Source organism: Carcharodon carcharias, chromosome 13 (genome assembly GCF_017639515.1).
Source record: "Carcharodon carcharias isolate sCarCar2 chromosome 13, sCarCar2.pri, whole genome shotgun sequence".
Classification (NCBI taxonomy): Eukaryota; Metazoa; Chordata; class Chondrichthyes; order Lamniformes; family Lamnidae; genus Carcharodon; species Carcharodon carcharias.
The window spans coordinates 122,260,160-122,548,517 of NC_054479.1; the positions used below are offsets into that span (position 1 = coordinate 122,260,160).

The 288,358-nt window shown below is 48.0% G+C and overlaps 2 protein-coding genes across 2 annotated transcripts; one reads left to right on the forward strand and one right to left on the reverse strand.

Annotated features, from left to right (window-relative positions):
* Positions 1–31,389: 31,389 nt before the first annotated feature.
* Positions 31,390–41,011, forward strand: drd4-rs (dopamine receptor D4 related sequence). The gene is made up of 4 exons (XM_041203123.1): positions 31,390–31,626; positions 33,060–33,172; positions 39,099–39,691; positions 40,764–41,011. Exons 1-4 carry the CDS (start codon positions 31,390–31,392, stop codon positions 40,976–40,978), a joined length of 1,158 nt encoding a protein of 385 aa, XP_041059057.1. The 3' UTR covers positions 40,979–41,011.
* A 5,485-nt stretch (positions 41,012–46,496) lies between these two features.
* Positions 46,497–223,396, reverse strand: LOC121285937 (kielin cysteine rich BMP regulator; the record flags this gene model as incomplete). Its single annotated transcript, XM_041202897.1, has 50 exons — positions 46,497–48,189; positions 49,899–50,199; positions 51,981–52,145; positions 59,853–59,954; positions 60,344–60,455; positions 60,863–61,035; positions 61,594–61,736; positions 63,560–63,662; positions 64,050–64,138; positions 64,343–64,442; positions 65,274–65,356; positions 66,612–66,732; positions 67,699–67,781; positions 69,250–69,423; positions 69,858–69,951; positions 70,938–71,105; positions 72,003–72,085; positions 72,372–72,636; positions 74,602–74,781; positions 77,342–77,515; positions 79,206–79,288; positions 82,985–83,075; positions 84,945–85,027; positions 85,872–86,048; positions 86,747–86,917; positions 87,135–87,317; positions 89,472–89,565; positions 92,846–92,928; positions 93,680–93,853; positions 95,566–95,659; positions 96,709–96,815; positions 97,127–97,279; positions 98,619–98,712; positions 99,217–99,302; positions 102,669–102,768; positions 103,539–103,629; positions 107,517–107,602; positions 108,706–108,785; positions 109,322–109,415; positions 121,403–121,482; positions 123,124–123,217; positions 125,196–125,278; positions 126,110–126,206; positions 134,516–134,592; positions 147,422–147,424; positions 148,742–148,904; positions 208,506–208,691; positions 211,238–211,324; positions 214,287–214,843; positions 223,387–223,396. Coding segments are annotated over 50 exons (6,492 nt in total), but the record flags the coding sequence as incomplete, so codon positions are not given.
* Between the last annotated feature and the right edge of the window lie 64,962 nt (positions 223,397–288,358).

Sequence of the window (288,358 nt, forward strand, 5' to 3'; positions counted from 1 at the left end):
GTGTGTGACTCAGTACCACACCTGGTGTAACCCCGGTCTGTGTGTGACTCAGAACCACACTCAGTGTAATCCCGGTCTGTGTGTGGCTCAGTACCACACCCGGTGTAACCCCAGTCTGTGTGTGGCTCAGTACCAAACCCAGTGTAATCCCGGTCTGTGTGTGGCTCAGTACCAAACCCAGTGTAATCCTGGTCTGTGTGTGACTCAGTACCACACCCAGTGTAATCCCAGTCTGTGTGTGGCTCAGTACCAAACCCAGTGTAATCCCGGTCTGTGTGTGGCTCAGTACCAAACCCAGTGTAATCCCGGTCTGTGTGTGACTCAGTACCAAACCCAGTGTAATCCTGGTCTGTGTGTGACTCAGTACCAAACCCAGTGTAATCCTGGTCTGTGTGTGACTCAGTACCACACCCAGTGTAATCCCAGTCTGTGTGTGGCTCAGTACCAAACCCAGTGTAATCCCGGTCTATGTGTGGCTCAGTACCAAACCCAGTGTAATCCCAGTCTGTGTGTGGCTCAGTACCAAACCCAGTGTAATCCCGGTCTGTGTGTGGCTCAGTACCAAACCCAGTGTAATCCCGGTCTGTGTGTGGCTCAGTACCAAACCCAGTGTAATCCCGGTCTGTGTGTGGCTCAGTACCAAACCCAGTGTAATCCCGGTCTGTGTGTGACTCAGTACCAAACCCAGTGTAATCCCGGTCTGTGTGTGGCTCAGTACCACACCCAGTGTAATCCTGGTCTGTGTGTGACTCAGCACCACACCCAGTGTAATCCCAGTCTGTGTGTGGCTCAGTACCAAACCCAGTGTAATCCCGGTCTGTGTGTGACTCAGCACCACACCCAGTGTAATCCTGGTCTGTGTGTGGCTCAGTACCATACCATGAATATTTGATAATTGGGGGTGATCTGATTGTCTCTGTGTGCCTCTTAATGCTGCTGCTCACCTGGTGCTGACCCGATGTTTTTCCTGGTCCATCTCCATGAGATACATGGACGTCGTCTTCAAACTCTCGCCATCATCCTCCCCATTGTCCTGTAAAAACATCAGAACCTCAATCACTCACTCATTGCCTCCGTCACTCGCACCCACTGCCCACATTACTCAATCACTGCCCTCAATACTCACACTCACTGCTGTCAAAACTCATACTGCCCTCGTCACTCACTCACTGCCTCCGTCACTCACTCACTGCCTCCGTCACTCACTCACTGCCTCCGTCACTGTCTGCCCACGTCATTAACACTCACTGTCCTCATCACTCACTCACTGCCTCTATCACTCCCTGTCCACGTCACTAACATTCACTGGCCTCGTCACTCACTCACTGCCTCCGTCACTCACTCACTGCCTCCGTCACTGACTGCCCACGTCATTAACACTCACTGTCCTCATCACTCACTCACTGCCTCTATCACTCCCTGTCCACGTCACTAACATTCACTGTCCTCGTCACTCACTCACTGCCTCTGTCACTCACTTCCTTCGTCACTCACTCACTGCCCTCATCACTCACACTCACTGCCTCCTTCACTCACTGCCCTCATTAATCACACTCTGTCCTAATGACTCACACTCACTGCCTTCTTTACCCACACTCACTGCGTCCGTCACTCAAACTCACTGTTGCCGTCAATCATTCATTGCCACCGTCACTCACACACTTCCCTCATTACTCACACTCACTGCCCTCATTACTCACAACTCACTGCCCTCTTCACCCACTACCCTCATTATTCATACACTGTCCTCTTCACTAACACTCACTGCCTCCATCACTCACTGCCCTCAATACCAACACTCACTGCCCTCGTCACTCACTGCCCTCATTAATCACACTCACTGTCCTAATGACCCACACTCACTGCCTTCTTTACCCACACTCACTGCCTCTGTCACTCAGACTCAGTTGCCGTCAATCACATTCACTGCCACCGTCACTCACACTCACTTCCCTCATTACTCACTCACTGCCCTTTTCACTCACACTCACTGCCCTCATTCCTCATACTCACTACCCTCATTCCTCATACTCACTACCATTACTCACACTCACTGCCCTCCTTCCTCGTTCACTGCCCTCATTACCACACTACCCGCACCCACTGCCCTCATCACCCACCATCACTGCCTTCGTCACTCACACACTGCCTCATTACTCATACTCACTGTCTCATTACTCACTGCCTTCGTCATGCACACTCACTGCCTCCATCACTCACACTCACTGCCTCATTACTCATACTCACTGCCTCATTACTCATACTCACTGCCTCCTTACTCATACTCACTGCCTCCTTACTCACACTCACTGCCTCCTTACTCACACTCACTGCCTCCTTACTCACACTCACTGTCTCATTACTCACACTCACTGTCTCATTACTCACACTCACTGTCTCATTACTCACACTCACTGCCTTCGTCATGCACACTCACTGCCTTCGTCATGCACACTCACTGCCTCCATCACTCACACTCACTGCCTTCGTCATGCACACTCACTGCCTTCGTCATGCACACTCACTGCCTCATTACTCACACTCACTGCCTCATTACTCACACTCACTGCCTCATTACTCACACTCACTGCCTCATTACTCACACTCACTGCCTCATTACTCACACTCACTGCCTCATTACTCATACTCACTGCCTCATTACTCACACTCACTGCCTTCGTCATGCACACTCACTGCCTCCATCACTCACACTCACTGCCTCATTACTCATACTCACTGCCTCATTACTCATATGCACTGCCTCATTACTCATATGCACTGCCTCATTACTCATATGCACTGCCTCATTACTCACACTCACTGCCTTCGTCATGCACACTCACTGCCCTCATCACTCACTCACTGCCTTCATTACCCACACCTATTGCCCTCCTTACCCACACTCACTGCCCTCATCACCTACACTCACTGCCTCCGTCACTCACACTCACTTCCTTCATCACTTAAACTCACTCCCTCTGTCACTCATATTCACTATCCCCATTACTCACACTCACTATCTCCATCACTCACACTCAATGCCTTCCTCACTTAGGCTCACTGCCCTCATCACTCACACACACTGCCCTTGTCACTCACACTTAGTGCCCTCACTGCTCATCCTCACGGCCTTCTCCACTCACACTCACTGCCCTCATTAATCACACTCATTGCCTCCAACACACACTCACTGTCCTCATCACTCACGCTTAGTGCCCTCATTATTCACACTCACTACCTCCATCACTCACACTCACTTCCTTCATCACTTACACTCACTGCCTCTGTCACTCACACTCAATTCTCTGTCACTCACGCTCACTGCCCTCGTCACTCACATTTAGTGACCTCATTGCTCATCTTCACGGCCTTCTCCACTCACACTCACTGCCCCTTGTCACTCTCACTGCCTCCATTACTCACACTCACTGCCCTGGTACCCCACTCACTGACCTCATTAGTCACACTCACTGCCCTCATCACTCACACTCACTGTCCTCGTCACTCACAGTATTACGGATGTTGTGAGCAGAGCATTAGAAGGTTTGGTGATGAACTTTGATTATTTTGGTCCATGAGGTGGTTAATAATTAGTTGATTGCTGATCTGAATGTTTCCTGGATGTCAGCTCCTGTACACTGCCTATGTCAGCCCATTCATGGAGAATGTACATTGCCTATTTTTTGCTTCTTAGGTATTGGTCTCTGATCTCCATCTATTGTTCTTCTCTCCACTTACCCATGTTGTCCAGTCCATTCTGCAATCTCTCAGCAGCCTCCCCTTGATTGTTGCTAACTTTGCAGAGTTTCTGATTCCAGGTCACTGATGTAAAACTAGGAATAGGTTCCCCACACTGAGTACTGGACAGTTCCCTCCTCATCCCACCCACCCGAAAATAAATCCTCCAAATAGCACTCACTGGAGTAGAAATTGGTAAAAGGCCATAGCCGATTGGCAGTCAGTCTTACACTCCTCCTGACTTTCATCTTTATAGATTGCACAGGTTGGGTACAGAGTAAAACTCCCAGGGAAGGTATAGCACGGATTAGATACAGAGTAAAGCTCCATTCACCGATATACATGAGAACATAAGAAATGGGAGCAGGAGTAGATACAGAGTACCGTTGTCCATATCACACTTGGAGATCAACTTACTTTCCTTTCTTTCCAAGGTCCATCATGATAATGGGTCATTTGCTCTAATAGGAAGTGTCGGCATGTTTCCAAGGAGATATGATTCTCAGTCAGGTCACGAAGTAAATTCCTGGAGGCCAGCAACAACATCCAACTGCTGTTCAGATCATTTAGCATCTGGAAATCCCACAACATCTGCAGCATCAGAGTAAGGAGAGATGGAGTTATGGGATGCTGCGGATTTGATTGGAATGGCTCCCTCACTGCCAAATTGCTTCCATTGGATGAAGCAATGGGAACTGAGACACAGATTGAGAAGGACATGGATTGAATCTGCAGCCGCTGTTGGTGTAGCTCAGGTCAGGCCAGGGCAGCTCTGGGACTTGAACATGGCTCCCAGTGGCTCTGAGAGGGGAGAAAAATCATATTGGTCTGAGATCAGGTAATGCTGCAATGGCTAGTGATGGAGCTAGGACATTTCCTGCTCTGTGTGGCTGCTCAATGGGGGCAGTTTGTGGCTCTGTACCCCAGTGAGAGTCAGTGTCAGTGGAGCTACACCCCACTGAGAGTCAATGCCTTGTGGAAGTGTACCCCAGTGAGAATCAGTGTCTGTGGAACTGTATCCCAGTAAAAGTCAGTGTTTGTGGAACTGTACCCCAGTGAGAGTCAGTGTCTGTGGAACTGTACCCCGAAAGATTCAGTGTCTGTGCAACTGTATCCCAGTGAGAGTCAGTGTTTGTGGAACTGTATCCCAGTAAGAGTCAGTGTCTGTGGAACCCTATCCCAGTGACAGTCAGCATTAATACCTGTGTGGCCTGATCTTGGCGTTTCTCGTACTCTATTATTGTGTCCAGGAGTGTTTTCGGGTTACGGACTTCACTCATCTTGCACACCTGCCAATCAGAGCAATCAAGAGGATTTATAAGCAGCTCACCCTTTCATTCCTCTCTGTTGAGCTCAACATAAGCTCAGCCCTGAAGCCGGACACCAGCAAAGTCCAAAAGCTCCAAAATTCAACATTGTTTAACAATTGTATATTATCTGCAAGCTCCATTAAATGTGTCTTTTCTCTACATAAACCATCTCCCATTGACAATAAATGTTCGACCAGCAATTTTTGATTTTAATCCACCTGGGCTGATCCCTTTTCAATTCACTGAATTATATATTCCATTTTACCACATTATAGGCACTATGGAAATGCAAAGTTTTATTGTTGAATTGTAGCTAAAGGAAGAGGAGGAGAAAAAGGAGTTAGAGGGGGAATAGAAACCCATCTAGATTTACCTACTCCTGTGCTGGGATTTCCATCACTAATTGTTTTTTGGACTGGAGGAAGGTATACAATGTTACTCCCTTGGACCACTGCTTTTCTTGATCTATGTTAATGATCTTGACTTGGGTGAACAGGGAACAATTTCAAAACTTGTAGAACTCAAAATTTGGAAGTACTGGGAACTCAGAAGAGAACAGTGATAAGCTTCAAGAAGACATAGACAAACTGGTGGAATGGGCAGATACATGGCAGATGAAATTTAATGCAGAAAAGTGAAAATGATACATTTTGCTCAGAAGAAAGGGAAGAGTCAGTATAAATAAAGGATACAATTTTAAGGAGAGTGCGGGAGCAGAGGGATCCGGGGATACATGTGCACAAATCATTAAAGATGACAGGGCAGGTTGAGAAAGTGGTTAATAAAGCATATGGGATCCTGGGCTTTATAAATGGAGGCATGGAGTACTAAAGTTATGATGAAACTTGATAAAACTCTGGTTTGACCTCAGCTGGAGGATTGTGTCAAATTCTGGGTACCACACTTTAGGAAAGGTGTGAAGATATTAGAGAGGGTTCAGATAAGGTTAGTGAGAATGGTTCCAGGGATGAGGAACTTCAATTACATGGATAGATTGGAGAGGCTGGGACTGCTCTCCTTAGAGATTAGAAGGTTGAAAAGGGATTTGTTAGAGGTATTCAAAATCATGAAAGGTCTGGCCAAAGTAGATAAGGCAAAACTGTTTGCATTGGTGGAAGGATTGTGAACCAGTTGTACACCAATTTAAGATGATTGGCAAATGTACCAAAGATGACAGGAGGGAAAACTTTTTTTACGCAGCAAGTAGTTAGGATCTGGAATGCACTGTCTGAGGGTGTGGTGGAGGCAGATTCCATCACGGCTATCAAAAGGGAATTGGAGAATTATCTGGAGAGGAAAATTCTGCAGGGCTCAGTGGGAAAGGCAGGGGAGTGGGACGAGCTGAGCTTGTCTTGCAGAGAGCCAGCATGGACCCTGCCAGGCCAAATGGCCTCCTTCTGTGCTGTAACAATTCTGTGATTCTATAATTTCTTAATTAGATTTGGAGTTGAGAACTAGTTGTCAGGGAGAGGCCATTGATTAAATCTGTTCATCATCTTCTCACCTGACTGAGTGCTCCTTGGACCTGATGCATTGAGACAGGTGCCTGACACAAGAGCTGGTGAAACCTGACAAGATCTTCTGCAGTCAAGTCTCCCCGGAGCACCATTCCCTGCATATCACAGTAAGGCCAACATCCCAGCTCCATGTGACCGGCACTCCACTCCTTGATTAGATTCAACTATAATATAAACATGGAAAGCAAGGAATTAACAAACAATGGAGATTGCTAAAACATCAACACATGGGACTGCGCCGGGCCAGTGATTGACTTTTTATCTCCAGGTTCTGGAGTCAAATGCAGATCTGGATGGGACGGATTGGAACATACAATGAAGAAAGATAATATTCACTTGCTGGCCTCACAGCATGAGTTAGATACAGAGTAAAGCTCTCTCTACACTCTTCCATCAAACACTCCCCGGGCTGTTCCAACACTAACCTGTGAATTATTGAACAAAAACAACAATACCTGGAAAATTGCTTCTGCCTCCTTTACAGATTATGTAACAACTCAATGCATTAAAAAAATTCTCCTATTTTCGAGTCTGGTTCTTTTGTCAATCATTGTTCATTATGGGCGGAATCTTCCAGTCTTGCCAGCAGCAGGTCTCATGGCGGGTGGGGGAAACTTAATTTAGCGTGAGGCCAAAATTAATTTCCTGACGTCGGGGTGAACTGTTGGAATTCTGTCCTTGGGGCTTTAATGGTGGGTTAGAGGCAGGTCGAGATTCCTGACGAGCAATGTCAGGGAACCTTTTCGCATGTCCTGCATGCTCATTAAAAGGCCACCTTGCCGGAATTAAGTTGCCCCGCCAAATTAAGTTCCCCGCCAGCAGGAAATTAGAATGCTCAGTTTTACGATTGTATATGTGGCGTGTGGCTGGCGGGCTTCACTTCTTCCACGGCTTTGAGGTCAGTAGACGCTGCTTTCACCTCCTGGGGGCACCGCTCATATATTCACTCATATCGGGTGCCAGTAGCACAAGCTGCACCAAGACTGGAAGTGGGGGTTAGGGTGAAAGGGTGGAGTGGAGGCTACTCCTGGGAAGCAGGCTAAGGGAGGGAGGCTGTCTGGGTGCCCTTTGATTATAGCGCCCGAACCTTCGATCCCATGAGGTAACGGCGGGGAAGGTCCGTCCACCTCGAGATTTGCTGTGCATAAGTAATGAGGTGAACAGCGCAAGATTGTGCATGTTCAGCCTCCCCCTTCAACCCCTCCCCCCACGGCAAGAATCACTCTCCTCTCACTTCTGTGCCCGCCACCGAACTTAGGCTTCGGAGTTGAAGATTCTGCCCCATATTTCTGAATTTCGTGTCATCTGCAAACTTTGAAATATACTCTGTATACCCAAGTGCAGGCCATTAATATATATTGGAAGGGAACAGTGACCTGAATACTGGCCGCTGGGGAACACCACTCAGCACTTCCTTCCAACCCCTTAAACAACCCTTCACAATTACTCTCTGCTCTCAATCCTTTAGCCAATTTGTATCCATGCTGCCACTGTCTCTTTAATCTCCTTTAATCTGCAAACAAGTCTATTGCTGTATTTTATCAAATGCCTTTCAGAAGCCCGTTTGCACAACATCAACTACACTACCTTCATCATCCCCCTCTGTCGCTTTATCAAAGAATTCAATTGCATTAGTTAAACACAATTTGCCTTTAACAAAACTGTGCTGACTGTAATTTTTTAATGCATACCTTTCCAAGTGACAATTCATTTTGTCCCAGATTATTGTCGCTCTATGTTTCCCCATAATGACATGAGGTTGACTGGCTGATAGTTGCCAGCTTTATCCTTCCTATCTCAACAGAATGTGAGAAGGACTCCAAGAGTCAGATTATGAGGGAAGAATACATAAACATAAAACCCAGAATATAGGCTATCAAAGGGTGCCTTCATTGAGGATTTGTAGGATTCTGCAAGGAATTTTTTTAGATAGAGAGAGAAACTTTCTCTGCTGATGGGGAAAACTAGGATAATGGGACATAACCTTAAAATCAGAGCCAGGCCATTCAAGACAGTTAGGAATACCTCTTCGCACCAAGTGTAGAACTCTCCCCCACAAAAAGTAGATGCTAACTCAATTATTAATTTAAAATCTGAGATTGACAGATTTTTGCTAGCCAAGGATATGGAACCAAGGGAAATGGATGGTGTTCGAATTCAGATTGGCTATGATCATGCTGATTGGCAGAACAGGCACAATAGGCTGAATGGCCTCAAATTGTTCCTATTTTTCTATCTCAAGTATTTCCTCATGACTATAGTCTCCTATCCTAGTATCACCATGGCGAATCTACAGTGTTTATAAAGCTCTGCTGAGTTAAAGTCCTTTCTATAATGGGGACTCTGAAGGGCACCGAGTCTCTACCTGGTTTGTATAAATTTAGCGCCATTTCTTTACTCTGCTCCTGTTGGGCGATGCTCGCTCTGACAGCACAAACTCCAAATATACGTTCTCAACCTGCACGGGAGGACCTGTGATCAGAAGGCCAGACACAGAACAGTGAAAGGAAGGAGGCTAACAGCATTAAAAAACAGTAGGTGTTTGTAAGTGACTTGAGAAACAAAATGTCCTGATCCAAACCTGCTAACAAATGCAGCTGTGCTGAACCTGCTGCATCCCCTGTGAGTCATTAAACTCAGTTCAAAGTGGAATATTATTGAAGTTACCACTTTAATTTCCTACCTTAGTGCGAGCGGCTTTTCACAGAATATTGTTCAATTATAAATGCCTCTCCCTCATGCATCACTGTTTCCATAGCAACACAGTGAGGTAGGAAACCTGAGCCATTCCTGTGATGTTCAAGATATCTCCCTGTCGCTTTGAGCATAATCTTCGATATTCCTGTCAGAAGCTGGAAACCAAAGAGCTGTGAACTCTGTTTGTGGATCATGCACTTGCAAAATGCAACTTAGAGCAGCCCATTGATCTGATGTTTAAAAACTTTGAATTTCACCTCCCAATCTGCTGCATCCGAATCACATCTGAATCACGCCGGATTGTGCCAGATGCCACATTGGCTAGGGTCACATTTAGCCATCCAGGGCATGCCTGTAACAGCCGTGAGAGCCGGTAAACGTGCAAATTGGTGGCCTGCAAATTGTAGGAGCCTAAGGGCGAAGGTCAGGTACAGATAGGCAGAACTTATTGTGGCTATGCCCCCGCCCACTGGTACCAGATGTTGAGCCTTAAAGGGAACAACTCATGTGAGGTCTTCCTGGCAACCCTTCAAAAAATTCTGGTTAAGTGCCAGGGATGCATGAATTCCAGCCTCGGATCCCTGGAAAGATCAACTCCCCAGCCAGATACCTGAACTCCTGGAATCCACACCCCCTGAGCTGAGCCACCTGAAATTTCACACCTCCCCAAACCCTTCGCCCACTGGCTCACCTGCTCCCCCCAGGCCTGAACTGTGATTGTCCTGTGTCCCTCAACTGGTGACCTCCATCACCATCCCTGGCGGGTGATGGGACAGACCCAGCAGAGGTGGCAGCACAGTGGTATCATCAGGAGGGAGTTGCCCTGGGAGCCCTCAACATTGACTCTGGACCCCATGAAGTCTTACGGCATAGAGTCATAGAGGTCTACAGCACAGAAAAAGGCCCTTCGAGTCTGCACCGGTCAAACAAGTACCTAACTTTTCTAATCCCATTTTCCAGCACTAGGCCCGTAGCCTTGTATGCCATGGCATCGCAAGTGCATATCCAAATACTTCATAAATGTTATGAGGGTTTCTGCTTCTGCCACCCTTTCAGTCAGTGAGTTCCAGATTCCCACCACCAAAAATTCTTCTTCATATCCCCTCTAAACCTCCTGCCCCTTACCTTAAATCTATGCCCCCTGGTTATTGATCCCTCCACCAAGGGGAAAAGTTCCTTCTTGTCTAAAACAAAAACAGAAACAGAAATACCTGGAAAAACTCAGCAGGTCTGGCAGCATCGGCGGAGAGGAGTACAGTTGATGTTTCGAGTCCTCATGACCCTTCCTCAGTTCTGTTGAAGGGTCATGAGGACTCGAAACGTCAACTGTACTCCTCTCCACCGATGCTGCCAGACCTGCTGAGTTTTTCCAGTATTTCTGTTTCTGTTTTTGTTTTGGATTTCCAGCATCCGCAGTTTTTTGTTTTTATTCCTTCCTGACTACCCTATCTATGTCCCTCATAATTTTATACACCTCAATCATGTCTCCCCTCAATCTCCTCTGCTCCAAGGAAAATAACCCCAGTCTATCCAATCTCTCCTAACTAAAACTCTCCAGTCTAGGCAACATCCTGGTGAATCTAGTCTGCACTCTCTCTAGTGCAATCACATCCTTCCTATTCCAGAACTGCATGCAATACTCTAGCTGTGGCCTAACCAGCATTTTATGCAGTTCCAGCAAAACCTCCCTGCTCTTATATTCTATGCTTCAGCTAATGAAGGCAAGTATCCCATATGCCTTCTGAACCACCTTATCTACCTGTCCCACTACATTAAGGGACCGGTGGACATGCACACCAAGGTCCCTCTGATCCTCGGTACTTCCCAAGGTCCACCATTCATCATGTATTCCCATGCCTTGTTTGTCTTGCCCAAGTGCAACATCTCACACTTATCTGGATTAAATTCGGCATCATGTCAAACATAGGAAAGGAAATCTCCTGCTGGTTACCACCTATTGCCAACCCTCTACTGATGAATCATGTTGAACACCACTTGGAAGAAACACTGAAGGTGGCAATGGCACAGAATGTACACTGGGTGGGGAACTTCAATGTCCATCACAAAGAGTGGCTCGGTAGCACCACTGCTGGCCAAGTCTTAAAGGACAAAGCTGCTGAAATGCATCTATGGCAGGTGGTGAGGGAACCAACAAGAAAGAAAACCCTACTTGACCTCATCCTCACCAATCTACCTGTCGATGGCAGTACTGGGAGGAGTGACAACTGCACAGCTCTTGTGGAGACCAAGCCCCATCTTCACATTGAAGATACCCTCCATCGTGTTGTGTGGCACTACCTGGCAATGTGGAAAATTGCCCCAGTATGTCCTGTCCACAAAAAAGCAGGACAAATCTGACCCAGTCAACTACCACGCCATCAGTTTACTCTCTATCACCAGTAAAGTGATGGAAGGTGCCTTCAACAATGCTATCAAGTGACACTTGCTTAGCAATAACCTGCTAACTGACACTTATTTTGGGTCCTGCCAAGGCCACTTAGCTAATCTCATTACAGCCTTGGTCCATACATGGACAAAAGAACCGAACTCAAGACGTGAGGTGTGAGTGACTGCCCTTGAAATCAAGGCAGCATTTGGCTGAGTGTAGCATCAAGGAGCCCTAGCAAAACTGGAGTCAATGGGAATTAGTGGAAAACTGTCTACTGGTTGGAGTCGTACCTAGCACAAAGGGAAATGATTGTAATTGTTGGAGGTCAATCACCTCAGTCCCAGGACATCACAGCAGGAGTTCCTCAGGGTAGTGTCCTAGGCCCAGCTGTCTTCAGCTGTTTTATCAATGACCTTCTCTCCATCATAAGGTCAGGAGTGGTGATGTTCACTGATGATTGCACAACGTTCAGCACCATTCACGTCTGCTCAGGCTTTTTAAATTCATTTACGGGATGTGGGTGCCACTGACTAGGCCAGTATTTATTACGTATCTCTAATTGCCCTTGAGATGGTAGTGGTGAACTGCCTTCTTGGACCGCTGCAGTCCATGTGATGTAGGTACACCCACGGTGCTGTTAGTGAGGGAGTTCCAGGATCTTGACCCAGCGACAGTGAAGGAGTGACGATACATTTCCAAGTCAGGAAGGTGAGTGGCTTGGAGAGGAACTTCCAGGTGGTGGTGTTCCCATCTATCTGCTGCTTTTGTCCTTCTAGATGGTCATGGTCATGGGTTTGGAAGGTGCTGCCTAGTGAAGCTTGGTGAGTTTCTGCAGTGCATCTTGTAAATGGTACACACTGTTGCTACTGTGTGTCGATGGTGGAGAGAGTGAATGTTTGTGGATGTGGTGCCAATCAAGTGGGCTGCTTTATTCTGGATGGTGTCAAGCTTCCTGAATGTTATTGGAGCTGCACTCATCCAGGCAAGTGGAGAGTATTCCATCACACTCCTGACTTGTGCTTTGTAGATGACGGACAGGCTTTGGGGAGTCAGGAGATGAGTTACTCGCTGCAGGATTCCTAGCCCCTTACCTGCTCTTGTAGCCACAGTATCTATGTAACTAGTCCAGTTCAGTTTCTGGTCATTAGTGACTCCCAAGATGTTGATAGTGAAGGATTCAGTGATGGTAATGCCATTGAATGTCAAGGGGCAATGGTTACATTCTCTCTTGTTGGAGATGGTCATTACCTGGCATTTGTGTGGCGCGAATGTGACTTGCCAATTGTCAGCCCAAGCCTGGATATTGTCCAGGTCTTACTGCATTTGGCCATGTACTGTGTCCATCTGCAACCCCATCAGTTTCCTTAAAGTTTGGTTATTAAGCAAGAGGGTCAGGATAATTGGATACTGAGGAATCAGATGAAGGATCTTTTTTATAGTTTCACGTGATGTGGATGTCGCGAGCTAGGCCAACATTTATTGCTCATCCCTCAACATGGAGGAGTACTAATTCATCAGCTCAGGGGCATTGTGGTAGGTGGTAACCAGCAGGTGGTTTCCTTGCCCATGTTTGACCTGACTTCATGGGGTCCAGAGTCAATGTTGAGGGCTCCCAGGGCAACTCCCTTCTGACTGTATAGCACTGTGTCACCACCTCTGTTGGGTCTGTCCTGTCCCACTGACAGGGAACGTAATGGTGGTGTCTGCGATATTATCTGTAAGGCATGATTCAGTGGGTATGACTATGTCAGGCTGTTACTTGACTAGTCTGTGGGACAGCTCTCCCAGTTTTGAAACAAAGCCCCAGATGTCAGTAAGGTGGATTTGCAGGGTCAACAGGGCTTTGTGTGCCTTTGTTGTTTCTGGTGCCTAAGTCAATGCTGGCTGGTCTGTCAGGTTCCATTCCTTTTAGGCTTTGTAGTGGATTGATACAACTGAGTAGCTTGCTTGGCCATTTCAGAGGCAGTTAAAAGTCAAACTCATTGCAGTGGGTCTGTGTTCACATGTAGGCAAGACAAGCTAAGGACAGCAGATTTCCTAAAGGACATTAGTGAACTGGATGGTTTTTTGCAACAATTAACAATGGTTGCATGGACACTATAACCGAGACAGCTTTTTAATTCCAAATTTAACCAGCTGCAATGGTTAAATTTGCCCAGAGCATTAGCCTCGGCCTCCGGGTTACTAGTCTAGTGATATTATCACCACACCACCTTTGCCTCCCCCAAATCCAGAATCTATCTGGTGTAACCAGCCATAAATTGCCTGTTACATCATGTTTCATAGACCCAGTACCTACTCTGCAGTGAATACACTGAGTGGAATGGTTCAGACATACTCTCAGACACGGTAACAACATACTAATGGACAGGATAATTGTGTTCCTTTAATCCAAGCTGAGCGAGGCTTTGTGTTTAATTTAGAGAGCGATCAAAGGAGGTGGTTACTGCGCAGCAGGAGAATCAGAGGCAGTGAAGAACAAACATTGTTATCAATGAAGAGGCAAATTAGAATTACAAATGGAAATTGAAGAAGGTTTTATGCAAAATAAGTTTTATTGTGGATATCAGATGGGCAGCATTGATAAACACCCGCTCAGGTCCTTTAATGGGTCAGCTGAACTTGAATGAAACCAATCCTTCTCTATACTGGACTCACAAATATCAGCCAGGGCCAGAGTTAGCTTCAGTACCATCAGGTTGGAATGAGGATTTCTTCATTCTGTTGAAAAGCATTGGGGCTGCAGTCTAGTCTTAACTTAACTGTTGGACAACGATCTGGAGCAGGAACCTTAGTTGCTTTTCTATCTCTCTAACCCATGTGCCAAAGTTGGGAGAACTGTCCCACAGACTAGTCAAGCAACAGCCTGACATGGTCATATTCACGGAATCATACATTACAATGTTCAAGACACCACCATTACCATCCTTGGGTATGTCATGTCCCATTGACAGGACTGCCACCAATCCTGGTGGGTCTCAGTGCTATATAGTCGGGAGGGAGTTGTCCTGGGAGCCTTCAACATTGACTCTGGACTCCATGAGGTCTCATGACATCAGGTCAAATATGGGCAAGGAAGCAAACAAGGAAACCCACTTGCTGGCTCACACCCACCAACCCTTCTCAGCTGATGAACCAGTATTCCTCCATGTTGAACACCACTTGGAAGAAGTGCTGAGGGTAGCAAGGGAACAGAATGTACTCTGGATGGAAGACTTCAATGTCCATCAACAAGAGTGGCTCAGAAGCTATGATCAGGAACAGGAACCCAAGCTGATTTCCCTTCTCTCTAATCCAGTGATAACTGCCTTGGTTGATGGATGACAAACTGGGGATGGATCCAACACTCCCTGGGGTTTTGGCATTCGAGATGATTGTTGGTCTTGAACCTGAGTGTCTTGTGATTTTGTTTATTTTTATCTTTGTTCCTATTTGTAGAAGGGCACATAATGAACTCCTTTGTGCAGAATTTGGAATGGCTGAAGATAAGGCTGATTGATAGCTGTGGTCTGCTGTCCATCACGATCTCTTTGACTCATTGTTCACAAACAAACCTACCTCACTGTTTGTAAATTGATTGAGTTTGGATTAAAGAAACCTGGCATGAGATCCAGTGTCACTCTCCCCTATTTGGGAGTCTGAGGACCAAATCCCAATTCAGGCTGGGAAATAAAACCACTCTGAGTGGACTTCTGTCTGTGATGAGATATGTTTCATTTGAGATTGGTATTGCTTCCAGCGGTGTCCAGGAGATTAATCTTTATTTCCTGGATATCAGCACAGTCCAGGTGGCTTTGTAACCTGACCTACAGCACCTCAACACTATTAGCTTTGGGAGAAAGAGTCCAGGTTAATGGACTGACCACTTGCCCATTCCTGAAATGGCCAATGATGTTGTCTTTTGCATGAGACCTCAAACCGAGACCCCTTGTAGCCCTATCAGATGGATGTAAACAACCCTTGGCACTATTTCAGAGAAGAGCAGGGGAGTTATCCCCAGTGTCCTAGCCAATATCTATCCCTCAAACAACTTCATTAAAAATATATTAGCTGGTCATTCTGTTTGTGGGACCTTGCTATGCATAAATTGACTGTTGCATTTAATTTATTACACTAACTACACTTTAAAAAAGTACATCACTGGCTGCAAAGTGCTTTGGGACATCCTGAGGATGTGAAGGGTGCTACAGAAATGGAAGTCCTTTGTTCCTTCGGGCCCCAGTCCCACTGCTCGAATTCCATTGCCTCATTTCCTATAGGGTTGTCTCTCTTCCTCTATCTGTCTCTCTTTATTGCTCTATCTCTCTCTCCCATTCACTCTATCGTTCTCTCACTATATCTTTCTATCTATCTCTATACATCTGCCTCCCATTCAATCACTCTCTGATCTGTCCCTGTCACTTTCCTTTGCTCTTTTTTGTTATTGTCCATTATATCTCTCCAATTTTTCCTTTCATTTTCCTCTCTTTGCTCTCTGCAATTCACAATTTCTATATTTTTTATATCTATTTTCACTTCTCTTACTCTCTATCTATCTCTTCACCCCTGTCTCTCTGCTCTCCTCACACTCTCTTTGATAAGTGCCCATTCTATCATGATAGCAGTTGAACCCAATCCTTTTGGTTACCATAGAAACTCATGCCGACCTGTTGCATACTGAATATCTGTGAACCTGCATTAAACGTGGAATAACAAACGTTAGTAATTAAAAATAATCCATCAAGATTCTCACCTTTCCCATTTCAGGATTAATTTTTCTCAGCATCGCCTCATTTGATCCCCTCCTCTGAAGGTGCTGAATCTCTCTCCCCCTCCCCTCAAGGCACTGACTCTCTCTCCCCTCTCCTGTTGGTAATAGACCATAAAAATATTTAGGTGATAAAACATGGAAGTTCATCTAGCTTGCCTTCCACCATCCTGGTAGTCACATGATCCGATGATAATGCAGTTGTTGACTAATCATAGAAATCAATATCTCTCAATTAGTTCACTACAGACTCAGGCATGAGGTGAGAAAACCCCTCGTGCTGAAGAGATGTATGAACCATCGATCCAATGTTGTCTGCTCCTCCCAAATTTGCTACACTCATCACATTTTGTGTCTCAAATCACTCACATACCGTATTGCATCTGTACTGCATGTGCCAGGAAATGGCTGGCACAAGTGAAGTTGGTCTTATGTCGTTCCTTTGGCTAGAGAATGGCCCTATGCGTATGTGCAGAAGAAAAGGCCTTTAAGGGCACAAACCGCAGCCAAAAGGCATGAAACTACCAGGTCAGGTGACCTGAGCAGGAGAGCCATTATGGAGGAATTGGCCCACTGAGCAGGACACAACAAAGGGGGACAAGAGAAAGGTCCCAGAACTCCCAGAAGTAAAATAAAAGTTAAAGAAAGCTCCAAGTTAAAGAAAGATCTGCAAAGGGAGCAGAAGCAAGGTGTGCTTGAAAGAAGCCATGAAGATCTGAGGAGGTAGCCAAAGATTGATGACTCCTTACTGTGGGCCTTTGGAGCAGTGGTGTTCTGCTTGACACAGTCGAAGATCTGAAAGTGTGCTTGGAAGGTGAAGCTTGAGTGTGCGTGCAGATTCAGAGTAATTTCAAAAGGCGAGATTGAACAACATGCCAAAACTACTTCATGGGCAGAACCCGATCGGGTGTAAAATCACGCAAGATGCCATCGGGCGAGCGTCCTGGCGTCATCGCGCTCTTGACAATATTTTGCTTGGCGGGCATGCGCAAAAGTTGGAAGCATGCCTACTGATAATTAAGAGGGCAATTAAGCCCATTAACGGTGCAATTGTCTCCGATTTCTCATGGCCCATCCAACGTTACAGATGGCGGACAGGCGAATAAGACCATAAGACCATAAGACATAGGAGCAGAAATTAGGCCATTCGGCCCATCGACTCTGCTCCGCCATTCAATCATGGCTGATAAGTTTCTCAACCCCATTCTCCCGCCTTCTCCCCGTAACCTTTGATCCCCTTACCAATCAAAGCAGGCGGTACTTACATTTTTCATCAAACCTCATCCAAGGGCAGGATGAAATCTCCGTTATAAAATAAAATAAAAATAAATATCTGTGGACACATTTTATGAAGTATATTGTCAGGGGCTTGATTGTGATGCATGGACATTTTTTTTGCAGCTTTTTAAACGTTTATTTAATCAGTTGGAGGTCTGCAGTTCCTTGAGGCAGTGCTCACCTGCGCCCGAGGTGACATCATCGCCCGACCTCTTACCCACACCACCACCACCCCCCCCCCGCCCCGGCAGCGCAGAGCTTTTCAGCATGAGTTTCACGCTGGTTGGCCGTTAATTGGCCAGCCAGTGTGAAATCACGGTCAGGAGCTAATCGTGGTCAGTGGTCTGTTTCCCAGCTGATCCTAGGCCCACCGATCACGCGCTCCTGCCAAAGGTAAAATTCAGGCCCATGTTTTCAGATTTGATTGAATGTTCAGATCAAAAAGCTGATACTATAGTTAAGTATCTTCTTGAATGTCTCATGAAACATGGTTTTGGTGGCTCCTACCTGAAGAAGCATCTTGCAGTGTTTGCTAGGGACAGAGTGAGTGTTATGCTGGTACCAAATCAGGTGTAACTCTCAGACTTATGGAGCAATGCCCAGAAAGTATTATTTGGCATTGCCTAAACCATAGATTAGAACTTTCAGTGGATGACTCATTTACGGAAGTTGCTGGAGTGAACCATTTCTATTCCTTTACGGACAAATTATACACTGTGTATAACAGATCACCTTTCAATCAGAGGCAACCGGCAGAATGCACTGCTGTATTAGAGCAACAAATTTCCAAAATAGGCTGCATTTTAAGCACCAGATGAATAGCAAGGTCATTTTGAATAGTGTCAGCTGTGTGGTGCAACTATGAAGCATTATGTGCTCATTTTGAACCGGTAATGAAAGATGAAACAAGATCTGCATCTGACAGGAAAACCTATGAGGGTCTGTTCAAGAGAATTTCCTTGAAACAGTTGCTCTTAGCTTAGCTCTGATCTACAATGTGTTTTCAGAAATGCACTACAATGATTGTGTATGCAGACACAACGCAGGGTACACTTTTTCCATGGACTGAAAGAACGACTTGGCACAAAACCTCTTGAGATCAAAGTCGCAATTGGACAGGGAAAGTTTGGAACGGCCTCGGTAGGAAGCAACATTAAGATTATCAGCATCAACTATCAGCAGTTTCCTACCAGTCTTGTCAATAATTTAGAAAATCAAATGTTCACAACCATGTCATTGAAAGGTTCTCATTCAGCCTCTGCAGCTCAATCCAGTTATGTATCTCTGATCAACCAATTGTGCGTTCTTGGCAAAGACTATTGGCCAGTTGAAATGTCACTAAGTTATGGAGAATTGGCAACAGCTTCTCTCTGCAAGTGGTTTAAATTACCATCTACTCCTGTAATCAATGCATTCAGGGATTATGTGGAGAAAACTGGACAATGCATTCCCCATGGTTTACAACCATTATTACACCGCACACAAGTAATTCCAAGCAGCACTGCAGAATGTGAGCAAGGATTCAATCAAATTAACTTAATTATAACACCAATGTGCTCAAGAGTTCTCATAAGCCAGGTATCAGTGCTCATGCTTGTCAGACTAAATGGGCGCTTCCTCTTGACACATTAGGATGCAACATCATAGATCACAACTTGGCTGCGATGCCACCAATCGGCAGAGGGTTCGAGGAAAAGACCTGCCTTTCCCTCTAGCACAAGGACAAGACCTACCTCTCCCTCTAGCACAAGGACAAGATCTGCCTATCCCTCTAGCACAAGGACAAGACCTGCCTCTCCCTCCAGCACAAGTACAAGACTTGCCTCTCCCTCTAGCCCAAGGACTAGACCTGCCTCTCCTTCTAGCACAAGGACAAGACCTGCCTCTCCCTCTAGCACAAGGACAAGACCTGCCTCTCCCTCTAGCACAAGCACAAGACCTGCCTCTCCCTCTAGCACTAGTAATAGACCTGCCTCTCCCTCTAGCACAAGGACAAGCCCTGCCTCTCCCTCTAGCACAAGGACAAGCCCTGCCTCTCCCTCTAGCCCAAGGACAAGACCTGGCTCTCCCTCTAGCCCAAGGACAAGACCTGTCTCTCCCTCTAGCCCAAGGACTAGACCTGCCTCTCCCTCTAGCACAAGGACAAGACCTGCCTCTCCCTCTAGCACAAGGACTAGACCTGCCTCTCCCTCTAGCACAAGGACAAGACCTGCCTCTCCCTCTAGCACAAGGACAAGACCTGCCTCTCCCTCTAGCACTAGGAATAGACCTGCCTCTCCCTCTAGCACAAGGACAGGACCTGCCTCTCCCTCTAGCACATGCGGAACCAGATCCATTGTGGAAATTATTATGAAGTGTTGGTTGGAGAAGTTCAAGAAGCATTATGATATCAAGTTTTTGAAAGTTTGTGATAACAAAGGCTCTGCAAACTATGACGCCATTGAAAAATTTAATGATGAGCTGGCTATGCTGGTTTCAGATGAAAACCTTTTGCCTGAAAAAATTTACAATGCTGATGAAATGAGTCTGTTCTGGCAACTCGCCCCTAGGCTAGCCATGGCTGAGGACAGTGCACCAACTGGTGTTAAGGATGCTAAGGATAGGTTGACTGTCCTTGGTTGTGCCAATGAGGCTGATACACACAAATGTAAACTGGCTGCAACTGGGAAGAGTAAATGCCCCAGCAGCCTCAAGGGTATTCAGACATTACCTGTTCATTATTATGCCAATAAGAGAGCCTGGATAACCAGGGAAATGTTTTCTGATGGGTTTCACAGCCACTTTGTACCAGAGGTACGTGCACATTGTCAGGTAGCTGGGCTTAAAGATAACTGTAAAATTACGCAGGTCCTGGAGAATTGTTAAGCACATCTCCAGTTAAACTCTAGGTGAAGAACAATCTTTTAGCTACTTACTCCCAACATCCCCACCCCCACCCCCCCCCCCACCTCCGTCCAACATAACCTCATTAATTCAGCCGATGGCCCAAGGCAATTTTCGGCTCATGAAAGTTAAATGATAAAAACAGTGATGACAAGGATGACATCGTGAATCTGGTAGAGAAAGTGCTCATAGATGAACATGTGTGACGGGTTGATAGATGTGCTGGAACAACGTGCATTTATAAATGAGCAAGAGATAATGTCAATCTATAAAAGACAAACTTATGAAACAAAAACCAATGTTGATGAGGTAGATGAAGCTGGGAGAACTATTCAAGAATGCCACTCAGCAGAGTGCTTCAACACTCTGAACCCTCTCCTGCAAGCAGAATTGAAGGCGGTGCCACAAGTGGGAATTTATTACAGGTATTCTGCATTTATTATTCAGTGATATATCCTACTATTCTAGCCATTTTATTGACTTTAGACTATAGCCAGCCTAGGCTTAGGCTATTGTCATGCCAATAAGAGAGCTTGGATAACCAGGGACATGTTTTCTGATAGGTTTCACAACTACTTCGTACCAGTCCAAGGCCTAGGCCTAGTCCAAATGGGCAGAATTTTGCCCTCGTCGGGGGAGGTGCGGCAGGCAGGCCTGGGAGCAGTCGCAAAGCCGACAGCCGCCTGTGATCAGACCCCGACCCTGACTTCATGCTGGCTGGCCAGTTAACGGCCAGCCAGCATGAAACACGTGCTGCAGTGCTCAACGCTGTCGGGGTGGGGGCGGGAGGAGCACGTGCACTGAAGTTCGCACATGCGTGCAGGTGTGTGCAGCAAAAGCGCCCTGAGGCACAGAGCTGCCTCAGGTAGCTGAGGAGTTTTAACAATAAAAGTGAAGATATATAAAATATTTAAAACATGTCCCTGTGAGCGGGGACATGTTAACTAAGAGTGTAAACAACTTTTTTTTAAATCACTAGTCAAAGCCTCATCCCAACTGAGGATGAGGTTTCGCCAAAAACGCAAGGCCGAATGGTTGGACGGGCAGTGAAAACTTCTACTCAATTAATTGATTAAGGGCCTTAGTAGGCTGCTGACTCCCCTGCTCGCCTGCCGACTGAAATATCGCGCGGGTGTGCGATGATGTCGGGATGCTCGCTTGACGTCATGTGTCATTTTGCGCTTGTTTGGGTTGGGCACATGCCCGCCTGACAAGAGAAAAATTCTGGCCTATCTGAAATCCGAATTGTGATTGGCCCTGAGGATTTTGGATGATGGATACGTGACCTGTTAAATATTTCATGAAGACATTCTAGCTACTATAAAGTCTAATGATTCAAAATCCCACTCCGTTCAAAATAAAATGCCTACCAGCATTAATATTTTTCACTTAAAAAGCATAGTTGACTGACTGTTGGAGACTGAAATGATTAATACATAGAAAAACAAAGCAATGGTAGATTTAGAAATGATATGGCCAACGCTTTTTCTCTGAGCTCCTGCACTTCAAAATTTCCCACTACACCCACTGGGCATAATTAGACACAGGCAGGGAGATGGTCACAGTTAGACACAGAGACAGGGTCACGGTTCAGGTGCAGGTGGAGAGAGAGTCACAGTCAGACGCAGGCAGAGAGACAATCATAGTTACACAGAGATGGAGAGGGTCATAGTTTAGACACAGTGAGAGAATCAGAGTTTAGTTCCAAATGAAGAGAGAGTCAGGGTTTGGACAGAAGGAACAGTAGCATTTGTGGTTAATCCCAGCTCCTTGGGCTGTCTGCAGTCTGCTCCTACATTTTACATGGTGATGACACATGGCAGTAACAAGGGCAGGCTTCACTCTGTGATAAGTGAAGATTAAATTACTTTAATTATGTTTCAGTGTGTGGCAGTGGCTGGTGATTAAATCCAGTTAATCAGACCATCACTAATCCATTTGTTCAGCTACAACTCCCCTGTACAAACAGTGCCAATGGAGCCCACACAATGAAATAGTTCCAATCTCACTGGGATTCACTCTTTCCATTGCATTTAAAGCCTTCTGTTCAAGAGTCACTAAAATCTGAATGGTCACTTGTTAATTTCTGTCCTACTCCTGAAGATTCAATAGACCACTTGATCTCTCTGAACTCATAAAAAAGGATATTTGATATTTTTGAGCCTTGAGTCAATGTCAGCAGGAGTTCTACCTGTTGTGGTATCACTCGATATCCACATTCATGCAACTACGATTAAGGGTCATCAGTCAGTGACCAGGAGCAGGAATCCTGGCTGATTTCTCCTCTCACTATTCCAGGAGTCATTGGACAGTGATCTGGAGCAGGAACCCTGGCTTAAACCTCTACGTAACCTAAGAATTCACTAGGCAATGACCTGTTCCCTACATGTGTCGATGGGTGTGTTTGAGACTAGAATATTGGACTCTGGTGAAGGATATAGATTTTGCTGACGTTGATATTGTTACATTAAGAGAAAGGCGGACAGCTTTCTCAATTTCTCTGTGTAACCTACTCTTCCTCACTCTGATCTAGAACTTGACTTTTCAAGGGACCATTTGCCATGTTAACTCACATCATCTGGGATGTGAGTGAGGTTAAGCAAGGTGATAGCTGCAAACTGTTTGATGCGCTAGATCCTGGCACCGTCTCAATGAGCAGAGACACAAGCTGTTATGGGGCCTGGGTCAGCATTCTATTACCTTCTCGGTCAACCCATGTGGTCAATCATTTTGCTCTGGACATCAAGGTGCATGGGAATAATGTGAACTGGAATGGGAACATCCATACGCTTCAGTGTCTTTCCGTGAAGTTCATTCCCTGCTTATCCTGTTAATATGCATTATCTTAATTTTTTTTTACATTAAACTGCATCTTTCACTTGTCTGTCCAATCCCCACCTGTCTATCTCTTCTTGAAGTCTTTCACATTCCTTCTCACTGTTTGCTCAACCTCCTATTTTTGTATCGGCAATCTTTCAGAATGTGCTCCCTTAGCCCAAATGCAAACCACCCTAATATACCAAGAATAAAAGGATACTCATCACTGATCCCCTTGGATACACCTTTCTCCATTCCACACAAGACCCTTTTACCCTGGAATCTGCTCTAACACAAAGATTCCTTCATCTTGCGGTAAACTGGTTGTGCTGCTTGGTGGGGTGAAGAATGGTTTGGATTATCAGTGAGGGACTTGGAATTGGTTCCTCCTCACCCTGAATATGACTCCTCTCCCACGATACAGTGGGGCCAACCTACTTTCACTCTGTCACCTTCTGAACTCAATAAAGCACTCATTTCGCTTCTCATCTCACAGGTATCCTTGTGGAAAAAAAGAAGAGGATCAGGAGTCCTCTGATAGTCAAATACTTCGAAGGGTTAAAGGGTTTATCTCACAACAAATGCTGTGAGAATTTGTTATTCCCGTATGAAGTGTCATGCCTGCCGCCTTTCACATTAGCATTGACATCAAGGCAGCAGTAGGGAAGAACAAGAGAGATTCAGCTCATTAATTTGTACCAGCAATCTCCTTCAAAACTTCAAACAACCCATCTCCTGCACTTCTCTTTCAAACAAGCTTGTGCAGAGACCAGTCCTTTTTGGGGAATTTTGCAGTTTTATTTCTTAAGATATTTTCAGAATGCTGTCATACTGGTGTTCTAGTACTGGACAAGCAGAAATTTCCTCCAATTAAGTATAAGGAAGACCAAAGCCACTGTCCTCGGCCACCACCACAAATTCCATTCCCTCGCCATTGATTCCATCCCTCTCCCTGGCCATTGTCTCAGGCTGAACCACACTGTTTGCAACATTGTTGCCCTATTTGAGTCTAAATTGAGCTTTCACCTCCATATCCACTCCATCTCCAAGACCGCCTACTTCCATCTCTGTAACATTGCCCTTCTCTACCCCACCTCAACTCATCTGCTGCTGAAACCCTCATCTGTGTTTCCTACATTGGCTCCCAATCTGGTAACAGTTCAAATTTAAAATTCTCATGATTGTTTTCAAATCTCTCCATGGCCTTATCCCTCCCTATCTCGCCAATCTCCTCCAACCCTTTAATACTCTGAAGTCTCTCCACTCTTCAACTTCTACCTCTTTCACATCCCCGGTTTTAATTGCTCCCCCATTGGTGACCATGCTTTCAGCTACCCAGGCCCTAAACTCTGAAATTCCCTCTCTTAAACCCTCTGCCTCTCTCTTCTCCTTGAAGAGGGTACGTAAAACCCTTTTCCTTGACCAATCTTTGTGGTCAAAGATCAGAATCTTCCGTGATTGTGTGGTTATGTGTCCAAAAAATGGTTCAGTGTCAAATTAGTGCCTGATTTAAGCTCCAGTGAAATGCTGTATGACTTTATAACTATGTTCAAGGCGTTACATAAATCTAAGCAGTTGTTGTTTATAATGTCACCTCTCGCCCTGCCGCCTGTGACATCAGTTGTAGAGTGATGGGTGCAAAAACTAAATGCCAGAAACTGCAGAAACTGGGGGAGATCCCATATTACCTGGTCCTCTCCAAAATTCTATACCAATTTCACAAATCAGATTAGAGCATTTCAGGGTTGTTGTGTCTTTTCAATTGGGGTCTGATGGCAAATCCCTGGTTTCTATCCATTACTGGAAAAACAGAAAATGATTCAGTAGTGTCACATCCAAAGTGTCACGTCCAGAGTGTCACGTCCAGAGTGTCACGTCCAGAGTGTCACGTCCAGAGTGTCACACCTAAAGCGTCAAATCCAGTGTCACAACCAGAGTGTCACTCTCAGTGTCACATCCAGAGTGTCACACCTGGAGCGTCAAATCCAGTGTCACATCCAGAGCGTCACATCCAGAGTGTCACATCCAAAGTGTCACATCCAAAGTGTCACACCTGGAGTGATATCCAGAGTATCACATACAGAGTGTCACATCCAGAATGTCACATCCAGTGTACCACATCTGGACACATCCAACTGCAAAGACAAACTTCACCTCAAGACTCACAAATGAAAATATGGAGTGGAGTATGTCGTCCTTGACAAAACCCTGGTGTGTGAAAGAGAGAACAAGAGAGGGAAGGAGAAAGGTGGAGGGAGGGAGAGAGGAAGAGATAAACAATGAGCAAGTGGGGAAAAGAGGTGGGGAGATTGAGAGAGAAAGACAGGGCAGGAGAGGGAGGGAGTGAGGGAGAGAGGGAGGGGAAAGAGAGAGAAGGGGAGGGAAAGAGAGGGAGAAAGATATATAGGTGGCTGGGGGAAGAGAGAGAAAGACAGACAGAGAGGGAGATAGGGAGAGACGGAGAGAGAGAGGGAGGAAGAGAGGGAGGATGGCAGGGAGAGAGTGAAAGAAGATGAAGGGGAGAGACAGAGACAACAGAAAAAGGAGATGGGAAAAGGGAGGGGGAAAGAGAGGGAGAGAAAGAAGAAGAGGGAGAAAGAGTGAGAGGGAGGGAGTGAGAGAGGGTGGGAGGGAATGAAGGAGAGAGGGAGGGAGTGAGGGAGAGAAGGAGGGTGTGATAGTGGCATGGAAAGAGAATGAGAGAGAGAGAGAGAGAGAGACAGAGGGGAGTGGGAGGGTGGGAGGGAATGCTGTAGCTGGCAGTCTCCACATATGGTTACGGGGAGGAGCTTTCATTTTGCACCATTCCTGATCTCTAACATCTCTGTCCAGCACCTGCTCATCAGTACGGATAGAAACCTTCTCTCACTGAGACCGGAATTACTGCAGAAAACACCCGGTCGGGTTTCTCAGATGATGGAAACTGTCCAAAGTACACACTTAAATTAAGCAACTGTTTTCTACGACTTAATCTGCATAGGAGACTCTGGTGAGATTTCTAGTCTGTGATTAACCTGCGGATCTGCATTAAGTTTCATTATTGCTGAAAATTGGAATCAGCTCCCAAGTTCCGTTAACCAGGGCTTCATTGGAGTTGTTGAGGGAGCAGATACTTCAGACTGCAGTTTGAAGAAGCAGGTACCCTTTACTGGAGTTTATATGAATGGCTTCTCCCTGCTGGAGTCTGTGGGGAGTAGTTTCTCTCCGATGGAGTCTTTGGGGAGTAGGTAATTTCTGTTGGAGTCGGTGGGATTAGGTACTCAATACTGGAGTCTGTGGGAAGTAGCTATTCTCTGTTGGAGCCTGTGGGGAATAGCTATTCTCTGCTGGAGTCTGTGGGGAGTAATTATTCTCTGCTGGAATCTGTGGGAACAGGCACTCTCTGCTGGAGTCTGTGGGAACAGGCATTCTCTGCTGGAGTATGTGGGAACAGGTACTCTCTGCTGGAGTATGTGGGAACAGGTACTCTCTGCTGGGGTATGTGAGGAGTAGGTACTCTCTGCTGGAGTATGTGGGAACAGGTGCTCTCTGTTGAGGTAGGTGAGGAGTAGGTACTCTCTGCTGGAGTCTGTGGGAACAGGTATTCTCTGTCTCATTGTTGTGGATAGATGTCAAACATGAGTTTAAAAACACAGGTTTATTCAAAGATACTGTTGTTTTTAACTCTGCCTAACCCTGGATTATACTTTTTGTCAACGGTCCAATTGATGCACAGGGAGCTGGACGTTTCAGATCCCAGCCAGATTAGAGGAGTAAACACTGTATCATATTCCCTCATCCACACCTAAATACCCCTCACTCACATTCAATGCCTGTGTCCCCCCTGCAGTCAGCGGGCTAAAGCTCCTGGTCAAGTATATAATCAGTTCACTGCTATTGTTATGTTGGCTCTGTATTTTATATGAGTTTGGTTAGAGAGACTATATTTGAGTGAACATTTAGCAGCTTTCCCTGCTCCTCTCACATCATTTACAGCTTGTGCCCTTACTTGAGGCGTTGGCTTATTCTATGTTATGGTTTGTGGAGCTTTAAAACTGTCCAATAAATTCTGACTATGTGTAGGAACTTTCTTTACAAATCCCAGTTTAGCATTTGAGAAGTTCTGGTTTATTAATCATCTGTCATTCAACTGATATTCCCCCAAATTCTTGTGGCTGTACCAATTATTGATATGTTATCATCCCAATTTGGGCTGGGAGCTGAGCTAACTCTCACAGACACTTCTAACCATCTGGTTTTTAAGTACAGCCTCACACTCCCCTGGGAATCTTAGAATGATAAGCACTGGAATAAGCCATTCGTGCCTTGGCAGAGCTACTCTCTTAATCCCTCTTTTTCCCCATAGTCCTGCAAATGTTTTCCCTTCAGATATTTTTCCAACTTCCTTTTGAGTGATAGTACTGAATCTGCTCCTACCACCCTTTTAGACAAAGCATTTGAGATCACGATAACTTACAATAAAGAGAAGTCCCCATATTGCCTCTGGTCCTTTTTGACAATCACCTTAAATCAATGTCCTCTAGTTTTTAACCGTTCTGCCACTGAGAAAACTTTCTCCTTATTTATTCTGTCAAACCCCTTCATAATTTTGAACAGTCCTATCAAATTGCCCCTTAATCATGTATGCTGTAGGGTGAGCAACCATAGATTTCTCCTGTTTTTCCATATAATTGAAGTCATTCATCTTGGTCCCATTCTAATAAATCCTCTCCGTAATGACTCTAAAGTCTTGACATCCTTCCTAAAGAATCGTGTCCAGAACTGAAACCAATAATCCAGCTGAGGCCTAACAAGTGATTTATTAAGGTTTAGTAAAACTTCATAGCTTTTGTACGGTGCACCTCTACTAATGCAGCTCAGGATCCCAATGCTTTTTTAAACAGCTTTCTCAGATTGTCTTGCCACCTTCAAGGATTTGTATATATGTGTCCCCAGGGTCTCTCTGTTCCTTAATATTGTAGCATTTAATTTACATTGCCTCTCCTCATTCTTCTTGTCACAAAGTATTGTTTTACACTTCTTTACAATAAATTGCATCTGCCATATGTCTGCCCATTTCACCAGCCTGTCTATATCCTCCTGAACTCTGTTACAATTTTCCTTACTGTTTACTACGTTTCCAAGGATAATGCCACCTGTCAATTTGAAATTAGGCCCTCTAAGCCCAAGTTCACATCATTAATATGCATCAGAAAGAATGGCAATCCTAATATTGACCCCTGGGGGACACCAGACTTTACCACAATTCTGTTTTCTTAGCCAATTTTGTACCAATGTCCCTTTAATCTCAAGGGCTTTAATTTTGCTAACCAGTTTATTTTGTGACACTTTATCAAACAGCTCTTAAAAGTATATATACACATGCCTCATGGACATGCTAATTTTCTCAATGAGAATGTAGAGCTGCAGAAAGGAATTAGAGCACCTTCAATTAGTGGCAAGGATAGATCCTGAATAATTCAAGTGATTAAATGCATCCTGACCTGTCCCGTTCATGTCTTACCTCCTTGGCTTTCATTGACTGTTCCTTGGCTAATATGCCCTTGAAGTTCTTGTCCTGAGAAATCCATCAGGGGCACATCACTTACATTACTCTGCACTCTACAGGACCAGACTGACACTGAGGGTAGGAGAAACAGACTGCACTGAAGAATTCCAAAAGGGAATTCAGTTTCTCATTAATTAAAAGTTAAAGGGATTATAGTTAACCTCAGTGCAGAGGGTAGAGAGAAAGAAAACCATCAGCAAAGGCTCTAACTCCTGATCACTTTCCAGAGCCTCAAACAAAAAGTGTGTGCTTTGTGTGAATGTGATTGTGAATGAAATGGAATGTAGACAAGAGGGGGGTATGGGAGGTTGGGTGAGAGGCATTAATTGAGAGAGATGATGTATGAAAGCAACAAGGGACACTGATGTGGCAATAATGCATGACAATGAGTTGTGATGCCAGAGAGGGATTTCGAGATGTAATCTATTTGGCAAGTATTTTTTACTGTTTTTCTTATTTTTTTTTTCTTCCCTCTCAAAAGTGCTGACGCTTAATGGTTGGTCCTGTGGAACCTAGGAATCACTGGGCAGTGATCAGGAGCAAGAATCCTGGCTGATTGCCCTCCTCTCCCTCTAACTCAGGGGTCACTGGCCAGTGATCAGGAGCAGGAACTCTAGCTGATTTCCCTGCTTTCTCTCTAACTCAGGGGTCACTGGCCAGTGATCAGGAGCAGGAACTCTAGCTGATTTCCCCGCTTTCTCTCTAACTCAGGGGTCACTGGCCAGTGATCAGGAGCAGGAGCTCTAGTTGATTTCCCCTCTCTCGAACTCACGGTCGCTGCACAGTGATGAGGAGCAGGAACTCTGGCTAATTTTCCCCTCTCTCTAACCCACTGGGCAGTGATTAGGAGCTGAAACACTGGCTGGTTTCTCTTTCCCTGTGCCTCTCTTGCTGCTCCACGGGAGAGCAAAAAAGCCTTTAATACTTTGGAAAACAGCTTGTGCTTCTGCTTTTTTTATTGGAGGTGCTTATCTCTTTAAAATCCAAGGCACAGCAGGGAAAAGAATCAGTGAGGTCCATGAGTCCCATAATGGAGTTTCAATGCTTGCGGATTCTGAACTCTGACTTCCCCTATTGGTACCAACAGTGACATTATTGCTCCCAGTGGTGGAGATCACAAAACCTGAACTGTCTGCTCAGTACTAACCCCATCTGAAGGGCTTCTCTCATCTTCTGTATTACCACTTCACTGAATCACTTTTCATAGGCCTATTTCTTTGAATTTTCAAAACAGAGCAAGCAAAAGCTAAAGAAATCAATGGATTATTATTCAATGCAATTACCACACACTGTTAGCACATAAGCAAATAGAAAGAAATTAACTGTCATGTTGGGACACAAGTAATGAGTTATCTTATCTGATGATCCTCTGTTTCAATCCAGTTTTTTGGTGTCCGTTTTCATGCAATAAGTGATTAGGATTTGGAATGCCCTGTCTAATAGATTCAATAGTAGCTTTCTAAGGGAGAATTAGATAAATACTTGAAAGAGAAAATGTTGCAGAGATATGGGGAAAGAACAGGGAGTGGAACTAACTGGATTGCTCTTTGAAAGAGCTGGTACAGACTCGATGGGATAATGGCCTCCTTCTGTGCTACACTATTCTATGATTCTACGATTCATTACATCAGTCATTGCCTTTGGAAATTCATCCTGATCAAACACAGATAAAGGGAAGGAAACGTCTCCTGTGGTGGGATGCTGGGTTTGAATTTGGATCTTTGAGTGTACATGGCAGATCCCAACTGCCCCAGTTTGGGACCATGTACACCAAATTGACAATTATGCTCAAACTATACTCTCACAACCTAAACTACCTTTGACAATCTCACCTCACAGGCAATCTATCTAGTGTCAAACAATTAACCCTGAGTGAAGGAAGTCATCTGTCCTGGGTCAAACAAGTGACTCTGGGGGATCGTTCAGCAATGAGAACCCCAAGGGAAAGGTCCCAGGGTAAATGGAGTATTGGTGATTAGAAATGTGCAGCCTTTACCACCTGCACATTTGGAAATGGGCCTGATGGACTTCACTGACCTCACCAGGTCAGCCAAGGTGGGAGATGAACTGATTGTTCAGTCGATAGATCACTGCTTGTTGAATGGGGAGAGGCAGCACTCCAACACTTGGTAGTTATGCTCTGCATTCTCTGGATGACCTTCATATCAGACACTAGTTCATGTTCTGTCTATTTGTTTGCGTGGATGCTGAAAGCTGTAGATGCTTTGACTGGTATTCAGAAATGGCATGCCTTGGACAAAGGTCCTCTTTCTGATTCCACCCTCTGATCTTTTGATAAGTTGTTGCCTTCAGACCACTGGAGGCCATGTGAGACCCCAATGTGCATTACCCCAATGTGCATAATCCAATGTGTGTAGCCCCAATGTGCATTACCCTAACATGACTCAAGCCCTTTGCTTTTTTTTCCAGATTGTCTTGAAGTGTGACTATTTGGTCACTTCACCATGTTCAATGGGACAGTGAATAGAACCCATGAGGTTGACAGCTCTCAGTACAATTATCTTGCCCTCGTGTTTGGTGTCCTGCTAATAGTAGCCATCATCCTAGGCAATGTCCTGGTGTGCCTCAGCGTGTTTATTGAGAGATCCTTGAAGACAGCGACAAACTACTTCATAGTCAGCCTGGCTATAGCAGATTTGCTTCTTGCTGTCCTTGTCCTGCCGCTCTATGTTTATACTGAGGTAGGGATTTCTCATACTCAACAATTAAATAATCCACGCGGGCTCGTCAGGGCAGTGTCGTAGGCCTGACCCTTTTCAGTTGCTTCATCAATGGTTTTCCCTCCACCATAAGGTCAGAGGTAGGGATGTTGCACAGTGTTCAGTTCCATTTGTAACTCCTCAGATACTGAAGCAGTTTGACCCCACATGCAGCAAGACCTAGACAATATTCAGGCTTGGGCTGATAACTGGCTAGTAATATTCATGCTACACAAGTTCCATGCAAAGACCATCTGCAACAAGAGAGAATTTAATCACCTCCTTTTGAGCAGCCATGTATATGCCATGACTACTAGAGCTGGTGAGAGGTCAGCTACTCTCTGCTAAATGGCAGGTATACTTAAATGTTTCAACCTTCAATAAACATACATCTATGCAATGTCCTTGGGTGTTCTCTCTACCAGTCGCTGTAGCTTTGATTACGTCTATTGTGGGTATGGTACAGTAAAGCTTCCTCAACACTGATTCAAGCAAACACTCCCATGGCAGGTGCAGCATGGGTTTGATACAGAGTAAAATTCCCTCTGCACTGTCCCATCAAACACTTGCAGGGCGGGTACAGCACGGGTTGGATATAGACTAAAGCTCCCTCTACACTGCCCAGCAACTGGCTTAGTAACCAATGATTGATGCATTTAAATACTGAAAAGTTTTCAGAACAGAAAATGTCCATCTGGTCAAAGATGTTTCATAGATCATTTTAACCTAACCAGATTCTTAATGGATCTTTCAATTCCTGCCCCATCTCTCCATGTTCCTCAATCCCAAGTACCACCGCACCCTTCAACCCCATTCACCCACCTTCTCTCCAATATCCCCTTCCAACCTATTCACATTCTCCCCATATTCTCCGATTCTCCCTGACAACCATATCCCTCATTGCCTTCTATCTCCAGCAACAATTTTGATTGTCTCCTGGCCTTTTGACCTGTTAACTGTACTTTCTTCAGAAACTGACCATTGATCAAGGGTCTTGCACAAGGGCCCTCCATGTTATGTGCAGGGCATGGCTGGACACTGAGGAACCTCCAACTTTCAGGTGCATGGAATGCAATCTAGAAGGGTCTTGGCCAGTGGTTGATGTTTAAACTGCTGAGATCCCACCAACCTGGAGCGTTCCTAATGTCCACCAGCCACCTCGGCTGTAATGGCCTTACCCACCTTCCCACTCCAGAAGGTGCCATGAAGAAGCATCCTTTCCAACCTTGTTTTAAGAACCAGGCTTATGGAATGTCAGCTCATGGCTGCAGCTTTCTGATTTAAGTAGCCATATCTCTATTTTGGACATCACTTGTCATGTTATCTCAATCACTTCTTGTGTTAGTGTGAAGTCTCACTGGCTGTATTTGTGTTACTGGTGTTGTCGCAAACTCAATGCATCTGCTTTTCTCCAGTTTCAGGGTGGGATTTGGACTCTGAACATCTTCCTGTGTGATGTATTAATGACAATGGATGTGATGCTTTGCACAGCCTCCATTTTCAACCTCTGTGCAATCAGTGTGGACAGGTTCGTATCAGCATTCACATCTCCCATCAGTCTCACTTCACAGAAGCTGTCTCCAGTAAGTTCCAGGTTGAGGCGGCTGCTGAGCCTATTGATAAGTGTGAAGGTTTTGTCCCCTATTCTGTCAGCATCCCCTTAAATTTCAATGTTTCTTTAAACAGCAATTGGTACTGACATTAAGATAAATTGGTGAATAGTTTCCTGGACTGTTCTATCTCCTTTTCTATATACAGGAATAACATTAGAGCCCAACGATCCATTCCAAAAAGCTCTAGTTCTCTGAGATTCTCTAAATAAGTTTTCAGACAAAGATTGAGAAGGATTTAAGTAAGACAAAGATGAAAGCAATAAAATGGAAGAAAGCTGAGTTTTAGGGAATGAGAATGGAACTTTTGAAAGTAAGCTGGGAAAATCATACTGACAAACATCCAAATAGAATGGTAGTGGGAAACATCAAAACAGCCCAGGAGATAGAGTCCACCCAAATGTATGAACAAACTAACTAGTAATGAATGAATAAAGAGATTAGAGCAAAATTGAAACTCAAGAAAAAGACAAACATTAAGTACATCGAGTGACAAAAAGGGTATATGAAATGGTTAGGAAAGAAGTTAAAAAAAAAAGCAAACAGGAAGGCAAAGAAACTACAAAATTAAATGACAAAAGATAGAAGTAAAGTATTCTACAGACTCATAAACAACAAAAGAAAAATCAGAATAAACATTCTGGCCACTAAGGGGTGCATACAATAAACTCACAGGCAATGACAGTGAAAGACAGAAAAATATTTACTTTGCCCCCATATTTACCAGGGAAATTAACAAAGTGGCCATTAGATATCAAAAGAATATGAAGACATTTAAAATAGAAAGGGGGGAAGAGGGGTGATCGATAAACTAATCAAACTTAGAAATGAAAAAAACCCTTGTCTGGATGGAATGCATCATTGGACTCTAATGTTATTCCTATATATAGAAAGGGAGATGGAACAGTCCAGGAAACTATACACCAATTATCTTAATGTCAGTAGTAGGAAAGACAATGGAATTCTTGATCAAAGATGTAATAGAAAAAACATCTAGAATCTGATAATATAATAAAGAGTAGTCAACATGGATTCTAAAAGTAAAAGTTATACTTGACCAAATTTATTGAATTGTTTGAAGAAGTAACAAATGATAAGGGTAATATAGTAGAGGTAATATATTTGGATTTACAAAAATCTTTCAATAGTATACCATAGTAGATATATGACAAAGGTCAGAACACGTGGAGTCTGTGGACAAGCAGCAGAATGGAAAGCAAGCAGAGCACAAAACAGATTAGGGTTTAAAGATAGTTATTCAGGTTGGCAGAAGATGGGAAGTGGTATTCTACAAGGATCATTGCTGGGACTACTGTTCTTCACCACCTACATAAACAATTTGGACACAGGAATCAGAATTACAATTTCAAAACTTGTGGATGACACACAAAATTGGGGTAGTTAATACAGAGGAGGTTAACAACACAATATGGGAAGATATTAATAAACTTGGAGAGTGGGTGTATAATTGGCAATTGAATTTCAGTAAAGAGAAGTGCGAGATGGAACAATTTTGTTGGAAGAACAAGGAGGGCACATAGTCCTTGAAAAATAAGTGTCGAAATGGGATAGAGGAACCCTGAGATCCGGGGTTAAAAGCAGAAAATGCTGGAATACGCATCCGTAGTATTTTGTTTTTACCTGAGATCTGGGGGTTCAGATACACAAATTGCCAAAATCAGCCATTAAAAATGAACAAACACTGGTGCTTATTCCTAGAAGGATAGAATTGAAAAGCAGAGAGATTATGTTAAACTTGTATAGAACCTTGGTTGACCACACTAGGGAGTGCTGTGAGCAATTGAGAACATAAAAAATAGGAGCAGGAATAGACCATCTGGTCCATCAAGCCTGCTCCGCTGTTCAATACGATCACAGCTGATCCTTGACCTCAACTCCACTTTCCATCCACTCCCCATATCCCTTGATTCCCTGAGAGACCAAACATCTATCTTAGCCTTGAATATATCCAATAATGAAGCATCCACAGCCCTCTGGGGTCAAGAATTCCAAAGATTCACAACCCTTTGAGTGAGGAAATTTCTCCTCAACTCAGTCCTAAAAGATTGTCTCTTATCCTTAAACCGTGGCCCCATATTCTAGGTTCCCCAGCCAGGGGAAACAACCCCTCAATGTCGACCCTATCAAGCCCTTCAGAATCGTGTATGTTTCAACAAAGTCACCACTCATCCTTCTGAACTCCAGAGCGTATAGTACCAATTTACTCAGCTTCTCATCACAGGGACCAATTAGTGAACCTTAATTATAATGCCTCCAGACAAGCTAGCTCAGGTGGCTAGACAGCTAGCTTATTGATCAGATTAATGCAAACAGCACAGGGTTTGATTCCTGTTTTAGCTGAGTAGGACTTGGGATCGGCCTCCTCACCTTACACATAGCAAGAAAAACTCATTACACTTTGCGGTGGTTCAGTGAATGATCACCAGATAACGCAAGATCTCTTTGTAGCTGCTTTGTGTCCTCCTCACAGCTTACATTTCCTTTGTATCGTCAGCAAACCTAGATCTTTGTCAATTTGTCCAAGTCATTAATATAGGTTGTAAACTGATCAGCCCCTATTCTGGTCTCCGTATCATAAAAAGGATGTAAAAGGTGCAAAAAATATTCAATAGAATTATACCAGAACTGAGAGGCTGCATCAAGTAAAATTGAACAGGTTAGAGTGCCTTTCTCTAGAAAATGAAGACTGATTATTTATTGCCGTAATTGTAAGTTAAATCATTTCTTACTGTTATGGAGATCACGTGACTGTATAGACTAATCAGCCCTAAGCGTGAGGAATCTTAGGGATAGAGCTTTTTAGCCTTGGTCTTGGAATAAGCATGTAGCCTCATCAGGAGTCTGTAAATAAAGCTTACTGCTTCTTACAAGAAACTTGTCCTGCACTTCCAAGTTTATTATAATTGGCGACGAGGATAAATAGTGTCGATGCAGCACCTCGCCTTGCGACTGTATTTTGATTTTAAGAGAAGAAAAGAAGTATACTCACCAGCAATGCCTCTCTTCGGCAGAATTGACCCGTACGACTCATCTGTCGAAGACTGGAGTCAATACATTGAGTGATTAGATTTCTACTTTGTAGCTAATGAAATAACTGCGGAGGAGAAACAGAATTCTCCTAAATGTCTGCGGGAGCAAAACCTATAGTATAATCCGTAGCTCGTTAGCTCCAAATGCGCCAAACTCCAGATCCTTCACCAAGCTAGTCGACCTCGTGAAAGGGCATTTTCAGCCTAGACCCTTAGGGATCATGCAAAGATTCGAGTTTAATTCTTGAGTAAGGGCCCCCAGTGAGTTGATCGCAATGCACATCACAAAGTTAAAACAGTTAACAGAGCACTGTGACTTCGGTGATGCTTTAAACAACTTGTTGCGAGATTTAGTTTGCGGCATAAACGACGACCGATGATGCTGTTCAGCGCCGTTTGCTTGCAGAAGTTGAGATAGACCCGAAGCATGCCATGGAGATAGTGCAAGCAATGGAGAGTGCTGAAAGGGATTTGCAGGCTTTGCAGAGTGTGCAATATGGCATTGTTTTGCTGCTGGGGGTGATGCAAAGATCAGGGAGGCTATTGCGAAGCAGGACAGGGTCTCTAATGCTAGAAAAACAAAAAGAAATGATGGAAGCAGCTCACCAGTAACTCAGAAGTTGAAGTGTCACCATTGTGGGGGAAATCATGCACCCGAAGTCTATGGATTCAAAGAGGCAGAATGCCACTACTGCCACAAAAAGGGCATGTTGTTAAACAGTGCAGAACTCGATCCAGGCAGCCAGACAGCATGTCAAGTTAAATGAAGTACACAGCATAGATGAGTCAGAAGTTACTGAGGTTGATGTTTATTCCCTACACAATCTGAAGGCCAGGAAAACTGAACCAATCATTGTTACACTACAAGTAAATGGAAAGCCTCTGCTCATGGAGGTTTACACAGGAGCATCATTCACAGTGGTGGGAGAAAACATCTTTAAATACCTCAGAGAAGGTACCCAGCCATTAAGTTTGGAGAAAATCACTGCTTAGTTAAAAACATATACAGGAGAAGCAAAGCAAGTGAAAGGCATCACCTCTGTACCTGTATCATATAGACAACAGACGGCTCTGCTGCCAATAATTGCTGTAACAGGAGAAGGACCTAGCCTTCTGGGCTGTGATTGGTTGAAGGAAATCAAAGTAAATTGGTTAGGAATTTTTCGGGCCAGGACAGGAAGAAATCCTGGGTTGACAAGGAAATATGATGGTGTCTTTTGAAATGAGATAGAAGAACCAAAGAACCTTTACAGGATGCAAAGATCCCTCAGGTCAGAGTTGGTTCCACGGGAAAATCATGAAAGGCAGTGAAACGAGTACAGTGCCACTCTGGACCAACTGAAGAAACAGTTGGATGAAAAAAGCCCAACAATGTTCAATGTTCCGAGAGGAAACCAAAAGACACAAACAAGAGACAGAAGAACTGAAGAATCACTTGATAGAGACTAAAGAGGCATTAGAAGGAAAAGTCATGGAACTTTCCAAAATGCAAATGGGTACTTCAACCCTTGAACTGAACCCAAGTTAAGATTACACCAGAGAGAAATTTGGTCGACTGTGAAATTAAAATGAAAGGTGAGACAAAACCTGTGGCAAACACAAAAATACAAGTCAAAATCAAAGCTGAAAAGCCAGTAGAATAAGTGTCCAGAACCCTTCAGAATTGTTAATGAAGCACTGACTTCATACAAGATTGAATCCAGTATTCCCTAATTTAGAGGGTGAGGTGGAGAGAAACCAGGGCAGTCGGAAAGTAAATCATGATGTTCACACTAAAGGTCAAGAGTTTACTCTGGGAGAGATTTTGTATGAAATTTTGCAACTGGACCGGGATGGGTCCCTGGTACAATTGTCTCCGAAACAGGGCCTTTACCTTATCAGGTAGAAGTGGAAAACAGGATTGTTAGGAAACATGTGGATCATCTCAGAAGTTGGGAAACTCTCCAACAACCAGTTAATCCACCTGAAATTGGAGTCAAAACTTCGGCCCCTGAGGTGCTAGATCAACAAAGAATAGACATACTCGATGTCTCTGTTGAAGTAAATAATTATGAATTGCCATAGTCTAGGGATGTCCCTGAAGCTGCAGTTCCTATGCAAGGTGATCCAATGGAAAAACCTCCAGCTGTAGATTTACATCGTCCACCCGTGTCTGAAAACCTCCTCAAAGACTAAATTTATAATGGCATGAACTATATATAATTGCGTATAATGTGCATTGATGTTTTTTGTAAATAAGAAAGTAAAACAAAATTAAAGGGGGAGGAATGTAGTAATTGTAAGTTAAACCATTTTTTACTGTTAAGGGGATCACGTGAGTGTATAGACCAAATAGCCCTAAGCGCGGGGAATCTTAGGGGTAGAGCTTTTTAACCTTGGTCTTGGGACAAGCATGTAGCTTCATCTGTGCTTCTGTCTGATGTATATTGGAAAGCAGCCAAACCAAGAGAGCTGGTTGAGAGAAATGGCTTGAAATGATGGCCTAGAAGTCTCTGGGAGCTGCTCCGGAGCAGGTAATATCACTGGAAATGTGGCATTAACTCCGTCTACATGCACGTCAGAACCACTAGACAGAGACAGGGCCCATCAAACACCAGATCTTGTCTTTGAGTGTGTGATGGTGTGTCCAGTGTACAAAATACCAATGGGTCAAAGACCACACCTGGGCCTAGAGTCAAAGGTCATTGGTCGCAGCAGAATGTAAACTGGCCAATTTGAACTGTTGGAACTTACTTCGATTCCTCTGACAAACTTGCTGATCTACTTTTGCTCAATGCCTCTGTCTCTTGTGCAGGTACATTGCTGTGATTGTACCCCTGAAGTACAACAGAAACCATTTCAGTGGACGCCAGCTAGTTCTCATCACAGCCACCTGGCTTCTGTCTCTTGGGGTGGCCTCCCCAGTTATCTTTGGGCTCAACAATGTTCCTAACCGAGATGTGACAGATTGTAAACTGGAGAACGGCACTTTTGTGGTTTACTCCTCCATCTGCTCCTTCTTCGTCCCATGTCCGATTATGCTGCTCCTGTACTATGGAATGTTCCGGGGCCTCAAACGCTGGGGGGAGAGCCGGATAACAACACTCTCAGCCCAGGAACACCAGCTCTCCTTCAAGCTCAGGCCCAGCAAGGGCGAGAGGCAAGTGGTTAAATACTTGGTGCCAAACCTAAGCCCCACTGCAGCTAAGAACATTCCTAAAAGTGATTTAATAATGACGCAGCTCGATAGCACATCAGACCTGGAAGCACCAGAAGGAGCAAAGGTGGGAACCCCAAAGGAGAATGGATTCATGTCCCGTCAGGGCCTGGGGAAAGGGGCCATCGGGAGAAGCCGCAGAGTCAATGGACGTGAGAGGAAAGCAATGAAAGTCCTACCGATTGTAGTAGGTGGGTGATCATGCTGCAACACAGCTCCATGGGATGGGCAGGTCACAGAGAGGGTGGCGGTGGAGAGGGAACGGGGGAGAGAGTGAGGGGTGGGGTTTGGGGGGGGTGGTGCAGAGTGAGGGGATGGGCGGAGAGGGGGTGGGGTGAGAGCGAAGGGGGTGGGGCAAGAGGGGATGTAAGAGAGTGAGGGGTGGGGAGAGGGCAAGTGGGTGGGGTGGGGTGGGGCAAGGCGGGTGGGGAGAAAGCCAAGGGTGCTGGGGCAAGAATGAGGGAGGTGTGGAGAGAGCAGGAGGACAGATAATGATGGGGTTGGGGGAAGAGGGTGAGGAGGTAGAGGAGAGTAAAGGGACAGAGTGTGACAAGATTGGTGGAGTGAGGGAGGGGGAAGAGAATTGGGGGAGCTGGAGAGAGTGGAGGGCTTGGGGGGGAGACAGTGAAGGAGGGTGGGGGAGAGAGTGAAGGAGGGTAGGGGAAAGAGTGAAGGAGGGTGGGGGGAAAGAGTGAAGGAGGGTGGGGGGAAAGAGTGAAGGAGGGTGGGGGGAAAGAGTGAGGGGGTGCACAGAGGGTATGAGAGGTTGTGGAGAGAGTGAGGGGGTGCAGAAAGGGTGTGAGGGATGTGTGGAGAGAATGAGGGGGCTGGGGTGAGAGTGAGGGGGCTGGATTGAGAGGGGGTGGGGAGAGTGTAAGGGGTGTGGGGAGGGAGAGAGTAAGGTGATCTGGGTCATGAATGAGGGCCAGTGGGGAGAGTGAGGGGTGCTGGGGCATGACTGAGGAGGTCTGGTTGAGAGTGAGGGCAAGTGGGGAATGATAGAGGTGGTTGTGGAAGCAATTGAGGAAGGGGGGTTGAGTTAGACTGGACAGGCAGGAGGGAGAGTGAAGGAAGCAGGGTGAAAGGGAGGGAGAATGACAGTGAAGAGAGTGATGGGGGAGAAAGAGACTGGAGATGGAGTGGTGGCAGGGGATGGAGCGTTTGGGGATCATAAACACTGAGCTTCCATTCCCTGGGAATTGGGGATGAGTCAATTTAGAGAGAATCATCATTTGATTTAAGTGCCTGTATTTTTCTCCTCAGGATTGTTCCTCGCTTGCTGGACTCCATTCTTTGTCGTTCATATCATGAAGGTTTTGTGCGAGGCCTGCACCATTGGCTCCATGCTGATCAGTGTGGTCACATGGCTGGGATATGTAAACAGTGCCGTCAATCCCATCATCTACACAGCCTTCAACACTGAATTCAGGAAGGTCTTTCAGAAGCTGCTACGCTGTCAGACATGTGCAGGGCCTTGACAAATCTGCACCGTGTATCCATGCCTAGAATAGTCAAGAAGAAATGTCTTTTGAAGATCTGGGAGGTTGGCAGCCCCACATACCCGACGAGGATTTGTTGTCTCCTCCACTCCTCCCTCCGAAGGAGCCATCTCACATTTCTTCACATGTATTCCACCTCTCAGGACAGTTCCGTTCTGGCTGAACTCTTTTAAACTGACTTTTAAAATCCCCCCTTTGCTATTTGAGTCAGTGAATCAGTTGACTAAAGTGGAGCATGCGGCAGGAGAGGGAGCTGCCTTGGCAAGGGAGGAGGTCAGAAGACCTCAGAACTTTGATGCAACTACATTGGCTAGTTGTGGGTTTACTTACACACTGAGGGGCACTCTGGGCAGAGATTGTCCTCTGGAGAGAACTATATACCTACATACCGGGCAGGTGCCAGGCACCTCCTACTATCCAGTGGGTAAAGAGATGGCAATTGCCTGGCACAGGGGAAGAAGATTCACATTGGCAGTAAGATCGAGTGGTTCCTTTGATGGAACAATTCATCTAGTGCCACTCGCCCGCTTTTTCCCCAGTAGCAGCAAAATTTTCCTTTTCAGATAATGATCCAATTCTCTTTTGAAAGCCTCAACTGATCCTGCCTCCACCACACTCTCAGGCAGTGCATTCTAGATCCTAACTATTCATTGTGTGAAAAAGATTTTCCTCATGTCGCCATTGCTTCATTTGCCAGTTACCTTAAATATGTGCTCTCTGGTTCTTGATCTTTCCATCAATGGAAACTGTTTTTCTCTATCTACCCTGTCCAGACCCCTCATGATTTTGAATGCCTCTACCAAACCTCCATTCAACATTCTCTTCTCCAAGGAAAACAATCCCCCATCCCTGGAACCATTCTCGTGAATCTTCTCTGAACCCTCTCTCATGCCCAGAACTGGAACAAAACTCCAGTTGAAGCTGAACCAGTGATGTGACCAGTGCCAAAATGGTGCCTTTTAATTTATGCTGAACGCTGCTATTGATATAACCCAACAGCCTGTTAGCTATAATCCGAGTCATCAGGTTAGTTGAGATAATTGAGCTTGTCAAATTAATTGAGCTTTCTGCACTAGTTGAACCCTTTACTATCGCCACCTCAACAGGAAAGGGAATAAAATTTAAAGAGTGGGCATGCCAACACCAACGTCTCATAAATCAAGACAGACATTCTTAAAAATTAGGAGATTTTGTGTAAAAACTTGAATAGCTGTTATTTTTCCTAACATAAACCAATGTAGATTGACAAATGGTTTATAAGCTTTGCCAAAGAGGACAACTTGCACTTTTACAATGTCTTTCATGACCACAGGACTTTACAGCCAATGAAGTACTTTTGAAGTATTGTAATGTAGAAAATGCAACAGTCAATTTGCACATTGCAAGCTCCCACAAACAGCAACACGACAATGACAAGCAATGGTGATTGTGGGTTACATATTAGCCAGGACACCAGGGATAACTCCACTGCTATTCTTTGAAATAGTATCACAGGATCCTGTATGTGCGCTTGAGAGGGCAAACATGCCCTGGTTTAACATCTCATTAAAAATACAGCACCTCTGGCAATGCTGCACTTCATTGGAGTGACTTAACTTTCATTCCCAAATCCTGGAGGGGGACTTGAACCCACAACTTTCTGACTCAGAGATGAGAGTTCTATCAATTGAGCCACAGCTTATGTGGACACAGTAGTATAATGGTAATGTTACTGGACTTGTAATCCAGAGTCCCAGACTAATGTTTCAGAGACATGAGTTTAAGTCTCACCACAGCAACTGGGGCATCTTAAATTAAACTACTTAATAAATCTGGAATAAATTGCTAGTCTCATTAATGATCATGAAACCATCGGATTATTATAAAAAACAATCTGGTTCACTAATGTCCTTTAGGAGGAGGAAATCTGCTCTTACCCAGCCTGGCCTACATGGGATTCCAGACCCACAGTGATGTGGGTGACTCTTAACTGCCCTCTGAAATGGCCTAGCAAACCGCTCAGTTGTATCAAACTGCTGCAGAAAAAAGCACTGTGGGCGTACCTATACCAGATGGACTGCAGCTGTTGAAGAAGGTTGATCACCACCATCTTCTCAAGGACAATTAGGAATGAGCAATAAATGGTGCCCTTATTAGCAACCCCCCCCCCCACCCCCCAGAACAAATTTTTAAAAATGATCTTAACAGGTCAGAGCTCTTTACAAAAATATTCTCTGTCTGAAACTGCTTTACTGAAACTTTTTAGAAGTCCTGCCTGTTATCAGTTCTGCATTCTTGTCTCAACAGACAGAGGATCATGTTTACCTGCCTAGCTGATATATTCTTGTTGATGGTCCTATTTTCCAACTTTGTGGTGCCTGAGAGAATCCATTTTCCAGTGAGTTTTTACTGCTTGGACTGGGAGGCTGGGGTTCGGATGCCTTCTTGACAGCATTAGTCCTAAGTTAGAAAACTTGCTTTAAGAGGAGGACCACGCGAAGATTCCTGTCTCCTTCAGCATTGAACTGTAACTGCAACCCCAACCATGCAAAATATATACCTGCCTGGTGTCACTGGCGGAGTTGGTGAATGAAGCAGGTTCCTGGCGATATTCTTTATTGACTAACATAGAAAACTAACAAAAACCTCCTAAAACAGGATATGATATACTTTTGCTAGGTCACCAAATATCTTCGAACAGTACTGCTATAAACCCATTAATATTCTTCAATTGGACTGCAAATAAAAAGGCAGAGCTGATTTGACCTGACTTTACAACCAGAATTTAAAATGATCCTGAAGCTCCAACTGGACCATGGATAATCACACAAATTGGCATGTTATTATTCTATGGCAGGGTTTCCGGATCGTCAGGTGGGCATGGCAGGCAGTCCCAGGAAACAGTCCGCCGTCCGCAATCAGCCCCCCGACCATGATTTCATGAGCGCTGGCCAATGAACAGCCAGCCAGTCTCAGTGAAAGGCGTGCTGAGAAGCTCAGTGCTGCTGGGGTGGGGGCGGAAGAAGTGCGAGTGCAAAAGGCTGCACACATGCGGGGGAGCGAGCACTGAAAGCTCCCTGAAAACCTCAGGGAACTGAAGAATCGTTAAAACAAAAATAAAGATTTTGAAAACGTGAAAAAACTGTCCCAACGTAGGACTCACTGACATGAACATAAACGTCATAAAAATTATGTCAAAACATTTATAAAAAATTAATGTTGGAAACCTCATCCCGCCCGTGGATGAGGTTTGCTAAAAAATCCAAAGGCCACAAGGCTGATTCGCCCACTTGCCAACTGTAAACTTGGACAGGCAGCTAAAAAGAGCTTTTAACGAATTGTTTAATGGCCTTAATAGGCCTCTTAATTGTCAGTGGGCGCGCTGCCGATTCTCTTGCGCACACACAAAGCAAAATATTGTGCAAGTGCACGGTGACATCAGGACGCTCTCCTGACATCATCGCGCTCTATTTTACGCCTAATCGGGTTGGGCGCACGCCACCTGCGGGATGTAATCCCTGCCCTATAACCAACCACCAGCCCTCCATTACTCTCTAACACATTCACAACACTCAAATAGTCTGTATAACTCACCGCCCCAGCCCTCTAATGTGTGTATGTGTGAAACACAAAGGGCATTAGGACCCAGGGAAAGAAAACCAGCTGACCAGGCAGTCTCCCCGAGCAAGGTGCAAACACCCAGGGATATTGTCCACCACTGTTACTGCCATAAGTTCCTGGATTGGAATTGGATGCTTTCGGTGGTTTCTTCTTACCTGAATGGAGGTGACAAGACTCATGACTGCAGAGGAAGGAGGTTGTGGATTTGGAGAATGGAGAGGTGAAATCTAAAATAAAAACAGCATGAAATACTCCGACCTGGCACATTGGTGGGAGGGAGAAACAGGGTTGGGGGCTTTGATTTTTAAATTAACGTGGGATCGGGGTTAGAGGCGAGCAGGTGTGCAATTTGAAGCCACCAGCTTCCGGGCTGAGATGCTGCTACTTCCTGACGGGCAGCCTATTGAGACTAATTATTGATAATTAAGGGGCCTATTAGGGCCCCCACCCGTGTTCACTGGGATTTTCAGTTGGCAATGTGGGCAACCCATGTTGGCCTAGACCATGACTAGGCCAATGTGGTGGGTTCAGGGCAGGAAGTCATGGGGTTTGAGGGAGGTGGGGGTATGGAGGGCTAGCAATGGATCACTTGAGGGAGCCACCCCCCCCCGTCCCCGGAAGGGCGGGGGGGGGTTGCTCCTCCAGGATCATGGCCCTGCAGCTATGTCTTTTTAAAAAGATGAGAAAAACTTACCTGGCCTTCTCTCTTTTCAGATGGGTAGTTCCCATCTCGGTGTCAGTGGGGCTGCCTATCACAGTGTGGGAGGGCCTTGCCTTGGCCCTCCAGCATCAGGAGCCTGCCCATTGTCCTTGAGTGGATGACAAGCCTGCTCCCTGGCCTTTAACTAGCTGCAGCTTTGGAAATCCCAGTTGGCATACCTAAAGCATGCCTTGTGGGGTTAGGACCTGGAACCAGTCCGCGCTTCTGGTTCCCGGCCTCTAATTAAAAACTCAGCCCAATGTTTTGGGTCTATGACCTTTCAGCAGAACTGGAAAAAGTTAGAAATGTAATTGGTTTAGAGCAAGTGAAGGGTGGTGGGGGGGGGGAGAGAACAAATGGGAAGATCTATGATAAGGTGGAGGGCAGGAAAGTTTAAATGACAAAAGTTTTCATGGTGCAAAGCCAAAGGGAGTGGTAATGGAACAAATAAAGGCACAAAATGTGTGGCTAGAGGAGGTGTGAATGGCAGGATCCTTCATAGCCATCTAAAAGCAAAGGAAATAAGAGAGACACAAGAAAAAGAGAAGAACAAAAGCCAGCGAAGAAAAGCTAAAAATAAAACGGGGCAGAAATGGGGACTTGAAATCCTATTGTTTAATGGGCCACGATTGCAGAGTTTTGTTTTACAGCGTTCCCTGCTGACAGCTGCTGAGAGCAGGAAAGTAGGAGTTGCTGTTGCCAGTTTATCCGAGGGTGGTGGCAGTGGGAGGAAGCAGGACACAGTAACCTACGGAAGGTGTGTTTTAAGAGCGCTTGCTGCAAAATCCTGAGATTTCAAGCTTTACCACAAATTCTTAATTTTACTCCGAAATCCCGTCTCTCATGATAAATTCCTGAGATTTAGCATGTATGAAAGAGACAATGAACACCTCCTGTGGTTAGGTGCTGATGTTGGGTGAAGACAAGATCAGCTGAGATATTCCTCCAACTCCCGGTCTAGACTCATACATGAAGAATGAGGGCCTGATGTGCAGCATGCTTGACCAGGCATAGCCTGTGGGGTTTAGCATGAATAATTGTAGGGGGAAAATTTTAGTAAGAACATTTGTGCTGTTTTGGGAATGGTTTCTTTGTAATCCTGAGTCTTCCAGGTAAAACTCTGGACAGCTCAAGGGCACTTTGAGAGGTCGGTCCCTGGATGGATACACAAACTGAGAGACATTATCAGCAAACAAATGACTAAAAAATGTGGTTTTATTGCAGAGTGTACACTAGGTATTAACATTCCTCAGTGATTATGTGAGTAAAGAATAACTTTAAATAAATTTTGCATCTTAAAATCTGAACTCCAGATCGCAGGAGACTCTCTCTCCATGATGGTTAAACATGGACGTACCTTTCCAATGTAGGTGAACTACTGCATTTAGTAATGGACAGACCCTGTGTTAAGATACTCAATCAACTGATAAACTACATCTGTCTACATGCTCAGGGATATCACATAATAGTGTCAGATGTGGCTCAGTGGTAGCAGTTTTGCCTGAGTAAGAAGCCCTGTGTTCAAGCACCACTCCAGGCTGACACTCCCAGGGAAGTACCGAGAGAGTACTGCACTGTCGATTTTCAGTTGCGACATTAAACTGAGGCCTCATCTGTCTGTCTGAGTTTATGTAGTAGTTTCCACAATATTATTTGAAGAAATGTAGGGGAGTTATTCTTCCCTTTCTCTCAGTATCCATCCTTCTCAATTTCCCTTCACGGGCCTTGTCCATATGATTTCAGGTGCTTCTCTCTTTTAAGTAAGAACTTGAGCTGGGAGTATTCCAGCATTTCTTGAGGAAGCTAAAATCCTCTAAAACCACAGGGCCCACAGAATTAACAGGGAACTTTCACTATTGCTATGAATGTTGAGATCATGCCCCCTCCATAGCAATCTTTCATTCTGTCATGTTCTATAGCAAAAGAAAGGGAATTGGTGGAATCAACAATTTATGAACGGGGATATGGTGAGTGAGGGAGACAATGGGATTAGTTTGGAATTGACACAGGGCTATGGGGAGCTTTACTATGTGTGTTCAATTCATGCTGTTCCTGCTCTGGGATGTTTGATGAGACAGCGTAGAGAGGTTTACTCTGTATCCAACCCACGCTGCCCCGGCCCGAGTAGTGCTTGATGTGACAATGTAGGGAGAGTATTACTCTGTATCTAACCTGTGCTGGATATGTCTGGCCTGATTAAAAATGTGACCAAGTTCAGGTTTCCATTCTCAACTTTTATAGGAAAACTGAATCTCTTAGACTATCCCTAATTTGATATTGCCACAGGATTGTGATCCCCAATCTTAAAAATTGCAAAAAATATTGAAAATCTAAATTACATAATAGTGAACAAAAATAACGAGTCTTGATGCTCAGAAACGGTGACTTGAATGAGGGTAGAAAATGAACAGAAGCACTCCAGATGACAGATACAATCACCAGATGAACAGAGAGTCGCATCGCTCTTCATGAATCCATATATTTGAAGAGTTACATTCTCTCTGCTTTTAGCTGGTTTTGCTCTCTGAGTGTATAGGCCAATGTTACAGGATGTGTGCTTGGCCTGTCTTTTTCTGCTTTTCCTCCTATTCACCTTTATACAGTAAAACACTGACTACAAGTGTACTAGCAGTGTTTGACACTGTGTGTATGCCTGTCTGTGCCTGTATGAATCAGAGGTTCCCGTAGATGATTTTGGGACAGGTCTCTGGTGCTATACAGTGAGACTCATGTTCCACTAGACCAGCTGGACATTGACAGCCTGGGACACAAGGCTTGAAGCAGTGAGCGTCAATCACTCCCAGGGGAACATCTTTGTTAAAACAGGTCTTTGGACACGGAGGGCCGCATTCATCAAACACGTAACCACGATCAGAAGGGCAACCAACCGCTGGAGGGAGAGAGCACAGTCCGATTAGCACAGTTATTAGTTTTGTACCTTTAATACACCAATACTGCTGATATATGTTCCTTCAACATTGAAATTCCCTAACTATTTGTATCCCTCCCACTGCAGGAAACTCACAAAGTAACTGGTCGTTCTGTTACGCTGAACTGCTTTCCCCACTTTCTGCTTCTGACATTTTCACATGGTTCAATCCTGCCACCCAGCCGCAGCCTGCCACCCAGCCGCACCCTGTCACCCAGCCGCAGCCTGCCACCCAGCCGCAGCCTGCCACCCAGCCGCAGCCTGCCACCCAGCCGCACCCTGCCACCCAGCCACACCCTGCCACCCAGCCGCACCCTGCCACCCAGCCGCACCCTGCCACCCAGCCGCACCCTGCCACCCAGGGGAACTTCCAGATGGTGATGTTCCCATGTGTCTGCTGGCCTTGTCCTTCTAGATGTTGGTGGTCGTGGGATTGGATGGTGCTATCTAAGGAGCCTTGGTGAGATTCTGTAGTGCATCTTGTAGATGGTACACACTGCTGCTACTGTGCGTCGGTGGTGGAGAGAGTGAATGTTTGTGGATGTGGTGCAATCAAACGGGCTGTTTTGTCCTGGATGGTGTTCAACTTCTTGAGTGTTGTGGAGCTGCGCTCATCCAGGCAAGTGGGGAGTATTCCATCACACTCCTGACGTGTCTTGTAGATGGTGGACAGGCGTTGGGGAGTCAGGAGGTGAGTTACTCGTTGCAGGATTCCCAGCCTCTAACCTGCTCTTGTAGCCACTGTATTTATATGGATAGTCCAGTTCAGTTCTGGTCAATGGTAACCTCAAGATGTTGATGGTGGGGGTACCAGCGATGGTAATGCCATTGAATGTCAAGGGGTGATGGTTGGATTCTCTCTTGTTGAAGATGGTCACTGCCTGGCACTTGTGTGATGCCAATATTACTTGCCACTTGTCAGCCCAAGCCTGGATATTTCCAGGTCTTGCTGCATTTGGACATGGACTGCTTCAGTATCTGAAGAGTCATGAATGGTGCTGAACATCGTGCAATCATCAGCAAACATCCCCACTTCTGACCTTCTGATGGAAGGAAGGTCATTGATGAAGCAGCTGAAGATGGTAGGGCCAAGGATACTACCTGAGGAACTCCTGCAGTGATGTCCTGGAGCTGAGCTGAACCCTGTCACACATCTGTGTCCTGCCACACAGCCCCTTCACACGGTTCAACATCCCCCCCATCCCCCACCGACTGCCTCCAAAACTGTCTCAGACTCGAAGACCCGCTCTGAAGAAGGGTCATACGGACTCGAAATGTTAATTCTGTTTCTCTCTCCAAAGATGCTGCTAGACCTGTTGAGTTTTTCCAGCATTTTTTGTTTCTGTCTCAGACTTGACCGAGTGTCAGGTTTAACATGGTCAGAAACTGACCTTTCACCCTATGACCTGCAGCCAAATCCAGCCCCAATCAGAGGTGATGAAGTTTTGTGAACTGAGCTTGCTCATCTCAGCCCAGTTACTGATGGGTATTGGCCCAGAGAACAGGAACCACCTGTTCAGTGTGGAATGAGCAGTCATTCAGAGAGAACACAAAATCCATGGTCACCCATGTTCCACCATGAATTAGTACAATGTGATGGGAGTTTAAAAGAGGTGTCTGTGGAGAAGGATGGGGGCCCCTGGATTCAAAGTAGACAAATATGAACATACCACAGAGTGTTGGTGATCGCCAGTGCAGGACAAGCGCAGCCTCTCGACACTGAGATGCGTAAGCCTCCAGAGCATCGCACAAGCAGTCATCGATATTTGAACCGCAGGCACACAGGTCATACACACAGGAACCAAAGAACATCTCGGGTGGCACCACTGCATGACAGCGCTCAAAGACCTTGGACTTCAGGATCTTGCACTTGGCATTAGCCTCTTTGCGAGCTCGGTAACCTGCCTGTTTACAGGGGTTGATATCTTCTCCGTCTGCACAGTGTGGCCTGCTCTCGTTCTCACTGCGCACCTGGGGAGGATTACACACAATTAAGGGTACTGTCAATCACGGGCACACACAGTCCACCAGCATCATAAACAGATACCCAGATTAGTGCTGTGCTGGAATGCAGGAATGGGGACAAGGAGTAGAATTTAAATGGAGAAGGGTCGGTGTGGTTGAGGTTTGGGTTGGCGGGGGGGGGGGTGGGTTTGGCAGTGGAGAGAATGTAATTAGAGAGGTTCAGAAGTCCTGTTACAGGGAGGCATTCGATGTTGGAGCACAGCAATAAACAATGATCAAGAAAACAAATGGGACACTGGTCTTCATTACAAGATTTGAACTATCAAACTGTCAGTTTGAACTGTTGGTTACTGGGCATTGGGTAAGCCTCATTGGAACACTCCTGAAAGCTCAGAACACCTACTTATGAGCTTTACTCCGTATGCTGAATTTGTCCCTGGGAGTGTTTGATGGGGACAGTGTGAAGGGAGCTTTATTATGTATCTAACCTGTGCTGTACCTGTCAAATATTTAAAACTGACTGATGCTTCTTAAAAGTTTGAAATATTATTTTCCCCCAAAAGCAGCCCCTTGCGTTACATAGGTACATCCCTTTAAATTTGGGCTGTTGGCCAGTTTTCCCTATTCCCTATTAGATTGGCTGTGAAAGCGGTGCTTGGGGCCAATATTGATTGTTGACATGAGTTCTCTCAGGGCCGTCAGGTGAATAATCTGCCATACTGCTGCCGTTTCCACTGCAGAATTTGCTGGTCTCTTGTGAGCCTGCCTGAACTTTCTCCACTTGCTAAGTGGTCATCCTATCAAATCTCTTACAGTCATTCCTAACTGGAGCTCAATGGGTAACAGTCTTCTGAGTCATAAGGTTGTGGGATCAAGTCCCACGCTACAGTCTTGAGCACATAATCAAGTGCAACACTACAAGTGCAATCTGCAGGCGGTGCTGCACTGTTCACAGAATTGGTACGATGCAGGAGGCCATTCTGCCCATCGTGTCTACACTGGCTCTCCAAATGAGCATTATGCCTTAGTGCCATTCTCCTGCCTTTTTGCCGTAACCCTGCACATTGTTTCTATTTAAAATAATCATCTAATACCTCTCGAATGCCTTGATTAAACCTGCCTCCACCATACTTCCAGGCAGTGCAGTCCAGACCTGAACCACTCGCTATGTGAAGGCCAATGATATTCTGGTCCTGATAAATTGAGTGACTGTGTCAGATCTTGACATGGGTGTTTGTCCTGACTTTCTCGCCTGGAACTCCTCTCCTTGAAACCCCCTTTTGGAGGTGTCTTCTTTCAAATGAGATGTTAAACAAAGGCCCCTGTTAGCTTTTCAGGTAGATGTAAGAATCCCAAAACACCATTTTGAATGAAGAACAGGGGGGTTCTTCCTGGTGCCTTGGTCGATATTTATCCCTCAACCAACATCACTGGTCATAATCTGGTCATAATCACATTGGTATTTGTTGGTTATTGTGAATTTTCCATGTTGCAACAGTGACCACACTTTAAGAGTGATATATTTTGGGACATCCTGACGTGGTGAAAAGTGCTATAGAAATACGCGTTTTTCCTGTGGTTTGGTTGAATGCGATCGTGCACTTGCCACGATAGCTTGTCCCCACCTGATGTAGAAAGCATTCTATCTTTGCCTACTTGCCCTATGAAGGTTATTCTGTTCGGGATGGCGAGCTAGTTGACACTCAGCACGCATGATAGGTGTAAGTTTGGTCGCTGTGATCTCACCCACACACCGGACTCCAATCAGACTTGTTCTCAGGACCTACCTTCCAGCTGTTGCCAAACGTTGCTTCAGAGGTAACAATTTGTCCGCTTCGGATCCGCATGTCATCCTGGGGGTAGTTGTTGAAGTTCCCACACAGGCCACATGCCTGTCCTTTATATGTTCCAGGCAGACTCACTTCTAAGTGAGATTTCCCATTCCACAGGACCTGTAGTAAACAGCAGATATTAGAGACTCGAGTGACTGACTCTTAAGAGGATCCACAACCCAGGGGAATGATGTTGTCACACAGGAATACAAGGCACAGAGAGGGGAAGACATTACTCCTTTGTCTTTATTGTATCAGCCATGGCTGAATGGGTAACACCCTCACCCAAGTTAGTAGGTTGTGGGTTAAAGGCCCACTCCAAGGATCTAGTGGGTCAGTACTGCCCTGTACTGTGGTTGGGCAGTACTGAGGGAGCACCACATTGTCAGAGGGGCAGTACTGAGGGAGTTTTGCGCTGTGGGAGGGGCAATGTTAATGATGCAAATGCTGTGACAATTGACTGCATGTTCCAGTTGTGATCAAGAACAACTGATACTAATTGGGGAAGGGTTGGGGCACATTATATAAGAACCTGTGAGGAAGGGTCTGCACTTATGTTATACTGGGGTTTTGTGAATAAACCATTGCTGAAGACAGATTGGCTGCAGCTTTCTCCTTTATCAGATTCTTGCCTAGCAATATAACATGGTAGCAAAGGATTAACATTGGTCTGTGGATGGGTGTGGGGTGGCGGGCAGAGCTGAATAAGATTTCTTTTTCTCTCTTTTTGGACAAAAATAATGCTCCTGCAGTCTCGGGTGTGAAATGGCTGAGGCCCAATGCAAATTCTCAAACTTTGATTATCCCTTGGTTCTTTTGGAATCTGAACTGTATGACCAGTGCAAAAATGAGGTGGAAATGTGGACTTGAGTTACCTCGTTATCCAACAGGAAGCAAGTTATGCCCTTGGCTTTGTCATTATCGGGAAATAATAAGATTAGAAATAAAGTATTTTCAGAGCTGGATGTGGGTATCTTGGATACTGAAGAGGGATTAGCTCCTAGATTTTGATTTATGGGTAGGATTTACAAGAAAGATGATCTGTTGAAAGCCTATGAAACATAGTCAACTTTTGATAAATTTAAGAAGACGGACACTCAGCCCATGGAGAATATATTGTGGACTTTGATAGCCTGTATAAGAGATTGGAAAAAATTGATCCAGAGATCCCCGAGTCTGTGCCTGCAGTCAAGTTACTGGATTGCGCACAGATTTCACAAATAGACCGACTTCTGGTACTGACAGGGGTTCAATTTCATGAAGCAGGTTGTCTTTTGGACTGAATGGCTGCTGCCCTAAAAAATATTTTTGGGGAAAGTAGTCATTTCCAGCTGCTATCAGGTCACAAACAGGCAGCTTTGCAGTGATGCAAAGAATGGAAGACTCCATGGTTGCTGAATTTTGAGACCGTCTGAATACTAGACGTAGATGCTGACAGCATAGAGGAAACTATATATGGAAAATGACAAAGCATTTGTATTCGGGAAAGCTGTGGATTTACATTTCGCTCAATCAGGGCATTACTGCATACCATTGAGGAAACCAGATGTTTCTCATTGGGAAATTCAGGCAGTATTGTCGACTTCAGGGGATAAGAGTCTGGCTGACAGGGAAGTTATTTGGAAAATTACATTGACAACTCGCACATCCTTCTTTACAGAAATGAAAAGCTCTGCTGAGGGATGCTGAAATAGTCGATAGGGAATATGAAACTCTTATTGAGCAAGTTATGTCTCAATGTGACGTTTGTGTCAAATATCAGAGGACACCAACACATTCTGTTGCGAGTCTTCCACTAGCCTGAGAATTTAATGATGTAGTGGCTAAGCACCTAACAGTATGGAACAAGCATCCCTTGTTGCACTTTGTGGATATCGCAACTAGATTCAGCCCATCTCTGGTGATAAATGGCAGGGACAAACATACCATCGATCATGGACAAATCGATTGGTACTGGACTAGGAACACCAGCAAAAGTTTTGACGGATAATGGAGGAGAAGTCGCAAATGATCCATTTTGGGACATGTATGAGAATTTGAGCCCATTCAGCAATGGCTTATGTGAGAGGAATTACACAATAATTGACAAGATGTTACATCAGATATTGGCTGACCTCTGACTTGCACTGGCATGGGTGCTACATGCTTAACATTCTTTGCAAATGGTTGGGGTGTGGGTGGTATAACCCACACCACTCAGTATATGGAAGGAATCTGAAGTTGCCTTCTGCACTGTCTGATAGTCCCCCTGCCCCAGAAGGAACTACCATTAGTTCTATTTTCTTTTCCCACTTGAATTCATTACATGCAGGCAGGAAAACTTTTATCAAGGCTGAAGTTTCAGAAAGAATTCGGAGAGCGTTGTGATATTGCATAAGACCATTTGAGGTAGGCTCTATTTCCAGTGATCTGGTTTATTACAAGAGAGGGGGGCGTAGAGAATGGAAAGGTCAGGGAAAGTTATAGGACGTGAGAGGAAAACAGTGATTATCAAACATGGGAATCAAACAATAAAATACCATTCCTCACAGGTCATCTGAATGAATGATAAATCTCTGAGTACTGAAAATGTGACAGGGGGTGACTAAGCTTCATGTGCATTGCATACACATATATTTGTGGGGTAGGGCCAGAGGGACAAGATACGATAGATCAGGGTTAGATGTCAGTAGAGAAACTGATTGTGATGAACAGGAAAGGGCTATTCTATCTAAGGCCAACTGCCCAAAATGGGTTCCCGGGTGACGTACCATCCAGAAGGATCGAATAATTGGAGGGATGCAACAATGATGGGATGGGCAGGGAAGTCCACAGGAAAATTGGTTGAATGTCCAGGATGATGGACAAGGAATGAAGGCCACAGAGGGGGAGAATGGTGGGCGAGAATGGAAAATAAGAAAGTCTAGCTCCAGTTCTAGTAATGGATCTGGTGATGAGTCCCAATCGAGGAAATGTTCACTTACGGTGGAAAGGGCTGCAGGGTATACAGGGGACCTAACAGTAGCAGCTTGGAAGGATCCTTAATAGGAGAGTCGTGGTCACAGTCTGACTAGATGAAACAATGGAGTGGAGAATGCAGCACCATCATGACAAAATATTGGACTCATAAGTCCTCATGACGGAGATGTTTTTGAAGCTGCCAACAAATTAGGGGATAAAGCCATACGGAAGGTTAGACAGAAAAAGAGTTAGAAAGTTGGAGGGAATTTAGCGTGTCTTCAGAGGTTCCAGATAGGGGTCAGCCAGCATTATCACACAGATGGATCTGCACAGAATAGGTCCTACCGGATGGAACTTAAGACCAAAGCTAGGTTAGTGGCCCAGGGTTTTGAGGAATGCTTAATGCTTAGGAGATACAAGGGTCAGAGTGAACTCGCCCACAGCAGGAAAGGTAATTTAAAACATTATTTTTTGACCCTTTTAGTATAGATTTCTTGGGAATGTAAGTCAATAGACATAAAAGCTGCATTTCTGCAGTGGAATCACCTCCAGAGGGAAGTGTTTCTCCTAAGGAGGTGCCAGATGTAGAAGGATAACATTGGAAGTTAAATAAGTGTGAAAATGGTTTGAATGATGCTTCCAGAGTATGGTACTTTTCAGTTAGTTCCATTTTGTTAAAGTTGGGCTGTCTGCAGCTGAAAGCAGATCCTACCATGTTTTATTGGTGCTATGGCGGGAAGTTCCTGGGCACCTTTGTGATGCACCTTGATGACTTTTTATGGGTGACAGTAGTGAGTTCGCTATATATGTTACTGACAGGATTAGAGCAGAATTTAAGATTGGGAGTCAGGCCTCTGGGGCCTTTAAACATATTGGGTTGGAAATAAGGCAGTATGGGTCTGGTGTTACTTTACATCATCAATCTTACTCAAAAAATGTTAACATCATCACAGTCAATCGTGCCAGGTCCTCATAAAAAGATGCAGATGCTTCCGAAACTAAGCTAGAGCAGCTGCAAAGTCTAGTTGGACAACTGAATTGTCTGGGCACACAGACAAGGCCAGATGCAAGTTCTGATGATTTAGAACGAAGAACCGTGATTGAAACATCCAAAGGTCGAGGGCATTTTATGGGCAAACAAAACAATAAAAAATTTAAAGATGGAGAAATGTGCACTGAACTTTCCATCCTTGGGTGACCCAGGAATATAAAGTTGATTATTTTTAGTAATGCCTCTCATGCAAACCTTTGTGATGGGTTGTCAAGCGCAGCAGATTTTATAATATTTCTTATGGGAGAAAGTGGGAAATGTTGCCCCTTGGCTTGGGAAGCCAAGAAAATGAGGAGAATAGTAAAAAGTACTCTGGCCGCTCAAATTCTTGCACTTGTTGAGATAGTTGACATGGCATTCTTTTTCTCAAAGATACTAGGGAAAATTCTACATCAAGGAAATGTCAAAGAAACCATACCTATTGAATGTCATATAGACAGTCGTTCCCTTTGAGATAACATGCACTCCACAAAGTGCGTGAATGAGACGAGAATAAGAATTGATATTGAGAGTCTGGAGATAAAAGAAAATCGCCAAATTTAAATGGGTAGATACAAGCCTTCGATTGTCTGACTGTTTTACCAAAAGGAATGATTCCAGTGAGAAGTTATTGGGAGTCTTAGAAGAAGGATGCCTCAAGCTGTAAGTCTTGGGAGTGTAAGATTTATTTCTCTTCAGCTTTTTAAACCTTGTCTCTAAATACATACTTGTTTTATCCTTTTTAAGAAAGAAAGGAATCTGTTGATGTTGCAAAGTATGTGACAATTGAATGCATGCTCTAGTTGTGATTAAGAGCAGTTGATACTAATTGGGGAGAGGTTAGGGCACATATATAAGAGCCAGTTTCCACCTCTGTGGGGGAAAAACTGTGTGGAAGGGAAAACTCTTCTGCATTTATGTCATACTGGGTTTTGTGAATAAACTTATGTTGAAGGCAGGCTGGCTTCAACTTCTTCCTTCACCAGATGCCTGCTCAGCAATATAACAGGTATTTCTAAGGGAGTACCATACAGTGGGAGGTGCTGTACTGAGGGAGTGCTGCACTGTGGGAGGCGCCGCACTGAGGGAGTGCCACACTGTGGGAGGCGCCGTACTGAAGGAGTGCTACACCATGAGAGGGGCCTTACTGAGGAAGTGCCGCATTGTGGGAGGGGCTGTACTGAGGAAGCGTCGCACTATGGGAGGGGCCGTACTGACTGTAAAAGTTTCTACAGGTATGTGAAGGGAAAAAGATTGGTGAAGACAAATATAGGTCCCTTACAGTCAGAAACAGGGGAATTTATAATGTGGAACAAAGAAATGGCTGACCAACTAAGTACATACTTTGGTTCTGTCTTCACAAAGGAGGACACTGTTAACATACCAGAAACATTGGGGAACACAGGTTTAAGTGAGAGGGAGGAACTGAAAGAAATCAGTATTAGTAGGGAAATGGTGTTGGGGAAACTGATGGGATTGAAGGCCGATAAATCCCCGGGGCCTGATAATCTACATCCCAGAGTTCTTAAGGAAATGGCCCTAGAAATAGTGGATGCATTGGTGGTCATCTTCCGAGATTCTATAGACATTGGAACAGTTCCTACAGATTGGAGGGTAGCTAATGTAATCCCACTATTTAAAAAGGGAGGTAAAGAGAAAACAGGGAATTATAGACCAGTCAGCCTGATGTCGGTGGTGGGGAAAATTCTAGAGTCCATTATAAAAGATTTAATAACTGAGCTTGTGGAAAACAGTGGCAGAATTGGACAGAGTCAGCATGAATTTATGAAAGGGAAATCATGCTTGACAAATCTACTGGAATTTTTCAAGGATGTAACTAGTAGAGTTGATGAGGGGGAGCCAGTGGATGTGGTTTATTTGGACTTTCTGAAGGCTTCCGACAAAGTCCCACATAAGAGATTGGCGAGTAAAATTAAAGCGCATGGGATTGGGGGTAGCGTATTGAGATGGATAGAAAACTGGTTGGCAGACAGGAAACAGAGTAGGAATAAATGGGTCTTTTTCCGAATGGCAGGCAGTGATTAGTGGGGTACCACAGAGATTGGTGCTGGGACCCCAGTTATTCACAATATATATTAATGATTTAGATGAGGGAATTAAATGTAATATCTTCAAATTTGCAGATGACACAAAGCTGGGGGGGAGGGTGAGCTGTGAGGAGGATGCAGAGATGCTTTAGTGTGATTTGGACAAGCTGAGTGAGTGGGAAAATGCATGGCAGATGCAGTATAATGTGGATAAATGTGAGGTTATCCATTTTGGTAGCAAAAACAGGAAGGCAGATTATCATCTGAATGGCTATAAATTGAGATAGGGAAATGTGCAACGAGACCTGGGTGTCCTTGTACACCAGTCGCTGAAGATAAGCATGCAGGTGCAGCAGGCGGTAAAGAAGGCAAATGGTATGTTGGCCTTCATAGCCAGAGGATACAGGAACAGGGATGTCTTGCTGCAATCGTACAGGGCCTTGGTGAGACCACACCTGGAATATTGTATGCAGTTTTGGTCTCCTTATCTGAAGAAGGATTTACTTGCTATAGAGGGAGTGCAGCGAAGGTTTACCCGACTGATTCCTGGGATGGCGGGACGACATTTGAGGAGAGATTGAGTTGATTAGGATTATATTCGTTGGAGTTCAGAAGGATGAGGGGGGGATCTCATAGAAACCTATAAAATTCTAACAGGACTAGACAGGGTAGATGCAGGAAGAATGTTCCCGATGGTGAGGGAGTCCAGAACCAGGGGTCAGAGTCAGGATATCGGGTAGATCATTTAGGACTGGGATGAGGAGAAATTTCTTCACCCAGAGAGTGGTGACCATGTGGAATTCATTACCACTGAAAGTAGTTGAGGAGTTAGATATAGATCTTGGGGCGAAAGGGATCAAAGTATATGTGGAGAAAGCGAAAGCAGGCTATTGAGTTGGATGATCAGCCATGATCATAATGAATGGCGGAGCAGGCTCGAAGGGCCGAATGGCCTACTCTTGCTCCTAGTTTCTATGTGGGAGGGGCCGTACTGAGGGAGTGCCGCACTGTTGGAGGGGCCAAACTGAGGGATTGCCGCACAGAGTTGACGTCACAGATGGAATTAAAAGATCCCCTGGCATTTCTTTGAAGACGAGGAGGGTTGTTCTCCCTGATGTTCTGATTAATATTTCTCCTTAACCTACACCTCAAACTGATGGCCATATCACATTGCTGTTTGTAGGAGCTTGCTGTATGCAGTTTGGTTGCTGCTTTTTCTACATTAGAACATTGGTTAGACCCTTCATTGGCTGCAATGCCTTGTGGGATGGTTTGAAGTTTTTCTTCATGGCAATTTTGAAGTGAAATCACCCAATGCTCCCTCATTGTCACATTACAGAGACTGGGACTGAGGCACAATATCCCATTCCTCACCCTAACCATTGCACCACAACTCTCAGTGAGAAAGCTATTCAGTCCTCAGCCAGGCCGGAGTGGGGGCAGGTACAGACTCAGCAAGCTACCATTTGGATTGGGACTGAGCTGCATTCATTTCCCTGCAGGGCATTTAGAGCCTGCAGAAAGGGGGTCTTCAGCTTCTCAGTCTGGGTTGATTCAGCCCAGGAACCCTCAACCACAAACTCCATCTCGCTTTCTGAACTTATCTCTAATTTTCCTTAGTCATGTTGCTGCGTGCTCCATCCAACTCTTGTTCTGGATGAGGGGTCGCGGAAATCTCTCTTGCCAGCTGTTAGCTCACCATTCAGCATTCGTCATCCCCCCACCCCAGTAGCCCAGTGAAAATGGGTTCGGTTAAACTGCCCCTCCTAGTCCTGCAGCAGGCGGGAGGGGTGAATCTCTGGCCCTCACCTTCACACCAATGTTAGTGTTGAGCAAGATGCTATTGGTTCTCCTCTCGATGTAGACATACGGCTCCTTGAGAAAAGGCAGAGACACACTGTGATCGTCTACCTGCAAACAAAGAGACACTTCACGTCACACATCCAGTGAGCAGAGGACAAGGAACGAGGAGAGCTCAGTGTGGCGCGCCACTCTCATTCGACACTCATTCATACAGGCAGAGGGCTCCCGTGCTGTATCAGCAGCCTGGCAAACTTCTCACACCCATAAAATTCAATGTAAAACGAGCTGGCCATGTGGCACATGGCTCGGGATGTAACTGCTGGACCCCAGAGTTATGCAGACCACAGGGCCTGGGTTAAACCCACCTCCATGCAGTAACACCCCACTCAGTACCAGAATCTTTTATAGCACTCCCTCATACACTCCAAGCTCAGTATAAAGCTCTCTGTTATTAACCTTTCAGTTACTAAGCTCTGTGACAAACTCTGTTCGGTTACCATGACAACCCAGTCTTGGAGAAGTTGGACAATCAGATCTCCGATCAGCACCGTCACTTCTTTCGTCCATGACACTCCTCTCCGACCTCGGTTCTCGTTGGTCACATGGATGCTGTGAGAAAAGATAAAATGTTCAGAGAGGGGGAGAAAGAGACCAAGTGAGTGAGAGACTGAATGAGTCAGAAAGACTGAACAAGAGTGAGAGAGCAAGAGAATGGCAAAGAGAAAACGACTGAACAAGAGAGACTGAATGAGAGAGGAGGGAGGAAGTGAGTGATTGGAGAAATGGAGCATACATGCGGTGGAGGGGGGTGGGGGGGCGTTTAGAAAGCAGGCAAGAGAGAGATGGAGAGAATGTGAGAGGGATGGACACAGAGAAAGAGAAACGATAAAGAGGGTGTCAGAGAGAGACAGATGGCAGGCAAGTCCCTGTATATAGGATATCAGACATGCCAGACAGTAGGATCCATTACCATCCTCTGAGATATAGTGCTTTATGGTGCCTGTGTGGACACTGACCTAAAGTCCCCACCCTCGCAGTCCTCTGCCAAAATGTAGCTGCACGCTCCCTGAAAGTGGATCATCTTTCCATCGAAGGTGAGGTAGTGAGGATCTCCAAATACCATACAGGTGGCAGGGCGGGGGATGCAGTGAGGGCAACACATTCCTGGGATCAACACAGGGCTCTCATCCTAAAGAGATAGAGAGTGAGGTATGGACTGAACCCACACATGTTCCACATATTCCAGTTATTCATCGCCAATCCACTGAGTCCAAACAACTGGAGGCCATTCGCTCCTGGCTATCTGTTATTCTATGTACAAAACCCTCGAACCCTTCGATTAGATTCTAGTCTGTAAATCACTCTGGGTATCTGTTATTTACATACAAACCCCAAACCACTCCTTTCGATCCCAGCCTGTAACTCACTCCAGAAATATGCTCTTCTGTATATAAACTCCCTGAACACTTTGGTTAGATTCCATCCTGTAACTCACTACCCAGGTACCCTTTTAATTTAATATATTCAACATATAAAGCCCCCCAAACTCCTTGATTACATTTCCGTCTGTAACTCACTTCCGGGTATCTGTTATTCTGTATAAACTAATTCAAATGCTGAGATTGCGATTGCACTCATGTTATCTATTCAAATTTGGTGAATGGCTTCCCTGACTCCAGCTCCTGGGGCTGATATGTGAAGTGTTAATCCTAGTCTCCCCTAAGACAATTCTCTCTCCTCAACCTACCGATGAGCAGGTGACCGGCGGGCAGTGTTCGGTTTGACAGTGGACCTCCCCAGAGACACAGGTGCAGGTGGTGCATTCATCCACTTCCCAGTGCTGGTTCGATTGGTAAATGCGTCCCTGATAGCTGCAGGAAATCCTGGGATCTGTGGACAGGATGGAGCTCAGAGATATCAGTGAACAGAGAAATCTCTACACCCTCAGTATCTTCTCAGAGGGAATACTGGCTTCCTCTCCACTACACCACCCCCCGAACTGCTCAGGATCAATGCTCGGTATGGTCCTGAGGTACACACAATAACTGGTCTGCATCAAGTCAGTTAATTGCTACTGGGGGAGTGTTAAGGAGATGAAGGAGGGGGGAAGGGTTATGGGTTGTGGGCAACGAGTAGCCTAAGATCCCTCGGAGATAGAGGGGTGATTAGCAACCAGGAATCCAGTTCCACACCATGCTCCACTGGTGAGGATTGGAGTGGAATCAGCGCATCTGATACTCACACATGAGGGTGACTGGGATCTGGGAATTGGGCTCCAGTGGTAGTCAGTTAATTCAGGGAAGGACTATTCTAATGCTCTCCTGGTGGCCTCCTGCTCTCCATAAACTTCAGCTCATCCAAAACTCTGTGACCTGTATTTGAGCTCACACCAAGACTCCTGTGTTGGCTGATCAACTTTGGGTGCCATCCCAGCTACTCCTGGATTTTAAAATTCTCATCCTCATGTTCAAATCTATTACGCATTCAGAATAGATTATATTGTGGGGTGAGGACAGGGGCAGGGGGCATGGGGGAATGCCCTGGGAACCCAGATACCAATCTTATGCTTGAGGGCAGGATTCCACAACACTGCTTGTATCTCAGGTACCAGATGGTAAAAGACCAAGGTACATCTGGTTCACCTTTCACCATACTGGTAGTCACACAATCCATGGATAATGGGAGTTGTTGACTAATCATGGCAATCAATCTCTATCAATTAGTTTATAAGAGAGTCAGGTGCAAAGGGCTGAATTTTGACACTGGCATGCCAATCCCCTCCGTAGGGAGGAATTCCAGGTCGGGAATCCTGAAGAACAAGTGGCGGGACATTGGGCCAATTGAAAAGATGCCTCTGGGAGGGCTGTTCAATTAGGGATGGTGGGTGGGCATCGGAGGTGGGAGGGCCAGAGTGGCCAAAGGGAAGTGTGAGCAGCAGCTCTGCCGAGAATGGTATGATTTATTTAGGTGAACAGAGAGGGAGGGGACATCACATGATGGAGACATACTGCATTGCTGGAACTAGCAAAATAATCCCAATGCCCAGAACTATCAGGTGGTTCTGTCTGCAGGTGAAACATTTCCACTTGAAAGCCCTAAGTTAAAAGCAAAAGACTGCGGATGCTGGAAATCTGAAAAAAAAACAGAAAATGCTGGAAAAACTTCGCAGGTCTGGCATGTTCTGTGGCGTGAGAGAAACAGAGTGAATGTTTTGACTCCGTATGACTCTTCTTCAGAGCTCTGAACCTATAATCTTATTTAAAGTTAATGCTGCATATTAATTTCATGAGCTGCAGACACATTGGGGTTCCCTTGTGCTGCCAGGAAATTGCCAGTGCCCTGGGAAAATGGCGGTTAATTGGTGCAATAATGGCCTTAATCGACTTTTTGCCACCTTTAGGAGGGTTGCCATCTGGGTTTGCGGCTCAGCCTGGGAAAAACAACCAGAGGAGGGAAGACATCGGTTAGCCAGCCCAGTGCACTTTTATAAAATTGTCCTCCCTGCCCCACACCCCCCAACATCCACCACCCATCCCTGCAAACCCACCTCAAAGGGGGCTGGGAAAATTCCCCCCACCCAGGTAAGGAAACTCACGGTGGAGAGCTTTGGAAATCATAGGTCCAGAGTCATCTCTTCACCCAAGTCTGCTATACACCACACAGGTCATGGCATCAAATCATAACCCCTGGCCCTGACACTAAGTTCCAGTTACCTTGGCACTCATAGCAGCATCTCCCTGGAGATCGGACTTTGATTAGACCATCGTGGCAGATGACAGATAGACATTCCTCGATGTGGCACTCAATGTGTCCGAGCTGTAACACAGAGCAAAAGGAAGCATTAGAAAGAGGGGACAATGAGAGAGAGAGAGAGAGACACACACACACACACACACACACACACACACACACACACACACACACACACACACACAGAGTGTGTCTGTGTATGAGAGAGAGAGAGAAATTGACAGAGATAGTAACTGAGATAATGAGACAGCACCTGTGAGACAGGGAAAGACAATAACGGGGGTGGGGGAGAGAGAGAGACAATAATTATGAGGCAGACAGGGAGAGACAGAGGAAGGCAGTTTCTGGGAGAGAGAGAGGGAGAGAGAGAAGGACAATAATTCTGAGACAGAGAGGGAGAGAGAGAAACAATAAGAGGGGAAGAGAGAGAAACTGAGAGACAGTGTAACTTACATTGCAGGAACATGTGATGCATTCATCGATCGAGTCAGTCCAGGTCTCTCCATCAGAAACACGGCGATTTTCAGCCTCGATCACACATTCTACAGATTAAAGAGGAAAAGGGTAAGGTCAGGAGCAGCACAGGTTAGATACAGAGTAAAGCTTACTCTATATTGTCCCATCAAACACTCTGAGGGTAGGTACAGCACAGTTTAGATACAGTGTAAAGCTGCAGGAATAATGGGAAATAACAGAGATTAAGTGGAGTAATGATGAGTAAGGGGGATAATCAGGAATAATCCTACCATCACAAATTGGGCAGCAAGAACCTGCTGGAGTGAATTGGTCAGAGATCAGGCAGCTGAGCAAGGGGCAGCTCTGGTGGATACAGATCCAGGTCAAATCCTGCAACAAACACACAGCATCATTCAACGGTCTCATGTTCAGTCAGTCATGTACAGCCTGACCCCACTTAGTAACAAGATGCCTCTGTTCCCCAGCAGCGATCCCTCCTTCACTCCTCCAACATATCGTTGCAATGGCTTAGAGAGCATGCGATTGTCACACAGTCCCAAAGTGGTCACTGCAGGGCGGGGTCAGACACTGACCTTTTACCCTAGGCTATAGGATCAAATCCAGAGGGGTGAAGATGTTTGTTATCTTCTGATTTGCTCCTCAATGAATGCTTGGGCCATTCTCAGTCCCAGACTTAATGGCTGTGGGTTCCACAGCATCAAACCACTGCCGCAAGCACACACGAAGGCAAAAAGGAGCAGCATCAACATCAAACCTTTCCAGCACAGCACAGGTACCATGCGGAGTGAAGCTCCCTCGACACAGTTGCCATCAAACAATCCCATGGGGAGCACAGTAACATTATGACTCCGATCGAGTACAAACCCCAATAATGGGAGCAGGAACACTGGCTGATTTGTCAGTCCACAAGCTCAGAGACACTGAGGCAAACTGTAGAATCCTGACTGGAGAGCAACTGATATTATTGAACAGTGAGAATGGGAATTTAGCTGACTTTCCCTTCACAATTGTGGGATCCGAGGGCCTATTGTGGCTGTATTGATGCTGTGACCGAGTGTGGCTAAGCGGGGCCTGAGGGGTGAGGTGCCTGTGGTGATGGAGCCAGCCTTTAAGTAACTTGTCTTCTCACAGACAGCCTGCCCAGGATTCCTACTCCAATGCTACAAGCCATGGCCCTTTCTCTCTGGTTCTGGCACTTACCTTGCACTGGCAGGTGTAACAGGGATCATTGGTAGCGAGGAGTTCACTTCCAGCCAGGGCAGCAGTACAGTTACTCAGAGGCTCTGCAATAAAGATAAAAGGTCATCAGTCCCAACCTCAATCACAAAACTTAATTGGCCAGTTTTTCAGATCTGGTCACTGACGTTTTGATGTCCACATATTATACAAAACAGGGACAATCCTGAACCCAGGCACACTGTCCCTTTAAATGGAAGGCAGTGAATGGCTTCAGCTCCTGAGGTTTGTGTATATTCCCTGATAGCCAGATGCAAATTGAGGTGCATCAGGGGTTAGGAGATAAACTAAGGCAATGAATGGTAGACAGTGTGTGTTGACAACTGGCCACTCATGTGAGTTATCATCCATGCCTGAGTTAACAGCACTCTTTTGTCTGAGTGGGGTCATCGTTCAATCCCCACTCCTGAGACTTGGGGGATATTCAGGCTAACAGTTGATTGCAGTCCTGAGGGAATGCTGCACTATTGGAAAGACATCACTGAGGGAGTACTGCACTGTTGGAGGGCCAAAATTGAGGGAGCATCACACTCTTTGAGGACCATCACTGTGTGTGCTGTCCTGTTGGGGGGCCTATATTAAGGGAGTGCTGCACTTTTGGAGGGCTTATACTGAGGGAGTGCTGCACTGTCAAAAGTGCCCTCTTTTGGATGGCACGTTAAACTGTAGTCTCTCTACCCTCTCAGCTGGATATAAAAGATCCCACTGCATTATTTCAAGGGGGGGGGGGGGGGGAGCACCAGGGGGCAGAGGGGTGGGGTGTTCCCCCTGGTGTTATGGTCAATATTTATCCCTGAACCAACATTACTAAAAACTGATGATCTGGTCATTATCACGTTGCTGTTTATGGGAGCTTACTGTGCATAACTGACTGTAGTGTTTCCTACAACAGTACTTCAAAAATACTTCATTGGCTGTAGTGCACTTCGGGATATTCTGAGGTGAGGAAAAGAGCTTTATAAATGTAAGTCTTGCTTCAAATATTGAAGACCCTTCAAACAATTGGGTGAATTTATTAAATGATAATTTAGCTGAGAGATAGCTGCAATCTTGGAGTACTTATCCCTGTGGAAGGAGATAGATAATGATAGAGGTGACAGAAAAATCATAAGATATCCAACATGGGTTCAGGAAGGGGCTGTCTTGCCAGTCTAACTGATTGGTTTTACTTGAGGGGGTGACGAAAGAGCTTGTGTTATGGGTAAAACAGTGGATGTGCTAGACTTGTACTTCATTAGGGCTTTTGATATAATCCTCTGGAACTGAAGATAAAGTAAGTGGGAATGAGTAGCAGGCACTCACGGGCACAGCTGGGGCAACAGTGACCTGGTGTCGGGGCCAGGATCAGATTTCTCGGGCAGTCTACCAGGCTGGGACATTGATGGCGATAACAGCGCAGATGCTGCTCTCCGTCCACCATCACCTGCAGAGAGAGAGGATTTGTCATTAGTGGGACTCATTTTGAGGGATAGAGCAGTGGGGCAGTAACAGTGGGGCAGTAACAGGGGGACACAAGGTGCGGGGACGTGGCGGCTGCTGATGGTATGAAGTGATATCGGTTACTGGGGTTACGGTGAGTGGTGACACTCAGCGCACCCAATTTATTAGCTCAGTGTAACGTTCTGGAGAAACTCACTGACTCACAAGACCTAGCAAGTAAAATTAGTGAGAATTTACTCACTATAGACACAATAGCTCTCTCAGCAACAGACAGTCCCCCACCCAGAGTCTCCATACATCACCACCACCCTCCCCACAATCACAGACCATCCTCCTCAGGATCTCTGTACTCCGCCCCAATCCCCTAATCACAGACCATCCTCCTCGGGGTCTCTGTACACCGTCTCCAAACTCCTAATCACAGACCATCCTCCTCGGGGTCTCTGTACTCCACCCCCAATCCCCTAATCACAGACCATCCTTCTTGGGGTCTCTAACCCCCGCCCACCCCAATCACATACCAACCTCTTTGGGGTCTCTGTACAACCCCCCGTATCCTATGAATCACAGACCATCCTCCCCGTGGTCTCTGTACTCCCCTGCCCCCCACCATCACAGACCTTCCTCTCCGAGGTTTCCAAGTCCAAATCCTAGAACCTTACAGCACAGAGGGATGCTGCTCAGCCCATCCTCCCTGTTGTGGAGCATTCCCTCTGTCAAAAGTCTCTACGACATTGAATCAATCTGAACTATTATTGTCTCTGGCTCTTTGTCGCCTTTCTAGACACTCACACTCACTCTTTCCAATCAGACATTTATCTAAGGTAGAAGGATATTTCTACAAGCCTGTCTGCTTTCTCAAAGATTCTGTTAGATCCTACATCTTTGGGAGGGGTTCAAAGTTCAGATTGCAACTCCAGGTTTGCTTGTGTGATAATACACATCTTACCTCACAGGTGCAGATCTCACAGGGGTCATTGGTAGGCTGGAAACTCTCGCCTGGGCCATACACACGGTTATTGTAGATGCAATCTGTTGGGAACGAAGAACAAAGTGAATGTTGGACAATGTGTGGGAGTAGCACTAATGAATTTTGTGTGGGATTGGCAATAACGGATATTGTGTGTGGAATTACCTCTAACGAATAATGTGTGTGATTAGCACCAACAGATAAGAGTGTTGGATTGGCACCAGCAGATACTGCATGGGATTAACACTAATGAATAGTTGTATGGTTTTCAGGTGAGGAAGGTTCATCCTTAGCTGTGAAGTCTCCCCGTGATCCACTAATTCAGACATGGCTGGGACCTAACCTTGACTCTCCTACTCCTTGTGTGGGCCTCAGTACCAACCCAGATGGTACATTTTTACACTGAACTAGTCTTTCAAATCCTTTACAACCTGCTCTCCAATTGGATACTTTGAGTTAAAAATAGTATCCCTCAGTATTTTAGGGTATCAAGTGGCACAAAGCTTTTCATCCAGGAGCTAGACAGGGGTCAAAATGCATCTAATGTCTGAGGCTAGGCATCAACTCAAGGTCCAGCTGGAGCCAGCAGTTTCCCAGAGATAGAGCTCACCTGGAGGCAGCAGTGTCTCAGGTACAGGGCTCACCTGGAGCCAGCAGTGTCGCAGCTACAGGGCTCACCTGGAGCCAGCAGTGTCGCAGCTACAGGGCTCACCTGGAGCCAGCAGTGTCGCAGCTACAGGGCTCACCTGGAGCCAGCAGTGTCCCAGCTACAGGGCTCACCTGGAGCCAGCAGTGTCCCAGCTACAGGGCTCACCTGGAGCCAGCAGTGTCCCAGCTACAGGGCTCACCTGGAGCCAGCAGTGTCCCAGCTACAGGGCTCACCTGGAGCCAGCAGTGTCTCAGGGACAGGGCTCAACTGGAGCCAGCAGTGACCCAGCTACAGGACTCACCTGGAGGCAGCAGTATCCCAGCTACAGGGCTCACCTGGAGGCAGCAGTGTCCCAGTTTCAGGGCTCACCTGGAGGCAGCAGTGTCCCAGCTACAGGGCTCACCTGGAGCCAGCAGTGTCTCAGGTACAGGGCTCACCTGGAGCCAGCAGTGACCCAGCTACAGGGCTCACCTGGAGCCAGCAGTATCCCAGCTACAGGGCTCACCTGGAGGCAGCAGTATCCCAGTTACAGGGCTCACCTGGAGGCAGCAGTGTCCCAGCTACAGGGCTCACCTGGAGGCAGCAGTGTCTCAGGTACAGGACTCACCTGGAGGCAGCAGCGTCCCAGCTACAGGGCTCACCTGGAGGCAGCAGTGTCCCAGCTACAGGTCTCACCTGGAGGCAGCAGTGTCCCAGCTACAGTTCTCACCTGGAGGCAGCAGTGTCCCAGCTACAGGACTCACCTGGAGGCAGCAGTGTCCCAGCTACAGGGCTCACCTGGAGGCAGCAGTGTCCCAGCTACAGGTCTCACCTTGAGCCAGCAGTGTCCCAGGTACAGGGCTTACCTGGGCAATAATGGGCACCTCCTTCGCACAACTTACCTGCACACAGAGGACAGCATTCTCCAGGCACATGGATCTGATTCACACATGGAGTGATGCAATGAATTTCGGCACAGGTTGTGACTCCATCCACACACATACACGTCATGCAGGGGATTGTGGGTGCGAACCAGGTCCCTCCTTCTTGGTATTCCTTCCCATTGTACATACAGCCTGATAGGGATGGCAAAGGGAGTTAGTAACCATTAAGGGGAGGGTTTATGCTAGAGTGTAACTGTATCCTGTATGTCCCATAGCCCAGTCCCCGATCCCTCCACGTCACGAATATCTAGTCACCCATTTCCCACTGAAGAACTGGACCCTTAAATATTTTCTCTTCCAAGGATTTCTCTAATTCTTTTAAATGCTCCAACTTGGGGAATGTTTCCCATATTCTAATAACCCTTTATGTGGACCATTCTATCTTTCTTCTTTGTGTCTCTGGTATGAACCCTGAGATGCCACTGATCAGTGAAAACAATTGCTCATTATTTACCCCTCAAACCCTTTCATCATTTTTCACAATTTTATTAAATTCCCAGAGTTCCCAGAGTGCTGACTTTATCTGAAGTGGGGGTGGGGAGGGGATTGCAGGAAGGAGTCCTTACCTCGACACTGTGGACAGCAAGATCCTGCGTTCTTGACCTGTTGACCACAACTAAGTGTTGGGCACTCAACAGGCAGACACAGCACATCGCCACCCTGCAACACAGCAATTATAAATCACAATGCGAACTAAAGCACCTAGCAACCAAACAAAAGACAGGGGTTGGGGGCTGAAGGAGTGCGAGTTCTTAAAGGGACTGTTGGCAGCAAAAAAGGTCTCCTGACACGGGGTTTGGCCTGAGACCAGATTCTCTAGCAGGTCACTGCAGGGGGAAGGAGCCTGCTACAAGGGCCTGTTCCTGGCACTGGCAGAGGACTATCATCTCCCAGAGCCTCCTGCCACCATCCACAGGTTTATCCTAGCTAAGTGAGGAGGAAGGCAGGAAAATGGCTTGGAAATGCAGACCTAGTGCCTGGGCACCACTTACAGACAGCAGGCAGGAAGAAATTTCCAGCTGCATCCAGTGGATGGGGCCAGGGGTTGGGGGGTGGGTAATCCCAGTCAAGGTGCTGAGATGGGCATTAAACTTTGCTTGCACTGCTACCATCAAGTTTACCCTCCTTTTCCCACTATGTTCTTGTCAAATTTCAAGATGAGGGAGGAGTTTCCCATGGACAGGCCTCAGGATCCTTTCACAATTCCCTTGGACAATCTGAGCATTTGAGTGGTTCCATTACGGGGTTGGGAAGGGGGCATTGGAGTTTCAGGGACTTGTATATTACACTGGCCCCCTGCAGAGGGGGAACCTGGCTGAGCTTTCAGCTGCCGCTGACTGGGTTTCCTTTACACACAGAGCAAAAACCTCCCCCAGGGTGTTCTCAACACATCCACCACTGGTCTATCTACCAGTGACCAGTCCAAGAGCAACACTTGAAGCTGGTCCACATTATGTGGTGTGAATCCTTTATTACCAGCCCAACATACATTCTCTTGTATGAATAGGAACTGTGGAGCAAGGGACTATCAGAGATCCCTTAGTGACTAGAAAGAGGAGAACTTCCAATACTGGATTAATGTAGCAGGTCTGTAGAGTTCCCTGTGGAGCAACTATCAGGAGTTTTGAACTTAAATTGGCCCTTACATTGCAGGAGCAGTCTCTGCAGGGATCGGGTTTGAATGATTCTCCGTTCCCGTAAATATTCCCTTCAAAGTAACAGTTGAGGCAAATCGGACAGCACTGGCCGGGAATCCGAGCAGGATATTGACACGTGACCTCGCACTCTGGCTCCAGGCAGGTCACCTCACCTTGCTGTAGGAAGTGAGAGAGCGAGAGAGAGAGAGAGAGAGAGTGAGAAAGTGAGGCTGGGAGAAAGAGGGAGAGAGGCCCTGTATTAGAATTCAACATGAGCATCAGAGGATGACACCAATAATAATGAGGCACTCCTTGGATATAGCTCTTGTTTTAGCCTTCTGATTTCAGACTTGATTGCCCCTTCTCAAATATGTTGAAATACATTAACAGTGAACACAGTGATATGGGTACTGACCCATCATCACAACACAAGAAAGGATTGCCACACACTAGACCCAGCGCTGGGCTGTACATAAATAGCTCCACATGGCGGCAGACCATACGTAGACACAGTCCCACACAGTCCCAGACTGCACGTAAACACAGTCCCGGACTGCACGTAAACACAGTCCCGGACTGCACGTAAACACGGTCCCGGACTGCACGTAAACACGGTCCCGGACTGCACGTAAACACGGTCCCGGACTGCACGTAAACACGGTCCCGGACTGCACGTAAACACGGTCCCGGACTGCACGTAAACACGGTCCCGGACTGCACGTAAACACGGTCCCGGACTGCACGTAAACACGGTCCCGGACTGCACGTAAACACGGTCCCGGACTGCACGTAAACACAGTCCCGGACTGTACGTAAACACAGTTCCACACATTACTGGACTCTCCACTCCTCACTACACTTTGTCATTTCCCACCTCAAGTCTATGCCCAGATAATTGACCCATCTGGGGAGAGATGGGAGGCAAGTTATTCATGGGGAGCATTAATTGAACTCTTTTGTTACTGTAGAAACCCTTCACTACAACAGTGTAGGTTAAGAGGAGATCTGTCGAGTCCCATTCTACCTCCTCACTGCTGCTCCTGCCTATGAACTAACTGTTAATTGGTTACTTACCGTACACACACATTTGTGGCAGGGGTTTACTGCTGAAACCCAGTGTGATCCTCCTGCATACTGTTTGCCGTGATGGATACAGACTGTAGAAGGACAGAGCCACAGTCAGACAGAGACCAAAACATTACCACACATCATTGACAAAAGGGCCATCCACAGGTGTTAGGCCCCGATGTATTTACATCATTTAAAGGGGCCTAATGCCCGCAACAAGGGCCCGGTGTATTTAGTAAAGGGATAAACACCTGCACAGATGAAGGGCAGGGAGTCCCACTGCTAAGTTTTGCCTGTTTTACATCTGCTAAATGTGTGCAACACATCCCAATTCCCAGAGAGTTTGCTCCTGTCCTCTTTAAGGGTGGCACATACCTGGGCACTCTGGGCAGCACTGCTTCGGTTTGGTAATGGGCTCCGAACAGGTTACCTGAGGACACACGACTTCCAAACACAACACATTCCCATCGAGGCAGCTGCAGCGTTTACACGGGTCGGATGGAGGGAAGAAGGTTTCTCGGTTCTCGTATTCCACGCCCTCAAAGGAACAGCGATTGCACTCGGGACAACAGGCGGTGCTGGCGACTGGGTGGGTGCACTGCTTGGAGCATGGCGTCTGCCAACAGGTCACCACCTCAGCCTGAGGGCACAACAGTACCATGAATAATAAAGTACTGAATCACAAACCGCCCATCAACCTGGTTCTTCTCAAAGCCCCAGTAAACTCTCCCCTATCAACCACCATCCCCACACAGCCCACGTCGACTCTACCTCTTCAATCACCAACGCTTTCAGCCACTGTGCACCCTACCCCATCAATCGCCATGCTTGCCCAGTCCCTATACCCACTTCCCTGTCAACCTGGCACCTCGCACAGTCCCTATATACTTTACCACAAGGATCAGTTCTTGGACTTCAGATATTTGCAATTTAGATCTGAGACTTAAACCAGGGGGCCAAGTGAATGTGCCCAGGTTTGCTGACGATACAAAGTAAAGCGGGAAAGTAAGTTGTGAGGACATAAAGGGGCTGCAAAGAGATTGGGCATGAACATGGCAGATGAAGTACATTGTGGGGAAGTGTGAAATTATCCAAGTTGGCAGGAAATATATAAAGCAGATTTATTTTTTTTAAGGTGTGAGACTACTAAATGTTGGTTTTTGAAGGGATTTGGGTGTCCTTGTACGTGAATCAAAAATGTTAACATGCTGATACAGCAAGCAATTAGGAAGGAAAATGGTATATTAGCTTTTATAGTAAAGGGGTTGCAGGTTAAAAGTAAGGAAGTCTTGCTGCAATTATCTAGGGCCTTTATGAGAGCAAACCTGGTGTACAGTTTTGGTCTCCTTACCTAAGGAAGGATATACTCACCTTAGAGGGCTGCAACTAAGGTTTACTAGATTGATATATAAAACTGACAGCTTTGAAGAGCCATATCCAACGCGAAAAGTTAACTCTGTTTCTCTCTCCACGGATGCTGCCAGACACGTGTATTTTTCAGCACTCTGTTTTTATTTCAGATTTCTAGCATCTGCAGTATTTTGCTCTTATTTCACTAGATTGATCCCTGGGATGAGGGGATTTGTCCTGTGAGGAGAGATTAAGTAGACTGGGCCTATATCCTCTTGAGTTTAGAAAAATGAGGGATCTCATTGAAACATATAAAATTCTCAGGGGGCTTGTCAGGGTAGATGCTGAGAGTCTGCTTCCAATGGCTGAAGGGTCAAGAACTAGAAGCCATAACCACAGGCAGATGGTGAAATTTAAATAGAAAATCTGGAATTAAAAGTCTAATAATGACCATGAAACCATTGTCAATTGTCGTAAAAACTCACCTGGTTCACTAATGCCCTTTAGAGAAGGAAATCTGCCATCTTTACCTGGTCTGGCCTACATATGACTTCAGTCTCACAGCAATGTGGTTGACTTTTAAATGCCCTCTGAAATGGCCTAACAAGCCATTCAGTTCTCAAGGGCGATTAGGGATGGGCAATAAATGCTGGCCTAGCCAGCAATGTCCACATCCCATGAACAAATTTTAAAAAAGGATCAGGCTTTTAGGATTGAGGTTAGGAATTTTTTTTTCACTCGGAGTGTTGTGAATCTTTGGAATTCTGTACTTCAGTGAGCTGTGGATGCTCAGTTGATGAATATATTCATGAGTGAGATTGATAGATTTTCGGGCACTAAGAGAATCAAAGGGTGTGAGGTTAGAGCGTGAAAGTGGAGTTAATGTAGAAGATCAGCCATGATCTTATTGAATGAAGAGCCAAATGGCCTACTCCTGCTCATGTTCTTACCTCATCAATTGCCATTCTCCCCAGTCCCTGAACACTCTACCCTAACATGAATTCTACCTCACTCATATAATCTCCTTCCACAGCTCCTGTACACTTTGCCTCATCAGTCACCCTTCTTCCACAGGCCATTCCGGATAGGTGGAATTGAGGGATAAGATGAGAAGGTGGGTAGGGTGGGGTTGAGGGTTGTTGGACTGAAAGTGGGTTCTTGGGATTGATGTGGGGTTTTGTTGGAATGGTGGGGTCGGGGTTTGCTGGGATGATGGTCTTCTCCAGTTCCTGGCCGTTCTGATATAGTTACTTACCAGGCAGGAGCACTTTGAACACTTGTCGGATGGGGAGTTGAAAGTGGCTCCGCTCTCGTACACTTGCCCGAGGTAATTACAGATCCCAGTACACTGCGGGCAGCACTCGCCACGAGGGGTCACTGGATTCTGACAAGTGACGGATGGGCAGGATACAGGCTCGCAAGTAACTCTCCCATTCTGGAATGAAGCACCAGCACTATCATTAAAATCCTGAGTTCAATTATCTGAGAAGCTCATGACACAAAGTGAGAAACTGGTGATTGATGTTCAATACAGAAATATCAAAAGCAGCAATGCCAAGGAGCAGTCATTCTGATGAACCATATTATGAAAATCAAGAGGTGCCCAGTGCCACACCCAATTCACCCATTCAAATTAGACCTGGGATAGGTCAGGTGAAGAGCAGAGGCCTCTGAGAAACTCATCCACAGGCAAGTTCCAACAACATCATTTGTTAATCGGCCAAATCAATCAAACCTGCTATCTCTACCACCTAGATGGACAAGGGCTGCAGACAAATGGGAATTTCAAGTCCCCCTCCAAGTCACACATTATCCTACCTTGGAACTATATCACTGTTCGCTCACTATCACTGGGTCAAAATCCTGGAACTCCCTTCCTGTAGGAACATCTTCAGCACATGGACTCGAACGGTTGAAAGGGCAAATAGGGATGGGCAAAAAATGCTGGTCTTGCCTGTGACACCCACAGCCAAGATTAATTTAAATAAATCAAATTGACATCACACTCAATGAGCAACCTTTCACTTTGAATTCAACACAGCAAATAATCCTTTCACAGTAGAGGTGGCCCATTTGCTGTTTATTGTTAATCTTGAAAAGATATATAGCCTGATTCTTTAATGCACTGGGTGGGAGACTGATTAACGCTCTCCAATATCCAGTAATCCAGCACATCTCTCCATGTATGCTGTAGTTACAGCTGTCCCTGGCTGTGGGATGTTGCTGAGCTGTTCTCTCTCCTGTTGCTCTTCTCTGAAAGAAGCCATGGGCAGGTTGCCCAGAGGCAGAGTCACAGCCAACTTCTATACAATACATTCTTTCCACATAGAACTCCCAGTAGAATTGGGGATTTCCCCTCATCCTGGTGTCCACAACCACTGCCCAGTGTCCGGACTGAGACCAGGAATGTGTTGGAAATCTTAGGGACAGACCCGCACCCAATTACCCCTGGGGGCAGCAACACACTGGATGCGTTTCTACAGGACATTAGTGAAGGATGGGTATGAGAGTTACATGAACAGTAGCCATCATTGGCACAAAGACCAAGGGACCAGCTTAAGATAATTCCTCAAGGAATAAAATATAAGAGCAGTTATGTTAAACCTGTATCAAATCTTGGTTAGACCACACTTGAAGTACTGGGAACAATCCATATTACAAATAGCATATAGAAGGAGAAAAGTATAAACAATGATGATACAAGAGAGCTGGCTTGATTGAGGTCTTTAAAATTATGAAGGGTTTTGACAAGATAAATGTAACGAATATGTTTCCACTTGTGGAGAGTCCAAAACTTGGTGCCATAAATATGAGATGTCACTAATAAATCTAACAGAGAACGCAGGAAAAAACTCTTTACCCAGAAAGTGGTTAGAATGTGGATCTCGCCACCACAAGGAGAGGCTGAAGGGATTAACAAAAATGCATTTAAGAGGGATAAGTACGTGTGGGATAAAGTAATAAAAGGTTATGCTGATAGAGTGAGATGAAGTAAATAGCATGGGAGGCTGGCTTGGAGCATCAATACCAAAATAATTAATACTGAGTTAATGGCCTGTTCCTGAGCTGTAAATTCTATATGGTGCAGCCTTGTCTGGGATTCTCAGAAGGATCACTTAGGGGCACTTCTCATGTACTGCTGTGTGATTCCAATCTTCAGTTCAATGCTCTGGACGGCAACTATGCTGAAGTTTCTCCCTGGACTTTCCTCTGACCTGTTAAGTTTTAGATTAGAGTTTGTGCTTAACCTCAGGAATGTTCAAGTTATTCATTCCCAAATGGATTGAATAGCTGAAGTGTGGGAACCAGTAACATGCAGAGGGTGAAAGGACTAGGCAGACATCCATGAACATAAAGACAAGCGTGGACTTCAATGGGGACTCCAGTCCCTTGCAGCTTATTGCAGAACCTGATTCCATTAATTCAACACACACGCACCCAGTGCATCAGGAGCCCAGAGGCTGTGAGTTCAAATCTCATGGGCAAGCTGTGAAAGTGAATTAAATGAATCAGATAATTTATGGGCTGGCACCAGGAATAATCACCAGAAAACCTACTGACTGTGGTAAAATCTCAAATGGCTCACCAGCGTCCTTCAGAGAAGGCAAGCTGTGATCCTTAACACAGTCTGTCCTACACGTGACTCCAGCCCAATCTTTTCTCTGAGCTGTGCAATTGGGAAATGTGCTGTGAAGGAGGCAGTCAACTGACAACATTCCCTTTAACATCTGCAGCCATGTCGCATTTTCAAAGGGACTGCACAGTGTTACAAGCCAGTCACACACAGCAAACAGAAGTTAGAGGAAGCATTGCTCCAGTCCAAAGAAATGTTGCCAGTTTTCTATTGTACGCTGTATTTTACTGTACTCTGCAGGCCCGACATACACGTGAAGCTGCTCGGAGTTCTTCCGCCCACCTCCTAGCTAGACAAACAAACACATTGTGGATAGGTGGGGCCCACTGACTGGGCTCACATGGTGATAACACCCCCTTACCAGACAGGTGCAGCGGTTACATTTGTCACTCGGGTCTGGGAACTTTTCACCATTTTTATAATCTCTCTCTTCGTACCGACATCCATTACACACTGGGCAGCCACAGAGATTCATCATCGGGTGGGGACACAACACTTTCCTGCACTGTTTGGTGTCACAGATCACTTGTCCCTTCTAAAGTGGAAAAAGGAAATGAAATATTATTGTACCAGTTCCTGCCTGTCATAATTCCATGTGCCTGCCCAACAATCCCTGTAGCCACTGCTCACCAATCCATCATTGCACCAAGTGCAATAATGACAGGAACAAATATAAAAAAAATATAATGGCTGTTATTTTTTAAATACATTCTATTATGGTATGTGGGCCTTACTGGCAAGGCAGCCTTTGTTGTCCATCCCTAATTGCCCTTGAACTGAGTGGCTTTCTAGGCCATTTTAGAGGGAAGCTAAGAGTCAATCACATTACTGTGGGTCTGGAGTCACATGTAGGCCAGACCAGGAAAGGGAGGCGGGTTTCCTTCCCTAAATGGCATTATTGAACAAAATGGGTTTTTACAACAATCAAATATAGTTTCACGGTCACCATTAGAGACTAGCTTTCAATTCTGGATTTTATTAGCTGTATTTAAATTCTACCAGTGCCATGGTAAGATTTGAATCCACATCCCCTGATCATTAGCCTTAGCCTCTAGATTAACAGTCTAGTGACACTGCCACTACACCACCTTTCCACTATCTCCTGTGTGAAGAGAGGGATCAGCTCATCACATTTATCCCACATCAAGTCTCATCCACTTGCTGTCAATTGTCAAGATGAATTGGGCCAGAACAGGGGAGAACTTCTATTTATATAGCACTTTATCTCCAGAGGTTTCACTGAGTGATTTTGTTTTGAAATGCAGTCACTGATGTTGGAAACCCAGTCAATCAGTTAATACACAGTACGATCCCACCAGCAGCAGAGGGCAGAAATAACCAGTTTTGGATGGTATTGTTTGAGGGCCAGGACATCAAGAGGACTCACTTACTCTTCTTCAAATAGTGAAATGGGATCTTTTACACCAACCTGAGAGAGCAGACAGGACCTTGGATTAATATCTCATCCCAAATATGGTACATTTTTCACAATACAACACTTCCTTGGTACTGTCCTTTCAACAGGGCAGCACTCCCTCAGAATTTCCCCAGTGCTCCCTAAGCACAGGCCCTCTGACAGCACAGTGCTCACCAAGCACTGTGCCTCAGACTGCCAGTGCTCCTTCAGTATTGTGCCTCTGGCAGTGCATTGCTCCCTCAGTACAACATTCCCTCAGTATTGTTCCTCTGACAGTGAATGCTCCCTCAGTCCTGCGCCTATGGTAGTGCAATGGTCCCTCAGTATTGCATCTTGGACAATGCAGTGCTCCCTCAGTCTTGCATCATTTACAGTGCAGCCCTGCCTCAGTCCAGAACCTCTGGCAGAGTAGCACTCCCTCAGTAGAACATCCTGGAAATGCAGCGCTCCATCAGTACTGCATCTCTGACAACATGGCGTTCCAGCAGTACTGCATCTCAGACAGCGCAGCGTTCCATCAGTACTGCATCTCAGACAGTGCAGCAGTCCATCAGTACTGCCCTGTGAGTGTCAGCCTAGATTAAGCGCTCAACCTCCGGATTAGGACTTGAACCCATGACTTTCTGACTCAGAGGTGAGAGTATTACCACTGAGCCATGGCTGACACTAAGCAACAGTTGCTCAATATTCATTTCCAGATATTCAGTGCCTGGCACACAGCCTCAAATGTCCTTACAGCAACATTGCACTTTGCTACTGAAGAATGACTCTGCAGTTTTCTCTTTTGCACGAAACCTGGCGATCTTACCTGGCACCGACACTCCTCACATTTCCCTTTTGGAGCGGGGAATGTTGCTCCTTCCGCATAATCTTCACCCTGGAAATGACAACCTACAAAAAGACAGGGAATGGGGTAACTAATCAAAGGACAGCCACCAGTTGTGTGAACCACGCGGCACTCTGAGGCTGGAAAAATGCCCCTCGAGTGCGGTCTGGGAGAGCAGCCATTGGCCCCAGAACTGCACTGTAGTAAGAGCCCAGATCCCCAGAGGGCAGCAGGGAGTGGGGTAACTGGAGAAAAGAGAACATCAGCAATCGGAGATTGTGAATCATTAACTTGTGTGCTGGGGTAATATACCAAACCTAAATCTTCCTTCAGCACTGCAGCATGATCAAAGACCCCCAACCAGATGAACACAGGAGTTTAGAGGTCAGGATGTAATCCCTGGAGTCACTCTGGGCTGGACAGTGTCTTGGAAATCACACATCCTAAGACATTTCTTTAAGCCTCAAACAAACATTTCAGCAGGGATTTACCCAACACTCTTGTGAATGTGCTAGTCAAGTTACGGCCAGTGTTCATTGCACAGCACTTTCCACATTAGTAGGCGATTCAGCCCCTCAAGCCTGTGCCACCATTCACTGAGATCATGACTGATCTGTATCCTAACTCATCTATTTGCCTTGGCTTCGTATCCCTTAATACTCCTGGCTCGCAACAATCTAGCAATCTCAGATTTAAAATGATTACTTAAGCTAGCGCCTACTGCATTTACCTGGGAGAGAGTTCCACATTTTTGCCAGGCTTTCTGTAAAGAAATGTTTCATAACATCTCTCCTCAAAACATTAAAATCATAACCAGGCTAATGTTGCTGAATTAAACTCCTCTGCCTGGGGCAAAAAAAAGTTTCTCTAACTACTCTATCAATTCCTTTCAATTGCTCTTTGGCAATAAAGGCTAGCATTCAAATAGTGCATGTATTCAATTTGCATTTCAATAGCACCTTCCATGCTCTCAGGAGATCACAAATGCTTTACAGCCAATGACGTACTTTGAAGTGTAGTCATTGTTGTAATGTAGGAAACACGGCAGCCAAATTGCTCACAGCAATCTCCCACAAACAGCAATATAATAATCACCAGGTAATCTGTTTTAGCCGTGTTGGTTGAGCATTAATATTGGCCAGAGCTCCCTGCTCTTCTTTGAATTGTGCGATAAAGATCTTTATGCCCACCTGAGAGGACAGCTGGGGACTTGGTTTAACATCCGTTCAAAAGACAGCACTTCCAAAAACGCAGCACACCTCGAGCGGTGTTTCTCCACAAGTGTAACACTCCAGACGAAAGGCTACCTGCCCAAAATGTTAACTGCTTCTCTCTCCACAGATACTGCTGACCTGCTGAACATTTCCAGCACTTTTTGTTTTTACCTCAGTACCACACTGGGAGTCTCAGTATTGAATAAGTGCTCAAGTTGCTGAATTGGGGCCTGAACCTAGGACTTCCTTAGAACCATAGGATGATATGGCACGGGAGCCATTCAACCCATTCTGTCTTTGCTGACTCATCCAATTAATCCCACTCTGCCACTCTATCTCTATAGCCATGCAAATGTTTCCTGTTTAAGTATTTATCCAATTCCCTTTCGAAAATTACAATTGAATCTGCTTTCACTACCCTTTCAGCCAGTGTAGTTAAAGGCCTCAACAACTCATTGTGTTTAAAAGAATATCTCATCTCTAGTTTTTTTCTGAGATTACCTTCTACCTGCGCCCTCTGGCTATCAGCCCTCCTGCCACTGGAAACAGTTTCTCCTTATTCACTGTATCAAAACCTTTCATATTTTGAACACTTTTAGAAAATCTCATATCATTCTCTGATCTAAGGAAAACAATCCCAATTTCTCTAGTCACTCTACACATCTGATGTCCCGTATCCCTGGTACCATTCCGGGGAGATGGAGGCATAGTGGTAATGCCACTGGACTAGTAATCCAGAGGCCCGGCTAATGCTTTGGGGACATGGGTTCAAATCTCACTAGGGCAGCTGGTGAAATTTGAATTCAATTAATAAATCTGGAATTAAAAGCCTGTCTCAGGAATGGCAACCATGAAACTATCATCAACAACAAAAACAGAATTACCTGGAAAAACTCAGCAGGTCTGGCAGCATCGGCGGAGAAGAAAAGAGTTGACGTTTCGAGTCCTCATGACCCTTTGACAATTCTGTCGAAGGGTCATGAGGACTCGAAACGTCAACTCTTTTCTTCTCCGCCGATGCTGCCAGACCTGCTGAGTTTTTCCAGGTAATTCTGTTTTTGTTTTGGATTTCCAGCATCCGCAGTTTTTTTGTTTTTATTTATGAAACTATCATCGATTGTCTTAAAAACCCAACTGGTTCACTAGTCTTCTTTTGAGAAAGAAATCTGCCATCCTTACCTGGTCTGGCCTATATGTGACTCCAGTCCCTCAGCAATTTGGTTGATTCTTAACTGCCCTCTTCAGTGGCCTAGCAAGCCACTCAGTTCAAGGGCAATTAAGGATGGGCAACAAATGCTGGCCTTGCCAGCGATGCCCACAACCCATGAAAGAATAAAGAAAATCTCCTCTGCACCCTCTCTAAGGCCTTGACATCTTCCAAAAATGAGAGGCCCTGAAATGAACACAGTAGTGCAGTGATTTATAATGGTTTAGCATAATTTCCTTCCTTTATAAAGTTAAGGATCCCTTATACTTTTATAACAGGATTATCAAAATGGGCCATGAGTTTATATTATCACTCTTTACTCATCTTATTAGAACACATCACTTCACAATTCTCTGAATTAAATCTCATCCACCACGTGTCTGCCCATTTCACTAGTTCATGACCTTCTGAACTCTGTCACTATCCCTCCTCCATGTTAACACATTTCGGAGTTTTGTATCACCTGCAGACTTTCAAATCATGGTGCGTATGCTCAAGTCCTGGTCATTAATATATATATATAAATAAAAAAGAGCAATGGCCTTCATACCAACCTCTGGGAAACCCCACTGTTTACTTCCCAACGCTACAAAAGCAACCATTCACCACTATTCTCTGTTTTCTGTCCATAAGCTGCTGCCACTGTCCCTTTAATCCCAAAGGTTTTAATGGGACCTTCTGATTCTGACATGAGATGCTATCACTGAGTCTTGGTTCAGCCTGTTGTGGATATGCTCCTGTTTTACAATCTGTAACATTACTTATATATAGAATGTTACAGCACAGAAAGAGCCCATTCATTTTTATATTTAACTTGGCAATATCCTTTAGGTTCTTGGATCCTTCACTATGATCACCCCACGCCACCTTTCGCCAGTGTGAAAAGATTCTGCAGTCGCTCCATAATTTCACTGCTCAGAACTACTTGTAACCCCTCATTATCTATTATGCCAGTTCATTCTTCACTATCCCAGCTCAATCCCCACTCTTTCTCAGTTCATTCTCCACTATCTGAGCTCAATCCCCACCATACCAGTTCATTCCCCACTCTGTCCCAATCCATCCCCCAATATCCCAGCTCATTCCCTGCTCTTCCCCAGCCCATTCCCTGCTCTGTCCCAGCTGATTCCTCAATATCCCAGCTCATTCCGTGCCCTGTCCCAGCTCATTCCCCCTATCCAACTTCATTCCCCAGTCTCCCAGTTCATTCCCCCTTCTGCACATCAGTCCTCCCCCCTCCCAATTCTAATAGCTGGATGTCTCTCCCATGATTCAGTGACCGGAATGGTGATCAGTAAGTGAGGCCATAGTATCAGACCGTGCTGGAGATTTACACTCACCGACACACTGGGGACAGTCACAGGGTCCGCTAATGGGATGGGAGCAGGGAGCTGGGGGACACAGCTTCCTCACACAATGCACCGAGCCCACCTGTAACACAGCACACAGCATAACCAGACTTAGAGGCTCCACATAGCAGAAACAAACACCATCGGGCAGTAGGTGGGGTAGAGGGAGCAATGGGAGGGATAGGGAGAGCGTGAGGTGATGGAGGAGGGAGGGGGCGGATAGGGTGGAGGGAAGGATGGCGGGAGGGGGATGGGAGCTGGATTGGAGGGTGGAGGGAGGGAATGTGGAAAAACCAGTTCAGACTAGTTCAAGAGTGAACCGTGGATTGCTCTGCTGGTCTTGCCAACATAAGCCCCTGCCACACCCCACCATCCCAACCCTGGCAAGTGTCCCTTAATTTTTTCCCCCAGAGTTGGTCACCCTGGTGAATTTGGCAATAGGGGTGGATGTGGCGGCAGTGGAGAAGGCGGCAACAGCAGTGATGGCACCAGAGGCAGCGGCAGAGTCAGCAACAGCGAAGCTGGCGTGGAGACTGTAAGAGACTGGGAGCAGCAACAAAACTGCCCCAGGGCAAGATATCTCATCTGCAGGTGCTCCCCGGGTGGTTCCGAGTCAGCAGCGTAACGGGCTCCAGCTCAATCCCACCCAACTCGCATTCCCGAGGGCAGGTGATGGAACCTGCCCGGTGCCAGGAGGAGCTGCTGGGTAAGATTGGGAGACTGGAAGCAGAGAAGGCAGCCGTCCAGGAAAAGATGGAGGGGATATTCCCAGGCTTAATGACTGCCTCCAAGAAGAAATTCATGCATTTGTTTATATAACTGCAATTTAAAATTACCTGCCACATTTCTTTCAATGTAGCATCCCTCTGATCAAAAAAAGGATCTGTTGGAGTTGTGCAAATGTTCCCCCAACCTCTGATATAAAAATAATAAAGCTTTTTTTTTGCTTCCATTTGAAGGCAGAGGACTGCACCAGCCTCTCAATATGTTGCAGCCCAGGACTATGCCTCTCGGAGTGACAGCCCCCACCCAGGCAGAGCACAAAAGCCCCCGCAATGATTGCCATGGTTGGGTGGGTGGGGGGGGGGCGGTGGTGGTAGTGTGCATATGGAGCAATTGTACAATTGGGGGTGGTATTGATTCTCATAGTAAAATTTGCATGGCTTTCACTCAAACTTTTACTCTGAGTGTTTTGTCCAGACATGTGGGCCAGGATTTTGTGGCTCCCTCCGCGGCGTCTCTCCCCACCCCCTGGCAGAAGCAGCGAGCCATTTAAATCTCCATTCAGTTCGATGGAACCGTGATATCCTGCAGGGCAGGAGGGGCTGTAAAATCCTGGCCCTGGAGACGCAACCTGAAATTCTACGGAATGACACATTGATCTAGAGCACAGACAAACAGACAGACAGACACACACACACACACGAAAGGGACTGCATACTTTCACTTGATTATTAACATCAATTGAACCTCATTTGAGCCTGTGTCGTATAAGTACACCAGTAATAAATGCAGTTCACAACTGGAGCCCGAAATACCACTGGATAGACTGGGAAAATAAACATCACCCATTTTACTGGCACCAACCTTCTGGGCTACCTGTTCAGAACTGGATCTACTAGTACCAGTTTTACTGGAACTTTCCTCTGGGAAGATGGTGGGAAGGGTGGAGGAAGGGGGAAGAAGGGATGGTGGTGGAGAGGGGGAAGGGGAGGGTGGAAGAAGGGGGAGGGGATGGTTAAGGGAGCGGGAGGGGATGGTGATGGGAGGTGGGAAAGGTGGAGGGGCTGAGAGAGGGAGGGGCTAGGGGGCTGGAGTAACAGTGGAAGAATGTGGGAGGAAGGGAAAGGGTAGAAATGGGGGTCAGTCATTCCCTACCCCCAGGGGAGAGGTTCCAGCAAGCGCGAGGGTCGAACTCCCCTCTCTGATAGAGTGTGGTGTTGTTACTCACCCGGCAGGTACACTGTGAGCATGTGTCAGCAGGGTCAGTGAACGTCTGTCCATTGCTGATAGCAATACCGCCATAATAACAGCCTGTGGGATATCAGATTGCTAATAATTGAAAACATTTACGCACAGTATAGGAAGAATCATATTGTACAGAAAATCTACACCACAAGAACTGAGCAGTTAGTTCAAATGGCCTATGACAGTGTTTATGACACCATCCTCCTCCCGTCCTTCTCCTTCCGACCCCACCATTATATCCTTCTGTTCCTTTCTCTCTCATCTGTTTATCCAGCTTCTCGATAAATGCATTGATCCTATTCAGCTCAACTATTTCCTGCAATAGCAAGTCCCACATTCTCATTAGACTTTGGGTGAAGAGGTTTCTCCAATTTCTTTACATTGACTGATGACAGCCAGTCACCATCCCTCAGGGAGATATCTGTACACTGACTGGAGTCTCTCAATCCCTCTCCACAGGGAGATATCCGTACACTGACTGGAGTCTCTCAGTCTCTCTCCCTCAGGGAGATATCTGTACACTGACTGGAGTCTCTCAGTCCCTCTCCCTCAGGGAGATATTGAGGTTACAATCAGATCAGCCATGATCTTATTGAATGGCGGAACAAGCTTGAGGGCTGACTGGCTCCTAATTCGTATGTTCTTATATCTGTACAATGATTGGTGTCTTTTAATTCCTGTTTTCTCAGGGAAATATCTGTACACCAACTGATGTCCCTTTGTCCCTGTTCATTCAGGGAGATATCTGTACACTGCCTGATGTCTCTCAGTCCCTCTCCATCAAGATAATACCTATATACTGGTGTCTCTCAGTCACTCTCCCTTGAAGAGACATCTGTTTGCTGACTGGTGTCTCTCTGTCTGTCTCATAGTGCACACAGATGAAGCAGTTATAAAACAATATTTTTACCTTCACAGACAGGACAACATTGCCCAGGAAGATTGATGGGATGGCTACAACCTGGGTTGTAACAGGACCTCCTTGAGCAGCTGACAAATCCATTCATACACTCGCAGCGAGTGCAGGGATCGAGGGGGCCAGGAAACTCCTGACCATTCAGATACTCCTCCCCCATGTAATTACACCCTGGGCAAAAAGGAGACAGGATTAGGAGATACAAGAGCAAAGCAGGCTCACCACCCAACCCCTCCCCGCAACCAGCGATGCAGAACCTCCCCAGGGGGAGATTGGCCAGAAATCTTGCATCAGGATTAAGAGGAAATCTTGTTTCCCACCCCTTCCAAATCAGCAGGAAACCTCAAAAATCAGAAAAGAATACCCTTCCCTCCACCAACTAAATTATTACCAAGTATTTAAAGCACAGAGACATTCTGCCCAACTAGGCTGTGGTGGTGTTTATGCTTCACACAAGCCTTCTCCCACCCTTCATTCAACCCCATTAGTATCTCCTTCATAATTAGCAGGAACCCCTCTCAAATCAGCTGGTAATCCCCTTAAAAATCATCAGCAAGTCTGCCAAAATAAGCAGAAATCACCTAAAAATCATCAGAAACTTCCCCAAAATCAGTGGAAATCGCCTAAAAATCATCAGAAAATCTTCCCAAAACAGCAGAAATGGCTAAAAAATCATCTGAAAATCTCCAAAAAGCAGCAGGAAATTTCCCAAAAATAAACAGGAAATTCCCAAAACATCTTACTGTGTGGAGAGGGTGAGTGGTCAGTATTTGACCACCTCAGCTTGTCTCCTGGGAAATATCTAAATTGTGTTTGTAGATGAATGATATTGAAGGTGAATGCTGGAATTTTACATTTTTGTGCCGTACCATCACAGGCTCTGCAACAGCGTCCCTGGGTGGGGAAGGGGCACTCTAGCACAGGACAGGGTCTCTTCTCACATGATATACTGCCCTCTCTGCACACACAAACATTACAGATGTCTGAACCGTCAGCAAACTGCTCTCCGTTTGCATACTCCTTTCCACCAAACAGGCAGCCTGTAAAACAAAGTCACAGAAAGACCATTAACCTCAGGTAGCCATAACTCCCAGCTCTGTCACTTCCTCCTCACACCCCCGCCCCCCAATACAAACCCCTCCCCCACATTGTTCTCCCATACACACAGCCAACCCATCATGCATCACCCTCTCACATCCCTTCCTGGTTCCCTAATAGCGGGACCCCCTTGTTTCTCTCATGGTGAAGGATGCTTACCATCACAGGTACGGCAACAATCCTGCAAAATGGGGTGCGAGCATTGCAGGGGGGCACAGGGCTTCCTCTGACACGTGATGGTGCCGTTATTACACATACAGGAACGGCAGTCGTCTGAGGGGTCGTAGAAACGCTCCATGTGTTTGTAGAGAATTCTGGTGTACCGGCATTCACTCGGAGGAGCTGGTTCAAAGAGAACTGGACATCAACTCACTGTAACTCCAATAAGCTCCAAACATCAACCACAACATTGATATACTCCACATCCTTACTGTAACACCCTTCACCATAACACCAATATACTGCACACCCTTACTGTAACACCCTTCACCATAACACCAATATACTGCACACCCTTACTGTAACACCCTTCACCATAACACCAATATACTGCACACCCTTACTGTAACACCCTTCACCATAACACCAATATACTGCACACCCTTACTGTAACACCCTTCACCATAACACCAATATACTGCACACCCTTACTGTAACATTGATATACTGCACACCCTTACTGTAACACCCTTCACCATAACACCAATATACTGCACACCCTTACTGTAACACCCTTCACCATAACACCAATATACTGCACACCCTTACTGTAACACCCTTCACCATAACACCAATATACTGCACACCCTTACTGTAACACCCTTCACCATAACACCAATATACTGCACACCCTTACTGTAACACCCTTCACCATAACACCAATATACTGCACACCCTTACTGTAACACCCTTCACCATAACACCAATATACTGCACACCCTTACTGTAACACCCTTCACCATAACACCAATATACTGCACACCCTTACTGTAACACCCTTCACCATAACACCAATATACTGCACACCCTTACTGTAACATTGATATACTGCACACCCTTACTGTAACACCCTTCACCATAACACCAATATACTGCACACCCTTACTGTAACATTGATATACTGCACACCCTTACTGTAACACCGATATACTCCACACCCTTACTGTAACACCCTTCACCATAACACCAATATACTGCACACCCTTACTGTAACACCCTTCACCATAACACCAATATACTGCACACCCTTACTGTAACACCCTTCACCATAACACCAATATACTGCACACCCTTACTGTAACACCCTTCACCATAACACCAATATACTGCACACCCTTACTGTAACACCCTTCACCATAACACCAATATACTGCACACCCTTACTGTAACATTGATATACTGCACACCCTTACTGTAACACCCTTCACCATAACACCAATATACTGCACACCCTTACTGTAACATTGATATACTGCACACCCTTACTGTAACACCGATATACTCCACACCCTTACTGTAACACCCTTCACCATAACACCAATATACTGCACACCCTTACTGTAACATTGATATACTCCACACCCTTACTGTAACACCCTTCACCATAACACCAATATACTGCACACCCTTACTGTAACATTGATATACTGCACACCCTTACTGTAACACCGATATACTCCACACCCTTACTGTAACACCGATATACTCCACACCCTTACTGTAACACCCTTCACCATAACACCAATATACTGCACACCCTTACTGTAACATTGATATACTGCACACCCTTACTGTAACACCCTTCACCATAACACCAATATACTGCACACCCTTACTGTAACATTGATATACTGCACACCCTTACTGTAACACCCTTCACCATAACACCAATATACTGCACACCCTTACTGTAACATTGATATACTGCACACCCTTACTGTAACACCCTTCACCATAACACCAATATACTGCACACCCTTACTGTAACATTGATATACTGCACACCCTTACTGTAACACCCTTCACCATAACACCAATATACTGCACACCCTTACTGTAACATTGATATACTGCACACCCTTACTGTAACACCGATATACTCCACACCCTTATTGTAACACCAATATACTCCACACCCTTCACCATAACACCGATATATTGCACACCCTTACTGTAACATTGATATACTGCACACCCTTACTGTAACACCGATATACTCCACACCCTTATTGTAACACCCTTCACCATAACACCAATATACTGCACACCCTTACTGTAACATTGATATACTCCACACCCTTACTGTAACACCGATATACTCCACACCCTTATTGTAACACCAATATACTCCACACCCTTCACCATAACACCGATATATTGCACACCCAATATACCCCACAATCCTCAGTGTAACTCTACGTTATACCCCACACCCCTCAGTGTGACTCTCTGGTACAGCTGCTCTGTTGCATCATTTTGAGGAATGCTTGCACCCACCTGGGCATTGAGGACAACAGTCTCCAGGTACCAGGAATGGGTCATTGCAAGTCAAAGGGGGACATCTCTTGGATAGGCACTGTACGTTTCCATTCTACAAGGAGTAACAGAGAGAAAGCAAAAAGTGAAAAATAATTTGGGTGTGTCAGGAGAGTGTATTTCCAAATGTGTCCGGGAGTGTGTGACTGTGTGAGGGGAATTGAAAAACAGGGATGGAAGGAGAAACGCCAAAGGAGCAGAGACAGGGAGACACTGAGGATCCAGAGATAGAGACAGAGAGAGAGACACTGAGGGATCAGAGATAGAGAGAGACACTGAGGGATCGGAGATAGAGAGAGAGACACTGAAGGATTGGAGATAGAGAGAGACACTGAGGTTTTCGGAGATAGCGAGAGACACTGAGGGATCGGAGATAGAGAGAGGGACACTCAGGGTTTGGAAATGGAGAGAGACACTGAGGGATTGAAGATAGAGCTACTGAGTGTTCGGAGATAGAGAGACACTTGAGGATTCGGAAATAGGGAGAGAGAGACACTGAGGGTTCGGGGATAGAGAGAGAGAAGGAGACAGAGGGTTTGGGGATAGAGAGAGAGACACACAGAGGGTTTGGAGGTAGAGAGAGACACTGAGGATTCTGAAATTGAGAGAGAGACACTGAGGGATCGGAGGTGGAGAGAGAGAGAGAGAGAGACACTGAGGGTTCGGAGAAAGGGAGAGAGAGACACAGAGTTCAGCGATAGAGAGAGACAGACACTGAGGGTTCGGAGGTAGAGAGAGGCAAAGGGTTCTGAGATTGAGAGAGAGACACAGGGATCGAAGGCGGAGAGAGAGAGATACTGAGGCATCAGAGATGGAGAGAGAGAGACAGACAGGGTTCAGAGGTAGAGAGAGACACTGAGGGTTCTGAGATTGAGAGAGAGACACTGAGGGATCAGAGATGGAGAGAGAGAGTGACCCTGAGGGATCGGAGATGGAGAGAGAGAGAGAGAGAGAGAGACCCTGAGGGATTGGAGATGGAGAGACACTGAGGGATCAGAGATGGAGAGACACTGAAGGTTTGGAGATAGAGAGAGACACTGAGGGATCGGAGATATAGAAAGACACTGAGGGTTTGGAGACAGAGAGAGAGAGAAACATAGAAAGTATGAACAGGAGTAGGCCATTCGAGCCTGCTCTGCCATTCATTATGATCTTGGCTGATCATCCAACTTAATAGCCTGCTCCCGCTTTCGCCCCAAGAGGAAAAAGATCCGTTTATTCCTACTCTTTGTATCCTGTCTGCCAACCAGTTTTCTATCCATCTCAATACACTACCCCCAATCCCATGCGCTTTAATTTTAGTCCAAATAAACCACATCCACTGGCTCCCCCTCATCAACTCTACTAGTTACATCCTTGAAAAATTCCAGTAGATTTGTCAAGCATGATTTCCCTTTTGTAAATCCATGCTGACTGTCTGATTCTGCCACTGTTTTCCAAGTGTTCAGCTATTAAATCTTGTAAAATGGACTCTAGAATTTTTCCCACTACTGACATTAGGCTAACTGGTCTATAATTCCTTGTTTTCTCTCTACCTCCCTTTTTAAATAGGGGATTACATTAGCTACCCTCCAATCTGTAGGAACTGTTCCAGAGTCTATAGAATCTCAGAAGATGACCACCAATGCATCCACTATTTCTAGGGCCACTTCCTTAAGTACTCTGGGATGTAGATTATCAGGCCCCGGGGATTTTTGGCTTTCAATCCCATCAACTTCCCCAACACCATTTCCCTACTAATACTGATTTCTTTCAGTTCCTCCCTCACGCTAAACCCTGTGTTTCCCAACATTTCTGGTCTGTTACTTGTATCCTCCTTTGTGGAGACAGAACCAAAGTATGTATTTAGTTGGTCAGCCATTTCTTTGTTCCTGTTATAAATTCCCCTGTTTCTGACTGTAAGGAACCTACATTTGCCTTCACCAATCTTTTTCTCTTCACACGCCTATAGAAACTTTTACAGGCGGTTTTTATGTTCCCCACAAGCTTACTCTTGTACTCTATTTCCCCCTTTTTAATCAATCCCTTGGTCCTCCTTTGCTGAATTCTAAACTGCTCCCCATCCTCAGGTCTGTTATTTTCTCTTGCCAATTTGTATGCCTCTTCCCTGTATCTAATACCATCTCTAATTTCCCTTGTTAGCCATGGTTTGGCCACCTTTCCTTTTTACTTTTGTGCCAGACAGGAATAAACAATTGTTGCAGTTCACCCATGCGCTCTTTGAACGTTTGCCATTGCCTATCCATCGTCATCCCTTTAAGTAACGTTTCCCAATCCATCATAGCCAACTCGCGCCTCATACCATCGTAGCTTCCTTTATTAAGATTCAGGACCCTAGTCTCAGAATCAACTACGCCACTCTCCATCTTGATGAAGAATTCTATCATATTATGGTCGCTTATCCCCAAGGGGCCTCGCACAACTAGATTGCCAATTATTCCTTTCTCATTACACAATACCCAGTCTAGGATGGCCTGTTCTCTAGATGATTCCTCAAAGTATTAGTCCAGAAAACCAGACCGTATACACTCCAGGAATTCCCCCTCTACAGTATTGTTACTAATTTGATTTGCCCGATCCATTTGCAGATTAAAGTCACCCATAATTACAGATCTTCCTTTATTGCATGCGTCTCTAATTTCCTGTTTAATGCTATTCCCAACATCACCACGACTGTTTGGGGGTCTATATACAACACCCACTAATGTTTTTTTCCACTGTTTCTCAGCTCTACCCATACAGATTCCACATCCACTGACGGTTCAGAGATGGAGAGAGAGGAAGAGACATTGAGGGATCAGAGAAAGAGAGAGAGGGGCAAGGAGGGTTCGAAGATAGAGACAGACACTAAGGGTTTGAAGAGAGAGAGATACTGAGGGTTCTGAGATAGAGATAGAGAGAGAGACAGACAGACACTGAGGGTTCGGAGACAGAGAGAGAGACAGACACTGAGGATTCGAAGATAGAGACGGACACTGAGGGATCTGAGATAGAGAGAGGCACTGAGAGTTCGGAGGTAGAGACAGAGAGAGAGACAGACACTGAGGGATTGGAGATAGAGAGAGAAGGACATTGAGGGTTCAAAGATAGAGACAGACACTGAAGGTTCGAAGAGAGAGAGAGACATTGAGGGCTCGGAGAGAGACACTGAGGGTTCAAAGAGAGAGAGCGAGAGACACTGAGGGATTGGAGATAGAAAGAGATAGAGAGAGAGAGAGAGAGAGAGAGAGAGAGAAAGAGACAGATGGTTTGGAGGTATGGGGAGAAACAAAGTATCAAATCACACTAACTCAGATCTGCCTCTTCAGGTCAGATTGAATTCTCCACATACTTACAATACAGTGACATTCCTTGCATTTGTTTGTGGGATGTGGAAAATCAGCCCCATTGGGATACTCCTTGCCAGCATACTGACATCCTGCAGAGAGAGACAGACACAGAGAACTGCTCAAAATATTCCCTGGTCATTCTCTGAGATTTCTACACCGCGTCCATGATAGTAGTTACATTTGGAGCTGGAACATTCCTTCACTCTCAACTCTCTGTTCACCCCTCCATTCTCTGTCCATTTTCCCTTCTATTTATCAGTCAGCTTGTGGTCTGTTTATCGTCTGTCCGAGCCTCGAGTCTGCCTGTCCGAGCCTCGAGTCTGCCTGTCCGAGCCTCGAGTCTGCCTGTCCGAGCCTCGAGTCTGCCTGTCCGAGCCTCGAGTCTGCCTGTCCGAGCCTCGAGTCTGCCTGACCGAGCCTCGAGTCCGCCTGTCCGAGCCTCGAGTCTGCCTGTCCGAGCCTCGAGTCTGCCTGTCCGAGCCTCGAGTCTGCCTGACCGAGCCTCGAGTCTGGCTGTCCGAGCCTCGAGTCTGGCTGTCCGAGCCTCGAGTCTGCCTGACCGAGCCTCGAGTCTGCCTGTCCGAGCCTCGAGTCTGCCTGACCGAGCCTCGAGTCTGCCTGACCGAGCCTCGAGTCTGCCTGACCGAGCCTCGAGTCTGCCTGACCGAGCCTCGAGTCTGCCTGTCCGAGCCTCGAGTCTGCCTGACCGAGCCTCGAGTCTGGCTGTCCGAGCCTCGAGTCTGTCTGTCCGAGCCTCGAGTCTGGCTGTCCGAGCCTCGAGTCTGCCTGACCGAGCCTCGAGTCTGCCTGTCCGAGCCTCGAGTCTGGCTGAGCCGTTACCATTGCAGTTGTTCTGACAGCAGGATCCAGACAGTGGGTAGGAGCACAGGGCGCTGATACAATCTTTCTTCTCACAGGTCACCTGGCCATTCAAACAGGTGCATTCCTGGCATGGGTTCAGGGGGTTAGGGAACTGCTGGCCATCCAATAATACTCGCTCCTCAAACACACAGTCTGTAGGCAAAAACACAAGGTGCCCATCACAAAGGTGCTTTGTTCCAGACCCTCAATTCCACCAGCATTTTCATTCTCTTTCCCCATCCCACCATTCTCACAGTAATGTTGATCAGTAAGCATCTGTGGAACTGTATCCCAGTGAGAGTCGGTGCCTGGGGAACTGTACCCCAGTGAGAGTCAGTGCCTGTGGAACTATACCCCAGTGAGAGTCAGTGCCTGTGGAACTATACCCCAGTGAGAGTTGGTGCCTGTGGAACTATACCCCAGTGAGAGTTGGTGCCTGGGGAACTGTACCCCAGTGAGAGTCAGTGCCTGTGGAACTGTACCCCAGTGAGAGTCAGTGCCTGTGGAACTGTACCCCAGTGAGAGTCGGTGCCTGTGGAACTATACCCCAGTGAGAGTTGGTGCCTGTGGAACTGTACCCCAGTGAGAGTTGGTGCCTGGGGAACTGTACCCCAGTGAGAGTCACTGTCTGGGGAACTGTACCCGAGTGAGAGTCAGTGCCTGTGGAACTGTACCCGAGTGAGAGTCGGTGCCTGTGGAACTATACCCCAGTGAGAGTTGGTGCCTGGGGAACTGTACCCCAGTGAGAGTCGGTGTTTGTGGAACTGTACCCGTGAGAGTCGGTGTTTGTGGAACTGTACCCCAGTGAGAGTCATTGCCTGTGAAACTGTACCCCAGTGAGAGTCAGTGCCTGTGGAACTGTACACCAGTGAGAGTCAGTGCCTGTGGAACTGTACCCCAGTGAGAGTCAGTGCCTGGGGAACTGTACCCCAGTGAGAGTCGGTGCCTGTGAAACTGTACCCCAGTGAGAGTCGGTGCCTGTGGAACTGTACCCCAGTGAGAGTCAGCGCCTGTGGAACTGTACCCCAGTGAGAGTCGGTGTTTGTGGAACTGTACCCGTGAGAGTCAGTACCTGGGGAACTGTACCCCAGTGAGAGTCGGTGCCTGTGGAACTGTACCCCAGTGAGAGTCAGCGCCTGTGGAACTGTACCCCAGCGAGAGTCAGTGCCTGTGGAACTGTACCCCAGTGAGAGTCACTGTCTGGGGAGCTGTACCCCAGTGAGAGTCACTGTCTGGGGAGTTGTACCCAGTGAGAGTCACTGTCTGGGGAACTGTACCCAGTGAGAGTCACTGTCTGGGGAACTGTACCCCAGTGAGAGTCAGTGTTTGTGGAACTGTACCCCAGTGAGAGTCAGTGTTTGGGGAACTGTACCCCAGTGAGAGTCAGTGTTTGGGGAACTGTACCCCAGTGAGAGTCAGTATCTGGGGAACTGTAACCCAGTGAGAGTCAGTGTCCGGGGAACTGTACCCCAGTGAGAGTCAGTGTCTGGGGAACTGTACCCCAGTGAGAGTCAGTGTCTGTGGAATTTAAATTAGGATATCAATGGATTAACAACATTAACCAGGTCCTGGGATGGGGCCAAGTTCTAACAAGTTGCAATTGTTTGAGAGACACCTTGTTCCAGCCAATCACCTCAAATCGCTGAAGCTCCTCATTCCCTTCTGGTTACTTCCTGATCTTTGAGTACAGCCGATCTCACCCACTTGCTTATTGATTGATCTAAATCATCCAATCAGCTTGACGATGCCCGCGACCCTGAGTCCGCCTGTCACACTGAAGGACAAGAGAGGCAGATGTTTGGGGCAGTGTTGACTATCACTCGCCCCCACTGCCCCACGCCTCAAAGTCCAGGCTTTGCCCTTACCTGGACATTTTGCGCAGCATTGACCTGCCTTCCTCTCCGGCCTGGTGCAGGTGATTTGGGGGCATTCAGTCGGAGTGCAGCGCACTGTCCCACTCTGTCAGGAGAGAAAACATCAGATGCGATTTAAAGGACAGCTCTGACAGTTCACCAAACCTGGCCCAGATGCTCCAAAGAGCTTGACAGGTTCTCATCTGCTAGCCCACCTCTCACCAGCATCAACGCCCAGTCTGCTCCAAGAGATTCCTGGACAAACAGAAACTGATTTCACAGCCACATGTACAGAAACACACAGACACACACATGCAGACACACGGACTTAGTCCAGCTTAGCCACACACACGCACAGTCCAACACACACGTGACATCTGGCACACAGTCCAATACACACACATACACAATCGGCCTGAATTTTACCTTTGGCAGGTGCGCACGATTGGTGGGCCTGGGATCGGTCAGGAAACTGACCGCCGACTGCGATTGGCCCCCAACTGCGATTTCAGGCGGGCTGGCCAAGCAATGGCCTGCCAACGTGAAATGTGCGCTGAAATGCTCAGCGCTGCAGGGGTGGGAAGAGGTCGGAGGATGAGGTTTCCGTGGGAGTGGGTGAGCGCTGTGAGAAAGCTCCCTGAAGGCAGACAGCTGCCTCAAGGAGCTGCAGCCCTGAAAAAGCCAAAATAAAGGTTTTAAAAGCTGAAAAAAGTGCCCATGCATCATAATCAATCACCTGAAACTATAGCTGATAATAATGCTGTCCACAGAAATTTATTTTTATTTTATTTCCTCACGGAAGTTTCATCCTGGCCTTGAGTGAGGTTTGATGAAAAATACAAAGGCTGCTTGGCCGATTCACCCGTCCGCCAACTGTAAGGTTGGACAGGCAATGAAAAATTGGAGTCATTTGCACTGTTAATGGGTTTAATTGCCCTCTTAATTGTCAGCAGGTGCGCCTCTGACTTTTGCGCGGCTGTCGAGCAAAATATCGCGCGATGACGTCGGGACGCTTGCCCGATGTTTTCTCGCATGATTTTACGTCCGATTGGATCAGGCACGCACCTGCCCGCTGGATGTAATATTCTGCCCACTGTCTGGCACTGTCCACGCACATCCACAAGGGGCAGGAGAAGAGCAGGGAACTGGTCTTACCTGGCAGTGACAGTTCTGGCACGGACTGTCTGGGTCAATGAACTCCTGCCCGTTCCTGTAGTGTCGCTTGTTATATGTGCATTGGTTACAAGATGGGCAGCAACCTCCTAGGAAACAAGCACTCTGGCAAATTAGATCAAACATCCACGGACCCACTAACTGTAACCCTGACCTTTCTCCTGACTCCCGACCCTTCATCAACCCCCTGAACCATTACCCAACCCAGCACACAAAAGCCCCCCAGCCAACACCTAACCCCTCCACCCTCTGACTGTACCCAACCCTACACACAAACCCCTGATCCTATACCCAACACCTGCATCCCCCCGCCAACCTATTCTTGTCCCAGTAACCTACCCCCGATGGATGCGCAGGCATTTGTTAGTTGAGCTCGATTTTGATTGTCTGTGATACGTACTGTTGTTTGAGCTTGGATGTTGGCATGAGACAGGCGGGCACTGCCTAGGTCTGCAGGTGATGTTACCATTAACGCAGGTACAAGTGGTGCACTGGCTCTCCTCCAGATCCCACTCTGCTCCATCTTCATACTCTAGCCCCTGTACGATACACACTGACAGAGCAAAAAACAAACATACACAAACCTAAATACAAATATAACATTTTAAAATGTATTTTCAAAAGGTTTTCAAAAATCACGAGGGGTTTGGACAGAGTAGATAGGAAAAAATGTTCTTGTAGGTGGAACAGTCGAGAACAAGAGGTCAAAGATTTAAGGTAATTAGCAAAGGAAGCAGTGACGACATGAGAAACAATGTTTTCTAGCAGCGAATGGTTAGGATCTGGAATGCACTGCCTGGAGACTGTGGCAGAGGCAGGTGCAATCAGGACATTCAAGAAGGAATTGGGTTCTTATCTGAAAAGAATGTGCAGGGCTACGGGGAGAAGGTGGGGGAGTGGCACTAGGTAAATTGTCCCTACGGACACCTGGTGAAGGCATGTTGGGCCAAAGGGCCTCGTTCTGTGCTGTAATAATTGTGATTCTGAAACGTGAGCAGAATTTTCAGAGCAGTTTATTGTCTGTGGAATAGCCTGAAGCCTCCTCAGTGAGATGGAAGCTCTGAATAAAAACATTTCTTTTTTCACCTTTGTAGTTACAGAGCATCAACAACCAGGCAGGGAAATGCCTCAAGGAAGGCCATTGTAATTATAATAACACTGAGTTAACACAGAGTGGTGAAGGTAAGCACTCTACAACAGTCTTCTTCACGCTTTGGGGATCAGTTCACTGCTTTGCGGGGCTCACTGACCTCTCTGCATGGGGCAATCTACCAAACAGCAGGTAACAAACATTGGAAGTTAAGACTACAGCCCTTATGCCCACCAGCCCCTCCACTCACAACCAAACTGGGGCACAGGTTTGGTAAACTTCGCCCTGTGAGCTGTGCCTGAACCAAGTTGAACTAGCTTGAGTGTCTGAATTCAGATGAGATGAGATTGCTGGGCCCTTAGCCTGGGTTCCTGGGTGATGTCTAATGCCGTGTGGTCATGAGTGCTGAGGACCAGCTGGTGCCCAGGCCTCGTCCTCGTCCCTTCTGAGTGCCCTTCAAATTTGCGTGCACCTGGAGACCGAGGGTCACAGAGCCATTTCCCTCAAATCAATGCATTGAAACTAAATGGGACACAAGGGGGGCTTAGGGGGAAAGGGGACATGGGGAGGAGTCAAGGACATGGGGCAGCAGTGGGGACATAGGGGGTGGGAGCAGGAGAGCAAAGTCAGGAACATGCGTGGTGTGGGGGGTTGGGGTCTTGGTGGGTTCGGGGGTGTGGGGGGTGGGGGGGTGGGGGTGCGCGGACGGATTGGGGTGTGAAGTCAAGATTGGATTTATTGGATTTTCTTACTTTTACGGTTTGGGCCATCAGTCCAAACACTGAGTCAGAGGGTCACCTACCTTTACACGTGGGGCAGCACTGGTCTGGATCTTTGAACGAGTTATTGCAGGTCAGCGGATGACAGATTTCCTCCTGACATCGTACATTTCCGTTCTAAGTAACAAACATTTCAGACACAGCATCTGCATTTTTCTGTCATTATCTCAACAATCACCTCCGGCCCCAAAACTCCCTTGCCCCAAATGACTTCCTTGCAATGCCCACTCCCTTCACCTGTTCCTCTAGCCTGCTGGGACACATTCTCTGCAATTCCCTCCCCAAAACTCTCTTCCTCCCTCAGTACTGGCCCCTCTGACAGTGTGGCACCCTCTCAGTACTAACCCCTCCGAATGTGCTGTGCTCCCTCAGTACCACCCCACTGACAATGCAGCATCCTTCAGTACTGTCTTTCTGATGGTGCAGTGCTCCCCCAGCACTGTTGCTCTGACTGCAACACTCCCTGTTGAGGCTCGGAGTGTTAATACATCCTTATCTGTGAGAAAGCTTGTATACACACCTTTGCCCCTGTAGGTATCTGTATGTTTTCCAAATACTCCGTAGGACCCTTTTATTTGATATAAAGAAACACAGAATCATTGCACAAGAGCATGTACTCACTGAGCAGGTACACTGAATGCAGGGTCCACCAAAAGTGGGATGAAACATCTGGCCATTGCCAATCAGGACACTCTCATACTCGCACACTGAATGGGGTGGGGGTGGGGGGGAAACATAATTGATCATGGCACAGTATTGCTGCAATACAGTTCTACACAAGTGTTGCATCACTGAGTTTCACATGAGATAATCTCAGATTTAACATCCTCACCAATCCTAAAAGCAGGTCCGCCATGGTTCAATGTGAGAATTCACTTGCCTGGCATTGAGGTTATCGACAACATAAGCCAGGGATTGGAAAGAGAGCCCTCATCCCTGTTTCCTGACTTGTTGGAATAAGTCACATGCCATCACACTATCCTCCTGCCTTCAGTAGCTGGGTGAAGAGACTGTCAGAGCTCAGCTCAGGTTACTAAACCAGATCATTTTATTTAACATTAAACAGGGGAATGAATGGTATTTAGTGTATTTACAAGCTTTACTATCTCCTCAAAATATCATCAATGCTTCTCCTGCATTAATCTTCATCATCAAACTGATCTTTGAAACCTGGTTGCAGTTATGTAGAAAAAAATAAGAAGTCTTGCATTTCCATCGTGCCTTGCACAACCTCAGGACATTCTAGAACACTTTCCAGTCAATTCTGAAGTATAATAAGAACATAAAAAATAGGAACAGGAGACGATCATACAGTCCATCGAGCATGCTCCACCATTCAATATGATCATGGTTGATCTTGGGTTTCAACTCCCCTTTCCTGCCCGCTCCCCATATGGAGTAGAGAATTCCAAAGATTCACAACCTTTTCAATGAAGAAATTTCTCATTTCAGTCCTAAATGATCTGCCCCTTATCTTGAGACTGTGCTCCTTTGTTCTAGATTCCCCAGCCTGGGGAAACAATCTCTCAGCATCTACCCTGTCAAGAACCTTCATAATCTTGAATGTTTCAATGAGATCACCTCTCATTCTTCTAAACTCCAAAGAATGTAGACTCAGTTTACTTGGCCTCTCAGGAAAGGACACAGCCATTTCATCTAACTATAAACAAGCCAAATATATAGCTGAGCGTTAGGCAGTTTTAATGTTGTTTGTTGTGGGATATTATCAAAGTCAACAGTGTGTGACCATGAAAAATAAGCCTAGATACATTGCTATGGTTACATTAGTGCTTTAATATAGGAAATTGTCCCAAAGCATTTCCTTCCAGGGAAACCTACTGGCCTGTTCCAAATGTTTCGAATGTAGGGTTCGCCATCCAAGAACAATGACAGAAAACAACTGCATCATTTTACCTTGGTACAGCAGCCTGCTGTGTATATCTCCTGCAGAAACTGCTTGCAGTGAGCAAATTAGCTCTCAGTATGCTGGGACTAGAAAGGTAAGATCCACTGAATATTCTGTCATAGATAAAAAGTATCATTTTTGAAAGCAGTTCCATGCAGCACCTTGTGCTCCAGATGAGAAGAGTTTTGAAGTTCAGGGAAAGGTTGCTTGATCCTGTAAACTTGCCAGTTTATATCACTAAGAAATCTGGCATTCTCCATCTATCCTACAAATACAACTGCCCTTTTTATTTAGGTTTCTCATTAGTCTGTGTCTCAATGGGTCTGTGTTGGACATCCTGGTGAGTTGGCTGTTGGATATCGAGTGTTAAGAGTGAATAGACAAACCTCTTTGTATCTTAAGAGCAAGAAGTTTTCCAATATAAACAAGATAGTTTTGAACTAATGTGAGGGGAATGCGCAACTTGAAAGTGCTTATTTAAAGAAACATGTGACAGTGATGACATCAGACACAATTGATCAAAACTTTAAGGGTTAGGGTAATAAACATAGGTAAGTGATCCATTAGTATAGAAAGTTAATAGTTGATAAAGCCTGTTCTTCAAAGTGATTGGGGACATTTAGGTCCGAAAAGCTTGTTTAAGGGAAGCAGCTTTGGAATAAACAACCACAACTGTTTAGAAGTTTGTCTTCAAAGGATTTGAAGATAGATACATCATGAGGTCTGATCTGTTACATGTACTTTTGACTTAGGCAAATAATGGTAAATAGTTGTTTGGTGGTACAGAGCTTGAGTACTGCTGAAAAGAGAGACATGTCTAAGCTTTTCGTCTTGCACTCATCAGGACACTTGCAGGAATATCAATATAAGGGAGAAAAAACAACAATTTATACTGTATGTGAAGAAAATGCTGATTGGTTGGCAAGTGGCGTTGCCATTGAGAATGGACCACTGATTGTGACTGATAGTTAACTGCCAAGCATAGTTTGAAATTTAAACCAGGCAGCTTGACCCTGATTGGTCAAGGCATAGCCCTAAGGAATGAGTCAACAAATGGCTTATTTTGTTTAGCTGAAACAGGTGCAATGTGTGTACATGTTCTTTCTGTCTGCAAAGAACAGGGTCCTGTGTATTAATATATGTAGCTTCTAATACACGCAAATGTGCCACATTGTGAGCCCGGCTGACAATCTTAAATTGGTTGTCAGTGTAATTCTCAGCAAATTGAGAATTGTTTAGCAAATTCTATCCAATTGTGGAATCACATCTGATGCCGGACACTGTGTTTTGAGTTTTGCAAGCATGGCCTGGTTTGGGTATGATCTGTACCCTGCCCATTGCGAACAACAGCTGGAACATGCTATTTGATACGATCTGCCAGTCTTTGGGATGTATGACCTACCATCACACTTCCACTGAAAGTCATATACCACAATATTCATTTGTGTGATAGGCAGAAAGTTTTTTTGGCTTGACAGCAGCATCCTGTTAGTGACGAATATCACACCTGTTGCTACTGCATAGTAGCAATGTAAAACAGCTAGCTTCACCTGTTGCTCAAAGTTTTGCGAAACCTTGCCCTTCCAGGGTAATCTGAGGTAGACTGGGCACTTTTCCGGACTGAAAGTGACGGCCTTAGGACCGCTCATGAATTTGCAAGTGGCAATGCCACTTGCCAACCAATCAGCGCTCTGTTCACATACAGTATAAATTGTTGTTTTCCCCCTTATATTGGTATTCTTGCGAGTGCCCTGATGAGTGCAAGACGAAAAGCTTCGGCATGTCTCTTTTTTCAGCAATGCTCAAAACATGGTATTTAAAGGTTTTCGAAATTTCTTCAGAAAGCCACACGCAGGACAGAAGTTGAGGCTGAAAGCTACTCTCTGAGCTGGGTTGAGCAGATTCCTCACAATAAGTAGCAACAAAGTCTGTTCTGTATACTACACAACGAAGTCTCTGGTGCTTCCTTGAATTTTGGTAAACAGTAGAAGGAAGGTGATTGTAGGCTAACAATCGGTTGTGTTTTTGGGTTATTTCAGTAAGGGATAGTTTGAGGTTTTCTCAGTGGGGTTGATTAGGTGTGCATTCTAATGATTTAATATTGATTCTTCTATCCATAAATTGGGCCCACCAGCATCAAACCCCCAGGTTGCCAAAGGTTACTCACTGTCACATGATGGGCAGCACTGTCCAACCAGATTGGCTGGATGACTGCAGCGAACAGGTGGGCAATTACGGTCCATTCGGTCACATGACACATTGCCAGCCTATCAGGTAAGAGAATAGTGACATCATCAACTGCAGGCCAATCGCAACAATCAAACTTTGAATTAGAGCAGCCAATCCCCATCCATGTCCCTTTTATATCCAAAGCATTAAATCAAGTATCAGAAGATCACAGGTTGGTTGTGATAAAATGGCCGACACCCACTGTACAGAAACTAAACCTCAAACTTCCCCAGTCCCAGCTGGCAGCAACCCCCAGAATCCCAACACCAGAATACACAAACAGAGGGAGTGCAGAAACCAAACACAGGAACACACAAACCGAGGGAGTGCAGGGCCACAACAGTTGGCGACCAATCAAACTGTTTCAGGCCTCAAGCCTCCAGGAGCAATTGACTTCCCCACCTATGCTCTGTCAAATGAGGGGATTGCGGGAAGGCAGGGGAAGTCAGAAATAAGTCAGATCATGACATGTCAGACAGGGAATGTTGTAAATGAACTCCATCTCATCAATGCCAAGTAGTACAGGGGGGGAGGGGAGGATGTCGAAGGAGAGGAAAGGCGAGGTAGAGGGGGGGAGGGGTAGTATGGGGATGTGGTACATGGGTGAGGGGGAACGAGGGGCGAAGAAGGGAGGGGTGGTGTGGGGGATGTGGTAGATGGGGGAGGGAGAGGGGTTTTGTGGGATTGGAGCTGGGCCCAAGATACATGGGTGATTTCTTCCTTCTGTTACTTCCCTTTTAACCATGTGCTTTATGTGGGATCCAGGCGAGCTGGAACAGTCAGACAGTGCGAGAGTTCCTGTACTCACCTCACAACGACACCTCAGGCAGGGATTGGACTGAGGCGTGAAGAGCTGTCCATCACTGAAGGTCTGAGATTTGTACTTGCACTGCCCACACCTACCAGACAAGACAGACAGCTCAGTGCTCATCATCCATGACTTTCCTGACCCATCTCTAACCCGCCAACAGCCCTATGTTGAGCACAAAGAATCAGACTTTCCACAGGAGGATAGGCTTGGCACAGCTCCCAGAGTGTGGGGGATGTTGCACGTTCCACAGGAAGAAGTCGACATTCAAGAAATTAACCCTCAGATCCAGTCTGAACCCTCGGCTTTTAACACCCTGCAGCTTGCCCAACATCTTCACCAAGACACCCAAACCACACAGACTGGGATTACACCGAGTGCGGTACTGAGTAACACAAACACCAGGATCACACTGGGTGTGATATTGAGTTTCACACAGACTGGGATTACATCAGATGTGGTACTGAGTCACACACAGACCAGTGTTACACAAAGTGTGGTAGTGAGTTGCACACAGACTGCGATTAGACTGAATGTAAGACTGAATCACACACACCAGGATTACACTGGGTGTGGTACTGAGTCACACACACACACCAGAATTACACTGGATGTGATACTGAGTCACACACAGACTGGGATTACACCAGGGGCAGAATTTTTGGGCCAGTAGGTGGCTGCGATCGGCGGGCTCAGGGGCGGCCAGGGAGTGGACTGCAATCGGGCCCCGAGCGCGATTTTGCACTAGTTAGCCAATTAACGGCCAGCCAGTGTGAAACTCGCGCTGAAAGGTTCAATGCTGCTGGGGTGGTTGCAGGAGGAGGGTGAGCACTGAAGTCAGCATGGGGGAGTGCGGAAGGAAAGCTTCCTGAAGGCAGGGAACTGAAGAATTTAAAATCAATAAAAACAGAATATAAAATCTGGAAAAAATGTTCACGTGTTAGAATGAGGCACCTCAACATACGGATGATGAAACTTTTTTCAAAACATTTTAATCTTTTAAAAAATTAATCATGCAAACTCCATCCTTACCTTGGATGAAGTTTCCTCAAAAATGCAAAGGCCACCTGGCCGATTCAGCCACCCGCCAACCGTAAGGTTGGACGGACCTTGAAAGATCAGAGTTAATTACAACTTTAACAGCCTCAATAGGCCTCGGGACCCTCACTCGACATCATCCTACGCATTTCATGTCTGATTGGGTCTGGTGTAAACCCACCTAAAAATTCTGCCCCAGGTGTGGTGCTGGGTCACACACAGACCGGGATTACATTGGGTGTGGTGCTGAGTCATACACAGACTGGGATTACACTGGGTGTGATGGTGAGTCATACACAGACTGGGATTACACTGGGTGTGATGGTGAGTCATACATAGACCGGGATTACACTGGGTGTGGTGCTGAGTCATACACAGACTGGGATTACACTGGGTGTGGTGCTGAGTCACACACAGACCGGGATTACACTGGGTGTGGTGCTGAGTCATACATAGACCGGGATTACACTGGGTGTGGTGCTGAGTCACACACAGACCGGGATTACACTGGGTGTGGTGCTGAGTCATACATGGACCGGGATTACACTGGGTGTGGTGCTGAGTCATACACAGACTGGGATTACACTGGGTGTGGTGCTGAGTCACACACAGACCGGGATTACACTGGGTGTGGTACTAAATCACACACAGACCGGGATTATGCTGGCTACTGAGTCACACACAGACCAGGATGGAACTCGGGGAGAGAGGCTGCAAGGTTCTTGAGCAAATTGATATAAGGAGTGACAAGGTATTGGAGGTGTTGACAGGTTTAAAAGTAGACAAATCTCCAGTTCCAGATGATTTGTGTCCCAGACTGCTGAAGGAGGCAAGGGGAGATTGCAGGGGCTCTGATCCAAATTGTTTATTCCTCTCTGGCCACGGGGTAGGTGCCAGAGGACTGGAGAACAGTTAATGTAGTTCCACTATTTAAGAAGGGTTGGTAGAGATACGCCACGGAACTACAGGCCAGTGAGTCTCACGTCAGTGGTAGGGAAACTATTGGAGAAAATTCTGAAGGAGAGAATCTATCTCCACTTGGAGAGGCAAGGTTTCATCAGGGATGGTCAGCATGGCTTTGTCAGAGGGAGGTCATGCCTAACAAATTTGATTGACTTTTTTGAGGAGGTGACCAGGTGTGTAGATGAGGGTAGTGCAGTTGACGTAGTTTATATGGATTTCAGCAAAGCCTTTGACAAGGTCCCAAATGGGAGACTTATAAAGAAGGCAAATGCACATGGGATACAGGGTAATTTGATAAGGTGGATTCAAAATTGGCTTAGTAGTAGGAGACAGAGGGTGATGACAGAAGGCTGCTTTAGTGACTAGAAGCCAGTGACCAGTGGCACACCACAGGGATCTGTGCTGGGTCCCCTATTATTTGTCATTTATATAAACGACATAGATGACTATGTGGGGGGTAGGATTAGTAAGTTTGCGGATGACACAAAGACTGGCCAGGTGGTTAACAGTGAGGTTGAGTGTCTTGGGCTACAGGATGAAATAGACGGGATTGTCAAATAGGCAGATAAGTGGCAGATGGAATTTAACTCTGAAAAGTGTGAGGTGATACACTTTGGAAGGAGTAATTTGACAAGGAAGTATTCAATGAACAGCATGACACTAGGAAGTTCTGAGGAACAAAGGGACCATGGATCTCTGAAGGCGGAGCGGCATGTTGGTGGGGTGGTGAAAAAGGCATATGGGACACTAGCCTTTATCAATCGAGGCATAGATTACAAAAGTAGGGAGGTCATGTTGGAGTTGTATAGAACCTTGGTGAGGCCACAGCTGGAGTACTGTGTGCAGTTCTGGTTGCCACATTACAGGAAGGATGTGATTGCACTGGAGGGGGTGCAGAGGACATTCACCAGGATGTTGCCTGGGATGAAACATTTAAGTTATGAAGAGAGGTTGGATAGACTTGGGTTGTTTTCGTTGGAGCAGAGAAGACTGAGGGGTGACCTGATCGAGGTGTACAAGATTATGAGGGGCATGGACAGGGTGGATAGGGAGCATCTGTTCCCCTTAGCTGAAGGGTCAGTCACAAAGGGACACAAGTTCAAGGTGAGGGGCCGGAGGTTTATGGGTGATGTGAGGAAAAACTTTTTTACCCAGAAGGTGGTGACGGTCTGGAATGTGCTGTCTGGGAGGGTGGTGGAGGCAGGTTGCCTCACATCCTTTAAAAAGTACCTGGATGAGCTTTTGGCACATCATAACATTCGAGGCTATGGGCCAAGTGCTGGTAAATGGGATTAGGTAGGTAGGTCAGATGTTTCTCACATGTCAGTGCAGACTCGATGGGCCGAAGGGCCTCTTCTGCACTGTGTGATTCTGTGATTACACTGGGTGTGGTATTGAGTCACACACAGACTGGGATTACACTGGGTGTGGTGCTGAGTCACACATGGACCGGGGTTACACTGGGTGTGGTACTGAGTCACACACAGACTGGGATTACACTGGGTGTGGTGCTGAGTCACACACAGACCGGGATTACACTGGGTGTGGTGCTGAGTCACACACAGACCGGGATTATACTGGGTGTGGTGCTGAGTCACACACAGACCGGGATTACACTGGGTGTGGTGCTGAGTCACACACAGACCAGGGTTACACTGGGTGTGGTGCTGAGTCACACACAGACCGGGGTTACACTGGGTGTGGTGCTGAGTCACACACAGACCGGGATTACACTGGGTGTGGTGCTGAGTCACACACAGACCGGGGTTACACTGGGTGTGGTGCTGAGTCACACACAGACCGGGATTACACTGGGTGTGGTGCTGAGTCACACACAGACCGGGGTTACACTGGGTGTGGTGCTGAGTCACACACAGACCGGGATTACACTGGGTGTGGGACTGAGCCTGCCCTAAAATCGCAGACCTTGAGACCAGTGCCCCTCCTCCAGTACAGTAAAGCCATTGAGTTGAGTACCTGGGGCAGCATTTCCCTGGTTCTTGCAGGGGATCCTTGCAGGCCACAGGCTGACAGGTTACTGGTTCACAGTGAAGGTCTCCATCCTAAGGAAAGAGCAGTAAACATCAGACAATCCAGAATTTGTACATGTCTCATGGCAACTCCCCTCCATGGCAGCCCCGACCCATGGCAGCCCCGACCCATGGCAGCCCCTCCCCACGGCAGCCCCTCCCCACGGCAGCCCCTCCCCACGGCAGCCCCTCCCCACGGCAGCCCCTCCCCACGGCAGCCCCTCCCTACAGGACCATTCCTTCCATACAGCCTCCTTCCCTCCCTCCCCAAGGCCCTGTTCCTTCCATCCAGTCATAATACGATGATTTTTTTGATGAGTCAGTGTGGAGGGAGCTTTATTCTGTTTCTAACTCATGCTCTATCTATCTGTATTGCAATCCATAATGCTAGTGTTCGTCATCTGACGCTGTTTAAAGATCAGGTTGTCAGATTCCTGTGGTTGTTTAAGAAGGAAGTCAACATCCTGGGGGTTATCATTGACCAGAAACTGAACTGGACTTGCCATATAAATACTGTGGATACAAGAGCAGGTCAGAGGCTAGGAATCCTGTGACGAGTAACTCCCGAAGTAAGCCTGACTCCCGAAAGCCTGTCCATCATTTACAAGGTACAAGTCAGGGGTGTGATGGAATACTCTCCACTTGCCTGGATGAGTGCAGCTCCAACAACACTCAAGAAGCTTGACACCATCCAGGACAAAGCAGCCCACTTGATTGGCACCCCATCCACAAACATTCGCTCCCTCCACCACTGACACACAGTAGCAGCAGTGTGTACCATCTACAAAATGCACTGCAGTAATTTACCAAGGCTCCTTAGACAGCACATTCCAAACCCACAACCATTACCATCTAGAAGGACAAGGGCAGCAGATAGATTGGTTCACCACCACCTCAGAGATCCCCTCCAAGCCACTCAGCATCCTGACTTGGAAATATATCACCATTCTTTCATTGTCGCTGGGTCAAAATCCTGGAACTCCCTTCCTAACAGCACTGTGGGTGTACCTACACCACATGGACTGCAGTGGTTCAAGAAGGCAGCTCACCACCACCTTCTCAAGGGCAATTAGGGATGGGAAATAAATGCTGGCCTGGCCAGCGATGCCCATCTCCCATGAACAAATAAATCTTACCAGACATCTGCAGTCTGCACATGGATCTCCAGTGGGTACCTTCTCCCCATTCAGATATTCCTGTCCATCAATAGAACAACCTGCAGAGAGTGAGAGATAGGAAGAAAATTAGTCACAGCATTCTCAACATTTCAGAATTCTCAAGTGACTGAGTCTAAGTCTGAGTGTGTGTGACTGACAAGGATGGAGGAAGACAGTCTGAGTGATGGGGACGTAGGGAGTATTAGTGCTGGGGACTGAAGGATGAGCAGAAATTGCCTCCTTAAATATTGTGACAACCAAAACTGTTGTCTTTGGTCCCTGCTACAAACTTTGTTCTCCAATACCAACGCCATCCCTCTCTCAGGGAACTGTCTGAGGCTGAAACACACTGTTTGCAATCTTGGCGTCATTTTGACCCTGATATGAACCTTTGACCACATATCTGTGCCATCATGCAGACGAGACAGTGGGAGTGTATGAGAGTATGAATGAGTGAGTGAGCATTGTGTGAGTTTGTGGGAGTATGAGAGATTAAGTGAATGATTGAGTGAGTGAATGTGATTAAGGTGAATTGTCAGTTTCCATTGTACCAGGTCCTCATCATTGGGGGTGTCTAAGTGAATAGAGATCTCACCAACACACAGGGGGCAGCAGGTCCCATGCAGCGGTGGGACAGGATTTCTGCAGTTGTTCTGACACTGCTTCTCTTCACACATGACTTGCCCTTCCTGGAAAACACAAATGGGAATATTTAGTTCTGTTTCTGAAGTTTCCTCTACACATATCCTGAAATTGCGGATTCTTCACTGAGGGGAGATTCCAGAGATAGCCTCCAGTTCACCAAACTGCCCACTCTGGTCTGTGAGCAGGGCATTCCACTGCATGCAGATATGCACATGGGAGTACACTCACACATTCTGCACTGTGCGTTATGGCTAATATTTTCTCCTCCAGTATTCTAAACCCACTCTAGTGACAGCCACCTGTCACTAATCATCCCACACTCTCTCACAACTGCCATCTCCTGGCTGAGATCAGTGCCAGCAAGAATCAGAATTGACTCACAGTCCTGTGTGTGCCCGAATACAATTCCAGGGAGTGCATTTGCTCATGGAGACATTTGACAGGGGGCACATTTATGTTTGTTACATTGCCACAGAACCCGAAGCTAGAATTACATGGCCTGGCATTTTGTTTTACAGAGTTTGCAGACACTGAGCAACGAACAAAGCCACTAGTGCAACTGTCAACAACAAATCAAATCCCTCAGTAATTAATCCCTAAATCTTTCTTCGCCAAATGTATGCAAATGTGACAGGGGTCCTCGGGAGGGTGCCATTGTGCTTGATTATGCCATTCAACAGACCCAGCTGGAAAACAGTGGTGAAAAACTCCTTAGAAACATCCCACCATCAAATAGGTTCATGCTCAAATCCATTGAGTTAAATCTTGTCCTTTCATCATTGAAACATGCTAACTACCCACAGGAAATTATAGTAGCAATGCGAAGGGAGCTTTACTCTGTATTGAACCCTGTGCTGTACCTGCCTTGGGAGTGTTTGACAGGGACAATGTAGAGGAAGCTTTACTTTGTATCTAACCCTGTGCTCTACCTGCCCTGGGAGTGTTTGATGGGGATAGTGTATCTGAAATGTGAAAAGTTCCATTTCTTGTCATTAAAATTGTAGGTTGGGTGAGTACAAAAAATTCCAACAGTGAAATTAATGAATGATAGAAATTGGGCACAGCTTCCATTATCACTGGATTCTGCAAAGACTATGGGCTACAACAACATCCTGGCAATAATACCAAAGACTTGTGCTCCTGAACTAGCCATAACCTTAGCAAGGTGTTCCAGTACAGCTTCAACACTGACATCTGCCTGGCAATGTGGAAAATTGCACGGATAGGTCCTGTCCACAAGAAGCAGGATGAATCCAGCCTGGCCAATTACCTCCCCATCAGTCTAGTCTCCATCATCAGTAAAGTGATGGCTTGGCCTAAATAGCCAAGTGGTTATGGTACTGGGTTTGTAACCCTGAGATCAAGAGTTCAAATCTCACAATGGCAAACTGTGAAACATGTAACTTCATCTGAAACAGATGGAAACAGGTTTGTACTCGAAAGAGTATCAGTAAAGTGATGGCTTGGCCTAAATAGCCAAGTGGTTATGGTACTGGGTTTGTAACCCTGAGATCAAGAGTTCAAATCTCACAATGGCAAACTGTGAAACATGTAACTTCATCTGAAACAGATGGAAACAGGTTTGTACTCGAAAGAGTATCAGTAAAGTGATGGAAAAAGTCATTGACAGTGCTATCAACTGGCACTTACTCAGCAATAACCTGCTCAATTTGCATTCTGCCAGGCCCACTCAGCTCCTAATGTCATTACAGCCTTGGTCCAAACATGAACAAAGGAACTGAACCCCAGAGGTGAAGTGAGAGTGACAGTCCTTGACATCAAGGCAGCCTTTGACCAACTGTGGCATCAAGTAGTCCTAGCAAAGCTGAAGTCAACGGGAATCCAGGGTAAACCTCCCCATGACCTAGCACAAAGGATAATCATTGTGGTTGTTGGAGGTCAATCATCTCAGTTCTAGGACACTGCTTCATGAGCTCTTCAGGATAGTGTTCTAGGCCCAGCCATCTTCAGTTGCTTCATCAACAACCTTCCTTCTATCATAAGGTCAGAAGTGGGGATGTTCGCTGATGATTGCACAATGTTTAGCACCATTTGCGACTCCTCAGATACTGAAGCAGTCCATGTTCAAATGCAGCAAGACCTGGACAATATCCACGCATGGGCTGATAAGTGGCAAGTAACATTCACACCACACAAGTGTCAGGCAATGACCATCCCCAACAAGAGAGAATTTAACCATTGTCTTTTGATATTCAATGGCATAACCATCGCTTAATCCCCCACTATCAATATCCTGGGGGTTACCATTGACCAGAACCAGAACTGGACCAGCCATACAAACACTGTGGCTACAAGAGCAGGCCAGAAGCTGGGAATTCTGAGCTGAGTAACTCATGACCTGACTCCCCAAAGCTTATCCACCATCTAAAGCAGGCTTGTCCAACTGGCAGCCTGCGGGCTGCAATTTGGCCCTGAAGCCACAGTTCAAAAGCCAGAAAGTTGAAAATGAAGCTAAGTGCAATTCAAAATTTTGCAAAGAACTGCTCCTCCAATCACAGGCTGCTCCTTTCCTGCATTTGCAGTGAATGAGGGATAGAAACAGTCTCTGATTGGAGGACTAGTGAACACGGCAGCAGTGAGTGCGCTGAGGGTTGCTGCGTCTGAGGGAAGAGAAGGCACGGCGGGTCCGGGGTGGGTACAGGCAAGGCCAGGGGAGGCGACAGTGTTATGGTGAACTTGTGGGAGCGATAGTGTGTGTGTGTGTGTGTGTGTGTGTGTGTGAGACTGAGTGAGAGAAAGTGCATATGTGTATGCGTGTTTTCGGGAGTGAGGGAGTGAGTTTGTGTGTGGGAGTGAGAGAGTGTGCGTAGAAGTGAGTGTGTGGGAGTGAGAGTGTGTGCGGGAGTGAGAGAGTGGGAGTGAGAAGGTGAGGGAGTGTGTTTGAGTTTGTGGGAGTGAGAGTGGGAGTGAGTGAATAAGAGTGACTGTGTGAATGAATGAGTGTGTGGGAGAGAGAGAGTGAGTGTGTACGTGGGAGAGAGTATGTGTCTGCCTTATTCCCAATCTCAGGTTTCTCACTCACTCTCATCACACACACCAACACATACATACACACAGTGGGTGAGGGTGAGTGAATGAGCACCTTGAGACTGGGAGTGAGCCAGACACACACACACTGACCCTCTCAAACTCTTGTCATTTTTATTAATCACTCTTTTTTAGCAACAATTTATTGCAATGACATTGCTTTACTTTAGCTCAGCAATTGTTTCTTAATACTGCAACTTTTTCGAAATTCAGTTTAATGTTGTGCCACACCTCACCTTCCCGAAATTTGCTCATTGGCCTCTTCAGTGAGAAAAAATGTAAATGTGGCCCTGAGTGAAAAGGTTGGACAAGCCTGATCTGAAGGCACTAGTCAGGAGTGTGATGGAATACTCTCCACTTGCCTGGATGAGTGCAGCTCCATCAACACTCAAGAAGCTTGATACCATCCAAGACAAAGCAGCCCGTTTGATTGGCACCACATCCATAAACATTCACTCCCTCCACCACCGACAGAATGTGGCAGCATTCTGTACTGTATACAACATGCACTGCAGCAAATCATGAAGGCTCCTTTGATTACACCTTCCAAACCCATGGCCACTACCATCTAGAATGACCAGGGCAGCAGACACATGGGAACAACACCACCTGGAAGTTCCCCTCCAAGCCACTCACCATCCTGACTTGGAAATATATTGCTGTTCCTTCACTGTCACTGGGTCAAAATCCTGGAACTCCCTCCTTAACAGCACTGTGGGTGTACCTGCACCACACGGACTGCAGCGGTTCAATGAGATGACTCACCATCGCCTTCTCAAGGGCAATTAGGGATGGGCAATAAATGCTGGCCTAGCCAATGACGCTCACATCCCTTAAAGATTAAAAAAATCTTTGAACCTTCGCTGCTCTGGTGAATACTGCTTCTCGTTGTAACTTGATCCTCGCAGCCCTGGAACCTTCCCAAGGAATCGTCATCTATATCTCCAATATTCGTTGCATACAGAAGCCCCTCCCTTCAACTGAATCCCCCTCTAATCTTCCCCATTCCCTCCTGATAGCTCCCTTCCCGTGTTGATGGGGCTTTGCTGTACGACGTGATATCCATGGGCACATTGTGGAAAAATGCTGTCCAATCTCCGACACTGCGACATAGTCACACTGTGAGCAGGTCTCTTCTGAGCATCTCAATGTCCCACTTTGGAAAGAGAAAGGAAGCGGGATCTGGATTACGGTCCAGGCGTGGGATGCTGCACCTCATCCCAACTCTGGCTGCACTCCAAGCAGCACCCTGACTCCAACCCCCGCCCTCATCCTGGACTTCTAACCCCCCTCACCCCGATCCCAATCCGTACCCTCATTGCAGACTTTCGACCTCCCCCACCCCCCCACCCCCCCCCTCCACTGTGACCACTGTGAACCCCTCCACCCACACTGACCTTCGCATCAGGCCATTTAGAATACGATCAGTTTGGGCTCAGTTCTACAGAAATTCCCACAGGTTTCTCACCCAGCCCGATCCTGCCCTCAGCCCCTTGACCTCAGTCCAGAGTTCCTCATTTCATCGGCTTTTGTTCTGAACATTCTTCAGTTTGGGATGTGACCAGTCTCAGCAATGGCTCTTTATCCAGGGGAGGTGAAGCAGAAATCTGCCAGCTTTCATTATTTCTCTTTCCCTCTTTCTCATTATCAGGTCTTGCAAAATCAGCTCACTGTAAACATCAGTGGCTACAGCTTGTACCAGCAGCCCCGACATCTCCCCTTTGACATCTCCCCCGATCACCACTCCCCGCCCCCCCACCGGCTCCCATCTCCCCATTCACCCCCACGATCTCTCCCTTCTGATCCCCAAATGATCCATCACAAAGGAGGGACTGAGGAAGGGTCTGGTTTAGGGGGTAACGGCAGGCCAGCCCGTTCACTGGCAGCCTGTGGAGCAGATTCGTTGTGTATGGGGGGTGGGGGGGGGGGGGGGCGGTGGGTGGGTGCAGCAGGTGCCAAGAGAGCAGCTCAACAGCCAGGATTTTTCCCTTGTCAGGCGGGCGGGAGCGGTTGAGAATCTGACTGCTGCCCACGATTTCACGTTGGCCGAGTAAGGCCCGCCCAGGGTGAAACGCGTGCGGCAGCGCTCAGCACTGCCTGTGTGTGGAGGGCGAGTGTGCAACTTTGCACATGCGCGTGGGTGCGCGCTGGAAAAGCTCCCTGCGGCACAGAGCTGCCTCAGGGAGATGAACAGTTTAAGAATTAAAAATAAACAATTTTAAATTGTTAAAAAAATATGAGCAGGGGCGTGTGCTTAATGAAGTGTTAAAATTTACATTCTATTTTTAATTGCTGTTGGAACCCTCACCCTGCCCGTGGACGAAGTTTCCTAACAAGTGCAGAGGCCGCTTGGCCTTTCTGCCTGCTCACCGACTGTAAGGTTCGACGGGCAGCGAAATATAACACTTAATTAAATCTTTACTGGCCTTAATAGGCCTTTTAATTGTCTGCGGGTGTGCTGTCGACTCCCACGCACGCCCGCCAAATGAAATATCGCTCGAGTGCGCGATGGCGTCGGGACGTTCACCCGATGTTATGATGTGTCATTTTACATTCGAGCGGGTCGGGCACGCGCCCACCTGCTCAGCGAAAAATCCTGCCCAATGCGGCTGATTGACTGGCAAGGCTTCTCTTTTAGATCACCTGGTGACTGGACTCCCACCAGTCTAACTATTCTCAGCAGGAACAGGACAAGAGTTGAGTCCCTGTGTCCCAGTCGAGGACTTGAGCACCAACATAAAGGCTGACACTCCTGTGCAGTACTGAGGGAGTACTGCACTGTCAATGGTACCATCTTTCAGGTGAGATGTTAAGTGGAGGCCCCAACTGCGTGCTTGTGTGGAAGTAAAAGATCCCAAGACAGTAATTTGAACAAGAGCCAGGGTGTTATCCCCAGTGTTCCAGCCAATATCTTCCCTCAGCCAACATCACAAAGGCAGATTATCTGGTTATTGACACACTGCTGTTCGTGGGAGTTTGCCAATTTGGCTGCCATGCTTCCTACATTACAACAGTGATTACACTAGTACTTTACTGGCTGTAAAGCGCTTTGAGTTGTCTGGTGGTCATGAAAACTGCCATACAAATTCAAGTCTTTCTTTCTAATACTTCAGTTCTCATGCAGAAAAGAATGACTAATGGGCTGAACCCTTTAACTGAGGATAAAAGCAAAATACTGAGAATGGAGTTGGGGGTTAAAAGAGTGCGAGAAGGGGTGAGACTGAGAGTGGAGTCAGGAGTTAAAAGGGTGTGAGAAGGGGTGAGACTGAGGGTGTAGACGGAAGTTAAGAGACCGTGAGAGGGGGCGAAACTGGGATAAACAAATTAAATTATAGTGTACAAAGAAATGATTCTAAATTAAGATAATAATTAAAATAAATTAGTAAATATGGTTGTAAATGCTTTATACAAAGTATAAGGTATACCAGTGCAGCTTGGCCATGTGGAATGTGCATCCAGCGGGATATGGGAACTCGTGCAAGCACAAAGTGTCCTGGATGACTACGTTTGCAGGAAGTGTCACGAGCTGCAGAAACTTGAACTCTGAGTTGTGGAGCTTGAACAGCGACTGGGGTCACTGTGGTGCATCCACAGGCTGAAGATTATGTGGATAGCGCCTTTAGAGAGGTGGTCACACCACAGCTAAGTAGTACACAGGCAGCCAGGGAATGGGTGACTGCCAGGATATCTATGAGAAACAGGCAGGTAATGCAGGAATCCCCTGATGCTATCTCGTTCTCTAACTGCTTTTCCATTTTGGATACTGGTGAGTGAGATGGCTCCTCAGAGGACTGCAGCAAGAACCAAGTCTGTGGCACCACAGGTGTCTCAGCTGCACAGGAGGGGAGGAGGAAGAGTGGAAATGCTATAGTAGTAGGGAATTCCATAGTGCAGGGGTTCAGGGAGCAGGCAGGAGTTTCTGCAGCTATAGACGTGACTCCAGGACGGTATGTTGCCTCCCAGGTGCCAGGGTCAAGGGTGTCACAAAGTGGCTGCAGGACATTCTTCTGGGGGGCGGGAGGGCGCAGGGGGGGGGCCGCGGGGGGTGGTGTGTGTGTGTGTGGTGGTGGGACGGTGCGGGATGAAGAGCCAGAGGTCGTGGTCCAAATTGGGACCAATGACATGGGACATGGGTAGGAAAAGGGATGAGGTCCTGAAAGCAGGTTTTCGGGAGTTAGGAAGGGAATTAAAAGGATTTAATGTGCATGTATGTGAAAGCATGGAGCGTGATTAATACAATTGACAAATGAAATTAATGATATTATTGCTATGAAAGCTCATAGAAGGACGGGACTGGGCATTAAATATTGCTGGGTACAAGGTGTTTAGGAGAGACAGGAAAGGAAGAAAAGTGGTGGGGGGAGTGGCAAAATTGATTAAAGATGGCATTACAATACTGGAGAGAGAGGATGTCCCAGAGGGGTCAAGGACAGGATCTCTCTGGCTAGGTAAGGAATGGGAAAGATGCAATAACATTGATTGGTGTAGTATGTAAACCACAAACTAGTGGAAGGGTGTGGAGAAACAAATTTGCAAAGAAATTACGGAGAGGTGCAAGAGTTACAGAGTAATCATAATGGGGGACTTCATTTATCCAAATATAGACTGAGATAGAAATAGTACAAAAGGACAAGAGGGGTGAGAGTTCCTGGAATGTGCTCAAGATAATTTTCTACAGTGGGATGTTCCCAGTCCAATGAGACTACATGCACTTTTAAACCTGGTTCTGGGGAATGTGTTGGCCCAAGTGGATCAAATATCATTGGGAAGAGCCTCTAGGGGAGAATGGCCATTGTATCATAAGGTTTAGGTTAACCATGGAAAAGGACAGGGAACAATCCAGAGCAAGGATAATTAATTGGGGGAAAGCCAATTTCAATGGGATGTGAATGCATTGGAGTTGAGTGAGTTGGAATCAAATGTTGGCAGAAAAGACAGTGGCTGAACAATGGACTACCTTCAAAGAAAAAATATTGCAGGCAATGTCAAGGTATATTCTCCTGAAGGGGAAAAGTAGGACAAATAAATCCAGAGCGCCCTTGATGACGAGAGATAGAGGTAAAGATGAAAAGGAAGAAGTGCGCATACGACAGATGTCAAGTAGAAAATACAATGGAGAATCAGGCTGAATATAGAAGGACCAGTGGGTAAGTAAAGAAACTAATAAATAAAGCAAGGAGAGAACAGGAAACGAGGCTGGCAATGAACATAAAAGGGAATCCCAAGGTCTTCTATAAGCATGTAAATAATAAAAGGGTGGTAAAAGAATGATTAGGGACAAAAAAGGGGACTTGCACGTGGAGGGTGGAGAAATAGCGAAGGTGTTGAACGAGTACTTTGCATCAGTCTTTACAAAAGACGAACTTGTTACCCAGGCTGAGGTGAGAGAGGAGGTAACTGGCACACTAGAAGAACTTACAATCGAGAGGAAGAAGTTGGAATGGCTATCTTTATTTAAAATTGATAAGGTACCAGGACCGGATGTGATGTATCCAAGGGTACTGAGGGAAGTGAGAGTGGAAATTGCAGAGGCACTAGTGATAATCTTCCAGACTTCTTTAGACACAGGGGTGGTGTCAGAGGACTGGAGAATTGCACATATTACACCTTTGTTCAAAAAGGGGTGCAAGGGTAAAGCTCGCAACTACAGACCAATCAGTTTGACTTCAGTGGAAGGGAAACTTCTGGAAACTATAGTACAGGATAAAATCAATAATCACTTAGACAAGTTCAGGATAATTATGGAAAGCCAGCATGGATTCATCAAGAGAAAATCATGTTAAACTAACTTGTTGGATTTTTTGAAGACGTAACAGAAAAGGTTGGTAAAGGAAAAGCTACTGATGTGGTGTACATGGATTTTCAAAAGGCATTTGATACAGTGCCACACAACTTGTGAGCAAAATTCTAGGTCATGGAATAAAAGGGCAAGTAGGCTCTTGGATAAGAAATTGGCTAAGTGACAGGAAACGGAGAGTAGTGATAAATGGTTGTTTTTCAGATTGGAGGAAAGTTTGCAGTGGAGTTCCTCAGGGGTCAGTGTTGGGACCCTTGCTCTTCCTGATATCTATTAATGACCTAGATGCAGAGCATGATTTCAAAATTTGCAGATGATACGAAGATTGGAAATGTTGTCAACTGTGATGGAGATAGTCTTGAACTTCAAAAGGACACAGACATGTTGGTGGATTAGGCAGACAAGTGGCAGATGAAGTTCAGTGCAGAGAAGTGTGAGGTGAATCATTTTGGCAGGAAAGATATGGTGAGACAGTATCAAATAAAGAAGGTGCAGGAACAGAGTGACCTTGGTGTATACGTACATAATTCATTGAAGGTAGCAGGGCATGTTGAGAGAGCTGTTAATAAAGCAGTTATTGGCTTAGGCTTTATTAATAGGAGCATTGAGTACAAGAGTAAGGGGATCATGTTGAACTTATATAAGACACTAGTTAGGCCTCATCTGGAGTACTGCATCCAGTTTTGGGTGCCATACTTGAGGAAGGATGTATAGGCATTGGAGAGAGTACAGAGGAGATTCACAAAAATGATTCCTGGGATGAAGAACTGTAGCTATGAGGATAGATTGGAGAAGGTGGGACTGTTTTCCTTGGAGAAGAGAAGGCTTAGAGGTGACTTGATAGAGGTATTCAAGATCCTGAGGTGTATGGCGAGGGTAAATAGTGAGAAACTGTTCCCGCTCAAGAAAACATCAAGAACTAAAGGGCACAGATTCAAAATAACTGGCAAAAGGAGTAAGTGTGACGTGAGGAAAATCTTTTTCACCCAGAGTGGCTGGAGTCTGGAACAAAATTCCTGAAAGGGTGATGGAGGGAGGTTCGATTGAGGTATTCAAAAGGGTATTGGATTGCTACCTGAAAAGAGAGAATGTGCAAGGTTACAGGGATAAGGCAGGGAGGTGGGACTAGGTGGAATGCTCTTTTAGAGAGCCACTGCAGACTCTATGGGTTGAATGGCCTCCTTCTGCACTGTAAAGATAATGCTGATGCTTGAAATCTGAAATAAAAACAGAAAATACTGGAAAAACTCAGCTAGGCTGGCATCTGTGGAGAGAGAAACAGAGTTAATGTTTCAAGTCCAATGACTTCTTCTTCAGAACAGTCATATTGGACCCAATGTTTTAACTCTGTTTCTCCCCTTCAACTGAGGAGACAGTCAGTCATGTTATAACATGCTCCATAGCAGTGACTGTTAGCACCGGCCACACACAGGACCATAAGTGTGAGGAAGTGAACGAAGGGGGATCTCAGTTCAAGATGAGATGAAGAACAGCTATGCAAGCCAGCAAGACACCAACGACCCGTGGGATTGGTACCTCACTCTAGGGGTCTGCCCTATCCCACCACAGTCTCCATGGCTTTGTGTCTGCGTTTGGGTCCACACAAGGCCCAGGTTTTGAAATTTCCTCTGCTTGGTACCTCTCCTGAGGAATCAAACACTGATAGCGGCTTAAAGGAGAGGATCTGGAGGACCAGGTGAACCATCACTGTTGCTGTGGCCACGGCCCTGATCACTAAAGAAGTTGAGCACAGGCCGAAGGTGTTTCAAGGAACCCGGCCATCATTCTCTGGATTGAATTGTTCAGAACAAGCAGCGTGCACAGCCGAAGAGGATTACACATGTGAATACGTGCATGCATACACACTCACAAGCATAAAAGCATGCATTCATATGGACACAAATACCAGCATACATGCACAGACACATTGACGCATGCCTACACGCACAAACATCGACAACACCCATGAACATGGACACAAACCCATGCACACAAACATGGAAGATCCACAAGAACACACCCATGCTCACAGAAACACACCCATGATTCATGGGCACAGGACACATCCACACGACTGCATTCCTGTTCACCTATGTGTATGTTCAGCTGGACACACGCACATGGATACAAACACTGGCACACCCCCACATGGACAAGTGTACACTTGCACATAAGATGAACAGACACACCTGCATGAACATGCGCATAAACACATGGACACGCATGGACCTAACATGCTGTCTCACTCTCACTCACATTCATATGCTAATGAACGGAATGCACAAGAAAACAAGCTGAAAACTATTAATCCCAAGGAGGCTTTTCACCGACATGCTGATCCTTGCCTCAAGGAGTTAACTGAAAATCTGTTTGAAATCTTCCAAGTGCAGTGCTGCTTGACATATGAATACTGTAAGGATCAAGTTACTGTGCTCCAGAGACCTGGCTGGTCCTTTGCCAAGTTTGAATGTAGAACCTCAGGCAGAAGCCCCTCCTTTGGTCCATGTGCCCCACAAAACATCCTCTCACCACTTAGAGCAGCCCTCACTATTTGTTTGTTTCAGCTTTAGAGTATTGGCAGCTCTGTCATGCCGTGTTCTCTTAAAGGGAGGGCGGGTGGAGGGGCGGGGGGTGGTGGTTCGGGTTGTTGTACACTGTACACTGTTTCCATAATTGAAGGAATCATCCCCAAAGACTGGGCCACCAAACCTGGCCTCAGTGCCCCAGAGTAGGGAGGGGAATCGATCAGCCCGAGCTCTGGCTCCTCATCACTACCAGGGCCCTCCACTGGCAAATGAGCATGGATTTCCCCTTTAGTGCGTGCGGGTCCATAGCTTGGGCTTGTAGTAATGGGCCCTGCCTGCAGGTCAGTGCTCAAAGTTCGGATCGCTGTGCTTGGAATGGGGGAGAAATGGTCCCTGAGGTGAGATCACTAGTGATTGGGAGGAAATTGACTTGCAGTAACTGGATGTAAACTCTGAACCTGCATTAAAGGGGACCTGTTTCTGCTCCAGAGAATCTGTGCACAGTTTTAAAGCATCTAGTATTCATTCACAGGATCCAACTGCAGGGAAACGCAGCTTCAGGGCAGAGAACTGTCATAGGGAATAAGATTGGTAACTCCTAACCCAGTGTGAATTTAAAACCATAAGCGCACGAACAAGCTGAAGGCATTGCGTTACTCACCGTACATACACATGTCCGACAGCCGTCTGGTGAAGTGAATGTCTGGCCGTGGTCTAAGGTGGCTCCATCCAGTTTACACCCTTAGAGAAAGAGAAAGAAATTCAAATCACATCTACTGGGCTGGGGCCACATGGCGACATCAAAACTCAATGCCTCTTGGCTCACCGCGAGAAAGGAGTGCTGCCACATTCAGTGTTACTGGGAACAACTGCAAGTCCCAGAGAGCAAAAACACATCAAGTTTCAAAAATGCTTCCGAGAAGGCAAGGAAAGTCAAGAGTCAGAGATCAGATGGCACTGAGTGTGGGTTTTTAAATGGTTATAGACAGGCGGGTAAATCGAGCGAATGGGGGAGGGCTTCTGGAATTGGGAGAGTGGGTCTGTGGGGAAGTGGGTACAGGAAATTGCACAGTTTGATGTCCAGGGAGAGAATGAGGTTGAGTAGGAGAAAGGGAGAATAGTCTTGCTTTCAATACAAGAGAGTGTAGAATAGGGACTGGAGATTTGGGGGGGGGGCGGGGATGGGGACTGGAGTCTTGGAGGGGATGGGGACTGGAGTCTTGGAGGGGATGTGGACTGGAGTCTTGGAGGGGATGGGGACTGGAGTCTTGGAGGGGATGGGGACTGGAGTCTTGGAGGGGATGTGGACTGGAGTCTTGGAGGGGATGGGGACTGGAGTCTTGGAGGGGATGGGGACTGGAGTCTTGGAGGGGATGGGGACTGGAGTCTTGGAGGGGATGGGGACTGGAGTCTTGGAGGGGATGGGGACTGGAGTCTTGGAGGGGATGGGGACTGGAGTCTTGGAGGGGTTGGGGACTGGAGTTTTGGAGGGGTTGGGGACTGGAGTTTTGGAGGAGTTGGGGACTGGAGTTTTGGAGGGGTTGGGGACTAGAGTTTTGGAGGGGTTGGGGACTGGAGTTTTGGTGGGGTTGGGGACTGGAGTTTTGGAGGGGATGGGGACTGTAGTTTTGGAGGGGGTGGGGACTGGAGTTTTGGAGGATATGGGGACTGGAGTTTGGGAGGATGGGTTTGAAGCTTTTTGGCAGGGGGATGGGGATTGAAGTTTGGTGGGGGTGGGGAATGAAGTTTGTGGGGTGCGGGGATTCAAGCTTGGGGGATGTGGGGATTGACGTTTGATGGGGGTGGGGATTGAAGTTTGGTGGGGGTGGGGAATGAAGTTTGTGGGGTGCGGGGATTCAAGTTTGGGGGGTGTGGGGATTGACGTTTGGTGGGGGTGGGGATTGACGTTTGGTGGGGGTGGGGATTGACGTTTGGTGGGGGTGGGGATTGACGTTTGGTGGGGGTGGGGATTGACGTTTGGTGGGGGTGAGGATTGAAGTTTGGTGGGGGTGGGGATTGAAGTTTGGTGGGGGTGGGGATTGAAGTTTGGGGGTGTGGGGATTGAAGTTTGGGGATGGGGGGATTGAAGTTTGGTGGGGGATGTGGATTCAAGTTTGGGGATTGAATTTTGAGGCAAAGTTTGCCCATGTTGTTGTAAATGTGCTGAATTGTTGTTCCTCTTTTCACATTTTTCCTCCTTCCCTGCCACTATTTTCATCAGTCAGTGTACATTTTCCCTGTCGTTTATTCCTCTTTGTATCACCATGTCAGTGTGTTTGCACTCAGGCAGTCACTGTTGATTTTGCCACATATCAAAGTCAGACAAAGGGACCTTTTCCCCAAAGCTGACTCAGTCTCAGTTGGATTCATTGTTGCTCTCACCTGGGCAGCCAGGACAACACTGACCGGACTCCTGGATGGGCTGTGAACACAATGGAGCTTGGCACCGCAGGGGGGCACATCTCACTAGGCTATTCTGTAATAAAACAAGAAGCAGAATTGAAAACTTCTAAATAAGTTATGCTCATTAAAAATTAAATATAAAAGATTCATTAATTCATAGGGAAATGCTCAAATCAACAGGGCCCAGAGGTCAAGCAACCAGGCTCCAGATGTCAAACAACTGGACCCTAAATAACCAAAGGCCAAACATGCCTCAAACAATGCAGCTTCAAATGACCGAGGGCCAAGTGAATGGAAGTCGAGCTGCTACTGGCTCTTTCAATGAATGATCAATCAGCATTATGATTCCTGTAGAGACCAATAACTTTAAACAAGAGATTTGAATTCCCAGTGTCCAACTTAAAGGAATTACACAAGATTTCAAGTTTTTAGACCTTTACTGTAACAAACTAACTAAAAGTAACCATGACTAAACACTTGGCTGGTCTGACAGCATCTGTAGAGAGACCCCTCTGAAGAAGGGTCATAAGGATTTGAAACGTTAACTTTTGTATTTTTTTCTCTCTCTACAGATGGGGCAGAATTATTCCGTCGGCGATCTGGGGGCGGGGCCTGCTCGCTGATGCGAAATTGACCTGGGATGATGTTGGGGAGAACCCCTGACATCATCCCGCCCCATTTAAATGTTCAGGAAGGCGGGCGGACAGTTTGTTTCACTGTCCGCCCGCCAACCTGTCAATGACCAATTGAGGCCCTTAAGGCTGGCGGGCAGGCCAGGAGCCCCAGCGGGCTTCTGAAAAAAACATGAAACCTCATCCACTGGCGGGATAAGATTTCATGTCTGTTTTAAAATAGTTTAATAAAGTTTTTGTGATATTTATGAACATGTCCCATCTTGTGTGACATTGTCACATGAGGGGGACATGTTAATAATTCTTTTATTTTTCTATTTTTGAGGTTTGAAACACTGTCAGTGATCTCCCTGAGACAGCACTTATTCTCAGGGAGATATGCACTCTTTTGCACGCATGCACTCTGATAGTTGGAGAATCCCTCCACCCCCCCCAGCAGAAGGCGGGGCCCATTTCGGCAGCGGTGATCAGCTGCCTGCCCGCCACCAAACCAGTGCCCATCGAGGGCAAAATTCTGCCCGTTGCTGTCAGACCTGCTGAGTTTTTCCAGCATTTTCTGTTTTTGTTTCAGATTTCCAGCATCCGCAGTATTTTGCTTTTATCAACTAAACACTATTTAGTAGACAACTAATACACTAAGCTACACAAAGGATATATCCTCTTCAACCTTTTAACACAAATGCAAATCCCATGCCATTTTTACTTTATGTCTCACTCTCTGCATAATGGCAGCTTTCACAACAGTTTTCAGTTCAACATCACTCCCAGCTTCGAATGGGTTCACTTCTCCCGATTTTTCAAAGTCTTAACAGGAATGACAGTCAAAAGGCATAAGTCTCAGTTTTTGGAGAAGTCCTGAAACCAAATACCAGCAGTAAGAACCACTCCAACAATTCTCCGGCCAAATACCAGCAGTGAGACCCACTCCAACAATTCTCCGGCCAAATACCAGCAGTGAGACCCACTCCAACAATTTTCCGGCCAAATACCAGCAGTGAGACCCACTCCAGCAATCCTCCACCCAAAGACTGTCTTTCCTCCCACATTTCTGCTTGGTAGCTCACAGCAAACTCTCAGCCATATTCTCTCTGCTGACCACACCAGCTGCAGCCTTCGTCTCTCTCTCTCTCTCTGAGATCTCCATCTATCTATTTTCTGCCCAAAACTTGGAGGCTGAATGCTGATCCACAGTTTGCACAGCTACTCTTGTCTTTGTTTTCAGGTGTGAACATTTTGCATTTTGCTCCTAATAAGCTGAGCATGGGCCTCCCAGGCTAGTTGTCGGGCAGAATTCAAAAACAGATCACATGATTCTCTTCACTACCCCATTTTACCCTGAATTAAAGAGACAGACCCAAAACACAATCATCTTATAAAACATTGCATTCATAACAGCAAACAATATAACAGTAGACTTACCACACATGAACAGTTCATGCAGGGGTTAACATTTGATAAGAAAATGTCCCCATTGACATACTGCTTCCCTTCATATTCACAGCCTGAACCAAACAGAACAGAGTCAATCATACATACCGCAGACAGTGTATCTAACCTGTGTTGTACCTGCCCTGGGAGTGTTTGATGGGGCAATGAAGGGATGGGGCTTTAACTCTCTCAGATACTTAGTCCAGAAGTACCAAAATCCCTCATTACACAATTGAGACATTTAAAGATAAAGTACACCAGAGTTTTGCTCTGTATTGACTCACTAACTGGATCTGTTGCTCAAGTGGTCATTAAGCCCCTTGACTGAGGGCTTGTGAGGTTTGATTCCAGATTGTGTGAATTAAATAGGAAAACCACTGGGACATTGCTTACTTCAGCAACCGGGATTAGAGAGAGGAAGAATCAGCTTGGATTCTTTCTCCTGATCAATCCCCAGTGTTCACCATATGAACATGGGGTTAGGACTGGATTAGGCTGAGTGAAGAGACTCATCTATCAACACTTACTACCCAGGCTGGAAGATGATGAATAGCCCATTGGGAGACATCACAGCTGCCCAGTATTTGCAGAACCAGATCCCAGCATGGGTGGGAGGAGAGAACTTTACTAAAAATAACACAGGAGGAAAGGAGTCACCGCCTGAAATGTGACTGCTCAGTTGCACAATAGTCACTGTAAACTGCGGGGATGCAGGGTCACACAGAAATGCAGAACGTACTGTGGAGGGCAACAAACAGGCTGCAAATAACAAAGAATAATTGGAGGGAACTTTACAGTGGAGATTCATGAGACGAAACGAGTGGCAGGAAGTGTAGAGTTACCTGGATACAAGGGACAGGGGCTGTGGGGTTACCTGTATTCTGAGATAGAATGTCTAACATTACCTGGCTGACAGATGGGGCAGCATTCCCCAGCTGGTTTGTACTGGTCCAAACAGGTGAGGTGAGTGCAGGTGACTCCCTGACACTGGATATTTCCATTCTGTACAGAGACAAACAACTTAGAATACTTTCATCTTTTGCATTTCACTAGTAATTGTGCTTTGCAGTATATTCAGACTCCGTCATTAGCAGGTTACAAAATCTAGGTCAGTCTCCAGATCACTGTTCCCCACAGGGACTGATCCGAAATACTCTCAGACTGTATTACTTCTTCAACCTTCATCTCCGGGTTCAATTACTCTAATCGTTTCCTGGCTGGTTGATGCAGTCCAGGCCTAGAGAGGAAAGCCTGAATTTCGATATCATCTACATTACTGCAGGACATCCCAAAGTGCTTTACAGTCAATTAAACACTTCTGAATAACTATTGTAATGTAGGAAATACAGCAGTCAATTGCATACAGCAAAATCCCGCATTAATTATCGAATAATCTGATTTTAGCGATTTTGGATGAGGGATAAATATTGATCAGGATACCAGGGAGATCTCCCCTGCTCTTTTTCCAGTAGTGATTATAGGATCTTTTACATCCACCAGAGAGGGCAGATGGGCCATGGATTAATGTCTTATCTGAAAGGTGATACTTCCAATTGTGCAGCGCTCCCTCAATACTGCCCCTCTGACAGTACAGCGCACCCTCAATATTGACCCTCCCATAGTACAGCACACCCTCAATACTGACCCTCCCACAGTGCAGCACTCTCTCAGTCCTGCCCCTCCAACAGTGCAAGACCTCCTCCCCTACAGCCCACCCCAAAGTGCAGTGCCCCCTCAGTCCATCCTCTCTGACAGTGTAGATTACCCTCAGCATTGCCCCTTCTACAGTGTAGCTTTCCCTCAGCCAGTGCACTAGAGTGTTGCCCTGGATTATCCACTTATGTCTCTAGAGTGGGTCTTGAACCCACAACCTTCTGTCGCAGAGGCAAAAATGTTACCCACAGAGCCATGGTGATACGGAAGAGTTAGAAAGTTGAAATTGAATTTTAGATGCGTGAAGACTGGGTATTTAATGCTTGCTGTATATCTTTGTGTGTTCTGTGACTGACACGCAGCATCTATGAGCTGTCATGTGCCTAGTTGTGTTTAGTCCATGGTGTGCCCTTCTCTGTGGCACATCCTGAGCACTCTTACCAACCTGCTCACCCTGACCAAACCTGCTCACCCTGACCAAACCTGCTCACCCTGACCAAACCTGCTCAACCTGACCAAACCTGCTCAACCTGACCAAACCTGCTCACCCTGACCAAACCTGCGCACCCTGACCAAACCTGCGCACCCTGACCAAACCTGCTCACCCTGACCAACCTGCTCAACCTGACCAAACCTGCGCACCCTGACCAAACCTGAGCACCCTGACCAAACCTGCGCACCCTGACCAAACCTGCGCACCCTGACCAAACCTGCGCACCCTGACCCAACCTGCGCACCCTGACCCAACCTGCGCACCCTGACCCAACCTGCTCACCCTGACCAACCTGCTCACCTTGACCAAACCTGCTCACCCTGACCAACCTGCTCACCCTGACCAAACCTGTGCACCCTGACCAAACGTGCTCACCCTGACCAACCTGCTCACCCTGACCAAACCTGAGCACCCTGACCAAACTTGAGCACCCTGACCAATCTGCGCACCCTGACCAAACCTGCGCACCCTGACCAATCTGCTCACCCTGACCTACCTGCAAACAAACACACCTCTATCCATAACCAGTAAATGCTGTGCATGCCCACCATCCCCCGTACACGCCCACCATCCCCTGTACACACCCACCATCCCCCCGTACACACCCACCAACCCCCCGTACACACCCACCATCCCCCGTACACACCCACCATCCCCCCCGTACACGCCCACCAACCCCCCCGTACATGCCCACCATCGCCCTGTACACGCCCACCAACCCCCCCGTACACGCCCACCAACCCCCCCGTACACGCCCACCAACCCCCCCCCGTACACGCCCACCAACCCCCCTCGTACACGCCCACCAACCCCCCCCGTACACGCCCACCAACCCCCCCCCGTACACGCCCACCAACCCCCCCGTACACGCCCACCAACCCCCCCGTACACGCCCACCAACCCCACCGTACACGCCCACCACCCCCCCATGTACACGCCCACCACCACCCCATGTACATGCCCACCACCCCCCCATGTACATGCCCACCTTGCACAAGCACTTGGTGCAATGATCTTGATAACTCTGGCCATTCCGCAGTCTGTGTCCGTTAAACAGGCACCCGGAGCATTCAGGGCAGCATTTGCCCTGTGGAGTGATGGGGTATTGGCAATGAACAGTTTGACACGTTTCTGTGCTACACTGCACTTGACCATCCTATGGGGGAGACCAAGAGAGAAGCAAATGGAGAGCGTTAGAATTCTTCTCAAATGTCCTGTGTTGTCTAACACAACTTCCAGTTAACTTTGACATTTAGCTCATGGTGAGGAGATGGGAGGCCAAACCCACAATCATCACAAGGTCCAGTTTTAACTGATTTCCTCTAATCCTCTTGTAAAATCACCAACTCCTTTCAAAGTACAGGTCCACACCGCCTTAAAGTGAATGTGAGATATTGTCATAACCCCTTACCTCACACAGACACACAGGAAATATTACAATTTCTGACCTGTTGCAGGGAGCATCATGACACCTGACCTGCACAGAGTGTATTGGTTGGCTGCTGATCTAGTGCCAATACACAGAGTGTGTTACAATCCATGGTGATAGAGGGTCTCCTGACTGAAACGCTGGGCAAGCTCTGACGAGGATAAAAACATGCAGGTGGGGGTCAAGAAAGTGTTTGGACTCGGGCGCCAGTGGAACAGAATCAGTGAGCTGCTGCTTACAGGAAGATAGCCTGGCAGCTCCTCACTGTGGGGGCAAGGGACGAGAAGGTTTCGCTGGCAATGACAAGCATGTGAGTGTGACCACAGCTTTGACTTCCAATTGGTTCTGTGCACAGTGACCAAAGAGTGCAATGGAGTTCCGAGCAAGACCCTGACTTCAGTATTGGGGCAAGAGCTCTGTCTCTGGCTGCTCCTTCACGCCACTTCTCAGATGGCAATGAGAATGCTGTCGTTTGTCACAAAGGTGTCCTACCTTACAGGAGCAGTGTGTACAAGCATCGAGTTCCCAGCTCTCGCCATGAACTCTTCCATCTGCACAGCCTGCAAGACAAATTGACAAAACATGTTATATAACTACAGGGCATAGGGACAATGGGCAACAGTGAGGGGCACATACTAACGCACACAGATGGACACACACACACCCCAACAACGTGCATTTAAATAGCATCATTAATACAATAAAATATCACAAGGTGCTTCACAGGAGCATCATAAAACACAACTTGACACACACAGACTCAAAAACAGGGACACACACAGACTCAAAAACAGGGACACACACAGACTCAAAAACAGGGACACACAGACTCAAAAACAGGGACACACACACACACCATGGTTGATAGATTGTTGTTAGCCAAGGGGATTAAGAATTACAGAACAAGGCAGGTAAATGAAGTTGAGATACAGGTCAACCATGATCTAATGGAATTACGGAACAGACTTGAAGGGCTGAATCGCCCATACTGTCCCTATGTTCCACACATGTGCACAGTACGAATGTCAGGCTCTGAATAGCTCAGTTACTGAGAAATACAAATAATTTGACATTTGCATGATAATTTAAACACATCACTCCCTTTTCCTGTCACATAACAGCTTACACTTATATTGCACTATTAACCTAGCAAAACATCTGAAGGTACTTTACTGCAGCATTGTCAGATATAACTTGACACCAAATCAAAGAAGGGAACATTAGAACATGTGATTGAAGGATATGCTGAGAAGGTGGATGTGAAGGATGTGATGTAGAATAAGAGAGCTCATGAAAGGCTTGGCCAAAGATATATGTTTTAGGGAGAATCTTAAAGGGGAAGAGAATGGTGGAGCGGTTTAGTGAGGAATTTCAGAACTTGGGCCTAGGGAGAGATGTCAATGTTAATGTGGAAGGAGGAAGGAATGTGCAAGAATTGGACAAATGGAGAGTTTGGGGATAGGATGTAGAATTGGAGGAAGTTACAGAAAAAGAGGCAAGGTCATGAAGCAGGGGAGTTTATAATGGAGATGTTGGGGAACTGCATGGCAATGTAGATCAGCAAGAACAGAGGTGATGGATGAACGGGACTTGGTGCAAGTTTGGCTAAGGTTAGGTTTGAATGTACTGAAGTTGAAGGTCGGTGTAAGGTGGGAGATTCGGCCAGGACAGCACTGGAATAGTAAAGTCTGGAGGTACAAAGAAATGGATGAAGGTTTCAGTAGCTGATGAGGGGCTGTCTAAGGGGCTTGGTGAGTTGCTGCAGTGCATCTTGTAGATGGTACACACAGCTGCTACTATGCATCGGTGATGGAGGGAGTGAATGTTTGTGGATTTTGTGCCAGTCAAGCGGACTGCTTTTTCCTGGATAGTGTCAAGCTTCTTGAGTGTTGCTGGAGTTGCACTCATCCAGGCAAGTGGGGAGTATTCCATTGCACTCTTGACTCGTGCCTTGTAGATGGTGAGCAGGTTTTGGGGAGTCGGGAGGTGAGTTAATTGCCGCAGGATTCCTAGCCTCTGGCCTGCTTTTGTAGCCACAGTATTTATATGGCTAGTCCTGTTCTATTTCTGGTCAATGGTGTCCCACAGGATAGTGGGGGACTCGGCGATGGTAATGCCATTGAATGTCAAGGGATCCATGGTTTAATTCTCTCTTATTGGAGATGGTCATTGCCTGACACTTGTGTGGCGTGAATGTTACTTGCCATTTATCAGCTCAAGCCTGGATATTGTCCAGGTCTTACTGCATTTGGACATGGACTTCTTTAGTATTTGAGGAGTCACGAATGGTGCTGAACATTGTGCAATCATCAGCGAACATCCCCACTTCTGACCTTCTGATGGAAAGAAGGTCATTGATGAAACAGCTGAAGGTGGTTGGGCCAAGGACACGACCCTGAGGAACTCCTGCCGTGATGTCCTGGAGCTGAGATGACTGACTTCCAACAACAACAACCATCTTCCTTTGTGCTAGGCATGACTCCAGGCAGCGGAGAGCTTTCCCCTGATTCCCATTGACTCCGGTTTTGCTAGGGCTCCTTGATGCCACACTTGGCCAAATGCTGCCTTGATGCCAAATGCAGTCACTCTCACCTCACCTCTGGAGTTCAGCTGTTTTGTCCATGTTTGAACCAAGGTTGTAGTGAAGGCAGGAGCTGAGTGGCCCTGGCTGAACCCAAACTAGGCTTCTGTGAGCAGGTTATTGCAAAGCAAGTGCTGCTTGATAGCACTGTTGATGACCTCTTCCATCACTTTACTGATGATTCAGTGTAGGCTGATGGGGAGGTAATTGGCCGGGTTGGATTTGTCCTACTTTTTGCGATAAGGACATATCTGGACAATTTTCCACTTAGCTGGGTCGATGCCAGTGTTGCAGCTGTACTGGAACAACTTGGCTAGGGTCATGACCAGCTCTGGTGCAGAAGTCCTCAGTGCTATTGTGGGAATGTTGTCAGGGTCTATAGCCTTTGCACTATCTAATGCCTTCAGCTGTTTCTTGATATCACGTGGAGTGAATTGAATTGGTTGAAGACTGGCATCTGTGACACTGGGGGCCTCGGGAGGAGGCCGAGATGGATCATCCACTGCCTGGAGATTGTTGCGAATGCTTCAGCCTTCTCTTTTGCACTGATATGCTGGGCTCCCCCATCATTGAGAATGGGGATATTTCTGGAGCCTCCTCCTCCAGTGAGTTCTTTAATTGTCCACCACCATTCATGATTACGTGTGGCAGGACTGCAGAGCTTAGAACTGATCCTTTGGTTAGGAATTGCTGAGCCCTTTCTATTGCATGCTGCTTATGCTGTTTGGCACACAAGTCGTCCTGTGTTGCAGCTTCACCAGACTGACACCTCATTTAGGTAACCCTGGTACTTCACCTGGCATGCCCTCTTGCACTCTTCATTGAACCAGGGTGATCCCCTGGCTTGATGGTACTGGTAGAGTGGGGGATATGCCAGGTCATGAAGTTACAGATTGTGTTCGGGTACAATTCTGCTGCTGTTGATGGCCCACAGCGTCTCATGGTTGCCCAGTCTTGAGGTGCTAAATCTGTTCAAAATCTATCCCATTTAGCACGGTGGTGGTGTCAAACAGGTTTTAGGGATGGTGTGGGTATGGAGTCAAAAGGTCTGCTTGGGGTCAGATAGGATGTTGAAGTTGTGAAGGGTCTATCCTAAGCCAGAAGTCAGGGAGGTAGATTGTGTTTGTAGGTTTACAAGGGACACATTCCCTGCATCATAAACCATGTTTGATACTCCAGCCTGTGTCAAACAATGAATCGTACAGGAACCTGGGGAACCAGCAGCTGATCCAAGGTATTTTATACACCTCTGAATACCTCACCAAACACTGAGGCTGAGATTTTCCAGTCCCGCCTGTGGTGGAAATCGCCACAGGCGGAACAGAAAGTTTGACGGGCCTGCACAGAGGTCTGTTGACGTTGGGCAGGAATTTCAGGTCCCACAACGGGCAGGACCGGAAAATCCCAGCCTGAGTTTCTCTAAACCTCACTCTCAGCAAAATACATTAACTATTGCCGGCCCTCTCACTCCCTGATCCACCAACCACCCCCCCACCCCGCCCACTTGCACATTGGCTGTGTTATTAGTTGGAGCTCGGGGGGTGAGGGCAGAATGCAGCCCCAATAATTCTATACTTAGTTTCCAGGATGAATGATTGTAACAGAGGAATTGAGAGAATAAATACTGGAGAGACTGATGAGATCTCCTATTACTCTCCACTTACCTCGGGGACACTCTGGGCAGCAAGATCCCTGTCTCTTCACAGTGCCCTTACAGCTCAGAGCCTGGCACTGCACCGGGGCACAGGACACATCACCATTCTTCAACAGAACATCAAGCATTTGATCAGAGACCAAATTCACAGCAAGGCATCTCACAGAGTACAATTACCCAAAAAACCTGTTTCCCCTGAAGGTGCCGACTCTCTCCCTCTCCCCTGAAGGCGCCGACTCTCTCCCTCTTCCCTGAAGGTGCCAACTCTCTATCCTCTCCCTCCACTAAAGGCGCTGACTCTCTCCCCCCTCTCTCCCCTGAAGGTGCCGACTCTCTCCCTCTCCCCTGAAAGCGCCGACTCTCCCCCTCCCCTAAAAACGCCGACTCTCCCCCTCCCCTAAAAACGCCGACTCTCTCCCTCTCCCCTGAAGGCGCCGACTCTCTCCCTCTTCCCTGAAGGTGCCAACTCTCTATCCTCTCCCTCCCCTAAAGGCGCTGACTCTCTGCCCCCTCCCTCCACTAAAGGCGCTGACTCTCTGCCCCCTCCCTCCACTAAAGGCGCCGACTCTCTCCCCCCTCTCTCCCCTAAAGGCGCTGACTCTCTGCCCCCTCCCTCCACTAAAGGCGCCGACTCTCTCCCCCCTCTCTCCCCTAAAGGCGCTGACTCTCTGCCCCCTCCCTCCACTAAAGGCGCCGACTCTCTCCCCCCTCTCTCCCCTAAAGGTGCCGACTCTCTCCCCACTCCCTCCCCAAAGGCGCCGACTCTCTCCCCCCTCTCTCCCCTAAAGGTGCCGACTCTCTCCCCCCTCTCTCCCCTAAAGGTGCCGACTCTCTCCCCACTCCCTCCCCAAAGGCGCCGACTCTTTCCCCCCTCTCTCCCCTAAAGGTGCCGACTCTCTCCCCCCTCTCTCCCCTAAAGGTGCCGACTCTCTCCCCACTCCCTCCCCTAAAGGCGCCGACTCTCTCCCCCCTCTCTCCCCTAAAGGTGCCAACTCTCTCCCCCCTCCCTCCACTAAAGGCGCCGACTCTCTCCCCCCTCTCTCCCCTAAAGGCGCCGACTCTCTCCCCCCTCTCTCCCCTAAAGGTGCCGACTCTCTCCCCACTCCCTCCCCTAAAGGTGCCGACTCTCTCCCCCCTCTCTCCCCTAAAGGTGCCGACTCTCTCCCCCCTCTCTCCCCTAAAGGCGCCGACTCTCTCCCCCCTCTCTCCCCTAAAGGCGCCGACTCTCTCCCCCCTCTCTCCCCTAAAGGTGCCGACTCTCTCCCCACTCCCTCCCCTAAAGGTGCCGACTCTCTCCCCACTCCCTCCCCTAAAGGTGCCGACTCTCTCCCCCCTCTCTCCCCTAAAGGCGCCGACATTCTCCCCCCTCTCTCCCCTAAAGGCGCCGACATTCTCCCCCCTCTCTCCCCTAAAGGCGCCGACATTCTCCCCCCTCCCTCCTCTGAAGGTGCTGACTCTCTCCCCCTCCTCTCACAGTGTTTACTCTCTCCTCTGTACTCACCAAACATACACAGGATGTGCAGCGATCAACAACAACTGAGTCACCGTTCTGGAAAGTCTGTCCCTTGTAGCTGCAACCTTTAACAAGAAGATAGTTTGCAAATCATTTCAAATTCTCGAGGCCCCAGCCCCAAACCACCTGAACAATATCCACTCGTCCGCTGGTAACGCTGCTGCTTAAAGGGGACAAAAATACCAGATAAAAACATTAGGAACTTAGAGCCAGTAACCATTATTCAGCCCATCAACCATGCTGCATTCACAGTCTGCCCACTGGCTCAAGGCAGGATCCAACTCCCATCCACATTTTCTCCCAATCCAAGTCCTCCCCGCTGCATCATATCCAGTATCAACCCTCTCTCCTGATCACCAGGAATAAACGTGTCTATTAATCACTCCCCCCGTACTCTCAATCTCCTCCAATATCCACTTTCCTGAATTATGAATCGCTCTCCGATCCTCTCTCCCTCTTCTGTTATTCCTGAGCCTGGATCACATCCTCCATCCTCTTTAGACCCTTGAGGTTTCCTTCATAAACCCAGTCACCTAAAGACCTGAACGGCTCACATCTTCCCTCATGTTTCGAATGAATCTAAAAATCCTATGTGAGGCAAGGTGCCCTGCACTGTACCCACACTCCAGAACCTGCCCAAAATGTCACCATCTGTTGTGACCTGTAGCCCAGTTCTCTGATTTATCTGGTTAATAACAGTCTCACTGTTAACACACTGGCCACACAGCTTCTAGGTGTTGCTAATCACATTTTATCCCCTTCCAACAGTCAGCGTTCATGTTGTACATCATTACTTCCAATATAATCACCTGACATTTATATCAACAACATAATCCACCTACATCGTGGGTCCAAATCTCTCTGTTACCTTTCCCCTGATAACATTAACTTCCAATATCATCTCCATTTATTACGCACCCTCTTAGTCAATCTCTTTTCACTCATTACCTGCAATGCCACAGAAGATACCATGTTCCAATCACTTACAAATGCCAGCAGCAGGGGGTACGGAACAGGTCCCTTGTCCCCTGCTTTTACTAATCAAATCCTTGCTCCTTCTCAATCCCTCTCTTTCCCTCTTAGTTACAGTCCAGCTGTCTACCTGTAGACTGACGGTAGAAATCCTAACAAGATCAGGCCATGTGGGGAAGAGGAAGGAAGGGGAGGGCAAACACAGCTGGCCAGCAAGTCTCAATCTTAGTGACAAAGGAGCAGTTGTTAGGGATGAGTGGAAAGGGGAGAGATTGGGGAAGGGGTGGGGGTACAAAAGAGGTGGAGAGAGGGAGAGAGAAAATGGTGAGGGGAAAATGGGGAGAGTAGATGCAGGAGTGAGGGTGGATGGAAGGAGGCTGGCAGGGGCAGGGAGAGGCTGGAGAAGCCGAGGGTTGTCTTTGCTCTCACTGGCAATTTGTAAACTTTTGTGTCGTGTTGGTCTTTGCTTTTATTGCTATCTGTATACTATCTGCATTTTAATGTCGATGAGAATACACTGAGGAAGGTTCAGGGAAAGATGGATGGGGAACAGCTATACCATCACAAGGAGAACAGCATTTACTGGATATTGGCAGGTCACAGGGTCAAACCAGGGCAGTCTCGAGCAGGAGATATCAACCCCTGTCACAAACATCCAGATTACCAACTCAAATTATCTACATAACTCATGCCTGTGTCATCTATACATCTGGAATGACAAAAATCACAGTCCCAAACAGAGAGAGCGCAGGAAACAGACAGAGAGCACGCACGCAGGAAACAGACAGAGAGCACGCACGCAGGAAACAGACAGAGAGCGGGCATGCAGGAAACAGACAGAGAGCGGGTGCGCAGGAAACAGACAGAGAGCGGGTGCGCAGGAAACAGACAGAGAGCGGGCGCGCAGGAAGCAGACAGAAAGCGGGCGCGCAGGAAACAGACAGAGAGCGCGCGTGCAGGAAACAGACAGAGAGCGCGCGTGCAGGAAACAGACAGAGAGCGCGCGTGCAGGAAACAGACAGAGAGCGCGCGTGCAGGAAACAGACAGAGAGCAGGCGCGCAGGAAACAGACAGAGAGCGGGCGCGCAGGAAACAGACAGAGAGCGGGCGCGCAGGAAACAGACAGAGAGCGGGCGCGCAGGAAACAGAGAGCGCGCGCGTAGGAAACAGACAGAGAGCGGGCGTGCAGGAAACAGACAGAGAGCGGGCGTGCAGGAAACAGACAGAGAGCGGGCACGCAGGAAACAGACAGAGAGCGCGCGTGCAGGAAATAGACAGAGAGCGGGCGTGCAGGAAACAGACAGAGAGCGGGCGTGCAGGAAACAGACAGAGAGCACGCGTGCAGGAAACAGACAGAGAGCACGCGTGCAGGAAACAGACAGAGAGCGCGCGCGCAGGAAACAGACAGAGAGCGGGCGTGCAGGAAACAGACAGACAGCGCGCGTGCAGGAAAGAGAGAAAGTGTGCGCAGGAAAAAGAGAGTGCGCGTGCACTAAACAGAGAGAGAGCGTGCAGGAAACAGAGAGAGAGAGCGTGCAGGAAACAGAGAGAGAGCGCGCGCAGGAAACCGAGAGAGGGAGCGCGCAGGAAACCGAGAGAGAGAGCGCGCAGGAAACCGAGAGAGAGAGCGCGCAGGAAACAGAGAGAGAGAGTGCGCAGGAAACAGAGAGAGAGTGCGCAGGAAACAGAGAGAGAGCGCGCAGGAAACAGAGAGAGAGCGCGCAGGAAACAGAGAGAAAGAGCCCACAGGAAACTGAGAGAAAGAACACGCAGGAAACAGAAAGAGAGAGCACGCAGGAAACAGAGAGAGATTGCGTGCAGGAAACAGAGAGAGAGCGTGCGCAGGAAACAGAGAGAGAGAACACGCAGGAAACAAAGAGAGAGCAAGTGCAGCAAACAGAGAGAGAGCAAGTGCAGCAAACAGAGAGAGAGCATGCAGGAAACAGAGAGAGAAAGCATGCAGGAAACAGAGAGAGAGAGTACGCAGGAAACAGAGAGAGAGAGTACGCAGGAAACAGAGAGAGAGAGTACGCAGGAAACAGAGAGAGAGTACGAAGGAAACAGAGAGAGAGAGTACGAACATGCAGCAAACAGAGAGAGAGCAAGTGCAGCAAACAGAGAGAGCGCGCTCAGGAAAGAGAGAGAGCGCGCGCAGGAAAGAGAGCGCGCGCGCAGGAAAGAGAGAGAGCGCGCGCAGGAAAGAGTGAGAGCGCGCGCAGGAAAGAGAGAGAGCGCGCGCAGGAAAGAGAGAGAGCGCGCGCAGGAAAGAGAGAGAGCGCGCGCAGGAAAGAGAGAGAGCGCGCGCAGGAAAGAGAGAGAGCGCGCGCAGGAAACAGAGAGAGAGAGCGCGCGCAGGAAACAGAGAGAGCGCGCGCAGGAAACAGAGAGCGCGCGCAGGAAACAGAGAGAGAGCGCGCGCAGGAAACAGAGAGAGAGCGTGCGCAGGAAACAGAGAGAGCGCACGCAGGAAACAGAGAGAGCGCACGCAGGAAACAGAGAGAGAGCGCACGCAGGAAACAGAGAGGGAGAGAGAGAGCAAGTGCAGGAAAGAGAGAGAGAGGGAACAAGTGCAGGAAACAGAGGGAGTGCTAGCAGGTGCGCTAGTGGTGATCAGGAGGTGAGCAATAGCAGGTGGGTGAGTGACAGGGTATCGGCAGGTGAGCAAGTGACAGACAGCAAGGCAAAGAAGGTATGAAGAGGAATAAGGAGAGATGGAATGAATAGGAATGGGGGAGAGAGAGAACCAGAACTGCAAGTGTTTGCATCCAGGCCATTAATGTGGGGAATTAGGCAGAGAACTTCAGGCACCCTAATATTTGCCACCAATCACACTAATCAAACCAATGCATGTAATTTAACATAGTCCACATCTATAAATCCAAACAGACAACAAGTAACAGGAAAAGGCAGATTCCCTGCTGAATATATTGCGTATTGAGGTAGAGAAACACCAGCAGCCTCAACTCCCCATTCAATGATCCACTTTGATCCAAGTCTGGGAGCTCCTCACCCCTTTTAACTTACCCTGCTTCTCACTCCATCACCGTACCCCATCCCCTCACCCCCTCAACCACCCACAAACCTAATCCGTCATTTAGTAAGAAGTAAATAATCACAACTACATTGAACAGTATGACTGGAAGTCACCAGTAACCAACCATGACACATGACATGACGGCTGGTCCCTCCGTCATACCACTCGCTGAAACAGGCGCCACAACGATGCACACGACACTCTGCATTCGGGAATCCCAGACATTCGGTGTCCTGGCACAGGTCAGGGCAACTGACTGGCAGCGTGCCCAATGGACAGCCTGAATACCAGTGCAGCTCAAAGCAAAATCTGGAGGGGAAAAGAATACAGGCATGTGAGGCATCAACATGAGAGAGTAAAATACCCTTGAGCTCAGAGATAGGGAGGAACATCTCAGAATGAGAGCCATTATGGAATTAAATGCTTAATACTGAGAGTGCGAGTGCAGAGAGATAAAACCACAAAAAGCCAACAGTATCCTGGGTTTTTAAAACTATCAACACTGGGTAGAGATTCCGCACAGACACACTGTGTTTTACAGTGTAAAAGGTCAGAGTACAAATACAAACAATTTTTTACATTAGTTTAAAAAAATCAGGTTTGAGATAACCACACATGCAAAACTGGCCCTGTCTCCCAGGGTGAATGAATTACAATTGGGAGTTATTAATTAACGTGTGCTTGCAGGACTTCAAGAAAGGTTTCAAAAATTAACCTGGTTCTTTTGGGTGCAACGACACTAATAGGAATGTTTAAAAAACTTTTGAATTGAACTTAAAAAAAAGCCAATTCTACACTAATATAACTACCAAATTTTTTTTAAAGTCCTTGTCCGTAATTTAAAATCGGATTACTCACAGATGGCGAACTGACAGATTCAAAATGTTTACTTTTTGTGATAAACCTATTTTCTCTATTACTCACATTTCACCAAGTTGTCACTCTTAAATATGTGGAGGGATATTTATGAAGCAAGATTTTCTTTTGAGAAAAATTACATTTTAAAACACTGCCCCCATTGTGCTGGTTCATGGCAGAAAGAATAAAAAAGAAACATATTATCTAGATGTTGAGAGATTGCAGGACTCTGAGGTTCAAAGGGATCTGGGTGTCCTAGTGCATGAATCGCAAAAGGTTAGTATGGAGGTACAGCAAATAATTAGGAAAGCTAATAGAACATTATCATTTATTGTGAGCGGAATTGAATACAAAAGTAGGGGAGGTTGTACAGTTCTTCGGTTGTACAGGGCATTGGTGAGACCACTTCTGGAGTTTTGTTATAGTACTGGCTTCTTTATTTAAGGAAGGATGTAAATACATTAGAACCAGTTCAGAGAAGGTTTACCAAACTAATACATGGAATGGGCAGGTCATCCTGTGAGGAAATATTAGACAGGCTAGGCTTGTATCTGCTGGAGTTTAGAAGAGTAAGAGGCAACTTGATTGAAACATATTAGATCCTGAGGGGTCTTGACAGGGTGGATATGGAGAGGATGCTTCCTCTTGTGGGAGAATCTAGAACTAGGGGTTACTGTTTAAAAATAAGTGGTCACCCATTTGAGGCAGAGATGAGAAGAAATATTTTCTCTCAGAGGGTAAATGGAGACGGAGTCTTTGGAACTCCCTTCCTCAAAAGGCAGTAGAAGCAGAGTCTTTGAACATTTTCAAAACAGAGGTAAATAGATTCTTGATAAACAAAGGGCAAAGGGTTACTGGGGGTAGGCAGGAGGTTACAATCAGATCAGCCATGATCATATTGAATAGAGGAGCAGGCTCGGAGGGCTGGGTGGCCCACTCCTGCTCCTAATTCGTATGTTCGTGTGCATGGCAGGTTTTATATTTGGCGACATACAAATTAGTTTGAACTCTGATGAAACATCTTTGACCTGAAATGTTGAGCTGAATTTTCTGGACATAGGGGAGAATTTTTAGCTTGGCTGGTGAGCGCCCGACCTGACTGAGCATAAAACGGCGCACAATGATGTCAGGCGAGCATCCTGATGTCATCGCGCACTCGCGCGATATTTCAGTCAGCCAGAGTCGGCAGCGCACCTGCTGACAATTAAAAGGTCTATTAAGGCCATTGAAGGGTTAATTGGAGAATTTTTTTCTATTTCAGGAAACCTTTCTCCACAGACGGGGTGAGGTTATCAGCAGCAAATAAAATTAAAATCAAAATTTAAAAATTTAATTAATAACATGTCCCAGCTCATGTGACAGAGTCACATGTGACAGAGTCATATGAGGGGACACGCGTTATAACATTTTAAAAATCTTTATTTTTTATTTTGAAAAATGTTCACCTCCCTGAGGCAGCTGTGTGCCTCGGGAAGCTTTTCCACCTCGCACTCGCGTGCATGCGAAGTTCGTGCTTACCCTCCTTCACACCTCCGCTCCCCCCCACCCCCTCCCTGGGGCACAGTCAGTGATGAGTCCTGCCACTCGCACTTCACGCTGATGGACATTGCGGTCCAGCCCCGATCACAGGCAGCTTCCCGACCGCTGAGGGAAAAATTCTCCTCATGGTATATTTTTGGCCGTTGGAACATGGCAATTCCTGAGCTGCAGCTTTCAGAGGGTCACACACTCCGGGTCAGTTTTTCAGAAGGTGACCAATTAGCAGTCTGCCTCCAGGTTTGCCGTCCTATTTGGAACAGTAGGCAGGTTGAAGGGAAGGGAGGACCAACCAGCATGTCTGCAGCCTTCACAGTTTCTGGAGTGTCAGTGTGCTGCGGGGGTGAAAACCTCAAGTAGGAAAGAGCAAAATGGCTGTGAAGAAAACAAGGCTGAGCGAACTGACAGCCATGTCTGCAGCCCAAGCACGCTCCGTGAGGGCAGTCTCTGGAAGTTGCCCTTGCCATGGCGAGCCTCTCCCAGTGGATGCCCTCAGGACTGCTATTTGCACCATTGTGCTGTCGGGCCAGGCCTTATTTTCACGCTGCTCTGACCTCCCGCTGTGCAGCTGCCTCCGCTGACTAGCCGAGGTTCTGACATGGCCTGGGGCCCATGCACTCTTTCAAAATTCACTGCCCTTGGAAAATTACTGCTAATTGCCCATTTAACAAGCTTCCCATTGCTGCTGTGTAGGTTGTCATCACTGCACAGAAGCCCCTCCTGGAAAAGTGGGTGTTACCAGGAGCACGTCAGGGGAGCAGCATTAAGCATTTCTTCCTCGATTTTGCTCATTGCCCCTCCTCTGAGGGCCTGGTAAAATTCCCCCATTAACTTGGTTTCTCTCTACATAAATGCTGCCAAAACCTGCTGAGTATTCCTAGCATTTTCTGTTTTTATCTCAGATTTCCAGAATCCATAGTATTTTGTTTCTCTAATAGTGAAAGTAGTGTCTCCTCAGGTCAGGGAGTCAGTGATGGGATATCCTGGAAACAGGAGTCACACATAAAATCAACACCAAAATCAACCATCAATAAACAACTAATAGGAATTCAGCTGTATGCATACCTGAGGTCAGGGGTCACGGGAAGCCAAAGATTGCTGTCTTCCACTGAGGTGATGCTGGGGATATATCCTCTGTCAAATGGGTGATGGGAGGCCCACTTCTGCTCAACATGCCGGATGACAGTGACCGTTTCTTGTACATCAATGGTCACCCAGTTCTGAACAAGCCACCAGTCTGGGAGTGGGGTTACTGGGGGGCAGATACGTTTAATGTTGAGAAGCAGCTCAGGACTTGCCATGTACAACTGCTGCTGGATGAAGAAGTAGAATCTCATGTGATGGGGACCTCTGAAGAAGTAATTACAGTTGTCCTTGTCATAGCCATCCTCATCAAAACCAAACACATCAAACCCATTCTTATCCAAGCCAAACTTATTGTATCCGTAAGTGTTATAGCCTTTGTCGAAGAGGGATTCGATGACCTCCACCTCAATGTAAGGCAGGTAGGACTCATCTTTCCTCATACCAAATGGCGTGACTTGTGAACGATTAAATCCATACCGATTGTATCCGGAAATGTCAAACCCTTCAATGTCAAAACCATCCCGATTGAAATGGTCTCTGCCATAACCATATGGATCCCAACCGGATTGGTCGAAGCCATTGCGATCATAACCGTGCTGGTCATACCCATGCACATCATACATCCCTCGTTGGTCGGGCTGTGCAGTTTGATCAAGACCTTCCCTGTCGTAGCCCGCTCCATGGTGAAGAGGGGGATTGGGGGTCGTATAATTGCAGGGAGCACCAAGAGTGACTGGGACATACGTTGTGCAGAGCTGCTGCTGAGATAATAGCATGTCATCCGGGGCAATATCAAATGGTTTCATCTTCACAAACCGGAGTTCAGGAGGGTAACGGGGCAAGCCATTGGGACTGCGGTCTTGCCAGTGAGTCCAAAGCTTGTCTACAAATGCATAATGAGAGAGAAAGATTGGATCGTAAGGACTGAAAGGAGAGGCCATGTGACCTCCAACCCAAAGATGGAAAAGCCCCGAGATGGCCTCCATCTGAATGGAGAACTGGCTAAAGTCTTGTTCTGCCAATATCAGCTGGATGTTGATCGCATCGGGCAGAGTAATGGAAGAGTTGAACAGCCGACGGAGGCAAGGCACCCACTCACTGTCCTGCTGGAAAGGGTGATAGGCAACGCACTCCGTCTCTGAGTCTCCATTTGGCCCAAAGAAGTTTGCCTGCCACGCCATGGAGCTCTCCATCGAACCTGCGTCAATAGTCCATTCGAAGTACGGGATGCTGATGTCACACGATATCTTCTGCAGCTCCCGTTCCACCATGCGAAGAAAGTAACGGTGCCAGGGGAGGAAGGTAAACTGCCCATTGGCCTGTGGCGCGTACTCTGCTCTCAATCTGGCAAACTCCTCCCAGGTACCTGTCAAGTCACAGCAAGGCATTAAGAACTTGCATTTCCATAGCACCTTTCACCACCTCAAGAATGTCTCAAAGTTCTTTATGGCTAATAAAGTGCAGCCACTGTTGTAATGTGGGAAACGCGGCTACCAATTTGCATACTGCAAGATCCCACATAAAACAATGAGATGAATAATTTGGATCAAGTTTTAGGGGTTTTGGTTGAAGGAAAATGAACAGCTCAAGTAATCAATGAAGGTCCTATCAGCATTCTTTAACTCTGGCAATAAGTGCAACTTGGGGTTTATGGGGCCTTTAGTTTTAATAGAGGGCTTGCACTACTACAATGAAGGCTGGGGTACCACACCTTTATAGCATTCAGCCAGGGAATGCATTGACTGGTTTGGTGGATAGGGGAGATTTGCCTCCTTTCAGAAGAGGCGAGGCTGCCTGTCGGTGAACCTGTCTCTCCCACACCCCAACAGTTGGTCTTGACATAACAATGGGCCAGGATCTGTTTTCATGATGTCTGTTGAGAGATATGTATTGGCCAGGAAGCCATGAAGAACATCCTGCTCTATTTCCAAATAGTGCCATGGAGCTTTAATGTCCACCTGAAAGAGCAGACAGGGCCTCAGTTTAATGTCTCACCCAAAATGTGGCAGCATAAATTTACACTTGGATGTTTGTACGCACATGAACATGGCAGCAGGTGGGGGGTGGGGCGGGGGCAGGTGGGGGCAATTGGCAGATAAGTACAGATCAGACTCAGTTATATCCCTTTTATGAAAAAACACTGCTGCTGCCACTCACAAACATGCACGTCCCCTCAGATGCGCGCGCGCGCACACACACACACACACACACACACACACACACACACACACACACACACACACACACACACACACACACACACACACACACACACACACAGCCTCACATTCACACGTATGTATTCTCACACAACCACGTGCATGGAAGCACGTGTCCTCACACATGTGTGCTCCCTTACACTGACATGAACAGAGATGAGGCCATACCCTGTTTTTGGTAGAGGTCCCGTATTGCCGCCTGATAAATCTTCATCTCACTGGCCATCATGTCCCGGATTTCCTTGCGTTGACTGATGTGCCGACAGTTGCACTCAATCACGCCGGTGTAGCTGCACAGACAGATCTCGCAGCCATACTCAAAGGACTCTCCAAAACTATAGGAACGACCTTGGAAGGTGCAGCCACAGCTCTGACCACAGGAAACGTCCTCACACCTTTGGCCTGGTCTGAAGCTGACCACTTCTCTCCTGAGGTCAGCTCTGTTGATGGCCTGGCAGTGAGAGGTCGGCAGGTATTCACAATGATAGACATAGGCTGCAAAAAAGCCAAGATAGTTGAACCCCTCACGATTGACCCCAACACAGTCAAACTGGGCGCGGTTGTAACCCTCAGCATCGAATCCAGTCATGTCAAACTCTCCTCTGGAGTCATGCTCCCCTCGCTTGTTATATCCAGTGAGGTTAAACCCAGTGTCCCTGTGAAAGCCATCCCGGTCATACCCTTGTTTGTCAAACCCGTACTTATCAAACTCGCGTCCATCACTCAAGCCGCTGAAGACCTGTCCATTTGGCCCAAACAATGCAGGTCCAGAGCGCACAGGGTTAAATGCCACCACCTGCCTAGCAGTCCGATCCAGACCGGACATGTTGTATCCATAGCGATCATAGCCTTCGTGGTCATAGCCAATCAGAAAGTTAGTCAGCTTTGGTTGGCGGAAGCAGCAAGCTCCGATTTCACACCGCCTCATGCACTCCTCATGCGTTTTAAAGTTATTGTTGTTCCCGCCACAGCCGCTGTAATCAAACTCTTCACACAGGCCTGAGAGGCTGTTGTAAAACCAACGCCTTGTAGGAATGCTGTGCCCACCATTACAACCACCTTTAACCCTGGGCAGTGAGCAGACCTATAGAGTAAACAGAAGTAGGGTTAAAGGTCATCCATCAAATACACATTAATAATAATCTGTACCGACAGCCAATGTATCAATATATGTGGACTTGACAATCAGTGTCAACTCTCCCCGCTCCCTGAAAGGGCCAACCCCCTTTCCCCTGCAAGTTAGAGGACTAAAGGAATGGGCTTTGATGGACTCAATGTCCGTGTCCAATGCTCTCTGTGGATCAGTTTCCTTGTCAGGCTGTGTGATTACTGTTTTATACAATGAGGATGAACACAATCTATCTTTTCCATGAACTGCTCAGGGTGTCACTACCTGGATCATGGGCTCCTCACATAGACGTCCTGTGGATGTCGCGGGGCAGTTGCATGTAAATCCTGAAGGTTGTTGACCAGAGTCAGAGATGAGAACATGGCAGAGCCCTCCATTCTTGCAGGGGTTGGTAACACAGGGATCTGGGAACAAATCACATTGTTCAGAGTGAAAGACAGTCTAAGAGCAACATTGGTAACACTGTCTGTTGAGACGTAAGAAAAATACATAACTATAGGTTCACCAACAGGAGGGCTCCTCTCCCCTCTCACCAGTGAGGGCACCACAGATTACGGTCTCACCTGAAAGTCAGCACTTCTGACTGTGCAGCACTCCCTTAATTTTGCCACTCCGACAATGCAGCACTCCCTCAGTACTGCCCCTCCGACAATGCAGCACTCCCTCAGTACTGCCCCTCCGACAATGCAGCACTCCCTCAGTACTGCCCCTCTGACAATGCAGCACTCCCTCAGTACTGCCCCTCCGACAATGCAGCACTCCCTCAGTACTGCCCCCCTGACAATGCAGCACTCCCTCAGTACTGCCCCTCCGACAATGCAGCACTCCCTCAGTACTGCATGAAGCACCAAAGTGCTCTCGTTGGGACTTGGAAAAATTTATTAATTTTGCTTCCAATCTCCACCCCTCCATCATTTTCACGTGGTCCATCTCTGACACTTCCCTTCCCTGCCTTGACCTCTCTGTCTCAATCTCTGGTGACAGACTGTCCACCAATATCCATTACAAGCCTACCGACTCTCACAGCTACCTTGACTACAGCTCCTCACATCCTGCTTCCTGTAAGGACTCCATCCCATTCTCTCAGTTCCTTCGCCTCCATCGCATCTGTTGCAATGATGCTACCTTCAAAAACAGTTCCTCTGACATGTCCTCCTTCTTCCTTAACCGAGGTTTTCCACCCACGGTCGTTGACAGGGCCCTCAACTGTGTCCGGCCCACCTCCCGCACATCCGCCCTCACGCCTTCTCCTCCCTCCCAGAAACATGATAGGGTTCCCCTTGTCCTCACTTATCACCCCACCAGCCTCCGCATTCAAAGGATCATCCTCCGCCATTTCTGCCAACTCCAGCATGATGCCACCACCAAACACATCTTCCCTTCACCCCCCCGTCGGCATTCCGTAGGGATCGTTCCCTCCGGGACACCCTGGTCCACTCCTCCATCACCCCCTCCTCTTCAACCCCCACCTTTGGCACCACCCCATGCCCACGCAAAAGATGTAACACCTGCCCCTTCACTTCCTCTCTCCTCACAGTCCAAGGGCCCAAACACTCCTTTCAAGTGAAGCAGCATTTCACTTGCATTTCCCCCAACTTAGTCCACTGTATTCGTTGCTCCCAATGTGGTCTCCTCTACATTGGAGAGACCAAACGTAAACTGGGCGACCGCTTTGCAGAACACATGCGGTCTGTCCGCAAGAATGACCCAAACCGCCCTGTCGCTTGCCATTTTAACACTCCACCCTGCTCTCTTGCCCACATGTCTGTCCTTGGCTTGCTGCATTGTTCCAGTGAAGCCCAACGCAAACTGGAGGAACAACACCTCATCTTCCGACTAGGCACTTTACAGCCTTCCGGACTGAATATTGAATTCGACAACTTTAGGTCCTGAACTGCCTCCTCCATCCCCACCCCCTTTCTGTTTCTTCCCCCTTCCTTTTATTTTTCCAATAAATTATATAGATTCTTCTTTTCCCACCTATTTTCATTATTTTAAAATATTTTTAAATCTTTTCTGCTCCCCCCACCCCCACGAGAGCTATACCTTGAGTGCCCTACCATCTATTCTTAATTAGCACATTCGTTTAGATATATATCACCAACTTCAACACCTCTGTGTTCTTTTGTTCTTTTGTCTGTGACATCTTTTGATGATCTGCTTCTATCACTGCTTGAGTGTCCCTACAACCACACCACCCCCCTCCACTTCTCTCCCCCCACCCAAACCACCACCACCCCCCCCCCACCCCTCCACACACACACACACACACCTTAAACCAGCTTATATTTCACTCCTTCCTTGGATTCACCTAGTTCTGTTGAATGGTCATGAGGACTCGAAACGTCAACTCTTTTCTTCTCCGCCGATGCTGCCAGACCTGCTGAGTTTTTCCAGGTAATTCTGTTTTTGTTTTGCATTCCCTCAGTACTGCCCCTCCGACAATGCAGCACTGCCTCAGTACCACACACCGCACCACCCCCTCCCCTGACAATGCAGCACTCTTTCGGTGCTGCTCCTCCGACAATGTAGCACTCCTCAGTACTGCACTGGGACTGTAAGCCTGGATTGTGCTCTCAAGTCTCTGGAGTGGGACTTGAATCCACAAGTTTTGACACAGGACTATGTGTGCTATCACTGAGCCAAGGCTGACAGATTTGGTTTTACTGTTTTTATATTTAGAGGGATAGAATTGAAAGGTAGGTACCAAACTTTAGTTAGACCACATTTGGAATAGTGTGCGTGATTCTGGTCACCCTACAGTACGGAACGTATAGGTGCATTGGAGAAGTTGCAAAAACATGTACAAGGATGAGGTTATACCCATAAGGAAAGGATGAACAGGCTGGGGCTCTTTGCTCTTGAAAGGAAAAGGCTGATGGCTCACCTAATAAAGATCTTTAAAATTGTGAAAGGCTTTGACTGAGTAGACACAAAGTGCTTCCACTTGTGGGGGAGTGCAAAATCAGAGGCCATGAATATAAGATAGTTACCAAGAAGTCCAATTGGGAATTCAGAAGAAACTACTTTACCCAGAGAGTGATGAGAATGTGGAAATCTCCATCACAGGGCTTGGTCAAGGTGAACAGTATCGATGCATTTAAGGGGAATTTAGATAAGCATATGAGGGGGAAGGGAATAGAGGGTTACGCTGATAGAATTAGATGAGGAAGGATGGGAAGAGGCTCAGACCTTAAACGCTGGAATGGACAGCTTGTGCATAGTGGCCTGTTTCAGTGACATATGCTCTATAATCGATTTTTACTGCACTCTTGCCTGGAACATCATTTATTAGAAGACAACTTGTGTTCAAAGTATTTGGCTCTCCCTTTTTCCCCAACCCAGTGCGTAGTACTCACCCTGACAGAGGACTCTGTCACCCCGCTTTGAGCAATGTACCTCTCCATTGGTACAGGCACAGCTGCTGCATGGGTCCTGGTCCCACGACTGTCCCTCCTCATACTCCCTCCCCTGCCAAGAGCACATGGGCTTTCTGCATTCACATGTCTCCAGATGCTTGACTCGCTCCAGTAGTTCCAAGTTCTAAACAAGGAAGAAAGGCAGACTGTCAGAAACACAACAATAACAATAACCAGGGCAAGTGTAGCCTCCCCCTGTGGTATGGGGCATGACCCTAGGCGCTGTGGCCTCTCCCTGGGATACAGGTCATGAACCCAAGAGCAATTGCCTATCTTGTTCTGCACTCATCTCAAAATCTGATCCCAGTTGCTGAATGCCACCCAGAGAGAGGACAGGGCTTACAGTGCAGTAACAGTAGAAAGAAGCAAAGAGACACTGGGGAATTTATAATGTCTAGAGAACACAACCTTTACATTCAACTCAGTTCCCAGCCAGGGTCACCAGTGAAAGGTCAGGGGTCAGAAGCCAGAATCCTGGTTGACTTTCATCTTCTTCAACCAACATCTGTCCCCATTGCCCAAGATCCCAACATCTGTCCTCTCTGCGTAAGAAAGACTCACAATTAAGAGTGCAGGAGGACATGCCAGGAGCAGCACCAGGCATACCTAAAAATGAGCTGCCAACCTACAACACAGGACTACTTGCATGCCAAACAGCATAAGCAGCATGTGACAGACAGAGCTTAGCGATTCCACAACAAATAGTTCAGACCTAAGCTCTGCAGTCCTGCCACATCCAGTCATGAATGGTGGTGGCCAATTAAACAACTCAGTGGGGGAGGCTCCACAAATATCCCCGTCCTCAATGACGGAGGAGCCCAGCACATCAGTGCAAAAAAGGCTGAAGCATTCGCAACAATCTTCAGCCAGATGTGCCGAGTGGATGATCCATCTTGGTCCCCTCAGAGGAGGTCCCCAGCAGCACAGATGCCAGTCTTCAGCCAATTCGATTCACTCCATGTGAAATCAAGAAATGGCTAAAGGCACTGGATAGTATGGGCCCTGACAATATTCCGGCAATAGTACTGAAGACTGGCGCTCCAGAGCTTGCCACGCCCTCAGCCAAGCTTCCAGTACAGCTTTTGGCATCAACACGGTAATGTGAAAAATTGCCCAGGTATGTCCTGTACACAAAAAGCAGGACAAATCTAACCTGGTCAATTACCGCCCATCAGTCTACTCTCCATGATCAGTAAAGTGAAGGAAAGGGTCATCAACAGTGCTCTCAAGTGGGACTTGCTTAGCAATAACCTGCTCACTGACGCTCAGCTTAGGTTCCACCAGGGCTACTCAGCTACTGACCTCATTAGCGCCTTGGTTCAAACATGAACAAAAGAGATGAACTCTAGAGATGAGATGACAGTGACTGCCCTTGGCATCAAGGCAGCATTTGGTCCGAGTGTGGCATCAAGACGTCCTAGTAATACTGGAGTCAATGGGAATTGGGGAAAAGCTCCCTGCTGGTTGGAGTCATATCCAGCAGAAAGGAAGATGGTTGTGGTTGTTGGAGGTCAGTCATCTCAGCTCCAGGACATCATGACAGGAGTTCATCAGGGTCCTAGGCCCAACCATCTTCAGCTGCTTCATCAATGACTTTCCTTTCATCATAAGGTTAGAAGTGGGGATGTTCACTGATGATTGTACAGCTTTCAGCAGCATTCGCAACTCCTCAGGTACTGAAGCAGTCCATGTCCAAATGCAGCAAGACCTGGAACATATCGAGACTTGGGCTGACAAGTGGTAAGAAACCTTTGTGCCACACAAGTGCCAGGCAATGACCATCTCCAACAAGAGAGGATCTAACTGTCACCCCTTGCATTCAATGACATGACCATCGCTGAATCCCTCACTACCAACACCCTGAGGGTTACCATTGACCAGAGACTGAACTGGTCTAGCCATATATAGTGGGTAGAAGAGCAGGTCAGAAGCTAGGAATCCTGTGGCGATTAACTTACCTCCTGACTCTCCAAAGCCTGTCCACCATCTGCAAGGCACCAGTCAGGAGTGTGATGGAGTATTCCCCAATTGCCTGGATAAGTGCAGCTCCCACAATACTCAAGAAGCTTGGCACTGTCCAGGACAAAGCAACTCACTTGATTAGCACAACATCACAAACATTCACACCCTCCACCACCAGCACACAGTGGTACCAATGTGTATCATCTACAAGATGCACTGTGGGGACTCACCAAGACTCTTAGACAGCAACTTCCAAGCCCATGACCTCTACCATCTAAAAGGACAAGGGCAGCAGACACATGGAGGGGAGCTTCCAAGTGGTGATGTTCCCAAGTCACTCACTGACTTGGAAATATATTGCTGTTCCTTCACTGTTGCTGGGTCAAAATCCTGGAACTCCATCCATAACAGAACTGTGGGTGTACCTAGATCACATGGATTTCAGTGGTTCAAGAAGGCAACTCACCATCACCTTCCATAAGGGCAAATAGGGATGGGCAATAAATGCTTGCCTAGCTAGCGACTGCCACAATCCATGATGAACAAAAAACCATATACAGGCCATTAGGCCCAAACAGTACCTGTTAGCATTTTGAAGTTTTGTATCCCAGTGAGAGTCAGTGCCTGTGGAATTGTATCCCAGTGAGAGTAGGTGCCTGTGGAACTGTACCCCAGTGAGAGTTGGTGCCTGTGGAACTGCACCCCAGTGAGAGTCACTGTCTGGGGAACTGTACCCCAATGAGAGTCAGTGTCCATGGAACTGTACCCCAGTGAGTCGGTGCTTGTGGAACTGTACCCCAGTGAGAGTCAGTGTTTGTGGAACTGTACCCCAGTGAGAGTCACTGTCTGGGAAACTGTACCCCAGTGAGAGTCACTGTCTGGGGAACTGTACCCCAGTGAGAGTCAGTGTCCATGGAACTGTACCCCAGTGAGAGTCAGTGTCCATGGAACTGTACCCCAGTGAGAGTCAGTGTCCATGGAACTGTACCCCAGTGAGAGTCAGTGTCCATGGAACTGTACCCCAGTGAGAGTCAGTGTCCATGGAACTGTACCCCAGTGAGAGTCAGTGTCTGGGGAACTGTACCCCGGTGAGAGTCAGTGTCTGGAGAACTGTACCCCAGTGAGAGTCAGTGTTTGGGGAACTGTACCCCAATGAGAGTCAGTGTCCACGGAACTGTACCCCAGTAAGAGTCAGTGTTTGTGGAACTGTACCCCAGTAAGCGTCAGTGTTTGTGGAACTGTACCCCAGTGAGAGTCAGTGTCCAAGGAACTGTACCCAGTGAGAGTTGGTACCTGTGAAACTGTACCCCAGTGAGAGTCACTGTCCCTGGAACTGTACCCCAGTGAGAGAGTCAGTGCCTGTGGACCGTACCCCAGTGAGAGTCATTGTCTGGGGAACCGTACCCCAGTGAGAGTCAGTGTCTGGGGAACCGTACCCCAGTGAAAGTCAGTGCCTGCGGAACTGTCCCCCAGTAAGAGTTGGTGCCTGTGGAACTATACCTCAGTAAGAGTCAGTGCCTGTGGAGCTGTACCCCAGTGAGAGTCAGTGTTTGTGGAGCTGTATCCCAGTGAGAGTCAGTGCCTGTGGAACTGTACCCCAGTGAGCGTTACTGTCTGGGAACCTGTACCCCAGTGAGACTTGGTGTTTGTAGAACTGTACCCCAGTGAGAGTTGGTGCCTGTGGAACTGCACCCCAGTGAGAGTCACTGTCTGGGGAACTGTACCCCAATGAGAGTCAGTGTCCATGGAACTGTACCCCAGTGAGTCGGTGCTTGTGGAACTGTACCCCAGTGAGAGTCAGTGTTTGTGGAACTGTACCCCAGTGAGAGTCACTGTTTGGGAAACTGTACCCCAGTGAGAGGCGGTGTCTGAGGAACTGTACCCCAGTGAGAGTCAGTGTCCATGGAACTGTACCCCAGTGAGAGTCAGTGTCCATGGAACTGTACCCCAGTGAGAGTCAGTGTCCATGGAACTGTACCCCAGTGAGAGTCAGTGTCCATGGAACTGTACCCCAGTGAGAGTCAGTGTCCATGGAACTGTACCCCAGTGAGAGTCAGTGTCCATGGAACTGTACCCCAGTGAGAGTCAGTGTCCATGGAACTGTACCCCAGTGAGAGTCAGTGTCCATGGAACTGTACCCCAGTGAGAGTCAGTGTCCATGGAACTGTACCCCAGTGAGAGTCAGTGTCCATGGAACTGTACCCCAGTGAGAGTCAGTGTCCATGGAACTGTACCCCAGTGAGAGTCAGTGTCCATGGAACTGTACCCCAGTGACAGTCAGTGTCCATGGAACTGTACCCCAGTGAGAGTCAGTGTCCATGGAACTGTACCCCAGTAAGCGTCAGTGTTTGTGGAACTGTACCCCAGTGAGAGTCAGTGTCCAATGAACTGTACCAGTGAGAGTTGGTACCTGTGAAACTGTACCCCAGTGAGAGTCACTGTCCTTGGAACTGTACCCCAGTGAGGGAGTCAGTGCCTGTGGAACCGTACCCCAGTGAGAGTCATTGTCTGGGGAACCGTACCCCAGTGAGAGTCAGTGTCTGGGGAACAGTACCCCAGTGAAAGTCAGTGCCTGCGGAACTGTCCCCCAGTAAGAGTTGGTGCCTGTGGAACTATACCTCAGTAAGAGTCAGTGCCTGTGGAGCTGTACCCCAGTGAGAGTCAGTGTTTGTGGAGCTGTATCCCAGTGAGAGTCAGTGCCTGTGGAACTGTACCCCAGTGAGAGTTACTGTCTGGGAACCTGTACCCCAGTGAGACTTGGTGTTTGTAGAACTGTACCCCAGTGAGAGTCAGTGTTTGTGGAACTGTATCCCAGTGAGAGTCAGTGTTTGTGGAACTGTATCCCAGTGAGAGTCAGTGTTTGTGGAACTGTACCCCAGTGAGAATCAGTGTCCATTGAACTGTAACCCAGTGAGAATCAGTGTCCATGGAACTGTACCCCAGTGAGAGTCAGTGTTTATGGAACTGTACCCCAGTGAGAGTCAGTGTCCATGGAACTGTACCCCAGTGAGAGTCAGTGTCCATGGAACTGTACCCCAGTGAGAGTCAGTGTCCATGGAACTGCACCCTAGTGAGAGTCAGTGTTTGCGTAACTGTACCACAGTGAGAGTCAGTGCCTGTGGAACTGTACCCCAGTAAGAGTCAGTGCCTGTGGAACTGTACCCCAGTAAGAGTCAGTGCCTGTGGAACTGGACCCCAGTGAGAGTCAGTTCCTGCGGAACTGGACCCCAGTGAGAGTCAGTTCCTGTGGAACTGTACCCCAGTGAGAGTCGGTACCAGTCAAACTGTACCCCAGTGAGAGTCAGTGTTTGTGGAACTGTATCCCAGTGAGAGTCAGTGTTTGTGGAACTGTACCCCAGTGAGAATCAGTGTCCATGGAACTGTACCCCAGGGAGAGTCAGTGTCCATGGAACTGTACCCCAGTGAGAGTCAGTGTCCATGGAACTGTACCTCAGTGAGAGTCAGTGTTCATGGAACTGGATACCAGTGAGAGTCAGTGTTCATGGAACTGTACCCCAGTGAGAGTCACTGTCTGGGAAATTATACCCCAGTGAGAGTTGGTGTTTGTAGCAATGTACCCCAGTAAGAGTCAGTGTTTGTGGAACTGTATCCCAGTGAGAGTCAGCGTTTGTAGAACTGTGCCCCAGGGAGAGTCAGTGTCCATGGAACTGTACCCCAGGGAGAGGCAGTGTCCATGGAACTGTACCCCAGTGAGAGTCAGTGTCCATGGAACTGTACCCCAGTGAGAGTCAGTGCCTGTGGAACTGTACCCCAGTGAGAGTCAGTGCCTGTGGAACTGTACCCCAGTGAGAGTCAGTGCCTGTGGAACTGTACCCCACTGAGAGTCAGTGCCTGTGGAACTGTACCCCACTGAGAGTCAGTGCCTGTGGAACTGTACCCCACTGAGAGTCAGTGCCTGTGGAACTGTACCCAGTGAGAGTCAGTATCTGGGGAACTGTACCCAGTGAGAGTCAGCATCTGGGGAACTGTACCCCAATGAAAGTCAGTGTCCATGGAACTGTACCCCAGTGAGAGTCAGTGCCTGTGGAACTGTACCCCAGTGAGAGTCAGTGCCTGTGGAACTGTACCCCAGTGAGAGTCAGTGCCTGTGGAACTGTACCCCAGTGAGAGTCAGTGTCCACGGAACTGTACCCCAGTAAGAGTCAGTGTTTGTGGAACTGTACCCCAGTAAGCGTCAGTGTTTGTGGAACTGTACTCCAGTGAGAGTCAGTGTCCAAGGAACTGTACCCAGTGAGAGTTGGTACCTGTGAAACTGTACCCCAGTGAGAGTCACTGTCCTTGGAACTGTACCCCAGTGAGAGAGTCAGTGCCTGTGGAACCGTACCCCAGTGAGAGTCAGTGTTTGTGGAGCTGTATCCCAGTGAGAGTCAGTGCCTGTGGAACTGTACCCCATTGAGAGTTACTGTCTGGGAACCTGTACCCCAGTGAGACTTGGTGTTTGTAGAACTGTACCCCAGTGAGAGTTGGTGCCTGTGGAACTGCACCCCAGTGAGAGTTGGTGCCTGTGGAACTGCACCCCAGTGAGAGTCACTGTCTGGGGAAATGTACCCCAATGAGAGTCAGTGTCCATGGAACTGTACCCCAGTGAGTCGGTGCTTGTGGAACTGTACCCCAGTGAGAGTCAGTGTTTGTGGAACTGTACCCCAGTGAGAGTCAGTGTTTGTGGAACTGTACCCCAGTGAGAGTCAGTGTTTGTGGAACTGTACCCCAGTGAGAGTCACTGTCTGGGAAACTGTACCCCAGTGAGAGTCATTGTCTGGGGAACTGTACCCCAGTGAGAGTCAGTGTCCATGGAACTGTACCCCAGTGAAAGTCAGTGTCCATGGAACTGTACCCCAGTGAGAGTCAGTGTCCATGGAACTGTACCCCAGTGAGAGTCAGTGTCTGTGGAACTGTACCCCAGTGAGAGTCAGTATCTGGGGAACTGTACTCCAGTGAAAGTCAGTGCCTGTGGAACTGTACCCCAGTAAGAGTCAGTGCCTGTGGAACTGGACCCCAGTGAGAGTCAGTTCCTGCGGAACTGGTCCCCAGTGAGAGTCAGTTCCTGTGGAACTGTACAACAGTGAGAGTCGGTACCAGTCAAACTGTACCCCAGTGAGAGTCAGTGTTTGTGGAACTGTATCCCAGTGAGAGTCAGTGTTTGTGGAACTGTACCCCAGTGCGAGTCAGTGTTTGTGGAACTGTACCCCAGTGAGAATCAGTGTCCATGGAACTGTACCCCAGGGAGAGTCAGTGTCCATGGAACTGTACCCCAGTGAGAGTCAGTGTCCATGGAACTGTACCTCAGTGAGAGTCAGTGTTCATGGAACTGGATACCAGTGAGAGTCAGTGTTCATGGAACTGTACCCCAGTGAGAGTCACTGTCTGGGAAATTTTACCCCAGTGAGACTTGGTGTTTGTAGAACTGTACCCCAGTAAGAGTCAGTGTTTGTGGAACTGTATCTCAGTGAGAGTCAGTGTTTGTAGAACTGTACCCCAGGGAGAGTCAGTGTCCATGGAACTGTACCCCAGTGAGAGTCAGTGTCCATGGAACTGTACCCCAGTGACAGTCAGTGTCCATGGAACTGTACCCCAGTGAGAGTCAGTGCCTGTGGACTGTACCCCAGTGAGAGTCAGTGCCTGTGGAACTGTACCCCAGTGAGAGTCAGTGCCTGTGGAACTGTACCCCAGTGAGAGTCAGTGCCTGTGGAACTGTACCCCAGTGAGAGTCAGTGCCTGTGGAACTGTACCTCACTGAGAGTCAGTGCCTGTGGACCTGTACCCCACTGAGAGTCAGTGCCTGTGGAACTGTACCCAGTGAGAGTCAGTATCTGGGGAACTGTACCCCAATGAAAGTCAGTGTTCATGGAACTGTACCCCAGTGAGAGTCAGTGTCCACGGAACTGTACCCCAGTAAGAGTCAGTGTTTGTGGAACTGTATCCCAGTAAGCGTCAGTGTTTGTGGAACTGTACCCCAGTGATAGTCAGTGTCCAAGGAAATGTACCCAGTGAGAGTTGGTACCTGTGAAACTGTACCCCAGTGAGAGTCATTGTCCTTGGAACTGTACCCCAGTGAGAGAGTCAGTGCCTGTGGAACCGTACCCCAGTGAGAGTCATTGTCTGGGGAACCGTACCCCAGTGAGGGTCAGTGTCTGGGGAACCGTACCCCAGTGAAAGTCAGTGCCTGCGGATCTGTCCCCCAGTAAGAGTTGGTGCCTGTGGAACTATACCTCAGTAAGAGTCAGTGCCTGTGGAGCTGTACCCCAGTGAGAGTCAGTGTTTGTGGAGCTGTATCCCAGTGAGAGTCAGCGTTTGTAGAACTGTGCCCCAGGGAGAGTCAGTGTCCATGGAACTGTACCCCAGGGAGAGGCAGTGTCCATGGAACTGTACCCCAGTGAGAGTCAGTGTCCATGGAACTGTACCCCAGTGAGAGTCAGTGTCCATGGAACTGTACCCCAGTGAGAGTCAGTGTCCATGGAACTGTACCCCAGTAAGCGTCAGTGTTTGTGGAACTGTACCCCAGTGAGAGTCAGTGTCCAATGAACTGTACCCAGTGAGAGTTGGTACCTGTGAAACTGTACCCCAGTGAGAGTCACTGTCCTTGGAACTGTACCCCAGTGAGGGAGTCAGTGCCTGTGGAACCGTACCCCAGTGAGAGTCATTGTCTGGGGAACCGTACCCCAGTGAGAGTCAGTGTCTGGGGAACAGTACCCCAGTGAAAGTCAGTGCCTGCGGAACTGTCCCCCAGTAAGAGTTGGTGCCTGTGGAACTATACCTCAGTAAGAGTCAGTGCCTGTGGAGCTGTACCCCAGTGAGAGTCAGTGTTTGTGGAGCTGTATCCCAGTGAGAGTCAGTGCCTGTGGAACTGTACCCCAGTGAGAGTTACTGTCTGGGAACCTGTACCCCAGTGAGACTTGGTGTTTGTAGAACTGTACCCCAGTGAGAGTCAGTGTTTGTGGAACTGTATCCCAGTGAGAGTCAGTGTTTGTGGAACTGTATCCCAGTGAGAGTCAGTGTTTGTGGAACTGTACCCCAGTGAGAATCAGTGTCCATTGAACTGTAACCCAGTGAGAATCAGTGTCCATGGAACTGTACCCCAGTGAGAGTCAGTGTTTATGGAACTGTACCCCAGTGAGAGTCAGTGTCCATGGAACTGTACCCCAGTGAGAGTCAGTGTCCATGGAACTGTACCCCAGTGAGAGTCAGTGTTCATGGAACTGCACCCTAGTGAGAGTCAGTGTTTGCGTAACTGTACCACAGTGAGAGTCAGTGCCTGTGGAACTGTACCCCAGTAAGAGTCAGTGCCTGTGGAACTGAACCCCAGTAAGAGTCAGTGCCTGTGGAACTGGACCCCAGTGAGAGTCAGTTCCTGCGGAACTGGACCCCAGTGAGAGTCAGTTCCTGTGGAACTGTACCCCAGTGAGAGTCGGTACCAGTCAAACTGTACCCCAGTGAGAGTCAGTGTTTGTGGAACTGTATCCCAGTGAGAGTCAGTGTTTGTGGAACTGTACCCCAGTGAGAATCAGTGTCCATGGAACTGTACCCCAGGGAGAGTCAGTGTCCATGGAACTGTACCCCAGTGAGAGTCAGTGTCCATGGAACTGTACCTCAGTGAGAGTCAGTGTTCATGGAACTGGATACCAGTGAGAGTCAGTGTTCATGGAACTGTACCCCAGTGAGAGTCACTGTCTGGGAAATTATACCCCAGTGAGAGTTGGTGTTTGTAGCAATGTACCCCAGTAAGAGTCAGTGTTTGTGGAACTGTATCCCAGTGAGAGTCAGCGTTTGTAGAACTGTGCCCCAGGGAGAGTCAGTGTCCATGGAACTGTACCCCAGGGAGAGGCAGTGTCCATGGAACTGTACCCCAGTGAGAGTCAGTGTCCATGGAACTGTACCCCAGTGAGAGTCAGTGCCTGTGGAACTGTACCCCAGTGAGAGTCAGTGCCTGTGGAACTGTACCCCAGTGAGAGTCAGTGCCTGTGGAACTGTACCCCACTGAGAGTCAGTGCCTGTGGAACTGTACCCCACTGAGAGTCAGTGCCTGTGGAACTGTACCCCACTGAGAGAGTCAGTGCCTGTGGAACTGTACCCAGTGAGAGTCAGTATCTGGGGAACTGTACCCAGTGAGAGTCAGCATCTGGGGAACTGTACCCCAATGAAAGTCAGTGTCCATGGAACTGTACCCCAGTGAGAGTCAGTGCCTGTGGAACTGTACCCCAGTGAGAGTCAGTGCCTGTGGAACTGTACCCCAGTGAGAGTCAGTGCCTGTGGAACTGTACCCCAGTGAGAGTCAGTGTCCACGGAACTGTACCCCAGTAAGAGTCAGTGTTTGTGGAACTGTACCCCAGTAAGCGTCAGTGTTTGTGGAACTGTACTCCAGTGAGAGTCAGTGTCCAAGGAACTGTACCCAGTGAGAGTTGGTACCTGTGAAACTGTACCCCAGTGAGAGTCACTGTCCTTGGAACTGTACCCCAGTGAGAGAGTCAGTGCCTGTGGAACCGTACCCCAGTGAGAGTCAGTGTTTGTGGAGCTGTATCCCAGTGAGAGTCAGTGCCTGTGGAACTGTACCCCATTGAGAGTTACTGTCTGGGAACCTGTACCCCAGTGAGACTTGGTGTTTGTAGAACTGTACCCCAGTGAGAGTTGGTGCCTGTGGAACTGCACCCCAGTGAGAGTTGGTGCCTGTGGAACTGCACCCCAGTGAGAGTCACTGTCTGGGGAAATGTACCCCAATGAGAGTCAGTGTCCATGGAACTGTACCCCAGTGAGTCGGTGCTTGTGGAACTGTACCCCAGTGAGAGTCAGTGTTTGTGGAACTGTACCCCAGTGAGAGTCAGTGTTTGTGGAACTGTACCCCAGTGAGAGTCAGTGTTTGTGGAACTGTACCCCAGTGAGAGTCACTGTCTGGGAAACTGTACCCCAGTGAGAGTCATTGTCTGGGGAACTGTACCCCAGTGAGAGTCAGTGTCCATGGAACTGTACCCCAGTGAAAGTCAGTGTCCATGGAACTGTACCCCAGTGAGAGTCAGTGTCCATGGAACTGTACCCCAGTGAGAGTCAGTGTCTGTGGAACTGTACCCCAGTGAGAGTCAGTATCTGGGGAACTGTACTCCAGTGAAAGTCAGTGCCTGTGGAACTGTACCCCAGTAAGAGTCAGTGCCTGTGGAACTGGACCCCAGTGAGATTCAGTTCCTGCGGAACTGGTCCCCAGTGAGAGTCAGTTCCTGTGGAACTGTACAACAGTGAGAGTCGGTACCAGTCAAACTGTACCCCAGTGAGAGTCAGTGTTTGTGGAACTGTATCCCAGTGAGAGTCAGTGTTTGTGGAACTGTACCCCAGTGCGAGTCAGTGTTTGTGGAACTGTACCCCAGTGAGAATCAGTGTCCATGGAACTGTACCCCAGGGAGAGTCAGTGTCCATGGAACTGTACCCCAGTGAGAGTCAGTGTCCATGGAACTGTACCTCAGTGAGAGTCAGTGTTCATGGAACTGGATACCAGTGAGAGTCAGTGTTCATGGAACTGTACCCCAGTGAGAGTCACTGTCTGGGAAATTTTACCCCAGTGAGACTTGGTGTTTGTAGAACTGTACCCCAGTAAGAGTCAGTGTTTGTGGAACTGTATCTCAGTGAGAGTCAGTGTTTGTAGAACTGTACCCCAGGGAGAGTCAGTGTCCATGGAACTGTACCCCAGTGAGAGTCAGTGTCCATGGAACTGTACCCCAGTGACAGTCAGTGTCCATGGAACTGTACCCCAGTGAGAGTCAGTGCCTGTGGACTGTACCCCAGTGAGAGTCAGTGCCTGTGGAACTGTACCCCAGTGAGAGTCAGTGCCTGTGGAACTGTACCCCAGTGAGAGTCAGTGCCTGTGGAACTGTACCCCAGTGAGAGTCAGTGCCTGTGGAACTGTACCTCACTGAGAGTCAGTGCCTGTGGACCTGTACCCCACTGAGAGTCAGTGCCTGTGGAACTGTACCCAGTGAGAGTCAGTATCTGGGGAACTGTACCCCAATGAAAGTCAGTGTTCATGGAACTGTACCCCAGTGAGAGTCAGTGTCCACGGAACTGTACCCCAGTAAGAGTCAGTGTTTGTGGAACTGTATCCCAGTAAGCGTCAGTGTTTGTGGAACTGTACCCCTGTGAGAGTCAGTGTCCAAGGAAATGTACCCAGTGAGAGTTGGTACCTGTGAAACTGTACCCCAGTGAGAGTCATTGTCCTTGGAACTGTACCCCAGTGAGAGAGTCAGTGCCTGTGGAACCGTACCCCAGTGAGAGTCATTGTCTGGGGAACCGTACCCCAGTGAGGGTCAGTGTCTGGGGAACCGTACCCCAGTGAAAGTCAGTGCCTGCGGATCTGTCCCCCAGTAAGAGTTGGTGCCTGTGGAACTATACCTCAGTAAGAGTCAGTGCCTGTGGAGCTGTACCCCAGTGAGAGTCAGTGTTTGTGGAGCTGTATCCCAGTGAGAGTCAGTGCCTGTGGAACTGTACCCCAGTGAGAGTTACTGTCTGGGAACCTGTATCCCAGTGAGACTTGGTGTTTGTAGAACTGTACCCCAGTGAGAGTCAGTGTTTGTGGAACTGTACCCCAGTGAGAATCAGTGTCCATGGAACTGTACCCCAGTGAGAATCAGTGTCCATGGAACTGTACCCCAGTGAGAGTCAGTGTCCGTGGAACTGTACCCCAGTGAGAGTCAGTGTCCATGGAACTGTACCCCAGTGAGAGTCAGTGTTCATGGAACTGCACCCTAGTGAGAGTCAGTGTTTGCGGAACTGTACCACAGTGAGAGTCAGTGTCTGTGAAACTGTACCCCAGTGAGAATCAGTGTCTGTGGAACTGTACCCCAGTGAGAGTCAGTGTCTGTGGAACTGTACCCCAGTGAGAGTCAGTATCTGGGGAACTGTACCCCAATGAAAGTCAGTGCCTGTGGAACTGTACCCCAGTGAGAGTCAGTTCCTGTGGAACTGTACCCCAGTAAGAGTCAGTGCCTGTGGAACTGTACCCCAGTAAGAGTCAATGCCTGTGGAACTGGACCCCAGTGAGAGTCAGTTCCTGCGGAACTGGACCCCAGTGAGAGTCAGTTGCTGTGGAACTGTACCCCAGTGAGAGTCGGTACCAGTGAAACTGTACCCCAGTGAGAGTCAGTGTCCATGGAACTGTATCCCAGTGAGAGTCAGTGTTTGTGGAACTGTACCCCAGTGAGAATCAGTGTCCATGGAACTGTACCCCAGTGAGAATCAGTGTCCATGGAACTGTACCCCAGGGAGAGTCAGTGTCCATGGAACTGTACCCCAGGGAGAGTCAGTGTCCATGGAACTGTACCCCAGGGAGAGTCAGTGTCCATGGAACTGTACCTCAGTGAGAGTCAGTGTTCATGGAACTGGATACCAGTGAGAGTCAGTGTTCATGGAACTGTACCCCAGTGAGAGTCACTGTCTGGGAAATTGTACCCCAGTGAGACTTGGTGTTTGTAGAACTGTACCCCAGTAAGAGTCAGTGTTTGTGGAACTGTATCCCAGTGAGAGTCAGTGTTTGTAGAACTGTACCCCAGGGAGAGTCAGTGTCCATGGAACTGTACCCCAGGGAGAGTCAGTGTCCATGGAACTGTACCCCAGGGAGAGTCAGTATCTGGGGAACTGTACCCCAGTGAGAGTCAGTATCTGGGGAACTGTACCCCAGTGAGAGTCAGTGCCTGTGGAACTGTACCCCAGTGAGAGTCAGTGCCTGTGGAACTGTACCCCAGTGAGAGTCAGTGCCTGTGGAACTGTACCCCAGTGAGAGTCAGTGCCTGTGGAACTGTACCCAGTGAGAGTCAGTGTTTGTGGAACTGTACCCCAGTGAGAGTCAGTGTTTGTGGAACTGTACCCCAGTGAGAGTCACTGTCTGGGAAACTGTACCCCAGTGAGAGTCATTGTCTGGGGAACTGTACCCCAGTGAGAGTCAGTGTCCATGGAACTGTACCCCAGTGAAAGTCAGTGTCCATGGAACTGTACCCCAGTGAGAGTCAGTGTCCATGGAACTGTACCCCAGTGAGAGTCAGTGTCTGTGGAACTGTACCCCAGTGAGAGTCAGTATCTGGGGAACTGTACTCCAGTGAAAGTCAGTGCCTGTGGAACTGTACCCCAATAAGAGTTAGTCCCTGTGGAACTGTACGCCAGTAAGAGTCAGTGCCTGTGGAACTGTACCCCAGTAAGAGTCAGTGCCTGTGGAACTGGACCCCAGTGAGAGTCAGTTCCTGCGGAACTGGTCCCCAGTGAGAGTCAGTGTTTGTGGAACTGTACCCCAGTGAGAGTCGGTACCAGTCAAACTGTACCCCAGTGAGAGTCAGTGTTTGTGGAACTGTATCCCAGTGAGAGTCAGTGTTTGTGGAACTGTACCCCAGTGAGAGTCAGTGTTTGTGGAATTGTACCCCAGTGAGAATCAGTGTCCATGGAACTGTACCCCAGGGAGAGTCAGTGTCCATGGAACTGTACCCCAGTGAGAGTCAGTGTCCATGGAACTGGATACCAGTGAGAGTCAGTGTTCATGGAACTGTACCCCAGTGAGAGTCACTGTCTGGGAAATTGTACCCCAGTGAGACTTGGTGTTTGTAGAACTGTACCCCAGTAAGAGTCAGTGTTTGTGGAACTGTATCCCAGTGAGAGTCAGTGTTTGTAGAACTGTACCCCAGGGAGAGTCAGTGTCCATGGAACTGTACCCCAGGGAGAGTCAGTGTCAATGGAACTGTACCCCAGTGTGAGTCAGTGTCCATGGAACTGTACCCCAGTGACAGTCAGTGTCCATGGAACTGTACCCCAGTGAGAGTCAGTGCCTGTGGACTGTACCCCAGTGAGAGTCAGTGCCTGTGGAACTGTACCCCAGTGAGAGTCAGTGCCTGTGGAACTGTACCCCAGTGAGAGTCAGTGCCTGTGGAACTGTACCCCACTGAGAGTCAGTGCCTGTGGACCTGTACCCCACTGAGAGTCAGTGCCTGTGGAACTGTACCCAGTGAGAGTCAGTATCTGGGGAACTGTACCCCAATGAAAGTCAGTGTTCATGGAACTGTACCCCAGTGAGAGTCAGTGCCTGTGGAACTGTACCCCAGTGAGAGTCAGTGCCTGTGGAACTGTACCCCAGTGAAAGTCAGTGCCTGTGGAACTGTACCCCAGTGAGAGTCAGTGTTTGTGGAACTGTACCCCAGTAAGCGTCAGTGTTTGTGGAACTGTACTCCAGTGAGAGTCAGTGTCCAAGGAACTGTACCCAGTGAGAGTTGGTACCTGTGAAACTGTACCCCAGTGAGAGTCACTGTCCTTGGAACTGTACCCCAGTGAGAGAGTCAGTGCCTGTGGAACCGTACCCCAGTGAGAGTCATTGTCTGGGGAACCGTACCCCAGTGAGAGTCAGTGTCTGGGGAACCGTACCCCAGTGAAAGTCAGTGCCTGCGGAACTGTCCCCCAGTAAGAGTCGGTGCCTGTGGAACAATACCTCAGTAAGAGTCAGTGCCTGTGGAGCTGTACCCCAGTGAGAGTCAGTGTTTGTGGAGCTGTATCCCAGTGAGAGTCAGTGCCTGTGGAACTGTACCCCAGTGAGAGTTACTGTCTGGGAACCTGTACCTCAGTGAGACTTGGTGTTTGTAGAACTGTACCCCAGTGAGAGTTGGTGCCTGTGGAACTGCACCCCAGTGAGAGTCACTGTCTGGGGAACTGTACCCCAATGAGAGTCAGTGTCCATGGAACTGTACCCCAGTGAGTCGGTGCTTGTGGAACTGTACCCCAGTGAGAGTCAGTGTTTGTGGAACTGTACCCCAGTGAGAGTCACTGTCTGGGAAACTGTACCCCAGTGAGAGTCAGTGTCTGGGGAACTGTACCCCAGTGAGAGTCAGTGTCCATGGAACTGTACCCCAGTGAGAGTCAGTGTCCATGGAACTGTACCCCAGTGAGAGTCAGTGTCCATGGAACTGTACCCCAGTGAGAGTCAGTGTCCATGGAACTGTACCCCAGTGAGAGTCAGTGTCCATGGAACTGTACCCCAGTGAGAGTCAGTGTCCATGGAACTGTACCCCAGTGAGAGTCAGTGTCCATGGAACTGTACCCCAGTGAGAGTCAGTGTCCATGGAACTGTACCCCAGTGAGAGTCAGTGTCCATGGAACTGTACCCCAGTGAGAGTCAGTGTCCATGGAACTGTACCCCAGTGAGAGTGAGTGTCTGGGGAACTGTACCCCAGTGAGAGTCAGTGTCTGGGGAACTGTACCCCAGTGAGAGTCAACGTCCACGGAACTGTACCCCAGTAAGAGTCAGTGTTTGTGGAACTGTACCCCAGTAAGCGTCAGTGTTTGTGGAACTGTACCCCAGTGAGAGTCAGTGTCCAAGGAAATGTACCCAGTGAGAGTTGGTACCTGTGAAACTGTACCCCAGTGAGAGTCATTGTCCTTGGAACTGTACCCCAGTGAGAGAGTCAGTGCCTGTGGAACCGTACCCCAGTGAGAGTCATTGTCTGGGGAACCGTACCCCAGTGAGGGTCAGTGTCTGGGGAACCGTACCCCAGTGAAAGTCAATGCCTGCGGATCTGTCCCCCAGTAAGAGTTGGTGCCTGTGGAACTATACCTCAGTAAGAGTCAGTGCCTGTGGAGCTGTACCCCAGTGAGAGTCAGTGTTTGTGGAGCTGTATCCCAGTGAGAGTCAGTGCCTGTGGAACTGTACCCCAGTGAGAGTTACTGTCTGGGAACCTGTATCCCAGTGAGACTTGGTGTTTGTAGAACTGTACCCCAGTGAGAGTCAGTTTTGTGGAACTGTATCCCAGTGAGAGTCAGTGTTTGTGGAACTGTACCCCAGTGAGAATCAGTGTCCATGGAACTGTACCCCAGTGAGAGTCAGTGTCCATGGAACTGTACCCCAGTGAGAGTCAGTGTCCATGGAACTGTACCCCAGTGAGAGTCAGTGTCCATGGAACTGTACCCCAGTGAGAGTCAGTGTTCATGGAACTGCACCCTAGTGAGAGTCAGTGTTTGCGGAACTGTACCACAGTGAGAGTCAGTGTCTGTGAAACTGTACCCCAGTGAGAATCAGTGTCTGTGGAACTGTACCCCAGTGAGAGTCAGTGTCTGTGGAACTGTACCCCAGTGAGAGTCAGTATCTGGGGAACTGTACCCCAATGAAAGTCAGTGCCTGTGGAACTGTACCCCAGTGAGAGTCAGTTCCTGTGGAACTGTACCCCAGTAAGAGTCAGTGCCTGTGGAACTGTACCCCAGTCAGAGTCAGTGCCTGTGGAACTGGACCCCAGTGAGAGTCAGTTCCTGCGGAACTGGACCCCAGTGAGAGTCAGTTGCTGTGGAACTGTACCCCAGTGAGAGTCGGTACCAGTGAAACTGTACCCCAGTGAGAGTCAGTGTCCATGGAACTGTATCCCAGTGAGAGTCAGTGTTTGTGGAACTGTACCCCAGTGAGAATCAGTGTCCATGGAACTGTACCCCAGTGAGAATCAGTGTCCATGGAACTGTACCCCAGGGAGAGTCAGTGTCCATGGAACTGTACCCCAGGGAGAGTCAGTGTCCATGGAACTGTACCCCAGGGAGAGTCAGTGTCCATGGAACTGTACCTCAGTGAGAGTCAGTGTTCATGGAACTGGATACCAGTGAGAGTCAGTGTTCATGGAACTGTACCCCAGTGAGAGTCACTGTCTGGGAAATTGTACCCCAGTGAGACTTGGTGTTTGTAGAACTGTACCCCAGTAAGAGTCAGTGTTTGTGGAACTGTATCCCAGTGTGAGTCAGTGTTTGTAGAACTGTACCCCAGGGAGAGTCAGTGTCCATGGAACTGTACCCCAGGGAGAGTCAGTGTCCATGGAACTGTACCCCAGGGAGAGTCAGTATCTGGGGAACTGTACCCCAGTGAGAGTCAGTATCGGGGGAACTGTACCCCAGTGAGAGTCAGTGCCTGTGGAACTGTACCCCAGTGAGAGTCAGTACCTGTGGAACTGTACCCCAGTGAGAGTCAGTGCCTGTGGAACTGTACCCCAGTGAGAGTCAGTGCCTGTGGAACTGTACCCAGTGAGAGTCAGTGTTTGTGGAACTGTACCCCAGTGAGAGTCAGTGTTTGTGGAACTGTACCCCAGTGAGAGTCACTGTCTGGGAAACTGTACCCCAGTGAGAGTCATTGTCTGGGGAACTGTACCCCAGTGAGAGTCAGTGTCCATGGAACTGTACCCCAGTGAAAGTCAGTGTCCATGGAACTGTACCCCAGTGAGAGTCAGTGTCCATGGAACTGTACCCCAGTGAGAGTCAGTGTCTGTGGAACTGTACCCCAGTGAGAGTCAGTATCTGGGGAACTGTACTCCAGTGAAAGTCAGTGCCTGTGGAACTGTACCCCAGTAAGAGTTAGTCCCTGTGGAACTGTACGCCAGTAAGAGTCAGTGCCTGTGGAACTGTACCCCAGTAAGAGTCAGTGCCTGTGGAACTGTACCCCAGTGAGAGTCGGTACCAGTCAAACTGTACCCCAGTGAGAGTCAGTGTTTGTGGAACTGTATCCCAGTGAGAGTCAGTGTTTGTGGAACTGTACCCCAGTGAGAGTCAGTGTTTGTGGAATTGTACCCCAGTGAGAATCAGTGTCCATGGAACTGTACCCCAGGGAGAGTCAGTGTCCATGGAACTGTACCCCAGTGAGAGTCAGTGTCCATGGAACTGTACCTCAGTGAGAGTCAGTGTTCATGGAACTGGATACCAGTGAGAGTCAGTGTTCATGGAACTGTACCCCAGTGAGAGTCACTGTCTGGGAAATTGTACCCCAGTGAGACTTGGTGTTTGTAGGACTGTACCCCAGTAAGAGTCAGTGTTTGTGTCACTGTATCCCAGTGAGAGTCAGTGTTTGTAGAACTGTACCCCAGGGAGAGTCAGTGTCCATGGAACTGTACCCCAGGGAGAGTCAGTGTCAATGGAACTGTACCCCAGTGAGAGTCAGTGTCCATGGAACTGTACCCCAGTGACAGTCAGTGTCCATGGAACTGTACCCCAGTGAGAGTCAGTGCCTGTGGACTGTACCCCAGTGAGAGTCAGTGCCTGTGGAACTGTACCCAGTGAGAGTCAGTATCTGGGGAACTGTACCCCAATGAAAGTCAGTGTTCATGGAACTGTACCCCAGTGAGAGTCAGTGCCTGTGGAACTGTACCCCAGTGAGAGTCAGTGCCTGTGGAACTGTACCCCAGTGAAAGTCAGTGCCTGTGGAACTGTACCCCAGTGAGAGTCAGTGTCCACGGAACTGTACCCCAGTAAGAGTCAGTGTTTGTGGAACTGTACCCCAGTAAGCGTCAGTGTTTGTGGAACTGTACTCCAGTGAGAGTCAGTGTCCAAGGAACTGTACCCAGTGAGAGTTGGTACCTGTGAAACTGTACCCCAGTGAGAGTCACTGTCCTTGGAACTGTACCCCAGTGAGAGAGTCAGTGCCTGTGGAACCGTACCCCAGTGAGAGTCATTGTCTGGGGAACCGTACCCCAGTGAGAGTCAGTGTCTGGGGAACCGTACCCCAGTGAAAGTCAGTGCCTGCGGAACTGTTCCCCAGTAAGAGTTGGTGCCTGTGGAACAATACCTCAGTAAGAGTCAGTGCCTGTGGAGCTGTACCCCAGTGAGAGTCAGTGTTTGTGGAGCTGTATCCCAGTGAGAGTCAGTGCCTGTGGAACTGTACCCCAGTGAGAGTTACTGTCTGGGAACCTGTACCTCAGTGAGACTTGGTGTTTGTAGAACTGTACCCCAGTGAGAGTTGGTGCCTGTGGAACTGCACCCCAGTGAGAGTCACTGTCTGGGGAACTGTACCCCAATGAGAGTCAGTGTCCATGGAACTGTACCCCAGTGAGTCGGTGCTTGTGGAACTGTACCCCAGTGAGAGTCAGTGTTTGTGGAACTGTACCCCAGTGAGAGTCACTGTCTGGGAAACTGTACCCCAGTGAGAGTCAGTGTCTGGGGAACTGTACCCCAGTGAGAGTCAGTGTCCATGGAACTGTACCCCAGTGAGAGTCAGTGTCCATGGAACTGTACCCCAGTGAGAGTCAGTGTCCATGGAACTGTACCCCAGTGAGAGTCAGTGTCCATGGAACTGTACCCCAGTGAGAGTCAGTGTCCATGGAACTGTACCCCAGTGAGAGTCAGTGTCCATGGAACTGTACCCCAGTGAGAGTCAGTGTCCATGGAACTGTACCCCAGTGAGAGTCAGTGTCCATGGAACTGTACCCCAGTGAGAGTCAGTGTCCATGGAACTGTATCCCAGTGAGAGTGAGTGTCTGGGGAACTGTACCCCAGTGAGAGTCAGTGTCTGGGGAACTGTACCCCAGTGAGAGTCAACGTCCACGGAACTGTACCCCAGTAAGAGTCAGTGTTTGTGGAACTGTACCCCAGTAAGCGTCAGTGTTTGTGGAACTGTACCCCAGTGAGAGTCAGTGTCCAAGGAAATGTACCCAGTGAGAGAGTCAGTGCCTGTGGAACCGTACCCCAGTGAGAGTCATTGTCTGGGGAACCGTACCCCAGTGAGGGTCAGTGTCTGGGGAACCGTACCCCAGTGAAAGTCAGTGCCTGCGGATCTGTCCCCCAGTAAGAGTTGGTGCCTGTGGAACTATACCTCAGTAAGAGTCAATGCCTGTGGAGCTGTACCCCAGTGAGAGTCAGTGTTTGTGGAGCTGTATCCCAGTGAGAGTCAGTGCCTGTGGAACTGTACCCCAGTGAGAGTTACTGTCTGGGAACCTGTATCCCAGTGAGACTTGGTGTTTGTAGAACTGTACCCCAGTGAGAGTCAGTGTTTGTGGAACTGTATCCCAGTGAGAGTCAGTGTTTGTGGAACTGTACCCCAGTGAGAATCAGTGTCCATGGAACTGTACCCCAGTGAGAGTCAGTGTCCATGGAACTGTACCCCAGTGAGAGTCAGTGTCCATGGAACTGTACCCCAGTGAGAGTCAGTGTTTATGGAACTGCACCCTAGTGAGAGTCAGTGTTTGCGGAACTGTACCACAGTGAGAGTCAGTGTCTGTGAAACTGTACCCCAGTGAGAATCAGTGTCTGTGGAACTGTACCCCAGCGAGAGTCAGTGTCTGTGGAACTGTACCCCAGTGAGAGTCAGTATCTGGGGAACTGTACCCCAATGAAAGTCAGTGCCTGTGGAACTGTACCCCAGTGAGAGTCAGTTCCTGTGGAACTGTACCCCAGTAAGAGTCAGTGCCTGTGGAACTGTACCCCAGTAAGAGTCAGTGCCTGTGGAACTGGACCCCAGTGAGAGTGAGTGTCCATGGAACTGTACCCCAGTGAGAGTGAGTGTCTGGGGAACTGTACCCCAGTGAGAGTCAGTGTCTGGGGAACTGTACCCCAGTGAGAGTCAACGTCCACGGAACTGTACCCCAGTAAGAGTCAGTGTTTGTGGAACTGTACCCCAGTAAGCGTCAGTGTTTGTGGAACTGTACCCCAGTGAGAGTCAGTGTCCAAGGAAATGTACCCAGTGAGAGTTGGTACCTGTGAAACTGTACCCCAGTGAGAGTCATTGTCCTTGGAACTGTACCCCAGTGAGAGAGTCAGTGCCTGTGGAACCGTACCCCAGTGAGAGTCATTGTCTGGGGAACCGTACCCCAGTGAGGGTCAGTGTCTGGGGAACCGTACCCCAGTGAAAGTCAATGCCTGCGGATCTGTCCCCCAGTAAGAGTTGGTGCCTGTGGAACTATACCTCAGTAAGAGTCAGTGCCTGTGGAGCTGTACCCCAGTGAGAGTCAGTGTTTGTGGAGCTGTATCCCAGTGAGAGTCAGTGCCTGTGGAACTGTACCCCAGTGAGAGTTACTGTCTGGGAACCTGTATCCCAGTGAGACTTGGTGTTTGTAGAACTGTACCCCAGTGAGAGTCAGTGTTTGTGGAACTGTATCCCAGTGAGAGTCAGTGTTTGTGGAACTGTACCCCAGTGAGAATCAGTGTCCATGGAACTGTACCCCAGTGAGAGTCAGTGTCCATGGAACTGTACCCCAGTGAGAGTCAGTGTCCATGGAACTGTACCCCAGTGAGAGTCAGTGTCCATGGAACTGTACCCCAGTGAGAGTCAGTGTTCATGGAACTGCACCCTAGTGAGAGTCAGTGTTTGCGGAACTGTACCACAGTGAGAGTCAGTGTCTGTGAAACTGTACCCCAGTGAGAATCAGTGTCTGTGGAACTGTACCCCAGTGAGAGTCAGTGTCTGTGGAACTGTACCCCAGTGAGAGTCAGTATCTGGGGAACTGTACCCCAATGAAAGTCAGTGCCTGTGGAACTGTACCCCAGTGAGAGTCAGTTCCTGTGGAACTGTACCCCAGTAAGAGTCAGTGCCTGTGGAACTGTACCCCAGTCAGAGTCAGTGCCTGTGGAACTGGACCCCAGTGAGAGTCAGTTCCTGCGGAACTGGACCCCAGTGAGAGTCAGTTGCTGTGGAACTGTACCCCAGTGAGAGTCGGTACCAGTGAAACTGTACCCCAGTGAGAGTCAGTGTCCATGGAACTGTATCCCAGTGAGAGTCAGTGTTTGTGGAACTGTACCCCAGTGAGAATCAGTGTCCATGGAACTGTACCCCAGTGAGAATCAGTGTCCATGGAACTGTACCCCAGGGAGAGTCAGTGTCCATGGAACTGTACCCCAGGGAGAGTCAGTGTCCATGGAACTGTACCCCAGGGAGAGTCAGTGTCCATGGAACTGTACCTCAGTGAGAGTCAGTGTTCATGGAACTGGATACCAGTGAGAGTCAGTGTTCATGGAACTGTACCCCAGTGAGAGTCACTGTCTGGGAAATTGTACCCCAGTGAGACTTGGTGTTTGTAGAACTGTACCCCAGTAAGAGTCAGTGTTTGTGGAACTGTATCCCAGTGAGAGTCAGTGTTTGTAGAACTGTACCCCAGGGAGAGTCAGTGTCCATGGAACTGTACCCCAGGGAGAGTCAGTGTCCATGGAACTGTACCCCAGGGAGAGTCAGTATCTGGGGAACTGTACCCCAGTGAGAGTCAGTATCGGGGGAACTGTACCCCAGTGAGAGTCAGTGCCTGTGGAACTGTACCCCAGTGAGAGTCAGTGCCTGTGGAACTGTACCCCAGTGAGAGTCAGTGCCTGTGGAACTGTACCCCAGTGAGAGTCAGTGCCTGTGGAACTGTACCCAGTGAGAGTCAGTGTTTGTGGAACTGTACCCCAGTGAGAGTCAGTGTTTGTGGAACTGTACCCCAGTGAGAGTCACTGTCTGGGAAACTGTACCCCAGTGAGAGTCATTGTCTGGGGAACTGTACCCCAGTGAGAGTCAGTGTCCATGGAACTGTACCCCAGTGAAAGTCAGTGTCCATGGAACTGTACACCAGTGAGAGTCAGTGTCCATGGAACTGTACCCCAGTGAGAGTCAGTGTCTGTGGAACTGTACCCCAGTGAGAGTCAGTATCTGGGGAACTGTACTCCAGTGAAAGTCAGTGCCTGTGGAACTGTACCCCAGTAAGAGTTAGTCCCTGTGGAACTGTACGCCAGTAAGAGTCAGTGCCTGTGGAACTGTACCCCAGTAAGAGTCAGTGCCTGTGGAACTGTACCCCAGTGAGAGTCAGTACCAGTCAAACTGTACCCCAGTGAGAGTCAGTGTTTGTGGAACTGTATCCCAGTGAGAGTCAGTGTTTGTGGAACTGTACCCCAGTGAGAGTCAGTGTTTGTGGAATTGTACCCCAGTGAGAATCAGTGTCCATGGAACTGTACCCCAGGGAGAGTCAGTGTCCATGGAACTGTACCCCAGTGAGAGTCAGTGTCCATGGAACTGTACCTCAGTGAGAGTCAGTGTTCATGGAACTGGATACCAGTGAGAGTCAGTGTTCATGGAACTGTACCCCAGTGAGAGTCACTGTCTGGGAAATTGTACCCCAGTGAGACTTGGTGTTTGTAGAACTGTACCCCAGTAAGAGTCAGTGTTTGTGGAACTGTATCCCAGTGAGAGTCAGTGTTTGTAGAACTGTACCCCAGGGAGAGTCAGTGTCCATGGAACTGTACCCCAGGGAGAGTCAGTGTCAATGGAACTGTACCCCAGTGAGAGTCAGTGTCCATGGAACTGTACCCCAGTGACAGTCAGTGTCCATGGAACTGTACCCCAGTGAGAGTCAGTGCCTGTGGACTGTACCCCAGTGAGAGTCAGTGCCTGTGGAACTGTACCCAGTGAGAGTCAGTATCTGGGGAACTGTACCCCAATGAAAGTCAGTGTTCATGGAACTGTACCCCAGTGAGAGTCAGTGCCTGTGGAACTGTACCCCAGTGAGAGTCAGTGCCTGTGGAACTGTACCCCAGTGAAAGTCAGTGCCTGTGGAACTGTACCCCAGTGAGAGTCAGTGTCCACGGAACTGTACCCCAGTAAGAGTCAGTGTTTGTGGAACTGTACCCCAGTAAGCGTCAGTGTTTGTGGAACTGTACTCCAGTGAGAGTCAGTGTCCAAGGAACTGTACCCAGTGAGAGTTGGTACCTGTGAAACTGTACCCCAGTGAGAGTCACTGTCCTTGGAACTGTACCCCAGTGAGAGAGTCAGTGCCTGTGGAACCGTACCCCAGTGAGAGTCATTGTCTGGGGAACCGTACCCCAGTGAGAGTCAGTGTCTGGGGAACCGTACCCCAGTGAAAGTCAGTGCCTGCGGAACTGTTCCCCAGTAAGAGTTGGTGCCTGTGGAACAATACCTCAGTAAGAGTCAGTGCCTGTGGAGCTGTACCCCAGTGAGAGTCAGTGTTTGTGGAGCTGTATCCCAGTGAGAGTCAGTGCCTGTGGAACTGTACCCCAGTGAGAGTTACTGTCTGGGAACCTGTACCTCAGTGAGACTTGGTGTTTGTAGAACTGTACCCCAGTGAGAGTTGGTGCCTGTGGAACTGCACCCCAGTGAGAGTCACTGTCTGGGGAACTGTACCCCAATGAGAGTCAGTGTCCATGGAACTGTACCCCAGTGAGTCGGTGCTTGTGGAACTGTACCCCAGTGAGAGTCAGTGTTTGTGGAACTGTACCCCAGTGAGAGTCACTGTCTGGGAAACTGTACCCCAGTGAGAGTCAGTGTCTGGGGAACTGTACCCCAGTGAGAGTCAGTGTCCATGGAACTGTACCCCAGTGAGAGTCAGTGTCCATGGAACTGTACCCCAGTGAGAGTCAGTGTCCATGGAACTGTACCCCAGTGAGAGTCAGTGTCCATGGAACTGTACCCCAGTGAGAGTCAGTGTCCATGGAACTGTACCCCAGTGAGAGTCAGTGTCCATGGAACTGTACCCCAGTGAGAGTCAGTGTCCATGGAACTGTACCCCAGTGAGAGTCAGTGTCCATGGAACTGTACCCCAGTGAGAGTCAGTGTCCATGGAACTGTATCCCAGTGAGAGTGAGTGTCTGGGGAACTGTACCCCAGTGAGAGTCAGTGTCTGGGGAACTGTACCCCAGTGAGAGTCAACGTCCACGGAACTGTACCCCAGTAAGAGTCAGTGTTTGTGGAACTGTACCCCAGTAAGCGTCAGTGTTTGTGGAACTGTACCCCAGTGAGAGTCAGTGTCCAAGGAAATGTACCCAGTGAGAGTTGGTACCTGTGAAACTGTACCCCAGTGAGAGTCATTGTCCTTGGAACTGTACCCCAGTGAGAGTCAGTGTCCATGGAACTGTACCCCAGTGAGAGTCAGTGTTCATGGAACTGCACCCTAGTGAGAGTCAGTGTTTGTGGAACTGTATCCCAGTGAGAGTCAGTGTTTGTGGAACTGTACCCCAGTGAGAATCAGTGTCCATGGAACTGTACCCCAGTGAGAGTCAGTGTCCATGGAACTGTACCCCAGTGAGAGTCAGTGTCCATGGAACTGTACCCCAGTGAGAGTCAGTGTCCATGGAACTGTACCCCAGTGAGAGTCAGTGTTCATGGAACTGCACCCTAGTGAGAGTCAGTGTTTGCGGAACTGTACCACAGTGAGAGTCAGTGTCTGTGAAACTGTACCCCAGTGAGAATCAGTGTCTGTGGAACTGTACCCCAGTGAGAGTCAGTGTCTGTGGAACTGTACCCCAGTGAGAGTCAGTATATGGGGAACTGTACCCCAATGAAAGTCAGTGCCTGTGGAACTGTACCCCAGTGAGAGTCAGTTCCTGTGGAACTGTACCCCAGTAAGAGTCAGTGCCTGTGGAACTGTACCCCAGTCAGAGTCAGTGCCTGTGGAACTGGACCCCAGTGAGAGTCAGTTCCTGCGGAACTGGACCCCAGTGAGAGTCAGTTGCTGTGGAACTGTACCCCAGTGAGAGTCGGTACCAGTGAAACTGTACCCCAGTGAGAGTCAGTGTCCATGGAACTGTATCCCAGTGAGAGTCAGTGTTTGTGGAACTGTACCCCAGTGAGAATCAGTGTCCATGGGTACCCCAGTGAGAATCAGTGTCCATGGAACTGTACCCCAGGGAGAGTCAGTGTCCATGGAACTGTACCCCAGGGAGAGTCAGTGTCCATGGAACTGTACCCCAGGGAGAGTCAGTGTCCATGGAACTGTACCTCAGTGAGAGTCAGTGTTCATGGAACTGGATACCAGTGAGAGTCAGTGTTCATGGAACTGTACCCCAGTGAAAGTCACTGTCTGGGAAATTGTACCCCAGTGAGACTTGGTGTTTGTAGAACTGTACCCCAGTAAGAGTCAGTGTTTGTGGAACTGTATCCCAGTGAGAGTCAGTGTTTGTAGAACTGTACCCCAGGGAGAGTCAGTGTCCATGGAACTGTACCCCAGGGAGAGTCAGTGTCCATGGAACTGTACCCCAGGGAGAGTCAGTATCTGGGGAACTGTACCCCAGTGAGAGTCAGTATCGGGGGAACTGTACCCCAGTGAGAGTCAGTGCCTGTGGAACTGTACCCCAGTGAGAGTCAGTGCCTGTGGAACTGTACCCCAGTGAGAGTCAGTGCCTGTGGAACTGTACCCCAGTGAGAGTCAGTGCCTGTGGAACTGTACCCCAGTGAGAGTCAGTGCCTGTGGAACTGTACCCCAGTGAGAGTCAGTGCCTGTGGAACTGTACCCCAGTGAGAGTCAGTGTTTGTGGAACTGTACCCCAGTGAGAGTCAGTGTTTGTGGAACTGTACCCCAGTGAGAGTCACTGTCTGGGAAACTGTACCCCAGTGAGAGTCATTGTCTGGGGAACTGTACCCCAGTGAGAGTCAGTGTCCATGGAACTGTACCCCAGTGAAAGTCAGTGTCCATGGAACTGTACCCCAGTGAGAGTCAGTGTCCATGGAACTGTACCCCAGTGAGAGTCAGTGTCTGTGGAACTGTACCCCAGTGAGAGTCAGTATCTGGGGAACTGTACTCCAGTGAAAGTCAGTGCCTGTGGAACTGTACCCCAGTAAGAGTTAGTCCCTGTGGAACTGTACGCCAGTAAGAGTCAGTGCCTGTGGAACTGTACCCCAGTAAGAGTCAGTGCCTGTGGAACTGTACCCCAGTGAGAGTCGGTACCAGTCAAACTGTACCCCAGTGAGAGTCAGTGTTTGTGGAACTGTATCCCAGTGAGAGTCAGTGTTTGTGGAACTGTACCCCAGTGAGAGTCAGTGTTTGTGGAATTGTACCCCAGTGAGAATCAGTGTCCATGGAACTGTACCCCAGGGAGAGTCAGTGTCCATGGAACTGTACCCCAGTGAGAGTCAGTGTCCATGGAACTGTACCTCAGTGAGAGTCAGTGTTCATGGAACTGGATACCAGTGAGAGTCAGTGTTCATGGAACTGTACCCCAGTGAGAGTCACTGTCTGGGAAATTGTACCCCAGTGAGACTTGGTGTTTGTAGAACTGTACCCCAGTAAGAGTCAGTGTTTGTGGAACTGTATCCCAGTGAGAGTCAGTGTTTGTAGAACTGTACCCCAGGGAGAGTCAGTGTCCATGGAACTGTACCCCAGGGAGAGTCAGTGTCAATGGAACTGTACCCCAGTGAGAGTCAGTGTCCATGGAACTGTACCCCAGTGACAGTCAGTGTCCATGGAACTGTACCCCAGTGAGAGTCAGTGCCTGTGGACTGTACCCCAGTGAGAGTCAGTGCCTGTGGAACTGTACCCAGTGAGAGTCAGTATCTGGGGAACTGTACCCCAATGAAAGTCAGTGTTCATGGAACTGTACCCCAGTGAGAGTCAGTGCCTGTGGAACTGTACCCCAGTGAGAGTCAGTGCCTGTGGAACTGTACCCCAGTGAAAGTCAGTGCCTGTGGAACTGTACCCCAGTGAGAGTCAGTGTCCACGGAACTGTACCCCAGTAAGAGTCAGTGTTTGTGGAACTGTACCCCAGTAAGCGTCAGTGTTTGTGGAACTGTACTCCAGTGAGAGTCAGTGTCCAAGGAACTGTACCCAGTGAGAGTTGGTACCTGTGAAACTGTACCCCAGTGAGAGTCACTGTCCTTGGAACTGTACCCCAGTGAGAGAGTCAGTGCCTGTGGAACCGTACCCCAGTGAGAGTCATTGTCTGGGGAACCGTACCCCAGTGAGAGTCAGTGTCTGGGGAACCGTACCCCAGTGAAAGTCAGTGCCTGCGGAACTGTTCCCCAGTAAGAGTTGGTGCCTGTGGAACAATACCTCAGTAAGAGTCAGTGCCTGTGGAGCTGTACCCCAGTGAGAGTCAGTGTTTGTGGAGCTGTATCCCAGTGAGAGTCAGTGCCTGTGGAACTGTACCCCAGTGAGAGTTACTGTCTGGGAACCTGTACCTCAGTGAGACTTGGTGTTTGTAGAACTGTACCCCAGTGAGAGTTGGTGCCTGTGGAACTGCACCCCAGTGAGAGTCACTGTCTGGGGAACTGTACCCCAATGAGAGTCAGTGTCCATGGAACTGTACCCCAGTGAGTCGGTGCTTGTGGAACTGTACCCCAGTGAGAGTCAGTGTTTGTGGAACTGTACCCCAGTGAGAGTCACTGTCTGGGAAACTGTACCCCAGTGAGAGTCAGTGTCTGGGGAACTGTACCCCAGTGAGAGTCAGTGTCCATGGAACTGTACCCCAGTGAGAGTCAGTGTCCATGGAACTGTACCCCAGTGAGAGTCAGTGTCCATGGAACTGTACCCCAGTGAGAGTCAGTGTCCATGGAACTGTACCCCAGTGAGAGTCAGTGTCCATGGAACTGTACCCCAGTGAGAGTCAGTGTCCATGGAACTGTACCCCAGTGAGAGTCAGTGTCCATGGAACTGTACCCCAGTGAGAGTCAGTGTCCATGGAACTGTACCCCAGTGAGAGTCAGTGTCCATGGAACTGTATCCCAGTGAGAGTGAGTGTCTGGGGAACTGTACCCCAGTGAGAGTCAGTGTCTGGGGAACTGTACCCCAGTGAGAGTCAACGTCCACGGAACTGTACCCCAGTAAGAGTCAGTGTTTGTGGAACTGTACCCCAGTGAGAGTCAGTGTCCAAGGAAATGTACCCAGTGAGAGAGTCAGTGCCTGTGGAACCGTACCCCAGTGAGAGTCATTGTCTGGGGAACCGTACCCCAGTGAGGGTCAGTGTCTGGGGAACCGTACCCCAGTGAAAGTCAGTGCCTGCGGATCTGTCCCCCAGTAAGAGTTGGTGCCTGTGGAACTATACCTCAGTAAGAGTCAATGCCTGTGGAGCTGTACCCCAGTGAGAGTCAGTGTTTGTGGAGCTGTATCCCAGTGAGAGTCAGTGCCTGTGGAACTGTACCCCAGTGAGAGTTACTGTCTGGGAACCTGTATCCCAGTGAGACTTGGTGTTTGTAGAACTGTACCCCAGTGAGAGTCAGTGTTTGTGGAACTGTATCCCAGTGAGAGTCAGTGTTTGTGGAACTGTACCCCAGTGAGAATCAGTGTCCATGGAACTGTACCCCAGTGAGAGTCAGTGTCCATGGAACTGTACCCCAGTGAGAGTCAGTGTCCATGGAACTGTACCCCAGTGAGAGTCAGTGTTCATGGAACTGCACCCCAGTGAGAGTCAGTGTTTGCGGAACTGTACCACAGTGAGAGTCAGTGTCTGTGAAACTGTACCCCAGTGAGAATCAGTGTCTGTGGAACTGTACCCCAGCGAGAGTCAGTGTCTGTGGAACTGTACCCCAGTGAGAGTCAGTATCTGGGGAACTGTACCCCAATGAAAGTCAGTGCCTGTGGAACTGTACCCCAGTGAGAGTCAGTTCCTGTGGAACTGTATCCCAGTAAGAGTCAGTGCCTGTGGAACTGTACCCCAGTAAGAGTCAGTGCCTGTGGAACTGGACCCCCGTGAGAGTCAGTTCCTGCGGAACTGGACCCCAGTGAGAGTCAGTTGCTGTGGAACTGTATCCCAGTGAGAGTCGGTACCAGTGAAACTGTACCCCAGTGAGAGTCAGTGTCCATGGAACTGTATCCCAGTGAGAGTCAGTGTTTGTGGAACTGTACCCCAGTGAGAATCAGTGTCCATGGAACTGTACCCCAGTGAGAATCAGTGTTTGTGGAACTGTATCCCAGTGAGAGTCAGTGTTTGTAGAACTGTACCCCAGGGAGAGTCAGTGTCCATGGAACTGTACCCCAGGGAGAGTCAGTGTCCATGGAACTGTACCCCAGGGAGAGTCAGTATCGGGGGAACTGTACCCCAGTGAGAGTCAGTATCTGGGGAACTGTACCCCAGTGAGAGGCAGTGCCTGCGGAACTGTACCCCAGTGAGAGTCAGTGCCTGTGGAACTGTACCCCAGTGAGAGTCAGTGCCTGTGGAACTGTACCCCAGTGAGAGTCAGTGCCTGTGGAACTGTACCCCAGTGAGAGTCAGTGTTTGTGGAACTGTACCCCAGTGAGAGTCAGTGTTTGTGGAACTGTACCCCAGTGAGAGTCACTGTCTGGGAAACTGTACCCCAGTGAGAGTCATTGTCTGGGGAACTGTACCCCAGTGAGAGTCAGTGTCCATGGAACTGTACCCCAGTGAAAGTCAGTGTCCATGGAACTGTACCCCAGTGAGAGTCAGTGTCCATGGAACTGTACCCCAGTGAGAGTCAGTGTCTGTGGAACTGTACCCCAGTGAGAGTCAGTATCTGGGGAACTGTACTCCAGTGAAAGTCAGTGCCTGTGGAACTGTACCCCAGTAAGAGTTAGTCCCTGTGGAACTGTACGCCAGTAAGAGTCAGTGCCTGTGGAACTGTACCCCAGTAAGAGTCAGTGCCTGTGGAACTGTACCCCAGTGAGAGTCGGTACCAGTCAAACTGTACCCCAGTGAGAGTCAGTGTTTGTGGAACTGTATCCCAGTGAGAGTCAGTGTTTGTGGAACTGTACCCCAGTGAGAGTCAGTGTTTGTGGAATTGTACCCCAGTGAGAATCAGTGTCCATGGAACTGTACCCCAGGGAGAGTCAGTGTCCATGGAACTGTACCCCAGTGAGAGTCAGTGTCCATGGAACTGTACCTCAGTGAGAGTCAGTGTTCATGGAACTGGATACCAGTGAGAGTCAGTGTTCATGGAACTGTACCCCAGTGAGAGTCACTGTCTGGGAAATTGTACCCCAGTGAGACTTGGTGTTTGTAGAACTGTACCCCAGTAAGAGTCAGTGTTTGTGGAACTGTATCCCAGTGAGAGTCAGTGTTTGTAGAACTGTACCCCAGGGAGAGTCAGTGTCCATGGAACTGTACCCCAGGGAGAGTCAGTGTCAATGGAACTGTACCCCAGTGAGAGTCAGTGTCCATGGAACTGTACCCCAGTGACAGTCAGTGTCCATGGAACTGTACCCCAGTGAGAGTCAGTGCCTGTGGACTGTACCCCAGTGAGAGTCAGTGCCTGTGGAACTGTACCCAGTGAGAGTCAGTATCTGGGGAACTGTACCCCAATGAAAGTCAGTGTTCATGGAACTGTACCCCAGTGAGAGTCAGTGCCTGTGGAACTGTACCTCAGTGAGAGTCAGTGCCTGTGGAACTGTACCCCAGTGAAAGTCAGTGCCTGTGGAACTGTACCCCAGTGAGAGTCAGTGTCCACGGAACTGTACCCCAGTAAGAGTCAGTGTTTGTGGAACTGTACCCCAGTAAGCGTCAGTGTTTGTGGAACTGTACTCCAGTGAGAGTAAGTGTCCAAGGAACTGTACCCAGTGAGAGTTGGTACCTGTGAAACTGTACCCCAGTGAGAGTCACTGTCCTTGGAACTGTACCCCAGTGAGAGAGTCAGTGCCTGTGGAACCGTACCCCAGTGAGAGTCATTGTCTGGGGAACCGTACCCCAGTGAGAGTCAGTGTCTGGGGAACCGTACCCCAGTGAAAGTCAGTGCCTGCGGAACTGTTCCCCAGTAAGAGTTGGTGCCTGTGGAACAATACCTCAGTAAGAGTCAGTGCCTGTGGAGCTGTACCCCAGTGAGAGTCAGTGTTTGTGGAGCTGTATCCCAGTGAGAGTCAGTGCCTGTGGAACTGTACCCCAGTGAGAGTTACTGTCTGGGAACCTGTACCTCAGTGAGACTTGGTGTTTGTAGAACTGTACCCCAGTGAGAGTTGGTGCCTGTGGAACTGCACCCCAGTGAGAGTCAGTGTCTGTGGAACTGTACCCCAGTGAGAGTCAGTATCTGGGGAACTGTACCCCAATGAAAGTCAGTGCCTGTGGAACTGTACCCCAGTGAGAGTCAGTTCCTGTGGAACTGTACCCCAGTAAGAGTCAGTGCCTGTGGAACTGTACCCCAGTCAGAGTCAGTGCCTGTGGAACTGGACCCCAGTGAGAGTCAGTTCCTGCGGAACTGGACCCCAGTGAGAGTCAGTTGCTGTGGAACTGTACCCCAGTGAGAGTCGGTACCAGTGAAACTGTACCCCAGTGAGAGTCAGTGTCCATGGAACTGTATCCCAGTGAGAGTCAGTGTTTGTGGAACTGTACCCCAGTGAGAATCAGTGTCCATGGAACTGTACCCCAGTGAGAATCAGTGTCCATGGAACTGTACCCCAGGGAGAGTCAGTGTCCATGGAACTGTACCCCAGGGAGAGTCAGTGTCCATGGAACTGTACCCCAGGGAGAGTCAGTGTCCATGGAACTGTACCTCAGTGAGAGTCAGTGTTCATGGAACTGGATACCAGTGAGAGTCAGTGTTCATGGAACTGTACCCCAGTGAAAGTCACTGTCTGGGAAATTGTACCCCAGTGAGACTTGGTGTTTGTAGAACTGTACCCCAGTAAGAGTCAGTGTTTGTGGAACTGTATCCCAGTGAGAGTCAGTGTTTGTAGAACTGTACCCCAGGGAGAGTCAGTGTCCATGGAACTGTACCCCAGGGAGAGTCAGTGTCCATGGAACTGTACCCCAGGGAGAGTCAGTATCTGGGGAACTGTACCCCAGTGAGAGTCAGTATCGGGGGAACTGTACCCCAGTGAGAGTCAGTGCCTGTGGAACTGTACCCCAGTGAGAGTCAGTGCCTGTGGAACTGTACCCCAGTGAGAGTCAGTGCCTGTGGAACTGTACCCCAGTGAGAGTCAGTGCCTGTGGAACTGTACCCCAGTGAGAGTCAGTGCCTGTGGAACTGTACCCCAGTGAGAGTCAGTGCCTGTGGAACTGTACCCCAGTGAGAGTCAGTGTTTGTGGAACTGTACCCCAGTGAGAGTCAGTGTTTGTGGAACTGTACCCCAGTGAGAGTCACTGTCTGGGAAACTGTACCCCAGTGAGAGTCATTGTCTGGGGAACTGTACCCCAGTGAGAGTCAGTGTCCATGGAACTGTACCCCAGTGAAAGTCAGTGTCCATGGAACTGTACCCCAGTGAGAGTCAGTGTCCATGGAACTGTACCCCAGTGAGAGTCAGTGTCTGTGGAACTGTACCCCAGTGAGAGTCAGTATCTGGGGAACTGTACTCCAGTGAAAGTCAGTGCCTGTGGAACTGTACCCCAGTAAGAGTTAGTCCCTGTGGAACTGTACGCCAGTAAGAGTCAGTGCCTGTGGAACTGTACCCCAGTAAGAGTCAGTGCCTGTGGAACTGTACCCCAGTGAGAGTCGGTACCAGTCAAACTGTACCCCAGTGAGAGTCAGTGTTTGTGGAACTGTATCCCAGTGAGAGTCAGTGTTTGTGGAACTGTACCCCAGTGAGAGTCAGTGTTTGTGGAATTGTACCCCAGTGAGAATCAGTGTCCATGGAACTGTACCCCAGGGAGAGTCAGTGTCCATGGAACTGTACCCCAGTGAGAGTCAGTGTCCATGGAACTGTACCTCAGTGAGAGTCAGTGTTCATGGAACTGGATACCAGTGAGAGTCAGTGTTCATGGAACTGTACCCCAGTGAGAGTCACTGTCTGGGAAATTGCACCCCAGTGAGACTTGGTGTTTGTAGAACTGTACCCCAGTAAGAGTCAGTGTTTGTGGAACTGTATCCCAGTGAGAGTCAGTGTTTGTAGAACTGTACCCCAGGGAGAGTCAGTGTCCATGGAACTGTACCCCAGGGAGAGTCAGTGTCAATGGAACTGTACCCCAGTGAGAGTCAGTGTCCATGGAACTGTACCCCAGTGACAGTCAGTGTCCATGGAACTGTACCCCAGTGAGAGTCAGTGCCTGTGGACTGTACCCCAGTGAGAGTCAGTGCCTGTGGAACTGTACCCAGTGAGAGTCAGTATCTGGGGAACTGTACCCCAATGAAAGTCAGTGTTCATGGAACTGTACCCCAGTGAGAGTCAGTGCCTGTGGAACTGTACCCCAGTGAGAGTCAGTGCCTGTGGAACTGTACCCCAGTGAAAGTCAGTGCCTGTGGAACTGTACCCCAGTGAGAGTCAGTGTCCACGGAACTGTACCCCAGTAAGAGTCAGTGTTTGTGGAACTGTACCCCAGTAAGCGTCAGTGTTTGTGGAACTGTACTCCAGTGAGAGTCAGTGTCCAAGGAACTGTACCCAGTGAGAGTTGGTACCTGTGAAACTGTACCCCAGTGAGAGTCACTGTCCTTGGAACTGTACCCCAGTGAGAGAGTCAGTGCCTGTGGAACCGTACCCCAGTGAGAGTCATTGTCTGGGGAACCGTACCCCAGTGAGAGTCAGTGTCTGGGGAACCGTACCCCAGTGAAAGTCAGTGCCTGCGGAACTGTTCCCCAGTAAGAGTTGGTGCCTGTGGAACAATACCTCAGTAAGAGTCAGTGCCTGTGGAGCTGTACCCCAGTGAGAGTCAGTGTTTGTGGAGCTGTATCCCAGTGAGAGTCAGTGCCTGTGGAACTGTACCCCAGTGAGAGTTACTGTCTGGGAACCTGTACCTCAGTGAGACTTGGTGTTTGTAGAACTGTACCCCAGTGAGAGTTGGTGCCTGTGGAACTGCACCCCAGTGAGAGTCACTGTCTGGGGAACTGTACCCCAATGAGAGTCAGTGTCCATGGAACTGTACCCCAGTGAGTCGGTGCTTGTGGAACTGTACCCCAGTGAGAGTCAGTGTTTGTGGAACTGTACCCCAGTGAGAGTCACTGTCTGGGAAACTGTACCCCAGTGAGAGTCAGTGTCTGGGGAACTGTACCCCAGTGAGAGTCAGTGTCCATGGAACTGTACCCCAGTGAGAGTCAGTGTCCATGGAACTGTACCCCAGTGAGAGTCAGTGTCCATGGAACTGTACCCCAGTGAGAGTCAGTGTCCATGGAACTGTACCCCAGTGAGAGTCAGTGTCCATGGAACTGTACCCCAGTGAGAGTCAGTGTCCATGGAACTGTACCCCAGTGAGAGTCAGTGTCCATGGAACTGTACCCCAGTGAGAGTCAGTGTCCATGGAACTGTACCCCAGTGAGAGTCAGTGTCCATGGAACTGTATCCCAGTGAGAGTGAGTGTCTGGGGAACTGTACCCCAGTGAGAGTCAGTGTCTGGGGAACTGTACCCCAGTGAGAGTCAACGTCCACGGAACTGTACCCCAGTAAGAGTCAGTGTTTGTGGAACTGTACCCCAGTGAGAGTCAGTGTCCAAGGAAATGTACCCAGTGAGAGAGTCAGTGCCTGTGGAACCGTACCCCAGTGAGAGTCATTGTCTGGGGAACCGTACCCCAGTGAGGGTCAGTGTCTGGGGAACCGTACCCCAGTGAAAGTCAGTGCCTGCGGATCTGTCCCCCAGTAAGAGTTGGTGCCTGTGGAACTATACCTCAGTAAGAGTCAATGCCTGTGGAGCTGTACCCCAGTGAGAGTCAGTGTTTGTGGAGCTGTATCCCAGTGAGAGTCAGTGCCTGTGGAACTGTACCCCAGTGAGAGTTACTGTCTGGGAACCTGTATCCCAGTGAGACTTGGTGTTTGTAGAACTGTACCCCAGTGAGAGTCAGTGTTTGTGGAACTGTATCCCAGTGAGAGTCAGTGTTTGTGGAACTGTACCCCAGTGAGAATCAGTGTCCATGGAACTGTACCCCAGTGAGAGTCAGTGTCCATGGAACTGTACCCCAGTGAGAGTCAGTGTCCATGGAACTGTACCCCAGTGAGAGTCAGTGTTCATGGAACTGCACCCCAGTGAGAGTCAGTGTTTGCGGAACTGTACCACAGTGAGAGTCAGTGTCTGTGAAACTGTACCCCAGTGAGAATCAGTGTCTGTGGAACTGTACCCCAGCGAGAGTCAGTGTCTGTGGAACTGTACCCCAGTGAGAGTCAGTATCTGGGGAACTGTACCCCAATGAAAGTCAGTGCCTGTGGAACTGTACCCCAGTGAGAGTCAGTTCCTGTGGAACTGTATCCCAGTAAGAGTCAGTGCCTGTGGAACTGTACCCCAGTAAGAGTCAGTGCCTGTGGAACTGGACCCCCGTGAGAGTCAGTTCCTGCGGAACTGGACCCCAGTGAGAGTCAGTTGCTGTGGAACTGTATCCCAGTGAGAGTCGGTACCAGTGAAACTGTACCCCAGTGAGAGTCAGTGTCCATGGAACTGTATCCCAGTGAGAGTCAGTGTTTGTGGAACTGTACCCCAGTGAGAATCAGTGTCCATGGAACTGTACCCCAGTGAGAATCAGTGTTTGTGGAACTGTATCCCAGTGAGAGTCAGTGTTTGTAGAACTGTACCCCAGGGAGAGTCAGTGTCCATGGAACTGTACCCCAGGGAGAGTCAGTGTCCATGGAACTGTACCCCAGGGAGAGTCAGTATCGGGGGAACTGTACCCCAGTGAGAGTCAGTATCTGGGGAACTGTACCCCAGTGAGAGGCAGTGCCTGCGGAACTGTACCCCAGTGAGAGTCAGTGCCTGTGGAACTGTACCCCAGTGAGAGTCAGTGCCTGTGGAACTGTACCCCAGTGAGAGTCAGTGCCTGTGGAACTGTACCCCAGTGAGAGTCAGTGTTTGTGGAACTGTACCCCAGTGAGAGTCAGTGTCTGTGGAACTGTACCCCAGTGAGAGTCACTGTCTGGGAAACTGTACCCCAGTGAGAGTCATTGTCTGGGGAACTGTACCCCAGTGAGAGTCAGTGTCCATGGAACTGTACCCCAGTGAAAGTCAGTGTCCATGGAACTGTACCCCAGTGAGAGTCAGTGTCCATGGAACTGTACCCCAGTGAGAGTCAGTGTCTGTGGAACTGTACCCCAGTGAGAGTCAGTATCTGGGGAACTGTACTCCAGTGAAAGTCAGTGCCTGTGGAACTGTACCCCAGTAAGAGTTAGTCCCTGTGGAACTGTACGCCAGTAAGAGTCAGTGCCTGTGGAACTGTACCCCAGTAAGAGTCAGTGCCTGTGGAACTGTACCCCAGTGAGAGTCGGTACCAGTCAAACTGTACCCCAGTGAGAGTCAGTGTTTGTGGAACTGTATCCCAGTGAGAGTCAGTGTTTGTGGAACTGTACCCCAGTGAGAGTCAGTGTTTGTGGAATTGTACCCCAGTGAGAATCAGTGTCCATGGAACTGTACCCCAGGGAGAGTCAGTGTCCATGGAACTGTACCCCAGTGAGAGTCAGTGTCCATGGAACTGTACCTCAGTGAGAGTCAGTGTTCATGGAACTGGATACCAGTGAGAGTCAGTGTTCATGGAACTGTACCCCAGTGAGAGTCACTGTCTGGGAAATTGTACCCCAGTGAGACTTGGTGTTTGTAGAACTGTACCCCAGTAAGAGTCAGTGTTTGTGGAACTGTATCCCAGTGAGAGTCAGTGTTTGTAGAACTGTACCCCAGGGAGAGTCAGTGTCCATGGAACTGTACCCCAGGGAGAGTCAGTGTCAATGGAACTGTACCCCAGTGAGAGTCAGTGTCCATGGAACTGTACCCCAGTGAGAGTCAGTGTCCATGGAACTGTACCCCAGTGAGAGTCAGTGTCCATGGAACTGTACCCCAGTGAGAGTCAGTGTCCATGGAACTGTACCCCAGTGAGAGTCAGTGTCCATGGAACTGTACCCCAGTGAGAGTCAGTGTCCATGGAACTGTATCCCAGTGAGAGTGAGTGTCTGGGGAACTGTACCCCAGTGAGAGTCAGTGTCTGGGGAACTGTACCCCAGTGAGAGTCAACGTCCACGGAACTGTACCCCAGTAAGAGTCAGTGTTTGTGGAACTGTACCCCAGTAAGCGTCAGTGTTTGTGGAACTGTACCCCAGTGAGAGTCAGTGTCCAAGGAAATGTACCCAGTGAGAGAGTCAGTGCCTGTGGAACCGTACCCCAGTGAGAGTCATTGTCTGGGGAACCGTACCCCAGTGAGGGTCAGTGTCTGGGGAACCGTACCCCAGTGAAAGTCAGTGCCTGCGGATCTGTCCCCCAGTAAGAGTTGGTGCCTGTGGAACTATACCTCAGTAAGAGTCAATGCCTGTGGAGCTGTACCCCAGTGAGAGTCAGTGTTTGTGGAGCTGTATCCCAGTGAGAGTCAGTGCCTGTGGAACTGTACCCCAGTGAGAGTTACTGTCTGGGAACCTGTATCCCAGTGAGACTTGGTGTTTGTAGAACTGTACCCCAGTGAGAGTCAGTGTTTGTGGAACTGTATCCCAGTGAGAGTCAGTGTTTGTGGAACTGTACCCCAGTGAGAATCAGTGTCCATGGAACTGTACCCCAGTGAGAGTCAGTGTCCATGGAACTGTACCCCAGTGAGAGTCAGTGTCCATGGAACTGTACCCCAGTGAGAGTCAGTGTTTATGGAACTGCACCCTAGTGAGAGTCAGTGTTTGCGGAACTGTACCACAGTGAGAGTCAGTGTCTGTGAAACTGTACCCCAGTGAGAATCAGTGTCTGTGGAACTGTACCCCAGCGAGAGTCAGTGTCTGTGGAACTGTACCCCAGTGAGAGTCAGTATCTGGGGAACTGTACCCCAATGAAAGTCAGTGCCTGTGGAACTGTACCCCAGTGAGAGTCAGTTCCTGTGGAACTGTACCCCAGTAAGAGTCAGTGCCTGTGGAACTGTACCCCAGTAAGAGTCAGTGCCTGTGGAACTGGACCCCAGTGAGAGTGAGTGTCCATGGAACTGTACCCCAGTGAGAGTGAGTGTCTGGGGAACTGTACCCCAGTGAGAGTCAGTGTCTGGGGAACTGTACCCCAGTGAGAGTCAACGTCCACGGAACTGTACCCCAGTAAGAGTCAGTGTTTGTGGAACTGTACCCCAGTAAGCGTCAGTGTTTGTGGAACTGTACCCCAGTGAGAGTCAGTGTCCAAGGAAATGTACCCAGTGAGAGTTGGTACCTGTGAAACTGTACCCCAGTGAGAGTCATTGTCCTTGGAACTGTACCCCAGTGAGAGAGTCAGTGCCTGTGGAACCGTACCCCAGTGAGAGTCATTGTCTGGGGAACCGTACCCCAGTGAGGGTCAGTGTCTGGGGAACCGTACCCCAGTGAAAGTCAATGCCTGCGGATCTGTCCCCCAGTAAGAGTTGGTGCCTGTGGAACTATACCTCAGTAAGAGTCAGTGCCTGTGGAGCTGTACCCCAGTGAGAGTCAGTGTTTGTGGAGCTGTATCCCAGTGAGAGTCAGTGCCTGTGGAACTGTACCCCAGTGAGAGTTACTGTCTGGGAACCTGTATCCCAGTGAGACTTGGTGTTTGTAGAACTGTACCCCAGTGAGAGTCAGTGTTTGTGGAACTGTATCCCAGTGAGAGTCAGTGTTTGTGGAACTGTACCCCAGTGAGAATCAGTGTCCATGGAACTGTACCCCAGTGAGAGTCAGTGTCCATGGAACTGTACCCCAGTGAGAGTCAGTGTCCATGGAACTGTACCCCAGTGAGAGTCAGTGTCCATGGAACTGTACCCCAGTGAGAGTCAGTGTTCATGGAACTGCACCCTAGTGAGAGTCAGTGTTTGCGGAACTGTACCACAGTGAGAGTCAGTGTCTGTGAAACTGTACCCCAGTGAGAATCAGTGTCTGTGGAACTGTACCCCAGTGAGAGTCAGTGTCTGTGGAACTGTACCCCAGTGAGAGTCAGTATCTGGGGAACTGTACCCCAATGAAAGTCAGTGCCTGTGGAACTGTACCCCAGTGAGAGTCAGTTCCTGTGGAACTGTACCCCAGTAAGAGTCAGTGCCTGTGGAACTGTACCCCAGTCAGAGTCAGTGCCTGTGGAACTGGACCCCAGTGAGAGTCAGTTCCTGCGGAACTGGACCCCAGTGAGAGTCAGTTGCTGTGGAACTGTACCCCAGTGAGAGTCGGTACCAGTGAAACTGTACCCCAGTGAGAGTCAGTGTCCATGGAACTGTATCCCAGTGAGAGTCAGTGTTTGTGGAACTGTACCCCAGTGAGAATCAGTGTCCATGGAACTGTACCCCAGTGAGAATCAGTGTCCATGGAACTGTACCCCAGGGAGAGTCAGTGTCCATGGAACTGTACCCCAGGGAGAGTCAGTGTCCATGGAACTGTACCCCAGGGAGAGTCAGTGTCCATGGAACTGTACCTCAGTGAGAGTCAGTGTTCATGGAACTGGATACCAGTGAGAGTCAGTGTTCATGGAACTGTACCCCAGTGAGAGTCACTGTCTGGGAAATTGTACCCCAGTGAGACTTGGTGTTTGTAGAACTGTACCCCAGTAAGAGTCAGTGTTTGTGGAACTGTATCCCAGTGAGAGTCAGTGTTTGTAGAACTGTACCCCAGGGAGAGTCAGTGTCCATGGAACTGTACCCCAGGGAGAGTCAGTGTCCATGGAACTGTACCCCAGGGAGAGTCAGTATCTGGGGAACTGTACCCCAGTGAGAGTCAGTATCGGGGGAACTGTACCCCAGTGAGAGTCAGTGCCTGTGGAACTGTACCCCAGTGAGAGTCAGTGCCTGTGGAACTGTACCCCAGTGAGAGTCAGTGCCTGTGGAACTGTACCCCAGTGAGAGTCAGTGCCTGTGGAACTGTACCCAGTGAGAGTCAGTGTTTGTGGAACTGTACCCCAGTGAGAGTCAGTGTTTGTGGAACTGTACCCCAGTGAGAGTCACTGTCTGGGAAACTGTACCCCAGTGAGAGTCATTGTCTGGGGAACTGTACCCCAGTGAGAGTCAGTGTCCATGGAACTGTACCCCAGTGAAAGTCAGTGTCCATGGAACTGTACACCAGTGAGAGTCAGTGTCCATGGAACTGTACCCCAGTGAGAGTCAGTGTCTGTGGAACTGTACCCCAGTGAGAGTCAGTATCTGGGGAACTGTACTCCAGTGAAAGTCAGTGCCTGTGGAACTGTACCCCAGTAAGAGTTAGTCCCTGTGGAACTGTACGCCAGTAAGAGTCAGTGCCTGTGGAACTGTACCCCAGTAAGAGTCAGTGCCTGTGGAACTGTACCCCAGTGAGAGTCGGTACCAGTCAAACTGTACCCCAGTGAGAGTCAGTGTTTGTGGAACTGTATCCCAGTGAGAGTCAGTGTTTGTGGAACTGTACCCCAGTGAGAGTCAGTGTTTGTGGAATTGTACCCCAGTGAGAATCAGTGTCCATGGAACTGTACCCCAGGGAGAGTCAGTGTCCATGGAACTGTACCCCAGTGAGAGTCAGTGTCCATGGAACTGTACCTCAGTGAGAGTCAGTGTTCATGGAACTGGATACCAGTGAGAGTCAGTGTTCATGGAACTGTACCCCAGTGAGAGTCACTGTCTGGGAAATTGTACCCCAGTGAGACTTGGTGTTTGTAGAACTGTACCCCAGTAAGAGTCAGTGTTTGTGGAACTGTATCCCAGTGAGAGTCAGTGTTTGTAGAACTGTACCCCAGGGAGAGTCAGTGTCCATGGAACTGTACCCCAGGGAGAGTCAGTGTCAATGGAACTGTACCCCAGTGAGAGTCAGTGTCCATGGAACTGTACCCCAGTGACAGTCAGTGTCCATGGAACTGTACCCCAGTGAGAGTCAGTGCCTGTGGACTGTACCCCAGTGAGAGTCAGTGCCTGTGGAACTGTACCCAGTGAGAGTCAGTATCTGGGGAACTGTACCCCAATGAAAGTCAGTGTTCATGGAACTGTACCCCAGTGAGAGTCAGTGCCTGTGGAACTGTACCCCAGTGAGAGTCAGTGCCTGTGGAACTGTACCCCAGTGAAAGTCAGTGCCTGTGGAACTGTACCCCAGTGAGAGTCAGTGTCCACGGAACTGTACCCCAGTAAGAGTCAGTGTTTGTGGAACTGTACCCCAGTAAGCGTCAGTGTTTGTGGAACTGTACTCCAGTGAGAGTCAGTGTCCAAGGAACTGTACCCAGTGAGAGTTGGTACCTGTGAAACTGTACCCCAGTGAGAGTCACTGTCCTTGGAACTGTACCCCAGTGAGAGAGTCAGTGCCTGTGGAACCGTACCCCAGTGAGAGTCATTGTCTGGGGAACCGTACCCCAGTGAGAGTCAGTGTCTGGGGAACCGTACCCCAGTGAAAGTCAGTGCCTGCGGAACTGTTCCCCAGTAAGAGTTGGTGCCTGTGGAACAATACCTCAGTAAGAGTCAGTGCCTGTGGAGCTGTACCCCAGTGAGAGTCAGTGTTTGTGGAGCTGTATCCCAGTGAGAGTCAGTGCCTGTGGAACTGTACCCCAGTGAGAGTTACTGTCTGGGAACCTGTACCTCAGTGAGACTTGGTGTTTGTAGAACTGTACCCCAGTGAGAGTTGGTGCCTGTGGAACTGCACCCCAGTGAGAGTCACTGTCTGGGGAACTGTACCCCAATGAGAGTCAGTGTCCATGGAACTGTACCCCAGTGAGTCGGTGCTTGTGGAACTGTACCCCAGTGAGAGTCAGTGTTTGTGGAACTGTACCCCAGTGAGAGTCACTGTCTGGGAAACTGTACCCCAGTGAGAGTCAGTGTCTGGGGAACTGTACCCCAGTGAGAGTCAGTGTCCATGGAACTGTACCCCAGTGAGAGTCAGTGTCCATGGAACTGTACCCCAGTGAGAGTCAGTGTCCATGGAACTGTACCCCAGTGAGAGTCAGTGTCCATGGAACTGTACCCCAGTGAGAGTCAGTGTCCATGGAACTGTACCCCAGTGAGAGTCAGTGTCCATGGAACTGTACCCCAGTGAGAGTCAGTGTCCATGGAACTGTACCCCAGTGAGAGTCAGTGTCCATGGAACTGTACCCCAGTGAGAGTCAGTGTCCATGGAACTGTATCCCAGTGAGAGTGAGTGTCTGGGGAACTGTACCCCAGTGAGAGTCAGTGTCTGGGGAACTGTACCCCAGTGAGAGTCAACGTCCACGGAACTGTACCCCAGTAAGAGTCAGTGTTTGTGGAACTGTACCCCAGTAAGCGTCAGTGTTTGTGGAACTGTACCCCAGTGAGAGTCAGTGTCCAAGGAAATGTACCCAGTGAGAGTTGGTACCTGTGAAACTGTACCCCAGTGAGAGTCATTGTCCTTGGAACTGTACCCCAGTGAGAGTCAGTGTCCATGGAACTGTACCCCAGTGAGAGTCAGTGTTCATGGAACTGCACCCTAGTGAGAGTCAGTGTTTGTGGAACTGTATCCCAGTGAGAGTCAGTGTTTGTGGAACTGTACCCCAGTGAGAATCAGTGTCCATGGAACTGTACCCCAGTGAGAGTCAGTGTCCATGGAACTGTACCCCAGTGAGAGTCAGTGTCCATGGAACTGTACCCCAGTGAGAGTCAGTGTCCATGGAACTGTACCCCAGTGAGAGTCAGTGTTCATGGAACTGCACCCTAGTGAGAGTCAGTGTTTGCGGAACTGTACCACAGTGAGAGTCAGTGTCTGTGAAACTGTACCCCAGTGAGAATCAGTGTCTGTGGAACTGTACCCCAGTGAGAGTCAGTGTCTGTGGAACTGTACCCCAGTGAGAGTCAGTATATGGGGAACTGTACCCCAATGAAAGTCAGTGCCTGTGGAACTGTACCCCAGTGAGAGTCAGTTCCTGTGGAACTGTACCCCAGTAAGAGTCAGTGCCTGTGGAACTGTACCCCAGTCAGAGTCAGTGCCTGTGGAACTGGACCCCAGTGAGAGTCAGTTCCTGCGGAACTGGACCCCAGTGAGAGTCAGTTGCTGTGGAACTGTACCCCAGTGAGAGTCGGTACCAGTGAAACTGTACCCCAGTGAGAGTCAGTGTCCATGGAACTGTATCCCAGTGAGAGTCAGTGTTTGTGGAACTGTACCCCAGTGAGAATCAGTGTCCATGGAACTGTACCCCAGTGAGAATCAGTGTCCATGGAACTGTACCCCAGGGAGAGTCAGTGTCCATGGAACTGTACCCCAGGGAGAGTCAGTGTCCATGGAACTGTACCCCAGGGAGAGTCAGTGTCCATGGAACTGTACCTCAGTGAGAGTCAGTGTTCATGGAACTGGATACCAGTGAGAGTCAGTGTTCATGGAACTGTACCCCAGTGAAAGTCACTGTCTGGGAAATTGTACCCCAGTGAGACTTGGTGTTTGTAGAACTGTACCCCAGTAAGAGTCAGTGTTTGTGGAACTGTATCCCAGTGAGAGTCAGTGTTTGTAGAACTGTACCCCAGGGAGAGTCAGTGTCCATGGAACTGTACCCCAGGGAGAGTCAGTGTCCATGGAACTGTACCCCAGGGAGAGTCAGTATCTGGGGAACTGTACCCCAGTGAGAGTCAGTATCGGGGGAACTGTACCCCAGTGAGAGTCAGTGCCTGTGGAACTGTACCCCAGTGAGAGTCAGTGCCTGTGGAACTGTACCCCAGTGAGAGTCAGTGCCTGTGGAACTGTACCCCAGTGAGAGTCAGTGCCTGTGGAACTGTACCCCAGTGAGAGTCAGTGCCTGTGGAACTGTACCCCAGTGAGAGTCAGTGCCTGTGGAACTGTACCCCAGTGAGAGTCAGTGTTTGTGGAACTGTACCCCAGTGAGAGTCAGTGTTTGTGGAACTGTACCCCAGTGAGAGTCACTGTCTGGGAAACTGTACCCCAGTGAGAGTCATTGTCTGGGGAACTGTACCCCAGTGAGAGTCAGTGTCCATGGAACTGTACCCCAGTGAAAGTCAGTGTCCATGGAACTGTACCCCAGTGAGAGTCAGTGTCCATGGAACTGTACCCCAGTGAGAGTCAGTGTCTGTGGAACTGTACCCCAGTGAGAGTCAGTATCTGGGGAACTGTACTCCAGTGAAAGTCAGTGCCTGTGGAACTGTACCCCAGTAAGAGTTAGTCCCTGTGGAACTGTACGCCAGTAAGAGTCAGTGCCTGTGGAACTGTACCCCAGTAAGAGTCAGTGCCTGTGGAACTGTACCCCAGTGAGAGTCGGTACCAGTCAAACTGTACCCCAGTGAGAGTCAGTGTTTGTGGAACTGTATCCCAGTGAGAGTCAGTGTTTGTGGAACTGTACCCCAGTGAGAGTCAGTGTTTGTGGAATTGTACCCCAGTGAGAATCAGTGTCCATGGAACTGTACCCCAGGGAGAGTCAGTGTCCATGGAACTGTACCCCAGTGAGAGTCAGTGTCCATGGAACTGTACCTCAGTGAGAGTCAGTGTTCATGGAACTGGATACCAGTGAGAGTCAGTGTTCATGGAACTGTACCCCAGTGAGAGTCACTGTCTGGGAAATTGTACCCCAGTGAGACTTGGTGTTTGTAGAACTGTACCCCAGTAAGAGTCAGTGTTTGTGGAACTGTATCCCAGTGAGAGTCAGTGTTTGTAGAACTGTACCCCAGGGAGAGTCAGTGTCCATGGAACTGTACCCCAGGGAGAGTCAGTGTCAATGGAACTGTACCCCAGTGAGAGTCAGTGTCCATGGAACTGTACCCCAGTGACAGTCAGTGTCCATGGAACTGTACCCCAGTGAGAGTCAGTGCCTGTGGACTGTACCCCAGTGAGAGTCAGTGCCTGTGGAACTGTACCCAGTGAGAGTCAGTATCTGGGGAACTGTACCCCAATGAAAGTCAGTGTTCATGGAACTGTACCCCAGTGAGAGTCAGTGCCTGTGGAACTGTACCCCAGTGAGAGTCAGTGCCTGTGGAACTGTACCCCAGTGAAAGTCAGTGCCTGTGGAACTGTACCCCAGTGAGAGTCAGTGTCCACGGAACTGTACCCCAGTAAGAGTCAGTGTTTGTGGAACTGTACCCCAGTAAGCGTCAGTGTTTGTGGAACTGTACTCCAGTGAGAGTCAGTGTCCAAGGAACTGTACCCAGTGAGAGTTGGTACCTGTGAAACTGTACCCCAGTGAGAGTCACTGTCCTTGGAACTGTACCCCAGTGAGAGAGTCAGTGCCTGTGGAACCGTACCCCAGTGAGAGTCATTGTCTGGGGAACCGTACCCCAGTGAGAGTCAGTGTCTGGGGAACCGTACCCCAGTGAAAGTCAGTGCCTGCGGAACTGTTCCCCAGTAAGAGTTGGTGCCTGTGGAACAATACCTCAGTAAGAGTCAGTGCCTGTGGAGCTGTACCCCAGTGAGAGTCAGTGTTTGTGGAGCTGTATCCCAGTGAGAGTCAGTGCCTGTGGAACTGTACCCCAGTGAGAGTTACTGTCTGGGAACCTGTACCTCAGTGAGACTTGGTGTTTGTAGAACTGTACCCCAGTGAGAGTTGGTGCCTGTGGAACTGCACCCCAGTGAGAGTCACTGTCTGGGGAACTGTACCCCAATGAGAGTCAGTGTCCATGGAACTGTACCCCAGTGAGTCGGTGCTTGTGGAACTGTACCCCAGTGAGAGTCAGTGTTTGTGGAACTGTACCCCAGTGAGAGTCACTGTCTGGGAAACTGTACCCCAGTGAGAGTCAGTGTCTGGGGAACTGTACCCCAGTGAGAGTCAGTGTCCATGGAACTGTACCCCAGTGAGAGTCAGTGTCCATGGAACTGTACCCCAGTGAGAGTCAGTGTCCATGGAACTGTACCCCAGTGAGAGTCAGTGTCCATGGAACTGTACCCCAGTGAGAGTCAGTGTCCATGGAACTGTACCCCAGTGAGAGTCAGTGTCCATGGAACTGTACCCCAGTGAGAGTCAGTGTCCATGGAACTGTACCCCAGTGAGAGTCAGTGTCCATGGAACTGTACCCCAGTGAGAGTCAGTGTCCATGGAACTGTATCCCAGTGAGAGTGAGTGTCTGGGGAACTGTACCCCAGTGAGAGTCAGTGTCTGGGGAACTGTACCCCAGTGAGAGTCAACGTCCACGGAACTGTACCCCAGTAAGAGTCAGTGTTTGTGGAACTGTACCCCAGTGAGAGTCAGTGTCCAAGGAAATGTACCCAGTGAGAGAGTCAGTGCCTGTGGAACCGTACCCCAGTGAGAGTCATTGTCTGGGGAACCGTACCCCAGTGAGGGTCAGTGTCTGGGGAACCGTACCCCAGTGAAAGTCAGTGCCTGCGGATCTGTCCCCCAGTAAGAGTTGGTGCCTGTGGAACTATACCTCAGTAAGAGTCAATGCCTGTGGAGCTGTACCCCAGTGAGAGTCAGTGTTTGTGGAGCTGTATCCCAGTGAGAGTCAGTGCCTGTGGAACTGTACCCCAGTGAGAGTTACTGTCTGGGAACCTGTATCCCAGTGAGACTTGGTGTTTGTAGAACTGTACCCCAGTGAGAGTCAGTGTTTGTGGAACTGTATCCCAGTGAGAGTCAGTGTTTGTGGAACTGTACCCCAGTGAGAATCAGTGTCCATGGAACTGTACCCCAGTGAGAGTCAGTGTCCATGGAACTGTACCCCAGTGAGAGTCAGTGTCCATGGAACTGTACCCCAGTGAGAGTCAGTGTTCATGGAACTGCACCCCAGTGAGAGTCAGTGTTTGCGGAACTGTACCACAGTGAGAGTCAGTGTCTGTGAAACTGTACCCCAGTGAGAATCAGTGTCTGTGGAACTGTACCCCAGCGAGAGTCAGTGTCTGTGGAACTGTACCCCAGTGAGAGTCAGTATCTGGGGAACTGTACCCCAATGAAAGTCAGTGCCTGTGGAACTGTACCCCAGTGAGAGTCAGTTCCTGTGGAACTGTATCCCAGTAAGAGTCAGTGCCTGTGGAACTGTACCCCAGTAAGAGTCAGTGCCTGTGGAACTGGACCCCCGTGAGAGTCAGTTCCTGCGGAACTGGACCCCAGTGAGAGTCAGTTGCTGTGGAACTGTATCCCAGTGAGAGTCGGTACCAGTGAAACTGTACCCCAGTGAGAGTCAGTGTCCATGGAACTGTATCCCAGTGAGAGTCAGTGTTTGTGGAACTGTACCCCAGTGAGAATCAGTGTCCATGGAACTGTACCCCAGTGAGAATCAGTGTTTGTGGAACTGTATCCCAGTGAGAGTCAGTGTTTGTAGAACTGTACCCCAGGGAGAGTCAGTGTCCATGGAACTGTACCCCAGGGAGAGTCAGTGTCCATGGAACTGTACCCCAGGGAGAGTCAGTATCGGGGGAACTGTACCCCAGTGAGAGTCAGTATCTGGGGAACTGTACCCCAGTGAGAGGCAGTGCCTGCGGAACTGTACCCCAGTGAGAGTCAGTGCCTGTGGAACTGTACCCCAGTGAGAGTCAGTGCCTGTGGAACTGTACCCCAGTGAGAGTCAGTGCCTGTGGAACTGTACCCCAGTGAGAGTCAGTGTTTGTGGAACTGTACCCCAGTGAGAGTCAGTGTTTGTGGAACTGTACCCCAGTGAGAGTCACTGTCTGGGAAACTGTACCCCAGTGAGAGTCATTGTCTGGGGAACTGTACCCCAGTGAGAGTCAGTGTCCATGGAACTGTACCCCAGTGAAAGTCAGTGTCCATGGAACTGTACCCCAGTGAGAGTCAGTGTCCATGGAACTGTACCCCAGTGAGAGTCAGTGTCTGTGGAACTGTACCCCAGTGAGAGTCAGTATCTGGGGAACTGTACTCCAGTGAAAGTCAGTGCCTGTGGAACTGTACCCCAGTAAGAGTTAGTCCCTGTGGAACTGTACGCCAGTAAGAGTCAGTGCCTGTGGAACTGTACCCCAGTAAGAGTCAGTGCCTGTGGAACTGTACCCCAGTGAGAGTCGGTACCAGTCAAACTGTACCCCAGTGAGAGTCAGTGTTTGTGGAACTGTATCCCAGTGAGAGTCAGTGTTTGTGGAACTGTACCCCAGTGAGAGTCAGTGTTTGTGGAATTGTACCCCAGTGAGAATCAGTGTCCATGGAACTGTACCCCAGGGAGAGTCAGTGTCCATGGAACTGTACCCCAGTGAGAGTCAGTGTCCATGGAACTGTACCTCAGTGAGAGTCAGTGTTCATGGAACTGGATACCAGTGAGAGTCAGTGTTCATGGAACTGTACCCCAGTGAGAGTCACTGTCTGGGAAATTGTACCCCAGTGAGACTTGGTGTTTGTAGAACTGTACCCCAGTAAGAGTCAGTGTTTGTGGAACTGTATCCCAGTGAGAGTCAGTGTTTGTAGAACTGTACCCCAGGGAGAGTCAGTGTCCATGGAACTGTACCCCAGGGAGAGTCAGTGTCAATGGAACTGTACCCCAGTGAGAGTCAGTGTCCATGGAACTGTACCCCAGTGACAGTCAGTGTCCATGGAACTGTACCCCAGTGAGAGTCAGTGCCTGTGGACTGTACCCCAGTGAGAGTCAGTGCCTGTGGAACTGTACCCAGTGAGAGTCAGTATCTGGGGAACTGTACCCCAATGAAAGTCAGTGTTCATGGAACTGTACCCCAGTGAGAGTCAGTGCCTGTGGAACTGTACCCCAGTGAGAGTCAGTGCCTGTGGAACTGTACCCCAGTGAAAGTCAGTGCCTGTGGAACTGTACCCCAGTGAGAGTCAGTGTCCACGGAACTGTACCCCAGTAAGAGTCAGTGTTTGTGGAACTGTACCCCAGTAAGCGTCAGTGTTTGTGGAACTGTACTCCAGTGAGAGTCAGTGTCCAAGGAACTGTACCCAGTGAGAGTTGGTACCTGTGAAACTGTACCCCAGTGAGAGTCACTGTCCTTGGAACTGTACCCCAGTGAGAGAGTCAGTGCCTGTGGAACCGTACCCCAGTGAGAGTCATTGTCTGGGGAACCGTACCCCAGTGAGAGTCAGTGTCTGGGGAACCGTACCCCAGTGAAAGTCAGTGCCTGCGGAACTGTTCCCCAGTAAGAGTTGGTGCCTGTGGAACAATACCTCAGTAAGAGTCAGTGCCTGTGGAGCTGTACCCCAGTGAGAGTCAGTGTTTGTGGAGCTGTATCCCAGTGAGAGTCAGTGCCTGTGGAACTGTACCCCAGTGAGAGTTACTGTCTGGGAACCTGTACCTCAGTGAGACTTGGTGTTTGTAGAACTGTACCCCAGTGAGAGTTGGTGCCTGTGGAACTGCACCCCAGTGAGAGTCACTGTCTGGGGAACTGTACCCCAATGAGAGTCAGTGTCCATGGAACTGTACCCCAGTGAGTCGGTGCTTGTGGAACTGTACCCCAGTGAGAGTCAGTGTTTGTGGAACTGTACCCCAGTGAGAGTCACTGTCTGGGAAACTGTACCCCAGTGAGAGTCAGTGTCTGGGGAACTGTACCCCAGTGAGAGTCAGTGTCCATGGAACTGTACCCCAGTGAGAGTCAGTGTCCATGGAACTGTACCCCAGTGAGAGTCAGTGTCCATGGAACTGTACCCCAGTGAGAGTCAGTGTCCATGGAACTGTACCCCAGTGAGAGTCAGTGTCCATGGAACTGTACCCCAGTGAGAGTCAGTGTCCATGGAACTGTACCCCAGTGAGAGTCAGTGTCCATGGAACTGTACCCCAGTGAGAGTCAGTGTCCATGGAACTGTACCCCAGTGAGAGTCAGTGTCCATGGAACTGTATCCCAGTGAGAGTGCAGTGTCTGGGGAACTGTACCCCAGTGAGAGTCAGTGTCTGGGGAACTGTACCCCAGTGAGAGTCAACGTCCACGGAACTGTACCCCAGTAAGAGTCAGTGTTTGTGGAACTGTACCCCAGTAAGCGTCAGTGTTTGTGGAACTGTACCCCAGTGAGAGTCAGTGTCCAAGGAAATGTACCCAGTGAGAGTTGGTACCTGTGAAACTGTACCCCAGTGAGAGTCATTGTCCTTGGAACTGTACCCCAGTGAGAGTCAGTGTCCATGGAACTGTACCCCAGTGAGAGTCAGTGTTCATGGAACTGCACCCTAGTGAGAGTCAGTGTTTGTGGAACTGTATCCCAGTGAGAGTCAGTGTTTGTGGAACTGTACCCCAGTGAGAATCAGTGTCCATGGAACTGTACCCCAGTGAGAGTCAGTGTCCATGGAACTGTACCCCAGTGAGAGTCAGTGTCCATGGAACTGTACCCCAGTGAGAGTCAGTGTCCATGGAACTGTACCCCAGTGAGAGTCAGTGTTCATGGAACTGCACCCTAGTGAGAGTCAGTGTTTGCGGAACTGTACCACAGTGAGAGTCAGTGTCTGTGAAACTGTACCCCAGTGAGAATCAGTGTCTGTGGAACTGTACCCCAGTGAGAGTCAGTGTCTGTGGAACTGTACCCCAGTGAGAGTCAGTATCTGGGGAACTGTACCCCAATGAAAGTCAGTGCCTGTGGAACTGTACCCCAGTGAGAGTCAGTTCCTGTGGAACTGTACCCCAGTAAGAGTCAGTGCCTGTGGAACTGTACCCCAGTCAGAGTCAGTGCCTGTGGAACTGGACCCCAGTGAGAGTCAGTTCCTGCGGAACTGGACCCCAGTGAGAGTCAGTTGCTGTGGAACTGTACCCCAGTGAGAGTCGGTACCAGTGAAACTGTACCCCAGTGAGAGTCAGTGTCCATGGAACTGTATCCCAGTGAGAGTCAGTGTTTGTGGAACTGTACCCCAGTGAGAATCAGTGTCCATGGAACTGTACCCCAGTGAGAATCAGTGTCCATGGAACTGTACCCCAGGGAGAGTCAGTGTCCATGGAACTGTACCCCAGGGAGAGTCAGTGTCCATGGAACTGTACCCCAGGGAGAGTCAGTGTCCATGGAACTGTACCTCAGTGAGAGTCAGTGTTCATGGAACTGGATACCAGTGAGAGTCAGTGTTCATGGAACTGTACCCCAGTGAAAGTCACTGTCTGGGAAATTGTACCCCAGTGAGACTTGGTGTTTGTAGAACTGTACCCCAGTAAGAGTCAGTGTTTGTGGAACTGTATCCCAGTGAGAGTCAGTGTTTGTAGAACTGTACCCCAGGGAGAGTCAGTGTCCATGGAACTGTACCCCAGGGAGAGTCAGTGTCCATGGAACTGTACCCCAGGGAGAGTCAGTATCTGGGGAACTGTACCCCAGTGAGAGTCAGTATCGGGGGAACTGTACCCCAGTGAGAGTCAGTGCCTGTGGAACTGTACCCCAGTGAGAGTCAGTGCCTGTGGAACTGTACCCCAGTGAGAGTCAGTGCCTGTGGAACTGTACCCCAGTGAGAGTCAGTGCCTGTGGAACTGTACCCCAGTGAGAGTCAGTGCCTGTGGAACTGTACCCCAGTGAGAGTCAGTGCCTGTGGAACTGTACCCCAGTGAGAGTCAGTGTTTGTGGAACTGTACCCCAGTGAGAGTCAGTGTTTGTGGAACTGTACCCCAGTGAGAGTCACTGTCTGGGAAACTGTACCCCAGTGAGAGTCATTGTCTGGGGAACTGTACCCCAGTGAGAGTCAGTGTCCATGGAACTGTACCCCAGTGAAAGTCAGTGTCCATGGAACTGTACCCCAGTGAGAGTCAGTGTCCATGGAACTGTACCCCAGTGAGAGTCAGTGTCTGTGGAACTGTACCCCAGTGAGAGTCAGTATCTGGGGAACTGTACTCCAGTGAAAGTCAGTGCCTGTGGAACTGTACCCCAGTAAGAGTTAGTCCCTGTGGAACTGTACGCCAGTAAGAGTCAGTGCCTGTGGAACTGTACCCCAGTAAGAGTCAGTGCCTGTGGAACTGTACCCCAGTGAGAGTCGGTACCAGTCAAACTGTACCCCAGTGAGAGTCAGTGTTTGTGGAACTGTATCCCAGTGAGAGTCAGTGTTTGTGGAACTGTACCCCAGTGAGAGTCAGTGTTTGTGGAATTGTACCCCAGTGAGAATCAGTGTCCATGGAACTGTACCCCAGGGAGAGTCAGTGTCCATGGAACTGTACCCCAGTGAGAGTCAGTGTCCATGGAACTGTACCTCAGTGAGAGTCAGTGTTCATGGAACTGGATACCAGTGAGAGTCAGTGTTCATGGAACTGTACCCCAGTGAGAGTCACTGTCTGGGAAATTGTACCCCAGTGAGACTTGGTGTTTGTAGAACTGTACCCCAGTAAGAGTCAGTGTTTGTGGAACTGTATCCCAGTGAGAGTCAGTGTTTGTAGAACTGTACCCCAGGGAGAGTCAGTGTCCATGGAACTGTACCCCAGGGAGAGTCAGTGTCAATGGAACTGTACCCCAGTGAGAGTCAGTGTCCATGGAACTGTACCCCAGTGACAGTCAGTGTCCATGGAACTGTACCCCAGTGAGAGTCAGTGCCTGTGGACTGTACCCCAGTGAGAGTCAGTGCCTGTGGAACTGTACCCAGTGAGAGTCAGTATCTGGGGAACTGTACCCCAATGAAAGTCAGTGTTCATGGAACTGTACCCCAGTGAGAGTCAGTGCCTGTGGAACTGTACCCCAGTGAGAGTCAGTGCCTGTGGAACTGTACCCCAGTGAAAGTCAGTGCCTGTGGAACTGTACCCCAGTGAGAGTCAGTGTCCACGGAACTGTACCCCAGTAAGAGTCAGTGTTTGTGGAACTGTACCCCAGTAAGCGTCAGTGTTTGTGGAACTGTACTCCAGTGAGAGTCAGTGTCCAAGGAACTGTACCCAGTGAGAGTTGGTACCTGTGAAACTGTACCCCAGTGAGAGTCACTGTCCTTGGAACTGTACCCCAGTGAGAGAGTCAGTGCCTGTGGAACCGTACCCCAGTGAGAGTCATTGTCTGGGGAACCGTACCCCAGTGAGAGTCAGTGTCTGGGGAACCGTACCCCAGTGAAAGTCAGTGCCTGCGGAACTGTTCCCCAGTAAGAGTTGGTGCCTGTGGAACAATACCTCAGTAAGAGTCAGTGCCTGTGGAGCTGTACCCCAGTGAGAGTCAGTGTTTGTGGAGCTGTATCCCAGTGAGAGTCAGTGCCTGTGGAACTGTACCCCAGTGAGAGTTACTGTCTGGGAACCTGTACCTCAGTGAGACTTGGTGTTTGTAGAACTGTACCCCAGTGAGAGTTGGTGCCTGTGGAACTGCACCCCAGTGAGAGTCACTGTCTGGGGAACTGTACCCCAATGAGAGTCAGTGTCCATGGAACTGTACCCCAGTGAGTCGGTGCTTGTGGAACTGTACCCCAGTGAGAGTCAGTGTTTGTGGAACTGTACCCCAGTGAGAGTCACTGTCTGGGAAACTGTACCCCAGTGAGAGTCAGTGTCTGGGGAACTGTACCCCAGTGAGAGTCAGTGTCCATGGAACTGTACCCCAGTGAGAGTCAGTGTCCATGGAACTGTACCCCAGTGAGAGTCAGTGTCCATGGAACTGTACCCCAGTGAGAGTCAGTGTCCATGGAACTGTACCCCAGTGAGAGTCAGTGTCCATGGAACTGTACCCCAGTGAGAGTCAGTGTCCATGGAACTGTACCCCAGTGAGAGTCAGTGTCCATGGAACTGTACCCCAGTGAGAGTCAGTGTCCATGGAACTGTACCCCAGTGAGAGTCAGTGTCCATGGAACTGTATCCCAGTGAGAGTGAGTGTCTGGGGAACTGTACCCCAGTGAGAGTCAGTGTCTGGGGAACTGTACCCCAGTGAGAGTCAACGTCCACGGAACTGTACCCCAGTAAGAGTCAGTGTTTGTGGAACTGTACCCCAGTGAGAGTCAGTGTCCAAGGAAATGTACCCAGTGAGAGAGTCAGTGCCTGTGGAACCGTACCCCAGTGAGAGTCATTGTCTGGGGAACCGTACCCCAGTGAGGGTCAGTGTCTGGGGAACCGTACCCCAGTGAAAGTCAGTGCCTGCGGATCTGTCCCCCAGTAAGAGTTGGTGCCTGTGGAACTATACCTCAGTAAGAGTCAATGCCTGTGGAGCTGTACCCCAGTGAGAGTCAGTGTTTGTGGAGCTGTATCCCAGTGAGAGTCAGTGCCTGTGGAACTGTACCCCAGTGAGAGTTACTGTCTGGGAACCTGTATCCCAGTGAGACTTGGTGTTTGTAGAACTGTACCCCAGTGAGAGTCAGTGTTTGTGGAACTGTATCCCAGTGAGAGTCAGTGTTTGTGGAACTGTACCCCAGTGAGAATCAGTGTCCATGGAACTGTACCCCAGTGAGAGTCAGTGTCCATGGAACTGTACCCCAGTGAGAGTCAGTGTCCATGGAACTGTACCCCAGTGAGAGTCAGTGTTCATGGAACTGCACCCTAGTGAGAGTCAGTGTTTGCGGAACTGTACCACAGTGAGAGTCAGTGTCTGTGAAACTGTACCCCAGTGAGAATCAGTGTCTGTGGAACTGTACCCCAGCGAGAGTCAGTGTCTGTGGAACTGTACCCCAGTGAGAGTCAGTATCTGGGGAACTGTACCCCAATGAAAGTCAGTGCCTGTGGAACTGTACCCCAGTGAGAGTCAGTTCCTGTGGAACTGTATCCCAGTAAGAGTCAGTGCCTGTGGAACTGTACCCCAGTAAGAGTCAGTGCCTGTGGAACTGGACCCCAGTGAGAGTCAGTTCCTGCGGAACTGGACCCCAGTGAGAGTCAGTTGCTGTGGAACTGTATCCCAGTGAGAGTCGGTACCAGTGAAACTGTACCCCAGTGAGAGTCAGTGTCCATGGAACTGTATCCCAGTGAGAGTCAGTGTTTGTGGAACTGTACCCCAGTGAGAATCAGTGTCCATGGAACTGTACCCCAGTGAGAATCAGTGTTTGTGGAACTGTATCCCAGTGAGAGTCAGTGTTTGTAGAACTGTACCCCAGGGAGAGTCAGTGTCCATGGAACTGTACCCCAGGGAGAGTCAGTGTCCATGGAACTGTACCCCAGGGAGAGTCAGTATCTGGGGAACTGTACCCCAGTGAGAGTCAGTATCTGGGGAACTGTACCCCAGTGAGAGGCAGTGCCTGCGGAACTGTACCCCAGTGAGAGTCAGTGCCTGTGGAACTGTACCCCAGTGAGAGTCAGTGCCTGTGGAACTGTACCCCAGTGAGAGTCAGTGCCTGTGGAACTGTACCCAGTGAGAGTCAGTATCTGGGGAACTGTACCCCAATGAAAGTCAGTGCCCATGGAACTGTACCCCAGTGAGAGTCAGTGCCTGTGGAACTGTACCCCAGTGAGAGTCAGTGCCTGTGGAACTGTACCCCAGTGAGAGTCAGTGCCTGTGGAACTGTACCCCAGTGAGAGTCAGTGCCTGTGGAACTGTACCCCAGTGAGAGTCAGTGCCTGTGGAACTGTACCCCAGTGAGAGTCAGTATCTGGGGAACTGTACCCCAGTGAGAGTCAGTATCTGGGGAACTGTACCCCAATGAAAGTCAGTGCCTGTGGAACTGTACCCCAGTAAGAGTTAGTGCCTGTGGAACTGTACCCTAGTAAGAGTCAGTGCCTGTGGAACTGTACCCCAGTAAGTGTCAGTGCCTGTGGAACTGTACCCCAGTAAGAGTCAGTGCCTGTGGAACTGTACCCCAGTAAGAGTCAGTGCCTGTGGAACTGTACCCCAGTAAGAGTCAGTGTTTGTGGAACTGTATCCCAGTGAGAGTCAGTGTTTGTGGAACTGTACCCCAGGGAGAATTAGTGTCCATGGAACTGTACCCCAGGGAGAGTCAGTGTCCATGGAACTGTACCCCAGGGAGAGTCAGTGTCCATGGAACTGTACCCCAGGGAGAGTGAGTGCCTGTGGAACTGTACCCCAGTGAGAGTCAGTGCCTGTGGAACTGTACCCCAGTGAGAGTCAGTATCTGGGGAACTGTACGCCAATGAAAGTCAGTGTCCATGGAACTGTACCCCAGTGAGAGTCAGTGCCTGTGGAACTGTACCCCAGTGAGAGTCAGTGCCTGTGGACCTGTACCCCAGTGATAGTCAGTGCCTGTGGAACTGAACCCCAGTGAGTGTCAGTGCCTGTGGAACTGTACCCCAGTGAGAATCAGTATCTGGGGAACTGTACCCCAATGAAAGTCAGTGCCTGTGGAACTGTACCCCAGTAAGAGTTAGTGCCTGTGGAACTGTACCCCAGTAACTGTCAGTGCCTGTGGAACTGTACCCCAGTAAGAGTCAGTGCCTGTGGAACTGTACCCCAGTGAGAGTCAGTGCCTGTGGAACTGGACCCCAGTGAGAGTCAGTTCCTGCGGAACTGGACCCCAGTGAGAGTCAGTTCCTGCGGAACTGGACCCCAGTGAGAGTCAGTTCCTGCGGAACTGGACCCCAGTGAGAGTCAGTTCCTGCGGAACTGGACCCCAGTGAGAGTCAGTTCCTGCGGAACTGGACCCCAGTGAGAGTCAGTTCCTGCGGAACTGGACCCCAGTGAGGGTCAGTTCCTGCGGAACTGGACCCCAGTGAGAGTCAGTTCCAGTGGAACTGGATCCCAGTGAGAGTCGGTGCCAGTGAAACTGGACCCCAGTGAGAGTGAATGTTTGTGGAGCTGGACCCCAGTGAGAATCACTGCCTGTGGAACTGTAACCCAGTGAGTCAGTGTCTGTGGAATTGTATCCCAGTGAGAGTGCAGGGACTAAATTCGGGTGGGGTATTATGATGAGTGGTTAACCTCTGCCAGTTGCCTGCAATGCAAGAAACATGCGAACTTCACGCTGCCTGATGTTTTATATGATTTCAATGTCCAGCACTAACTGCCCTGTTGAGTGGCTGAATACCTGAGTGTAGGGCCCACACTGAGTAGCTAGTACCTGTTAAATCTGGCCTGCACCTCTTAACAGTGAGGTGCACTGTGGATGCAGTCGACACTGGAAGTCTTTGTGAGCTGACTCGCATCTAGGAAAGAGAGGAATGGCACAACATGGGAGAGAATGGGCTGCAAGGTTTCCCAATGCTGAACTAGAGGCCTTGGAGTAAGAGTTGCAAAGGAGGAGAGCTGTCTTATATCTAGAGAGGCTGGTGGCACTCCAGACACAGGCTCAGAAGGCAGTAGGAGCACATAACCATGGAAGTTAATGCCAGGAGTCGAGTCCTAAGGACATCGATGGGGAACCTCAAGAAGTTCAATGACTTCATAGCCTAAGATCGGTGAATGCACCTTTAAATATTGTATCACACCAACTGCACCAATAGTCACTGCTTAATTCATCACACCCCCATCACTCACCTGCCAACATTCTCTATCAGTTGGGGCTCATTCCTCATATTCAAATATTACACCACAGCCTCACATACTTAAAACTGTTGTAAATCTCACACCCACATCTCACAACTTGCACACACTGCCAACTATTCAACCATGACAACAATATCATCCATCCACATTGCACCATAGTCACTGCCACACTTCCCTTCCTCCTGCACAAGCGGGGACAGAAGGAGCTCACCACAGGGGGACAGGTGCTTCTGCCTATTCTGGCCCCTGGTAGTGAAGGTGGTGCTGATCATTATTAGGATGCCCATTACTGAGGGCATTGCCAGTGGCAGTGCTGAAACCAAGGATGACCATATCCTCATACCTAGCTACCCTTCTCAAATCCCCCATCCACACTCTCTTCTGACCTACAAGCTGCTGATGTGTAAGCATGCATCTCTTACTTTCCCTCTCATCTTTTACCACAGTCTTACCCTTGTGGCTTTCACCTTTCAGGCAGTGCAGAAACAGCAAGAAGAGAATGATGATGAAGATACAGAAGATTTCACACTTCCAGCCATCAGCTTAGCTATTGACACTGCATCTCTACTCGATCACCGCAGCACAGACCTGCTGGGATGCAAAGGCTACAGCCGAAGCCATCCTGTGCAGAGGTCCCCTTCCGCAATGGTGGCCTGACAGCTGTGGCCATGAGCCATTTTTAATTTTACTCCAAGACTGCAGAGGGCGCCCTCATTTTAAGGCACCCTCATAGTCCCCTACCTGCCTCAGCAGCGCCCACCTCTCCAAGCGGGGCCGCCGACTGGACATCACTGCAAGCCTCTCATTGGGCCTCCAGCATCCCATGTCAGCCCATCATCCCTAATTTGACAGGCTCCCAGAGGTGGCTTCTTAATTGGCCACCTTTGGGAAAATTGCAAGTGGATTCCTGCCCACGACCATTTCTGACCCAGAATGGAGGCTACGGTGGAGGGCACGACCCATCCAAGAAAATTCAGCTGGTTAACCTCATTTCTATCTCCACAGATGCTGCCAGACTTGGAGTATTTTCAGCATGTGCAGTATTTTAGTTCTTGTGTAGAGAGCATCAACAGTTATAGGATTGAACGATGGTGAGAAGAAATCAACCAGCAACTCTCCTGGAAGGAGTTGATAAACCTTATAAATAGTGTTGCTGAGGTGAGCCTTCCTTCTGCTGAACACGTGTCCAGTTGTGTGAATTTGAGAGAGAGGGTGTTAGCTCGAGCCAGAGCTTCAAAATGGAAACACTGGTATCAAATTAGCATTGTACTCTGATCAGCATCATGAATGGCCTACTCTGCGAATTCCATGCAGCTGTTCACTGTGCCCGTATTAATGCCTTCACAAAATGACGTTTGGTGTAACTCAACACACAAGTGTCTGCACATGCATGCTGTGGATGCCATTTTGGACACCAAACAGCATCCAGGGCATCTAAGCGGCAGGAGCGACTGCTCTGGATTGCACACCATTAGTGTCTGTGGAACTGCACCTCAGTGAGAATCTGGGTTGGGATTTCTCAGTCTCAGCTTTCACCTACCTGAGCTTTGAGCATGTCCAGCATTGTGCTGAGTGAGGTCACCATCTCCTCCAGCTTTTCCAAACGTTGCCCTGGGCTTCTGGATGGTAGATTGTGGCTCAGCAGGGAATCCTCAGCATCACTCTGCTGTTGCTGGTAGTGGCTGTCAGACAAGGGCAATGGACGTGGGGAGACATCCTCACTGAACTGAAGTCCCTCGTCCGAATCAGAATATCGCTCCTCAGCCAAGGAATACGGCAAAGGTAGGGAATCTGGGAAAGGGACAGAAAATTGCCTTCATTCTGATGGATAAAAATTCAATTAACAAATTGAACAGCACATATCACCCCAGCCTGAAGGATGGTTCACCAGGATAAGGGTCACTCACTGTGTAACTGTAAAGAGTCACTGTTTATTCAGGCTAACGGTTACTCACTGTGTAACTGTAAAGAGTCACTGTTTATTCAGGCTAACGGTTACTCACTGTGTAACTGTAGAGTCACTGTTTATTCAGGGTAAGGGTCACTCACTGTGTAACTGTAGAGTCACTGTTTATTCAGGGTAAGGGTCACTCACTGTGTAACTGTAAAGAGTCACTATATATTTAGGGTAAGGGTCATTCATTGTAACTGTATCGAGTCATTGTTTAATTCAGGGTAAGGATCAGTCACTGTGTAACTGTATAGAGTCACTGTTTATTCAGGGTAAGGGTCACTCACTGTGTAACTGTCATTATTCAGGCTCAGAATCACACACCAATTGTACAGAGCAGCTGTTAATTCAGCAGGATGTAACTGGAGTATTAGTTTTAGCATGTGCTTGTACAGTATGTTGAACTCACTGTTGGTTATAAAACAGTGCCACACCTATCTGCAGGCCCAGCACTCTCAGTGGGGCCCCCAGGAGTGCCTGGAATTCCTCTCTAACCAAGAAAATGCAGGCTGTGTGACTGGACTCCATACATTCCCCATGTTGGGTGGTCTGATGCATATCTTACGTTGCAATTAGTAGAAACCAGGGTAGAAGATTTCAAAAGATTGTTCTCCCCATCAAGAGGATTGCTCACTTCAGCAGAGACATCAGCCACTCATGCAGCATCAGACTGACAGAATTCCTTTGTCTCTAACCTTCTCTGTACCTGTGCTGGCAGTGTGACGGGACAATATAGAGGGAGCTTTATTCTGTCTCCAACCCATGCTGTACCTGGCCTGGGAGTGTGCTGGAACAGAGTAAAGGGAGCCTATGGCTTGGGGAATGACCTTACTCTGCATTTCAGTTCATGGGCAGATAGAAAATTGAATGCAAGTAAAAGTTGGAGAAACCATATTTTCCATTGCCCACACCCAAAGCCCCAATGGGGCTGCTCAGAGACGACAGTAGTTGAAAGGAGGGTTTAGGTCACACCATATTAGATTCAGTGTTCTAGGTCCAGCTGTGTCTCTTGTAACAGGCTGCATATGGCCCTTAATCGAGTAGAGGATTTCATAACTCACACCAATTCCTATAATATTTTATAATGTCTGCCTTGGGGTAGATGTGGTATAGTGGTAATGTTAATGGATTTGTAATCAGAGGTCAGGCTAATGTTCTGGGAACAATGGTTCAAACCCCACCATGGCATCTGGTGGAATTTAAATTCAATTAATAAAATCTGTAATTGAAAAGCTAGCCCCAGAATGGTGACCATGAAACTATTGTCAATTATTGTAAAACCCACCTGGTTCATAATGTCCCTTAAGGAAATCTACCATCTTTACTCGATCTGGCTTACATGTGACTCAGACCTAGAGCAATGTGGTTGACTCTTAACTGCCCTCTGAAATGGTGTGGCAAACCACTCAGTTCAAGGGCAATTATGGATGGCAACAAATGCTGGCCTTGCTGGGGATGTATATAAATCATGAAAGAATAAAAAAATCTAAGACAGCCTGCTGTTCACATGAACTCTGATCACAGAACATTTATCTTTCTGTGGTGTGTTTATTGTAATTGCGAGTTCCAGACTACAGATCCGTGCGCGCGCGCTCTCACCCTCCTCTCCCCCAGCGCGCGCGCTCTCACCCTCCTCTCCCCCCGCGTGCGCGCTCTCACCCTCCTCTCCCCCCGCGTGCGCGCTCTCACCCTCCTCCCCCCCCGCGCGCGCGCTCTCACCCTCCTCTCCCCCCGCGCGCGCGCTCTCACCCTCCTCTCCCCCCGCGCGCGCGCTCTCACCCTCCTCTCCCCCCGCGCGCGCGCTCTCACCCTCCTCTCCCCCCGCGCGCTCTCCCCCTCCTCTCCCCCCGCGCGCGCGCTCTCCCCCTCCTCTCCCCCCGCGCGCGCGCTCTCCCCCTCCTCTCCTCCCGCGCGCGCTCACCCCCTCCTCTCCTCCCGTGCGCGCTCACCCCCTCCTCTCCTCCCGCGCGCGCTCACCCCCTCCTCTCCTCCCGCGCGCGCTCACCCCCTCCTCTCCTCCCGCGCGCGCTCACCCCCTCCTCTCCTCCCGCGCGCGCTCACCCCCTCCTCTCCTCCCGCGCGCGCTCACCCCCTCCTCTCCTCCCGCGCGTGCTCACCCCCTCCTCTCCTCCCGCGTGCGCTCACCCCCTCCTCTCCTCCCGCGTGCGCTCACCCCCTCCTCTCTTCCCGCGCACGCTCACCCCCTCCTCTCCTCCCGCGCTCGCTCACCCCCTCCTCGCATCACATGCTTTCACCCCGCCCTCTTTCCATATGACCCACTGTACCCCAGCACCTGAGCCACATGTGTGTAAGGGACAGACAGTCTTCTCCTCACCTGGTAGATTGTCACAATGCCATGGGCGGCGAAGGAATCCACTGGGGGAGATTTCTGCTGTTTGCCAGTAACCCTAAAGTGAAAAGAGATTCTTAGTCTGGCAGTAATCCTGGACTGAAGTGAGAGTTAGAATTCAAATGCTTTATTGAGTTAGCATTGACTGCGTTTTCTGGGACAGCGTTCCACTCATCTATCACCCTCTGCCTAAAGAAATGATCTCTAACTTCTCTTAGGATAGCTTGGCTCTGATTTTAAGTTAAGGTTATGTCCCCTTGTCTGAGACTCTTAATCAGTGGAAAAACTCTTCTACCATTTACTTGATCATTTACTTTCAAAATCCTAAAAACCTCAATTAAATCAGCCTTTGATATTCCAGAGAAAATAAGACTAGTTTATGTAAACTATCCTGGTAGTCTAACCCTAGATGCCCTGGTAATATTCTGACGAATCTATGCTGCATTCCTTCCAAGGTCAATATGTCCCGTCTAAACTGTGGTGTCCAGAACTATAAACAGTACTCCCAATGTGGTCTAACCTGGACTTTGAAAAATTGTAGCAAAATTTCCTCTCCTATATATTCTAGCCCACTGGTTATAAAGGCTGACATTCCATTAGCCTTTTCATTTATTTTGTGCAGCTGACTGTGACGTTTTAGTGATCCGTGTACATGGATCTCTAAATCTCTCTCTCTCTGCACCGGTACTGCTCCTAGCATTTCAATATGAGAATTACTCAGGTCTATCCTTTGGTGCAAAATGCACTGCCCTTACACTGACCAACTTTGAAATACATCTGCTACAGTTTTGCTTACTTACTTAATCCATTGACGTTTCTTTGTAATTTTATGCACCCGTCCACAGTACTAACAATGCTATCAATTCTTGTGTTATTGGTGAGATTGGATGGATGGCTGACTATTGTGTGAACTGAGTCATAGTGACTAGATCCTTGTGGGAAATCACGAGTCACTTCATTCCAATTCACGCACATATTCATTATGCCTACTCTCTGTTTTCTATCACCTAATCAATCTCCTAGCCAGGTCAAACATTTGTCTTTAATTCCATGAGCTATCATTTTAGCTAACAGTGGAACCTTATTGAATGCTTTCCGAAAGTCCCAATAAACTGCATCCATAGACACTCCTCTGTCTACTATTTCAATACAGGAAGACAGGGACAGACCCAATGATGGACAATCTATAATTACAGATAATAATGACTCGGTGAGCCCCTGACACAGACACGTGGAACAGGAAGGATGCAATTTGATCTGTGCACTGTGCTGGGAGTAGTGAGAAGCCCCAGGACTGACCCCATGGTGAGGGGAAAAAAGAGGTAGGGTTCAGCCCCGACTATTGCCCAGGGACATCCACTGAGAAACGTATGCAGAACATTGGGCGCCATGTGATCACACACAGCTCTGATTCTCTCTCAATCGATATTCACTTCATAAGATATGACTGCAAGTACCAGGGTGAGAAATGCCTGTGGAACCTGGGCCCTAAAAGCCATCAATACCAGTGGAGATAGGGCAACATGGGAGAGAGACAGCAACTTCGGTGGGTCAGGGGCTGGGGGAACCCGCAGCTTCCCGGGGAGGGGGGAAAGAGAGCCCGCAGCTTCAGGGGAGGGAGGGGGTAAAGAGAGCCCGCAGCTTCAGGGGAGGGGGGAAAAGAGAGCCCGCAGCTTCAGGGGAGGGGGGAAAAGAGAGCCCGCAGCTTCAGGGGAGGGGGGAAAAGAGAGCCCGCAGCTTCAGGGGAGGGGGGAAAAGAGAGCCCGCAGCTTCAGGGGAGGGGGTAAAGAGAGCCCGCAGCTTCAGGGGAGGGGGAAAGAGAGCCCGCAGCTTCAGGGGAGGGGGAAAGAGAGCCCGCAGCTTCACGGGAGGGGGAAAGAGAGCCTGCAGCTTCACGGGAGGGGGAAAGAGAGCCCGCAGCTTCACGGGAGGGGGAAAGAGAGCCCGCAGCTTCACGGGAGGGGGAAAGAGAGCCCGCAGCTTCAGGGGAGGGGGGGAAAGAGAGCCCGCAGCTTCAGGGGAGGGAGGAAAGAGAGCCCGCAGCTTCACGGGAGGGGGAAAGAGAGCCCGCAGCTTCACGGGAGGGGGAAAGAGAGCCCGCAGCTTCAGGGGAGGGGGGGAAAGAGAGCCCGCAGCTTCAGGGGAGGGAGGAAAGAGAGCCCGCAGCTTCAGGGGAGGGAGGAAAGAGAGCCCGCAGCTTCAGGGGAGGGAGGAAAGAGAGCCTGCAGCTTCGGGGGGGGGGGGGGGGGGGGGGGGGGGGGGTTGTCAGCAACTGGAATCTAGCTGATTTATGCCATCAGTTTCCTTGCTGAATGCAGATTTATGCCATCAGTTTCCTCGCTGAATGCAGATGTTGTCCCCAGGACAGTGGCCGAAGTGATATTTGAATCTGTATCTTCCTGGTATCTGTGTGCATATGTAGCTCAATCCTGCACAGGACAGATTCCTCACACATTTGGAAAGAGTAAGCATGTGCTGTTATAAGTACCATGGGAGGTCAGCCCACAGGATTGGTTCAGCATCTTCACTGTCCCAGAAAGCAATCAGTGGACAGCAGTGGAGAGAAAGATCGCCTGCACTCTCATTAAGGGAATAATGTGCCACATTAGGGAGTAAGGAACAGTAAAACATCACTAGGCTGGACACAGAATGCTCATTCAGTCAGATGTAAACTGGGCTGATTTCATTCAGAATTTTGCAATCCAGTTTAATAATAATGAGTCATGATGAGTGGTACTTGTAGTGTGTTTGAGAGAAACATAAACTTTGACCACATGCTCCACTACTGTGAGGTTTTCCTCACCTCACGTCTGGGTCTGTTTTAGACTAACTGAGAGAGACTAAATGCTGTGATTAGTCAACAACTTGTTTGTCAGTGTATTGTGTGACTACCAGAATGGTACAAGGTCAACTAGGTGGACATAGGAACTTCTAGATGATAAATGCCCAATGTGTCTATGACATAGATAGGTTAACACCCTGTTGAGGAAAGCCCATGAGTGAGTTTGTGCTGCCATTACCGTGAACTTGCTGCCTCGGTCTCCCACAGTACTGGAGAAGTGAATCTCCAAGTCGATGGGGAGAATCAGACTGATGACATCATCCCCCATATTCTTCTCGAATATGATGTCTTCCTCACAGTCGATGAAAAGCGTTATCTTCTGAGCCTCCAGGTTGAAGGCCACTCTGCCCCATTGCCCGTTGCCAAAAGGGGTCCCTCCGGGGAAGATGATAGATGCTGGCTCCATGTTGTGGACAGTCCGGTAATCCAATCGGAGCTGGTTGCTTCTGGTACTGGACACGAGTTGCAGAAGTGGCCGTCCATCCTTCCTGGTGGTGGTGGGGGAGGTGAAGGAGATCACTGTCCCCTCTGAGTTCCTGCTCTGCTTTGCCACAAAGTGGAAGCCGATGGACCCTTGCATGGAGGTGAGGAAGTAGATGGCATAATCCCGTGGCAGGGTGAGGTGTGGCACACGGTTACGGAACTTCCAAGCTGGGAGCCCCGGCTCCAAACCTTTACTTCTGCTCACTCCCTTTATAGATCTTGTGATGTTCAGGGCTTCCAGAAGGTCAATCACTACAGGGAAAAACATTGACAGGAATGACCAGAGACAGCAGAGGACATTGTCACAGTCTTGTAGAAAGAATCAACGAAGGCCAACAAAAACCCTACAAGCAGTCCCTAAAACAGCAATAACAAGCTCCTTAGAGACTCACTTGGAAAAAGCAGAGAGTAACTGCACACACAGGGGCGAGGTTTGAATCCTAGTCTATGTCCATTTAGCTCACCCCAATTAGCCTCGGTGACCCTGGGTCACCTCAAATTATAATACCCTGTGTGAAGAACTTGGGAGACCATCCCAGCTGAGTGGTACCACGTGAAGGATGGGCATCTGGGTGAGCTTCCAGAGGACCAAGTATTCCCAGGTTCCAGTGAATCAGTGCTGCAGAACAGAAGGCCTCCAACAACAACAACAACTTACATTTATATAGAAGAAAAATATGGCCAATTCCAGAATAAAAGCATCATCAAACTCAACAGGTCAGGCAGCATTGGTGGAGAGAGAATGTTTCCAATTGATGACCTTTCATCAACTTCTATGTTCTATACAGTGCCTTGAACCAACTCAAATATCCCAAAGCACTTCATTAGAGCATTATCAAAGAATAAGTCACAGCGAAAGAGATATTAGGGAGGTGACCAAAAGCTTGGTGAAAGAAACAGGTTCTAACAAGCACCTTGGAGGATACAGCAGTAAAAAGGCAGAAAGGTTTAGAGAGGAAATTCCAGAGCAGAAATTGCAGAGATCTCAAGAGGGTTGTAGGATTGGAGGAGGTTATAGAGTAGAGAGCAGCAATGCCATGGAGTGAAATAAAAACAAGGACAGCAATTATAAAATCAAGTCTTTGGTAGACAAGGAGCCAATGTAGGCCTGCGAGCACAGGGGTGACAGGTGAACGGGACAGGTGAGTGGGGATAGGGGTAGCAGAGTTTCAGATGAGCTGAGGTTTGCAGAGGGTGGAAGGCAAGAGGTCATTCTGGAGAGTTTTGGAATGGATCCAGGTCCCAGTTATAGTCAGAACAATAGGAGATCAGTTGAAGTGATTAATTGAAGGCCATCAGATAGTGCCATTAATGTCATCATCACCAAGTGTAGCATGGAGATTGGGGTATGTGGAGGGGGTGGGGGAGGTTATGGGGGTTGTGGAGGGGGCAGCGTAATGTAAGATGGGGATTGGGGTTTGGGGAGTAGCATGCAAATGGGGATTAGGGGACAAGGAGGTTGGGGTTTGGGGGGAGGATGGGGATTGAGGTTTGGGAGGGGAGTGTAGGATGCAGGTTGGGGCTTTGGGGGAATGGGGGTTGGGGTTTTGGGTGGGATGGGGGTTGGGGTGAGGGAGAGCAACACCAACTGCAACAGAGTGATTTGATGAGAACAATTTATCTTGTGATTTTAGCTCTTTACGAAGCTAGAATGAAAAACCACTTGAAGAGTAAGTGTGTACAGATTCCAGTCATCCAGAACATTCCTGTCTGCATTCCCCCACCTCCCCCTTCCTGACACCATTCAGCTAAATCTCTTTGATTTAATCGCTGTGTCTCAAGCTGCTCTCAATGATAATCTGAATTCCCAAATGTCCCCCACTCCTTCAATCGCTCCCAGACTCTCCCAGTTCCACCCTCCACACCCCAACCCCCTCCCCGGACTTTCCTAAATTTCATTCACCACCCAACTCCCTAGGGAGCTTAGGGTGGGACCAGATACAAATAAAACTTGTAAAGTTCTCAGCGGTAGCCCTGTCACAAGAGCTGGAGTCTAATAGGCTCTCCAGAGTCTTGTAAAATGCACCGGATGTTTGTAGTAAATACAAGCTGCTGTCAGACAGGGCGGCAGGGAGGAAATCTTCAGTCTATTTGTTCTCCGCCACCCCATGTTCTTCACCTCCCAAAGACACTCTGACCAGGGTACGGCCCAAGGGGCCAGGCTCCCTCTTATACCTCAGCTTTTTTTTTGGGAGTGTCTGGACAGTGATTTATCAACTCGTTTGCCCTCCAGTAATAGACCTTTGTTGACCTTCAGCTGAGATGAGAGAACTCAACAGACAGTAGAGATGGGAGATTCATCCTATCAGCCCCCACCCCAGAATTACAGAACCCTGGTCAGTGATTCAGTACCATTTTCTGCTGACCTCTGACATGAGGGTCAGACCCAGCTTGACCAGCTGGGCAGAGTGGTCATTCATTCTCAGGTTGAATCTGTGTCACATGAGGCAGGAGAAGGGAAGAGTTGTGGAAAATCTTCAAGTGTTTTTCCTGGAGTTGGAATTATAGAGCAGGAATTGACATCCCATTATTCTCCACACAAGGATTTCCTGATAATGAACTGTGCTGCCAACTATGGTTGGATGAATAAGAGCACAATCGATGAACTAAAATGAATTATTTCATAAGTTCCCCGAATGCCATTTGAGTTAGTCTCTGACCTTGGAGAAGTGGAACAGCCTCAAACTGCAAAGGTGAAGCACTTTGATCCCAGGTAGTTTACAGCAGGATATAGGAGATTAATCCTGGCAATGGAGTTATTAGAATCTATCATCAGGGACAGTGTCACTGAATATTCAGACAAGTACTAGCTGACCAGAGTCAGCATGGATTTGTCAAGTGTACAGATTGACTGACTAATTTAGTTGATTTTTTTGAGCAGGTCGCTACAAGTAGTTAGGAGGGTATCTGTGGATGGTGTCACTATGGACTTCAGAGGGCATTTGAGAAGATTCAACAGAAAAGATAACTCACAAAAATAGAAGTCCATGGAATTCATCATCACTTTGTGTAATGGGTTTGAAATTCCTTGGGAGTTTGGAGATAAAGAGCAGGGATAAAGGGAAAGTTGTTTGATTGGTGAGACGGGCCATGCGTCGTTCTCCAGGGATCTGTTCTGGTTCCTTAACTCTTCACTATATTTATTGGTGACTTGAGAGAAGGAATGGAAAGTTGGATATCCAAGTCACAGATGGCACTAAGTTAGGAGGGACAGTGAGTTGTATAGATGGGAGCAGGAAGTTACTTGGCTTTGTCAAGTTGCTGACTGATTAAATGGCTCAGAACTCTGCTAACTCAGTTAGAAAACAAACAGACAAGAGGGTCAGGAATCCCCAGGAACCCAAACTCAACTCGACTGCACAATTCAACAGACAAGAGGGTCAGGAATCCCCAGGAACCCAAACTCAACTCAACTGCACAATTCAACAGACAAGAGGGTCAGGAATCTCCAGATACCCAAGCGCAACTCAACAACGCAGTTTAGCAGATTTCCAGTGTTGCTTGCGTGAGTACAACACACCCAAATATCCATTGTCTTTAGTCCACTGACTCTCCACCCGTCATGCTGCTCTGCCCTCAAGTTATGGAGCCTCACACCCGAGTTTCCTGCATTTGTTCCGAGTCTCTCTCCAAATTACCACCAGATGTTCAGCCCCAGCAGGAAAGTCTTTTTTGAATTTTTATTGCCGTGCTTTGAGAGTATATTTTAATTGACCCTCACTAAAATCTGCTCTGTGTCTTCAGTTATAAGTCATATTGAAAATTGTAATGCTCCTCCTATTGCAGCTTGTTTAATATGCAGTGTTATTTTGTACATGAAGAAAGGATAAATGGTGGAAACTTTAATTTCCATACTAAAGGCGAGTTTCCTTGGGCCCTGACTGTTTATGCTCATATATACCCATTCTAATGGGATTGGCACGAAATTTCAATGTAACTTGACTTGCGCATTCAGGTCTAAAGTCTGGCGTGTCTCAGAGGAAATTCCAGTGTGAGACTGGGGGTGGTGCAGGAAGGGGATTTGGGTGGTTTGTTGTCCTCTCCACCTACACATGATTAGCATCAATCTGCAATGCCCTCTGAGAAGATCAAAGGAAAGACAGTAGGGAATAAATACATCATATCTTTCAATGGCAACCGTCTTACTGACTTAAGGTCACTTCCTCATCTTGTCAGTCTCTGCCTCCTTACAGATAGGATCATGAAGGGAATTAGATAGGGAGGTGTGACTTTATTATATTGCTTTATTATTCCAATATGATTAAGGAACTATGTTCATGCATATGCAAACATAAGTGTCCAGAGTGCTATATTGCTCAAGACAGTCTCTCTATCAAACTAACAATAGATTAGTCCACAGCACGTGGTACAATCTGAAAAATGCATTTGGTGAAGCTCAAGCATTTGAATCTAAAAGTGTGATTATTTCGAACCCCTAGAAACCACAAGACATAAGACTCCGTTTATAAATGGAAGCGTGGATTGAAGCACCCATCACCTCTTCACTCTCAAAAAATAAAAAATACCTAGAAAAACTCAGCAGGTCTGGCAGCATCGGCGGAGAAGAATACAGCTGACGTTTCGCGTCCTCATGACCCTTCAACAGAACTGTTCTGTTGAAGGGTCATGAGGACTGGAAACGTCAACTGTACTCTTCTCCGCCGATGCTGCCAGACCTGCTGAGTTTTTCCAGGTATTTTTTATTTTTTGTTTTGGATTTCCAGCATCCGCAGTTTTTTTGTTTTTACCTCTTCACTCTCCTCCAGTCTCCAAAATCTCCAGTTTTAAAAGGGGTAACAACTACTTTCGGGCAGGCTGCAGTCCCTAATATAGGCCGCCTGTGGCTTGGTATCCGCCTCAGATCAGCTAACTCTGCATAGACTAGGAATAAAGCCTAGGCATTGAATGCTCTGGGAGGAGGGTAGGGGGTGGATGGAGAGGAATAAGTGACAGGGGAATGGGGAGGGGAGAGAGAGTGCACCGAGGAGGAGAGCGCGCTGAGGGGGACAGTGAGGAGGGAGAACGTGAGGGGAAGCGCGGAATAGAGAAAGAGAAGGACTGGAGGGGGAAAGAGTGCTAGAAAGAGGGGGAAAAATTGATTAATAGGTTTGAGGCTGCTCAGATTCAGTGTGAAATTCAGCTGAGTGTTTCTTTAAAGCTCACTAACAAGCAGCTGTGCATCGCCTGGAGAATTGGCCTTTCTGAAAATTCCTGATCCAGACATGATTTTGATTGAGGCTGAACATTTCTTGGCAATGACTGTGAGTTTGGCCCTTGGTTCCCTAACAAATACATTAGAAACTGTTCAACTGTTGAACAGAGAGTGAAGGGCAATTACTCAGTGCCCTAACTATTCCATCGCAAGGTCCAACACCATCTGTCTTGGGTTGACTTGCCCCTCTTTATACCATGGGCACTGAGGTCAACAACAGCCTCGATTACTGCCCAAATGAGATCAGCTAATTTAACACAGACCTGGATCAATCAAGCAGAGAGCCCTTGTGTGCTGGTCTAATAACAGTGTTTTGTCCACATTGTTAAGGGCTCTTGGCTATGACTGCTGTATGTTTTTAAGCACAATGGGTAAAACGTGGTACTGGATGGAGCATGGACAATGCTAATCTGCATACACATTGGGTGGAATGTGGGCATTTCTCTTTTGGTGTTAAGTTGAATCGGGGGTGGGGAGAGCATCACTGTTGTAATGTGGGGAATCCATTACAGTTAGGCCTCAGCATTCCCAGAACCAGTTACCCAACATTAGTGCAGTGCCAACACTTCAGAGCCAACTTGATCAACGACAGCAGTGTACTTGATGGTGCAGCGCTGAAGCATTTTTACTTTGCATCCAACCCATGCTGTAGCTGCCCTTGAAGTGTTTGATGGGACAACGTATGGGAGCTTTAGTCTGTATTAAACCTGTCCTTGGCGTATTTGATAGGACAATGTATCACAGAATCATAGAATGATACAGCACAGGAGGCCATTCAGCAGAATGCACTGGCTCTTTAGTAGAATTATCTAATTAACCCCATTTCCCTGCCTTCTCACCATTGTCCTGTAAATCTTTTTTCTTCAAGTATTTATCCAATTTCCCATTGAATGTTACTATTAAATCTGCTTCCATGGGCAGTGCATTCCAGGTCATTACAAATTGCTGAGTAAAGATTCGCCTCATCTCTCCTCTTGTTCTTTTGCCAAATATTTCCTCTAGTTACTGACTCTTCTGTCACTGCAAACATTCTCAAATTTTCAACTTATTTACTCTAACTGAATCTTTCATGATTTCTATCATCACTAGCAAATTTTTGTTTAACATTTTCTGTTCTAAGAATAACACCAGTGTCTCTGCATAGCTAAAGTCCCTCATCCCTAGTACCATTTTAATAAATCATTTCTAGACCCTTTCCAAAGCCTTGACATCCTTCTGATGGCACCCGGAATTGAACACAATGCTCCAGCTGAGGCCTAGCCAAGTGTTTTGTAAAGGTTTTGCATAGTTTATTTGCTTTTGTACTCCATTCCTCTATTAATAAAACCAAGGATCCTACTTGCTTTTTTCTAAAAAAAAAAGCCATCTCAATTTAAGATTTGTGTACTTATGATCCACAGACTTTCTGGTCCTGTACCCCCTTTAAAATTGTTTGATTTCGTTCATATTGTCTCTCCTCATTCTTCCTACCAATGTAATCACTTGGGTCTGATCACCATGTGCCTGGACAATTCATTAGTCTGTCCATGTCCTCTGTGTATGAAGTCTGTAACTAGCCATCTAATTGGTTACAACATTTCTGAATTTTGTATCATCTGCAAACATTGAAATTATGTACCACACATTCTGTACCAAAACTTCCTGTGGAGAGGTCGGCTCCTTTAAGTTACCGCACATTAAAGGGGTGGGGCACTTAAACAAATTTCCTCACACTCTAAAAAAAAATCAGAGCGTATGTTGCTCTATACCCAAGCCCAGGTCATTAATATATTTCAAAATGATCAATGTTCCTAATATTGACTCCTGGGGAATACCACTAAGTGCTTTCCCCCAGTCTGAGAAACAACCATCCTCCACTACTCTCTGCTGTCTGTCCCTTTAATTCCATGGCCTCTAATTTTACTAACAAACAAATTATTGCATGGAACTTCATCAAACACCTTTTCAAATCCCAGAAACACATCAACTGCACTATGCACATCAGCCTTCTACATTACTTCACCAAAGAACTTGATGAAGTTAGTCAAACCAACTTAATAAACCCTTAACAAATCTCTGTTGATTTTCACTTATTAGTCCATACCTTTCAACGCATCAATTAATTGCACCTCCGAAATATTGTTTCAAAAAGTTTTCCCACCACCAGTGTTAGGCTGACTTGTGAGCGGCTGCTGGGTTTTATCCATCTCTCCTTCATTAAAAACCGGGCTGTTGATATTTGGATTCTCACACTCCTTTAATATTCCCACTTACAAGGTAGACTGGAAGATTGTGTCTACAGCCTCCACAATTTCCACCCCATTACCCTAAGTAGCCTCGGTTGCATCCCATTCAGACTGTGTGGCTTCTCTACTTTGACAACTTTTTAAGTGCCTCCTCTTTACCTATTTTTACCTTATCCATTATGACTACTGCTTCCTCCTTTATTTCTACATTGGCAGCATGCTGGAATAATGGGGAACCAAGCGACTAATGAGAGTGAGGAACATAGGGTAATTAATATCAGTAGAGGAAGTGTATTAGAGAAACTAATGAGACTAAAGCTGGCAAATCCCCTAAACCCGATGGCCTGCATCCCAGAACTCAAACAGGGATGGCTACAGGCATAATGGAGGCATTGGTTGTGATTGTCCAAAATTCCCTAGATTCAGAACAGTCTTAACGGATTAGAAAGCAGCAAATGCAACACCACTAGTTAAGAAAGGAGGAAAAGGAAAAAAATAGGGAACTACTGGCCAATTAGCCCAAAATCATTTATCAGGAAAATGATAAAATTAATTATTAAGGAAGTGTTAATAAAGCACTTTGAAAATCATAATCTGATTAGGCAAAGTCAACATGGCTTTATGAAAGAGAACTCAGATCTAATAAATTTATTAAGAGTTTTTTTGAGGATGTAACTAGCAGGGTAAATAAAGGAAATCCTGTGGATGTGGATGTATTTGTATTTTCAAAAGACATTTGACAAAGTGCCCACATAAAAGGTAATAACACAAGGCAAGAGCTCATGACATTGAGGGTAGTATATTGGCATGGAGAGAGAATCGCTTAATGGAAAAAAAAAAGTAGGGATAAGTGGGGCATTTTCAAGGTGGCAGGCTGTGACTAGTGGAATGCTGCACTAATCAGTGCTGAGGTCTCAGCTTTTTACAATCTATATTAATGACGTAGATGAAGGTACTGAGTAAAGTATCCATGTTTGCTAATGATACAAAACTAGATGGGACAGTAAACTGCGAGGGGGACACAAACAGGCTGCAAAGAGATACAGACAGATTAAGTGAGTGAGCAATAAGGTGACAAATGGAGAACAATGTGGGAAAATGTGTGGTTATTCACTTTGGTAAGAAGAATTGAAAAGCACATTTTTTAAAATGGTGAGAAACTTTTAAATGTTGATGCAGAGTGAAGTTTGGGTGTCCTCACAAAAGAAATGTAGCAAGTTAGCATTCAGGTACAGCAAGCAATTCAGAAAGGCAAATAGCCAGTTGACTTGAATTGTTAGAGGACTGGAATACAAGAGTAGGGAAGTCTTGCTACAATTGCACTGGGCTTTGGAGAGCACAACTAGAGTACTGTACACAGTTTTGGTCTCCATATCTAAGGCTTGCCTTGGAGACAGTGCAGTGAAGATTGGTCCCTGGGATGAGAGGGTTGTCCTATGATGACAGGTTGAGCAAACGGTGCCTATAAACTGGAGAGTTGAAGAATGAGAGGTGATCACATTGTAAGATTTTGAGGGGCTTGACAGGGTAGATGCTGAGATGTTTTGGCTGAACACTCTAGAAATAGGGGTCATAGTCTCAGGATAAAGGATTGATCATTTAAGACTGAGATGAGAAGGAATGTCTTCACTCAAAGGGTTGAGAATCTTTGGAATTCTCTACTCCAGAGGGCTGTGGATGTGTTGCATATCCTCAAAGCTGGAATCAATAGCTTTTTGGATTCTGGGAGACTCAAGGGATATGGGGATTGGGTAGGAAAGTGGGATTGAGCTCAAAGATCAGCTATAATCTAGTGAATGGTGGAGCAGACTCCAGGGCAATATGATTCTGATGAAAGGTCATCAACATGAAACACTAACTCTACTTTTCTCTCCACAGATGCTGCCTGACCTGCTGAGTATTCCTAGCATTTTCTGTTTTTATTTCAGATTTCCAACATCTGTAGTATCTTGCTTTTGCAAAACGGCCTAGTCCTGCTCCGATTTTTTACATTCTTACTTTATTATCCTCTTCTATAGTGAAGACGTAAACACACTCATTTATTACCCCAGCCATGCCCTCTGTTTCCATAAGATGATTTCCTTTTTGGTCCCTACTCAGCCCCATTCTTCCTTTGATACTCTTTTACTGTTTGTGTTTATAAGACTTTTGGATTCTGTTTCATTTTAACCACTAATCTATTTTCACACACACACTTTGTCCCTCTTATTCCCTCCTCTGTCCTTCCATATTCAGCGTGGTTTTCTGTGGTATTATGAACCATAAAGAGGGAGTTTAGAAGAAGACTTACTCTAGATCTGATTTCTGCTGTACTTGCTCTATGAGTTACTGATGGGGCAGAACAGAGGGAGATTTCCTCTATATCTGATTTTTGTGCAGCTTTCCCTGCATTGTTATGGATAGGACAGTTATAAAAACTTTTGCATTTCTCAGCACTGACCTTTCATTGGATAATTTAATGGGGATAGAGAATATACTCAATATATTTTTTATAGTTCTTAATGTGAATACTTGCACAGTTGTACCTGATAAAGACCCATGTAGAGAGACAGAGTGAGGCTGAGAGCCACTCGTCACAGCAGAGACAGACAATCTTTACTGGGCAACTGGGTGAGACTAGGGTGAAGACTTGTGAAGCACTAATATTATTTCAAAATAATGAACACCAGAACTGTACCTAAGAGTTATACAGTGACAGATCTGTACATACCAGTACAGTACCTGTGTTATACAGTGACAGAAATCTGTTTCCACCAGTACTATACCCCACTGTTATACAGTGATAGTCCTATACCTACCTGTATTGTACCCAAGTGTTCTACATAGACAGGTCCATACCCAGCACTACTGTACTGAAATGTTATACAATGATAGACCTGTACCCACCAGTATTGTACCCCAGTGTTATACAAAGAAAGACCTATGCCTAATACTATTGTATCCGTGTTATACTTTAGTAGACCTGAACCACATAGTACTGTACCCAGGGGTTATACAGTGATAGACCTGTCCCCACTAGTACCATACCCCAGTGCTATACAGTTACAGACCTGTACCCACCGGTGCTGCACCTCAGTGTTAAACAGCGACAGACTAGTGCCCACCAGTACTGTACCCATGTCATACAGTGACAGACATGAACCCACTGCTATTGTACCCCAGTGTTATACAACGACAGACCTGAACCCAGCAATAATGTACCCTAGTGTTAAATGGTGAACGACCCGAACCCGCCAGTACAGTAGCCACATTATATAATGATAGACTTGCACATGCCAGTACTTTACACCAGTGTTAAACAGTAACAGATCTGTCCTTACCAGCACTGTACCCGTGTTGTACAGTTACAGATCTGAACCCACCAGTTCTGTTCTACTTATTGTACAGTGGCAGTCGTGAACCCATCAGTACTGTACTCTTGTGTTATATAGTGACAGGCAGGAATCCATCTATAATGTGCCCCAGAGTCATACAGTGACAGAGCTATCCCTACCAGTATGATGCAGGGGAGGTGGTGGCATTGTCACTGGACTAGCAATCCAGGGACCCAGGGTAGTGCTCTGGGGACCTGGGCTCGAATGCCACCTCGGCAGATCTGGAATTAAAAAAGTCTAATGATGTCCTGCCCCACAACAGGGCAGACCCAGCAGAGGTGGCGGCATGGTGTCATATGGTCAGGAAGGGGTTGCCCTGGGAGTCTTTAAAATCTCATGGCATCAGGCAAGGACAAGGAAATCCCGCCCCACCACAAAAGCACCCTCCCCACCCCCCACATCAGCTCTATGCTCCGTGTTGAATACTACTTGGAGAAGCACTGGGGGTGGCAAAGGCACAGAATGTACTCTGGGTGGGGGCTTTCAATGTCCATCACCAAGAATGGTTCAGTAGCACCACTACTGTTTGAGCTGGCCCACTCTTAAAGGATATAGCTGCTAGACTGGGTCTGCGGCAGGTGGTACCACTCTACCATTACCACCAATGAAAAGTGCAGGGAGCAGCACCAAGCATAATTACAAATGAGGTGTCAACCTGGTAAAGCTACAACGCAGGACTACTTGCGTGCCAAACAGCATAAGCAGTAAGCTCAGTGATTCCACAACCAACGGATCAGATCCAACCTCTACAGTCCTGCCACATCCAGCCATGAATGGTGGTGGACAATTAAACAAGTCACTGAAAGGAGGCTCCACAAATATTCTCATCAGTGCAAAAGATTCGTAACAATGTTGAGCAGATAATCCATCTCAGCCTCCTCCAGAGGTTCCCAGCATCACATATCTTCAGCCAATTCGATTCACTCCACATAACATCGAGAAACGGCTGAAAGAACTGGATACTGCAAAGGATATGGGCCCTGACAATAGTACTGAAGATGTGCTCATAAACTTGCCGCACCCCTAGCCAAGTTATTCCAGTACAGCTACAACACTGGCATCTACCCAGTAATGTGAAAAATTGCCCAGGTATGTCCTGTACACAAAAAGCAGAATAAATCCAACCCGGACAATTACTGCCTCATCAGTCTACTCTCAGTCATCAATAAAGTGATGGATGAGGTCATCAACAGTGCTATCAAGTGGCACTTGCTTAGCAATAACCTGCTCACTGATGCTGTTTAGGGTCTGTCAGGGCCACTCAGCCCCTGACCTCATTACAGCCTTGGTTCAAACAGCTGAACTCCAGAGGTGAAGTGAGAGTGACTGCCCTTGATATCAAGGCAGCATTTGGTCAAGTGTGGCATGAAGGAGTCCTAGCAAAACTGAATTCAATGGGAATAAAAGGGAAAACTCTCTGCTGGTTAAAGTCACACCTAGGAAGATGGTTGTGGTGGTCGAGGTCAATCACCTCAGTTCCAGGACATCACTGCAGGAGTTCCTCAGGGTAGTGTCCTAGGCCCAACCATCTTCAGCTGCTTCATCAATGACCTTCCTTCCCTCACAAAGTCAGAAATGGAGATGTTCGCTGATGATTGCACAATGTTCACCACCATTCATGACTCCTTAGATACTGAAACAGTCCATGTCCAAATGCAGCAAAATCTGGACAATATCCAGGCTTTGGCTGACAAGTGGCAAGTAACATTCGTGCTACACAATTGCAAGGCAATAACCATCTCTAACAAGAGAGAATCTAACCATTGTTCTTTGACATTCAATGGCATTACCATTACTGAATCCCCAGCTATCAATATCCTTGAGATTACCATTGACCAGGAGTTGAACTGTACTAGCCACATAAATACTGTGACTACAAGGGCAGGTCAGAGGCTAAGAATCCTGTGGCGATTAACTCACCTCCTGACTCCCCAAAGTCTGTCCACCACCTACAAGGCACAAGTCAGGAGTGTGATGGAATACTCCCCACTTGCCTGGATGAGTGCAGCTCCAACAACACTGAAGTAGCTTGACATCATCCAGGACAAAGCAGCCCACTTGATTGGCACCACATCCACAACCGACGCACAGTGGCAGCAGCGTGTACCATCTACAAGATGCACTGCAGGAACTCACAAAGCCTCCTTAGACAGCACCTTCCAACCCACGACCGCTACCATCTAGAAGGACAAGGGCAGCAGACACCTCGGAACACCACCAGCTAGACGTTCCCCTCCAAGCTACTCACCTTCCCGACTTGGAAATATATCACCTTTCCTTCGCTGTCACTGGGTCAAAAATCCTGGAACTTCCTCCTTAATAGCACTGTGGGTGTGTCAACACCACAGGGACCACACCGGTTCAAGAAGGCAGCTCACCACCACATTCCCAAGGGCAATTAATGCTGGCCTAGACAGCGACACTCACATCCCATGAATAAATAAAAAAAACGTCAGTGTTGTGAATTGACAGACCTGGACCCACCATACTGTACCCAAATGTTAAGCTGCAATAGACTTGAATCTACCAGTATTATACCCCAGAGTTATAAAGTGATAGACCTGTATTCACCAGTTCAGTATCCCAATGTTGCACAGTGACAAATCTGAACCCAGTAGTACTATACCCCAGCTGAGTACAATGACAGACTTCTACCTACCAGCACTGTACCTCAGTGTTGTACACTGACAGACCTGGACCCAGCAGTATTGTACCCCAGTGTTACACAGTGAAAGAACTGAACACACCTACACTGTATCCAGTGTCATACAGTGACAGACCTCTCCCCAACAGCACAACACCCCAGTGTTGTGAAATGACAGACCTGAATCCATTTGTACTGTCCTTCATGTCACACAGCAACAAACCTAAACTCACCTCTACTGTATCCCAGTGTCATACAGTGACAGACCTTCACCCATCAGGACTGTTCCCCAGTATTATGCAGTGACAGTCCTGTACTCACCAGTACTATACCCTAGTGTTGTACAGTGACAGACCTGAACCCACCAGTACTGTACCCAAGTGTTGCAGGTTGACAGACCCTGACACACGAGTATTGAACCTCAGTATTGCACAGTGACAGACCTGAACCCATATTATTGTGCCCATGTTGTACAGCGACAGACCTGTACCCGCTAGTGCTGTATCAAGTGTTACACAGTGACAATCCTGGACCCACCATAATGTACAGCAACAGACCTGAACCGACTAGTACTGTACCTTAGAGGTGTTCAGTGAGAGACCTGAACACACCTGTATTATACACTAGTGTGGTACAGTGACAGACCTGAACCTAGCAGTACTGTACTCTCGTTTCATACAGCAACAGGCCTGAACCCACCTACATTGTACCCCAGTGTCAGTAACAGACCCCTCTCCACCAGTACAATACCCCAGTATTGTGAAGGCACAGACGTGAATCCACCAATACTGTTCTTTCATGTTATAAAGCAACAGATCAGAACCCACCTATACTGTACTCTAGTGTCATACAGTGACAGGCCTGAACCCACAGTACTATACCCCAGTGTTATGCAGTGACTGATCTGTCCCTACCAGTATTGTAACCCAGTATTGTACAGCGAGAGACCTAAACACACCAGTACTGTACCCAGGCACTGACGGGATAACCTACTAGAATCGACGTGTTGCTTTTTTCCACAGTTCACTGGACACAGGATGAATTCTCTGCTCTTCCACCCTCAGACTACTGAAACCGCGGAATGAAGCAGTCCCAAACTGTGTCTGTGTGAGAGGCCCTGTACTCCCACTTTTGTTTAGTTTTCATCCACAAAGTGAAGTTTGTGCTGATCTTCCAGGTCTTGATTAAAGTTTGCTTGAATAAAAGAAAGGAGCCAATTGAGGGATAGAGAACGAGTCAAACACAAAGTCATAAGTTTCAGAGTCAGAAAGAAAAAAGGAGAAGGGGCCAGAATGAGTGTCAGCCGAGAGTTGCTGACATTGAACAAAAAAAAGATTCTTTCATTGTCTTGTTCAGGAGAGCAGGAAGAGAGGGAAGCATCTCGGACTGACACAGCTACTGGAAAGGGATCAAGAGGGAGAGGGAGATAAGAGAAACATACAAAGAGAGAATGGGGGAGAGTGTCAGGGACAGAGAGAGAGAGGGGGGGACAGACAGATAGAGATAGAAAGAGAGACAGAGAGAGAAAAACAGGAACAGATAGATAGATAGAGAGAGAGAGAGACACACACAGGAACAGGAACAGAGAGAGTCAGTGTCTTCAGCAGAAGTGGGGACACTAGGAAAAATACCTCACCTCAAGATGTCTGAGAATTCCGGTGATCCTGAACAACAGGCCACTGGAGGGGCAGTGAAACCAATTGGGAAAGGGGTGGCGGGGGCACTGATACTGACTAGAATTATTCGCCCCTTCCTTAGAGAATAAGTTCAACACTGTTAGCTGTCGCTCAGTTAGTATCCTTCTCTCTTCTGAGTCAGAAGCTTGTGGGTTCAAGTCTTACTCCGGAACTTGTGCACAGAAATCAAAAGTTAGCACTCCAGTACAATACTGAGGGAGTACTGCACTGTCACAGATGTCAACTTTCTGATGAGATGTTAAATTGAGGCCCCGTCTGCCCCCTCAGACATAAAAGACCCAATGGCACTATTTTGCAGAAGAGCAGATGAGTTATCCCAGATGTCCCGCCTGATATATATTCAACATCCCAAAAATGATTCTGAAGAACAGCTGAACAGCTCTGAAGAAGTCATACGGACTCAAAAACATTAACTTTGTCTTTCTCTCCACAGATGCTGTCAGACCTGCAGAATGTTTTTCAAGCATTTTTTGTTTTTGTTTCAGATTTCCAGCATCCGTAGTATTTTGCTTTTATCCCAAAAAAGATTATCTGGTCACACAGCTGTTTACAGGATCTTGCTGTGCACAAATTGGCTACTGTGATTCCTACATTACAACAGAGACTAAACTTCAGAAATGTTTTGGTGTGTCCTGTGGTCACTAAAGGCACTACATAAGCAAAAGTCTTTCTTTTCTTTCCAGAACTGTCAATGAAATCTGGTCACCAACTCAAAAGTGTAAGAGGGCTGAGCGTTCAACATTGCAAACTTGGAGATCAGTGTTTAGAATTTAAAAGAGAAAATGTTGGAAGTACAAAGCAGGTCTATCAGAGAGAGAGAGAGAAAGACAGAGTAAGAGAAAAAAGGACAGGAACATTGGGAGATGGCAAAGGGACGCTCTAAGAAAGACAGAAAGATAAACAAGGACATAGAGAGATTAAAAGAGACAGAAAGACCTGCAGAGATGGATAACACATGGATAGACTTTCATCAGCCTTCAGCTCCTACAATGAAGGCTTCAGAGAGAGAGCCTTTATCAGACAGAGCCCCCACCCAAAACATTACCCCCATTTTTCGCTTTGGATACCAATGCCAGTCACAGCAGTTCCAATTATTAAGATACACTTACCATTCTCTTGGTGGTAGTACGGCTGGGATATCTCAGCCCAGGATGTTCCAACCAGGGTCCACGACAGCAGAGGTACCTGAACCAGGATCCACACTACCAGCCTGAAACACATCCTGCAGTCAGGAAAACACAAGTGGTGCCGAAAGTTAAGAACCCTGACTGATCACAACCTCATTAGACATCCAGAGACAGCAGGCAGCTGGAGGGAGAATGGGAGAAGGAAAAGTGTCAGGAGGTGAGCAGTAGCTTGGCATGGGGAGGTGGGAGGGAAGGGGAAGGAGAAGGTGGGGAGGAGAGAGAGGTAATGAGGAAAAGGAAGAGGGAAGAGAGAGAACAGGAGGAGGGAGAGAGTATAGGAGGGAAGGCAACAGGGGTGCAAGGGAAAAGGAGAGGGAAAGAAGGAAGGAGTTAGAAGGGACAGAGGGAAGGGGGAATGAGGGAGAGAAGGGATGGGGGAAGATGTTTGATGGGAAGAGAATTAGTTTAAGGGATGGAGGGAGATAAGAGGAGTTAAAGGGGGATTTAGGGAGGGAAGGTGTTATGAGAGAGGAGTGGGAGAGCTTTGACTCCGGGTGTTGTATAGGACTGGAACTACCGCCTGAAGGGAGCCGGACTCAGTCCTCTGACCGCCGGCACCAACTCCGAGTTTCGGCTGCTCTCCGCTCAGTCCCGGACCGATCCCGCATTCGGACCCAGAGCTGCTGCAAAACCCGGACTGGAGCCCAATCCATCGGAGCGGGGTGGGGGGGGAAGGAGGGTCCTTAAAGGGGCCGAGACCCTTGGGGAGATCTTGCCCGGTGGGGTGGGGAGACAGGGACACCCTTCCCAAGGGGGAAGGAGACGTCGGCAGGGGGGAGTCACTGACCGGGTGCGGGGGGGAGGTGCAGGGAGACCCTGCTACGGGAGGGGTGGGAGGGCAAGGAGACCCTGGTACAGGAGGGGTGGGGTAAGGAGACCCTGCTAAGGGAGGGGAGGGGAGGGGAGATATGGGGGCGGCAGGGAGACCCTGCTAGGGGAGGGGAGGAGTGGGGGGAGCAGGGAGACCCTGCCCGGGGAGGGGCGGTCAGCGAGACCCTGCCTGGGGCGGTGAGGGGAGGGGGAGCAAGAAGACCCTGCCCGTGGAGGGGAGGAGAGGGGAGGGAGGACTGGGGGGGGTGGCAGGTAGCCCCTGCCCGGGAAGGGAAGGGGTGCAGTATGACCCTGCCTGGGGAGGGAAAGGAAGGAGAGGGGTGTGAGGGCAGGGAGACCCTGCCTGGGGAAGGGCAGGGCAGTGGGAGGTGTGGGGGCAGGGAGACCCTGCTCGGGGAGGGGGAGGGGGAGGGGCAGAGTCCCTGCCAGGGGAGGGGGATGGGTGGAAACCCTGTCCTGGGAAAGGGATAGGAGCAGTGACCTTGTCTGGGGAGGGACAGAAAGAGAGACCCAGTCCAGGGGGAAGCCAGTAAAAGGGGGAAGGGGTAGGAAGGAGATCCAGTGAAGGAAGGGGGAATAGATGCAAGACATAGACCGGGTGGGGAAGACACTGTCCAGGGAGAAGGAGATACAACCAGCCCGGGGGAGGTGTGCAGATTGCCGGTTGGGGGAGTGGGGGGTGTGGGGGTGAGGGTTGTGGGTTGGGGAGAGACAGATCCCACCCATCAGAATGACCTTTCCCTCGACTTCTGGGGAGAAATAAGGTTCAGAGTCAGTAAGGACTTTGTTGTCCTCTCCATTTGGGCTGTGTCTGTTATTAATGCATTTATATCCCAGTCAAACCTCTCCAGCTGGAGAGCAGGAAAATCCACTGGGAACCCAGGCCAGGTCTCGTCTGATGGGGTTAGCGCGCAGTGGGCACAGACGGCAGGGGGTAACCAGCTGGAGATCTTTACGGAGGCAGTGGAAGGCAAACCCAGAAGGAAAAACAGTTCGGACCAGTACTCTTTTTTCCCAGTTTTTACTGTTTTTTTTCCTTTTCGAAATTGAGCTTTTTGCCCCTTATACAGGAACAGGGGGACCTTGGAGCACATGTCCACAGATCCCTGAAGGTGACTGGACAGGAAGACAAGGTGTTCAAGAAAGCATATGGAATTCTGTCCTTTATGTGCTGAGGCATAGAATATAACAGCTGGGAGATTATGCTGGAACTATATAAAAGACTAGTTAGACCACAGCTGGAGTACTGCATACAGTTCTGGTCACTGAACTATAGGAAATATGTGATTGCACTACAGAAGTTAAGGAGGAGATTTACAAGGATGTTGCCTGGACTGGAGACTTTTAGTTATGAGGAAAGATTGGATAGGCTAGGGTTGTTTCCTTTGAAACAGAGGAGGCTGAGGGGAGACTTAATTTAGTGTATAAAATAATGAGGGGAAGATCGAGTGAATAGGAAGAGCACATTCCTCTTGGTTGAATGGTCCATAACCAGGGGGCTTGGATTCAGGGTAGGAGGTTAGAGGAAATTTGAGGAGAAATACTTTTACTCGGAGGATGTTAGGGATCTGGAGCACACTGTCTGCAAGAGCGTAAGAGACAGAAACCTTCATTACATTTAAAAAACACTTCAATATGCATTTGAAGTGCCACACCTAAAAGACCATGATCCAAGAGCTGAAAAGTAAGGATAGGTTGGATGGCACCTTGTTGGCTGGGCAGAAACAAAGGGCTGAATGGCCTTCTTCCATGTTGTAAATTTCTATGATTCTACATGTTTGATTTGATGGATGTATTTTTTTCACTTACTGTTACTTGTTCTTCAAAAATACTTCATTGGCTGTAAAATGCTTTGGGATGTTCTGAAGTCAGGAAAGGTGCAGTATGAACGCAATATCAATTTTTGTTTGATGGTGCACTGGTGAAGTGCCTTATTTGTTTGTGTTGGTAGATGGGACTGAAGGGGACACACTGAAGATGAATGAGGCATGGAGAGGGTCAGAGGTTACAGATGACATCAGGGCATCAGACTGGAGGACACAGGTTCAGAATGAACAAACTCCAGGCAGGTCGAGGATTTAGAAGAAATTTCTATTCTCACAGAGCAATGGGATAAAATCTCGGCAACAGCAATGGAGACAGAGCACGGATCTTCAAACAGAGGAATGTGATTATCATTTTACCCTTGACATTCAATGGCATGACCATTGCTGAATGCCCTGCTATCAACATCCTGGGGGTTAACATTGACCAGAAACTGAACTGGACTAGCCACATGAATACTGTGGCTACAACAGCGGGTCAAAGGCTGGGAATTCTGCAGGGAGTGACTCACCTTCTGACTCCCCAAAATCTATCCACCATCTACAAGGCACAAGTCAGGAGTGTGAAGGAATATTCTCCACTTGCCTGGAAGGGTGCAGTTCCAACAACACCCAGGAAGCTCAACACTCATCCAAGCCAAAACAGCCCGCTTGATTGGCACCCCATCCATGACCTTAAACATTCACTCCCTCCACCACCGACGCACAGTGACAGCAGTGCGTACCATCTACATGCACTGCAACAACTCCCCAAGCTTCCTTCGACAGCAACTTCCAAACAGACGGCTGCTACCCCTAGAAAGACAAGGGCAGCAGATGCTTAGGAACACCACCATCTGGAAGTTCCCTCCACGTCACTCACCATCCTGACTTGGAACTGCATTGCTCTTTCTTCACTGTCTCTGGGTTAAAATCCTGGAATTCCTTTCCTAACAGCACTGTTCCTTCAACATATGGACTGCAGCTTTTCCAGAAGGCAGCTCACCACATCCTTCTGAAGTGCAATTAGGGATGACAATAAATGCCGGCCTAGCTAGCGATGCTTACATCACATGAACAAATACATAAAAATGTCCTGCTCATGCTGCAGAACGTGTGACACTCCGTAAGGCACTGATCCTTCCTCCCTACTCGTGTGCAGCAAAAACCTCCAAATTTCTTCAGTAATTTACCACAACGCTTCCACAAACTAAAGCAAGCTTAACAAAAATAAGACAAAAACACCTCACCTATAATCAGTTGCGTGACCTTTTAAATAGCCCCAGAGTAGGCCCCATCTCACTTCATAATGTTTGTTGTTTCACGGGTGATTTACAAAACTGCACATTCATTGACCAATTTTAATATCCTGGTGTTGTATCAGCCCATTCAGCTGTCTTAAGTCATGAAAATGCCCATGCAAGACCTTCGGGCGCATGCAGGGAGGCATCTATGTCCACCATTTTAATTCAGTAAAACCATGTGGGCAGTGCAGAATGTGGCGCATTGAGCACACGGAAACATGCAGTAGGCCTAGCGGTGCTAGGCTACTCAATCTTGCACCCTTTGTTTCTCTTTACAGTTTAGTGAATACTGAGGGCAGTTGAATGTGAGCATTGAGACTGACAGTACTCCCTGTGCTCTGTGCCCATGGGGTTGGAGGTCAGGGAGGCTAAGCGTGGGTGATTGTGACTGGCTGGTTTTCTATGTTCTGGCCCCACTGTTTGTTTCAAGAGCTCTGTGATATGCTGATATGGCTGAGTTCTTTCTGCTGATCGATCGCCTTACCCAACCCTTTCCATTGTCCTCATTTCACAGGGAGATAGTGAGGGAAGGCCTCCTATTGGTTTCCCAGGGATGCTAACAATGGCAGTCAAATAGTGACATCAAGGAAAGTGCACAAAAGCTGACCAATGTACAGACAGTGAGAGGACAGCAGGGTCAGGGATCATCAAGCACATAGGTGTCTGATTGCTTGACATATGGTGGCAGTGGGACCTTGACAGCATCGAGCACAGCTTAACGGGAGTGGGTGCACAGGTATGTTGAAGGGAAGATCCTTAATCGTTACTCCAAAAGTGGTATCAAGGAAGGTAAGACTTTCTAAACTGCAATTGTTAAAGATTTTACAGATGCATGCCAGGCAAATTCTTCAAGTGAGATAAAGTTCAAATGCAAAAAAGGTTGAGAGGGGAAGTGAAGAGGAAAGTAGGAGAGAATATGAGAATAGAATGGCAATTACCATAAATGAGAAATTAAAAATCTCCTACCAGTATGTAAGTGGTTAGCAGGTAGAAAGAGGTGTTGTGGAGTCTATTAGGACAAAGAAGTGGTACATGCTTAGAAGTGCAGGGCAAAGCTAGAATACTTAATATGTACTTTGTATTGATTAAGAAAGGGGAAACTGATAAAGTATAGGTAGATGTGGAGATGGTAGAGGTAATGGAAGAGGTGAAAATTGATAGGAACAATGTACTGGAAAGGCTGATTATGCTGATAAACCATCTCGTGTGAATGGTTTGCATCCCAGGTTGCTAATGGAAGTGGGAATAGAGATAACCATTGCCATAATCTTCCAATCTTCCATAGATACAGGAGAGGTGCCAATGGATTGGAGAGTGGCAAATGTGGCACTCTTATCCAAGTAAGTGTGTAAGGACATTGCTAGTCACCACAGGCTGCTCTGTTTAACATCTGGGGTGGGTGAAGTTTCAGAAAAACTAATGAGGGAAACATCAAAAGGCACTTGGAGAGGTTGGAGCTAGTTAAGGAGAATGAGGACGGATTTGTTAAAGGCAGATCGGGCTTGACTAATCTCGTTGAGTTTTTTGATGAAGTAACAGAGAAAGTTGATGAGGGGAATGTGTTGGATGTTGCCTATAAGGATTATGAGAAAGCATTTAACAATGTACCACATAAAAGACTGGTTAACAAAATTGATGCTCATGGGATAGAAAAACAGTCTCAGCTTGGATAAAAGATTGACTTAAGGGCATAAATCAGGGAGTTGTGACAAATGGTTGTTTTTCAGACTGGAGAATAGTGGACAATGGTGTTGCCCAAGGTTCAGTGCAAAGCCTACTGCATTTTTGATTTAAGTTGGAATACAGTGTAAAATTTCAAAATTTGTCAATGATACCAAACTTAGTGTGGCAAATAATGAGGATTATACCAATCAACTGCAATGGGACATAGGTAGGCTAGCAGAATGGGTACACAAATGGTAGATGGAATTTAATACAGAGAAATGTGAGGTGATGAAGTTTAATAGAAGGAGCAATATCAACTTAATGGCACAGTTCTAAAGAGTGTGCAGGGACAGAGGGACCTGGGGGTTGCCTGTGCATCCATCTTTGAAGGAGATATGATATATTGAGAGAGCAGTTAGCAAAGCATGTCGGATCTTGGGCTTCATGAATAGAGGTATTGAAAAGCAGGAAAGTTATTCTGAACCTTTATAAAGCTCTGGTTAGGCCACAACTAGAGTACTGAGTCCAGTTCTGGTCACCACACTTTAGGAAGGATATGAGGGTCTTTGAGAGGGTGCAGAGGAGATTTGCCAGAATGGTTCCAGGGATGAAGGATTTTAACTACAAAGATAGGTTGGGACTGATCCCCTTGGAGCAAAGGAGACAGAGGAGATTTGATATAGGGTTACAAAATTATGACAGTTTCAGAAAGGCTAGACAAAGAAAAGCCTATTCCCATTAGCTCATGGTACAAGGACTAGCGGACATAGATTTAAGGTTTTGGGCAAGAGGTGCGGGGTGATGTGAGGAAGAACATTTTGATGCAACTAGTGAGAACAACTTAGAACTTGCTGCCCACAAGGTTGGTGAAAGTGGAGACAAAGACTGATTTCAAAAGGAAATTGGATGGACCCATGAGGGAAATAAACTTAACGGGACAGAGCAGGGGAATGGGACTGATTGAATTGCTCCATAGAGAGCCGGCATGGACTCAATAGGCTGAATATCCTCATTCTCATCTATAAATAACTCTATGGGATGTGTATAAAAATATGAACAGCAGCCCTTTAACACACAGGGCAATCCCAGTAGGATCTTATTAAAGAGTGGTTCCATAAACCCTTACTAGCATCAATGTCACTCTCCATTCAGTACTTGAGGGTCCTTGCGTAACCCAAACTCCAACAAAGCAAATAATTTCTAGCAAGGCCTGGGGATCAAGTGTACATGGGCTGTGTGAGGAGATTAAATAATTGTGTACAGGCCATGGCAGCAGAGAGTGTACATGGGTCTGTGTGACGAGATTAAGTAAGTATGTAGAGGCCACGGCAGCGGAGTGTGACATGGGCTGTGTGATGATGTTAAATGATTAGCACCAACAGCTCTGTGAATAGGACTCTGCAATTGTGGCACAGAGGTATACAAGCCAGAAAGGGTGCAGCTTCCATCCCTCATCTCTGCTGAGTTGCCCAATGTCAGCGGAGGCAGCAAGAAGGATGTCACAGTTGGCTTCAGTGTCAATTATTAAATCAGGCTCCTACCCATGATTGTTCTCTGGAGAAAGGCTACAAGGCGGATTCCTGAAATGAGGAAGGACTACCCGCTCTGGGATGTTACACTGGAAAACAGGAAAGCTGCTCAAGACTGAAACTGGTGAAGGGTTAATTCCTGCCTAGAACGGGATTCAGGGCAGTCGGATCCAGAATCACAATAAGATCTTATTGAAACTCTGAAGGGACTTGACACAGAGGGTGTTTCTCTTTGTCGGGGTATCTAGAATGAGGGGGGCACAATCTCAGAATAAGAAGTCTGCCATTTAAGAAGGAGATGAGGAGGAATTTAATTTCTCAGAGGGTTGTTAACCTTTGGGATTCTCTACACCAGAGAGCAGTGAAGGCTGAGTCAATGAATATATTCGAGGCTGAGTTAGACAAATTTTTGACCTACATGGGAGTTGAGGTTTATGGGGGCAGGCTGGAAAGTGGAGTTGAGGTTCCAATCAGATCAGCCATGGTTTTATTGAATGGCGGAGCAGGTTCGAGGGGCCAAATGGCCTACTACCCTTACTTATTATGTTCTTAGGGTACAAGGGGGAGGTTCAAGTGGACTTTTTTCTACCCTAACGTTAATGATACGCAGTCCTGGCTCCAAGGCTTCTCCCTACCTGAGCACTGAGCAGTAATTGAGCTGGGAACATGGTGATTTTATCCTTGTGGTTAAGGGAGAGTGTGCTTTGCACATTTGCAAATTATTAAATTATGAGAGGGAAGTTCAAACTCAGTTGAAGCACAAAAAGAGTAGTGATGGATGAAGGCCTCCTTATCTACATTGTCACATTTTCCTTTGAATTCACTTCAATCCCAATAGTGAATTTCACACCCGAATGTCCAGCTTCATTTCTCAAACTGTATTTTTCTGCCCTGTTCAGAATGGAAAACATAACAGAACTATTGGACATTGCTCAGGTCCTGTGGGACAATGATGTCAACAGACTTCAACCAGGGATAGACTACAAGATCAATCTTCAGGTAGTTTAGAGTCAAACCCCAAGTTTATTTAGGAATTGTCCGCTAATATCATTTTATTCCAAACAGCAGATTTTGTTCCTGTTCCAAGAAGATTGGAAAAGGCGCAAGAAAGAGATTGTCAATGTACACAAGATATTTCTGGTCTGATCCTTCAGTATTCTCTAGAGTCCAAGCTCTCAATAATGCAAGTTGACTTGGAATTGCAATGTTTCAGCTCAGAAGAGACCATTTGACCTGCTGTGTCATTGCAGGTGTAGGGGCTACATAGATTTTTTTGGATGCTAAGGGGATTAAGGGATATGAGGATAGTGTGGAAGATGAATTGAGGCAGAAGACGAATCATGATTGTGTTGAATGGGGGAAGCAGACTGGTGCTGGTGTAGGTGCTGATGCTGGTGTAGGTGTCAGTGCTGGGGCTGTTGTAGGTGTTATGCCTGTGCTGGTGTAGTTGCCAGTGCTGGTGCTAGTGTAGGTATCAGTGCTGGTGCTGGTGTAGGTATCAGTGCCATTGCAGCTGTAGATATCAGTATTGGTGCTGGTGCTGGTGTAGGTGTCAGTGCTGGTGCTGGTGTAGAAGTCGATGCTGGTGCTGGTGTCAGTGTTGGTACTAGTGCAGGTGTAGGTGTCAATGCTGCTGTAGGTGTAGTTGCCAGTGCTAGTGCTGGTGTAGGTGTCAGTGCTGGTGAAGGTGCCACTGCTGGTGCTGCTGTAGGTGTCAGTGCTAGTGCTGGCATAGGAGTTGATGCTGGTGTCGGCATTGGTGTCAGTGCTGGTGCTGATGCAGGTGCAGGTGTCAGTGCTGGTGCTGGTGTAGTTGCCAGTGCCAGTGCTGGTGTAGGTGTCAATGCCAGTGCTGGTGTAGGTGTCAGTGCTGGGGCTGTTGTAGGTGTCATGCCAGTGCTGGTGTAGTTGCCAGTGCCAGTGCTGTTGTAGGTGCCATGCCACTGCTGGTACAGGTGTCAGTGCTGCTGCTGGTGTGGTATCAGTGCCGTTGCTGGTGTAGGTGCCAGTGCCAGTGCTGGTGTAGGTGCCAGTGTCAGTGCTGGTGTAGGTGGCAGTGCTGGTGCTGGTGTCGGTGTCAGTATTGGTGCCAGTGCTGGTGTAGATGTCAGTGCCAGTGCTCGCATAGGTGTCAGTGCTGGTGCTGGTGTAGGTGCCAGTGCTGGTGCTGGTGCAGGTGCCTGTGCTGGTGCTGATGTAGATGGCAGTGCTGGTGCTGGTGCACGTGTAGGAATCGATGCTGCTGTAGGTGTCAGTGCCAGTGCTGGTGTAGGTGGCAGTGCCATTGCTGGTGCTGGTGTAGGAGTCAATGTGGTGTACGTGTTGGTGTCAGTGTCAGTGTCGGTGCCAGTGCTGGTGTAGGTGCCAGTGCTGGTGCTGGTGTAGGTGTCAGTGCTGGTGTTGGTGTAGGTGCCAATGCTGGTGCTGGTGTAGGTGGCAGTGCTGGTGTAGGTGTCAGTGCTGCTGCTGGTGTAGGTGTCAGTGCTGGTGCTGGTGTAGGTGCCAATGCCGGTGCTGGTGTAGGTGGCAGTGCTGGTGTAGGTGTCAGTGCTGGTGCTGGTGTAGGTGTCAGTGCTGGTGTAGGTGCCAGTGCTGCTGCTGGTGTAGGTGTCAGTGCTGGTGCTGGTGTAGGTGTCAGTGTCGTTGCTGGTGTAGGTGCCAGTGGCAGTGCTGGTATAAGTGTCGGTGCTGCTGCTGCTGCCGGTGCTGGGGCTGGTGTAGATATTGGTGCGGGGGCAACTGCTGATGCCAGTACTATTTGTTAGATATTTTTTGTCAATGCCAATGCTGGTGCCGATGTAATTGCCAGTCATAGCTTCCCGTTGATGACCTCCAATCAAATGACACTCCTCTCTTCTTTTCCTGAACTCATTTAGATCTCCTTCCAACTCTATTTTATCACTACTACAATGGTCAGTTCTTCTCTGAACTTTTTTCTCTTATTCCTCCTATACTCTAATTCCCCATCCCACACCCTCTCCTTCCTCCTCATCCCACACCTGCTCCCTCCTCCCCATCCCATACCCTCTCCCTCCTGTCCTGTCCCACCATCTCCCTCCTCCCCCATTCAACAACCTCTCCATCCTCCCTGTCCCACCCTTACCCTCCTCCCCTGTGCCAACCTTACCCTTCCCCTGTCCCACCCTGTCCTTCATTCTTGGATCCTCATATTTGCTGAAATCAGGCTTCATTGCTCAGTCTTATCATTCTGATCAAGGATCTTAATACTGTGGAACCCCTCACCTTCCTTGCCCTACAGTTCCTCCTATGACCAGGACAGTTTTGCTTCCTGACTTGCCAGCTCTCCAGTACTTTGCACACTCCGAGCCAACCTGGACCTGGCTCTAAACTGACAGTTGACTTGGATGAATTATTCCAGAGACATGAGCTCAAATCCCTCCACAGCAGCTGGGGAATTTAACATAAATTAATTAAACAAATCTGGAATGAAAAAGACTGGTTTTAGTAATGGTGACCATGAAGGTATTGAATTGTCGTAAAAACCTGTCTGGTTCACTAATGTCCTTTAGGAAAGGAAATCTGCCATGCTTACCTGGCCTGGCTTATGTGACCCTAGACCCACAGCAATGTGGCTGACTTCTAATGGCCCTCTCAAATGGCCTAGCAAGTTACTCAGTTGTATGGCTCAAGGGAAATTAGGGAGGACCCAGCCTTGCCAGCAATTCCCACACCCCGCAAATGAATTAAAAAAAGCTATCCACCATCATGTGTCAATGGGAAAATTTAGCCATTCTCCTCAGAGAAACTTCAGAACGGAAAGTCTTCATTGGTGCCAGATTTTCTGGATGGTAGTTAATGTAGTTGGATTTGAAAATAGATTAATCAGGGCTCTCACAAGGGCTTTGTGCTACAGGGAGGATGTACAAGTGATGAAGCTTGACTGAAGATAATCACTAATGAAGTGGGTGGTTAGAAAATCCCGACTCACACACAGGGTTATTAAAACAAGAGCTGCTTTACCACAAGGGGCTACTGAAGGAGATACTGGATCATTTAAATGGGAATTGAATAGGGATTGAAAAGGAAGAATATCAAGGTGATATGAGGACAGAGCAGGCAAGTGGGATTAGAATGAACAGCTCCAGTCGAAGAGCTAGCTAGCACAAATGCAATGGGATGATTGGCCTTCTGCTGTCTCATAATTTCTATGGTTTTATACAACAAGCAATTTATTTCTCTTTATTATTGCTGCCCACAGGGGCAGGCTGGACAAACGTTGACAAACACAAACGTTACTGATGGAGCAGGGCCCCCATTGTTCCTTTTTGTGAATGGAGAAGTTTTCAAAAAGAAAACATTTTCAGTACAGTATGAACCCCACCATCTCAAACCCCACATCCTAGCAATCTGACTCCCTGCCCCAGGAATTGCAGAATTAACAGCACAACCTCAAACAAAGATTCATCCCAGTGAGAGAGAGTTAGACACATAGTGTTGGAATTTCCAGGTTGGGTCATGATCCCAGTGGTGGGGTCATTTCAGGGTTGTGAGCCCCCATGTGGGGATGGCGGGACTTCTAGGGGTATCTTGTGACATGCGGCCAATTAACAGCAGGCCTGAGAAGAAGTGACTGACTATGATGGGTGGGTTTTTAAAGAGCAACCTGCAGCTGTCATACTAGCCGCACACAGAGAAGGCTGAAGAAGGGGGTAGCAAGAGGCAATGTGGGAGGAATTGCAAAGAAGGGCCTCTCCATGGTTTAGTGACTCCTATCTGGAGGCGCTCCTGCTGGTGGGGAGGGAAATGGGGCAGGTATTCCTCCCAGGCGATGGGAGGAGGAGGAACACAGACATCACAAAGAAGTCCTGGCTGCAGGTGACCGAAGAGGTTGGCAGCCACGGGATTGTGGCACGGACATGGGTGTAATGCTGAAAGGTCTTCAATGACATTGTGAAGGCTGGCAAGGTGAATGGCCTACATGATGGCAAGGTGGCGGCCCTGCATTTATAATACAGTGGCCATGACACCTGCTGTGGTGGCAAAGACCCATGCACAGGGACTCGAGAAAGACCAATGTGTGCCTCAAGACCATGAACAACATCATACCAGAGCACATGGCCAATTATTTGCACAGGAGCCACTGCCAAGTGTGTGTGAATGCAAACACTTGGCCTGCCTGTGGCTCTCGGATGGCTATTAAAACTGATCCAGTCTTATTGACATTGCAGGGGCAGGAGGGCTGTGTGAGAGTTTTTCTTTGTGTCCTTACAAGAGAAGAGCGCTCACTATGCATAAGAGCAGAGCTGAATGGGAGATCTTGTGCCCTACACCACACTGCTAATACCAATGGAGGAGGAGACACTGGAGATTGGTAGGTTGGCAGCGGGACAGGCTGTCACTGAGGGTGAAGTGGGTGTGGTGCCCAGATACAGTGGAAGCTGGTTTGGTTGCAGCCAGACTCCTCCTCAGTTTACTGGCCAGTGGTGCCTCTGTGGTCCATGATGACTATCTGACGCTCAGGAACATGTGGAGGAAGTGGGAAGGAGGTGCATAGGGATGTTGTTAACTGCGCTCTTGTCTCCACAGAGCAATGCTGGAGGCTGAGGCGCAGAGACCATTGGTGCCAGAAGAGACCTCAGAGGAAAAAGTGCCATCTGAGGAGGCAGTATCACATCAATCTAGCGCACCCTCCGCCAACTCTCATCTTAGTGGGGCCTTAAGTGCAATTAGGACAGGTGGTACCAGCTGGTGAGCATGGCACATGTGTGCAGGAACGAGTGACAGTGGCAGTTATGCCTTACCACCGTACTGATGTTGGGGCATTGGGCTGGAGCACATGAAAGGGGCCTTGGGTTTGTCTGCTCCCCGGGCCTGTGACTTTGGTGTGGCAAGCTGGCATTGGCCATAAGGGCATCGAGAGTAGTGGGGGTTGAAGAACCCAGTGGTAGCATGGGGAGTATCAGCTGTATCCAATGTGAATGAGAGTCTCAGATTTCTCTGGCACTTTGTAGCCAGGGGCACCTCCTGGCTACAACCATTGGTCATCAACTCATGTTGCACATCCCCTCCTCCTCTTCCTTGGAGGAGAGGATGCAACTCATGAGAGCCTTCTGGTGCCAGTTCCACTCTTCCCTGCAGTGCCAGGTTTTACAGAGCGCAGCATACCACCACCTTACAGGAAACCCTCTACGGGGCTTATTGAAGGGCTCCTGCTGAATGGTCTAAGTATCTGAAGTACTTTATCAAAAGCCCAGTGGTCCGCTCAATGTTTTCCCTTGTTGTTAAATGGCTGTGGTTGTATTTCCAAGGTGCCTTAGACAGCAACTTCCAAACGGACAGCTGCTACCATCTAGGGCAAGGACAGCAGTCGGATGGGAACACCACCACCTGGAAGTTACTCTCCAAGTCACTCACCATTCTGACTTGGAAATATGTTGCCATTCCTTCACTGTCGCCGGGTCAAAATCCTGGAACTCCCTCCCTAAGAGCACTGTGGGTATACCTACATCACACAGCCTGCAGCGGTTCAAGAAGGCAGCTCACCACCACCTTCTCAAGGGTGTTTAGGAATGGTCAATAAATGCTGGCTTAGCCAGTGACACCCACATCCCTTGAATGAATAAATTTAAAAAATTCTCATGTGCCTCAGTGATGACATTGTACACCAGTGTCTGCAGCCATATCTTCAGTGGATACCCCTTGGGGGGAGTTTTCCGTGCCCGCTGGTGCCGGTGTGTTCGGTGGCATGAGCAGACAATATGGCGAGAAGGCCAACAATTGGTTTCATGACACCAGGGGGGCCGGTGGGGGAAAAGGCTGCCCTGCCCTGTAGTTGAGGCAACTTTTGGGGGAGGGGCAAAGCTTGCCCTGTGATTGAAGGTAGCGCACAAGCATGTGTGGGATTTGGAGGGGTGGGTGGTGGTGGGTGACGGAGGCGGCCATGCATTTGGTACACTTTGTATAAAGTGACCATTCCTCTACAACTGAGACAGTTCAGGCGCAGCCACATTGTATGATTGGAGTCGGGCCTCTAGTTTATCTGCCCACTCAAGCACTGCAGAGACAGCAAAGTGCCGCCAAGTGCTGGAAAGCTTTTCACTCCTCGGGCACAGACTGAAAACTAATGAGCGTTTTATTGGACTGCAGAACAGTTGGACGACTGAGCACATTGTACAATCTCCTTGCTAAAGCTGGCTGTGGAGCAGTCACTGGTGGAGGCACTCACAGCCCCTTGCAATGTTATCATCCTGGTTTGGCCCAGTCTCCCCCATGGTTCAAGCTAACAGTGGGGACTTGCAGTGCGGGTTAACAGAATGTCTGCACTTGAGCTGAGAGCACAGCATGCAGTCCAGTGGGCAAAGCTGCCATCAATTGGTCAAGTGGAGTGGGGCAGAGGTGGGTGGAGTTTCAGGCAGCCATGCAGTGTCCTAATCTCTAGCCATCCAAATGGTGGCCAGCACTCTCCAGAATGCGTTAAGGGGCCTACAGACTTAACCAGGAGAGGCTCTTAGTACACCAATGCTAACCCATGAGTCTGTCTCTTTCATCCTGCAGGAGGAGTACATCAGGATCCTGGAGCCTGGTGAACTAGCTGTATACCTTGGCGTACTAAAAGTGAAGATGATGGAGAAGAGAGTAACTGAGGTGGCTGGCTGTGCAGATGGAGGAGCAGCACCCTCTGGAAGAAGGGGTGGCAGGGGCTCTTGCACATACTGCCAAACAGCCACAGTGAGCCATCGCTGCTCAGCGCCTAGCTAGTTCCAAGGTCTTTCATTCCTGCAGATGGCCCAGAACCAGTGTCGCTGATGAGTGCGAATGTCTAGGGAACTGGTCGGTCACATCTGCCAGCTATTACAGAATTTGGCATCACGGAGGGCATCCACTGCCAGTGGCTGTGAAAGTGACCACAGCAGTCAATTTTTACACCTGTGACTCCTTTCAAGGATCCACAGGTGACCCCTGTGGGATATCACAAGCCTCCGCCCACAAATGCATCCATGAGATCATGGATGCCATCTTTGCGAGGGCTCACAACTTTGTGCATTTCGTCCAGGACCAGGACAGCGAGGATGCAAGAGCGACTGGATTTGCCCAGATCCCAGTTTTCCCACAGGTGCAGGGTGCCATCGACAGCACTCACATGGCGCTCAGATCTCCATCACAACACGCAGTCAACAATGTCAACTGCAAGGGATTCCATTTGCTGAATGTGCAGCTGGTGTGCGGCCATCACAAAGCACCCTGCAGGTCTGCGCACGGTTTCCAGGGATTGTGCACGACTCCTACATTCTCAGTCAGTCACAGATCCTTGACATCTTCCAGAGTCCACAGAGGCTGCAGGGATGGTTCATTGGGGACAAAGGCTACCTGCAGATGATGTGGCTGATGACACCCGTGCAGTGGCCTCAGACTGTAGCAGAGCAAAGGTACAATGACGCTCATTCTGCAACTCGCAACTTGGTGGAGCAAATCATCAGGATTCTGAAAATGAGGTTCCAGTGCCTGGATTGGTCTGGTGGAGCCCTGCAATATAATCCACAGAGGGTGTCACGCATCATCGTCGCCTTCTGCATCTTTTACAACCTGGCGCTGCCACAGGGAGAGGAGCTAGCTGAAGAGGAGATGCAGGAGCTGGACGTCTCCTCTGATGAGAAGGATGTCGATGGGGATAAGAGGGAGGAGGTCCTTGGAGGCAAGGGTGACAGCGCTGAGGCTATCGCACTGGCTAGGGGAAGCAGGTGCGCTCAGGAGGCCTTCATAGCTTCTAGATTTGTGGAGGATGATGACAACACGCAGTGAGGAGACACCATAGATCCTCATATTGCATCTATGAACGTTTGACTCCAGTCTGGCTTAAAGCAGCGCACATACCCTCTGTGATAATGCTCCTGTCATAGAGAGGCAGTGGAGGCCCTAATAATTGCTCGATTGCAGGAAGATGATGATGACATGCAGTGAGGGTCACTCCATACATCTTCACATAGCTTCTATGAACTTCTGACTCCTGTCTGGCTGAGGACAGCTCATTTGCCCTCTGTGATCAGAGTCATATCATGGAGGTACAGCCATGAAACCTTAAAAGCATCTGATCCTTTGTCCACCTTCAGCACCTGAGCCCTTCAGGAGCACAGCGTCACTGGTCACAAATGCTGAAGAGATGGGGGCCAGCCCCTCCTTAAAGGTGTTGAGAGCACATAGAGAGAATGATAGAACTCTGTGACACCCTCCCATGACATTCTGGCAGCAATGACAAGCACAGTCAAGGTGCAGGCATCACTAGTGTGTCCAAGGAGTGCGAGACCAAACCATCACTTTGGACTGAAGCACTGGAAGAGGCCCTGGACTGAGACACTTGTCTTTATCTTGTGCAGGAAGCTTTCACATCTGAGTGACATGAACACTGCTATTCAGAACAAGGAGCTGTAGGCATGGAGACATTCTTGAGAGCTTATTGACAATAGTAAACAGCTCTGAAGAAGGGTCATACGGACTTGAAATGTTAACCCTGTTTCTCACTCCACAGATGCTGCTAGCCCTGCTGAGCTTTTCCAGCATTTTCTGTTTTTGTTTTGATGATAATTATGTCTGTCATGTGTGGGTAGTGAGTGGTCCCATGGTCAGGATGAGGACAATGAAGGTGCGTGTGGGAAAGTGAATGGTGATGTCCCTTGAACTGGCAGTGAGTGAGGGCCCTGTGGATAAGTGATGGGTTTATGAGTGTGTGAGTTGAGAGTGATGAGAAGAATGACTTACTCTGGCGAAATGGAGATCATTTGTCCTCCTACAGCACTGGGTAGCTCTAATCTTTTGCAGGGTATTGGCACTGGTTACTGCTGCCACCACCTCCTGGATCCACCTAAAAATGGATTGGTGATGTTGCTGCCCATCCTGTGGCCAGAGTGGGGGTAGAGGACATTACGATGAGCCTCCATTGCGTCCAAAAGGTGGGACGCGTCGTTGAACCGGGCTGTAGTCTTTCTGCCTTTCAGGGCTATCTCTTCTGTGCAGCAGTTGTGGGCTGGAAGCACTGAGATGTGTGCACACGGCTGCACTTTAAACATGGCGCCTGGCAGGATGAAGCAGTGAGGTGATGGTGTGGCGGGCGAACGAAAGCCCCTCACCATGGAAACAGCACGTTTCTTGGGAATGCATAATTAATGCAGCGGGTTTGGGATGATACGGCATGAGAAGCCGCCATTGCGGCCGGCGGGTAAAACATCATTTTACCTGTCCGCTCCCGCACTTAGTGTAAATCTGGGATGATTCTGCCCCTTGCCTCCCATCCACAAAGCCTTTCTGGTGGAATGAAAAATTGATGTATCTGTGACTATGAAAGAGCCATGGCAGCATCCCAGGGACCTTGCGCACATTTAAAGCATCCTTTTGTGGTGGTCACATACGATCTACACATTGAGGGAATGGAGCCTCTTTCTTTTGACAAAAGCACTTGTCTGCCCTCAGGGAACTTTGATGGCCATAGATGTGCAGTCTATGACCCCCCTGGAGCTGAGGGAATCCTACCATAGGGGTGAAGTGGGTTGCCCTCCCGCCTGACTAGCATTATCCATCTGGAACTTTATGTCCTCCCCTGCCCTTGCGAACAAGGCATCCATCTCCTGCTTGATGCAAAGATGGGCGGCAGACTGTGAGCTCCCACAAATGTTCCAGCTCACTCCTGGAATGATCCCGAAGCTAAAATGTTAACAATGCAGTTACCTTCACCGCCACAGGCGATGGGTGTCCACCATATCCCAGTGGCCTCAGCTCCTCCTCCAGCATGTCACATGTCTTCCTGCCCCTCTGCGCCATCTACATGTGGGTGCCAGCACAGCCCAATGCCACTGGTTCTCCTGTGCCCTCTGCTGCCCCTCCCAATGTGGTTTTTGAAGTTCATCTCTCTCACTCTCCTCTTGATTAAAGGAGGTGACCTCAGTGTTCAGAGGGTGTTGGTTACAGAATGGTGTCTCTTAAAGAAGTCTTCATAGTCTTCAGTAGGTTAACTGTAAGTCTTTATTAACAAGTAGAACTATTTACATATCAACAGACTAGAAGCTTTTTCCATGCTTAGGTTTTTTCCCATCTACTCAACACCACACTGACCCCTGTGTCTGGGTCCATAAGACCATAAGACCTAGGAGCAGAAATTAGGCCATTTGGCCCATCGAGTCTGCTCCACCATTCAATCATGGCTGATAAGTTTCTCAACCCCATTCTCCGGCCTTCTCCCCATAACCTTTGATCCCTTTACCAATCAAGAACCTATCAAACTCGGTCTTAAATACACTCAATGACCTGGCCTCCACAGCTTTTCTGTGGCAATGAATTCCATAGATTCACCACTCACTGGCCAAAGAAGCTTCTCCTCATCTCTGTTCTAAAAAGTCTTCCCTTTATTCTGAGGCTGTGCCCTCGGGTCCTAGTCTCTCCTACTAATGAAAACATCTCCCCCACATCCACTCTATCCAGGCCTTTCAGTATTCTGTAAGTTTCAATCAGATCCCCCCTCATCCTTCTAAATTCCATCGAGTACAGACCCAGAGTCCTCAAATGTTCCTCATATGTTAAGCCTTTCATTCCTGAGATCGTTCTCGTGAATCTCCTCTGGATCCTCTCCAGGCCAGCACATCCTTCCTGAGATACGGGGCCCAAAATTGCTCACAATATTCCAAATGTGGTCTGACCAGAGCCTTATAAAGCCTCAGCAGCACATCCCTGCTTTTATATTCTAGTCCTCTCGAAATAAATACCAACATTGCATTTGCCTTCCTAACTACCGACTCAACCTGCAAGTTAACCTTAAGAGAATCCTGGACTAGGACTCCCAAGTCCCTTTCACTCCAGATTTCTGAATTTTCTCCCCAGTTAGAAAATAATCTATGTCTCTATTCTTCCTACCAAAGTGCATGACCTCACAATTCCCCACGTTGTATTCCATCTGCCACTTCTTTGCCCATTCTCCTAACCTGTCCAGATCCTTCTGCAGCCTCCTCGCCTCCTCAATACTACCTGTCCCTCCACCTATCTATGTATCATCTGCAAACTTAGCCAGGATGCCCTCAGTTCCTTCATCTAGATCATTAATGTATAAATTGAAAAGTTGTGGTCCCAACACTGACCCCTGCGGAACTCCACTAGTCACCGGCCGCCATCCTGAGAAGGACCCCCTTATCCCCACTCTCTGCCTCCTTCCAGACAGCTAATCTTCTATCCATGCTAGTACCTTGCCTCTAACACCATGGGCTCTTATCTTACTGAGCAGCCTCCTGTGCAGCACCTTGTCAAAGGCCTTCTGGAAGTCCAAGTAGATAACATCCATTGGCTCTCCTTTGTCTAACCTACTCGTTACCTCCTCAAAGAATTTTAATAGATTTGTCAGCCATGACCTCCCATTGATGAAACCATGCTGACTTTGCCCTTTTTTATCATGCACTTCCAAGTATTCTGAAATCGCATCCTTAATAATGGACTCTAAAATCTTACCAACGACTGAGGTCAGGCTAATCGGCCTGTAATTTCCCGTCTTTTGCCTCACTCCCTTCTTAAACAGGGGGGTTACATTAGCGATTTTCCAGTCCTCTGGGACCCTCCCTGACTCCAGTGATTCCTGAAAGATCACCACTGACGCCTCCACTATCTCTTCAGCTATCTCCTTCAGGGTCATGTGCCTTCTTACATCACTGTGTGAGTGGTACAGTACTCAGTCCCACATTATCCCTGTATGTGTCAGACATTTATACTACACCTCCCCCAAAGTCTTTATCCAATGTATATGGAGTTATAATAGTTTACTTCATGTCCTACATTATTATCAGTTTCATACATTTATATTAATGTTGCCACATTATTTCTATTACTGCGTTATTGCTATTACCATATTAGCGCTATTATGACATTCTCATTACCCCCGTCGCCCCCCTTCAAGTCCTGGAATTTACAGGTTCAGGCGGCCTGGAGGCCTTATAACCCTTCCATATCTCGTTCGCCATTCTGTTGGGGGAGTGGTATGGTCTGGTTCTTCCCGTTGGCTTGGAGTTTGGGCTGGCATCTAGGTATGCTTTCATCCTTGTCTGCCATTCCTTTGCGTTAACCAGTGTTTGCTGCTACTCTAAACTGTTTCATGTGGGGCGGACAAACATTGTATTCGTCTCCTTGGCGCTTCTTTCTCTTCTTTTGCCGTGTGGGCCGTCTCGATGTAGGTGGACGTCTATGTTTCAACAATGGAACATTCATTTGCACCTGTTTCATAATTTTAGCCAAATTTTTGATTACTTTCTTTTTTAGTTGTTTTTCGAGCTTACGAGTCTTTTCATTCGGTTCAGCAACTAATCTGGTAAATTGAATCGTCTTCATCTCAGAGTTTTCTTCAGAACACTTATATAAGTTTGACAACTTCACCTGGGCATTCAGTTCTGTTCGGAATGTTTTTTGCCTGGTCACTGACTGCTGTTTAGACTCTTTCAGTTCATTTGTTAACTCCTCAAGGTATTTCTTAGAATTCTCCTTATCTGCTTTTGAAGTCTGGATTTGCTCTTCCATACTTTGCATTTTGTTCATTATGTTGTTCAGTTTGGATCAAAGTTCAACAATTTCATTGGTTTTGGTCAGTGATTCTCTGGTGGTGGAGGCAGTGGCACAGTGGTATTGTCACTAGACCAGCAACCCAGGGTAATACTCTGGGCACCTGGGTTCAAATCCCACCACAGCAGATTCAATAAAAATTTGGAATTAAAAGTCAAATGATGACTATGAGACCATTGCTGATTGTTATAAAAACCCATCTGGTTCACTAATGTCCTTTAGGGAAGGACACCTACTGTCCTTACCTCATCTAGCCTGTATGTGACTCCAGACCCACAGCAATGTGGTTGACTGTTAAAAAATGCCCTCTGAACAAGGGTAATTAGGGATAGGCAATAAATGCTTTGTTGAATTTTTTTGTGCAAGTTCATCATTTAAGCATTTCAAGTCCTCTTTCAAGTGTTCTACTTCCTGTGAGTGACACTCCAGTGTTCTCATCAGTTCCTATTTTTTTAATAACAAACTCATCATTTGTACATGGAAGTTGATTTTTTGAGTGGATCAGTTTTCCTTGGCAGAACCTATTTTCTGTGCTATCCTTCAAGCTCACTTTCTGTAAGTGCACTTCTGCCAATTGTTTTTGAAACACCTCAGGCTCTTTATTGAGAAATTCTACCTTCAGTTGCCGTTCTTTTCTCTTGATTTTTGTCTCTTCGTATATCTCTTTGGACATGTAATGTTCTTCCAATATTTCTTCCACATGTGCAACTGTTTCCTTCAGTGCTGCAGTCTCTTTCTTGGATCTGTTGGCTTCCTCCTGGAATACTGAACACTCCTGAACCTCCTCTGAAAACTGGTTTGTCAGTTCTTTCAGAGTGGCATTAAATTCATTTTGTTTCATTTCGTAATGTTTCAGAGGAGCAAACTGACCTGAGGGATCTTTGTAACGTGTGAGGGTTTTCCTTTTCGTTGCAAAGCTCAATTGCTTCATCTTGAGTTTTCTTGTAAATTACCAGGGTCTGATTGAGTTTGTTCTGTTGTTCTGCCATTCTGCTGGTCAAGGTGCTCTTTATTCTGTCATGTTGCTGAAGGGTTATGTACTGTTTTTGAATAGGATCTTGAAGGACAATTTGCTGTTCTTTCAACTGTCTATTCTCTTGTTCAGCTTTTCACTCCATATTGCTTTGTCACTGCTTATAGCCACAACATGGCTTTTCCTGAAGTAGCATTCAATGGCTTTTTAAACTCTGTGTTTTTCCAGGGGCATGTATAGGTTCTTCAGAGTCTTTCAAGGCCACAAGAGTACCTCATCTGCCTGTTGTTGTGCCTGGCTGTACAGCTGGTTGTGTTTCCCCAACTCCTGCTTAGAGTCGCCAACTGTGGAATTGGGGTTCATTATTTTCTCCTGGTACCTTTGTGATGTCTCTGAAATTTATCTGTTCAGATCTTGAACAGTTTGGTTCATTGAAGGCTTTAGGTTATCATGCATTTTCAAAGGTATAGACTCAGCTTGAATTTTGTGCTTCAAATCTTCCAGTTCAGCTTTGATAGGACCATTTTCTGATTTTTCTTCTGCTTCTTCTTGCTTGGCCTGCCATAGGGCTCTTTCCTTGTCCCATTATCAAGTACAGTTCTGGAAACATGTCGGGATCTTCAAATAGATATTCCTTTGGGACTTCTGGAAGGTTCCCCACCTCTCGAGTGCCCTCTTGCCTCTCCCCAGCTTGAAGATTAAAATATTCATCAAAGCTGTTAACAGTTCCCTGAGGCTGGTTGCAGATTTATCAAACTCTTGCATTAGGAGAACATGATTTGCAAGATCACCAAATCTAGCCCCCCCCCGCCACCACCCCCACCCCGGATATAAAAGGGCCATAATCTGGGCTTCCTCTGATTTTTTACTGAGACCTGATGTACTTCAGTAATGTGAAATGTCACTTCTCAAGGATGCCACATTTCCCTTTGGGCTTGGTCCTTGGATAAATCCAAACTGACCTGGTAAATTGGATTTTTGATTTTATGTAGTTACAGCTTTAAAGGTCATTGCCCTTTTAAGAACAGCTGTGCAGTAGCTTTTTTTTTCAAACTTTTAAACTCAGCATGAAAGCTTCAAAACAAGAAGTTTAGGCCATCCAGGGTTTTTTTTTTGTAATTTGGAGAATTGTACTAGAGGCTTTTCTTTTGCTCTGCCTTCCGTTTTTAAAAATTTTCTCTGGAGCTTTTCTTGTATTTCAAGGCAAGGGAATTTCCCACGCTTGCTGGTTTTGGCTGGCTCCGCAAAATGGCAATGGTGCACTTCTTGAAGCAGGCTCTTAACAATGGCTGCCTGGATCGGCTGTGTGCTGACTCCTTTGTTCCGCGGTTTGCTGTGACGAATAACGAGGTGTTTGAATCTAAAGTTGTGCTTGCTGTTTCCTGAGCTGCACAGTCGCAACATTCCTAACAGATTTAAATAATTCATTCTTCTTTCTTATCTTGCGAATATAGAGGTCACGTGGTGGGGCTCAGATTGGGGAATTGGGTCTTAATGACGGGCTATACCTTCAACAGGGCCTCTAACACTGAGTTAGGGAAAGGGTTCTCAGGTTTAGCTGCAGCCTGGAACCTTAAAAGATTTAGCTCATCCTTGCAGGCTCTGTGGACACTGCACTCTGAAGCTAGACTTCCAAGAGAGATTCAATGGAGTCTTTTGCTGCAGTAAAAATCTCTGCCTTTAGCTTCCAGGCCTTTACTCGGGGGCGTTTCTGGGAATTTTTCCTCTGAGCCCTCTGCTTCTTTTGGAAGCTTCTTTTATGCCCGAAAGCTTTGTTGACGTTTTTCTTAGCCTTCCAGCATTTTGGTTTGTTTCAACATTTTTGCAAAGTTGAGGGTTTTTGACCCCCTACTGTTGCCATCATGTTGGGAGGATGTTGGTTACAGAACGGTGTCTCTTAAAGAAGTTTTTGTGGTCTTTAGTAGGTTAACTGTAAGTCTTTATTAACACGTAGAACTATTTACACATGTACAGTAAAGGGTATAGGCCAGGAGCTATCTCCACGCTTAAGTCTTGACCAGTCTCTGCTCAATACTACACTGACTCCTGGGTCTGTGTCATGCGCCTTCTTACATCACTGTGTGGTCAGCACTATACTCAGTCCCACATCAAACCTGTATATGCCAGAGCCTTATACTACACTGAATACAGGGCGCTCATTTCCCTTTCCAGCCTTTGACATTCACTGGCTTATCCCTATTGAATCGGTTTAGTTTGTTGCATGGTTCTTGTGAGAATACCTTTTATTTACCGGCTTTAGCAGCAGGCCTTTGCCACAGCAAGCCCTTTAAACAGCACTCCCTTCCACTGGCAGCCCTGAGCCTCACTGCTTGGAAACTCTGCGCAACTGAATGCCTCTCAATTTCAGGCAACAATGATCTCCTCCTGTGCTCTTGCCTCCTTTGACCCGCTGAGTTCTGAACTCTGCGGGACCCATACACCTTCAGTAAATTTAAATTCCCTTGCAAAATGGGGTTAATAGCTCATTTAGAAGCCTCAATAAGACATTCCTGCCCTCACATCAAGGCTGCCACCTAGGAAACTTACCTGGAGTTGGAAATGCTTTGGGAAACCGTCCTGATCTCCCCATTATTTCCTGGCATCCAAACCCGTCTCCTCAAGGCTGGGAAAATTCAACCCCTAGAGGGGGTGCAGAGGAGATTCACCAGGATGTTGCCTGGGATGAAACATTTAAGTTATGAAGAGAGGTTGGATAGACTTGGGTTGTTTTCGTTGGAACAGAGAAAACTGAGGGGCGACCTGATCGAGGTGTACAAGATTATGAGGGGCATGGACAGGGTGGATAGGGAGCAGCTGTTCCCCTTAGTTGAAGGGTCAGTCACAAGAGGGCATCAGTTCAAGGTGAGGGGCAGGAGGTTTAGAGGGGATGTAAGGAAAAACTTTTTTACCCAGAGGGTGGTGACGGTCTGGAATGCACTGCCTGGGAGGGTGGTGGAGGCGAGTTGCCTCACATCCTTTAAAAGTATCTGGATGAGCACTTGGCATGTCATAACATTCAAGGCTATGGGCCAAGTTCTGGTAAATGGGATTAGGTAGGTAGGTCAGGTGTTTCTCACGTGTCGGTGCAGACTCGATGGGCCGAAGGGCCTCTTCTGCACTGTGATTCCGTGATTCTAAAGCCCAGAGTCAGAAAGGACATTCTGCCAAATCAAATCTAAACACACACAAAACTCGAACATGGATTCCTCAATTTCTCATATCATACGTTAACTTCCTCCTTCAAAATACCCTCTCTCTAAATATCACTCCTTCCGAATTATTCTCATTTACTCTCATTTTCCCATTTTAATCTCTCCCTGACCCTCACTCTGCATTAATCTCTCTCTAACGTTCACCCTGTGTTAACCTCTCTCTAACCCTCATTCTGTTAATCTCTCTCTAACCCTCACACTCTGTGTTAATCTCTCTCTAACGCTCACTCTGTGTTAATCTCTCTCTAACCGTCACTCTGTGTTAATCTCTCTCTCACACTCACTCAGTGTTAATCTCTCTCTAACCCCCATTCTGTGTTGATCTCTGTCTAACACCCGCTCTGCATTAATCTCTCTCTAACCTTCATGTCTGCATTAACCTCTCTCTAACGCTCACTCTGTTAATCTTTCTCTAACCCTCACTCTGTTAATCTCTCTCTAACCTCACTCTGTGTTAATGTCTCTCTAACCCTCACTCTGTTTAATCTCTCACTAACCCTCACTGTGTGTTAATTTCTCTCTAACACTCACTTTGTGTTAATCTCTCTTTAATCCTCACTCAGTGTTAATCCCTCTCTAAACCTCACTCTGTGTCGATCTCTGTCTAACCCTCACTCTGTGTTAATCTCTCTCTAATCCTTACTCTGTTAATCTCTGTCTAACACTCACTCTGCATTAATCTCTCTCTAACCCTCACTCAGTATTAATCTCTCTCTCACCCTCACTCTGTTTTAACCCCTCTCTAACCCTCACTCTGTTAATTTCTCTCTAACCCTTCCTTTGTATGAATCTCTCTCTAACCCTCACAGTGTGTTAGTCTCTCTCTAAACCTCACATTGTGTTAATCTCTCTCTAACCCTCACTCTGTTAATTTCTGTCTAACCCTCCCTTTGTGTGAATCTTTCTCTAACTCTCACGTTGTGTTAATCTCTCTCTAACCCTCACATTGTGTTAATCTCTCTCTAACCCTCACATTGTGTTAATCTCTCTCTAACCCTCTGTTTAATCTCTCACTAACCCTCACGGTGTGTTAATTTCTCTCTAACACTCACTCTGTATTAATCTCTCTTTAATCCTCACTCAGTGTTAATCCCTCTCTAAACCTCACTCTGTGTCGATCTCTGTCTAACCCTCACTCTGTATTAATCTCTCTCTAATCCTTACTCTGTTAATCTCTGTCTAACACTCACTCTGCATTAATCTCTCTCTAACCCTCACTCAGTATTAATCTCTCTCACCCTCACTCTGTTTTAACCTCTCTCTAATCCTCACTCTGTTAATTTCTCTCTAACTCTTCCTTTGTATGAATCTCTCTCTAACCCTCACAATGTGTTAGTCTCTCTCTAACCCTCACATTGTGTTAATCTCTCTCTAACCCTCACTCTGTTAATTTCTGTCTAACCCTCCCTTTGTGTGAATCTCTCTCTAACTCACAAGTTGTGTTAATCTCTCTCTAACCCTCACATTATGTTAATCTCTCTCTAACCCTCACATTGTGTTAATCTCTCTCTAACCCTCACTCTGTTAATTTCTCTCTAACCCTCCCTTTGTGTGAATCTCTCTAACCCTCACTTTGTGTTAATCTCTCTAATCCTCACTCTTTGTTAGTCTCTGTCTAACCCTCACAGAGCGTTAATCTCCCTCTAACCTTCAGTCTGCGTTAACCTCTCTCTAATGCTCACTCTGTTAATCTCTCTCTAACCCTCAGTCTATGTTAATCTCTCTCTAACCCTCAGTCTATGTTAATCTCTCTCTAACACTCACTCTGTTACTCTCTCTCTCTAACCCTCACTGTTACTCTCTCGCTAACCCTCACTCTGTGTTACTCTCTCGCTAACCCTCACTCTGTGTTAATCTGTCTATATCTATTAGTCTGTTATTTTCTCCCAAACGCTCACTCTGTGTGTTATTCTGTCTCCAACCCTCGCTCTGTGTTAATTTCTCTCTAACCTTCAATCTCCCTGTGTGCTAACCTCTGCCACTTTATAAATTTTATTAAATTAGATTAAATTAAGTTAAATTAAATTAAATTTAAGGGTTTACCCCAATAATTCCTCCCTATATAACCCATACCTGATATCCTCTCTGTCTATTCCCCCATCTCAATGATATCAATATTCTTTCATATTGAATGTCAGACCTCTGGCTGGAACATCCACCCAGACCTACATCAGTTGACACAAGGCAAATTTGTGATTCCTTTCAGATTTCATTTCCCTATTGGATAGTTATGAAGCTGACACAAGAGAACCGGAGATCATTACCCCCTGAGGAGGACCAAGAGATCCACACCTTTCTGGATGTTGTCATGGAGACTCCGGTGCTTCAGGTACCATTACAGTGTACACGGTTGGAAGCTGGTATTGGTGGATAGGGCGAAGTGTGTGGGTGTGGGTGGGATTGAAGTAAATGGTAAGATGTTGGGTGCCTGGGGTCAATATACCAGAAAGGGTTGGACCTCTTGGGGCCACTGGCCTTTCCAGCTTCTAAGGTTTCTTCCCTTGTCTTCTCAGATTGCTCACAGGCATTTAGTGGAGAAAGGGAGGGCAAAAGTGAACAAGGAGGAATTCAAACAGCAGCTGTATGACATCTGGTTCAGTCTGTATGCTCACAAAGGTTCTAGTCAGTAAGTGATGTCGGAAACAATTCAGGATCAAATATGGTGTGTGTGTGTCTGTAGGTGTGTGTTTATCTATATATGTGGGTGTGTATGTGTCTGCGTCAGTTTTAGTATGATTGTGGGAATGTGTATGTTTGGGTATTGGTATGTGTGGGTATGGGTATGTGTGGGTATTGATATGTGTGGGCATGGGTATGTGTGGGTATTGATATGTGTGGGTATGGGTATGTGTGGGTGTTGATATATGTGGGTATGGGTGTGTGTGGGTATGGTTATGTGAGGGAGTGGATATGATTGTGGGTATAGGTATGTGTGAGTATTGGTATCTGTGGGTATTGTTATCTGTGGGTATGGGTATGTGTGGGTATGGCTTTGGTTGTGGGTATGGGTATATGTGGGCATGGGTATGATTGTGGGTATGGGTATGTGTGTGTATGGGTATGTGTGGGTATGGGTATGTGTGAATATGGGTATGTGTGAGTATGGGTATGATTGTGGGTATGAGTATGTGTGGGCACTGGTATGTGAGGATGTGGGTATGGATATGATTGTGAGTATGGGTATGTGTGGGTATGGGTATGATTGTGGGTATGGATATGCGTGTGTGAAGGTATAATTGTGGTTATGGGTATGTGTGGATAAGGATATGTGTAGATATGGGTATGTGTGGGTATGGATATGATTGTGGGTATGGGTATGTGTGGGTGCAGGTATAATTGTTGGAATGGGTATGTGTAGGTATGGGTATGATTGTGGTTATGTGTATGTGTGGGTGCAGGTATAATTGTGGGTATGGGTATGTATGGGTATGGGTATGTGTGGATATGAGTATGTGTGGGTATGGATATGATTGTGGGTATGGGCATGTGTGGGTGCAGGTATAATTGTGGGTATGGGTATGTGTGGGTATGGGTATGTGTGGATATGAGTATGTGTGGGTATGGATATGATTGTGGGTATGGGTATGTGTGGGTGCAGGTATAATTGTTGGAATGGGTATGTGTAGGTATGGGTATGATTGTGGTTATGTGTATGTGTGGGTGCAGGTATAATTGTGGGTATGGGTATGTGTGGGTATGGGTATGTGTGGATATGAGTATGTGTGGGTATGGATATGATTGTGGGTATGGGCATGTGTGGGTGCAGGTATAATTGTGGGTATGGGTATGTGTGGGTATGGGTATGTGTGGATATGAGTATGTGTGGGTATGGATATGATTGTGGGTATGGGTATGTGTGGGTGCAGGTATAATTGTTGGAATGGGTATGTGTAGGTATGGGTATGATTGTGGTTATGTGTATGTGTGGGTGCAGGTATAATTGTGGGTATGGGTATGTGTGGGTATGGGTATGTGTGGATATGAGTATGTGTGGGTATGGATATGATTGTGGGTATGGGCATGTGTGGGTGCAGGTATAATTGTGGGTATGGGTATGTGTGGGTATGGGTATGTGTGGATATGAGTACGTGTGGGTATGGATATGATTGTGGGTATTGGTGTGATTGTGGTTTCGGTTATGTTTGTGCTCCACACTGGAAGATATATATGCAGATCGTTGCTGACATAAAGCAACAAATTCCACTGAGCTTTCCTTATCCCAATGACAATGCTGTCCTATCATGCATGCAGTGTCAGACCTGACCGAGGATGGGCATAGGCACCGATCCCAGTGAGAGTCAGTGTTTGTGGAACTGTACCCCAGCGAGAGTAAGTGTTTGTGGAACTGTAACCCAGTGAGAGTCAGTGTTTGTGGAACTGTACCCCACTGAGAGTCAGTGTTTGTGGAACTGTACCCATGTGAGAGTCAGTGTTTTGGAACTGAACCCCAGTGAGAGTTAGTGCTTGTGGAACTGTACCCCAGTGAGAGTGAGTGCCTGTGGATCTGTATTCCAGTTAGAGTCAGTATTTGTGGAACTGTACCCCAGTGAGAGTCAGTGATTGTGGAACTGTACCCCAGTGAGAGTCAGTGCCTGTGGAACTGTACCCCAGTAAGAGTCAGTGTTTGTGGAACTGTACCCCTGTGAGAGTCAGTGTTTGTGGAACATTACCCCAGTAAGAGTCAGTGTTTGTGCAATTGTACCCCAGAGAGAGTCAGTGTTTGTGTAACATTACCCCAGTGAGAGTCAGTGTTTGAGGAACTGTACCCATGTGAGAGTCAGTGTTTGTGGAACTGTACCCCAGTGAGAGTCAGTGTTTGTGGAACTGTACCCATGTGGGAGTCAGTGTTTGTGGAACTGAACCCCAGTGAGAGTCAGTGTTTGTGGAACTGTACCCCAGTGAGTGTCGGTATATGTGGAACTGTACCCCAGTGAGAGTCAGTGTTTGTGGAATTGTACCCCAGTGAGAGTCAGTGTTTGTGGAACTGTACCCCAGTGAGAGTCAGTGTTTGTGGAACTGTACCCATGTGAGAGTCAGTGTTTTGGAACTGAACCCCAGTGAGAGTCAGTGCTTGTGGAACTGTACGCCAGTGAGAGTGAGTGCCTGTGGAGCTGTATTCCAGTTAGAGTCAGTATTTGTGGAACTGTACCCCAGTGAGAGTCAGTGATTGTGGAACTGTACCCCTGTGAGAGTCAGTGTTTGTGGAACTGTACCCCAGTGAGAGTCAGTGCCTGTGGAACTGTACCCCAGTGAGAGTCAGTGTTTGTGGAACTGTACCCCTGTGAGAGTCAGTGTTTGTGGAACATTACCCCAGTAAGAGTTAGTGTTTGTGCAATTGTACCCCAGAGAGAGTCAGTGTTTGTGTAACATTACCCCAGTGAGAGTCAGTGTTTGAGGAACTGTACCCCAGTGAGAGTCAGTGTTTGTGGAACTGTACCCCTGTGAGAGTCAGTGTTTGTGGAGTATTACCCCAGTAAGAGTTAGTGTTTGTGCAATTGTACCCCAGAGAGAGTCAGTGTTTGTGTAACATTACCCCAGTGAGAGTCAGTGTTTGAGGAACTGTACCCCAGTGAGAGTCAGTGTTTGTGGAACTGTACCCCAGTGAGTGTCAGTATATGTGGAACTGTACCCCAGTGAGAGTCAGTGTTTGTGGAACTGTACCCCAGTGAGAGTCAGTGTTTGTGGAACTGTACCCAAGTGAGAATCCGTGTTTGTGCAACTGTACCCCAGTGAGAACCAGTGTTTGTGGAACTGTACCCTAGTGAGAGTCAGTGTTTGTGGAACTGTACCCCAGTGAGAACCAGTGTTTGTGGAACTGTACCCCAGTGAGAGTCAGTGTTTGTGGAACTGTACCCAAGTGAGAGTCAGTGTTTGTGGAACATTACCCCAGTGAGAGTCAGTGTTTGTGGAACATCATCCCAGTGAGAATCAGTGCTTATGGAACTGTACCCCAGTGAGAGTCAGTGTTTGTGGAACTGTACCCCAGTGAGAGTCAGTGTTTGTGGAACTGTACCCCAGTGAGTGTCGGTATATGTGGAACGGTACCCCAGTGAGAGTCAGTGTTTGTGGAATTGTACCCCAGTGGGAGTTAGTGTTTGTGGAACTGTACCCAAGTGAGAGTCCGTGTTTGTGCAACTGTACCCCAGTGAGAACCAGTGTTTGTGGAACTGTACCCTAGTGAGAGTCAGTGTTTGTGGAACTGTACCCAAATGAGAGTCAGTGTTTGTGGAACTGTACCCCAGTGAGAACCAGTGTTTGTGGAACTGTACCCCAGTGAGAGTCAGTGTTTGTGGAACTGTACCCAAGTGAGAGTCAGTGTTTGTGGAACATTACCCCAGTGAGAGTCAGTGTTTGTGGAACATCATCCCAGTGAGAATCAGTGCTTATGGAACTGTACCCCAGTGAGAGTCAGTGTGTGTGGAACTATACCCCAGTGAGAGTCAGTGTTTGTGGATCGTCACCCCAGTGAGATTCAGTGTTTGTGGAACTATACCCCAGTGAGAGTTAGTGTTGGTGGAATATTACACCAGTGAGAATCAGTGCTTATGGAACTGTACCCCAGTGAGAGTCAGTGTTTGTGGAACTGTACTCCAGTGAGAACCAGTGTTTGTGGAACTGTACCTCAGTGAGAGTCAGTGTTTGTGGAAATGTGCCCAAGTGAGAGTCAGTGTTTGTGGAACATTTCCCCAGTGAGAGTCAGTATTTGTGGAACTGTACCCCAGTGAGAATCAGTGCTTATGGAACTGTACCCCAGTGAGAGTCAGTGTTTGTGGAACGTCACCCCAGTGAGAGTCAATGTTTGTGGAACTGTACCCCAGTGAGAGTTAGTGTTGGTGGAATATTACCCCAGTGAGAATCAGAGCTTATGGAACCGTACCCCAGTGAGAGTCAGTGTTTGTGGAACATTACCCCAGTGAGAGTCATTGTTTGTGGAATTGTACCCCAGTGAGGGTCAGTGTTTGTGGAACATACCCCCAGTGAGAATCAGTGCCTATGGAACTGTACCACAGTGAGTGTCAGTCTTTGTGGAACTGTACACCAGTGAGAGTAAGTGTTTGTGGAACATTACCCCAGTAAGTGTCAGTGCTTATGGAACTGTACCCCAGTGTGAGTCAGTGTTTGTGGAACTGTACCCCAGTGAGAGTCAGTGTTTGTGGAACTGTACCCCAGTGAGAGTTAGTGTTTGTGAAACATTACTCCAGTGAGAGTCAGTGCTTATGGAACTGTAACCCAGTGACAGTCAGTGTTTGTGGAACTGTAATCGAGTGAGAGTCAGTGTTTGTGGAACTGAACCCCAGTGAGAGTCAATGTTTGTGGAACTGTACCCCAGTGAGAGTCAGTGTTTGTGGAACATCACCCCAGTGAGAATCAGTGCTTATGGAACTGTACCCCAGTGAGAGTCAGTGTTTGTGGAACTGTACCCCTGTGAGAGTCAGTGTTTGTGGAACATTACCCCAGTAAGAGTCAGTGTTTGTGCAATTGTACCCCAGTGAGAGTCAGTGTTTGTGGAACTGTACCCCAGTGAGAGTCAGTGTTTGTGGAACTGTACCCATGTGAGAGTCAGTGTTTTGGAACTGAACCCCAGTGAGAGTCAGTGCTTGTGGAACTGTACGCCAGTGAGAGTGAGTGCCTGTGGAGCTGTATTCCAGTTAGAGTCAGTATTTGTGGAACTGTACCCCAGTGAGAGTCAGTGATTGTGGAACTGTACCCCTGTGAGAGTCAGTGTTTGTGGAATTGTACCCCAGTGAGAGTCAGTGCCTGTGGAACTGTACCCCAGTGAGAGTCAGTGTTTGTGGAACTGTACCCCAATGAGAGTCAGTGTTTGTGGAACATTACCCCAGTAAGAGTCAGTGTTTGTGCAATTGTACCCCAGAGAGAGTCAGTGTTTGTGTAACATTACCCCAGTGAGAGTCAGTGTTTGAGGAACTGTACACATGTGAGAGTCAGTGTTTGTGGAACTGTACCCCAGTGAGAGTCAGTGTTTGTGGAACTGTACCCCAGTGAGTGTCAGTATATGTGGAACTGTACCCCAGTGAGAGTCAGTGTTTGTGGAACTGTACCCCAGTGAGAGTCAGTGTTTGTGGAACTGTACCCAAGTGAGAGTCCGTGTTTGTGCAACTGTACCCCAGTGAGAACCAGTGTTTGTGGAACTGTACCCTAGTGAGAGTCAGTGTTTGTGGAACTGTACCCAAGTGAGAGTCAGTGTTTGTGGAACTGTACCCCAGTGAGAACCAGTGTTTGTGGAACTGTACCCCAGTGAGAGTCAGTGTGTGTGGAACTGTACCCAAGTGAGAGTCAGTGTTTGTGGAACATCATCCCAGTGAGAATCAGTGCTTATGGAACTGTACCCCAGTGAGAGTCAGTGTTTGTGGAACTGTACCCCAGTGAATGTCGGTATATGTGGAACGGTACCCCAGTGAGAGTCAGTGTTTGTGGAATTGTACCCCAGTGAGAGTCAGTGTTTGTGCAACTGTACCCCAATGAGAACCAGTGTTTGTGGAACTGTACCCTAGTGAGAGTCAGTGTTTGTGGAACTGTACCCAAATGAGAGTCAGTGTTTGTGGAACTGTACCCCAGTGAGAACCAGTGTTTGTGGAACTGTACCCCAGTGAGAGTCAGTGCTTGTGGAACTGTACCCAAGTGAGAGTCAGTGTTTGTGGAACATTACTCCAGTGAGAGTCAGTGTTTGTGGAACTGTACCCAAGTGAGAGTCAGTGTTTGTGGAACATTACCCCAGTGAGAATCAGTGTTTGTGGAACATCATCCCAGTGAGAATCAGTGCTTATGGAACTGTACCCCAGTGAGAGTCAGTGTGTGTGGAACTATACCCCAGTGAGAGTCAGTGTTTGTGGATCGTCACCCCAGTGAGATTCAGTGTTTGTGGAACTATACCCCAGTGAGAGTTAGTGTTGGTGGAATATTACACCAGTGAGAATCAGTGCTTATGGAACTGTACCCCAGTGAGAGTCAGTGTTTGTGGAACTGTACCCCAGTGAGAACCAGTGTTTGTGGAACTGTAACCCAGTGAGAGTCAGTGTTTGTGGAAATGTACCCAAGTGAGAGTCAGTGTTTGTGGAACATTTCCCCAGTGAGAGTCAGTATTTGTGGAACTGTACCCCAGTGAGAATCAGTGCTTATGGAACTGTACCCCAGTGAGAGTCAGTGTTTGTGGAACGTCACCCCAGTGAGAGTCAATGTTTGTGGAACTGTACCCCAGTGAGAGTTAGTGTTGGTGGAATATTACCCCAGTGAGAATCAGAGCTTATGGAACCGTACCCCAGTGAGAGTCAGTGTTTGTGGAACATTACCCCAGTGAGAGTCATTGTTTGTGGAATTGTACCCCAGTGAGGGTCAGTGTTTGTGGAACATACCCCCAGTGAGAATCAGTGCCTATGGAACTGTACCACAGTGAGTGTCAGTCTTTGTGGAACTGTACACCAGTGAGAGTAAGTGTTTGTGGAACATTACCCCAGTAAGTGTCAGTGCTTATGGAACTGTACCCCAGTGTGAGTCAGTGTTTGTGGAACTGTACCCCAGTGAGAGTCAGTGTTTGTGGAACTGTACCCCAGTGAGAGTTAGTGTTTGTGAAACATTACTCCAGTGAGAGTCAGTGCTTATGGAACTGTAACCCAGTGACAGTCAGTGTTTGTGGAACTGTACCCGAGTGAGAGTCAGTGTTTGTGGAACTGAACCCCAGTGAGAGTCAATGTTTGTGGAACTGTACCCCAGTGAGAGTCAGTGTTTGTGGAACATCACCCCAGTGAGAGTTAGTGTTTGTGAAACATTACTCCAGTGAGAGTCAGTGCTTATGGAACTGTAACCCAGTGACAGTCAGTGTTTGTGGAACATCACCCCAGTGAGAATCAGTGCTTATGGAACTGTACCCCAGTGAGAGTCAGTGTTTGTTGAACTGTACCCCAGTGAGAGTCAGTATTTGTGGAACATCACCCCAGTGAGAGTCAGTGTTTGTGGAACTGTCCCCAAGTGAGAGTCAGTGTTTGTGGAACTGTACCCAACTGAGAGTCAGTGTTTGTGGAACTGTACGCCAGTGAGAGTCAGTGTTTGTGGAACATTACCCCAGTGAGAATCAGTGTTTGTGGAACTGTACCCCAGTGAGAGTCAGTGTTTGTGGAACTGTACCCAAGTGAGAGTCAGTGTTTGTGGAACATTACCCCAGTGACAGTCAGTGCTTATGGAACTGTACCCCAGTGAGAGTTAGTGTTCGTGGAAATGTACCCCAGTGAGTGTCAGTGTTTGTGGAACATCACCCCAGTGGGAGTCAGTGTTTGTGGAACTGTTCCCCAGTGAGAGTCAGTGTTTGTGGAACTGTACCCGAGTGAGAGTCAGTGTTTGTGGAACTGTACCCCAATGAGAGTCAGTGTTTGTGGAACTGTACCCCAGTGAGTATCAGTGTTTGTGGAACTGTACCCCAGTGAGAGTCAGTGTTTGTGGAACTGTACCCCAGTGAGAGTCAGTGTTTGTGGAACTGTACCCCAGTGAGAGTCAGTGTTTGTTGAACTATACCCCAGTGAGAGTCAGTGTTTGTGGGACTGTACCCCAGTGAGAGTCAGTGTTTGTGGAACTGTACCCCAGTGAGAGTCAGTGTTTGTGGAACTGTACCCCAGTGAGTGTCAGTGTTTGTGGAACTGTACCCCAGTGAGAGTCAGTGTTTGTGGAACTGTACCCCTGTGAGAGCCAGGCTGGTATTTTCTGCTCCCGGTGGCAGTGGGCATCATGGCGGGCATGCGCAGACAGTATAGCAAAGGCCAAAAATCGGTTTTACGCTGCCATGAAAGAAACTTGCAATTGTACGCTCAGCTCGTCAATGGTGGTCTGTATTTCCTGCTGTCCAACGTCAGGAACTTAATATCAATGCATTTGCAACTTATCATTGTGGCCGCAGGCTGGAACCATCCCCTCCAGATATACCTCCCACGTCGGCATGACTTCAGAATGATGTGTCTTAACGACTGCCTTTAAAAGGCGTGCACCTGGTGAGCTGAACTCCGAGGGGAACTCGGAGGTGAGTGCACACAACCTTGTGCAGCGCTTGTGAGGATCACCCGTAGGACATCAAGGGAGTGGTGTTGCACATACACCAGGGGACAGGCAAGTTGCTTTCTCCTGGTTGGCTCTCAGTGCGTTGCCGGGCAGGTTGGGGGTAGTGGGGCCGGGGGCGGGGGGGTGGGGTGTGCATGGCGGCACAGACGGAAGGAAGTATACAAGCAGAAGCCAGGGACGAGGGGGGAGGTGGGCAAAGAAGGATTAAGGGAAGTGGCCACACACTTGGAAAAACTTGTCAAAAGTGAACATTCCTCTGCAGATGAGACCGTTCAGCTGTAGGTCCATTGATGTGCTTGGAGTCGGGCCTCTGAAGCTTTCTGCCCACTCAAGCAACCCAAAAGCATGAGTGTGCCACCAAATGCTCCAGAACTTTTCACCCTCAGGCACAGATTGCAAATTAATGTGCATTTTAGGAGGCTGCAGAGCAATTGGACGACGGGGCAAATTGTATAATCCCCTTGCGAAAGGTGGTCATGGTGCGGTCATGATGGAAGCGCTCACAGCCCCTTGCAATGTCTTTATTAACGTTTGAACCAGTATCCCTCATAGTTCAAGCTGTCAATGAGCATGTGTGAAATTTAACCAAGAGATTTGCTTAGGACACATACGCTAACCTACACATCTCTCTCTTTGATCCTGCAGGAGGAGAACATCAGGATCATGGAGCCTGGTGATTTCGCAGTATGCCTCACGGCTTACAGGGAGCAGAGAAGAAGGTGAAGAGAGCGACGGAGGAACCTGGCTTGCCAATGAGAGGAGCACCGCCCTCAAGATGAAGGTGAGGCAGGGCCTCCTGCACACACAGTTAAAGATCCACAGAGAGCCGTACCTCATAGATGCCTCATTTACCCAGGGTTCATAGGTGGCGCTTATCATTCCTGCAGATGACTGAGAACCAGTGTCACCAAAGACTGCGCATGTCTAGGGAACTGGTTGGTCCATATGCCACCTGCTGCAGGATTTGCCATCACAGGGGCATGGAGGGCATCCACTGGCAGTGGCCATGAAAGTGACCACAGCATTCAATTTTTACGCCAGTGGCTCCTCCCAGGGCTCCACAGGTGACCTCCAGGCACAAATGTATCCAGGTCACGGATGCCATCTTCGCAAAGGCACAGAACTTTATGCATTTTGCCCGAGATCAGGAAAGTCAGGAAGCAAGAGCGCAGGGATTTGCAGTGATCTCTGGTTTTCTACAGGTGCAGAATTCCATCGACTGCACTCACGTGGCACTTATATCTCCATGACAACAAGCAGTCAACCGCAAGGGCTTCCACTCACTGAATGTTCACTGGTGTGCGACCACCACAAGCACACCCTACAGGTCTGCGCAGGATTCTCAGGGAGTGTCACAACTCCTACATCCTTAGCACATGTCAGACCCCTGACATCTTCCAGGGTCCGCAGACGATGCAGGGATGGCTCCTCAGGGACAAGGGCTACCTGCAGAGAAAGTGGCTGATGCAGCCCATGCAGCAGCCTCAGACTGCAGTGGAGTGACAGTATAACCAGGCTCAAGCTGCTGCCTGGACTTTGGTGGAGCAAACTATAGGCATTTTGAAAATGAAGTTCCGGTGCCTCAACAGGTCTGGTGGAGATGGAGCACTGCAATACAGTCCCCAGAGGGTGTTGCGCATCACTGTCGCTCACTGAGCATTCCACAACCTGGCACTGCAAAGCTGGGAGGACCTGGCTGGGGAGGAGATGGAGGAGCTGCATGTATCCTCCGATGAGGAGGATGTCGAAAGGGATGGTGGTGATGAGGTCCTCGAAGGCGAGGATGCTGGCAGTGAGGCCAGACAAGGCAGGCGCGCTCAGGAGGCTCTCATAGCTGCAAGATTCATGGAGGATGATGATGAGATGCAGTGAGGACAGTCCCGACATCCTCGCCTTGCATCTGTGAACGTTTGATTCCTGTGTGGCTGATGGCAGCGCACATACCCTCAGTGCTCAGGCCCCTGGCCTGGAGACACAGCAGATTCCAGGAGGATGGTGATGACATGCAGTGAGGACACTCCATAGATCATCACATTGCCACTGTGAATGTTTGACTCCTGTCTGGCCGAGGGCAGCTCGCTTACGCTTTGTGACCAAGGTCATATTATGGAGACGCAGCCATGAAACTTTAAATACTCCAGATCCTTTGTCAGTCTTCAGCACCTGAGACCTTCAGGAGCACAGCAACACTGGACACAGATGCTGAAGAGATGGGGAGGCCAGCCCCACCTCAAAGATACTGAGAGCACAGAGAGAGAATGACTGAACTCTGTGACACCTGCCCAGGACATTCTGGCAGCAATGACCAGCACCATCGAGGTGCAGGCATCACTAATGTGTTCAGGGTGTGGAAAGCCGGAACATCACTTTGATCTGAATGTTACTCTCTGCACAGGGAAGAGACCCTGGACTGAGACACCAGCCTTTATCTTGTGTAGTAACCAAGGTTTCACATCCGAGTGACACAAACACTGCTCATCAGAACAAGGAGCCATAGGCAAGGAGACATTCTTGGGAGTTTATTTACAACAGTGAACATTATGAACAAGTAATTAACACTCTTGCCCAGGCTGTGCATCTACTATTCTTAACCTTCTCGAGGCCTTCCGTGCTCGGTGGGCACCGCGGGGACTGGAATGTTTTGTTGACCCCTTTAATCACATTTTGATTTAAAGTTTATAAGTTTCCTTAAAACTTTGTTCTTGGTTTTACAGCTGACCTGAATTAGGGGCTGTGCCTGATTTATCCTGATTTTGTTGATTTGGTTTAATTGTTTTGACTCACTAAGAGTTACTATTCTTAACCTTCCTAATCCTGCCGCCACGTCTTGGTGCCCCCCTGACATCCAAAGTGGAGGTTGAGGCAGACTTCTGACTGCTGACTGCTGCACCCTGTCTGTGATGCTTTGGTGGACGTCCTCTGGAGGGCCGAGACCTTGAGGGCCCCGGCCTGCTTTCGGTATCCTGCTGTGGTGCTCCTTCCTCAGTCTGTGGGGCTGGAGCTAAGGGGATCACAGGAAGAGAGGATTTGGATCGGCTGGACATTCCCAGAGTCACCTGGGTGGATGGCCCCGGGTTGTTGAGCTGCTGGTCTTCCTCCCTATGGGTGCCCGATGGCCCCAGGCTGATTCCTTGAGGAGAAGGGGAAGTAGGAGTGAGATTGAGCTGCCCTACACCTCTCTCGCGTTGACACAGTCGGAGGCAAACTATAGCGTAAGCAATGGAGTTCAGCTCATGTAGCAGCACAGGACCAAAGCCTCCATGGTAGCCGCCATGGACTCCTCCATCGTGCCCTGCAATCTGAGGAGTGCAGCAGACATCCCTTCCTCATGTTCCTGTGATTGTCCTTGAAGCTCCAACAACTGATTCAAGGACAGAGTCCAGAGGCTCATCATCTGACTTGGGCTCAGCAGATTCCTTGCCTCCAGCAGTCCTCCGAGTGCCAGTGACTTCGGATGCCCCTGCCTCCGGCCGCTATGGAACAGATTGTGTGCTGCGCTCACCAGATAGTGAACCCGAGGCTGCTCTACATCTAGGTCCTGCCGAGATCTCGTTGCTGCACTGGTGGAGGGTGTGGGTGAGCAATGTGACAGGTCTTCAACGGTGCTGCCCTCTGGGTCCTCATCTGAGGTGCTTTTGGCACTGGGGTCGGGCTCACGGTTGGTGAGGGTGGTGTGGCAGGTGTGCCTAGGAGAGAAACTGCAGATTATTAGTGCTTGGCAGCTGTGTTACACATGGAACAGTGGATTCAGAGTAGCATTGACAGAGGGATGATGGGTAGTGCAGGATCCTCATGTGGATGCTTGCCACCAGTCTCACTGTCACCTCAGGAATGGCCTACGTCCTCTCTGACCAGCTCCAACGCTTGACTCTCAAATGAAATGGTGACCTTGATGTCCAGCATTCCACCCCTGGTCTGGGACCTCTCCTCTCGATTGTGTGCAATCTTGTCCTGCATAAAGACAGATGGAGAGAATGTGAGCAAGGCACATGCCAGGCCAAATGGGAAAGATATCAGGCGTGCGTGTGAGCTGAGTGGAGTCATGTACGAGGCCCACAAAGTGGTGTCAGTTGTTCGTAGCCAGAAGTCTGTTAGCTACGGTTCCTTGTGCAGTAGGACCGCAACACTAGCACCCGTGTCCAACTTAGTGTGTGAGATGGCCATTAACCAAGAAATCCGCATTCCAGAATGGAAATCCAGGATCTTTGACCTCACCCAGGAAGCCTGGCTGTGTCCCCTCTTGGTGCCGTGTCAACCTCGTGAATCCTCATGGGATCTTCTGTGCACTTTGAAGTGTGAGATCTTCGGTGTCAAGGGCACAGATTCCTGTCACCATCTGCCTGCAGAATCACAGACTCCTCCAGCACTGGGTCTTTGTCGTCTCCAGGTAGCTCCATCTTTGGCAGTAGACCCTGTGTTGGGGACATGGCCTCTGAGTCCTTCCGATGCCTCTTACGTTTTCCATGCCCCCCTGCTGCTCAGGTTTCCACCCTTCCCTCATCGTCATGGGGCACATAATCTGACAGGCATGCTCCCATTGCCAGCTGCAGCCTAGCTTGTGGCCACTCTGTTGTCCTTGGCAGTCTTTCCCAATGCTTTTCTGCCTCCCATAATGCCAGGGGTTGATGCCTCCATTCAATGTCCAGGTGATGACTTTCCCCTCTCCCTGTCACCTGACCAGCACCAACAGCACCCTCTTACCAAATGTGCCCCTGACCCTCTTATTTCCCAGTCAGCCATGTCTGGCTTCCCAGCCTGTTCCCCTCCCTTCAGCTCATCATCAACAGAGAGCATGTGCAACACATGCGCCCCTTCAAAATCGGAACTTTGACCCCCAATGAGCTTTTAATGAGCTGTTTAAGTACTTTAATGGGCATTAAGCGGGAGATGGGTGGGATCACTGCCCCTCCACCCATCACTCTGGTGCTTGGAGTTGACCCATCAGCTAGCACTGGTATTTTCAGACAGCCTCTCAGTGGGGGTGGGTTTTGGGAGGGAGGGACATTACTTTCCACCACAGCACTTATTATTCAAAGGAATATTTAGTTCTTTTTCTTTATTCTTTCATGGGATGTGGGCGTCACTGATAAAATCAGCATTTGTTGCCCATCCCTAATTGCCACTGAACTGAACATTTCAGAGGACAGTTAAGAGTCAAACACGTTGCTGTGGGTCTGGAGTCACATGTAGGCCCATATGAGTAAGAATGGCAGATTCCCTTCCCTAAAGGAGTTTTTACGACAATCGATGATCATTTCACAATCACCATTACTGCGACTGACTTTACATTCCAGATTCATTAATTGAATTTAAATTTCACCAGCTGCCGTGCCGATGATTGAGAGCAGAACGATGGGGCAGTAATTGGCCAGGTTGTACTTGTCCTGGGTTTGGTGGACAGAACATATTGGGGCAAATTTCCACATGGTCAGGTAGATGCCAGATCTCTGTAACTCTCCACACATCCTTTACCTCCTTCAGTGCTGATGATTGCACAATGTTCAGTACCATTCGCAGCTCCTCAGATACTGAAGCAGTCTATGCCCACATGAGGCATGTCTTGAACAACATTCAGGCTTGGACTGATACGTGGAAAGTACCATTCATCCACACAAGTACCAGGCAATGGCCATCTCCAATAAAAGAAATACCATTGTTGAATAACCTGACATTAACATCATAGGAGGTTACCATTGACCAAAAACTTAACTGGAACAACCATATAAAACTGTAGCTTCAAGAGCAGAGTGGTGGTGGTGGGAGACAGGGTGGGGAGAGGTAAATTCTGCAGTGTGTAACTCATCTCCTGACTTGCCAAAGCTTGTCCACCATCAATAAGGCAAAAGTCAGGAGTGCAACAGAGTGCTCTCCGCATGTTAATTTTTAAGAGTTTGGCTCTTGATTTATGTGACAGTGCAGTTGGTACGCCAATTATCAAAGGAACAGATTCAGGAATACCAGGGAGACAGATTGAGGATTAACACAGACAGATAGAGCATTCTCAGGGAGAGGGATCAAACATTATCAGGGATACTATTAATGGAAAATGAATTAATGTAATGTGAAAATGAGATGTGCTTTTTTTCTGCACCTTTCACAAGTTCAGTGCTTCCCAAAATGCATTTTAGATAATCAATGACTTTTGAAGTCTAGTCACTGATGTAATGTAGGAAAAACAGCAGCCAGCGTGACAGCTGTGTAATGAACCATATATGCTCGACGGGGAATAACACCGGGGAATACAATCATGACTGCCTTTTATGTCTTTTTCAGTGAAGTGCTACAGGCACGATGGGCTCAATGGCCAGCCGCCAAACGGTTAAACCAGCTTATATTTCACCCCTTTCTTGGGTTCACTCAAGTTCTGTTGAAGGGTCATGAGGACTCGAAACGTCAACTCTTTTCTTCTCCGCAGATGCTGCCCGACCTGCTGAGTTTTTCCAGGTAATTCTGTTTTTGTTGTGGTGAGCCTCTGAATTCTGACTCAGAGCAGGTGCAATACCAGTAGGGGCCTCCGGATGGTGATGATGAGATACAGTCAGTCGTCTCAGCAGTTCCACCAGCAGGACACCACTGGAACTGCTGCATCCTCACATCCTGTATTATGTACCTAAAACTTTCACCAGATTAGTGACCTTGCCACACAGCACCACAACTGAGGGTGATCCCACACAGCAGCATAGACTGGGAATGATCCCACACGGCACCTTAACTGGGAGTGATCCCACACAGCAGCATAGACTGGGAGTGATCCCACACGGCACCTTAACTGGGAGTGATCCCACACAGCAGCATAGACTGGGAGCGATCCCACACGGCACCTTAACTGGGAGTGATCCCACACGGCACCTTAACTGGGAGTGATCACACACGGCAGCCTAGAGGGGGAGTGATCATGACTCAGAGCACCATAGAATGGAAGTGATCCAACAACAACATCAGGGATTATCAGAGACAGACTGAGGATTATCAGGGACACAGATTGAGGATTATCAGAGGCAGATTGAGGAGCATCAGGGAGACAGTTTGTGAATTATTAGAGACAGATTGAGGATTATCAGAGAGACTGATTTTTAAAAATTCATTCATGGGATGTGGGCTTTGCTGGCCAAGCCAGCATTCATTGCCAATCTCTAATTGCCCTTGAGAAGGTGGTGGGGAGCTGCCTTCTTAAGCTGCTGCAGTCCATGTGGTGTAGGTACACCCACAGTGCTGTTAGGGAGGGAGTTCCAGGATTTTGACCCAGCGATGGTGAAGGAATGGTGATATATTTTCAAATCAGGATGGTGAGTGACTTAGATAGGAACTTCCAGGTGGTGGTATTCCCATCTATCTGCTGACCTTGTCCTTCTAGATGGTAGTGGTCATGGGTTTTGAAGGTGTTGTTGAAGGAGCTTTGGTGAGTTCCTGCTGTACATCTTGTAGATGCTACACCCTGCTGCCACTGTGCGTTAGCGGTGGAGGGAGTGAATGTTTGTGAATGTGATGCCAATCAAGCAGGCTGATTTGTCCTGTATGGTGTCAAGTCTCTTGAGTGTTGTGGGAGCTGCACTCATCCAGGCAAGTGGGGCGCATTCCATCACACTTCTGACTTGTGCCTTATAGATGGAGGACCGGCTTTGGGGAATCAGGAGGTGAGTTACTCATCACAGGATTCCTAGCTTCTGACTGGCTATTGTAGCCAATGTATTTATATGGCAAGTCCAGTTCAACTTCTGGATGATACAGATTAAGGATTATCAGAGACAGATTGAGAATTATCAGAGACAGAATGAGCATTATCAGGGATACTATTAATGGAAGGTGAATTAATGTAATGTGAAAATGAGATGTGCTTTTTTTCTGAACCTTTTACAAGTTCAGTGCTTCCCAAAATGCATTATAGACAATCAATGACTTTGAAGTCTAAGCACTGATGTAATGTAGGAAAAACAGCAGCCAGCGTGACAGCTGTGTAATGAACCATATATGCTCGATGGGGAATAACACCGGGGAATACAATCATGACTGCCTTTTATGTCTTTTTCAGTGAAGTGTTACAGGCACGATGGGCTGAATGGCCAGCTGCCAAACTGTGAGCCTCTGAATTCTGATTCAGAGCAGGTGCAGTACCAGACAAGGCCTCCAGATGGTGGTGATGAGCTAGTCAGTCATCTCAGCAGTGTCACCAGCAGGACACCACTGGAACTGCTGCATCTTCCCTTGCTGTATTGTTACACTTTGTAAAACCTAAAACATTCACTAATTTAGTGACCTTGCCACACAGCACCATAACTGAGGGTGATCCCACACAACAGCTTAGACTAGGAGTGATCCCACATGGCACCTTAACTGGGAGTGATCCCACACAGCACCTTAACTGGGAGTGATCCCGCACAACAGCTTAGACTGGGAGTGATCCCACACAACAGCTTAGACTGGGAGTGATCCCACACGGCACCTTAGCTAGGAGTGATCCCACACAACAGCTTAGACTGGGAGTGATCCCACACAACAGCTTAGACTGGGAGTGATCCCACACAACAGCTTAGACTGGGAGTGATCCCACACGGCACCTTAGCTAGGAGTGATCCCACACAACAGCTTAGACTGGGAGTGATCCCACACAACAGCTTAGACTGGGAGTGATCCCACACGGCACCTTAGAGGAGGAGTGATCATGACTCAGAGCACCATAGAATGGAAGTGATCCCACCACAACATCTGGGGTTAGCAGAGACAGACTGAGGATTATCAGGGACACAGATTGAGGATTTTCAGAGGCAGATTGAGGAGCATGAGGGAGACAGTTTGTGGATTATTAGAGACAGATTGAGGATTATCAGAGAGACTGATTTTTAAAAATTCATTCATGGGATGTGGGCTTTGCTGGCCAAGCCAGCATTCATTGCCAATCTCTAATTGCCCTTGAGAAGGTGGTGGGGAGCTGCCTTCTTAAACCGCTGCAGTCCATGTGGTGTAGGTACACCCACAGTGCTGTTAAGGAGGGAGTTCCAGGATTTTGACCCAGCGATGGTGAAGGAATGGTGATATATTTTCAAATCAGGATGGTGAGTGACTTGGATAGGAACTTCCAGGTGGTGGTGTTCCCATCTTTCTGCAGCCCTTGTCCTTCTAGATGGTACTGGTCATGGGTTTTGAAGGTGCTGTTGAAGGAGCCTTGGTGAGTTCCTGCTGTGCATCTTGTAGATGGTACACGCTGCTGCCACTGTGCGTTAGCGGTGTAGGGAGTGAATGTTTGTGAATGTGATGCCAATCAAGCAGGCTGATTTGTCCTGTATGGTGTCAAGTTTCTTGAGTGTCGTGGGAGCTGCACTCATCCAGGCAAGTGGGGCGCATTCCATCACACTTCTGACTTGTGCCTTATAGATGGAGGACCGGCTTTGGGGAATCAGGAGGTGAGTTACTCATCACAGGATTCCTAGCTTCTGACCGGCTATTGTAGCCAATGTATTTATATGGCTAGTCCAGTTCAATTTCTGGATGATACAGATTAAGGATTATCAGAGACAGATTGAGGATTATCAGAGACAGAATGAGCATTATCAGGGATACTATTAATGGAAGGTAAATTAATGTAATGTGAAAATGAGATGTGCTTTTTTTCTGAACCTTTTACAAGTTCAGTGCTTCCCAAAATGCATTATAGACAATCAATGACTTCTGAAGTCGTCACTGATGTAATGTAGGAAAAACAGCAGCCAGCGTGACAGCTGTGTAATGAACCATATATGCTCGATGGGGAATAACACCGGGGAATACAATCATGACTGCCTTTTATGTCTTTTTCAGTGAAGTGTTACAGGCATGATGGGCTGAATGGCCAGCTGCCAAACTGTGAGCCTCTGAATTCTGATTCAGAGCAGGTGCAGTACCAGATGAGGCCTCCAGATGGTGGTGATGCGCTATAGTCAGTCATCTCAGCAGTGCCACCAGCAGGACACCACTGGAACTGCTGTGTCCTCCCTTGCTGTATTGTTACACTTTGTAAAACCTAATATTTTCACTAAGTTAGTGACATTGCCACACAGCACCATAACTGAGGGTGATCTCACACAACAGCTTAGACTAGGAATGATCCCACATGGCACCTTAACTGGGAGTGATCCCACACGGCACCGTAACTGGGTGTGATCCCACACAGCAGCTTAGACTGGGAGTGATCCCACGCGGCACCTTAACTGGGAGTGATCCCACACAACAGCTTAGACTGGGAGTGATCCCACACGGCAGCTTAACTGGGAGTGATCCCACACAACAGCTTAGACTGGGAGTGATCCCACACGGCACCTTAACTGGGAGTGATCCCACACAACAGCTTAGACTGGGAGTGATCCCACACAACAGCTTAGACTGGGTGTGATCCCACACGGCACCTTAACAGGGAGTCATCCCACACAACAGCTTAGACTGGGAGTGATCCCACACGGCACCTTAACTGGGTGTCATCCCACACAACAGCTTAGACTGGGAGTGATCCCACATGGCACCTTAACTGGGAGTGATCCCACACAACAGCTTAGACTGGGAGTGATCCCACATGGCACCTTAACTGGGAGTGATCCCACACAACAGCTTAGACTGGGAGTGATCCCACAAAGCAGCTTAGACTGGGAGTGATCCCACACGGCACCTTAACTGGGAGTGATCCCACACAACAGCTTAGACTGGGAGTGATCCCACATGGCACCTTAACTGGGAGTGATCCCACACAACAGCTTAGACTGGGAGTGATCCCACACAGCAGCCTAGAGGGGGAGTGATTGTGAACCAGAGCACCATCGAATGGAAGTGATCCCACCACAACATCAGGGATTATCAGGGACAGACTGAGGATTATCAGGGACACAGATTGAGGATTATTAGAGACAGATTGAGGAGCATCAGTGAGACTGATTTTTAAAAATTCATTCACGGGTTGTGGGCTTCGCTGGCTGGGCCAGCATTCATTGCCAATCCCTAATTGCCCTTGAGAAGGTGGTGTTGAGCTGTGTTCTTAAACCGCTGCTGTCTACGTGGTACAGGGACATTGCAGTTCTGTGAGCAATGAGTTCCAGGATTTTGAAAGTGAAGGAACAGCAATATATTTCCAAGTCAAGATGGTGAGTGACTTGGAGGGAACTTCCAGGTGGTGGCTTTCCCATCCATCTGCTGCCCTTGTCCTTCTAGACGATAGCGGTCGTGGGTTTGGACTCATCCAGGCAAGTGGGGAGTATTCCATCAGACTCCTGACTTGTGCCTTGTAGATGGTGGACAGGCTTTGGGGAATCAGGAGCTGAGTTACTCACCACAAGATTCCTAGACTCTGTTTGGCTCTTGTGGCTCAGTATTTATACGGCTAGTCCAGTTCAGTTTCTGGATGATACTGATTGAGGATTATCAGAGGCACATTGAGGATTATCAGAGACAGACTGAGGATTATCAGGGACAGAATGAGCATTATCAGGGATACTATTAATGGAAGGTGAATTAATGTAATGTGAAAATGAGATGTGCTTTTTTTCTGAACCTTTCACAAGTTCAGTGCTTCCCAAAATGCATTACAGACAATCAATGACTTTTGACAACAAGTCGCTGATGTAATGTAGGATAAACAGCAGCCAACGTAACAGCTGCATAATGAACCATATATGCTCGACGGGGAATAACACCGGGGGATACAATCATGACTGCCTTTTATGCCTTTTTCAGTGAAGTGTTGCAGGCACGATGGGCTGAATGGCCAGCTGCCAAACTGTGACTCTCTGAAACAAAAACAGAATTAACTGGAAAATCTCAGCAGGCCTGGCAGCATTGGTGAAGAAGAAAAGAGTTGACGTTTCAAGACCTCATGACCCTTCAACAGAACTAGGTGAATCCAAGGAGAGGGGTGAAATATAAACTGGTTTAAAGTGGGAGGAGAGAAGTGGAAGGGGGGTGGTGGTGTGGTTGTAGGGACAAGCAAGCAGTGATAGGAGCAGATAATCAAAAGATGTCACAGACAAAAGAACAAAAGAACACATAGGTGTTAAAGTTGGTGATATTATCTAAACGAATGTGCTAATTAAGAATGGATGGTAGGGCACTCAAGGTACAGCTTTAGTGGGGATGGGGGGGGGCATAAGAGATTTAAAAATAATGGAAATAGGTGGGAAAAGAAAAATCTATATAAATTATTGGAAAAAACAAAAGGAAGGGGGAAGAAACAGAAAGGGGGTGGGGATGAAGGAGGGAGTTCAGGATCTAAAGTTGTTGAATTCAATATTCAGTCCGGAAGGCTGTAAAGTGCCTAGTCGGAAGATGAGGTGCTGTTCCTCCAGTTTGCGTTGGGCTTCACTGGAACAATGCAGCAAGCCAAGGACAGACATGTGGGCAAGAGAGCAGGGTGGAGTGTTAAAATGGCAAGCGACAGGGAGGTTTGGGTCATTCTTGTGGACAGACCGCAGGTGTTCTGCAAAGCGGTCGCCCAGTTTACATTTGGTCTCTCCAATGTAGAGGAGACCGCATTGGGAGCAACGAATACAGTAGACTAAGTTGGGGGAAATGCAAGTGAAATGCTGCTTCACTTGAAAGGAGCGTTTGGGCCCTTGGACGGTGAGGAGAGAGGAAGTGAAGGGGCAGGTGTTGCATCTTTTTCGTGGGCATGGGGTGGTGCCATAGGAGGGGATTGAGGAGTAGGGGGTGATGGAGGAGTGGACCAGGGTTTCCTGGAGGGAACGATCCCTATGGAATTCCGCCGGGGGGGTGAAGGGAAGATGTGTTTGGTGGTGGCATCATGCTGGAGTTGGCGGAAATGGCAGAGGATGATCCTTTGAATGCGGAGGCTGGTGGGGTGATAATTGAGGACAAGGGGGACCCTATCATGTTTCTGGGAGGGAGGAGAAAGCATGAGGGCAGATGCGCGGGAGATGGGCCGGACACGGTTGAGGGCCCTGTCAACGACCGTGGGTGGAAAACCTCGGTTAAGGAAGAAGGAGGACATGTCAGAGGAACTGTTTTTGAAGGTAGCATCATCAGAACAGATGCGACGGAGGCAAAGGAACTGAGAGAATGAGATGGAGTCCTTACAGGAAGCGGGGTGTGAGGGGCTGTAGTCAAGGTAGCTGTGGGAGTCGGTAGGCTTGTAATGGATATTGGTGGACAGTCTATCACCAGAGAATGAGACAGAGAGGTCAAGGAAGGGAAGGTAAGTGTCAGAGATGGACCACGTGAAAATGATGGAGGGGCGGAGATTGGAAGCAAAATTAATAAATTTTTCCAATGAGAGCATGAAGCAGCACTGAAGTAATCATCGATGTACCGGAGAAAGAGTTGTGGAAGGGGGCCGGAGTAGGAATGGAACAAGGAATGTTCCACATACCCCATAAAGAGACAGGCATAGTTGGGGCCCATGTGGGTACCCATAGCCACACCTTTTATTTGGAGGAAGTGAGAGGAGCTAAAGGAGAAATTGTTCAGTGTGAGAACAAGTTCAGCCAGACGGAGGAGAGTAGTGGTGGATGGGGATTGTTCGGACCTCTGTTCAAGGAAGAAGCTAAGGGCCCTCAGACCATCCTGGTGGGGGATGGAGGTGTAGAGGGATTGGACGTCCATGGTGAAGAGGAAGCGGTTGGGGCCAGGGAACTGGAAATTGTTGATGTGACGTAAGGTGTCAGAGGAATCACGGATGTAGGTGGGAAGCGACTGGACAAGTTGAGAGAGAAGGGAGTCAAGATAACGAGAAATGAGTTCTGTGGGGCAGAAGCAAACTGACATGATCAGTCTACCAGGATAGTTCTGTTTGTGGATTTTGGGTAGGAGGTAGAAGCGGGCTGTCCGAGGTTGGGCGTCTATCAGGTTGGAAGCTGTGCGAGGAAGATCCCCAGAGGAGATGAGGTCAGTGACAGACCTGGAAACAATGGCTTGATGTTCAGTGAGGGCATCATGGTCCAGGGAGAGGTAGGAGGAAGTGTCTGCGAGTTGACGCTCAGCCTCCGCGAGGTAGAGGTCAGTGCGCCAGACAACAACAGCACCACCCTTGTCAGCGGGTTTGATGACAATGTCAGGGTTGGACCTGAGAGAATGGAATGCAGTAAGTTCAGAGAGAGAGAGATAAGAATGGGTGAGAGGAGCAGAGAAATTGAGACGACTAATGTCGTGCCGACAGTTCTCAAAGAAAAGATCAAGAGAAGGTAAGAATCCAGAGGGTGGGGTCCAGGTGGAGGGAGAATATTGGAGATGGGTAAAAGGATCCGTTGAACTGGGAGAGGACTCCTGCCCAAAGAAGTGAGCCCGGAGACGAAGAAGGCGGAAGAAGAGTTCAGCATCGTGCCGATCCCGAAATTCATTGAGATGAGGGCGTAAGGGTATGAAACTAAGTCCATTGCTGAGCACTGAACGTTCAGCATCGGAGAGGGGAAGGTCAGGGGGTATAGTGAATACACGGCTGGGGTTGGGATTGGAAGAAAGGGTGGGGACGGAGGGACAGGCAGGGGTGGAGGGTCCTAGATGGGTGTTGGTGTCGATGAGTTGTTGGAGCTTGCGTTTCTTAGCACTTGAAAGAAAGAGAAAAAGTTGTTGAGGCGTCGGATGAGACGAAGAATAAAATGAAACTGGGGGCACGCGCAGCTTTGAAAAAGGGTGCGGCGGTGCTGCTGGAGGGAGAGGTCGAGTGTGTTCATATGGCGGCGCATGGCACTGAGTGTGGATCTCAGAATGTGATGGGAACAGCAGTCCAAGAAACGTTTTATGTTCCGGAGATACCTGTAATCCTGGGTGGGTTCGAAACAAGAGGGATGGAATCTCTGTTGAAATCAACGTGGGGTAAGTCGGAGACGGAGACAGTCACTGAGAAAGGAGATATGGCTGTGAAAGCGGGTTTTAGTAAACACCTTGTCAAACATCAGGAGAGAAATGGAAAGCAATGAAGGTGAACAAGGCAAAAGAGAGATACGGAAATCTTGTCGCAGAGACGAACAAAACTTCTTCAAGGTAGGCATTTCTTGAAGAGGAGTGGCCGTCAACTAAACACAGAGATAAAAACAAAAACAGAATTACCTGGAAATACTCAGCAGGTCTGGCAGCAACGGTGGAGAAGAAAAGAGTTGACGTTTCGAGTCGTCATGACCCTTCAACAGAACTAGGTGAATCCAAGGAGAGGGGTGAAATATAAGCTGGTTTAAGGTGGGGGGAGAGAAGTGGAGGGGGGGATATGGTTGTAGGGACAAGTAAGCAGTGATAGGAGCAGATAATAAAAAGATGTCACAGACAAAAGAACAAAAGAACACATAGGTGTTGAAGTTGGTGATATTATCTAAATGAATGCGCTAATCAAGAATGGATGGTAGGGCACTCAAGGTACAGCTCTAATGGGGGTGGGGTGGGCATAAAAGATTTAAAAATAATGGAAATAGGTGGGAAAAGAAAAATCTATATAAATTATTGGAAAAAACAAAAGGAAGGGGGAAGAAACGGAATGGGGGTGGGGATGGAGGAGGGAGTTCAAGATCTAAAGTTGTTGAATTCAATATTCAGTCCGGAAGGCTGTAAAGTGCCTAGTCGGAAGATGAGGTGCTGTTCCTCCAGTTTGCGTTGGGCTTCACTGGAACAATGCAGCAAGCCAAGGACAGACATGTGGGCAAGAGAGCAGGGTGGAGTGTTAAAATGGCAAGCGACAGGGAGGTTTGGGTCATTCTTGTGGACAGACCGCAGGTGTTCTGCAAAGCGGTCGCCCAGTTTACGTTTGGTCTCTCCAATGTAGAGCAGAGCGCATTGGGAGCAACGAATGCAGTAGACTAAGTTGGGGTAAATGAAAGTGAAATGCTGCTTCACTTGAAAGGAGTGTTTGGGCCCTTGGACGGTGAGGAGAGAGGAAGTGAAGAGGCAGGGGCAGGTGTTACATCTTTTGTGTGGGCATGGGGAGGTGCCATAGGAGGGGGTTGAGGAGTAGGGGGTGTTGGAGGAGACGACCAGGGTTTCCTGGAGGGAATGATCCCTACGGAGGGGAGGTGAAGGGAAGATGTGTTTGGTGGTGGCATCATGTTGGAGTTGGCGGAAGTGGCGGAGGATGATCCTTTAAATGCGGAGGCTGGTGGGGTGATAAGTGAGGACAAGGGGTCCCTATCATGTTTCTGGGAGGGAGGAGAAGGCATGAGGGTGGATGCGCGGGAGATGGGCTGGACACGGTTGAGGGCCCTGTCAACGAGCATGGGTGGAAAACCTCGGTTAAGGAAGAAGGAGGACATGTCAGCGGAACAGTTTTTGAAGATAGCATCATCGGAACAGATGCGATGGAGCCTTGTCCTCACTTATCACCCCACCAGCCTCCACATTCAAAGGATCATCCTCCGCCATTTCCGCCAACTCTAGCATGATGCCACCACCAAGCACATCTTCCCTTCACCCCCCCGGCGGAATTCCATAGGGATCGTTCCCTCCGGAAAACCCTGGTCCACTCCTCCATCACCCCCTACTCCTCAACCCCCACCTATGGCACCTCCCCATGCCCACGAAAAAGATGTAACACCTGCCCCTTCACTTCCTCTCTCCTCACCGTCCAAGGGCCCAAACACTCCTTTCAAGTGAAGCAGCATTTCACTTGCATTTCCCCCACCTTAGTCTACTGCATTTGTTGCTCCCAATGCAGTCTCCTCTACATTGGAGAGACCAAACGTAAAATGAGTGACCGCTTTGCAGAACACCTGCGGTCTCTCCACAAGAATGACCCAAACCTCCATGTAGCTTGCCATTTTAACACTCCACCCTGCTCTCTTGCCCACATGTCTGTCCTTGGCTTGCTGCATTGTTCCAGTGAAGCCCAACGCAAACAGGAGGACCAGCACCTCATCTTCCCACTAGGCACTTTACAGCCTTCCGGACTGAATATTGAATTCAACAACTTTAGATCTTGAACTCCCTCCTCCATCCCCAGCCCTTTCTGTTTCTTCCCCCTTCCTTTTGTTTTTTCCAATAATTTATATAGATTTTTCTTTTCCCACCTATTTCCATTATTTTTAAATCTTTTATGCCCCCCCACCCCCACTAAAGCTATACCTTGAGTGCCCTACCATTCATTCTTAATTAGCACATTCGTTTAGATAATATCGCCAACTTCAACACCTATGTGTTCTTTTGTTCTTTTGTCTGTGTCATCTTTTGATTATCTGCTCCTATCACTGCTTACTTGTCCCTACAACCATATCCCCCCTCCACTTCTCTCCCTCCACCTTAAACCAGCTTATATTTCACCCCTCTCCTTGGATTCACCTAGTTCTGTGGAAGGGTCATGAGAACTCGAAAAGTCAACTCTTTTCTTTTCCGCCGATGCTGCCGGACCTGCTGAGTTTTTCCAGGTAATTCTTTTTTTATATTGGATTTCCAGCATCTGCAGTTTTTTGTTTTTATCTCTGTGTTTAATTGACGGCCACTCCTCTTCAAGAAATGCCCACCTTGAAGAAGTTTTGTTCGTCTCTGCGACAAGACTTCCGTATCTCTCTTTTGCCTTGTTCACCTTCATTGCTTTCCATTTCTCTCCTGATGTTTGACAAGGTGTGTACTAAAACCCGCTTTCACAGCCAAATCTCCTTTCTCAGTGACTGTCTCCAACTCCGACTTACCCCACGTTGATTTCAACTGAAAGTCCACCCCTCATGTTTTGAACCCACCCAGGATTACAGATATCTCTGGGACATAAAACGTTTCTCGGACTGCTGTTCCTGTCACATTCTGAGATCCACACTCAGTGCCATGCGCCGCCATATGAACACACTCGACCTCTCCATCCAGCAGCACCGCCGTACCCTTTTTCAAAGCTGCGCGTGCCCCCAGTTTCATTTTATTCTTCATCTCATCCGACGCCTCAACAAGAAACTTTTTCTCTTTCTCTCAAGTGCTAAGAAACGCAAGCTCCAACAACTCATCGACACCAATTCCCATCCAGGACCCTCCACCCCTGCCTGTCCCTCCGTCCCCACCCCATCTTCCAATCCCAACCCCAGCCTTGTATTCACTATACCCCCTGACCTTCCCTTCTCCGATGCTGAACATTCAGTGCTTAGCAAAGGACTTAGTTTCATACCCTTACGCCCTCATCTGAATGAATTTCGGGCTCGGCACGATGCTGAACTCTTCTTCCGCCGTCTTCGACTCCGGGATCACTTCTTTGGGCAGGAGTCCTCTCCCCGTTCAACGGATCCTTTTACCCACCTCCAATATTCTCCCTCTACCTGGACCCCTCCCTCTGGATTCTTACCTTGATCTTTTCATTGAGAACTGTCGGCGCGACATAAGTCGTCTCAATTTCTCTGCTCCTCTCACCCATTCTTGTCTCTCTCTCTCTGAACTTACTGCACTCCGTTCTCTCAGGTCCAACCCTGACATTGTCATCAAACCCGCTGACAAGGGTGGTACTGTTGTTGTCTGGCGCACTGACCTCTACCTCGCGGAGGCTGAGTGTCAACTCGCAGACACTTCCTCCTACCTCTCCCTGGACCATGATGCCCTCACTGAACATCAAGCCATTGTTTCCAGGTCTGTCACTGACCTCATCTCCTCTGGGGATCTTCCTCCCACAGCTTCCAACCTGATAATCGTCCAACCTCGGACAGCCGGCTTTTACCGCCTACCCAAAATGCACAAACAGAATTGTCCCGGTAGACCGATCGTGTCAGTTTGCTCCTGCCCCACGGAACTCATTTCTCGTTATCTTGACTCACTTCTCTCTCCCCTTGTCCAGTCCCTTCCCACCTACATCCGTGATTCCCCTGACACCTTTCGTCACATCAACAATTTCCAGTTCCCTGGCCCCAACCGCTTCCTCTTCACCATGGACGTCCAATCCCTCTACACCTCCATCCCCCACCAGGATGGTCTGAGGGCCCTTAGCTTCTTCCTTGAACAGAGGTCCGAACAATCCCCATCCGCCACTACTCTCCTCCGTCTGGCTGAACTTGTTCTCACACTGAACAATTTCTCCTTCAACTCCATTCGCTTCCTCCAAATAAAAGGTGTGGCTATGGGTACCCGCATGGGCCCCAGCTATGCCTGTCTCTTTATGGGGTATGTGGAACATTCCTTGCTCCAGTCCTACTCCGGCCCCCTTCCACAACTCTTTCTCCGGTACATCGATGATTACTTCGGTGCTGCTTCATGCTCTCATTGGAAAAATTTATTAATTTTGCTTCCAATCTCCACCCCTCCATCATTTTCATGTGGTCCATCTCTGACACTTCCCTTCCCTTCCTTGACCTCTCTGTCTCAATCTCTGGTGATAGACTGTCCACCAGTATCCATTACAAGCCTACCGACTCCCACAGCTTGCCCGACTACAGCTCCTCACACCCCGCTTCCTGTAAGGACTCCATCCCATTCTCTCAGTTCCTTTGCCTCCGTCGCATCTGTTCTGATGATGCTACCTTCAAAAACAGTTCCTCTGACATGTCCTCCTTCTTCCTTAACCGAGGTTTTCCACCCACAGTCGTTGACAGGGCCCTCAACCGTGTCCGGCCCATCTCCCACGCATCTGCCCTCATGCTTTCTCCTCCCTCCCAGAAACATGATAGTGTCCCCCTTGTCCACACTCATCACCCCACCAGCCTCCGCATTCAAAGGATCATCCTCTGCCATTTCTGCCAACTCCAGCATGATGCCACCACCAAACACATCTTCCCTTCACCCCCCCGTCAGCATTCCATAGTGATCGTTCCCTCCGGGACACCCTGGTCCACTCATCCATCACCCCCTACTCCTCAACCCCCACCTATGGCACCTCCCCATGCCCACACAAAAGATGTAACACCTGCCCCTTCACTTCCTCTCTCCTCACCGTCCAAGAGCCCAAACACTCTTTTCAAGTGAAGCAGCATTTCACTTGCATTTCCCCCACCTTAGTCTACTGCATTCGTTGCTCCCAATGTGGTCTCCTCTACATTGGAGAGACCAAACGTAAACTCGGTGTCCGCTTTGTAGAATACCTGCGGTCTGCCGCAAGAATGACCCAAACCTCCATGTTGCTTGCCATTTTAACACTCCACCCTGCTCTCTTGCCCACATGTCTGTCCTTGGCTTGCTGCATTGTTCCAGTGAAGCCCAACGCAAACTGGAGGATCAGCACCTCATTTTCCGACTAGGGACTTTATAGCCTTCCGGACTGAATATTGAATTCAACAACTTTAGATCTTGAACTCCCTCCTCCATCCCCACCCCCTTTCTGTTTCTTCCCCCTTCCTTTTGTTTTTTCCAATAATTTATATAGATTTTTCTTTTCCCACCTATTTCCATTATTTTTAAATCTTTTATGCCCCCCCACCCCCACTAGAACTATACCTTGACTGCCCTACCATCCATTGTTAATTAGCACATTCGTTTAGATAATATCACCAACTTCAACACCTCTGTGTTCTTTTGTTCTTTTGTCTGTGACATCTTTTTATTATCTGCTCCTTTCACTGCTTGCTTGTCCCTACAACCACACCACCCCCCTCCACTTCTCTCCCCCCACCTTAAACCAGCTTATATTTCACCCCTCTCCTTGGATTCACCTAGTTCTGTTGAAGGGTCATGAGGACTCGAAATGTCAACTCTTTTCTTTTCCGCCGATGCTGCCAGACCTGCTGAGTTTTTCCAGGTAATTCTGTTTTTATTTTGGATTTCCAGCATCCGCAGTTTTTTGTTTTTATCTCTTTGAGTCTCTGAATTCTGACTCTGAGCAGATGCAGTACCAGTAGAGGCCTCCAGATGGTGGTGATGAGTTACAGAAAGTATCTCAGTAATACCACCAGCAGGGCTTCACTGGAACTGCTGCATCATCCCAGTATTGTTATACTTTGTAAAACCTAAACCTTTCACTAATGTACTGACCTTGTCACACAGCACCATAACTGGGAGTGATCCCTCACAACAGCTTAGATTGGGGTGATCCCACACAGCAGCTTAGAGTCAGAGTGATCCCATACAGCACCATAGACTGGGAGTGATCCCACACAGCAGCTTAGATTGGGGTAATCCCACACAGCAGTTTAGATTGGGGTGATCCCACACAGCAGCTTAGAGTCAGAGTTATCCCATACAGCACCATAGACTGGGAGTGATCCCAAACAGCAGTTTAGAGTCAGAGTGATCCCATACAGCACCATAACTGCGAGTGATCCCACACACCAGTTTAGATTGGGGTGATCCCACACAGCACCCTAGACTGGGAGTGATCCCACACAGCAGTTTAGAGTCAGAGTGATCCCATACAGCACCATAGACTGGGAGTGATCCCACACAGCAGTTTAGAGTCAGAGTGGTCCCATACAGCACCATAGACTGAGAGTGATCCCACACAGCACCACAGACTGGGAGTGATCCCACACAGCAGTTTAGAGTCAGAGTGATCCAATACAGCACCATAGACTGAGAGTGATCCCACACAGCACCATAGACTGGGCTTGATCCCACACAGCAGTTTAGAGTCAGAGTGATCCCATACAGCACCATAGACTGGGAGTGATCCCACACACCAGTTTAGATTGGGGTGATCCCACACAGCACCATAGACTGGGCTTGATCCCACA

Bases quoted from the DNA above. Each gene is read 5' to 3' on its own strand.
- drd4-rs (XM_041203123.1), top strand. From the start codon at position 31,390: ATGTTCAATGGGACAGTGAATAGAACCCATGAGGTTGACAGCTCTCAG. The intron at 33,173-39,098 runs GTTCGTATCAGC...TCTCTTGTGCAG, and splicing joins TGTGCAATCAGTGTGGACAG to GTACATTGCTGTGATTGTAC. The intron at 39,692-40,763 runs GTGGGTGATCAT...TTTTCTCCTCAG, and splicing joins AGTCCTACCGATTGTAGTAG to GATTGTTCCTCGCTTGCTGG.